Source organism: Dermochelys coriacea, chromosome 12 (genome assembly GCF_009764565.3).
Source record: "Dermochelys coriacea isolate rDerCor1 chromosome 12, rDerCor1.pri.v4, whole genome shotgun sequence".
In the NCBI taxonomy this organism is placed as follows: Eukaryota; Metazoa; Chordata; order Testudines; family Dermochelyidae; genus Dermochelys; species Dermochelys coriacea.
Genome location: NC_050079.1, coordinates 30,601,955 through 30,856,165, shown reverse-complemented (window position 1 = coordinate 30,856,165; position 254,211 = coordinate 30,601,955). Strand labels below are relative to the sequence as shown.

General features: G+C 40.2%; 1 protein-coding gene and 1 long non-coding RNA gene across 3 annotated transcripts; one reads left to right on the top strand and one right to left on the bottom strand.

Moving 5' to 3' along the window:
• Positions 1-95,377: 95,377 nt before the first annotated feature.
• Positions 95,378-139,589, bottom strand: LOC119841468. The gene is made up of 2 exons (XR_005288557.2): positions 139,272-139,589; positions 95,378-96,923 (listed from the first exon to the last, which is right to left on the bottom strand). It is a non-coding gene; the product is annotated as an uncharacterized LOC119841468 (long non-coding RNA).
• ADAMTS18 (ADAM metallopeptidase with thrombospondin type 1 motif 18) lies at positions 139,039-239,206 on the top strand. Of its 2 annotated transcripts, XM_043495029.1 has the most exons (23): positions 139,039-139,330; positions 139,480-139,570; positions 141,385-141,701; positions 172,200-172,482; positions 179,232-179,431; positions 180,440-180,523; positions 181,392-181,551; positions 183,416-183,521; positions 188,385-188,522; positions 189,897-190,050; positions 191,136-191,231; positions 192,149-192,297; positions 198,685-198,857; positions 201,949-202,079; positions 202,212-202,335; positions 204,080-204,324; positions 217,780-217,921; positions 219,343-219,469; positions 223,791-223,995; positions 228,215-228,406; positions 229,015-229,227; positions 231,178-231,325; positions 236,874-239,205. In XM_043495029.1, the coding sequence occupies exons 1-23, from the start codon at positions 139,238-139,240 to the stop codon at positions 236,987-236,989; spliced, it is 3,687 nt and encodes a 1,228-aa protein (XP_043350964.1). In that variant the 5' UTR covers positions 139,039-139,237; the 3' UTR covers positions 236,990-239,205. The 2 variants fall into 2 exon arrangements, with proteins under 2 accessions (XP_043350964.1, XP_038224865.1); XM_038368937.2 differs by lacking the exons at positions 139,039-139,330; positions 139,480-139,570; positions 141,385-141,701 and having other exon boundaries at positions 172,269-172,486; positions 236,874-239,206.
• The last annotated feature ends 15,005 nt before the right edge of the window (positions 239,207-254,211 follow it).

The window sequence follows — 254,211 nt, the reverse complement described above, 5'->3', positions numbered from 1 at the left end:
CTGTGTCCATTTTAGGCATTGTACTGTTTTGGATCTGATCTGAATAGGACCCAGTCCTAAAGTCCTTGTTTAATCCTGTTTCAGGCAAAACTCCCACTGATTTTAATTATTTCTGAACTTTGACTGCAATGGGAATATTGTCTGAACAAGGACTGAGTATGGACTTTAGGACTGGATTCCATGTTAGGAAAGAGCAGAATGCCAGTCAGAAATAAATATATATATCTAAACAAATATATATATATGTATATATATAAACAAATATATATATATATATATATATACATAATTAATAATATATATACATAATTATGCAAAAGGTAAGTATTATTATTATAATTCTGGATCATAAATATAGAAGTATCTGTGTGGGCAGTTGTAGGAGCGAGAAGTCGATTTAGTCTTCTTACTTACCACACATTGGCTTCTCTTCAGGGAGACTGACAATGGAAGAGGCTATTGTGGTGCCATTGGTTTGAGATGTGGACATCTGCCCAACAGGAAATGAGATTAATCTAGGCTTCGGGAACTAGCCCAGTCTCGGTGAAATTCCTGAAGAAGAAAAAATGTGGGAATGGTTACTATGCGAACCCCAGAATCTCCAAAGGGTGTGTCTATACTGCAATTAAAAACCTGCGGCTGGCACACACCAGCTGACTCCAGCTCGCAGCGCTTGGGCTAATGGGCTGTTTAATTGTGGTGCTGACGTTTGGGCTCAGGCAGGAGCCTGGGCTCTAGGACCCTGGAATGTGGGAGAGTCCCAGATCTCGGGCTGCAGCCACAATCATATACCTCCTTAGCCTAAGCCCTGTGAGCCTGAGTCAGCTGGCATAGACCAGCCACGGGTGTCTCATTGCAGTGTAGGCATACCCTAAGAGGCTTTAGGAGAGTACAGAAACAGGGTCAAATCACCAGACGTCATGAAAAGTATAGCAGTAGACCCAGGAAACCGTCAGGATTGTGGGAGGAAAAGTTTAGTATATGTGCTGGGGAAGTAGGACTGTCCAAAGTTCATTAACCCAGGTCCTCCAAACTTTCATTTATTATGGCAGATGTTCATTGTTCCATTTCGAACCTCTGACCACCTTCGTTTGGATGAATTCAGACTCTTTCACACAGTCCTAGCTAACAGTGACCTCAAGTTATCACCTGATGGCTGTTTGGTAGTCTATGTGCAATGGGTTGGTGGTCCCACTTCCTATTTGATGGCAGTTTGTGCCATAAAATCAAAATGATCACTTTTTTTGTCAGTATCTGAAGAGAAACACCAAAATTTGACAGGTCAAGAGACGGGGAAGTAGCCCACATTAGGCAGCCACCCTGAATAAGGAAGACAGGGAGGAAAGTGGCTACTTAGCATATCTGGAAGATTCTAGTTGGGGGCATGCTACCACCCCCAGAAAAAAAAAGCAAAGTTAAGTGTGTGTAGGCCCTGTGTCAGGGTGTTTCCTATAACACTTTGGGCCGGGTGCAGGGTTTTCTTAAAGGTAAAGGTTCTAAAGAACCTAGAGCACCAAGCAAACCAGCAGAAGTTGGTCTGTTGCCATCACCTGAAAAATTGGACCCTGAAGGATCTGGAAAATGTAAACAGAGATATAAACAAGATACAGTAAGATTTGCTCAGCCCTAATAACTACCAACCGGGGCCAGAGAGTGACTAGTATCCCCAGAGATGTGGGGCTCTTCTCCCTGTACCAGTTCTCTGAATCAGCAAGTCCCCCACTAGTTCTTTCGAATTCACTGGTTACTCAAGTACCCATCTCAAAGTTATTCACAGTTTGAAGCAACTAGTCTTGAGCCTGTTGCATAATATAAAAGGTCTTCAGGAAGCATTTTAATAGGCACTTAATGCTACATCAACTCAAGCATCTCCTCCTAATGGTTTTGTTTTAAATTAAACTACAAACACCTAATGGGTTACAGAAAGCAACTCAAATGAGATTATTAGCTTTGAAAATAAATCATCAGAGCAAATGGCCACTAGAGGGAAGCCTCCACCACAGCTGACAATACTTACTGAAGGGAAATCAAACAAGTCTTCCTTACTAGTGAACAAAAGTTCTAGGCTGAGAATCATTGCCCATTTGACAAAAAGTACACAGAGCCCTCACTGGAACTCAAATGCAATAGGGAAATTTAATACAAGCATCTTAAATACTATTGAGCTAGTTCCTCAGCTAACATAAACCACTACAATAGAGCTATGCAGATTTACATCAGCTGAGAGCTTGGTCTTTTGTCTGTATATTCCAAATGATTTATAAAGTTTTGGGCTAAATATGAGTTCTGGGAGGAACATGCAGCTGTTCAGTGGATGATCTGTTACCAAAAAACAAACAACAACAAAAAACAAACAACAAACCCAACCCCTGATCAATAGACTGTGAAATGAGTTTGATTTCAATAATTCCCAGCACATCCTAAATCTGTTCTTCATTTGGCACCAGAAATCACAGCTCAAACAAGCCCATTTGCGTATCCTAGGCAGTTTTTTAAAAACCACATCCCCTTCCCATCGTAAATAATGCATATACACACTTTGGAAATTGATTACTTGTTTTAATTAATATACTTAGAAACATGCAGTAAGTCAGTTTCAGAGCGTTAGGGCCCTATTGTCCCCTACACAGGCTCCTCCTGCACAGGGAATGGAAAACATAAGTTTGCACCTCTAGAATTTCCTTGCCTTTTAAAATTTGTGTGGGGGTGGGTGGGATGTGGTTTTCCCTCTGAAGAAAAAGCAAGAGATTTGGGTCTGTGCAGATTTTGGGGCTCTACAGAGGAACAGGGCCTTCTCTGCAATGGCTCTTTGCTTTTGCAGTCCCTCTCTCACCCCCAACACTCACCAGCCCTAGGCACTAAGCATGCCACTTCCAAGAATCCCAGACTTAAACATGATTTTATTTGCAATTGCATGTTCCATAGTAGCCTGTCCATATATCTCTGAGTTAGATGCTAATTCTTTTTATAAGCAATTGGGTAAAAATGTTCAGTCTCGCAGACATTTTTTTTTTGGAAATCTGGAACATAGGTACAGTGTTTGTGACTAAAGCTCTCAAAGTCAGAACTTAAGTGTTGGGAAAACTTGTACTACTTTTGCTTCTACAGCTACCTTGTAAATAAAGAGAGGACTTCATTCTCCTAGACTTTCAATCTTGGATTCTTCCGTTGGGAAGATTGTGGGGTATAGTAGGTTAACGCTGGGGGTTAAGGCTTCTTGGGTCTATTCTCAGTTGTGACACTGATCTGCTGTGTGCCCATAGCCAAGTTGTCTCCTTGGATGCTCCTGTTATACCTTTGACCTCACCCCTGTACCTACTTTTTTCAGTGGTATCTTGTTGTCAGCTGACCCTAGTTTTCCTTTTGGCCTTCCCCTCCATTGCTGGGGAGTCTGTTGTTGTTGAGATGATGGTGCCCTTTCAGGAATTCTGCCACTGTCATCAGCTAATGATCAAAGACACCAGGGTTTTTTCCTAGCAAAGAATTCACTTAAACTTTAAAATAAATTGGTTACTCAACTTAATGTATCAGTGAGCTACAGTATTAATTTAATTTCATAAATATTGTATAGTACACTGCACCTAGGCAACTTTCCTCCCACCAAACTCTCCCAAAAACTGAACACACTGTTATAACCATAGAGCAATGGGTGGTCCAGAAAGTGGTCTGCTCTGCTTTTGGAGAGTTGGACTCATCATCACCACAGAGATGTTTAATAAAACTATTTGTTGAACAATGGTTTTATCTCAGTATGTGATCACAGCTGTTTTACTTTAGCAATGCGGCCATGCAAGCAATTAAATCCATATTCCTCCTTGGCTATTTATTTTCATGAAGTAGTTCTCAGTGCATTGTCAAGAAAGAATTCTTTGTGAATTGCAAAGAAAAAGTTAAAATAGGATTGGCTTTATGTCTATATCTATTTGTAATTACTTTTATTACCTTTACATTACACTGACATTTAGGGGGGAACTGAAAACAGTGTAAAAACAGACCCATTATTTGTATGATTGTATTTCAAATGATTTCATTCTATTGCCCTCAGCAGATTTTTCCAATAATCAAAAGCCATGTTCAATTGCTAGAAAAGTTAAGTGCTATCTTCTGCTTACAACATCTAAAGAAAAATGTAGAAAATGCATTTTGGTAAAATAAAATATCGTGTTTTTAGAGCACCATGCAATTACCTTGTTCAACTAAATAAATAGAGCTAATCCTTAAATCCCATAATTTTATAAAACCAGCCATTTCAGCCTTCCTGCTGTCTTTCATTGAGCTGTTGTTTAATGAAACTGTCACTTCTGTATGCATTTGCTGAATCCGATTTTGCCGCTGCAGCTTGTATTTACTTGTACACACCTCTGGTGTTCTGCAGCTTGCAGCTTCACTAAGGCGAAGGCTATTTCTGGAGTGTGTAAGCCATGTGGGCTTAATCAGTGCTGGTCTCTAGCTGGCAGACGGGACAATAGAGAGAGCCCCTGGAAAGCTGACAGTGATTTCAACTGTTCATGTCCTCCTCTTGAATCAGTATGGAGATAAGTTCAATTGCTAGTTGCAACTGATACGTCTGAATCTGATGTGTCTATGCTATTCCAAATAGCATGTATAGTATGAAGCATGCATTGTTACCGAGTCAATGAAACCATAATGAAAGTGTTGGTATTTCAATAATATTGAAAGAAGCACATAGTATTTGTCATCTTCCTGCACTCCTCCCTATTTACAAATACGAGATTTCACTCCTGCTTTCTTCTTCTAACCTTCCACCTGCCCCAGCAAACCTATTGTGACCTCCCTTGCCCTTTAAACTTTCACTCCTATCAGGTTCCTTCCCCTCATAGTACAAGCTAGTTATGGTCACCCACATTCAAATAATGCCACCCTTGATGCCCTCTCCATTGCCAGCTAGTGCCCATCTCCTTTTTGTCAAAATGTTGCCTTCAGTTCCTCTTGTAAAGCTTTCCGGGGGTACCCAGGGTTAAGAGGGCACCTCACTACCACCTGCCCTTAGTGTGAGGAAGCATTGTCTGTGCCTGCAAGGGGTCAGCTCCCCAATTGCACTAGCCACGGGCAACATAAACACTCTCCTCTTGATTTTGCAGGTCCTGCTGTCTCTCTGCAGGTCAGCAATAGGCTCAGTACAAAAATAGTCCTACATTGTGGGGCAAACATAATTTATAGAACAAATAAGTAACTTCTTAAATATTGTCTGAATATACATTTGGTAATGGTTATGATGACCAGTGGGCTACTGGCTTTCAGCAGAGATCTCATCCTTTGGTGAACTATTATGCATTGTTGTTCCGGGGATGCCTGTAAAACTTTGTACACCCCCTGTATCCTCTGCCAGTTGGCACCAAGGGGTCCCTGGGTTATACCACTCCTCAAATTCCACCCTAGATCCTATCCAATTTGGTGTCTAGCCTCCACTGAAAGGGCTTTCATTAAGATCTGTAGTGATCTCCTCGGGGTCAAGTCTTAGGGCTTCTTATGTTCTACTCTTCATTGTCCTTCGTCTCCTGGCAGCTTTTGACTTAGCTGATCCTATCTTGCTTTTCCTTTTGTAAATCCATTATCTCCTGTTTCTTCTCCTCCTTCTCCCCCCTATTCCTTCCTTCAGTGTTGCCTTTGGTAAGTCCTTCTTATCCCATCCCACTTTCTGTGGGGGTAATTTGAATTAAAAACGTGAAAAATATTTTTCTTGTTTTCCCACCAACTCCAATTCGATCCCCATTAAATTCAATGAAAAGACAGCTGTAATCTTCAATGGGAATTAGATCATGCCCCTAATGAATAGCTTTCCACTCCTCCAACAACAGTTGATTTAGTTGCTGTCGTTATCTAATCTCTGATTTGGTTTCAGCAACCAATAGCATGCAATACAACCCGCTGCAATTACATTATTCAGTTAGTTATAATGGTCCTTTGCAAAAGACAAACCTCCCATGATTCAGAGTAGTTCAGGGTCATATAGGATCACATCACTGCTCTGTACATGTGCTCTGATCCAGGTAATTGCTTTTCTTTAGTCCTATATGACCCATATCACAAACAGGCGTTTGTTATAGTAGTGATTTTAAATATAGCTATAGCTATATCCAGCATAAAACTAAACAGGGATTGTTCATTGTACTTGACAATTACTATTGAAACAAGACAGAAAGCTTTATGCTGGAGGCTCCTTGTGTTTAGTTTTGGATTACTTTCAAGTAAATACTTCAGTATTAATAAAATAATGTGGATTTTTTCACAAAGCCCCTTAGGCAATTTTTTTTTAAAAAAGCAATAATTCCTGAAAAAGGGTAAGTTGTCAGCACCAATATTTCTGAAATTGTTTACTTTTGTGCCCCTTTAAATATTAGTAAAAGGTCAACTAAACAAGCAAATAAATCAACCAGTGTCAATGCAACAGAAACAATTTTTCCAGCCCTGCTTTGCTTGTGTGTACAAAATTCCCACTGAATGCAATTCCCTACTATCTGCTACTGTAACGGGTATTCTTTAGTTGGAAGTATTTGGTATTGAAGAACAGAAGTGTGTTCAATAAGACTATAGGGGAATATGCACCGAGCTGTTTACATTCCCATAAATGTTCCTCTTCAATTCTTGAGAACATGTAACCATTTTGACAAGTAAAAATTACTTGTCAAAATGGTTACATGTTCTCAAGAATTGAAGAGGAACATTTATGGGAATGTAAACAGCTCAGTGCATATTCCCCTATAGTCTTATGTAACGGGTATGAAACGCTATTGTAAAAACCTCCTGTCAGGGAGATTCACAAGCAAAATATTAATTTATTCTAAACTGAGCTGCAGATTTTCATACACAGCCAAATCCTGCTCACCTTACTCTTTTATGCAGCCCCATCGAATGCTATGGGGCCAAGTTAGGAGTTTTAAAAGCAGCTTACAGGGGGTTAGGTATCCAACTCCCATTGACTCTGACCTCAATGGCTTCCATTGACACTTAACTTCCCCAGACTTCTTTAAAAATCCTAGCTTAGGCCTGTAACATTTTGTGAGACTCTTTGTAGTAATAAGGTGGCAGGATTTGGCCCTATATAAAACAGAGTCAGAGTTGGATACCTAACTCCCTCCCAGCCCCAGATAATAAGATGGGATTGCTCACATGTTGTATGTAGATCACTAAGACTTGTCCAATAAGTGTTAAATTTCCTGGCTGCCCAGATATTTACAGAAGAAGTTTGCTCATGAAATGCATTATTTCAAAGGCTCCCTTATGCTATTTCAATTTCTTGAGGTCTATGAAATAATTAAGAGGTAAAGGCCTGATTCTCAGCCATTGTAAATTAATGGAGCTCTGCTGAAGCAAGTTTACCCCAGTAGAAGATCTAGTTTATATACCAGATCATCAAACACTAGTACTGCACTGAAAGTTTCTGTTTCAAATGTATTGCTGTTTGTTTAATCTTCAATTAGATGTTGTGAAAATTAAAATTAATTGAATAATTAAAATGAAATTACATTTAAACTGTCATGCATTAATGACAAACTTCTCTTTGGAACTTTTAATAAAATGTCAGATTGCTAGGTTGCAAACATTTGAAGATAAAACATGACATTTTGTGCATGTGGCTCCAATGTTGGCATATTGTAGGACTGATTCTGCGCTCCTTGCACACTCCAAACTCTTATCGACAACATTTTCCTATTTGCTCTCAGTGACCTCAATGAGAATTTTGAGTGCATTAGCATGCAAGATAGAGTCCCTTAAGAAGAACAATATCATCTTTATCATTACTCTCCTAGAATCCCCTTGGCTAAAGGGGAAAAATTTGTACATCATCAAAATAATCTTATAAGCCTATTAATGAAGAACAGCCTTGCATACATTTTTATGGCACCATGGACGCAGCAAGAGTGTTTGTAACCATGTTAAACAGCTCACAAGAGTGTGTCATAATGATATTAAAAACCATAATTAACTGTTATGGTTACTAAGGGCATGCATATTTTGCTCCTTAACTAGTCTTTGTTTTACTTGAGTCCATTCCAAAGGTGACATGAAACTGAGATGGAAATAAGAGAGCTATCCTATATGTTCTTGTGAAATGCCTTGTGAGACATGTCAGCTTGCTTTTATTTTCCCTTTGATGCTGTTAACTTGGATTTTGAAAAGTGCCTACCAATATTTTCTGAAAAAGAGATGACATTGCAGAGCAAAGCAGTGGCGTAGTGGGAATCCAAAGAAACTGGAATGTAAGACTGTGGGCTCAGACACTGGCTGGAGATCACTCACCCTAGCCACAAATCTAACAATGCTCTGCTCCATGGTAATGCTGGAAAAAATCTCTCCTAACATCTTGGCTTTTACGAACAGAAAAGAAAAAGTTAAATCCATGGAAGGCAACTGTATTAAGTAAGTCATTTTGGTCATTTTCAGAGCTGTAAAATTTCATTGTAGTGATTTGAATTTTTTTTTATTAAGTCTCTCTCCCCATCAACCTCAATTTTAAAGCAAATAAGTGCTAACATGGCTAAACATTTGTCATGTTTGGCTATTCAGAAATGATTCATTTTAGTAGCAAGGGCCTGGTTCAGGAAAGCAGTTATAGCATATGTTAAAGTCTGTGCTGCAGACCCATTGACTTCAGTCAGGGCTTAATACTGTTAGAATGGAGCAAATCTAGAGCAAGCTTGAAGTATTAAAGTCTGTGGGGGTCAACCAATGTTACTTTACTATGTGAGGGACCTAGGTTCCATGTCTTGTCTCTAGCTTCCCCGACTGGCAGCAATCTCAGCCTTTGAAGAAAGCAATGAGCAATGCTCTGCAGAGAATCTTGTGATAGGTTTGCAAAATAACCCCCATCCATTTCTCCTCAGCTAAGAATGATGTTGTGATGCAGGGCCTTCAGGAAGGATGGATGGAAATGGCTCCATTGTGCACTGAGGACACAAAAAAAAATTCCCCACTGAATAACAAAATAACAAAGTAAATAATATATTATTGAAGTATAATTTTTGTGGTGGGAAGTATTTGATTTGGCCTTAAATTTAACTAACATTCCCTATTTCCCAAGGAGAAATGAATTTTTCCTAAAATGGACAGATACACTGGACCAAATCTTGAAGACCTTATTCAGTGTTTCTTTGGTAAAACTCCCAGTGAAGTCAGTGAAAGTTTTACTTGAATACAGACCAAATAAAAACTGAAGTTAATTCAGGTTTGGACCTAGGCTTTTTTATCTGTAACCAATATAGTCTTGCTCCACTCTTTTTTGTATTATTTAAAGGAAAGCTGTTCCCTGGGAATTTTGGATGTGAAAGGCATACAAGATCAGATCTATGCTTACTATACTGATTTGGCAACACTTATTCACCTTGTCATGTTATGGGAATTGACAATGACTATCAAGCCCAGCAAGACAGGTTCAGCTCAGTCTAGAAACTACCTTTATGACATATGATAGAGGATTGAAAAAAGGGCAAATATAGTGCCCATCGATAAAAAGGGAAATAAGGACATCCCAGGGAATTACAGACCAGTCAGCTTAACTTTTGTACCCGGAAAGATAATAGAGTAAATTATTAAGCATTCCATTTGCAAACATCCAGAAGTTAATAAGGTGATAACAGTCAGCATGGCTTTGTCAAGAACAAATCATGTCAAACCAACCTGATAGCTTTCTTTGACAGGGTAACAAGCCTCGTCGATAAGGGGGAAGTGGTAGATGTGGTATAGTAAGGTATAGACTTTAGTAAGGGTTTTGGTAATGTCTCGCATGACCTTCTCATAGACTAGGGAAATACAATGCAGATGGAGCTACTATAAGGTGGTTGCATAACTGGTTGGAAAATCATTCCCAGAGAATAGTTTTTAGTGGTTCACAGTCATGCTGGAAGGACATAATGAGTGGGGTCCTGCAGGGATCGGTTCTGGGTCTGGTTCTGTTCAATATCTTCAACAATTATTTAGATAATGGCATAGAGAGTACACTTATAAAGTTTGCTGATGATACCAAGATGGGAGGGGTTGCAAGTGCTTTGGAGGATAGGATTAAAATTCAAAGTGATCTTGACAAACTGGAGAAATTGTATGAAGTAAATAGGATGAAATTCAATAAGGACAAATGCAAAGCACTCTACTTAGAAAGGAACAATCTGTTGCACACATACACGATGGGAAATGACTGCCTAGGAAGGAGTACTGCAGAAAGGCATCTAAGGGTGGATCAGAAGCTAAATATGAGTCAACAGTGTAACACTGTTGCAAAAAAAGCAAACATCATTCTGGGATGTATTAGCAGGAGTATTGTAAGCAAGATATGAGAAGTAATTCTTCCGCTCTACTCCGCACTGATTAGGCCTCAACTGGAGTATTGTGTCCATTTCTGGGTGCCACATTTCAGGAAAGATGTGGACAAATTGGAGAAAGTCCAAAGAAGAGCAACAAAAATGATTAAAGATCTAGAAAACATGACCTATGAGGGAAGATTGAAAAAACTGGGTTTGTTTAGTCTGAAGAAGAGAAGACCGAGAGGGGACATGATAACAATTTTCAAGTACATAAAAGTTTGTTACAAAGAGGAGGGAGAAAAATTGTTCTACTTAACCTCTGAGGATAGGACAAGAAGCAATAGGCTTAAATTGCAGCAAGGGGGATTTAGGTTGGACATTAGGAAAAACTTCCTAACTGTCAGGGTGGTTAAGAACTAGAATAAATTGTCCAGGGCGGTCATAGAATTTCTGTCATTGGAGATTTTTAAGAGCAGATTAGCTAAACACCTGTCAGAGATGGTGTGACGGGGTTGGGTCTCACCACTGCGGCACCTTCCGCTGGTGACTCCAGGAATTAGCTTAGTCCATGTGGAGCGCCCTCCGCCGGTGGTGTCCCGTCTGTCTCTCGCCCTCTGTTGGTCTCTGGACCGCTTTGCTCCTCGCTTGGCGGTGTCCTCTTCAGGACACTGCCCTGTAGCAGTGCCCTTAGTCCACCATGCTCACCCCCTTCTGGGGGTGGGAAGGGTTAACAGCAGTCTCCTGGTTCACCCCTGCCACAGTGGCCAACCACACCTCAAAGTCTAACTCCTTCCCTCAGGAGTCTGTTGCAGTCCATTATGGCCACTTTCCATGGTGAGGTGCAAGATAAGGGGAAAAGGGGTGGGGGAGATCCAGGTCCACCCACTACTCTGGGTCCCGACCCAGAGACCCTTTAGCAACAGCCTCCCTGCCCTCCTTCTCTCCCCTCGTTTGTCCGCACTCCCTGGGTCACTTCCCCTCTGACCCCTTTTTCACCCTCTAGGCCCTTCTGATCAGGGCCCACAGCCTGGCAGGTAACAGGCTAGAGCTCTCCTATGCTCTCCAGGTGCTGGTCTCCTTGCTCAGGAGACTGATCTTCCCTGCTGGAGGTCTGGGAGAGACTGACTGCTCCTCTCATGGGCAGCCTTTATATAGGGCTGAGCCCGGCCCTGATTGGCCACCTCTTGCCCAACCCTGACTGGCTCTCTAATAGGCCCTCCCTGATTGGCTGCCGCTTTACGCAGCCTCTCTGGCCTGTCTTTGCCCACTCTCACAGGGGGGTAGGGCACTCGCCCCTCCACAGATGGTCTAGATAATTCTTAGTCCTGTCTTGAGTGCAAGGGATTGGACTAGATGACCTCTTGTGGTCCCTTCCAGTCCAACAATTCTATGTGTCGGCAAGAGTATTGCAGTCTTTTTGGCATGTGACATGCCCCTCAGTACAGTGAAAGGCATGCCACAGCCTAGGTGCTGTAATGGACTCCATATTGAGACTAGCCCTAATGCACATGTGCTAGGAATGGCACAACGGCCATTCCATACTTCCCTCCCTCACCATTGTTCACTCTGTGCAAAAGCAGGTGATGGTGGCAGTCCTTGTGCTTTGGGGAGCTGAGGGACTTTTCCTTCTGTCTGCTTCCAGGGATACAAATAGCACCGAAGAAGGTTGGGTGTGTGTGGGAGGGAGGCCATGTAAGCAGAGGCAGGCCGATGGCCCCACACTCTATGAACACCAGGCTATGGAGCTGCAAGCAGAATACTCAGGTACTAGGAATTGTAACTAGCTGATTGTTCCCAAATGCAGTACTGAATCTTGCCCCTAAATGCAGTGTTGAGTCTAAATTGCATAGCTCAGCCTTCGAAATGCAATCCTTAGTAGCTGTACACCTACAACAGCAAATTAGAGATAATCAGACAGAGATGGTAGATATCATCAGTATTCTAAAGAATGCTTCTAATTACAATGCTAGACATTGTCTTGTCTCGTGCACAGAATTTCACATATTCACTTGAAGATGGGTTTAAAAGTTTTGGAACAAAAACAGAAATTCATTAACGAGATATCAGATCTGCAACTAAATACACGTTGAAACTTATGAAATAGAAATAAAAACATTTACTCCTTTTCTTATCCAACATTTTCAGCTGTGGTTGTTCGGTTTTTCTTCTAGAACATTTGGTACTGTGACAGAGAACCATAAATAATAAGATGAGTGCAAGGAAATCCAGCTAAAGTGCTCACTTACATAGTAGGAGGCAGCAATGGAGAAGTGTCTTCAGAGGAAAAGACATAGGAGATCTAGTGAGTCTGCCCAGAAATAAATTAGGCACTTAAAAAAAAATAAAGTTAAAATTTTGGACAGCTGTGTCAATGGGCTCAGAGCACATGATGATATGTTCTTATGCTTAAGCATATTAAAAAATCCATGATCTCAAGCTGTGCTTTTTAGCTGGAAGCAGAGGAAGAATGGAGGCACAGGCAGTGTGTGTCGATGGGGGACCTAAGCTACAGGAAATTTTTGCTTTCTTAAAAAAAGTTCCTGCTAAGTAAAGCTTAGAATAAACCTGAAGAGAGAGTCACAAATAAGACCCACCTGCAGTACTTTTTATTTAATATGTGTATGTTTGAAATTAATATTTGGAACACTAGAACAGAAGGGCAAAGGAAGTGTTATTTATTCTAGCACAGTAGTTACAGGATCACACACAAGCCATGCAAACCATAGAGGAAATACTCCTTCCAAAATCTCTCATGCTACATTAAAGATTAAGGTCTAACTTGGAATCTTTGAGTCTCCTTACAGCAGCCTAATTCATTTCTATCTTACCCTGCCACAATCTGTATCTTGAGAGAGAAAATAAACTGGCATCATGTGGAATAGGCCAATAGTTCATCATCGCCATATCCATCCAAAGGGGCCCTAGATTAGCTATACCTACAGTAGATATATTTGTACTGCCTGTCATGATAGAATCACTGGTTAAGACCCCTAACCTCTGGCTGAGTTACCAAAGTCCTCATATCATGGTTTAAAGACTTCAAGTTACTGCAAATTCACCATTTACACTAGTTTAAACCTGGAAGTGACTCATGTCCCATGCTGCAAAGAAAGGTGAAAACCTCCTAAGGTCTCTGCCAATCTGACCCAGGGGAAAATTCCCTCCTGACCCCAAATATGGCAATCCATTAGACTCTGAGCTTGTGGGCAAAGACCCTGAGCATGTGGGCTGAGAATGTGCATATCTGAATTGAAAGTAGTTGCCTCCCAGAAGTGTAACTCTTAAGTACTTAACTATAATAATGTAAAAGGTGGGTAGGAGCCAAACCCCTGGAACTAGAATCTCTAATGCCATTGGATGAAAAGTCTAAAGCTATGTCTACACTTCCCTGCAGTTTGGATTATGGGGGTGTGAATAGCAGTGTGCATCAAAGTGCTGCACTGTAAATCCCTGTGGGCGTGCTGTGGGTTCCTAGTTCACATTAATGTAGGAACCTTTTAGTTGTTGCCTGCAATGTCCATGTAGGGGAGTTACAGGGCAGGACTTCGGTGCACACTGCTAGTCATGCACCTGAAGTCTGAACTGCAGGGTAGTGTAGGCAAGTCTTAAGAGATTAAGCTGTGCTGATAAAAAATACAGGGTTTAAAGTTTACAAATAGATACATTATCTTCATTCATAGGCCAACAAAAGTTGTTAACCTTTTGTTTATGTAATGGTGTAATTGTTAAAACTATCTCATTTAATTCTTAAAGTAGATACAGTATGCATGCTAAGATAATAATAAAAACTCTGGGTGAAATCCAGACCCCACTGAAGTTAATGGCAAGGTTCCCATTGGCTTTAGTGTGGCCAGGACTTCACCCCCTATGTTCAGAGTACTACTGCTCTGTACCACCACTATCATTAAAGGCCTATTCACACTGTTATGTCTCCCCACTTTGAATACCTGCATAGTTACTTTACTGTTATTATTCAACATTTGTATTGCAGTAATGCCTAAAGACCACCACCAAGTTGGTCCCATTGTGCTAGGTGCTGTACAGACATGGAATAAATGACAACCTCTGCCCCAAAGAGCTTACAGTTAAAGGCAAGACATAATAGGTGGATGAGACAAACAAGGAGGCTGAGATATGGTGGAATCATGATATTCATGATACTTATTCAAACATAGCCTTTTTACAATAAGTGATTACATTGGTAGGGAGGAAAAGTGGTGTACATTAATTTAACGATGGGGAGCATGAAAAATCTTGCTTTTTTCACTGGAGAAAAGGCTGCATTACCTAACCTAGGAGGAAATTAAGTCCTGGAGAAAGCAGTTAAGTACCACTATCTTCAATTTGCAGGGCTGAAAGGTTTACAGGGAGCTAAACTGGTTTGCAACATCTTTAAAGGCTTTGAAGTGAGCGTGAAATTACACTGTAAACCGTTTACATGCACTAAACCATGCTAGTAATAGGCCGCCAATTTCTCCCATAATAAACTTTATTATATAAGACAAATCTGAATAGTACAGTAAATATTCCACATAAAATAGGAACATAAATTGGAACATGTGCTAAAATATCATTAAGGTGCACTGACAGCCCCTCCCCCCAAATAATGCATTTTTAAGCAGTGACCTTAACTCTGCCCTATAAGGATGAAAACATGGTGGAAAATATTTATCTCCAAAAGCAGGCACATGCTAGTAAAGATTCAGTACTAGCTCTGCCTACTACTATACTAGCAGTGTAGTATATTGACATGTGGAACTTTAGTCCTGATTCAGCAAAGTATGTAAGGACCATTTAAGTCCCATCAAAGTGCTTTGATGAGCATACTAGTTGTTGTAGGTGATGTTGAGTTTGGATTGAAAGAACAGGAATTTATTTTAGTTGGAGCCAATGGGCATGTGATGTATGCGATAGTGACATCTAGCTGAGAAAAGCAAATAGCAATTATTACCAATTGATTTTTTGGAGGTTTTTGCAGACTAGACTGACCTACTGTTTGCAGGTTGAGATAATCTGCAGGAGTGTGTCCCACCTCCACACACACCAGTTTAAGCCACAGAGGAGAGGACACTATTAACTGAGCAAGTGTAGGCAGTCTATTTCAAAGAAGACCAATTCTCTCTTCCTATTAAAAGTCTTTTTTCCCCTAACCCAGGAGATCTCATGTTATTTTGCTTTCCGAGAAGGTGACAAAGGGAGTTGTGTTTGCTGGGTGTGAGTTGAAATGGTACAATTTCACCCCAAACTAGTTGGGAGGCATGGGACCATAAAGACTGGGTCAGGGAAGAGACACAAATCTGCCTTGGTTGGGAGGAGGAAGGAGAGAGAAAGAGAGAAATGTGATGGATGACTAAACATAAAGAGCCAGACCCTCAACTGGAGTAAATCAGGGAAGCTCCAGTAAAATCAGTGAAACTATGTTGGTTTACATCAGCTGAGGATCTGGCCTTCAGACTTTCTCTGGCTTGTTTGAACTAAGCCAAGCAGTGAACCCATAAAAGTTTATGCCATCCCTAATTATTTGGTAAATCATAAGGGGGTGACTTTTGATTTTTGTGGCTTTTAAGGACTATGATACCAAGAAACCACACTGATTTTGTTCAGCATTTTTAAGAGACTGATTGGTGTCAGTGGTAATGGGGTTTTTCCCTTGGAGTTTTACATCGTTTCACAGTTGCGGTTTAATTGGGAATGGTCTACTTTTTAAAATAATGTTACAGTGTCTACTTCTGGTGATGTTCCATATATAAATTACTAGTCAAAAGGATATGTCTGTAAGGAGCCCCATCCAATCTAAGTTTGATGGGTTGTAAGTAGATTACCTAATTCCTACATAAATGACCTATGTATGAGGGGGAAAACTAAACAAGCTAGAGCATAGATGTGAAAAATTATAAACCTTAATAGTCCATAAATCAAATGAAAAGACTCAATCAGAGGAGGAATTCATGAACAAGCATGGATATTTCCTAGCACTGTAAGAACCATCTTGGAAACATGCCACCTGCTAGAATCTGTAAGCAAATCCACCTGTACTAGTGGTTTCTGCCTTAAATGATGTGAAACACTTTCCATCTACTGCGTTAGAAGCTGGATTAGAGAAATCAAAGAAAAAGACTTAACTACGAAGGAAAATAAAAAGAAAGAGTTGATTTCCAGACATTTCCTTTGCAATGAATCAATTTTTGGCCTCCTCTTTGCATCCTCTCCTCCACACTACACTCCTGGGGGCAGGGGTTACCCATTCATGTCTTCTGCCCTTTTAATCTGGAATTCACTCACAGCATTTCTTGAAGACAATTAGTAGTTTCTTCCCATAGAAATATTTCCTTGGTCCCCACTGCAGCCCAGTAGTCTCCTCCCAGAATGGGGAAAATTTGAGATCTGAGTCTGGATGCAAATTTTACTAGTAGGACTAATTTATTTAATAGGCCTGAAGTGAAACTCTGAATCTGAACACTGTTCAACCTGAGAGATGTCCCAGGGGAAAGATCTAGGGGCATTGATTTATGGAGTTATGATAATTTACACTGGGTGAAGATCTGCCTCCAGATCTTGATCTAAATGAATCTTTGCTTGAAGCCTCTCTGTTCTTTTTATCTTCTTGACTGTTACTTTATAATACTGTATATGGAGGTTGCTGTAAATCGTACCTCATAGTTCAGTGAAAGTGTGAACTCTACAATCATGTAAAATCCTGAACTAAGGCTGCTTGAAGATATTGAGCATGACAGTATTCTGCACATTTGAAAAATGAAGGTCTCCACTATTATAAAGAATTAATTGCCTTTGCAAATCAATTAATTAGTCACCTAAATAGGTGCAATTGTTCGTGTAATGTAGCATTTACCATATTAGAGGGTGAATTGAAGTCCACCTAAAAAACAGGGTCAAAATATCTAAGTTTAAGATACTGATGATGTGGACTAACATTTGCCAGTGGTTAGTACAGTTATCTCCTAGTCTAATCACACGGTGTCAAGGTTCCTTCCCCACTCTGAACTCTAGGGTACAGATGTGGGGACCTGCATGAAAGACCCCCTAAGCTTATTCTTACCAGCTTAGGTTAAAAACTTCCCCAAGGTACAAACTTACCTTTTGTCACTGGACCTTATGCTGCCACCACCAAAGTGTCTAACAAAAATTACAGGGGAAGTGTCCACTTGTAAACATCTCCCCACCCAAAATATCCCCCCAAGCACTGGGGAAGGCTTGATAAAAATCCTCACCAATTTGCATACGTGAACACAGACCCAAACCCTGGGATCTTAAGAACAATGAAAAGCAATCAGGTTCTTAAAAGAAGAATTTTAATTAAAGAAAAAGTAAAAGAATCACCTTTGTAAAATCAGGATGGTCAATACTTTACAGGTAATCAGATTCAAACACAGAAAATCCCTCTAGGCAAAACCTTAAGTTACAAAAAGACACAAAAACAGGAATATACATACCATTCAGCACAACTTATTTTATCAGCCATTTAAACAAAACAGAATCTAACACATATCTAACTAGATTGCTTACTGACTTTTTACAGGAGTTCTGACCTGCATTCCTGCTCTGGTCCTGGCAAAAGCATCACACAGACAGAGAGGACCCTTTGTTTCCCCTGACTCCAGCTTTGAAAGTATCTTGTCTCCTCATTTGTCATTTTGGTCAGGTGCCAGCAAGGTTATCTTAGCTTCTTAACCCTTTACAGGTGAAAGGGTTTTTCCTCTGGCCAGGAGGAATTTAAAGGTGTTTAACCTTCCCTTTATATTTATGACGCACGGGTTCTCACACATCACTGTTTAATAACTGGTGGCAATTACTGATTTTAAAATGCAGTGTCCTTGATCACCAATGCTCCTTTCACGGATTGTACCTCTAGGGCACCCCCCTCCATCCCCTGGGGTGAGGGTGGGCAGCCATCTCATCCCCACTTCCCTCTATGGCTGTAAGTATTGCTGTAACACAGTTGGCAGCGTCAGGACCATCTCCTGGCTGTAAGTCCCAGAGAAGCAGTTCCTCTCCTTCAAGGCCTGACCACAGTCCAAGATTATTTTTTTTTAAAAAGAGGCAAGCAAAATAATCTTGCAGCCCACAAAACAGTCCAGGTTCACCTCACTATTCCTCACCAGGTAACAGATAAATACTCTGTGAAGGAGTCTGGGTTCCTCACCCCAGAAAGTATCTGAGAGGCCCAGGCTCAGCATCCTGGACTCTAATTAAAAGCAGATCAAAGTAAAATAAAGATAGTCCCTCTGTCTCTCTAGAGGGACCAGGCAGCAAAGATTCTTCAGAAGTTTTCTGGGTAACAGCCCCTGCTCTGTGGGAGTAGGGAATCCTCCCTTTTAAGGGTGGATTCTCTCCCTCTCCCTCTCTTCAGGTGCAACAGGCCTCACAGGTACACTGGGCCAGAGCTGATTGAGCCCAGAGGAACTATTTTAACCCCTTCCTGAGTAGGTTGGGAACATGTCTGAACTGAGCTAAATACCAACTTTGGTGGGAAGTCAGTGAATGCAGAAAACATAGCATGCCCTGTGTGTCAAGATCAGTAGAAATGGAGTCAGAGGACACCAGCAAAACAGGGAATGTGAGGAGATGCGCTGGAAAGAGCAGTGCACCGGGTTTAATAAAGTTCCACTTGTTCAACTTATCCTGCATTCAGCTTCACACTTTGCTAATGAAACACCTTGAATAGGATAAAGGCGATGGAGGGGGGGAAAAGTAATTATGGATACTCAGATGCTTCTTCCATTCATTTATGGAGTGATAAGGAAAAGGACTGTCCCCTAGGTACAAAGGGAAACTTCTTTCAAGGGAAATGGCATATCTTTCATGAGATCAGGAAATAAAATGAGTGCCATTTCTACTTAGTGGCAGTGTCAATTAAAGGACAATCATACAAATTCTTTTTCAGCGGAGTAATCCTATAGAAGTTAGAGTAAGAACACAAGAGAATAAAGGTTTGTATCATTAGGCCTCAAAAGTCAAGTACTACTTTGCTTTGGGCAGCAAAATCCTAAAGACTCTGGCCTAGATCCCCAAAGATAGTTAGGCACCTAACTCCAGCTGAATACCTTTGAGGATCTGGGTCCAGGTGCCCATCCTGTTTTACCACCTGCCCGCTACAATACCAGGTCAAGACATTTCTTTGCGTAGATATTTTTTGTGCTGTGCTCAGGCAATGTTTTGAAAAAATAATTAGATGACAATATGGGGAAAATTAGGGAAAAAAATCATTTGCAAATCTGCTAGAAGAGGAATGGAATCACATTCAGTAAACTATCTTCAGTGTTGATACTGTGGCATTTTGTCAGATCTTTTTTGGCATTTTGGAGAAAAAAGACAGTCTTCCTGCAAATATTTATGGTTGCTCAAAGTCTGAAGTGACATTTAGACTGAACTGAAGACATATAATGTATAGCCTGCTTTGTTATTACAAGGATCAGCTGTTATCAGCTGCCTTTAGAAAGTGACAGGATGTAAAGCAAAGTGAATTGGTATAAATTAATTCACAGTCAAAAAATTAAATCAGAGAAAACCTCAAAATACTGAAGATTGGCTTCATCACTGCAAAATGCCAAATGCTGAATCCAAACCTGAACTATTGTTTCTTTAGTATCAATTTGCTGTGTTTTGCAGACATATTCCCCAACCATAATTTATATAATTAAGTACTATATATTGTACAAAAACAACACAGAGCATTGTACTATGTAATTGGGGCAGAATATCACTTTCCCCTGCAATTTTCGCTGGCATTTCAGGGTTGTTTATATTTGTTTCTTACGAGAACGAAATTGATTGGGACTCACTTGAGGGTGCAGGCTCTTCAAAGATCTGAGACATTACCCAAGAAAGAACCATTTCATTATGGAGGGAGCTGTTCTGGTCTCATTAGGTGGGCAGGCTGGAGTGAATCGCAGGTCCAGTGCAAAGCCTGAGTTCACAGATTTTGCTCAGTAGCTCTCTGCAGGGCTTGAAGATGGAGCTGGGTTGAAGGATTCCACTGTCACCAGATGTGCATCATGATTATTACTACAGCCCTGAAATTGCACTTGTATCTGTAATCTTTGACTCCCTATGCAAGGGGTTTGGCCAACGGATTTGTGAGACCACTCTCTCCATCCTTGCTTGTCCAATATTTTTTGCTCAAGCTCCCTTCTATGTTTTCTTGGAGCAAGAGAGCGCCTAGGGAGCACTGCTTTTTAGCTCGCAGGGAGAGTGGAGTCCCATTGTGCAGTATGCCTCATTGTACAGCTGAGCTATGAATTTCTTCTGTGTTTATGACTAGGCATCCTGGAGGGCAGATGTGACAGAGTGAGTTCTTAGGAACTAGTCTTCACAGTGAGGGTAAACACATGGGTAATTCCAAGACAGTTCTCTCTTTTCCTCAGTAGACATTTGTCCCCCAAAGAAAGTGGATAGGTGGTTGGGTTTAGTGTGGGTTAAGTCACAAATGCAAAGGATACCCTAGTCTGTGTGTGTGATGTGGCAGTTTTCTTCAGTGCCAGTTCTGTTCCAGCAGCAGTTACATACTCACCTTACTCCCACCCACAAGCCCTTTCCCACCCTCGCAGTGTTCAATTTTAGTCCCAAAATATCCCTGGAAAAGTGTCAGATTGCCCACATTGCTGCTTTTTCATGAATCAGTCTCTGAAATGTAAAATTATCAGTGTGGTTTTAGGTCTGGCTCTGATTGACTTGCATTAAAATACCGACTTGTAAAATGTTAGGTAAGAGATGCCAATGTAATAAGAAGTCATCCATGTCTGTCACATTTTACTAGGCGCATAGGACTATTTTACTTTTATTTGTGTAAACAGTGGCTGCTCTACCTCACTGGTGAATGGAAGTTACAGGTCCCGCTCTGTGCTGAATCGCTGTGGTTACAGCACCAGCTACTAAACTTTAGCTCAAGCGGTTTAGTTGTGGAGGTGCCTGGTTTAGTTCCCGGGGCACCTCCACAACAACTGCTTTTGGCATCTTGTCCCATTATGAGAGTCTCAAATTAGGATGAAAGAGACAGAGCTTTAGTGCCTGAATACCAGATATTAAATGCCACCCACTGGTGTACAAGGGCTGGGGGCTGGAAGGGTCTGTTAAAGGAGCCTTTTCCAATTGAATAAGCTGCATCTCTTCTTGGAACTCAGGATAAAGCTAGGACAGGGACCTGAACTACTCAGCCAGCCCATGCAGCCCCATGGGAGTATGGTCTGCTGATTGAGGGGTACCCTGCAGTTAGAGATCAGTCCAATTCTCATTGGCTTCATCTGGAGCTGGATCAGGATCCAACCTGGGGAGGTGCTGAGCTCTTCCTGTGAGGGTTGGAGCTCCCTTCAGCTCCCATTGACTACACTACAGTGGAGTTCAATGGGCTCAGAAAGTGACAGGATCAGGTCCCTAGTTTATATCCTGCATTCATCAGGAACTGCTTACTGGGCTTATGGGCTGCTTTAGGTGAAACTTGCCACTTTGTAGAGAGCCAGCACCTGACCTAAATCCTACGGAAGCCATACTTTAAGTCTTGTTCTCGCTGTCTGCACCAGCCTGAAGTTTGCATTTTCAAAGCAACAGGAATATGGGTTTATTTCATTCCCCAAGCCCGCTCAGTGCAATCTTGCCCTAGCTGATAGAATTCCTAGAGGGGGGATTGCATCTGTTAATGTTTCTAATCCCTCTGTCATCACCAACCAAGGCAGGATTGGCCTCTAATGACTATTAGAAACATTTTTTGATGTAGTACAGTAGATTCCTGTTTATTATAAGCTGATAAATCAGCAGCTGTCATTTAATTAATACAGGTTAATGACTGCACAAGTAATTACTTGGATTTACTGTATTAATTCTACTGCACCTGAGGTCCTCACTCAAACAATTATGATCAAAACTGTGAAAATGCAGGGGCTACTTTAAGGGAACCATCCTGTGAAAGCTAAATTAAAGGCTAAATCCTGCACACATCTAACTCATTGGCAAAATGCTCACAATCTTCAGTGTGAACAGGTCATATGTACATCATTAAGTGCACTGAGGAAAGAAATTAAACTCATTTATTGTCCATAATGGCTTCAGCCTATTTCACAGGCTGCTGAATGATCCAGATGCAACACAGAAACAGGATTTTATTTAAAGATATGATGCCGATAGGAAATAAGGAAAATAATCAGAGTAGAGTAGAACTGGAAGCATTTTCTCTGGAGGAAATATGAATGTGCGTGTGGGTAGGTGAATTGGATTGGGCAAAGTATGAGAGCAGATAATAAGGGGTAAAGAGTCATATTTAGGTATGTTCTGTAAATATCCATATTTTTTGTCTGACCTTCAGAACTTTGTGAGGTTCCCTAGTCCTTATTTTTTATTCATTCTGTAAATTAGTAAGGGCCAATCCAGCTCCCATTGACATCTGTGGGAATCTTTCCACTGACTTCAGCAAGAGTGGGATTGGCCCCTAAATTCTTACTTTATCAATATTGCAAGGAAAAATGGGTTGCATCGTATTATGTCTGAGCACGACCAATCCTAAAAATCATCTTGCCATCCTGTTTTGTGAGTATTCATTGCCTACATGTTGTTTTTAGGACTAATGGACCTCACTGAGTTTCTTCTTCTCCTATTCTGTATCAGAACATTTCTGATCACTTGAGCTGGCACGAGCTTGCAAACAAGCTCTCATCCCAATGCTGAGTCCATTTATTTTATTTTCAGCTCATCCTGTTTTCTGAAAGCACCATCTTATGAATTCATTTCATACAATTTTAAGTGTTTGGCAACTTACACGTTCAATGTCCCACCTATACAATGATGTTAAACTGGTTATTTTAATCATCACACATATCATTTTCATTGGCACTGACTTTGCCTCTCTGAGCCCTCCTCATTGTCACTAGTTGTCTCTTTTGATAGCTTAGACAGATAAAAGAAATGCAGCTCATGCTGGCTCAGTGTAATACAAATTATTAATAAAGGGTCATTTTTTCATTTTATTTAAATAGTTTTGTTTACTAATTGATATTACACCAGTGATACCTTATCATCCAACTGCTTAGCTCACTGGTCTTTTCCTGCTCTACAGTCTAAAGATGATGCAGCATTGTGTTTCACCGCTCCCTGAGTCTGATTGATTGCAAAACTTACATCCATAGTTGTATCAGCACTTTACATTCATGCAATTCAGCTAGGAATGCAATCTGAGACACACTGTTAGATACTCTCCCATCTCTGTCTTCCCCCTCCACATACACGTGTCCTGGCTTTATGTTCATGTTTAAAAAGAAACAAAATTAAATCAAGATGAATGTCTTTTATCTGAGTGTTCTGATACATCTCCAACCTTTGTGTTAATAAAGCATAGTAAGACCTATTTTCTACAGTATGATTTGTCTCTTTACGGATGTTGACTTTCTAAGACAGCATATTTCAAAGAGCTATTAAATTGCTTTGTTTGTAACTTGGAAAATTCATAGATGAGCTAATGAAAATCTATTTAATCATTACATCCATTACATTAGCCTCTAAAGGGCAATCCTTGTTGTCTTAATTCATTGATGTCAAAGAGAGTTTTATGTGATTGAGGCAAGTAGGATTTGGCTTTCAACCATTCTAATTGGTGACTTTGGTATAAGAACTGAACTGATGAAAAATTCTCCACTTTCATTAGGGTTTCAGCACCATGAGCCCAGTCTCACATTCCTTATCTTTAATAGAGGCTTGATGCAAAGTCATTGAAGTCAATGGGAAGGCTTCCATGGTGGCCTTTCAGCAATTCTGGACACCAAATAGTGGAAAGAGTTCCATGGCTTTTGGTGTGAAAGTAGCCTAGGATAAGACTCGGTTTTATTTACCTTTGCATTTTACCCATTTTAGCATAAGCATCTTCAGAAGAAATGGAGAGCAAATTAGTTTTTTTAGCTAAGACTCTTAAGAAACAAGATTTTTTTTCTTTAAAAGCACAGTGTTTGTTGTGTGTGAAAAGCTCTAGGATAGACCCATGTTTTGTGGGGTCAGTGGAGTGAATTCAGTGTGAATGATTATCCAGTGTTTCGACAGAGAATATTTTCTGTGGATTCAGCCTAACAAAACATATGCTTCTTATTATATCAAACACATTTTTTACAATAACCATTTCAACATTATGAAAACGTTTAGATGTTTGCTTTATAATTTATATCCTTTTTTAATATCACCTCTTAAAACTCAATCATTTTCTGAAAAATATTTCAGCTCCTATAACAATGATTTCACTCGGAAAACAAAGGAAATGCCATCATGTACGTGCCAGCTCAGATTGTGTTTGACCTAGTTTAGAATTAATGGGATATTTTAAATATTAAAAAAATATTAAAACTAAAATTGTTCATCTGACACTTGATCCCATATTCTCCCTTAATTGTCTACTGGCATTAGTCTCTGCTTACTGTAGTCTGTGTCTGACACTACTGCTTTGTTTTCTTGTAACATACTCCATGACAAAGTTTGGCCCAAACATGCATTTAATTATTGTATGAAAATAGCAGAGAAAAAAACCAAACAGCAAAGCTCAGCAAATGATGGAGTATCATGCGCTTTTTTGCTTTATTCTTAGGAAAAAAAACTTAGAAGTAAAATTCTAGTGGAGGAAAACATTAAAAGTTTATGCATTTCTGATTGGCTGGATTGAGCATCCAAAATTACAGATCCAAGGTTCAGTGACACCCAGTAGATTTTTGAGGCACATGCCAAACACTTCTAGAATCTTATCGGGGGCTGATCCAGAGACCCCTGAAGTCAATGTAAAGAAGTCACTGGATCAAAACATGTTAGCCATTCCTTGGACACTTGGACACTCCAGCATCTTTTCCCATTACAGCTGAATAAAAAATGCCAACAGTTTTTTGAGGGAAATTTTGAATTTTTTTCAAAAAATGTCCTGCAATTTCTTTCAGTTTCATCAGTTTTATTTCATTATCCCTCTCCTTGCAAGTGGCAAAATGCACTCAGAGTGCAAAGCACGCTTCTTGGGCCTTGCCTTCTCTAGTATAGACACATAGCACTGTACACACAAAATTGAAAACAAAAACAACATGAAACGGCACCCTACTAAAACACTATGCTGCACACACCCATTTCCTCTCGGTGGGAGGAAGCGTAAAAGAATGAAGCGTAAGGGACAAATGTTGGTCACAGGGATTAGTGTACGTTTAGAAGATGCTAACCTACTATGGTGCTGGCGGCAGTGTAAACAATAGAATAAAATAGAATAACTAGCTTCTGATACTTTTTAGCAATGCATTTCTTTACAGTTAATACATTGATGGCAGTGTGACTATTCACAGAGCAAGGTACTATTTATAATATAATAGTTTTGTCCCTGAATTTGGATTATAAAAAGATCACGTTCCTATTTCTGATTCCTTTCTGTCAAATGAAAACATAAAGTATGGCTGAAAATGGAAATGGAGCACAGAGGGCATAAGTCAATAGGACAAAGGTGTGTGAGATGGAAAGCAAACCAAAACCTGCACCAGCACAATACATCTCATAAATGCAAATGAAAATGCAAAAATAATAGGCCTATCTGGTGATAAACCAGGTAAATGGATAAAGAAGTAACTTATTTTACTAATAGAGAATGATAAGGAGAAATTACCTGGCTGTATATTGTACTGTTTGGGAAAAAAAGACCAAAATCTATTGCCTTAAATTTTCATCATCTCCTAAGTATATTATGGGTTTAAGACAGATTTTTTGTAAGAAAAATAGGGGATACCGCAAAATAAAGTAGCTGTTTTTAAAATGACATCCATAGAGCTTTATCCTGCAACCTTTACTCACATGAGTTTTCTTAATTACATGAGTCCTGTTGAAGTCAATAGGATGATACACACAATTAGAACTGCTTTCATGAGTAAGGACTGAAGGATTAGGCTCAGAAATTGTCCCTTTGCCAAATAATAGAGGAGAGGGTGGGCATCTCGTAAAGGAATTTTAAAACAGCCCTTATATCTGCTCTGCAATGCGTGTCTGGTTAGTATGACTGTTCTGAGAGAACTGGACTTGACACAACTCGCAGTCATCTTGTGCACTTAGCCCCTAGGGGCTGGAAGCGAGGACACCACATAGGAATAATTTGGCCTTACTTAGACAGACAAAACAGCTGCACAAACTGCAGAGTGTTATTAACAGGATAGATACAGTGACAGGACAGATTCATGAGAAGTGTGTTGAGGGAAACGGGGGAGTGTGGAAAACTGACCTTGATTTGGGTGCCTGTGTTTGTAAATTTCTTGGTGAAGTTGTTTGGCAGGTAAGTGGAATAATGAATTATTATTAGTTGTTGCTAGGGTGTTCTAGCGACGTTATTAGCCTACTAGGGGCTATTATGAGTTATGTGCTTGGTCTGGAGAAAATCTATAAAAAGTTTAGTTAGTGTGTGCACTTTGGAGAAGCTTGGGAGAAGTTTAAGAGGATTTCTGCGAGCTCGGAGACTGGCACCTAACTGTCCAGAGGCTAGGAGAAAAGCTGGCCATTGGAAATCTGCTGCTGAATCGCTTGATACCACCTCAGACTTTGGATAACTATATCTATCTGGGATGAGTCTAGATGACTGCCAGATTTTGATGTGTACTTTAGACTCAATAAAAAAGGATTTTGGGTGGAAGCACTCTTGGGTGTACCAATAATTTTTTAGATGGAGGTGCTGTGTCCACCACTGATTTATTTCCTGACACTGCCTGGAAAACAGAGATTAGTTACCATAGCTTTGGGTTCAAATAACCCTGGGTAACACAACTACAAAATTAATACAAAGACTCAGACTGAAAAATGGTATTTTTCATTTGCAATAGTTAAATGACTTTTTAATCTTAGGATCTGCAAAAGTGGAGGCTGGGGGGCAGAATTCACGCCTTTGTTTTTTGAAGGCAGAATTTATTGTTGGCCTTTCTCTCAGTCTTCAAGTGAAGATTCTCACAGCTGACTAAGTTCTGACTTTCTGTATGACTCATGGAGTGGCTGATCCCAAGCTTTGTCCCCACTCCATGCTGACACTTTTGGCCCAAGAAGTTTGTATATTTCCAGCCATATGGGCTAAAATTTCCAAAATTCTTAAATGATTTAGGATTCTAATTTCCATCTTCAAAAGTGATGTAAGAACCAATTTTAAAAGGTTTTAGGCAGGGCCATCCCTAGCCATTTTGGTGCCCTATGCAGCCCCCCACATGGGTGGGGGGGAAGGATGGCCCCTGGCCTCCATGTCGGGGCAGAATTAGGCTTGCGGGGCCAGGGGGAAAACTGTCCCCCAGCACGAGCCGGCAGAATGGAATGGGTTGGGGCCGGATTGCTCCACTTCCTTCCACCCGGTGAGCGCAGGGCAGCCCCAACTCCTGCTGCTGCGGGAAGAGGCAGAGCAGGGGCGGGGGCTTTGGGGAAGGGGTGGAGTGTGTGCAGGACTGGGGCAGAGCAGGGGCAGGGTCCTTGGGGAAGAGGTGGAGCAGGGGGTGGAGCAGCATGCAGTTGCATAGGACACCAGGCGTCCCAAATTTAGGCGTCCCAAATTTCCTGGTGCCCTACGCAGCTGTGTACTTTACGTATGAGTAGGGACGGCCCTGGTTTTTGGCACCTAAAGATACGGACACCTAGTGGCATTTTTAAAAGTGCTTAGACACCTAATTCCCATTGAATTCAATGAGAGTTAGAGACATAACCTGCTTAGGCACTGCTGAAAATTCCACAAGGCACCTATCTGCATCTTTAGATGCTTAAATATCTTTGAACAACTGGTCCTAAGTTTCCTTTTGAAAAGGAGACTTAGGTTCCTAAATCATTCAGATGCTTTGAAAATATTACCCGTGATGCCTTTCTGGAGGACCTTTTGTTGGATCCTGAAGAGAACAACAAGGGACTGCTCCCTCCTCCATCTTCTTTGGCTCATGATTGGTTGGTCTTTGTACCCTTTTGTCCCCCTCCAAAATGTAGAATAAGGATAGCAAGGAAGCCCTAATATGAGGTTAATCTATTTCATGAACTCTTGGTTATATAACATATAAGACTGCTAAGCTAGATCTGTAGCTGCATTGCAGCATTTACTTACTCCATTGCAATTGCATCCAAATGAGCAGGAAATTGAGACAGCTCCCAAAGAAATTGAAAAATTTACTCCAACACACTACATGACAGAGCATGGTGGCAAGATGATACTGTAGCACAGATCAAGCATTTTTCACTCTGCTATGCATGGAAATTGTGGAATGGAATATTATGCAATTATACACATTTGTAAATATTAATAGATTAACAAAGAATTCTAATTTTCAGATGTCTCACTCTGATAATGTTTGGAGTGTAAACACCTTGAAATTTTCTCCCCTTGGGCAAAGAGTAAATCTTGGCTGTCTTCTTCTTTACATGTTACATCTAAATGTAGTCCAGATTGTAAAAGATTTGTGAGGGCTAAAACACTAAACAACCCACATATACTCTCTCTCCTTTTATATAGGGCTATCAATCCCAGACCTCAAAGTGTCTGACAAGCTTTTATTATTTATGCCTCACACCAACCCCGTGTCAGGATTGCAGTAATAGCATGGCCATAGCAATTTTAACATGGGGAAACTGAGTCCAAAAGGATCAATGATGTATTTGGGGACACAGTGAATTATTGGATATGCTGGGAGGGAATAGAGTCAAGAATAGAGTCAATTCTCACACCCCTGCTCTGGGCACTCATGAATACTGCCACTCAAAAACACTTGGGACAATATTCTCTCCTGTAGCTGAGCTCTACTAGGCAGGTGTCACAGGGTTCACTCACAACTGGTGGTGCCTCCTCCTGGTCACTCTGGGGACTAGCTCTGACAAGGCATTGCACCCTCCCCTGGTGTTGTCTCCTTGCATCCTCTCACCCTGAGACCCCTCTCCCTCCAGGAAGTGCAGCCTCCTCTTCGTGACTCGACCCTCCGGCCAGGTCACCATATGTGTTCCCCCCTTCTTAACAAATGGGCTCAGGCAGACTTCCTCCTCAGTGCCTCACCAGTGTCACTTTGGCAGTGTGTGATAGGGGGACCCAGCCGACCCTCTACTCCAGATCCTGGCTCGGGGACCTTCTCCTTGGCAGGGGCTTGACCTACCTCAAACCTTTCTGCTCTTTTCCCTGAGCCTTGCCTACCCTTAACACTTCCAGGCCCTGTGTGGGGTGGACACCCCATTACAGCAGGGTGCATTAAACCACTTACAGCTGATTTTGTGGCTGATCTGTGCCACCCATGCCCTAGTGACTTCAGTCTGAGCCCAAACTTCTACACCACAATTAAACAGCCACTTAACCTGAGCCCAAGCCATGGGCTCTTAATTGCCGTATAGACGAGAGAGTGACTGCAGACGATCTTCCTTCAGCCCCTTTCTGCCTTCAGCCATCTGGCTTTACACAAGTCCCATCCATTCCTATCCAGATGAGCTTCATCCTTTAATTAGTCATTGCTCCCTGGTTCCTCCTCCAGGTGCAGCCTAGGAGTTTAATTGGCCCACTTAGTTACCTTAACCACTTCAGGGGCTATTGTAGGGGGAACATACCATCACACTAAATTAGTAATGGCCTATTTTTTAATGTCAAGGAACCCCAAACTGTATAAAGTACTTCAAGGGTGATTCACTGAGGCTGTATAAAGAGGAATTATTACCTGTGGGCTCTGACGTGCTCCAGATAGGCATGCTGTATATTTTGTACATCCCCAAATCACATCAGTCTTTTTTGTCTCTGCAGCATCAATTAATATCAACAGGTACTTGCTCATTCTTCTCAGCATCACTATTTTCCAGCCAGTAGCCTCCATTTAATATTTGTGCTTGCTATTTTTTATAAAATATATTAGCTTGCATTAACATCAATTACCGTCCAGCACATCAAATCGATTTGTGACCAGTTCGCAGATCCTTCTGCAGTAATTTCCTATCCTTTGCTGTTTGCCATCCTTCTGACTTTGCATTTTTAGGTTCAATATGCTGTCTTTCTCCTCACATCATAACTAAAGAGCTTCCCCTCTTCTCTTTTCACTCACTAATTAGTTCAAAGTTCTACTGAACTAATGATGTCCATCTTCTCTATCTGGGTGTAGCTAGTTAAAGATATTGAAGGATGGTTGCCAAAGTCTGGCCTGAATTATTCAAATTCATAACAGATAAATATTGTATAAGTGAATTTCACAAACCAGCATAGGAAACTGGCTTCCAAATTCTTCATTACAAGATGTATGATACAACTTTGTAAAAAGTGCATGTACTTTTGGTGAATTTTTATGTGATTTCTCCCTACCATCAGATTGAGTTATTATAGGTTGTATAATGATATCTGAAAGAATGTTCTAATCCTTGTATCCATTAATGGATTAGGATAATGCTTAGGTTATATTAAAAAATGTTTGAAGACATCCTCCTTGAACAAAAAGATTACCCTTAAGCAAGACAAGATCCCATGAATTCTTTTAAATACTCTTTTAAATGGCTATCTGAAATCTCTTCATTTTGAAAATGCATATTTCAAGAGCAGAATGCTTTGTACTTTGGCAATTTATTAATCACCAGTTTTGTGAGACCAGAAACACTCAAAGGATAGTGAACTTTGTGAATGTCAAAATAGCAATCCAATCCTATAAACCTTGCTCACATGAGTAAGAAGAATGATCTTGGGGAAGGAAGGTGCTGGCTTAGGAAGCAAGAGAACTGTGTTCAATTCTTGGCTTTACCATAGTCTGCCTGCATGACCTTCTTCCCAAGCAATCTTAAATTAGACACATGACATGTAGTGGAGAGGAATAAGCAATCACACAGAAAGTCACATATTGGCCAAGCCATCTCAAGTGGAATTTTTCATTGTTTGTAATGGGAGATGGATTACATCCATAGAGAAGGTAAGTAATTTGTATTTTCCAAGAACAGCACTTTGACATGTGTTTTTAAGATAGGGAAAGGTAGCCCCACACTAGACAGTAGCTCATTACTTCACCAGAGATTCATACTTTTTATATGGCTCTCACAGCTTCTTCCTGGTCTCAAGGTTCTTCTCCTGGGGGCTAAGGAGCGATAAACAGTACATTCCTGTCCAGGATTATTAAAAGTCAACTGCCACTTCTGCATTCCTATGTAATCACCTGTTTAATGGCATGGCTTTCCTTTCTAATTAAGGTTTTTATAACTATATGTTGACTTGCTCTGTGCAAAGCCAACAATCCCCTCTCCTCAATAATGAGGAGGAGTGTGTAAATTTGTAATCTCTTGAATTAGAAAAACATTTGAACTCCTTCTGAGAAAACTAGCTCTTTAGACTGTATTTACATAGGGATCCAGTTGCCTGTATGGTATTTCTTCATTGCATCTTCCCCATTGGTTAGTTCACAATGGCATGGGGAAACAGACAGAGGGACACACTTCACTTGAGACTAAAGGACGCATTAATAGAGCTGGGATTGGAATTCATGCCTGGTTCTGTGTTCAAGCCACCAGATCACTTTAGTTATTATAGTTACCACTATCAGTTAATCCACAATATTATGTTGTCTATAAACTGTGATGTTACAATGATTTTTCAGTATGGTTGAGGCCCATGTTCTGTGAACTATGTAATGATATAGGGAAAGTTTTGATAAGAAAACAAGTTTTGTTGGGACTTGACTAGTAAATTACAGTGTTGATCATTATCATGAGCCTCATTAATGTAAAAATAGCTACAATGTGGCTGAGAGGTATTATCTGAAAGATGGTATTGAGTGCTGTTTCCCAAAGCGGTCTTACACAAAAGAACCAATAAGCACCTCTTTTGGAGCAGTAAATATTTGATTTTGGAAGACTTGGGCTTGTGGAAGAGGGAAAGAGAATTCCAATTCTTTGTATAAATTACAGAATTGGACGTTGAGGTAAAGGGAAAGGAGTAATAACCAAAGTGTCTGCTTGTTCAGTTATTGAAGGGAGGGCTTCAGCTGATTTTAAAAATGTCCCCGAATTGTCTATAGGTGCAAGTGTCATGGAGTTTCTGCATATTATAGGATGTCTGTGTCTCTGGAGAATAGAGGTGTCAGATCCTACAATGGAGAAGTCATGGTCGAAAGCATGCAAGCGGTGTTCATGTTAGTCATGGTTACAGAATGGTAAATTGGATTTACTGTTACAGTTGAAAAAGAAACACCATCAGAACGTTCTTTGTGTATCTAGGAGACACAAGAGCACTGATCTAGTATTCTGTTTTCTGCCTGCAGAGATGCACTAGCAGAAGCAGCTCCCTAGTCCTTTTAAATCTTGTCCCCCAGTCACTTCAATCAGACAAGACAGAATTTTGCTCAGAGGTTCAAAGACAAGCATATCACATCTTAGGGCAACATTTTAAAATCATTATTCAGATCTGTACACAAAGGTACGTTTCAGAGCCATATTTTCATGCTGAGAGTTTGACCATTAATTTTCAGTTTTAACTTAGATTCATAGATTTATAGATTCATAGATACTAAGGTCAGAAGGGACCATTCTGATCATCTAGTCCGACCTCCTGCACAGCGCAGGCCACAGACTTTCACCCACCCACTCCTACGAAAAACCTCACCTATGTCTGAGCTATTGAAGTCCTCAAATCGTGGTTTAAAGACTTCAAGGAGCAGAGAAGCCTCCCTCAAGTGACCCGTGCCCCATGCTACAGAGGAAGGTGAAAAACCTCCAGGGCCTCTCCAATCTGCCCTGGAGGAAAATTCCTTCCCGACCCCAAATATGGCGATCAGCTAAACCCTGAGCGTATGGGCAAGATTCACCAGCCAGATACTACAGAAAATTCTTTCCTGGGTAACTCAGATCCCATCCATCTAATATCCCATCTCAGGGGATTAGTCCTATTTACCCTGAATATTTAAAGATCAATTACTTACCAAAATCCCATTATCCCATCATACCATCTCCTGCATAAACTTATCAAGTAGAATCTTAAAACCAGATAGATCTTTTGCCCCCACTGCTTCCCTTGGAAGGCTATTCCAAAACTTCACTCCTCTGATGGTTAGAAACCTTCATCTAATTTCAAGTCTAAACTTCCTGGTGGCCAGTTTATACCCATTTGTTCTTGTGTCCACATTAGTGCTGAGCTGAAATAATTCCTCTCCCTCTCTGGTATTTATCCCTCTGATATATTTATAGAGAGCAATCATATCTCCCCTCAATCTTCTTTTAGTTAGGCTAAACAAGCCAAGCTCCTTAAGTGTCCTTTCATAAGACAAGTTTTCCATTCCTCGGATCATCCTAGTAGCCCTTCTCTGTACCTGCTCCAGTTTGAATTCATCCTTTTTAAACATGGGAGACCAGAACTGCACACAGTATTCTAGGTGAGGTCTCACCAGTGCCTTGTATAACGGTACTAAACCCTCCTTATCCCTACTGGAAATGCCTCTCCTGATGCATCCCAAAACCGCATTAGCTTTTTTCACAGCCATATCACATTGGCAGCTCATAGTCATCCTATGATCAACCAATACTCCAAGGTCCTTCTCCTCTTCCGTTACTTTTAATTGATGCGTCCCCAACTTATAACTAAAATTCTTGTTATTAATCCCTAAATGCATAACCTTACACTTCTCACTATTAAATTTCATCCTATTACTATTACTCCAGTTTACAAGGTCATCCAGATCCTCCTGTATAATATCCCGATCCTTCTCTGAATTGGCAATACCTCCCAGCTTTGTATCATCTGCAAACTTTATTAGCACACTCCCACTTTTTGTGCCAAGGTCAGTAATAAAAAGATTAAATAAGATTGGTCCCAAAACCGATCCCTGAGGAACTCCACTGGTAACCTCCCTCCAACCTGACAGTTCGCCTTTAAGTAGGACCCGTTGCAGTCTCCCCTTTAACCAATTCCTTATCCACCTTTTGATGTTCATATTGATCCCCATCTTCTCCAATTTAACTAATAATTCCCCATGTGGCACGGTATCAAATGCCTTACTGAAATCTAGGTAAATTAGATCCACTGCATTTCCTTTATCTAAAAAATCTGTTACTTTTTCAAGAAAGGAGATTAGGTTGGTTTGGCACGATCTACCTTTTGTAAAACCATGTTGTATTTTGTCCCATTTACCATTGACTTCAATGTCCTTAACTAATTTCTCCTTCAAAATTTTTTCCAGGACCTTGCATACTACAGATGTCAAACTAACTGGCCTGTAGTTACCCGGATCATTTTTTTTCCTTTCTTAAAAATAGGAACTATATTAGCAATTCTCCAATCATTCGGTACTACTCCTGAGTTTACAGATTCATTAAAAATTCTTGCTAATGGGCTTGCAATTTCAGGTGCCAATTCCTTTAATATTCTTGGATGAAGATTATCTGGGCCCCCCGATTTAGTCCCATTAAGCTGTTTGAGTTTTGCTTCTACCTCAGATATGGTAATATCTACCTCCATATCCTCATTCCCATTTGTCATGCTACCATTATCCCTAAGATCCTCTTTAGCCTTATTAAAGACTGAGGCAAAGTATTTGTTTAGATATTGGGCCATGCCTAGATTATCTTTAACCTCCACTCCATCCTCAGTGTTTAGCGGCCCCACTTCTTCTTTCTTAGTTTTCTTATTATTTATATGGCTATAGAACCTTTTACTATTGGTTTTAATTCCCTTTGCAAGGTCCAACTCGACTCGACTTTTAGCCTGTCTCACTTTATCCCTACATGTTCTGACCTCAATTAGGTAGCTTTCCTTGCTGATCCCTCCCATCTTCCACTCCCTGTATGATTTCTGCTTCTTCTTAATCACCTCTCTAAGATGCTTGCTCATCCAGCTTGGTCTACAACTCCTTCCTGTGAATTTTTTCCCCTTTCTTGGGATACAGGCTTCTGATAGCTTCTGCAGCTTTGATTTAAAGTAATCCCAGGCCTCCTCTACCTTTAGATCCATAAGTTCTTCAGTCCAATCCACTTCCCTAACTAATTTCCTTAATTTTTGAAAGTCAGCCCTTTTGAAATCAAAAACTCTAGTTGTAGATTTATTTTTGTTAATCCTTCCATTCAGTTTGAACTGAATTAGCTCATGATCACTTGAGCCAAGATTATCCCCTACAACCATTTCTTCTATGAGGTCCTCGCTACTCACCAAAATTAAATCTAAAATGGCATCCCCTCTAGTCGGTTCAGCAACTACTTGATGAAGGAATCCATCAGCTATCGCATCTAGGAAAATCTGAGCCCTATTATTATTACTAGCACTGGTCCTCCAGTCTATATCTGGGAAGTTAAAGTCTCCCATGATCACGCAGTTTCCATTAGTATTTACTTGATTAAAAACATTAAAAAGGGCTCTATCCATATCCAAATTAGATCCCGGAGGTCTATAGCACACCCCAAGCACTATCGTAGGAGAGGCTTTACTAGTTATCTTCCCCAATGTAATTTTTTGCCCAGACAGACTCTGTCTTATCCATTGCATCGCTTCTTATTTCTTTACATTCTACCTCATCATTGATATACAATGCTACTCCACCACCTTTACCTTTGTTTCTGTCTTTCCTAAACAGCACATACCCTTCAATACCTGTAGTCCAGTCATGACTACTATTCCACCATGTTTCTGTTATCCCTATAATATCTGGTTTCACTTCCTGCACCAGTAGCTTAGTTCCTCTATTTTGTTACCTAGGCTCCTTGCATTGGTGTACAAACATCTTAATTTTTGCTGTTTGGCCTCGCTCACATTTTGTACCCTATTAGGCACAGTCATTCTACAGCCAGTATAACCTATTAGACTAGAATCCAAACCGCCCTCGCTCCTTATATACATTCTCCTACCCCCGGCTGTATCCTTTCTTACTTCGTCTTCTTCCCTCTCAATGCTAAAATCTGGCGTGGAGATTACCTGGACATCTCCCAACCATCTCCCCCAAATTCCTTGTTTAAAGCTCTCTTTATCAGTTGTGCCAGCCTTGATCCTAGAAGTCTATTTCCTTCCCTACTCAGATGAAGTCCATCCCAAGAGAACTGTCCTCTGTCTGTGAATGCCTCCCAGTGGCCATACATCCCAAAGCCTTCCTTATAGCACCACTGCCTAAGCCATCTGTTGACAGTCATAATCTTGTCACACCTTTGTTACCCTTCTCTAGGAACAGGAAAGATCCCACTAAAGATCACCTGAGCCTCAATTTCCTTAAGCGTCTTCCCCAGCCTAGCATAGTCTCCCTTAATACTTTCCAGTGAGAATCTAGCTGCATCATTTGTTCCCACATGAAGGATAATTAGGGGATTCTTTCCCGCTCCATTTAGGATCCTTTTCAATCTCAGGTCTACATCCCGTATCTTAGCACCCGGAAGACAGCACACCCTTTTATTCTCTGGATCAGCTCTAGTTACCGGCCTGTCTATTCTTCTCAGTAAAGAGTCCCCTACCACATAGACCTGCCTTTTCCTGTTGACAGTGCTATTCTCCAGTCTCTCCCCTGTTCCTCTGGCTGCAAGTTCTTTCCATTCCTATTTTCCCTTATAATCCTCTTCAACCCATCCTGTATTCTCCTGGGGCTCATATTTGGTGTAATCTCCCTTGACTCTTCCGCTTTTCCTATAGGACTAGTCTTTCTTCTCTTCTTCCTTACCCTTCCACCTTCAACAAGTACCTGCTGAGCCCCTTCTTCATTTTCCAACTCTGCAAACCTGTTCCTAAACTCTATTTCTCCTTCACTAGCCCATCTTTTCCTCTGCCTGGTTCTTTTAGTCACATGCTTCCACTGACCACTTTCCTCACCCAGTCTCCCCTCAAAATTCCCCAGCCCTGCTTCCATCTGTAAGTCTGAGCTTTTCCCTTCAGATACCTCATATCTTTGCTCCATCATCTGCTCAAACCCCTTCCTAAACTCAACCAGACTTTCCACCTGCATCTCCAAACCTCGGATCTTTTCCTCCATCAGCTCTATCAGATGGCATTTCATGCAGAAAAAACTCTTACCAGGTCCCCCCTCCAGGATCATGTACATACCACAGCTTCCACATCCAGTCATCCTCAATGTGTCTTCCACTACAGGAGTCACTCCCACAGCTGCCTCCGTATCTGTCATCACCTTCCTACCTAAATCCTGTTAATCTGGGAAACTCAAGCCACACCAAAAAGACCACCGCCCCCCAGCAAAAGCAAACCCCAAACAAGCACCACAATACAATACTTATCTGGCAAATATAAAAATAAATACGAAGGGGCCAGAGTATAGGTGCTCCTATGGATTACTCCATATACACCATGGTCAGAATTCCTGTAGAGAAGCAAAACACTTCTTGAGCCAGGTTCACCACTCCACAGCAGCTTTACACTGGCATGACTCCACTGGAGTTAGTGTTAACCCGTGGAAGTAATGAAGATAAACTGGTTAAAAATGGTGTAATGAAGTGGTGAATGAGGCTTCTTGTATAGGAGTGCTCTCTTTGTGCCTAACATTCTCACCATCTATCAAAGTGGGTATGAAAAGTTTGATTACCAAGTAATCAAAAATAATACACAGTTTTATTCCATTTTTCATTGAAGAATTGAAAAGTGTTTTGCAAATATTAGTAGTGGATCACAACACCCCTGTGAAATGATACTTAGAGCCTCCAGTTAGACCCATTTCAAATTTGGGCAAAATGTAGATACAAAAAAATTAGGATATTTCGCAAGTCATCCAATGAGTCAGTGTCTGAGTGGAGATTGGAATCTAGGGACCAGATTCATCCTCTAATGGAGTTATACCAGGAGGAATTTGGCTTCTGGTCTTTTGACCTCCAGACTCAAGAACTTGAAACTTTGCAATACTGAATTGCTGGAAATTTTTGTATCACCTTCATATAACTCTTGAATGTAATAATGAATACACTGGAAAAGTTATGGAATGAAGATAATTAAGATAATACATAGATTAATTATATAGTATGAATCCTACAGTCCAACCAAGGAAAAACTTTGATGCCAATGGTAAATTTGCTTGGTAAAACTTTGACATCAATGGTAAATTTGCTTGGTAAAAGACTGCAAGTTTGGTTCCTAAATATATAGGATATTTACAAATCTCTCTTCAAGAACGCTTTTTGGATGAAGTTCTTCTGTTGGCTTTAGGCTTCTGAAATGTACAGAAGTGAGGACAACCCCAACAGATTTCAACAGACTTCAGTGGGGATTTGGTTGGAGCGCAGGCTAGAAAATCAATCCCAATTCAGGCATTTTCTTCAACTGTACATTGTCCTGACATGGCTTAATAGTTTTGAAATTCAATGGCAGAAAGACAAAAAAAAAGTCCTCTCTAAAGCAGTATTTCCTCTTGTGTTTCTTGTACTAAGGATCAAGTTGCTGTGAAAGTTTTACCAACAGGGTGAAGCTGTGAAGCCAAAGCTTTCATTCTTTGTCTGTTGCTTAGCATCTAACATTTGATGAATGAATTCACAGCAAAATAAGGTTATTGGAAAGTGTTCAATCTTTTCATGTGGTTAGGACAGCTGTAGGCAATCTGTAGATATAGACTCTTCTGCTATTGGAAACCTATACATGTTTAGGCAATATATGTTCCACTTATGATCTGCCAGAAAATAGATTAAAACTCAAGATCCCTATATGAGTATTCCTCTAGGAATGTTTACAGCAAAAAAAAGGAATTTCACTAGACAGAAAGTAACCACCATCATCTCACTTTAACAGCTCATGGAAAAGAAGCCTCTCTCTCTGTCTTTAATGTGGCTTCCACAGGGGCAGCCTATAACGGGAGATGTCACTTGATCTGTAGGTGCAGTAGAAACTCTCCTGACATAATGTAGCAGGAAAAATGTGTCCACAAAAGATGAACGTGTTTTACAGCTTTTAAGAGAATATACTTGAAGACTCCATTTTACCATCTCCATTTCTCCTAAACTGAGACCTGTTCCTCTAACAGAAGGGATGGGCCATCCACAAATCAAACAGCCTTCCACTTGTTCTATAGGTATCTGTGCAAAAGTTCCTCATGGCCTCCCCTAACCAGTGCCTGGGGGCAAAACAGATTCCAGAAGCCCCAGTTTTTAGAACAAGAGCTCTATCATTTAGTAGGATCTACACCAGTGGGGGGATAATTTGGCCTGAAGCTTCTAGAAGAATGAGAAGAGGATGGATGGTCTAAATAGCCTCTTGGACACTCCTAACTCACAGACATTCAAGGACTGGAAGAACCTAAACCAAGAAAAGCAAAAGCTCCTGAGAGAGAAAGATTTAGTGTACTCTGAATAGGCCTGAGCCTTTAGGGATTTGCTAACACCAGAGAGAAGTTATTTTGGCAAAAATGTCCGGTTCTGGTGAGATTTTGAATGACGCTAAACTTCATACTTCTCCAACATCCCTCACATTATCTTCCATTGCCACAGCTGAAAGAAAATGTGAAGTTTCAGAGTAGCAGCCGTGTTAGTCTGTATTCGCAAAAAGAAAAGGAGTACTTGTGGCACTAGTCTCTAAGGTGCCACAAATACTCCTTTTCTTTTTAAGAAAATATGAAGAGACCTAACAAGCTCTGGATAGCAAGCAAACTGAAGGAAACCTTGCTGTCCCCAGGACTGGTGCTGTAGTTCTAGCGAAAATCCACAAGATGGGGCAAACAAAAAGAATCATGCTACAAAAACAACATGCAGTTTTTAGGGGGTTGTAATGACTGTAAAACGGGTGCATCCATTTTAACATGGATCAAGATCCCATTCCCTCTGTACTTCATATCCATCAGAATTTAAATTTCATTGCGCCTCTGATCACTCGACTAGAAATGTTTGTTCAGTCTGGCCTTTGGCTAACCATTATTCGGTGTCTTTGGTTTGTGCTTTTAGTGGTTGGGTGTTTTAGGCCAGCTGAGTTGTTTTGTTTATCAATGGTTGGAATTTGAATTGATCTGAGTCCTTTATATTTTTAATAATTATTGAGTTGCATCCCAATGTATTTTATGCAACAATATAATTTTATTATATGAGACAATTAAAAACCCTATCAAAATAGCAGCCTCTGGGCTACATCTAATTTATTATCACTTACTACAGTACTTTGTATTTTAATAGATCTGCTGTGATGAACCTGGACCAAGTGGAGATATTTAGACTGAACTAACCATATAGGGCTCCACGGTAGCTTTAAAACCCAAACACATAAGACAGAGAGGTAGCTGAGTCTCTGGGTTCTGCCTGCAGGACAGAATCCAACAGATTGAATCCAACAGAGTAAAGGTGAAACTGTAAAACCCAGACAATATCATTCAGCTTTATGGAGTTATTCAAGTACTCATAAGGGTTTCTTTGATGATTCATTCAGTTCCTGTCATGATCAAATGTTGCTCACATTTTGTTATAAAGCCCAATGACACCACACAACTGTAGAAATTAGTGCCTATTCAAGTACAGGAGAAAAGTTTAATTCTGAACTTTGATGAAAGGTTCACAGGCCCAACAACTAGTTCCAGTGAAAGCTTGCTGGCTTCACTTATACGGTAGACTCCAAAGTTTGCTCCATGGTTTCAAGTTTCATTGCCAACTATTCCAACAGTTCCAGCCACCAGTTGTGAAAATACACTCTTAGAAGAAGCAACTTTCTGTATTTCCTAAGGAAAGTCAAATTATAATCCAGGTCTTTTTGTGGCACAGAAAACAAAAGACTGTGATTTTGTTACATACCATACAGCAATCAAACAATGCATTCCCATTATGGAAAATTAACAAATATTGATTTATTTTATAATCCTAATTGAGACAACATGTTTGAGTACTGCTGTGCCCTGTACATTTAAAGATGCACAGTGTATCACCTGGCAGATGTGAGAAGAAAAATCAAAACTGTCATTATAAACTTTATTAATACCTATGGCTTGAAACTGATAGGTTCAAGCTCCGAAGGCTTTTGTTAATTTATTTCAAAATTGCTAGTGGGCTGGACTTACTGTATGATCTGGATGAAGAGTTAGCTATCCTTGTTGTATAGATTGGGTGGTAGTAAGTACTATCTCAGAAACGTTTACTATCCTGGATTGAGAAGGAAAGTAGAAATAATGGGAACGTGACAGACAGGTGAATTGAAGGAGAGTTTGTGCTTTCTTAAAGTAACCAGTGACAGCCTCTTTATGAGCAGACAAAGGATAGCAATCAGAGACGAGCTATGCCTGCAGATGTGGGCGGGGGCAGGGCAGAGTGAGGGCAGCCTGCTTCAGTCCATGCGAGCATGCTCTGTACAAAAGCCAAGCAGCAAATCTGGCGGGGGTGAGGGACGTGACCCCCGCATGCCCCCCTCAATGCATTACCTCTGATAGCAATGACAGCAGGACTGCAAAGCATTGTTCTCTCAGCCCTGCACAACCTCCCAAAAAGAAGAACTTTGTCAGCTGTTGTATACTGCAGTTTCAGAAATGAACTCCCATCAAAATGGGATGGTCTATGCAGGTAAATCCTAAATGATGTCCTCTTATAAGAGGACCCTCTCCCAGAATCTTTTCAGGCATATACAGCTTATTGCAAGCTGAGGCATTTTTAGGTCCAAATTTACCTTTTTATTTTTGTGTATAAAATCGACTGGTCAAATCCAACATATTCCCCTCCACATGTGATAGGCTAAAGGTTATCTGAACTATAATCCCTCTAGAAAAGGCTTATTTAGTTAAAAAGAATGAAACCCAATCAACAATCATTTCAGTATTGGAATGATGCTCATAAATTACAATTACCATAAATCCCCATAGTAAAACCCCATGCACAAAGAGTAGTGGTGAACTCCACTTTCCATTGTTCCTTACCTATCAAAAAATCACAGCAGTAAATTTGAATATGAACATTTCATGCAGTCGAGTGCCCATTAATTCCTTGATACATGCATTAATTTATTTTCTTTCTCCACAATCTGCTGTATTCACTACCTGTAAAACCTACCGCTGTGTCTGTCTTTATTGAAGTAAATGTATCAAGCATCCTTTCTTTTCTCTGTTTGTTATATGACTGACAATTTTTTAAAATATATTTATTTTTAAATCTCATTGGAAGCAAGAACTTCATGACTTTACTGATGGATGGCAATCAAAGACACAAGCTAATGCATCTTGGCAAGACAGCTTTCTTATCCCCAGTAACTTGTCTTATTTTGTTATGTAACAAAAACACCAACCTGGATAATCACCCAGATTACCCATTGAATTGGAGTCGAGTGACTAACTCCCTTAGGCTCCTTTGAAAATCCATCCTTATTCATTGCCTCATTATTTTTTACGATGGTTGAAATCAAAATTCCTACAGCCAAAGTGATCAGTATTGCTCTTGCTTTCCTTGTTTGCTTTCAAATGCAATGAGGTTGAGTCTCCTCTGCATTGCACTGTGTGCGCACACATTACATTCAGTTAGATAACAAATAAATCAAGATGTCTTTATTCATAGCTCTAGGCAGTATGTAGGCTGCTGTGTCTGTGTAAGTTAGTGTTAAGTCTTATCACTTTGCACCTACTTTTGAGGTGATTTTCCACATAGCGCAAAATAAGAAGCTATAATTACACACTCATGTACCACTGGACTAAATTTGGCATGAGAGGTTTCCCATTATTAATGACACAACCTCAATCCAGCAAAACACCTAAGCATTAAAATTAATGGAATTACTCATGCTCAAAATTAAGCACATACTGGATTGAGGCCCAGCCAGTGATCTTAGTAGATATGAATCTAGGCAATGCCCGAGCTGTACATTGGCTTGTCCAGCTTTCTGATTGGAGTGTTGCCATAGCTGTTTTCAGCTGAAATACCATCACTCACACAAACACACACACAAAATTTTTGTGGTATTTTCAGAATAAGCAGCAGAAATACCACAAGAATTCTAATACTTAAGGTATTTGTTTTCTCATGTTATTTCCAAAGGAAATGGTGCAAGGTGCTATATTTCACCACCCGAGTTGGTCTGAAGTGCAGGGGAGTTCTAGCAGCATCTCAAAGAAAACAAAAGGGCATCCATGAGAACAGATGTGCTGGTCACCGATCAGCTAGAGCAATATCAGGAGGTGAAAGTAAGATACCTGAGTGTGAATCAGAGACATGTGTTCAACATGTGGAAACTCTAGCAAAAAGAGTTGTCTTTGATCTAATTATAATAGGGCTTCAGAAGGAGTCAGGGGCGTGTGTGTGTAGGGGGGAAGAGGGTGAGAGTTTTCAAGTGACAGTGTCAAATTCACAGCTGCCATAAATGGGTGCAGTTCCATTTATTCTTTTACATTCCTTTAAAGGGAAAACCAGAGCTGGCATGTAAAGTCATTAAAGAGGATATATCCTCACACTGGAAAATGTTTCTGCCCTCCACTCTTGAGATAAAAATGGCTCAAGAATGGTGAGATTAGAAAGCATTTAAACATGTCCAGTTCAGTGTAGTCAGTGTTTGGGAAGCACAGATTAGTGTACTTGTGGCACCTTAGAGACTAACAAATTTATCTCTAAGGTGCCACAAGTACTCCTTTTCTTTTTGCGAATACAGACTAACACGGCTGCTACTCTGAAACAGATTAGTGTACTCATTATATGCCAGTGTTCTCTCTAGCTTTCTAAGTGTCTTCAGCACTAGCAAATTTGATTAGTCCATCTATATAAAGGCAGAAGCTCCCATGCAGGCCTTTAAAAGGAGGAATTTAAATAAATACTATATCTTCCTGGAGGGACTGATATCCTGGCCTAAGAATGCAAACATTAGGCATATACACTCATGGATGTTGAATTCCTATGAATGAACATCTTTAGTTTGCAATGAGGGATATAATCCCTGGAGGCTTAAACTAGCCAGGTGTCATCAAAATTGTGCATGCACAACTGCTGGCACTGTGTCATGACGTACCTTGCAAATATATCAAATAGACATTCATTTAACTATTTATTTATATCCTCCAAGGCTTCATGTTCCAGCCACAAGTGACACATAATAATGCAATGGAACAGCCAGAGCATTTTAAAACAATCCATCTTTGTTGTGGGTTGGTTCCACTGGTTTTTCTTTGAAAATTGTGGTTTTCAGCATACACATATTTATTTTACATAAAATAGACCCACATGCCATGTGAAGTTACTTTGGTTCTGCATATTGTCAAAGAATATTCTTTGGTGAGGAAAATTATCTCCTGGGATCCCCTGCTCTGTAAGACCAGTTTCTGTAAACATGCAATCTAATGTAACACCGTTAATTGCTTAGCAATATACATACCCGGGGCACCATTTATTGTAGTTAGCGTCTTTCCAGTTATGCATATATGAAATGTTTACACAGTTTGCTTCAAGAATTTCTTGTTTTGCAAGTTCATGCAGGACCCTAGAAATGGCTCACTTAAAAATCACTTCAAAGGGTAAATGAATGCTTTTACAAACAAAGCTTGGGCCAAATTCAGCAGAAGGCAGCCTGAAGGAGAGCAGATACAGTGCCCATGGAAGTCTCTGGACAAAGCTGAGGAATAAGAATATCAAGGCTGGTGTAAGTTACAGTGAAGGTTTGATCCTGCACAGAGAGGGTGTGGAATGGTGCTCATAGAACCGCAGGTTGAAATGTGATGATCAGCACAGCAGTGCTGCCAATTAGGGGCAGCCTAGTGGGGGTCACAGCCCCTCCCCTCACGGTTTTTGCACTTGCTCAAAGTTCCACAGGCTGCAGAGTTGAGGTGGCCATGGCCCGATCCCTTTAAAGCGGCGGTGCTGTACTAAATCAGCACAGGTGCTACCAGAGCAGTCCAAAGATTCGCTCCAGCTGCGTGGTCACCACTGAAATTTGACCCGGCCACCCCTCTATCTAGGTGGCCTGGCCTCATCCAGCGGCAGTGGGGCCAAACAGTGTTACAACCTGGTGCTGGGGAGTCTGTTCTTGTACAGCAGAGCACAGGGGAGTCATCTGAGAACTTGACTCCTGACTCGTGGTCTGTGTGGCTAAGAGAGAGGAGAGACTCTGTGGCTGAGGGATACTCAGGGTCTCTGTGGGAGCAGTGCAGGTGGGGAGACATGAGCAGGGACCAGAACAGGGTCCTTGCAGTGGGGGAGGCAGGAAAGACACACAGGAATTTACTCCCCACCCCTCCAAGAAATACCACAGCACATTGTGTGCAGGGGAAGCCAAACTTACATCACTGAGGGTGCTGCTAGACAGGCACCAGGCAATTTCTGCTTTGTAGTAAGAGTAGTGTGTCTTCAACACAAGGTGGTTGCCTTTAAGACCATGTCTTCTCAGACATGTCTATTCTCCACGCATGCCATGACCTTTATGCCCTGTACTCTTTAGAGGGAGGGAGCAAGTCTGTAAGGGTGCTAAGATATAATAGCAATCAGTGCAGGAGACCCATTCTTAGTGTTACTTGTGTCCATGCAAAGCCTCTGCTGCACATTGTGTTTCCTGCTGTGTGCTGTATAAGGATTGAAGAATCAAGAGTTAACATTTCCGAAAGTTCCTACATGACTAATAAGCCAAGTCCCAGTCTTGGCTTCTAAGTCATTTAGACACTTTTGAAAATGTTACCCAAGATCTTTCTGTGTTTCATGATCATGTAAAAGGGGTAAGTGGCAAAGAAACATAACTTGCAACAATTTGGAATTCACTGATGTTCAAAACAAAAACAAGTATAATTTACATGCTCAGGGTCTAAAAGGGTTTGAATACTCCACTCAGAATAGCATCTATCCATTCCCCATAGATGTTTTTGGTTTCATTTTTAATTAAAAAGTGAATGTTAAAGGCTAGATTTTCAAAATCGCACCAGTTTTCTCCCTCCAAGTTTTCTGCACATGCAATATTTATTTTGTAACTCCAAATCTGCATGTGTACAAACTCAAATTTAGTAAAGGAGAAGCCCTTTGCAAGTGGCAATAAAGCTGGCGTACACAAATCTGAGTATTTGCATATGCAAAAACTTAAGGGATGTCTAAATGGTGAATTAGTGCACAGCATGCTAGCGTACTAATTGACAGTGCTGTCAATTTCCACCCACAACTTGCTGGGCATTAGCTTGCTATGTAGCCAAGCCCTTAGGATGTGAAAAATTGTGGGCAACTTTTTAGAACTCAGCATGAGGACCCTTTCAAAACTTGGCTCCAAGCATAGCAGAGTGGCCAGTATAATGCAACTGGACTGTGTGGACACCAGTTTTCAGGGGAGACCTAAATTTCACTAGATCAGTGGTTTTCAACCTTTTTTTTTCATTTGCAGATACCTAAACCATTTCAAATGGAGATGCAGACCTCTTTGGAAATCTTAAGACATAGTTGGTGGACCCCAGGGGTCCGTGCTCCATAGGTTGAAAACCACTGCACTAGATTACAACAACTATTCAGCTTGTGCCATTAGTCCACTTTAAGTCAGCTGGAGAGGAGAATTATCCCAAAATAGTTCTAGGAAAGGCTGTTTGTTCCCTTGCAATCTCTTGCTCTGAGCTGCAGTAAGTTATTTACATTCCCCCAATCAAGCTGTGCAAAATGTTTCACATACAAAGTCAGCCGCCACAAATGTACAAGTTGTGCCTTTTGTTGCTTGAATATTTTCATGTATTTTGCCAAACTGAACATTCTGGCATCAAAACCCTTCCCCTCTTCTCTTTCCCTTTCTCCCCCATGTAGCAACTACTGCATGAGGTCTCAGACTTCTAGGGAGTTTATATTGGGAGGGAATAGCTAACAATTCAGGGCATGGAAGATCCCTTAACAGACACCTGCTCCTTCTCTATGTATGAATGGATTTGTCACTGAAGTGCCTCTAGCTGAAAATCAAAGCGCTCATAGAAAGCATGTCAAAACAGTTAAAACCAAAAGGGCTTTGCTAATGTTTTATGAGAAAGCATGTGGTTAAAAGTGTTGAACTTTCACAAGATGAAATGTTCAGGAATGGAAAAGCATTTGCCTGTTTCATCTGCTGATCAGGTTTCCCCATCACTTGTCTATGAGGGCATACTAGGCCTGCAGATTTGTTTCAGATAGCCCAAGAAAGTTCAACCTCAGACTGACCCTCAAGTGTTCTCTCTCCTTCCCTAGGGAAGTGGAGGACTTTCAAGTAGAAAACTGATGAATGAAAACAATTAATTCACTATCATGGAAGTTGAAAGGAGACCAGGACATTCTGACATGTTGACACCCAAAGTCAAAAGGAATATTATGATATAATACAGTTTCTTTAATACCCAATAATGGCATTTCTGAAAAATTTCATGCCATCTGACCCAAAAGGCGAATACTGTCACTATACCTCTTTCCTGGCTGCTATTTCTGTTGGAGACTCGAATAGAAGTTGCATTGGGTTCAGCAGTCCTGAGGCATATCAGCCCATCACAGAAGGGGCAGATGCAGAGGATTCATGCCTACTCAACAGGATCAAGGTGTGGAGCTGCTCAGAGGTGGAGCTGTCATGTAAATGAGCTTCCCACCACCACAAGAACCCTCCAAAGATCCTAACTCTTTTGGGACCTTAAGTTGGTATCACTTTGATGAGTTTGCAAAAAGAAAAGGAGTATTTGTGGCCCCCTTTCATGAAAGCTTATGCTCAAATAAATTTGTTAGTCTCTAAGGGGCCACAAGTACTCCTTTTCTTTGTGTGAATACAGACTAACACGGCTGCTACTCTGAAACCTTTGATGAGTTTGTTTTCCCTCACCCAAATTGCTGTGTTTGGGGATGTTGATCTTCAGCTTGATAGACCCGCAACTCTTCTCCCTGGTGGACAGGTGACCACCACATAGTGCCAAAAATGGATTTGTTTGTTGTGTGGTCTAGTAGGTTACTTCTAACATCATATATTTGGGAGATATAAAAACACTGAAGAGATTTTGGTCCCAATTGTGGCATTTAGCCTGAGTAGAGAGCAGTGTGAAACTGCACCTCCCTGGGAAATAAGGAGGATGGGGCAGTTTATACCATGCTTTAAGCTATAGCTGCACCTTCACTCTGTCCCCGTTGCTGTGCCTGGTGCTGTAGGAGGTGCACACCAAGCAAATAGTCTCTGTGATTCCTGAATGACAGAGACTGCAATTGTGAAATGCCATCAATAGCAATGAAACATGAAGGGGCAGAATTTGCTATTGTCCTTCCCTGGGGAAGCTGCTGTATCTTGGTGAATAGATGCATTTTTCTGAATAACACTCACGTGTTCTCTGTGGATACAAGATGGGTGAACCAGATCCAGCAAAAACAAAGACTGCTCCAATTGGGTTCATTTTTCCCTTTAAAGATTAGAAAATTATCAGAATTGTTCCAACCTTATACATGTTTCTCCACTTCCAGCATTCACTGGGGACTGGAAGAGGAAGTACCCAAATGCCATGATCAAGCTGTTGTGATGGTACTTCCAGAGCAAATCAGGAATTCTTTTGAGTCTTGTCAGATTCCCATTCCAAAGAGTTTCCGCTTTCCACACACCCACATGGAAGAGGAAATAGCAGACCTGAAGAGGCTGCTCTACATTATGAGCCTCTGGGTATATAGCCAACACAGGGTGGTAGGGAAATACATATAAGAGAAGCAAAGGTTTTGCCCAGAGTAAACTGCCCAGTGCTCCCCAGAAATGAGAGGTGTGCAGGAGGTATACTTAGGTAAGCACCCAAGCTTTAGGATAATTATCTGAACTGTATTTCAGAACAATTTATGGTTCACTCATCAGTACAACTGTTGGCCACAAAACAAATGCTCATGTATCTGAGTGTTCTGCTACGACATCTGTTTTAAGGCCAAACTTTTTCCCACTCTCCAACTGTTTCATTCCCACTGAAGTAAATTCCAATTATTTTAACTATATACTCAATATTTATTTGCCTAGAAGCCCCAACGAGGATTGAGGTCTCAGTGGACTAGGTACCGTACATACAAATAGTAAGAGACAGAGAGTTCACAAATAGCATCCTATCCTGCTCTCAGTGAAGTCAATAACCAAATTCACATTGATTTCAAAAAAGGCTCATGGAATGGCTGTTACATCAGGCCCTTAAACTGCAAAGTATTTACAACCAGAAGCTAAAGAACATACCTTCAGACCTAACTTTGCATGGCTTTTTGCTGGTGCCATCAGTGTTCATTCTGTTTCCCTCTGCTCAGCTCTTCGATGTGTACAGCCAAGCATGGCCACAGTTATGCTCACAAGCTAGAGCCCCCATAGTCTTTTAATAGTGGCATTTTAAATCTGTGGCTGGAATTCTGATTAGCATAATTTTTAGAAGTCTCCTGAGAACATATCTAGCATTGCCAGTTAGGGCAAATTAAGGGGCATTACTCAAAGTTTTAAAAATATATAGAAAGGGATCTCACAAAACTGCGTGACTGGGCCACAAAATGGCTGATGAAATTCACTGTTGATAAATGCAAAGTAATGCACACTGGAAAACATAATCCCAGCTATACATATAAAACAATGGAATCTAAATTAGCTAAAAGAAAAGGAGTACTTGTGGCATCTTAGAGACTAACAAATTTATTTGAGCATAAGCTTTCGTGAGCTACAGCTCACTTCATCGGATGCATTAGCTGTTACTATTCAAGAAAGAGATCTTGGAGTCATTGTGGATAGTTCTCTGAAAACATCCATTCAATATGTAGTGGCAACCATAAAAGCTAACAGAATATTAGGAGCCAATAGGAAAGGGATAGACAATAAGACAGAAAATATCATAATGCCATTGTATAAAACCATGGTACTCCCTCATCTTGAATGTTGCACACATATCTGGTCACCCCATCTCAAAAAAGATATATTGGAATAGAAAAAGGAACAGAAAAGAGCAGCAAAAATGATTAGGGGCATTCAAGAGCTTCCATCTGAGGAGAGATTAATAAGAGTGGGAGTGTTCATCTTTGAAATGAAACAACTAAGGGGGAGGGGAAGTCGAGGACTATAAAATCATGACTGGCGTGGAGAAAGTAAATGAGGAAGTGTTATTTACTCCTTCTCATAACACAAGAACTGGGGGTCATCAAGTGAAATTAATAGGTACCAGGTTTAAAACACACACAGAGCACAGTCAACCTGTGGAAACTTTTTGCCAGACGATGTTGTGAAGACCAAGACTATAACAGGGTTCAAAAAAAGAACTTGATAAATTCACGGGGAATAGGTCCATCAATGGCTATTAGCCATGATGGGCAGGGATGCAAAACCATGCCCTGAAATGTCCATAGCCTTTGTTTGCTAGAAGCTTGGAATTGGTGGGATGGATCACTTGATGATTACCTGTTCTGTTCATTCCCTCTGAAGCACCTGCCATTGGCCACCATTGGAAGACAGGATATTGGGCTTGATGTAACATTGTTCTGACTCAGCATGACCGTTCTTATGTTCTTAAGAAGATAGCGTCCCAACATTATTAGAGTGAGAAAGTTAAGATATGGACCATGGAAGCGGAACATCCTTATGAATATTCATGGAGGCCACAGAACTCTATATAACAGAGTTATCCACAACTCAAACTGTTGGGATCTTAGCATGCTAGAGATAGGACTACTCATGGACCAGCTGTCTCATTGATCATAGATCTCTGCAGGGGATCGTGTGAGTATACACAGATCAGAAGCCGGATATCTGGACCATTTTTTATTATCTCTATCTACTTTGCTGAGTTGGAGTGCTTATGATTTTGAAAAATGTGCTAATAAACATATTATAAAGACAGAAGTTCTTTCCTAAATGCAACTGTCCCTATTGTGCACATCGGGGTCCTCGTAATAACTCTAATACTTTTGGGTCTGATCACAGGGCAGATCCTGCCAAACCACAGAGTGATTACTGGGATTTCTAATTGATCAATATAACTAATACACCATGATTAGATCAGGCAACATTATTATTACAACTGGAGGGAAAGCTGTGACTGATACTTTTGAAGAGAGAAGATAATCTGATCAAGAGATCTAATGAAAAATGTTGCAATTTTTTCTTTGCAAATATATAGATTCTTTTCCCCCCACACAGCAACAATGTAGAATTTCAATCAATTTGAGAGGAAAGTTGATGCCTGCTTGCTATTGTACTCCTGCCTTTAGAAATATAGTATCATGGTGTATGGTGTACGTATTTCCTGGGAAACCCATAGAGAATATAGAGCTGTTTGTCCAACTGACCAGTAGATGTCCTCATTGTCCCAAATAAATCCAGTTGACAATGCACTTTAGCAGTTAAGTAGGGGACTCTTAAAGAAGAAAGTTCAAAGTTATTCAAACTCCAGATCAGACATTTATACTCACTACCAATACTAGCAATTTTAGCAGACCAATTATGCTATAAATAGCGTACAAAGGGAGAAACTTTTGAAATAAGGACAATTTGTTGAACAATCTACTATTATGGTGAATACCTCATTGAAAACACATTTGAATATATATTTAAATCAAGCTAAATGGGATAAGCCTTCCCAATTTACATTTAATAAGGCAGCTGAGGGGATGGGGTGGATTAGGGACTTTGCAATTAGATCTGAAAAATATTATGTCTAGGTTTCTGTTTAGAATAATGAGGCAAATACCCAAATTTCTTACCTCCTGATAATCATTGAAGGGCCCCTACATACGTGACTTTCAAGTAGTTTAATATTAGCTTAGTAATTAAACTTTTTATGAACCAAAACATGTAGGGCTGGATTAAACTGCTGCTGAAAGTGAGATGAACTATAACCTAGATTCATCCTAAACCTATCAAACCATGACTGTCTGATGTGACCTGAGTCCCCATTAAAAGGATAAGTTTTGTGTGTTGAAAAGTGGAAGTGTTAAGGGAAAAGTATAAAAATTCAGCTGCTCTTGGCCCAAATAGTTCAGCATGTCTGTTCTTGGAAAGTCTTTTCAAAGCTTTTCAAGATTTTATTTTCAAATAAGAATTTAACTCTCCTTGGAGCTGAGATGATACTTTCTGGCTTCCTTTAGTTATTTCTTGCAGCATGAACAGATGCTCATTTGGGCCAATTCTACAAATGCACCATGCGTGGAAATTCCCTGGAGTTCTTTGGGCGTTGTATCCAAGGAGTCCTTGTGGGGGGAAAAAAGGACCCTTGACATTGGAAGAGTCTGTATTTCATATATTTAAAGCTTTATGTCTACAAAAAACAAATGTGATCGATTTTCATATCTACAGTTACCAACTGTGTCTCATTCCAGTGTTGTGTATTTTAAGCATAAGGAACAATAAAAGGCAAAGAGGTGTTTGCATATTCTGTAAAGTATGATGGGACTCTTGCTGCTAGATGATAAAGACTTCTTCTGAAAATGTGTTTATTCTTAGTGCTCAAGCTATGTTCATCCCCAGACTATTTATAAAGATGCTTCCACAAATAAGAAGTGTGAAAATAAAATATCAACAGACCAAATTCTGCTGTCTGCCAGCATTCTTATCCGGAGTTTACACTGATGAAATTGAATATAGAATTTGGGCCATTTGTTTTTAACTTACCCTTAAATTGCCTGGTTCACTGCCAAATTCTCAGCCGCTGTGCTTAAATTAAAATCTCCGTTGCTTATTTCAGAAGCTTGCAAAGAAGCACACCATAGCCTTAAACATGGAAGCTGAGGGATAAAATTTCTTAGAACTAGTTTTAAAAAATAAGCATTTCTACATAACGGCATCTCCAGTATGAAGCAAAGGATGAATAAACCCAGCCTTGTACTAATCACTAGAGTTTATCTGTTGGTTGTGGGCTCTGATCCAACACCCACTCAAATTAATGTCAGTCTTTCCACTGATTTTACTGGGAGATGGATAGAGCCTGTAGTGTTCAGTTCAGTTCCATCCATCATCTTAGCAGCCTCATGAAAAATCCCAAAGTGAGATTTTTAAATATAGTTTGAAAATACATTTAAAAATTGTATTTAGATTTGCTGAGTTATAAAATGAATCAACCATGTCTTGAATATCTTTGTTTCAAATTCAAGCCAAGAGGTCAGATTCTTAGTCATACCAGTATAAATCCACAGGATGTCCAGTGAAGTGATTTCAGTGAAATTAACTCTGGGTATCACCTGGGGTTAAGAATCTGGCTATGTCATTCAATCATCAGAGACAGAACTTGTCATCAATAAAACAAAATGGAAAACTCTAATCCGAGGAGCTCAAAATAACACATGTTATATGCTAAAGATAAACATTTATGTATAATGAAAGCTTCTTAAAAGCCATTCATCTGGAGGTTCAGTTGAGCATAGGTTTAAATGTCTAATCTTTGCATTCCAAATTGGTTCAATAATGAAAATTAATTTTCAGCTTTAAGTTTCCTCCATAATGACATGAAGCAAGTCACCTGTAAACTCAAGGCCTGTTGCACATGAGTATGAAAACCACAGAAATACACAAAAATCAACATTTTCTAGAAAAAATTCAGATAAGGGTAACTTGCTAAGGATATTTGTAGTTGCCTAATCAGATTCAATTAAGTGCAGTAGGCCAGACTTTGGTCCAACTGAAGTCAATGGCAGTTTTGCCACTGATATCAATGAAACCAGGTTTTGGCCCAGAATGCTCACCTTCAAAATTGGCTGACATGATGAAAATGATAAATCCGTTCCCATTAATTTTCAGAGTAGCAGCCGTGTTAGTCTGTATTCGCAAAAAGAAAAGGAGTACTTGTGGCACCTTAGAGACTAACAAATTTATTAGAGCATAAGCTTTCGTGAGCTACAGCTCACTTCATCGGATGCATTTGGTGGAAAAAACAGAGGAGAGATTTATATACACACACACAGAGAACATGAAACAATGGGTTTATCATACACACTGTAAGGAGAGTGATCACTTAAGATAAGCCATCACCAACAGCAGGGGGGGGAAGGAGGAAAACCTTTCATGGTGACAAGCAGGTAGGCTAATTCCAGCAGTTAACAAGAATATCAGAGGAACAGTGGGGGGTGGGGTGGGAGGGAGAAATACCATGGGGAAATAGTTTTACTTTGTGTAATGACTCATCCATTCCCAGTCTCTATTCAAGCCTAAGTTAATTGTATCCAGTTTGCAAATTAATTCCAATTCAGCAGTCTCTCGTTGGAGTCTGTTTTTGAAGCTTTTTTGTTGAAGTATAGCCACTCTTAGGTCTGTGATCGAGTGACCAGAGAGATTGAAGTGTTCTCCAACTGGTTTTTGAATGTTATAATTCTTGACGTCTGATTTGTGTCCATTCATTCTTTTACGTAGAGACTGTCCAGTTTGGCCAATGTACATGGCAGAGGGGCATTGCTGGCACATGATGGCATATATCACATTGGTAGATGCACAGGTGAACGAGCCTCTGATGGTGTGGCTGATGTGATTAGGCCCTATGATGGTATCCCCTGAATAGATATGTGGACAGAGTTGGCAACGGGCTTTGTTGCAAGGATAGGTTCCTGGGTTAGTGGTTCTGTTGTGTGGTGTGTGGTTGCTGGTGAGTATTTGCTTCAGATTGGGGGGCTGTCTGTAAGCAAGGACTGGTCTGTCTCCCAAGATCTGAGAGAGCGATGGCTCGTCCTTCAGGATAGGTTGTAGATCCTTGATGATGCGTTGGAGGGGTTTTAGTTGGGGGCTGAAGGTGATGGCTAGTGGCGTTCTGTTGTTTTCTTTGTTGGGCCTGTCCTGTAGTAGGTGACTTCTGGGTACTCTTCTGGCTCTGTCAATCTGTTTCTTCACTTCAGCAGGTGGGTACTGTAGTTGTAGGAATGCATGATAGAGATCTTGTAGGTGTTTGTCTCTGTCTGAGGGGTTGGAGCAAATGCGGTTATATCGTAGCGCTTGGCTGTAGACAATGGATCGAGTGGTATGATCTGGATGAAAGCTAGAGGCATGTAGGTAGGAATAGCGGTCAGTAGGTTTCCGATATAGGGTGGTGTTTATGTGACCATCACTTATTAGCACCGTAGTGTCCAGGAAGTGGATCTCTTGTGTGGACTGGTCCAGGCTGAGGTTGATGGTGGGATGGAAATTGTTGAAATCATGGTGGAATTCCTCAAGAGCTTCTTTTCCATGGGTCCAGATGATGAAGATGTCATCAATGTAGCGCAAGTAGAGTAGGGGCATTAGGGAACGAGAGCTGAGGAAGCGTTGTTCTAAGTCAGCCATAAAAATGTTGGCATACTGTGGGGCCATGCGGGTACCCATCGCAGTGCCGCTGATTTGAAGGTATACATTGTCACCAAATGTGAAATAGTTATGGGTCAGGACAAAGTCACAAAGTTCTGCCACCAGGTTAGCCGTGACAGTATCGGGGATACTGTTCCTGACGGCTTGTAGTCCATCTTTGTGTGGAATGTTGGTGTAGAGGGCTTCTACATCCATAGTGGCTAGGATGGTGTTTTTAGGAAGATCACCAATGGACTGTAGTTTCCTCAGGAAATCGGTGGTGTCTCGAAGATAGCTGGGAGTGCTGGTAACGAAGGGCCTGAGGAGGGAGTCTACATAGCGAGACAATCCTGCTGTCAGGGTGCCAATGCCTGAGATGATGGGGCGTCCAGGATTTCCAGGTTTATGGATCTTGGGTAGCAGATAGAATACCCCAGGTCCTGGCTCCAGGGGTGTGTCTGTGCGGATTTGTTCTTGTGCTTTTTCAGGGAGTTTCTTGAGCAAATGCTGTAGTTTCTTTTGGTAACTCTCAGTGGGATCAGAGGGTAATGGCTTGTAGAAAGTGGTGTTGGAGAGCTGTCTAGTAGCCTCTTGTTCATACTCTGACCTATTCATGATGACGACAGCACCTCCTTTGTCAGCCTTTTTGATTATGATGTCAGAGTTGTTTCTGAGGCTGTGGATGGCACTGTGTTCTGCATGGCTGAGGTTATGGGGTAAGCGATGCTGCTTTTCCACAATTTCAGCTCGTGCACGTCGGCGGAAGCAGTCTATGTAGAAATCCAGGCTGCTGAATTTAGCCGTATAGAGTGGAAATCTGTCAACTTCATGAAAAAACTCGCACAGATACAGACAGACATCATCTTCCTCTCCAAATGCAAACAGATGGACATCATACCGAAAGGACTGAAGGTAAAAAATCCATTACAATCTACATACCACACAGACTATGCTGACAGCTTGTGCCACACACTCTCAAGGAAACTGCGGAACCACCTGATCAACATCCTCTACAGCAAACAGGGAAAGATTAAGAATGAGCTCTCAAAACTGGATACTCTCATAAAGAACCAACCTTCCACACACACTTCCTCGTGGCTGGACTTTACAAAAACTAGACAAGCCATTTACAAAACACACTTTGATTCTCTACAAAAGAAAAAGGACACTAAGCTATCTAAACTACTATATGCCACAAGGGGCCACAACAGTGGTTCCCGTAACCCACCCAGCAATATTGTTAATCTATCCAACTATACTCTTAGCCCAGCGGAAGAATCTGTCCTATCTCGGGGCCTCTCCTTTTGCCCCTCCACCCCCACGAACATGATACAGTTCTGTGGTGACCTAGAATCCTATTTTCGACGTCTCAGACTGAAGGAATATTTCCAACACACCTCTGACCAACATATTAACCCACAGAGACCTTCCTGCCAACACTACAAAAAGAAGGATTCTCGGTGGACTCCTCCTGAAGGTCGAAACAGCAGCCTGGATTTCTACATAGACTGCTTCCGCCGACGTGCACGAGCTGAAATTGTGGAAAAGCAGCATCGCTTACCCCATAACCTCAGCCATGCAGAACACAGTGCCATCCACAGCCTCAGAAACAACTCTGACATCATAATCAAAAAGGCTGACAAAGGAGGTGCTGTCGTCATCATGAATAGGTCAGAGTATGAACAAGAGGCTACTAGACAGCTCTCCAACACCACTTTCTACAAGCCATTACCCTCTGATCCCACTGAGAGTTACCAAAAGAAACTACAGCATTTGCTCAAGAAACTCCCTGAAAAAGCACAAGAACAAATCCGCACAGACACACCCCTGGAGCCAGGACCTGGGGTATTCTATCTGCTACCCAAGATCCATAAACCTGGAAATCCTGGACGCCCCATCATCTCAGGCATTGGCACCCTGACAGCAGGATTGTCTCGCTATGTAGACTCCCTCCTCAGGCCCTTCGTTACCAGCACTCCCAGCTATCTTCGAGACACCACCGATTTCCTGAGGAAACTACAGTCCATTGGTGATCTTCCTAAAAACACCATCCTAGCCACTATGGATGTAGAAGCCCTCTACACCAACATTCCACACAAAGATGGACTACAAGCCGTCAGGAACAGTATCCCCGATACTGTCACGGCTAACCTGGTGGCAGAACTTTGTGACTTTGTCCTGACCCATAACTATTTCACATTTGGTGACAATGTATACCTTCAAATCAGCGGCACTGCGATGGGTACCCGCATGGCCCCACAGTATGCCAACATTTTTATGGCTGACTTAGAACAACGCTTCCTCAGCTCTCGTTCCCTAATGCCCCTACTCTACTTGCGCTACATTGATGACATCTTCATCATCTGGACCCATGGAAAAGAAGCTCTTGAGGAATTCCACCATGATTTCAACAATTTCCATCCCACCATCAACCTCAGCCTGGACCAGTCCACACAAGAGATCCACTTCCTGGACACTACGGTGCTAATAAGTGATGGTCACATAAACACCACCCTATATCGGAAACCTACTGACCGCTATTCCTACCTACATGCCTCTAGCTTTCATCCAGATCATACCACTCGATCCATTGTCTACAGCCAAGCGCTACGATATAACCGCATTTGCTCCAACCCCTCAGACAGAGACAAACACCTACAAGATCTCTATCATGCATTCCTACAACTACAGTACCCACCTGCTGAAGTGAAGAAACAGATTGACAGAGCCAGAAGAGTACCCAGAAGTCACCTACTACAGGACAGGCCCAACAAAGAAAACAACAGAACGCCACTAGCCATCACCTTCAGCCCCCAACTAAAACCCCTCCAACGCATCATCAAGGATCTACAACCTATCCTGAAGGACGAGCCATCGCTCTCTCAGATCTTGGGAGACAGACCAGTCCTTGCTTACAGACAGCCCCCCAATCTGAAGCAAATACTCACCAGCAACCACACACCACACAACAGAACCACTAACCCAGGAACCTATCCTTGCAACAAAGCCCGTTGCCAACTCTGTCCACATATCTATTCAGGGGATACCATCATAGGGCCTAATCACATCAGCCACACCATCAGAGGCTCGTTCACCTGTGCATCTACCAATGTGATATATGCCATCATGTGCCAGCAATGCCCCTCTGCCATGTACATTGGCCAAACTGGACAGTCTCTACGTAAAAGAATGAATGGACACAAATCAGACGTCAAGAATTATAACATTCAAAAACCAGTTGGAGAACACTTCAATCTCTCTGGTCACTCGATCACAGACCTAAGAGTGGCTATACTTCAACAAAAAAGCTTCAAAAACAGACTCCAACGAGAGACTGCTGAATTGGAATTAATTTGCAAACTGGATACAATTAACTTAGGCTTGAATAGAGACTGGGAATGGATGAGTCATTACACAAAGTAAAACTATTTCCCCATGGTATTTCTCCCTCCCACCCCACCCCCCACTGTTCCTCTGATATTCTTGTTAACTGCTGGAATTAGCCTACCTGCTTGTCACCATGAAAGGTTTTCCTCCTTCCCCCCCCTGCTGTTGGTGATGGCTTATCTTAAGTGATCACTCTCCTTACAGTGTGTATGATAAACCCATTGTTTCATGTTCTCTGTGTGTGTGTATATAAATCTCTCCTCTGTTTTTTCCACCAAATGCATCCGATGAAGTGAGCTGTAGCTCACGAAAGCTTATGCTCTAATAAATTTGTTAGTCTCTAAGGTGCCACAAGTACTCCTTTTCTTGTTCCCATTAATGTGAACTAAACAAGCAAGTTTTATGTGAGTTCACATTTATCAATGAATTTAAGATAGCTGGAGTGTAATGTAGTAATAAACAGAAAGCTGGAGTGTAATGTAGTAATAAACATCCAGTTAATCTGACAGTAATGTTTAAGGAAAGGAGGTGCATTCCCAAAGCAAGATCATTTCTGCCTAGAAATGATGTCACAAAATGTTATGTATCTTATAGCTGAAATAGAGTTGATGGTCTCTGATATGATCACTAAAATTAAACTAACAACTGCAGCTTCCCTTTGTGAATTACTTACCATGCATATTCAGATCTTGTTTTGTTTCAAATGAACCACATGCTCTGGGCCCCTTTGTAAAGGGCTGACTTCTGATGGTCAGGCCGCAACCTCTGTTGTACTACCTTGGAATGTATTTGGTGAATGAAATCAGCATCACAATTAAGGCGACAGTCAATTTTCTTTTTCCACTTCCTCTGGCCTCTTCTCCAGCTCTATCCTTCCCATCCTGTGAACTCAGATCATTGCTACATGTCCTGTTCTGAGAAGATATCCTCATTCTGGGTGTGTCAGTTCTGAAGCAATCAATCAGAGGTCAGATTTGGTCAGGGTGGAATCCTTTTGAAGTTATTTCTAGTTTATGGGAAAGGTGAGACCAGTTCCTGAGCAAACATGCTGAGTGGAAAAAATTCTTTGGTGACAAATTTCGCCATTTCACTGAATTTCTACATAGCAATTAAGGGAGTTACATCAGACAGAGAACACAGGACGCTCAGCCTAAAGTATGGGAAGTAAGTACATGTCTCAGTAAGCATTCCCAAAGCAAGATGATTTCATATGTTGTCAGCATTTGGCCAACCTTTCATCATTATCAATATAGTCTTCATCTGATGCCAATAGCATGTTCTCCCCCAAACCTTCAAAACTTGATCTTGATTTAACAAACCAGCTTACAATACTTGTCAGATAATTCATTCCAGGTCAGAGGAGCGATTACATTTGACAGTACACTCTCCTCATTTGCTTGTGCCTATCATGCATTCTGAGTAGCTTCTCATTAAAATGTTTCTCTGATCATGCTGAAACATTTTAGAGAACATTTAAAATACTCCTTAATAAGGTTGGGCCTGAACTACAACCCTGAAGCCAAATCCCCTGAGTCTTGTGGAGATTTGAAATCCAAACCTAGATCTGGATCTGAATTTTGCAAATAACAACCTCCTCTTTATAGCAGGCTTATCTCTCTCACCTACAGAAGTTGCTCCAATAAAACATATTACCTCACTGGCCTTGTCTCTCTAATAATCTGGGCTAAAATGGCTACAACAACACTGCATACAAAATACAATACACAGTGAAGAAGCACCACAAACACTTGTACAGGGAATCAACAGGAGTCATAATGTACAACAAACATAATTCTAGAGCATAAGAATCACTGACTATAATGTCTTGAGGACATTTGTATACATAGTAGAGAACTTTAAAGCTTCAACTTTCCCTAATACGGGGACATATCCTTAAGCAGTAACACATAAATGTACTTATATTAGATACAGCTATTGGGAGGTGTGGCGTATGTAGACTTTGACTTCAGGCTTCAGATAAAGAGATAGCAAAATCTGTGTTGCTTAGCTCTGGATATCTACTAATATAAGAACCTCAGTTACGCAAACCTCAATCTGAAATGCACTGGAACCAAGTCATGTCCTCTGACATCTATTGTTACATTGACTATTCTCTTGATTATCCCAGCTCACTCTTTATTAAAAAAAAAAAGAATTCTGTATGGCCTGCCAAAGGGTTTTAGTGGCTCTTGTGGCCCTCTGTTCCCCTAAAGTTGCCCATCACTGCTCTACAGTTTCAGGCCACAGGGGAAGCATTGGTTTTGAAGTTGTTGCAAAGCATATTTTTTAAGAGACTATGCTAGCTTTTAAATATTTATGAGAACAATCTAACTAGTGTGAAATGTGAAAGCTCATATTCCCACAAATGCACCTTAGAAATTAATATCTTGGATGAGCAATATGCAATGATTTTGGTGGAATTAACATGGCTGAAGGTTGGGGAAACTGTGCCAAAACCCAGAGTTTCCATTTTAGGGACATTAATGATTCCATGATGGGGAGAAAAAATTGAGTTAAATTGCTTAATATCTTTCACTGATCAAAGTATCATTTTTCTTTTTCTCTTCCTCCAGGGATGTAGAGAGAAATGAAGAGAGGTTTTGTTCAATGTTATAATAGAGCTAGATGTTGGGGCACAGGAAATGGAAAATTACAATAGGGTCATAGGAGCAACAAGAATTAACTCAGTGGGGGAATCTGCTCAACATCTTAGATGTCTATACACAAATGCAAGGAGCATGGGGAATAAACAGGAAGAACTGGAAGTATTAGTACATAAGCTAAATTATGACTTAATTGGCATCACAGAGACTTGGTGGGATAAATCTCATGACAGACATAGAAGGGTATTGTGTGTACAGGAAGGAAAAGCAGGGGGGACAGGGTGTGTATATTGCATTGCAAATCAAGAATATGTATGTACTTGTTCTGAGGTCCAGAAGGAGGTGAGAGACAGACCAACTGAAAATCTCTGGGTAAAGATAAACGGAGAAAATAGGGATGACATCACAGTTGGGATCTGTTATAGGCCACCAAATCAGGGAGAGGAGGTGGATGAGGACTTTCTAGAACAAATAACAGAAATGTCCAAAACACAAGACCTTGTAATAATGGGGCACTTTAATTACTCAGATATCTGTTGGAAAAGTAATATGGCAAAACACTAAATTTCCACTAAATTCTTGGAATGTATTGGGGATAACTTTTTATTTGTAAGAGGTAACCGGGGGGCAGCCATTTTAGAATTGATGCTGACCAACAGGAAGGAATAGTTGTGAATCTCAAGATGGAAGGCAATTTGGGTGAACCTGATCATGAAATGGTAGATTTCATGATTCTAAGGAAAGGAAAAGGAGAAAAACAGCTAATATTTCTAGGATGTATTAACAGGAGTTCCATATGTCAGACATGGGCGATAATTGTCCTGCTCTACACAACACTAGTGAGACCTGAGCTGGAGTATTGTGTCCACTTTAATAAAGATGTGGACAAATTGGAGAGTCTAGAAGAGAGCAACAAAAATGATAAAAGATTTAGAAAAGCTGACCCATGAAAAGATGAAAGAATTGGGCATGTTTAGTCTTGAAGAAAGAAGACTGAGGGTCTTCTGAAGTCTTCCAATATTTTAAGGGCTGTTATAAAGGGGATGGTCATCAATTGTTCTCCATGTCCACTGAATGCAGGACAAGAAGTAATGGGTTGAATCTGCAGCAAGGGAGATTTATGTTAGATATTAGGACAAATTTTCTTACTATAAGAGTAGTTAAATTATGGAAAATGCTTCCAAGGGAGATTGTGGAATCCCCATCATGGGAGGTTAACAACAGTTTGGACAAACACTGTCAGGGATGGTCTAGGTTTACTTAGTCCTGCCTCAGTGCAGAGGGCTGGACTTGACCTCTCAAGGCCCCTTCCAGCCCTAGATTTCTATAAAACAGGTGTGTTTTTGTGTGCTAAATGACTAGACTGCCTTGGAATTCCAAAATGGTGCATGTAACACTCTGGTCCTGATGCATGTGTAAATTAAGAATGGGAGCTGAGGTCTTGCTTAGTAACCAAGAGCACATGACAAATGCCACTGTGATTCTTTAGTCAGTTTTTGTTTGTTCTGCACTGACATAAGTTCCTCTCAAGTCTTCCCAGGCCACAGAGCCATCCCTGTTGTTATCAAAAGCCAATTCCCCCATGCTACATGTCATCTACAACCTATGGACTCTTGCATGATCAGGACTTTGTTCTGTAGTTTATAAGAAGGGAAGAAAAATTCTATATCTTCATTATTAGAGCGGGGGAAATAATTTGTTGTGAATCATTTACCTGGCAACGTTCATCCCTTGTTGGTGGAAAGTCAGCAAGCAGATTGCAATTTCCAGTTTTCTAGAGCAAACATTTTAAGGGGTTTCTCTTTCACTTTATGGGTTGACTGTGAGCAGTTTGCTGAGAGGCTCCAATACCCAATATGCAAAATTAGGGCAGTGTTGGTTGACAATACTGTCAAGACAGATTTGATTTGTAGGGAGTTGGTCTGAGAGAGAAAGATTAATTAAATACAGTTTAGGATCTTTGTGATGATTGGTTATGCCAGCTTTCTGTTGGTATGTAACATTATGAATTTTCTTGTCTATCAATCAAAATGCACTGAGGAAAGAAATGTCTGAAGCTATTGGAAAGGAGAGCATGATTCATGAGATAGTGCAGATATGTTTAATTTCACATTCTCCATTAAAGAACCGTCTGTAGCTGTTCAGCTATATATATATATATATTGGCAGTGAAAGATGATTTGATGAGTCTCCAGCTATGTTTCTAATTTGCCATTGTTCTACTACTTTATTGTGCACATCTGCAAGGGCTGTGTTCAAACAGAAGTCTTATGAACTGGCTCATTCAGGATAAAGTCAACAGGCCCTGAAAGACAATTTCTAGATGTTTTTCTTTTACGTGGCACCAAGCTGCAGAATGGTGGGACCACAGGGAGAAGTGCAGATCATGTACATCATTTATTTATTGCATGCCTGAGGACAAACAAGACTAAAAGGCCCATCTTCAAAATCCCATGGGAGAAATCTATAAAAGGGGCATATTACCTCTGCAATCCATGATATACCTCTGCTTATGCAACCCTAGATCACACTGGCCTGTTGAATTCTTATGTTTAATTATAACAGATTTATAGATTAATTCCATATTGCATTATTGTTGGCTGTCAGATGTATGGCAAATATTATGTTCAGTGGCCCTGATACCCTTCAACACAATTTCATCTAAGGCCTATATCTAGTTGATGCTGAACATAATTAGGAAGCACTATTACACTCTAAATCAAGAAGTCAAAAGACTTCTTTCTGTCCACCTTTGAAAAGGGGTGTATGAATTTATGTGTTTTTTGGGGGGGGGCGGGGAGAATGGGAGAAATAAAAAGGAGCAGGAGATGACTAGAGTCATCCAGTCTTGCATATCTTATATTTGAGCCTAAACACAAGCAAGTTATGGCACTAAACAGATACAGGGACAACAATATGAGGAAATCAATAAAAATCTAAAAAAAACCGACAAAAATGAAAACTCCTACCATAGCAGACCATGAAAAGGGAGAAATGCCAGAGACTCCTTCATGCTTACTAGGGACTTTGCTAGTGATTTTGCATGGAAGGTGCTCAGATACTATGGCGATAGGTGGCAGAATAAATCCTAAAGTAGGTATGTGGATCTGTAGATGGTGGAAGCTAGCACTGAAAACAGTGGGATGATGCTGATTTTAAACTGTTCAAGACTCTGGCCCACAGCTTCCATTCCAAAAGTAAGGGGCAGCCCAGCATAGCTAATGCAGAAATCTAAGGCCCAAAGAGTGGCATTCTTTACTTTTCACTGGGGAATGGAGATTACCTTCCTAGACTGTGGAAACAAAGGGCCTTCAGGAGCCTGGTTAATCAAACCATCTCCTGCTTTTAGTGAACTCATTTATTTCTGCCATTTTCTTACTTTCTCATCCAAACTGAGTCAGAACTGAAACTATTCCGACTTCCCCCTCCCTGATGGGTTATTCCCTTTCCTAGCACACTAAGTCTGCAAATGCAGTAGAAGAATGCAATATCCTTGAAATTACAACTCTCTGCCAGGAAAATCAAATTTCATCTAAAAGTATCCCTCATTACTAATAACAAAAATGTATGTAGCACCATATATTTGCATCAGACTTTACAAAATGATAAAAGGCACTGCCCCTGCCCTGATGAACATGCAGTCTAAATTAAACAAAGAACATAAGAGTCTATCTATTGCACGTAGCCTCCACTACTGTGGTATCTAAGCACTCACTATCCTGAATAAAAACAATGAGGAGTCCTTGTGGCACCTTAGAGACTAACAAATTTATTTGGGCATAAGCTTTCGTGGGCTAAAACCCACTTCATCAGATGCATGGAGTGAAAAATACAGAAAGCACTATAAATATTACAGCACATGAAAACATGGGAGTTGCCTTACCAAGTGGGGGGTAAGTGCTAACGAGGACAATTCAATTAAAGTAGACATCACCCATTTCCAACAGTTGACAAGAAGGTCCCTCTGCTGATACTCACACCTTCTTGTCAACTGTTGGAAATGGGCGACATCCACCTTGATTGCATTGGCCTCGTTAACAGTACAAAAGTAATTTTCCCTCTCTTGATTTTCACCCCTTCTTAACTGTTGAGAATAGGGCACTTCCACCTTAATTGAATTGACCTCATTAGCACTGACCCCCCACTTGGTAAGGCAAATCCCATCTTTTCATGTGCTGTAATATTTATACTGCTTACTGTATTTTTCACTCCATGCATCTGATGAAGTGGGTTATAGCCTACAAAAGCTTATACCCAAATAATTTTTTTACTCTCTAAGGTGCCACAAGGACTCCTCATTGTTTTTGCTGATACAGACTAACACGGTTACCACTCTGAAAACTATCCTGAATGTATTTACAATCGCTGTGAGTTAGGGCAGTGATGTTATCCCCTTTTTGCAGAAAGGGAACTTAGACACAGAGAGGCTAAGTGATTCGCCTTAGGAATAGAAGTAGTTTTTTGGGAAGAAGGAACTTGAACCTAGGGCTCTGAGTATGTCAGTTTTTATGCCTAACCACACTAGATCCATAGCAATATTAAATAAAATAGGAGATAAGGGATCCCCTTGTTTAACTCCACTACATATAGAAATAGACCATGTACAATCATCACCTACCCACACCTTTGTTATACAATTATTATACAGGTCCTTAATAACTTCAAGTCAGACAGAGGAAGGTTGAAAAGAAAGGAGGGGCCTTTACATTAGCTTATTGGCATATTGTTCAAAATCCTGCAGGCAAAGCCCATGAGTTTTTTGTTAGGTTTTAAAGCCTAAGGAAACACCTGCTATCAAGAGAGAATCCTGCACAACTGTGAGACCCACAACTCTCACCATGAATTTTCCTAACTACCATACTTCTTTCTCTCAAAGTGAGGAGGAGAATATGAAGGAGTATGCAGAAGGGTCATTTTATTTCCAATCATGGAGACTAGTGGAGATGCTGCTCGAGGCATAATTTAAAATCATTCAGATGCTTTTTGGTGTTTATTATCCCAATTCAGTGAACTTATTCACTACATCTTGGAAAATAGGTTTTTAATAGGAATTTGGCTAAATACTATCATGTTTTAAGCTACCGAATGAGGGTGCAATCCTGCAAAAAGCTTACTACAAAGTGTAGTTCTTATTATTGCCAGTGGCGCTATTAACATCATGGGGGCTGTTGATGGTAGTGTGCACTACACTCAATAGTAAGTGATTGTGGGGTTGGGTTCTGAGATTCAAAGCAAACATAAAAATAAAATAAAATAATTCCCTTTTATTTGTAATTCTAGAAGCATTGCCTAAGCTTCTGTGTGCATTTACATCAATAAACATAGTTAAAATGCAGCAACATGTTGCCAGCAATTGGCTTCAGCAAAGCACAAGCCCTGAATTTGCAATACGGAATACACATAACATTTCCAACTAATTACCCAAATGTTCCTTGAAACATATTAGCTCATCTGCATTGGGCAAAGACTGAGGAGAGATTTTCTCTGCATCATTTCAGGACCACCAAAAAAGTCAGGCTTTGATGATCTGAGAAAGCAGGTATGTATGAGAGATGAGTACCTTCCCCAGAAAATGCTCTGCCACTCAAATGGGCGAATCTTATGGATGTTAGCAGGAGCATCTCAACTGATCTCAGAAGTCATGAGAAGCAACAGGTAAAAGCATAATACAAAGCTTTCAGAACAACACCAAAACCTTGAATTTTGCTCCAAAATGCAGGAAATTAGCGCCGATAGTAGAAGCAGTGAGCTGAGTATGGCTCAAGTCAGAAGCCTTCTGTGCTCTGCCTCCTGGTGGTCTTCTAGCATTGCCCAAAAATACAACATACTCAAAAAGAAAAGGAGTACTTGTGGCACCTTAGAGACTAACAAATTTATTAGAGCATAAGCTTTCGTGAGCTACAGCTCACTTCATCGGATGCATTCCGATGCATTCCGATGCATTCCGATGAAGTGAGCTGTAGCTCACGAAAGCTTATGCTCTAATAAATTTGTTAGTCTCTAAAGTGCCACAAGTACTCCTTTTCTTTTTGCGAATACAGATTAACACGGCTGCTACTCTGATACAACATACTGCAATAGTCCAGCCCAGAGGGCACAGGCATAGAAAACTGTGGTGAGGTCTATATTAGTTGACTTCACTGGGCTTTGGAATAGGCCCTAATATACATGTAACCCAGAGTGAATATGCTCTGTGAACTTTAACATTCCCCACAGGCCTCTGTACCTTTCACAACCAATACTGGACCAAAATACACTTGCTGCTAATTTTCCTCTAAGTATTGTCTACGTACTTGGGAACATTCACATCCAATATATAATGTTAAATTTATAATTATCGTAATTTAGCTGACATATAGATAACAAAGACTTTATCTGCTGGGGGTCTTAAAGCCAAGATATGACCATTCTCCTCTCTCTTTCTGTGGTTTCTGTTTAACTTATGATTCATACAAAGCTCTTATTTTAGCATTTAAATATATCATCCCGTTATGTCATTAATTGCCACTGGGCACTTAAAATCTGTTTTCATTTCCATCGACTACTGTTTCAGTTGTGTTTTAGTTTATAATTGCTTTCAAATGCACACCATAAACATACATTCTTGAAAAATATTATTTTTAATGGCAAAATTGATTTAAAAGCAAGTTTCTGTCCCAAAAATGAGCATGTATTTAGAGATGGCTTATAGTCACAATTCATAGAAGTCTATTGCGGTACAGTATTACTGCATTAAATTAAAATCAAATCAAAATCATTTTAAATTTCCTAATGTAATAAATAGCAGATATTCTGTGTCAGTGAGCCAAAGTATTTGCAAAGGCCCTAACTGGTGGCTAATTTTTCTTTTAAGTTGACAAATTTCATACAATGAGGGGAACAGAAAGCAGATGAGTCTGTGGGGGCAGGAGGGAAATCCACTGAATAAGCCAGAATAGATAAAACACCTTCTTACTAAACTTTTTACATATGGCATATGTTACCCATTGTAGTTATAAAGCGAGAAGACTTTTATGTTATTGGCAAAAGGAGCCAATGCATGGTTGATTCATTAGAATAATATCAATTCCTTAATGTTAAAGCTTTAATATCAATTCCTTAATGTTAAAGTTCTCATTGCTAAATAAAAGGTGTCATCTCCATTCCCCATCGAGCAAGAAATCTAACATGGGCTTTAATCTAGATTCTGAAATGATTTAGGGACCATTTTAACTCCCAGTTGAGACCAAAGTGCTGACCTATGGGAGCTTGCCACCTCTGCAAATGAGCTCAGCATTCAAGTATCTAAATATGGACTCTCAAGTTTGAAAATCAAATGTACATTGGCTAAAATGGACAGTCCCTACGTAAAAGGATAAATGGACACAAATCAGACATTAGGAATGGCAATATACAAAAACCTGTAGGAGAACACTTCAACCTCCCTGGACACACAATAGCACATTTAAAGGTAGCCATCCTGCAGCAAAAAACTTCAGGACCAGATTTCAAACTGCTGAGCTTCTCTGTTCATTTGCAAATTTGACACCATCAGCTCAGTATTAAACAAAGACTTTTTGTAGCCAACTACAAAAGCAGTTTCTCCTCCCTTGGTGTTCACACCTCAACTGCTAGAAGAGGGCCTCATTGAACTAACCTCATTATCCTCCTGATTGAACTAACCTCATTATCCCTAGCCTGATTCTTGCTTGCATATTTATACCTGCCTCTGGAAATTTCCACTACATGCATCTGACGAAGTGGATATTCACCCATGAAAGCTTATGCTCCAATACATCTGTTAGTCTATAAGGTGCCACTGGACTCTTTGCCAAGTTTGAAAATGCTGACCATCACAGCATTGTTATGACTAGTTTTACCATAAGAATCCTAATGCTTCCCTGATCTGTTTGCATGACATTGGCAACTGTATGGGATGAGATTCTAGATTGTGGTTTGGGTAGAAAATGGTTAGAATACCACAAATCCATTAAAGAAATTAGGTTTCTTTTTGGGTCTGTGGATTAACATACTTGTGAGTCTCAGGAAAAGCACAAATCATATTTCTATCACACATTAAATTCGTATCACCTATTTTTTGTTTAGTTTTGTCAAAGAATTCAGACATCAGACAACTTGACTCCCACAAAGGAAGAAAAGTTTAGAGTAGAAAGTCGATAACGATTAGACCTCATAAAAGGGACCTCAGTGAAGATACCAATATTATATCAGAAGTATAGCCATATATTTTGCCATCCACAAACTATAACAGATGCTTTCTTTGACTTGATTTTTTATATTTTTAATCACAAAAGATTAAGCTATAGCTAAGTAATTTGATTTGTAGTTTAATTATATTTGAAAGAAGCTTATATACATAGGAAATAGAGAAAAAATATTTTTTCAAACAGTACAGTAGTATTTTAGAGAGATCTGACCAACTTTTATACATTTTTTTTAGAAAAATGCTTTTGAACTAATGCAAAATCTCAATGTCAAACTCAATGAGTTTCATCTACTTTTATGTGAAAACCATAGTCCCTTGTGAATTTAGCCTGATTTTAATGCAGAAGTGTGAACTGGCTCAGATTTACTTGAAAGTTTTATGGATATCAGCAAGCCATTTTTGTGTGTTCGGCGTCTGTTATGAACCTGATTACTGGGAGTGCTTTCTATGATTTTGAGGTCCATTGTGACCTTTCATGTAGCTCAACTGACACCAAGCCTCTGGTCCCACAAGCAGTTATGCAAGCTGTCGTGGTTACAGGGTGAGCAGTGTTTTGGACACCTTTAGTCCCTTTCAGGTGGACCCCTTAGGTGAAAAGCCTAGCTTCCTTCACTTCTCTCTGGGCAGAACCACAAGGTCCAACCACTGAGGGACAGGTATCTGTTCCCCTACTCGGATAATCTCAGTTAATCGGTTAAACTATCTCCATCTCTGGCTGGGAGAAAGTAGACTGTCCTGCTCCCAGCACATTCCCTCTGTCTCTGGGTGTTCCCTGGCCAACCTGTTAGCTTTCACTGACACTCTCAGGATAGCCTCTCCCACTCCCTCAACCTTCACCTTTTTCCAGGCCCTCTAATTAAATAGTTGAGTGTTTCTTTTGATCTGTCTCATCTCAGCCTTGGCAAAACAGCTAAACCACTGGGGTTGGGATGAAGGAGATGCCTCATCATGGTTATAAACCTGGCTTATGTGTTTGAGTGCTTGATGAGACATTCCTTATCTAGACCACTATTTTATTTTTTTCTGCTTGGTTCCTCTAACTACCCCTTTTGATCTAACTCCATAGCAAGTAATCCAGCATAAACAAACACACAGAAACATGTGCCATATTCATAAAAATAATTTGGATATTGCCCAGTTCGTCACATCAATGTTTAACTATAATGAATGGGCAACCCACTGGTAAGTGTATGTTACAGTTCCCCCTCTGTGCCAATCTGTGGGGGATATGAAATACTACAGAGTATTAACTTTAACTCTTTAACTCAAACTGTTGCAGATCATGCTTTCAGCTTGAGATGCCCCTTGTTTAATCCCTGGTGTGTGAGCCAAGAGAGTGGCTGTCATACATATATATTGACTACTCATGTTCTGAAAGATTATCACATGCACATTTGCAGGATCAGGGACTGAGGGAGTCATTATACTGTCTGACAAAAATGCAGACTTTGGGCATGAATCTGAAAGAAGCACCCACAAATTCCATTGACTTCACTGGGAGTAACAGGAGCTCAGTACATCTAATGATCATACTTTCAGTTATAACATGCTTTTCATACAAAGCTACCATATGGTCAATACAAGACTGGAATTTTGCCCTCCTTCCCCCAGTATACACCAGAGATTTCCATTCATAACAGTTCACGCATCAGCTTCTGTACAAGCTTTTGCCAAACCTTTAGCATGTCTCATATATATAGAAAATGCTCTTTTCTACCAAGTACTGTACCCAACATATAAAAATAGTGAAATATTTAATTTGAACTAAAAAAGGATTTCATTTTTTTCCTAGGACCTTGTTAGTTTAATTTGGTTTCAAATGTTTTAGAGCTCACACTGTGCTAATTTAAAACACATTCATAAAACAAACTTCTGCTAAACTTGAAGTATAAGATAGCTAATAAAGAGACATAAATACAAAGTTTGCCAAAGACTGCAAACAGAAGAAACAAGTGGCATATGGGCACCAATCCTAGTCTAAAGAGTTGTACCTGTTAATATGCTTTCTAAGATTTCTTTTAGCCTGTAAAGGTTTTTTTTGTGCTGTTGGGCTCTCCCTTATAAAGTTGCTTGCTTTATTTTATCTTTTGGGGGATCAAAAGGATACAAATGATTTTTTAAAATAGAGGGTACAGTCCACTGATAATTTGCATTATCTTATATTTAGAACGCTTTCTCTGAAGTTCTCTGGCACTGAAAGTTTCCCAGTCCTGCTATTGCCACTTTCTTCGAGATGACTTTGCAGAGTTTGGGAATTTTTAATGAGGAGGGGTGTACTATCCACTCTTCACTGCACTAGGCCTGATTCACTCTTATCATCTTATCTCATGCCTCCCTGACTTTATTATAGGTGGCCCCTCAGTTATGGGTCAAGGAGTGTGTGTGAGGGGGGTTCTTGCCTAACTTTGACCCTTGTGTATCCATGAAGAGCCAAACACTTTCAGGTCCAAGATGTATAGAGGGTCACATGGTTATGTTGTTCTTCTAATAAGGTTCACATAAGTCCGATAACTATTGTGTACGGCAGTGGTTCCTAACCATATTACACAGGAAGGCCACATAAACCAAAGCACCACCTTGTGTGGGCCAAACAGATTCAACATATTTTAATAAGGTTGTAAAGTCATCTGTATTGATTGATATTTTTAAGTTCAGCTTGTTTTGTACATATTTAGATAAATTGTTTCTATGTACAATATTGTCTATTTACACACTAGAGTAAAGTAAAATGATATGACATGACAACAAAATGCTAATGAATCGGCCATTGGTATATTGTGTTGAATCAGGCCCCCAGCATTATGAAATGCTCTGGTGGGCAGTATATAGCCCGCGGGCTGACGATTGGGTACCCCTGGCATAGGATAACGGTACGGTATGGTGTCATGGAGCAGTATAGTAAGAGCCATATCCTCCTCTCACAATGAGAGATTTTTTCCACTGATTTCAATGGGGGCAGGATCAGGCCTAAAGAGTAAGGGTCCAATCCCTCCTGATATGTTTTCTATTCATTATTCACCTTTTTGAAAAGTTCCCATCATCCAATCAGGTAGCAGAGATACCATGTTACTTACTATTGGTTACTAACCATACAACACAAATAGTGAACAGTTGAAGTGAACAGGTCACAAATGTCTTCACAAGACAACCTGGAGTCCATGGGCCCGGGGCTCAGCTAGTGGAAATTGCCATAGTTCCATCCACTGCATTAGCACTGTACCAATTTGCACTAGCTGAATATCTTGCCCTAAAAATCATTCTTCCAATTATTTGGTGAATACTTTTATAAATAACAAATACAACTGAAGCAATCAGAATCACTGTACTAATGATTCATGAGCAAAGATAAGGCCTAAATTCATAATGAAGGTTATTCACAATTAATGCTTTGATGAGCTCGATTGAGAAGTAGGCTTTGTGTCTGAATCAGCAATGCCGAGCAATTATCCCATATTATTGTACCTCATAAAAGCGCTTCTAGAAAATGTTAGCTAGAACTACTGGGTAAATACACTTTCTCCACCGCTAAAAAAGAAGGGAGACTTTCCAGAGGCTTGCTTTATCTGGAAAGATTTCTTCCAGAGTATTTAATTTACAGAGTCTCTGGGAGATCCAGTTTGTCTAGGAAGAGACCTTGTTTATCAACATGGGGACCAGAAAACACCTTTAAATTGTTCAAAGCAAGAATGGAATCAGCTTGACATACCCCTCCTGCTACCCAATTTCCACATATTCCAATGCTGTCAAATATAGCACATACATTCTAGTAAAATCATTTTTCTTTTGTTATGTCCAATCTGCTTTTAGAGTTCTATAGCCTAGCTTCAGTAGTTATGGGTTGTCTGTAAATATTACAATGTTGAGCAAAGGAGTTTGAGGGTTAATGAATATAAATAAATGAATGAATGATAAATGTACATTCCCTTAAAGGAAAAATGAATGCACCAACGTGACACTGGATGGAAGATGACTTATAGAACAGAGCTCATACTTTTAAAATAAATCTTTAGTGTGTAGTATACTTTTTCTTTTAGAATGTAGACTACTTTTATTTAGTTAACTGTATGCTGTTTAGATTTTCGATTATTTGGTTTAAAGTATAATGTTTTGTAATGGAACTGAACATATATCTATTTTATCTTGGCGTTTATTAAAACACAGGGGTTTTTTTTAGAAAACTGAGGTTTCCTAAAATGTGGTTTATTCTGCAAATAAAAAGAAGTGTAGAAAGCCACATTCTGATTTTCCTTTTGAGACCCAAATCTTATCAAAGTCATATTTTCATACTGTAAATTAGAAAATGCCACATGTATAGAAAAAATACCTCATTTGTTTCATTAAACTACTTTGGCTAAATGTGTTTTAAATATATTTTTAATATAGCAGTTCATATTTCTGAACATTCATTTTATATTTTAATAAATCTTGTCAGACAGAAGAAATCTATAAATATCACATATTTTACAAGCTTTGTTTGGCTTCTGAATGGCTTTGAATCAACACAGCAGACATAAAGCCATTGGTTGTTGAAAGCGGGTCCTCATTTGGTTAACTGCAATAGTAGAACATGCCAAAAGAAGCATAAATTCCACTAGAGCCACTACATAGCTTTCTGTGTGCATTTATTACAGCAGCAATTAACTGTGCTCCCACTACATTAATGACAATTTGAGTCTAGTCCTGCTGCTTCTGAAGTCAATAATGGAATTTCCACATACTCTACTTGGCATAGGGTAGGGCCTTATCAATGTGGCCCTCCAATGTTACTTTTAGTGTGATCAAATGTAAATACAATCAAAAGAAAAATATCCCCATATCCCCAGATACAGTATTTGAATTCAATAAACTCTAACCTCTATACAAATAAATGATTTGAGGTTAAAAGTTTCTTGGTGGTGATATTAATTTGGGATTAGTGGGTAATCAGTACCACTGAATATCAAGCCATTTTTAGTTAGGTGCAGAAATATGGATGCTTTCAGTATCTTCAAGGATGAAAAATGTTATCTTTATTTTTAAAGATATGACATGTAAGATTAGGGACATTTTTAATTAGGGACTAAGGAAGGAAGAGGAAATTGGCACACAAAGGAGGGGTGATTCTAGGAAGCTTATTTTCTGTCTTGTTATCTTTCCCTTGCCTATTGGTTCCTAGTATTCTGTTAGTTTTTCTGACTACCACTGCACATTGAGTAGATGTTTTCAGAGAACTATCCACAATGACTCCAAGATCTCTTTCTTGAGCGGTAACAGCTAATTTAGGCCCCATCATTTTATATGCATAGCTGGGTTTATGTTTTCCAATGTTCATTACTCTGCATTTATCAATTGAATTTCATCTGCCATTTTGTTGCTCAGTCACCCAGTTTTGTGAGATCCCTTTGTGACTCTGTGCAGTCTGCTTTGGACTTAACTGTCTTGAATAATTTTGTGTCAATTACAAATATTGCCACCTCACTGTTTACCCCCTTTTCAAGATCATTTATGAATATGTTGAACTGCACTGGTCCCAGTACAGACCCCTGGGGGATCCCACTATTTACCTGTCTCCATTCTGAAAACTGACCATTGATTCCTACCTTTTTTTTTCCTATCTTTTAACCCGTTATTGATCCATGAGAGGACCTTCCCTCTTATCCCATGACTACTCACTTTGCTTAAGAGCCTTTGGTGAGGGACCTTGTCAAAGGCTTTCTGAAAGTCTAAGTACATTATATCCACTGTATCACTTTTGTCCACCTGTTTGTTGAACCCCTCAAATAATTCTAATAGATTGGTCAGGCATGATTTCCCTTTACAGAAGCCATATTAACGCTCTCCAACAAATCATGCCCATCTTTATGTCTGATCATTCTTTACTTTACAAAAGTTTCAATCAATTTGCCTGGTACTGAAGTTAGGCTGACCAGCCTATAATTGCTGGGATCAACTCTTGAGTCTTTTAAAAAAGTTGGTGTCACTTTAGTTATCCTCCAGTCATCTGGTAGAGAAGCTGATTTAAATAATAGGCTAAATACCACAGTTAGTTCTGCAATTTCATATTTGAGTTCCTTTAGATCCTGAATGAATACCATCTCATCCTGGTGATTTATTATTGTTTAATTTATCAATTTGTTCCAAAACCTCCTCGAATGACCCCTCAAACAGTTTCTCAGATTTGTCACCTAAAAAGAATGGCTCAGGTGTGAGAATCTCCCTCACATTCTCTGCAGTGAAGGCTAATGTAAAGAATTCATTTAGTTTTTTTTTGCAATGACCTTATCTTCCTTGAGTGCCCCTTTAGTGCCTCAATCATCCAGTGGCCCCACTGATTGTTTAGCAGGCTTCCTGATTCTGATGTACTTACAAAAATGTTGCTGTTACTTTTGGCTAGTTGCTCTTTAAATTCTTTTTTGGTCTGCTTAATTATACCTTTACACTTGATTTGCCAGAGTTTATGCTCCTTTCTATTTTCCTCAATAGGATTTAACGTCCAAATTTTGAAGGATGCCTTTTTGCCTCTAACCACTTTGTTGAGCCACAGTTGTACTTCTTTGGTTGTCTTACTATGTTTTTTTTTTAAATTTTAAATTTAATTTGAGCCTCTATTAGAGTGTTTTTAAAAAGTTTCTATGCAGATTGCAGGAATTTCACTTTTGGGATTGTGCCTTTTAATTTCTGTTTAACTGGCTTCCTCATTTTTGTATAGTTCCTCTTTCTGAAATTAAATACTACTGTGGTGGGCTTCTTTGGTATCCCCTTCCCCCCCATGGATGTTAAATCTAATTACATTATGGTTGTTATTACTGAGCGGTTTAGCTATATTCATTCACCTCTTGGACCAGATCCTGTGCTCCACTTAGTACTAAATCAAGAACTTCCTCTCCTCTTGTGGATTCCAGGGTAGCTGCTCCAAGAAACAGTCATTTTTAGTGTCAAGATACTTTATCTCTGCATCCCATCCTGAGGTGATATGTTCCCAGTCAATAGGGGGATAGTTGAAATCCCCCATTATTATTGAGTTTTTTATTTTTATAGCTTCTCTAATCTCCCTGAGCATTTCACAGTCACCATCAACATCCTGGTCAGGTGGTTGGTAGTATATCCCTGTTGCTATATTCTTGTTATTCAAGCATTTTTAAATAACATGTTTATAAGTTAAAATGTCCTTTGTGACACTTTTCACCCTCTCCACACAATTTAAGATTTCAACTGAGTTCCACACAGCATAGCACAAGAAGTAATGAATTATTTTGTCTCAATCTGAGCCCTAATGGCTGTTTAACTCCATCTGAAAAGTCACCCACCTAGTTATTTTATTATTATGTATATAGTTAATTTATTTATAAAGGAACCAAATGTGTCTACATATCTGTTTGGTAGTCTTTGCTCAACAGTGTTCCAGTTCATGTTCATTGGTAGAGCCAAAATATGAGCCTGATTCTCATCCCACTTAAACTGGTGTAATTCCATTAGTTACTCCTAATTTACATCGATATCATGGACTGCTTTCTCATTTCACTGACATCATCAGCTAAATGTGTGGTGTGGATTGTGGGTATTTAGATTTTGCAGGATCAACTGAAGACATTTGCAGCATTTGAATAAAATTCTTTTGACACTTGGACAGCTTTAATACAACTGGAGATGTGTGTTGAGCTTGCATAATTGGAACACTTTGTTGTTGATGTCACAGAAGTTTCAGCAAAGTATCAGCAAAATCCAGCTTTCTTTATTCACACAAGTAGTACCATTAGCTTCAATGTAGTAGTCCCATTGACTTTAACTGGAAGTACACACCTGAGTGAAGCTAGGTAGATTTGGCCCTATATCTGATTCCACTATTGGTGATCTGCAGAATTTACCCCAAAATGTAAAGAGAAAAATGAAAAAAAATCTAAATCCTTGCCATAAAATAAATATATTTTAAAATACAAAGGCAATGAATACAGCATATTCAATAACAGGGCAAGGAAAAATGTTATATTCTTATGAGAACTTCACAATTAATAACACATATGCACATAACATTCTAGAAGAAGGAATTTATCCAAGTGATCTTGAAGTTTGTAGATTAAGCACTCAAAGAAAGCTGTCTGTGACATTAAATATAATTGTTCCTCACATAAGTTCCCATTTATATTTTCCTTTGTCTCGGAACAATGCTCTGAAGAGGACAAAAAATACCACTTTCAAACTGAACCAGATGGAAAAATCAAGTCCCTATGTGTTCCCTCAGTAGGACAAACTCTGGGATGTGTGCTGGGACTGCATCCCATGGTACACTTGTCTATCTGGGAACATGACATCATCCCAGATCTACCCTACAGAGGGGCATTACTTTATTTATGATCTGTCATGTAAAAAGAATCAGATACTTAAAGCATTTTAAAATGGCTACCATAATTAAACAAATATTTAAAGGGACTGGCAGTGTGTATTAAGGTGTCTATGTTAAGGACATAGAACCATGCATAAAATTGCTGTGCGTTATTTCAGTGTATGGGAGTGAGTGAGAAACTGGATAGGTGAGAATGCCAACATCAGGATTAGGGATTAATCTAACAAGAGGTAAGAATTATTATTTTCTTCTTTTAAAGTATTGAATGAATTCTTTGTGGACTGTTAACAGTTTGTTGCGAGGATCTGATGTTGCAGCCAATTTGACTGGACACACAGGTCAAATGACATGTTACTGTTTCTTGGCAAGCTTAACTCTTAGAATCAGGTTTTTGGTACGAATACTCATGATTAAAAATTCAAGATTCACTTTACACAAATGTTCTACAATATTTGCTTAAAATCAGCATTTTGACAAACATTCCTGCTAGCAAATTAACTTAGGTTATGTCTACACTGCCATATAGGGTGTGATTGCAGCTTGGGTTGATATACACATCCCATCTTTACCTGCACTAGCTTGGCTAAAAATAGTGTAGATGTGGCTGTGCAGTCTTCAGCAGTAGAACTAGGTACTCTGGATATGCTATATGCTCGTACTGCCATCACTAAAACCCCTGCCACCTTATTATCTACACTGCTATTTTTAGTCATGCTAACTGGATTAAAACTAGCATGGATATGTCTGCCCAAGATGCAATTGTAACCCTTGCCTGCTTGATGTAGTGCTCTGTCCCCCTCTAGTGGCACCTAGACCATCTAGAGATTAATGAGTTTGCTATAGCCTTAGCTAAGAACCATGTGGCTTTTAGCTCATGCAGAAAAGGCTCATACACTAAACTTCAGAGATCCCAACTTTGATCCCTCATGCTGATGACTGGGATCTGTCAGTGTTACACAATCACACCTCAGGCTGTAGTGTAGACGTACATTTTGAATAATGGCAGAATGCAGACACAAAAGGGGGCCGAACAAAGACACGGGGAATTTCTTTCAAAACCCTAGAAATTTTCACAAGTCTTTTCTTGCAGTATTCCTCCAGGTCTAGTCAGAACTCAGACAGACATATAGTGAAAATATGTATAGCTGAATCAATGTCAGAAATGTATATTTGCATTTTAATGTTGCTTGTTGCAAACACAAAACTAAAACGTATTTCTAATTTTGAATAACACAGTCATTCAGCTAAGATGTTTTTATCCCATAGAATACATTTCCTTTAGTTTAAAAGCATGGAAACTTGTCTTTTCTCACTTGCCAAAGCCACAGAACAGAACAACCATCAGAAAGTGATTAACACTGTCTGTCTTCTTTGATTCTATTAAACAGTGGTAAGATATATGGCTAGAGTAGAGGATGAACTTACTCAGTGAACCATGTTTATGACAATAAGGTTTATATCTTTTACCACATGAATTTGCTAGAAAAGATTTTTCTTTGTTCAATTTTATCAGAATGTTAAAAGAAACACAATTGCCCTGTATTCATGGTCATTAGCGTTTATCTCCACAGCTTTTATAAGTCATAAAGAAAGGAGAATGAACATAAAATTGAAATATGGAGGGGCCATTTCAATCACACATGAATGAAATCAATGATCTCCTCATTTTCAGAAAATAAAGTTCCATGGAAGTGATTGGTTTATCAGAGAGCACAGACTGATGGGTAAAATCCAGAAAGTACATAGGAACGCCATGTTTTACCTCCATAGTAAGTACCGCCAGCCCTTTGGAAGAGAAAGGAGAGAGAATACCATAAGGGTTTGCACAATGGCACATTGTAAAAGTGTGATCGCTTCTCAGTACAGTTAATGGTAAAACCCCCATTGATATCACAGGGAGGGAGCTAGGCCAATGCTGAGTGCTTTTGAAAATCCAGTGATGGGGATTAACGGGTTTTGCATTAACTATCAGAGAGTTCTGATATCATCCATTTAATAGACTCTGAATAAGAGCGTTCTGAAGAAAAGAAAAACAAATCAATACTTAAAATGGAATATAAGGGCTACCGGTGTTCCGGGGCGTGCTCACTTTATAGACTTAATTCACTTTGCTTTGCTTTTAACAACATAAAAGACGAGACGGAGAACAAGGATTTTTCATCGTTTTTGCTATGCCTTTCTCCATGAATGAAGTGCCTATTACAATGAATTTGTATGCAACAATGGACTGATTGCAAAACCAAAGATAAAGTTTCAGTGCCTGGTATTGTAAGGGCAAGACAGTCTATGCCCCTTCATGTTTAGTCCTGTGGAGATAGTTAAAGACAGGCCTCCCTAACATGAAGTGAGTGACTTCTGTGTCTCCAGTTAATCAGTGTGCACATCAATCAGCCCACAAGTCTGTCTAAATTATCACTGATATTATCTTTGCAAATAAATTGCCTGAGCAGTCAGTAAAGGTTTCCCAGTTCCACTTAAACAATTAAACGCACGGTCCATCATACACTGTGCTGGAAATAAGAATGCAATCGCACAAACCAAAACTATTTATATCCCTTCTTTGAATTATATACTGTTTGGAAATATGAAAAACCATTAAACAGCAATAAGCACTGGAGTCTCTTTACTGTCACATTTTCAGTGAGATTTAGCATTTCTGCTTAAACATCCATTACATTAATATTACACGGTAGCTGCCACAAGTTATAATTCATTACAACTTTTGTGTAAAGCTATTCAGCCTGCTTCTTTATGCCACAGCTCGTGTAAGACATTTATTTTCAAACAGTGCAATGCTACAAGGTTGCAGCTTTCATGGGGTGATGTGAGCTCACACTGTTAACAGTGCATTGCTAGGAGATTTGCACAGAGATGGCAGGAGCATTAATCACCACATTAACTCCATGCTGCACACTAATATTAGGGGGGGTACTCTGGGGCCAGCTCTGGTGGTGCAAAGCAGGTTGAAAGTGGGCTTACGCAGCTGGTTGGGGGTTCCCACAGTATAATCAGCAACATGCCATTCCCTTCCCCCAGTCTCAGCATCACAGAATGGGGGTGTGCTGGGGAAAGGGATTATGGACAGATCCCTGGCTGTGCTCCAGCAATCCCTGGCCCTAGCAGTCCTCTGACCACATTTCCTCCCCCAACACGCCTCCGATGCCATTACATCAGGACTGGGGAAGGGAGTGGCATACATCTGGCTATGCTCGAGGGTCATTACAATTAGGCATAATTTGGAGCATCTTTAAAGCTTCAGATTACTCTGGGGAGTATTTAGGAGCCCAGCAGCCCCCAGGATTAGGGGAAAGCAGTAATGACTTAAAGCCAACTTTTCTCCTCCTCCTTCAATTCAGCTGCAACAAGCAGAGTTCTTGTGCGTATGGCGCAAAGTGTTTTGAGAACTAATAGCCTTTGGGCAAATTCCATGAGGATGCTTACATTGACATGAGCATTGGAAAGCCTGCATGGGTGTGTGCTAATAGATAGATCCAACCCTAGCTATTCAATATGCTCCATCGATGAAATGCGCTGGGGGGGAGTTTACTCTCAGATGGATACACTAATAAATTAATGGAGGCTTTTTGAAAATGTGTCCTTTTATGTTACATAATCTTGTTTAGGTGTGGTTGAGGCTGGTCTATACTATATATTTCAACAGCTTATTTAGCATTCAAGTTTGTATAGTCTTTTCTCTATCAAAATGGGATGTTCCTATGCCTTAATTCTAGAGGTCTGAGGGCTCCAATTTATCTGGTAAGTATGCATTTTTCTTCCATCCCATATAAACATGCTCAGGTCTTCTGTGGTCAAAGACAATACTGGCTTTTAAACCACTTTTTTTGAGGGACGTACATTTGAATTGAAGAAACAGAATTCCATTATCTGCACCTTGGTGAGACATGAAATATAACCCAAATCCTTTTATTCAATTAACATGGCTTACTTTAAAACAAAGAAGTCTTTTGTCTTAAGTGGTTTTTAAAAAACATAAATTATCCTACTTTAGTTTGGTACTTTTTAAAAACTGCTAAATGACGCTCAGCAAATTTCAGTACAAAGATCTTTAGATGAAGAGGCTTCATACAAAGTACTAAGTCTAAGTTTAGCTTGGTTTTAGATAATACCTTTAAAAGAATAAGAAATGTTGCTCTTCTGGGTAGCTCCTCTTGCTAGCAATGATTTAAAATGGAATAATAAGAGACATCCAGTTTAAATGCTCTGGGCTCCTTGCAGTAAGTGTAAGCCATATGAACAGAATTCATATTATATTTACTTTGCTGTATTACCTAGTGATTATATTTCCTTTATGCTTCTATATACTACCCCAGACAAAGATCACACTCTTTGCCTGTTGATCTCTGAGCATGAGGCAGGCAGGGCTTCTCATTTAAATTCTCTTCTGCTGTTTAGATCTGACTATTTCTGGCCTCGCTGTGGGAGGATTTTCCAGATCTGCTGTCAGCTAGCAAGTAGGTAGGTGTCAAACATCAACTGTTAGTGCCATATCTTGGGTGAGGTTGAAACATGCACCCTTAGTGCTCATCGCTGTCAGAAGAAGTCAATTACAGTATGCAACAACTTTTAGTGGTCCTATATGTCCCAGAAACCCTGCTACATAGTTTGATCACCACCTACTGGCACTTGATCTATTAACTAACTATTTACAGACAGACAAAGAGCACTCCATTAATGTTTGGGGCAGGGCACCCTGGCAGACAGGAGCCTGGCACTTTAGTTCCCTTTCATCTGAACTTCCACAGGTTATCGTCCCAACTGTGACTCAATGAACATTTTTCTTTGCAGGTGCTAGGGGCAAGACATGTTCCCCCATGCACCAACCAGCTCAATCTGGAATTCTGAGAAAACAGCTTGAGGTTTCTAATGGCATCAACACTGTGTGCAGGGAGCAGAGCGGGAGCCCAACAAGGAGCGTGATGTCTGGCTCATGGCAGAAACAGGTTGAGTAGGGGGCACCAGGGAGGCTGGGAGAAGCAAACCAGATGTGTACAAGCAACAGTTGGAGGGGGAAAAGAGTGCATGGGAGGAGCATGTTGAATGGCTGAATAGAGACCCAGGGATGCAAAGCACTACAGCAGATTTTTTTTTGAGAGCGAGTGAGAGATAGCTAACCTGATTAGTCAGCTGAACACTTCATCTTAACGTTTTTCTTGGAGCCATCATCACCAATAGTTGAAGATATTCACCCAGAAATAATCCACCACATGGGAGTCTGGATTCAGTCATACAAAACAGACAGCCTGTATGGATTTATGAAACATTCTAGGACTAAGTTATTTATGCCTAGAATTAGCTTTACTGTCAGACTGTCATGTTAGAAAATGGCTATTAAGCTCAGAAATGTCAGTTTTAAGACCTTAGTTCACTTCTGTTATACAAACACACACACAGTTTGTAGGAAGGTTTGAAAATGAGGGCCAAATTTTCTGCTCATGTAAATCGATGGTGTTCCAATGGAGCTGTACCAACTAACACCAACAGAGAATTTGGCCCCAAATCTCCAAGTTATACAAACATACTCATGGCTTAAGCCAATGTTTATTGAAAAGATTCCCACTGACTTCAACTGACATTAGATCAGACCCTAAATTTGGAGGCAAAACAAATAAGGAGGAACAATCCATGGATGTTCAAAAGGGTTTGAATTATTTAGAGAATTAGGCTGGAATGGGACAAATGCCGTTCAGCATTGAAAACACAAGGTAACTCTTGTGGTCTGGGAGCATGTGCTAAGAGGGAACACACAGATGTGGGAGACCCATGGAATAAACATCAAACCATCTGTTTACTGCAAAAGTACAGGTATGGGGGAAAAAAGGCAAACAAGATATAGAGATGCCTAGTAAAGGGTCAGATTATAAAAGCAGGTATCGACACTGTCGCTGTGTAGGGGACCTGTTAGATCATATCTGGAAAGCTATGTGCAATAATGTCAGTGGGACTATGGAGAAAAGTAGGCAGCAGGATAGGTTCTAATTTGTATGTACAATTGTAGTAACTGTACATTCAAGTTAGACATGATGTTGAAAATCAGACCTTTCATATGTTTACAAACTATATAGTTGAAGTACCATAGACTACAGACAGTTAAAACTACCACTTCCTCCAAGTGTTTTGATGAAATAAACATTAAATATATGACAGAAGTAGTTTGTTTTAAATATATATAAAGTTTTTTTAAATATATATATTTTAAAATGTCTATCTAACAAAAAAGAATTTGGGGAAAGCTGTAATACTCCCTTTGACCTAACCTTTACACAGAAACTTTTTAATTCTGACATAATGACCAGGCAGAAATACCAAATGCTTTTAACTAACATCAGCACACAATTAACAGTCTTTGTAATTAATCAGGGCAGAAAATTGGAGACAAGGGCCTAACACAGCCTTCTCTTAGTCTTAGGGCCCACTCTGCAAAAGTATAAACTTTTCCTCTACTCTCTGGACAGTTTTCAAAGGGACTCTTGCACAATTCAAAAATGACAAATACTTTTGTTATAATTCATTCAGAAGTCCATCAGTTTTGAAACTCTGTCGTTATTTATGCTCAAAGACAGGAAATAATAACAAAGTTTGATTTCATTTTGTCTCCATGAAACGACTTGCATATAATTCTCCTATCAAAATAACCTCTCCCTTTGTGCTTATTTCATGTGTTTATGTTGTAGCAACACAAACTTAAATATAAAACATGAGAAACCAGCAGCTAAGAAGTGGCATCCCATAAACATACTTATACTGTGATAAAGGTACTTAAACTGAAGACTTACCCTTACCATGGCATTTCAGCCTGTCTCATGATTTATATGGCTTCAGACAACTCTGTGTTTAATAGGATGCAAACCCAAAGAATGTAAAACCACAGATCCTGCTTAAGAAATGCTTTGGAGTCCTGGTATAATTGTACTTATATTTAAGCATTTTATAGCTCTTCTGGGACAAGGTATAAAACAAGAGACACGTTTCATATTTTTCCCCATCACAGAATTTATTAGAATGCATCAATGTTCAAACAATAAGAGTTATGATGACAGACAATTAGAAATTCAATTGGAAATAACAATGTGTTTTTCATTTATTGTTGTACCTATTCTATTTGGAATGCAATAGATTTCATGTTCTAGAGCATCTTAAAGGGTTATCTAAGGTAAATATTTTTTATTATCTTTTAAAACATTTCATATATGATCATATAAGGGCCACTCTGTAACTGCTCATGAATGTGAATAAAGGGTTCAAAATCTCACTCTTAATGGTATCTGTTGCAATCAAAAAATATGCAGTGTTGGAAGAGGACAGAGAACAATGTGTTGATAAAAAATTACTGTATATTTAGGTTACTTGAGATGTAAATTTAAATTACTCAGATTGGAAATTAAACCTACTTAGATTCTTGCTTGTATAGTCATCGTTATACATTTCATTTTTGTAAAGCATGGAATTAGGGTGTTTTTAGTTTGATAGCAAAAGGATTTTCCATGTGGCTTGTCCTATTGCAGAGATTTGGCTTTAAGCTGGGATCAGAAGAAAAAACATAATCATCTATAAGAATTAATTACAACTCTAGTGGATAAGCTAACTTTAAAAGATACAGGAAAATCTCTACTCATCAAATAGTGATTTTTTTTAAGCTTCTTTGTTGATTGTCTTTGTTGTGGGAAAGTATGAGAGACATTTCAGGAATGACAACCTGATTGAGAAGATAAGTACCAGAAAAGACATGATCATGTCATTGATATTGATGGGAAAGCGTAACTTGGGGTTTCATGGGGATTGACTTGAGAGGCAAGCTAAAGTGCATGTGTGGGGATTAGACTTGTCAATTGAAACACTGGGACTGGTCATTACAATTTGTACAGTTTGATCATTCACAGTATGAAAGGCCAAGTGAACAGAAATATATTTGCTGTGCTTATTGAACAAAAGGAGAAAATGACATTTTATTGACGACAATAACATAATAGATCCAATAATAAAACAGTCACTGGCTCTGATTGCAAAATAATGGGATTTAGTCTGCCGTATTGCCCATTTCAGGCATTCAAAAAAATCAGAAGTCAGTCACCCCAAAAAACAAGATAAAAATCATGTGCTTGGAAAAATAAAAAAAAATTGGTGGCTCCTTTATAGTGAGCCATCTAATGTTTGAGCCTTTTAGGGTTTCCTCTTTCAAGCTTTATGCTGCCTAATGGGCTGTGGGGCTACCCAGAATCTCCTCAGTGCTACATGCTGAGATCCCACCCCTGACATGTTCCTCCCATCTCTTGCCATCCTACTAGTTATTCCAGGGGTTGTGAGGTGGTCCTCAGAGGGCAGCTTTACACCTGGCTCCCACAGTGCATGCACAAGGGGAATCTTCACCTGACTTCAACTGTGGTGTTTATACCACAGCAACTTTTATCCATTGTCAAGAGGCCAAAGTGGGGGAGAGAATACCACTTTGAATCTATCCCTTAAAATGTATGTCTCTGAAGAGACTCAAGCCAGGATGTGGATTGATTTAAATAATGCAATGCTTACAGGGAAACTCTCTTTCTGGTTAATCAATTGCAGACTTTTTATGTTTCTCAGGCTACATTACTGCTGATTTTATTACAAGTCTGAAAAATATAATTGTTTAAATGCCATTTACATGGCCTCCAAGAGGAAAGATCCTCAGCCCAGCTATGTGTGTGTGTGTCCACGACAGCAGTATTCTACAAAATATTTGCTCCAATTGATATTTTTAATTGTTCAATAGTGGCAAGAAAAATATTGATGGTTTTAAATCCCAAAACGTAAAAGCCATCCCAAAGCAAAAAAAAAAAAAAAAAACCAGACTGAAACATCAACTTATTTCCCCACAGGTTTCAGAGTAGCAGCCGTGTTAGTCTGTATTCGCAAAAAGAAAAGGAGTACTTGTGGCACCTTAGAGACTAACAAATTTATTAGAGCATAAGCTTTCGTGAGCTACAGCTCACTTCATCGGATGCATTAGCTCACGAAAGCTTATGCTCTAATAAATTTGTTAGTCTCTAAGGTGCCACAAGTACTCCTTTTCTTATTTCCCCACAAACATCTCTGGCTCCAAAAGGGACTGGAGCTTCTGTTGCATATGCATACAAAGATTTTGAAAGCAAAGTTTGAAAGAAAGAGGCTCAGATTCTGGCTTGGGCCCAATTCTGCCACTCTCACTCAGGCAAAACTCCCATTACCATCAAATTTGGGACAATATATTTAAATATCTACCTGTCCAGATACTTAGGGCCAGATCCTCAGCTTCAGACAGATCTTTGGTGTACTTCCATTTATTACAGTTAATACGATAAATGGAACTATACTGCTTTGCACCAGCTGAGGATCTGGAGATATTCAAGCATTTACCCAGCACGCAATGCTAGGGCCCTGATTCAGCAAGGTACTCTGTAGACACATGCTTAACTTTAAGTCCAAGAGTGATCCCGTTGAAGTCAGCAGGGCTAGTTATGTGCTTAAAGTTAGGCACATGTTTAAGTGCCTTGATAAATTGGGATTCTGCCAAAATATCCTCAAGTAATAGGTTAAGTTTTATGAGTTCTCAATCTGGGCATCATGATAACCCTCCCTTTATGGCTAGAAGCAAAGGAGGGTGGCGGGGGGGAAATCCCATTTTTTTTTTGTTTCTAATTGCAGTATGAGATCACATTGAAGAGAAGGCTGAGAATGAATGGGTTAACTCAGTGAGTCTGATGCTTGTAGATGTGCAGGCTGATTTTTTGCTGATACCTTATATTTATGCCTTCCACTTTTCTCCCTAAAATATTAAAATGAAAGCATTAATATTTCTTCCCTTTAATACCAGAATTTTCAAGAGACCTCAGCCCCCACCATCTGGCCTAGATTTTCCAAAGAGCTCAGCATACTGGATCTGCTCACAAGTGTCACAATGGATGCTGCTGGGTTCTGAGCATGTCTGAGAATGTAGACCTTATTTAGATCTAATTGGGAGATGAGCTCTTGTTAAAACTCCTATTGAGAGTGTGGAACATTTGAAAATCTGACCAAGAGCTCTTTTGAAAATTTGGCTTTAAGTGATTATTTTATACTTGTATTTGTGTAGGTGTGGATTTTTTTTTTGTGTGTGTTTTTTTTTTTTTACTATTTCTTACATATTCACCATATTTTGGGATGGAAACTTTTGTGTCTATCAATAATCAGTGCATCCAGCAGCCATACAAAGAATAGGGCAAAACTGTTAAAGGAACCCTCATCCACTCACCCAAGAATCATGTGAAAGGAACAAAATCAAGAGGGTAACTTTGAACCTTGGGATTTCCTGCATTGGAGCCAAATGCCTGGATAATCCAATAAACCACAGGTGCCATTGCAAAAACAGATAAGGAGAATACGGCTAAGATTACAGCTCAGTGCGCATGAGGCTCTCTCTGCCCAAAGTGCACTGGTTAGTAACTGGGAGCTTCTGAATTATTATTTAAAATCTGTTTTCTCTCTTAAGCATCCAAATAGCTCTACTTAACAGAATATAGAAGAAGTGGCATCTGTATTGCATTGCATTACAGTAGTACTTTGAAGTGGTTTCCTACGCAAGTATCTGAGGTGTTATCTTTTAAGAATTCAGCAGTAGAGGGTGAGGTTTTGGCAAATTCCCTGTCTCCCTCCCTCCCCACAAGTCAAAGATAGGGTTGACTGCTTTTCCTATCAAAGTTAATGGGTGAAGGATCAGCCCTTTAATGAAGGAAAAGTTGGCTCAAGAAATTCTTTATAAGAAGAAGACATTTCCAACAGTGGGGAAGCAATTTTCCCCTCAAAGAGATAAGTTAAGTTAAAAGATGTTGTTAGGGTGTCTGTCACATGTTATAATGGCTATGTCAGACACATGACATTACCTATTATTACACTGCATGAGGCTTTGTCTTTAATTTAAAGTGTTGGATGACTCGTATTTTTGTTTTCTTTTGTTTTGCTTGACAAATAGCAGATGACATTTGGGCAAATAAATTTCCAAATGGAACCATTCAATACAATGGGAGGCACAATACCTAACACAATAGATGTTTGGATTGTGCTTACAGGCAATGTCTTCCACTATGGGGAGAGAAAGGGGCTGAGCTGTAGTTGTTTGCCTTCTACCCCTATGCTCTCAATCCCCCTCATTCTTAATGCATTCGGGGAGCTAGCACAACTGTGGCTGATGCTAATTTGAAGCAATGGCAGCTCTCTCTGGCCCGACCACTGGAACATGAATAAAGGCTAGTCCCTTCACCATCTACATTTGAATAGGGCCAACCACAATCTTTGAATGGAATCTTTCCTGTTCTGTTGGCATGTGCCAGAAAGCTGAAGTGGTTAATAAACATGAGCCTAACCTTCCCATGTAACAACAGCAATAATATGCAGAATAAATGTTTCAAATAGAAACTGATAGAACTGAAGATTGGAATGCCAACAGAGTACAGCGTATTAGCCCTCCTGCTAGCCATGCTGCAATGGACTAAATGAAATCTCGAAGCTCTGACAGGTAGAGATTCTTGAAGGAGAAGTACAGGCAAAGAGCTTGCCAGACAATAACAGAGGAATTAGGTGCTTCTTTTGAATATGCTACGCTGTTCTAACAGCATCAGGACAATAGTTGGGGGGATAAAGAAGCCCTGCACAGCTGATGCTAAAAGAAAAGAAATGTTAGTGTTTAAAACACTGAAGAAATCATTCAAAAGCATTTTGAGCCCAACTTTTCCCATGCAACCCTGTTGATCTCAGTGGAGTTCATGGACATTACTGAAAGAATAATTACCCCTTCTTCTTTTTGAAATTATTTCTCCTACAACCATCCCCAAAACAGTAAAGGTTTTGTTCATTAATCTACTCTCTTTGATTGATCAGACCAGTTTCCCCTTTCTTTCCTCTGTCCCTCTTTTCATCCTAATACACATTCCCTCAGGCATTTGCATGTTCACTAATCTCTCCAATTTACATGTAGTGCAAAGTCATCCATAAGTAACCCAAGGAGAAGCATAAACTTATTCATAAATATTCCAGGGTGGAGTGTAAACCCATTCACAAATAAGGCCTGCAATGTTTGTCGTCCACTAATAACCATCAGACATAGTATACAGACAACTAATTTTACTCACAGTTAGAACAATCAAGTATGCTCCCAGCCTTTAGTGAGTCAGAGTTCCAAAGTTTTCTTGAAAGAGGAGAAAGGATAATCTCAGAGCGTCTCTAAATTATTCTTAAAGATGGGAAAGGGAGAGGAAGAACAAAAAAAGGGAGAAACAAAGACAGAGAAAAGTGAGGGCAGGTGACTAATAGAAGGGAAAAGAGACTAGAAGGAGAATGGTAGTGTAATGTTTAATCAGTTTACCTACATTTTCTCTTTCAAAACTGATGCATTAACTTTCCAGAGGATATGGGTACAGTCCTGTATGCTGTACTCACATGTTGTACAATAAACTTTAAACCCCCTAAACAATTATTGGTTAAAGCCTGTTCAGAAGCCTACAAACAAGAATACTTTTAACATTGTAACACTCAAAGCGACTTTATATTTCTTGTGACTAGAATCTCATGCTTGATTGGGGTGGCTCTTTATTTTTTATTCAGAATGTTTACATCTTTGTGGTGTCGGCAATACATATCCATCTTTATAAGACCAGCAAGAAAGAAACAGCAGTAAATCTTTGAAATGTGTATTCAATATGTCTATACATCTAAAATATTTAAATACAAAACAGCCTGTCTGATTGAAACTGATGAACTGGGTCTCAGGATAAATTAAGTTTGTATAAATAAAGATGAATCTATCATTTTTTCCCCTCCTAGTAGGTAACCTTGAAATTTAAGAGCATTATGAAACAAAAGAGCATTTTATTAAGAGACTCTGATGGTGGGTGACCAGAGATGTACACATTCACAGTATTACAGGATTGGAGCCAAAACAATTCAGAGGGAGCACAATGCAGTTAACCCATAAAATGATGTAATGTATATAAAACAACCACAGTAGAAAAGGGTCAGCTATTTAAATGGTAAAGTTAAAAAAGGTACAAATGGGACCCCTTTCTAGGATTCATGAGCCTCAAACCTGACCTGGGATGAAGGAAACCAAGTTAGCCATAACTGTCTGGCTTCCCTTCACCCATTTAAATGAGTAACCCTTATCTAACATAGCTGTTTGTTTTTTTTAATCACTTCTTTGTGGGCCTGATCCAAAAGCCACTGCAGTCAATTAAAACACTCCCACTGACATCATTATGTTTTGGAACAAGACCAAAAAGGTAGATGCTCTACTCTATTTCTACCTTTGCTTGGGTTTCAGGAGTTAAATCTTTTGGATCAGATCTCATGTCTCCCTTTTGTTTGAAGGCAAATGGTAACAAAGAATGAGTTGATCCTTCCAACTGACTGCTTGGTTGGGTGGGCAGGTGTCCATGTTATAAATGGCACTAATTGGCACCCATTTTGGCAGTCTCAGCAAGGGAGTGAAGGACTGTATGATCACAGATTTTATTCTGCCAGGTGAAGGTGGGTCAACAAATCACTGGTGAGTAGCTTGGGCAGTCTCATGTGACGGTTGCTCATGCCATGTCTTATTGGTAGACAGAAGACTTCAGTCTTCTTCTTTATTACTGATACTACTATTTTGGTGGTGCCTTGAGGCCCCAATCAGAGATCAGGGCCCCATTGTGCTAGGCACTGCACCAACAAGTAAAACAAAGACAGTGCCTACCCCAGAGCACTCAAATTGTAGATTTATGACATGTTAACAGACAAATAGGGGTGGGGAAGTGGAGTAAAGACAGGCAACTCTGAAGGCAGGTACCAGCCATGACAGGTACCTTTGCATAAATTAGTAGCTTCAGTGGTCAAAGCAACCACATATCCCATGCCAGATGGTGGCAGCCTACAGCGATTGCAACAGAAGTGGAGCCTCTTGTGTGTCAATCTGCTCCTGTCATAAACTAATTAATGTGTAATTAACAGATAATTAATGAGTAACTGGATTAATGTGGATATTGAAGGGATAAATAAACATTTTTATATAAACATTCTTGATGAGATTCAAATTCAAAAATGTTGTTGTTCAAGGTAGATAGCAGCCTCCCATCTATCATTCCCCAGTGAGACCCAGCCCCATGCATTCCCCCCCGCCCCCGTATCAATAGCCACCCACCACCCCATGCCAGGTAAATAACCCCTACTATGTATTTGTTTCTCTCTGGGAAGCTTATCCCCCACATATTGCCCTCACTTCTCTGCTCCATATTCTCCTCCCAGCAAGAAACACCCACACTGTCTGCTTTAGAGTAGCAGCCGTGTTAGTCTGTATTCGCAAAAAGAAAAGGAGTACTTGTGGCACCTTAGAGACGAACAAATTTATTAGAGCATAAGCTTTCGTGAGCTACAGCTCACTTCATCGGATGCATTTGGTGGAAAAAGCAGAGGAGAGATTTATATACACACACACACACACAGAGAACATGAAACAATGGGTTTATCATACACACTGTAAGGAGAGTGATCACTTAAGATAAGCCATCACCAGCAGCAGGGGGGGGGAAGGAGGAAAACCTTTCATGGTGACAAGCAAGGTAGGCTAATTCCAGCAGTTAACAAGAATATCAGAGGAACAGTGGGGGGTGGGGTGGGAGGGAGAAATACCATGGGGAAATAGTTTTACTTTGTGTAATGACTCATCCATTCCCAGTCTCTATTCAAGCCTAAGTTAATTGTATCCAGTTTGCAAATTCATTCCAATTCAGCAGTCTCTCCTTGGAGTCTGTTTCTGAAGCTTTTTTGTTGAAGTATAGCCACTCTTAGGTCTGTGATCGAGTGGCCCTAGAGAGAATCTCTTGAACAGGATGTACAGCTGAGTTAGTTTTACAGTTAAGAATTCAAAAGGACGCCACTAGCCATCACCTTCAGCCCCCAACTAAAACCTCTCCAACGCATCATCAAGGATCTACAACCTATCCTGAAGGACGACCCATCACTCTCACAGATCTTGGGAGACAGACCAGTCCTTGCTTACAGACAGCCCCCCAATCTGAAGCAAATACTCACCAGCAACCACACACCACACAACAGAACCACTAACCCAGGAACCTATCCTTGCAACAAAGCCCGTTGCCAACTCTGTCCACATATCTATTCAGGGGATACCATCATAGGGCCTAATCACATCAGCCACACTATCAAAGGCTCGTTCACCTGCGCATCTACCAATGTGATATATGCCATCACGTGCCAGCAATGCCCCTCTGCCATGTACATTGGCCAAACTGGACAGTCTCTACGTAAAAGAATGAATGGACACAAATCAGAGGTCAAGAATTATAACATTCAAAAACCAGTTGGAGAACACTTCAATCTCTCTGGTCACTCGATCACAGACCTAAGAGTGGCTATACTTCAACAAAAAAGCTTCAAAAACAGACTCCAATGAGAGACTGCTGAATTGGAATGAATTTGCAAACTGGATACAATTAATTTAGGCTTGAATAGAGACTGGGAATGGATGAGTCATTACACAAAGTAAAACTATTTCCCCATGGTATTTCTCCCTCCCACCCCACCCCCCACTGTTCCTCTGATATTCTTGTTAACTGCTGGAATTAGCCTACCTTGCTTGTCACCATGAAAGGTTTTCCTCCTTTCCCCCCCCTGCTGCTGGTGATGGCTTATCTTAAGTGATCACTCTCCTTACAGTGTGTATGATAAACCCATTGTTTCATGTTCTCTGTGTGTGTGTGTGTATATAAATCTCTCCTCTGCTTTTTCCACCAAATGCATCCGATGAAGTGAGCTGTAGCTCACGAAAGCTTATGCTCTAATAAATTTGTTAGTCTCTAAGGTGCCACAAGTACTCCTTTACTGTCTGCTTTGTGAGATATGTGCCACAACCCATATATATTCCAACTCCATGAGATACCTGTTGTCCATCCATGTAGTTCCTCATGTAGGGTCTACTCCATCTCCCTTTGAATAAGAATTGAAATAGGGGAGTGCTATGACCTTATCCAAAGCCACTGAAGTCAATGGAAAGACTCTTATGTACTTATTATTTGGGCTTTGGATAAGGGTCCTATGGTTATCCATGCCCCACATTCTATAAGGGTCCAAGGTCCACCTTTGACTCCCCCAGACTGAGACATGCATCACCCCAATACACTTCCCTAGCTGTCCCTTCAATTCTTTCCACTGCAAGACAGCTTTGTTTCGCATTGGGAGATTGAGCCACAGTTTAATTTGACTAATGATGCATTGCACTGTGCTAAAGAAAACTAGTAGTTGATGTAGATACCAAATACTGGACACTGTTTCCTGCTGGGTCTTTTAGAATGTGAAGAATGTAAAGAAATGCTATTTAATTCTATTGTTTTTTTTTAATTAGGTGTTTTCTGGAATATTTTGCTGTGTCACCATGTACATAAACAACTCACAGTGAGACAAGGACATTGTGCTACAGAAAGCAGAGCCTTAATGGATGAGCCTGGCAGAGCATCTGAAGCCAATTGCACAGTCTGATCAGAAGGGCATAAATACAAGCATGACAGACACAAGTACACGACACACTTTTCCACCTGACATAGGGTACAAAGGATGCAGCTCATGTTATCCCTGCACAAGAAATACTCCTGGGATGGGATGGGCGTAGGGATGAATTATGGCATAGCCATTATAGACCCAAGCCATAAGCTCCACCTCCTGGAGTCAGAATCTCATCTTTCATTTAAAAAAGAAAAGTAAGTTTCTCATGTTTGTGAAGAAGAGCTTGCAAATGTGAGTGAACCCAGAGCAGACGGGCTCATTCTTCTCGATAAGCTATTAAGTTCCTGGGAGCCACTGAGGTCCATGATGCTGTCTCTGTCTCTTTGGGACTGGGAGAAAAGTCCAAGCTCCTCTCAAAGGGAAAGGCCCCTGCTGTCCCTCATGGGGAGAGAAGAACATCGGCCCCTATACCACTCTGCTTTTCTGAGTGGTGGGTCCATGATAGAGGTCTGGAGGTGGAGGTACTGAGGTCCTTGTGTCATGGTGTGCAGTTGCCTTAATCTGACTTGGGGTGGAGAAAGGAAAGAAAATGTGGGAGGTGAGATGGTGTAATGAGTACTGTACCTCAACCGTTGAATATACAGTCAATGAGATGGCACTTAAATTAATTCATCCTCACGAGAGAAATGAATCTATAAACAATTTTTATGAGTCATGAGTCAAAGTCTGGAAAAGCACATTTGCAGATTGCATGCCAGCATAAACTTTTAAGTAAATCACTACATGTTATTACAGTAACACCACATTTGAACTAAGGTTGTTAGAAATCCTCTTCAGAAATTAACTCAGCCATTCTTAATGGAATTTGTGGCTTTTTGCAACCACATTCACATTAGTCCTCTTAGAAATACAAACAGTTCTAAACAGCAAGATGGCAATATAAGTGAGATGGTTTGAGACTCTGGCTTAGTGGCTGGAAATGTATTGTTCTCCCTGCACTGAGAAAACTTTCTGGTGCTGCATCAGCATTCAACATATTTGTACATAGCAGCTTGTTGGAAGTGGGTGAGGGGGGTTGCTTTATGCACTACAGTACCTGTTCTTGTGCAGTTTAGAAAAGAAGAAATGACAGGAATAAATTGTAAAAATGTTTCCTCTCTGTTGAGAGGTTTTTTATTACACATCCATTTAGTCCAGATCATTTTAAACTTACATTTCCACCATGGCTGATCTTTGCTTTAACAAGTGTTTTTTATTAACTGAAATGATGGGTTTTTCATTGTGAACTGAAATCTCCTTTTCTTGTTTTGAAAAGGGCATTTATCTAACGGATTATTTTAAACAGCTGAAACTCAATATGTTGAAAAGGCAGTTGTGAATTCTTTGTCCATAATTGAAAAAATATATTAGTTTTGCTTTAAAGTGTGAATAACGATACAGCTACTATCTGTGCTGACTCAGATTGACTTACTTCCATGCTGGCATGACCTCCAAAGGGAGTTAAGAAAAAATTACTTGTGGAGAGGAGAATTCTGTCTAGAACTGCGAAGCAAAACTATTCAGGGCTGCATGCAAAATACGTACTGTACTGCATCTTACCAATTCCTTTTTGTGCTTAGTGCAGGTTTTTCCAACATTAATATTTCTGAAAACTGGTATCTTTTAAAAAAGTGTTCAATTTTAAAGTTGCAAGGCATACATTTGAAAATGCAAGTAAAAATGCTGCATAAAAAAGTAATGAAGCAGTAATTATCATCATAACTACCTATACTAATATTGCCCACTTTCAACTACCTCTAGCTATATGTTAATGTCCAGTTATAAGTGTCTCAAAACATTTAGTAGCCACTCAGGAAACAGAATGGCCCATATGTTCAAAATAGTCATAAGAGAAGGCAAAGCACACTTTATTAATTCTTCAGCACTCAGCTTAATCTGTTCAGCTCAGGCTTCTGTAGCCATCTAGTCCACACTGGGCATGCTCAGAAGATTAACTTTGCTTTGAAGACTACAACTCAGCCAACAATGTCTAGCAATACTTTCCAGTCTGAAGTGGTTTTAAATGAGCTCCAAATGAGTGTTAAGAGTGAATGTAAATAAAACAGATGCCTTGCTTTTGAACAGCACTTTAGTCAGTGGATCACAGTTATGTTTGTTAAAATGTACAATTACCTGGGTTGGGTAGTCTCTTGCCCCAAAACTTTTAGTAAGAGTCAGGGTCAATATTCTAACATCATGTAATAATATGGTACATTCATATTCAACCCAAAATCTAAGTATCTTGAAAAGGATAGTGCCTGATTGACACTAGTCAGCGTATTATGCCAGCTGTATGGGTGAGGAAAGACAGCATTGTAGCATGATCCACTGGTTCACACATATATGTTATGCAGCAATTTGTATTGCCAAGTTAAGCCTTAAGTTGGCCACCCAGCTTTCCCTTTTCACACAGCTGTCAGGCATCTTTTATTTTCTACACACAACAATAAGCCACAGCACTAGCTTTACAGTTGTGTCACTCCCTTTCGCATGCTCTTAGTTTTTATGAGTCTTTGCCAAGCTTTTCCAGATGTTTTGGTACAGCCCTTATCTTCATATACTGTGAAGCCTAGGTAGCAGAATTCCTTCTCTTGCACAGCTTCTTCATTACCAGTTTCTATTGTTGTTGGACTCTGCTACTTCCCTAGAAGAAGAAGAAGAAAAAGTTCACATTAATACATCGTCCAGAAAAAACACTAACTTCAGCCACCCTTGTGAGTAGGACCTTAGCTGATTCCTCAGACCTAGCAATTAGGAAGGATATCATCATCATCATGATGCTGTTCCCTAGATTGCAGCATCTGTTTCCTCAAATTCATATTCCACAATCTAACTACCAAGAGCAATGTATGTTACCATTTCATGATACAGACTGAACAGCTGAAGAGAGGGACACAATACAGCCTTGCCAAACTCCTTTCCTGATGTTAAACCCTTCTGTTTTATGGCATTTTTTTTATTCTGACTGTGGCTTTCTGCTTATAAAAGGGAGGTGACAAAGCCATTTCACTAATAAATGCTAAGAAAATCCATTTCCAAGGGACTGACAAGCTACATTAAAGCTATACAAAGTGCTGTTTTGTAAAGTAGTTGAAGAATAGCCTCAGGGTATGTCTACACAGCCAAGTTGGGCTTGTGCCAGCCAAGTCTCCTTTGCAGTCATTGCAGTCATACCTGCAACTCCAGCCAGGATATCCGGGCCTTGCTAGTTGGCTATAACTACTTGGAATGTGTACTTTTAGACACAAGTAAGGGAAAGATGTAAACTCTCATTTCAAATATAAGCTATGTATAAACACCTATACACTTGTGTGCAGGCATTATGTTGCCACACAAGTGTGTTAGTTATATGGCCCCTTAATTGACTGAGACCCTGTTCAGAAGCAAACAGTTGGGAGGAGGTAAGTGAAGTCTAGTTTATAAAGCCCTTACTCACATAAATAGGCCCATTAGCCTCCCTATATAGTGGATTGAATAGCTTTAAGGTATCCTCAGGAAGCTGCTTGGGGAAAAACAGTCTTCCTTGGAAGTGCCAGGTGGGCAACAGAGGCCTCAGCATAGTCTTCTATTAGGAAAGAAACTATGCCACTACTGACACCATTAAATTAGGCTTGAATAAAGACTGGGAGTGGATGTGTCATTACACAAAGTAAAACTATTTCCCTATGTTTATTTTTCCCCCCTACTGTTCCTCACAGGTTCTTGTCAACTGCTGGAAACGGCCCACCTTGATTATCACTACAAAGGGTTTTTTTTTTCCCTCTCCTGCTGGTAATAGCTCACCTTACCTGATCACTCTCGTTACAGTGTGTATGGTAACACCCATTGTTTCATGTTCTCTGTGTATATAAAATTCCCCTACTGTATTTTCCACTGCATGCATCTGATGAAGTGAGCTGTAGCTCACGAAAGCTTATCCTCAAATCAATTTGTTAGTGTCTAAGGTGCCACAAGTCCTCCTTTTCTTTATGCCATCACTGAACATATGCTTGATTAGCTAGAGTATAATTCTTACTCCCTGCCCCTTCTGTTTGAGTATCCTTGTTCCCAGCTGAGCATGGGAAGCACTAGCTGGCAGTAAAATGTTCACATATCCTTTCTCATCTCAGGCTAAAGAAGCAGGGACTGCTCATAGCCCATTATGTAGAAGGTTCCCTGTAAACTCTCATGTTGAAAGCTTCATGCAAAGGAGTCCTATTGTTGCTTTAACACAAACAAAGAGAAATAGCTCTAAGATTTGAGTTGATATCAGATCAGAACAGCATATATTAATTACTGGATTTCCAGACCAAAGATTTGATTTGCTCTGATGACTGAGAGAAGGACAGGTCTCCTGTAATGAATTCATTATTAACAGAGTGAGAGAGAGAACCAAGCAGTCAGACATTCACAAATCATCTGTCTTTTTACTAATATCTGTAGGTTTTGGCACCTCTCGAGCAGGCCCCATTTCCCTGGAGAGGTGCTTTCTAATGTTCAATAATGCATCTGTTATTATGAGAAGGATGTTAAGAGTTTTGAATGCAGCAGCTCAGTTCAAGCAGCTGTTGCATCAGAGTCTGCTGAGGCAGAAAAAAAGAAGACACTTAAATTTTTAAATATATGCTCCCATGTGGTCTATTTCTCAGCCGAGAGAAGGGCTTTTGCATTGCAGCTGCCACCTGTCTACCACAGGGGAGGTTTTATAAAGGGCTTTCTTGGAGTTGCACTTGGCTGCCCATTTGAGGCCACAGCCAACACCAACTGTTCAACAATATTGTAGAAACTGAATTCAGCTCTTCGTCCCTGCTTAGAATTCTCATGACCCTGATATTCTGGAGAAGTCGCCAGTTACAGTGAGCGACATGATAAATCTCAGCCAATGTAATGTCTTAACACACAGGTTCCCAAACTCTTTTTGCTGTTTTCCCCCTTTGGAGATTCATGTCCCTTGCATACTCCCCTTTTCTAAGAAACAATATTTTCATGAATGTCTGGGGTCCCACTGCTCCCCAGCTGGCAAGTATCCCCTGCCCCAGACACGCTCTGGGCAGGTGGCCCCAGCAGGACACAGACAGCCAGGCTGTACCTCTCTCTTCATGTCCTTCATGTCCTGGGACCCCCCCCCAAAATCACTCACAGGCTGCAGTTTCCTCTGGCCTTGATGCAATCCCCAGCATGCATGGGTACATGCCTATCAGCCCCTGGAGAGGATCATGAGCTGGAAGGGGACACCCACTACACCCTGGGTGGTGATAGGCCACATCCCTTGCTCCTCAGCCCTCGCTCCTCCTTGTTCTTCCCGCCATGACAGGAGCCAGAGCAAGAGATTCAGCTAGTGAAGGGATTTCTCATTTTATCAATAATATTTTGAAGAAACAAGAACAAAATTCTTAATCAGTCCTAACTCTGCAATGGGATCTGCCAAAGCAGACCTCTGCACGTGTGCGGATCATCATCCCACAGACATCCAGAGGACTCCGTGTGCATGTGAGGGTCCACCAGCATGGATCCAGTAGCAGGACTTAACCTATGCCCTGTACACTGCCTTTCTGAGGATGGAGTGGGGATGCCAGTTATTTAAAAGCTAATAGAAAAGGTGTCAAGAGATGATACCTTTAGCAGCATCCAGAATAAAAGACCATGGTATTTCCTTTTATTCTCTTCTCTGCTGAGTGTCCTTCACATGCACTATATTTACCTTTCAGAAGGTACCCATACAAATGCAACATAGGAGCCATGTTACATGCATACCTGCACATTTGTATAGGATCAATACTTGTATTGCGGCTAGATTCTGCAACCCTTTCTCTTGTTAGCAACACCTCACTTCTCAGGTTGTCCCATTAATTGCAATGGGACTTTTTATGGAGGGTGAAATTTGCTCCTATTGAAAGGCCTTTGCACCACTTACAGGCTATTCTGTATGGAGGTGAGCTTCAATCGAATTCAATGTAAGTAAGTGTAGAAGAATTGGGCCCATAATTTACAAGACTGTTTCTGTTTCTTTGTTTTAAGAGCATAAAATCAAAAATCAGATTTATCTGAAGAAAAAAAAAAGTCCCCATTAACATGGTGAGTCTTGGAATTCTAGTGCAGAGAGCAGTGGGAACCACCCATCCTTATAACAATTCTCCTTGTCTCAGGAATACAAGAGGAAGTGGTCATGTCTCTGTTGCATATTACTGTATTTGTCTTTCCTGGTCTCCACCAATTAGCTCATAAAACCATGTTTAAAGTTATGGCTTCAACAGAGCCATATGACTTCTATACTACCACAAACAGAAGAAAAAGAGAGGAAAATTTACAGTTCAGTTTGACATTGTGTACCAAATTCTAAAAAAATGGCTCCAATCCAGCTTTTTAAATGATAATAATGCAAATTGCATGCTCAAGTCCTTAAGTCATAAATGTTGAGTGCTCAAGTTTTGTATATTCCAAAATTCTGTGGAAAAAATTAGTTTAAAAATTCAGATGAATATTTGTGGGTTTTTTTTTTTTTTTTTTGCAATTTTGCTGCCAACGCTTGTGGTATTTGGTGGTTTTCTTAAAGCCCCAGTTCCTAGAGTCATGTGATTACATCAGACTTTCAGTATATGTCTACACTGCAGCAGGAAGCATGCCTCCCATCATGGGTAGAGAGACATGTGCTATCTTAAGAAGAGCTAGTGTGGTAAAATAGCAGTGTATCTGGCAAGAGCAGCACCCCTACTCAGAACTTTAGAAACTGATCTGGGACCTGGCACTATAAGGCAGTTAAGAACTAGGGCTAGATTCTCCAATTACTTATACTGGTTTTACCCCACTGTAACACCATTGATTTCAGTGGAGTTAGTCCAGATACAAGGAGAGGAGGAGAACACCCATAGTATGATCACTAACTGAATTTTCTTTTCTTTTCTTTTTTTTGGGGGGGTGAATGGGATTTGCCCCAGATGAAATGCCACTGCAGTACAGTTTCTGAATGTGATAGTTTCTTCAGAACCTTTAAAACTGTAGCTAAAAAGAAAGACCATTATACAAGTGCAATAACTGTTGTGATAGACACTATAACAGGATGGTTCTGCTCCACTGCAAACATCCTGTGTAACTGGCAAGTTGCTTAGGCCTGGATCCCCAAAGGTATTTAGGCACTTAACTCCCATTGATTTCAGTGGAAATTAGGACCTAATGATCTTTGGGCATCACTTTCTTTTCCTTATCTGTAAAATGGGAATAATAGCACTTCTGTATCTCATAGGGATGTTGTGAGGAAAAATACATTAAAGATTGAGGGGGGCCGGAAAAGTACGTAAAATAGAGATTATTCTCCCCAACTCAGTGATTTATGAGATCAGCTTTTTATATGATGAGACAACCTTGGAGCCCTTATTGTCTAGGAAGTAAAATTGTGTTTGCGTATTTGCAAATTCTCTGCCTTTTATATCATTGTGTGGATGTTCCACAGACTAAACAGATTGGTCACAAATAGCCGTGAGGACAAGTGATGCCGGAAATATCAAGCAGATAATCCATACTGGACATATCAGAATAAGTAGTTTGATAGCAGAAATAGTACTGGGGAGGACAATACCTCATTCTGGCACTTTAATGCTCTAACATGTCAATGAAATTAAAAAAATCTACCACAGTCAAACAAGAAGCGGACTGTATTGGTGATACCACGAAGAGACAAATGTCGAACATAAGGTGGAATTTAAATCCATGCATGGGAGAAAAAGCTTCTTCTGGGGAGTTGGAATGCTGACGGAATGATGATTTCACAACATTTTGGTGGAATTTCTGGAGTTAACAGAGTAAACATTTCATACGGGGGGGAGGGGGGAAGAAAGGCTATCGCATAATTACATGCGGAGTGCTGTAGATTTCAAATGTATATTCTGTATCTCACCTCCTTCATGCTACTCTGCTTTTTCCTCTCATTTGTCCCTTCTGAGATTCAGTTTTGTTAATTTTAATATATTATGATTTGAATAATATGGATTCCAAGGGGTCCTGTAGCTTTGTGTATTTTTCCATTTTGTTTTTGCTGGTTCCTATTGTTTTTCTTGTTTTGTATATTTGAGTATATATAACATACAGTTATATGACATGTATGTATGTATATAAATAGTAATTGCACTGTGTATAAGTATTAGTGCACCCTGTATAAGAATATATCTATATTTAAAATGCAATAAATAAAATATTACAATGCAACTTTAAAATGTTTTGTGAATAAATGCATGAAAAAAAAATTCAGTACACCTTCTTGAAAACATTTGGGTCATACATAAATTTGTTTAGTCAGAAAATTAGGACCCTGTTTTTTTTAATAAACCCTGTGTATGGTCTTAATTTTTTTCACCATGTGTAATCCCATTACCGCCAATGGGACTAACTCCTTGCATAGAGTTAAACAGGTGAATAAACCTTTCTAGAATCAAGGCTCAGGAGTGTATATTAATTAACTGATACAGAGTAAAATGCTTAATTGTGTAGATACACATTGTATTTAAAACATTCAAATTCAGTAGGCCAAACTTTAGCCCAGAGTTCTGTTTTATGGCATTAGAATCCACTGGGGAAAGGCCTTATAATGGAAACACTGACATAATTCTAATATATTCTATCATTGTTCTTCCTCTAAGAATTGCCTAGGGCTTAATCAGACTTTTTGGTATATTTCCATATCAAAGTTAAGTATTAAATATGTGATTAACAGATGGCTGCATGAAAAAAAAACCCATTTGCATGCCAGTGCTTACTTAGTAATAAGAACACTCCTGTACTCCAATTATGATTAGCATTGTTCTTCGCCAGGAACCCACTAATGCCCTGGTTATAAATGTTCTCCATATTTTCTCTCAGGGATAATTGTGAAACAATCAGAGCACATCTAAATGGGACTCAAGGTTGAAAACTTATAAATCACACTTGTCAGCATTTTCCATCACCATGGTTGATTTATGACATGACCCAGTGCTTATAACCACACACAACTCCTACTTTGTAATCAGCCATGTAATAGAACTCAGACTGAACAGTGTAGGAGAGCAAAATCCCAGGGTGAAAAAGTACTTTTAGATGAGTGGAAGTATATGAATGTGTTGAAGGAAAATAGATAACACACAACCATTCAAATGTTGCAGATTGGGGTTTTGTATCTCAGCACGAGGAGGAATTGATTATGTTCCATTAAAGAGTGAAGTTTGAGTTAAACAAATCAGATATAAGCCGTTCATGTTTGGGGTTTTCAATTCAGGGTGAAAATCCCAGTAAGTACAACACTTTTAGAGTCGTCTTTAAAATTAGTCTCTCAATGCCCTAGCATAGCTTAGTTATGAGTGTCTCAGTGCTAAGACATTTTTGCATCCACTCGTTCACAATGTTTGATCAGTGAAGTGATTTTGAATGGTGTCCATGCCCCAGTGGGTCACAGCTAAGAATGCCGCACTCAGGGCAGACTGCAAGAAATAGGGCAGACAATTCCCCCAAACCGGTAGTTTACTCTGTTGTTAGGTTATGCCATGCCAGTAACAAAAGTGAACTTTGGTATCACCAGACTGGTTAACAAGAAGTCAAAAATGCAGTCTCCTTAGAAATTCCAGCTCTTGGCTCACCACCCAACCTTTGGACTTTATGATGCGTGGTAACTGAAAACCAATTTAATCAGATATGGGGTCCTTCCAATCCCCAGGGATGAACCAATTAGCCAGGTCAATAGAAAACTCAGATCTTGCCCAATAATCATGCTGGTGCCAATCCTTTAGTAACTAAAAGCTAAAGGTTTAATAATATATAAAAAGAAAGGAGAGTTATTGAATGGTTAAAAGGAATCATATACATACAAGTGATTGCAAAGTCCATATATCAGGTTTGTAGCAGTAATGGAATAAATTGCTATCTTGCAAAAGTCTCTCTGGAATCACCCAAACAGATTGAGGATCATCAGTCCTTGTTTAGGGCTTCTGTGTTAGTAATCCAGTCCAGAGAAATGAAGCACGGAATGAAGACAAAATGGAGATGTCTCAGGTGCCTTTTTATATCCTCTCCCCTGTGCATGGAAGTTTACTGTCTCAAACAAAGCCCACCGCACCTGTTTGTGGAAAACTACTGGTCCAAGATGGAGTCCAGGTTCACATGAGTATAACAATGTCCTTACATGGTTTGCTGACTCACAGGGGTAACCATTGGCCCCTCGCTGTCTGAGGCATCCTCAGGAAGAGCTATTTGGATGGGATGAGTTTCTTCAATGGCCCATTGTGAGAGCTGAGTGTCCTTCATGGTCCATCAACACATAGCTGGCTAGTCTTGATGTAAATTCTATCTGCGGGGTGTCACCCAGGAATACAACACGTATGAACAAAACAAGTACATAGCTAATATTCATAATTTCAGATACAAAGATGATACATGCATATAAACAGGATAATAATACTTTATAGATTGTAACTTTTCCATTGACACCTTACATGATACACTTTGTATTAGATTTATGGTAATAGCATAACAATGGTAGTAGCAGTGATAAAAATGGTCATCTTTAATCATACAGCATCACATATGGCAATCTAAGGTATGCTTTTAGCTCAGTTCATTTTTACAAAACTTTTTCCCTTCTGAGAAGGATTTATGGGATAATGCAACATATATACTAAATCAAGTATATATGGAATTAACTCAGTTAGAGATGGAAAAGACTTATTGAGTCATTTATTATGTATCCATTTCAATACAGGTTGATTTGCTATAATTATATTTGCCATGCTTTGGTTAATCCAATTTTAAATGATTCAAGTGAAGTGGCTTCTATCAATTCCTTTGAACAGTATTTTATTGTCCAATAGATTTTGCTGTTAAAACTTTCCCCCCGATATTTGGCATAAATTTCTTGACCACAGCCCATTAGCTCTTATTTTACTTAGTTTAAACTCTGCCTAATAAGGCCCGCCAATTTATAATGGAGGAAGCTGGTAGTTGCTCATCTACTTAAGAGGAGACCATATAGTTCAATTCTCTCAAAGAACGCATTTTGAGATCGATATTGCAAGGCTTCTCGTTCTTCACTTGCACTTGGCATCAAAAGGATCCCTAAAGAAATGTCTGCACGGATTCTAGCTTCAGTTCATTTCCCAGGTCCCTAAAGTTATCCATGATTCAATTAAGATGCACTAGTCCTCATAACTGGTGTACAGCTGAAGTGCGGGGATCTGGGGGTAAGGAAGATGCCCCCTAGTAGCACTCTGACATCTGGTGGTCAGGAGGAGAACTCTCCCTCCTACTGAACAATTCCAAGCACTTGTAACAAAGTCCAGTGATTGGTCCACTGGCATGGCATATTACGAACGGAACTAGGCAGCAGCAAGTCTCTTCCTTCTCTGGCCTTCATCAAGACATATACCACTACAAACCTGCTGATTGGCTCTTTGGTAAGAGCCTCCTAACCCTGTCTACTGGGTTTTAGGCATCAATCTATTGAAGAAGGGGGCTGGACTGGCTGAGACGCCTGAGGTTCTGTAGGAGACTTGGTGATATTTCATAGGGAGTAGCACACTCAGAGACTTCAGAGTAAGGCAGGATCCAATGGGCCTTGGCTAAAATAGGCAGGTTAAACTCAAGGGATTTTAGGAGGTTTAGGATGTGAATTTCCAGGAGAAAGGGCTGATAACAGCCCAGGGCAGGTGTTGCATTCCAGCTTCCTGCCTTGAGGACAGGTCGCTTTCAGGACTTATCCTTTGCAAGTTTGCTTATTAAATAAACTTATGACCAAATATCCAGATGTGTGTATCTATCCTTATTGGCCTGCCATTCACAAATATCATAGAATCATAGAACTGGAAGGGACCTCGAAAGGTCATCTAGTCCAGTCCTCAAGGTAGGACTAAGTATTATCTAGGCCATCCCTGACAGGTGTTTGTCCAACCTGCTCTTAAAAATCCCCAATTATGAGATTCTACAATGTCCCTAGGCTATTTATTCCAGTGCTTAACCACTCTGACAGTTAGGAAGTTTTTCCTAATATCCAACCTAAACCGCCCTTGCTGCAATTTAAGCCCATCGCTTCTTGTCCTATCCTCAGGGGTTAAGAAGAACAATTTTTCTCCTTCCTTGTAACAACCTTGTATGTTCTTTTTCTTGGGTTTACATCACACAGACTACAGTCAGGGATCCCGGAGCTTAAATAGTCATATAATTTGCTTTTTTGTCAAGTTTAGTCTATAAGTGCAAAATTCCCCTCTATTCTTCAGGACCTCTTTTATCCTACTTCCAACACAGCCTAACCTCCCATGAGGGAGGTAGTATACTCAATGTGCTTCTGTTGTCATCTGTTTTAACGTGCACCCACTGTGCAGGCACAGATTCCAATTCAGGTGCCAATTCTTGAAATTAAATAACAGAATCACATAGGGACAGATTCTGCAATCCTTACTCACCTAGTTATGCTTTCGCATTCAATACTCAATGTCAGTACAGGTTGCAGAGTCAAGGTCACAATTAACAAACAAGCTTTTCTTATCTTTAGACTTGTACCCATAATTTCTAATTTAAATGGGTTTCTTTACTGAATCAGTGTAATGGAAGGAACTCTGGTTGACTATACAAATCTAATGCACATAGAAAATATTGGGCAATGCAGTGCTTTTTAGGCAGGAACAATTTTGAGCCATGGGTAGAGCTGAGCAAAGTATTGCAATGTAGGAGGCAGATGCGTAAGTTAGATCTGCTCCTGACTAAATTAATCTTCCTTATCTCATGCTTCTCTGCAGTTGTACATTGACCATGAAAGATGCATTTTGAAAGCATGTCACATAATCACATGGGAGGTTAATAGAATTCTTGACATATTCTCACTCCCTTGGGACAGCAACATCTGCAGCAGAAAAGTTTTTGAAGTGCAATCTCATCATATTTTATGAAAAAACTTCAGGCAGCCATAACAGACTTTCTTGCAAAAAACTCTGAAACGTAGAATGAATTTTTTTGCCTCTGCCCGCTTTCAAACTAGTTAAATATTTTGGAATGAACATTGTAAATTACTTTAGCTAAACATCTGTTTTAGGACAGGATCTATACTCTTTTGTTCTGAATACTTGCTACGGCAACAAAAATGAACATAGATGAAACATGATGAACATAGAGGAAACATGATTTAATATGTATAAAGTCTGTGAAAAGTATGTTATTTGGGAGCATATTCTATAATGATGGAACATTTTGAACTTAAATTGCTCAGCTACATTTTCATAAACAGCATATTTAATTGAATCACTTCTTTTATTCTGCCATGCCAACCCTAAATAATGCATCAATACTGAATCCTTCCTTTTGAATTCTTAACTGTAAAACTAACTCAGCTGTACATCCTGTTCAAGAGATTCTCTCTAGGGCATGTGGTTTAGGTGGTTAAATTAGTCTATATAAAGACCCAACTACACTGAATTGTTACAGTGTTCTAGAGCCATGAGAAATATGGCTGTTTAATAAAAAATATGAATTGAGGAGGAGGCATGCTAAAGAGATGATTAACTCTGTGTGTGGAGGGCAGTTTCAACAGGCGGGACATTCCAAATAAAGCCCACATGCTCAAGTTCCTGAGGGCAAGTTTACTGATCAACAGAAGATACTAAGCATCAAAATAATACAAAGCACTTTAGAGCAAATACTTTCTGCCAGCTATGAAAGGGAGAGGGCACATCCTTAGCCTGATAGGCAGCTCTTTTTAATATGAACAGCTCCTCCAAGATCCTACTCTGATGTTTGGTCTCTCACCACTAAGTGTAGGCTCTCTCTATTTATAGCAGGTGGGACTTTCCATCTGTAGTCACATGACCTCCCTGAATTCAGTCCCTTCAGTCTTAAAGGGCCAAGTCCAGTGTTGCCAAGACTTGTGACTTGGTGTTTCTCTTAGAGCCCCAGCTGCCAGAGTTGAGTCAATCCAGGAGAATCTGAGCTTTCATTAAAAAAGAAAAGCATGCTTCTAGTTTCCACAGTTGTGGAAAAGAGCTAGAAAATGGGACCCAAGTGCACCATAAAAGTTCAAACACCAGCAGGCAAATAATAAGACCTCTCCCATGCATTTTTTTAAATCTCATGATTTTTAAACCAATCTCGTGATTTTTGAGTGCCTGACTCATTAGTTTTTAACACGTGCGATTGGCAGTATTGTGACCCTTGGAACAAGTGCAAGGATGTGCACATACTGCTCAGAACCAGCACCCTGTCTCTCCCGCTCCTACATTTAATAGGACATATGGAGGGCTGTCACTGCATAAGTATTATTTTAAAATAATGGAGCTATATGTAAGGCTAGAGTGTGTCTGGGCACTGTGCAGTCCAAAAGTGGCACAATGTATCCCCTCCCATTACATCCCTTGTCTGGGGCTAAGCCCCACTGAAGTGCTTGTGTTCACCTCCCTACACTTAGTACTTCCTCAAAGGGGGCAATGAGGGGTGTGGAGGAAGCTTGGCCATGTGCCCTGCCTGCCCCCAACCTAGCCAGTGGGGCATGTAGGCTAGGAGTGCATACTGCACCCTCCTGACTGTTTGACTCCCCACTTGCTCTACTACAAATCAGTGTCTTAAAGCCATAATAGAGCCTGTAGTGTTTAACAGCACCACCATACTGAAGCTATTCAGACTAGGTAGATAGATCATGCAATATAGAAGAGAAGCAAAGGATGCTAAAGGGAGAATGTAAAATACATGGGCCTCATTCAAAATTCATGGATTGTGTAGGGTTGTGGGCAAGGACCTATAGCAATAAATGTAGCAGAGTTATAAATAAATAACCAAAAGGCCAAAGCATACTGAAGAGAAGATCACAATTAAAAAGTAAGCAGCTACCATAATTCTTTTTTCTGGCCTTGCCCTCTCCTGGCCCTACTCTGGCATACTGAAAGAGAATCAATAGATGAACACCCACACAGCCACACACACACTGCAGCTGAAAAATGCAGCATATGTATTTTGCTTTCTCTGGCAGCCCCCACCTTTGTACAATAAGCATCAAAGCTGTTTGGGGGGGTATTGGAAACTGGTTGTTATGCGTTAGGGTTCTGGATTCTAAGAAAAAAAGAGTGGTCCATTGCAACCTTTCTGAAAGAGAATTTATGTTTTTCTTCTCCTTCAGTGTGTGTGTGTGTGCTACAAACATAACACTAACAAGGCATTTTGGATGCTTCATCTCAGCTGCGATTGCCTTATTGGCATTAACATTCCAGTCAGAAAGGCAGCGCATTCAGACACCTCTGAGATCACTGTATCTGGCTATAGCCATGCCAGCAGGGAAAGCTCATAGAGGATTATGGTCGCCATGCCAGTTCTCCCGCTTGCTACTTTCACCACACAGCCAGACACATACACCTGAAGATCACATGCTCTGTATTTTTATTGAAAGAACGAATTAAAAATTGACAGGGCCATTATTTCGCTTTTCCAGTCCTTGCTGCAAAGAATTGGCCCTAGCGTATTGGGAAGGCAAATGCTCTCCTCCATTGTTTTACATGACACACACACACACACACACCGTATTAAGTAAGCTTCAGTTGACAGTATGCAAGCCCTGGATTTACATATCACTAAAATGCCACTATAGCATATGGGCCTCTTCTCTGATAGCTTCTGCAGAACAGTGCCGTTAGAGCACAGCGTGACATCTCATGGGATAAACCTGCCAGTTAAAGACCTGCCATGCCAAGCTCCAGGCTGTTCTTTTTTCATCAGTGGTATTTGACCTAGCTTTACAGCAGGCTGCAAAACAGCTTAGGAAATGATACCAGGCTGGCTGATGTGCCCAGTCGTGAGGGTGCTATTTTACACCTTTGTATCCTCTTGATGATCTGAGAGCCACCCAGAGCTCACCCAGCTGGGCAGGCCTAGATTTACAATCTGTAGTTCTAATGAATGATTAGGGAACAAAATATTTGATTTTATATAGTGGAAGCCTGTTTCACTTCCTGTACCATCCCCAATCCCTATCTCTGGTGACGCTGTGAGAAGATCCAGTCTTTCCATTGATTACAATGGGCTTTGAATCAGGGCCCAATGCTCACAAGCTGAATCTGGCTAGTATATATTATTGTTATTACAGGCAGCACAGGTAGTGACACATACAGTTAAGGTTGCTTGAGACTTTCCATTATAACACCCTATATTCAGTTGCTTATAACTTTGTCAAACTTAAACCATTTGGGTCAAAATTCTCCATACCAGGTGTCTGCCTCAGGCTGACTGTTCTTGGAAAGATTCAGCTAAAATGGTTCAGCCATTTCCAAGAATGAGGTTAGAGAAAAAATATGTTTTGCCCAAATAAAAAAAATGACAACATCCTCCTTATTGTGAACGTCTACCACACTTTGGAACAGGAACTTGAAATTTGGTAGGGGGGTGTCAGAGATGTGCCTTTTGTTCTCACTGTGAAAATTCACCCAAATTTAGCCAAGTTTTAAGCCTCTGAAAAATCACAGTTCACATATCCTCAGTAGAGACTTGGAAGTTACATTTTCCAAAGATTCCATCTGCACTGAACATGCTCCATCTCTCAGCTCCTATATGTTGACTGTACTGTGCAGGCATCATCCTCACAGAGCGGCTGAGCATCACCTGGGCTGCAGGGATTGTCCCTGAAATTGATGCTTCTGGTAGCAGAGGTATTGTGGTACACAGCATAGAAAATGAGAAGAGTGAGTGTCTCTCTCCTATGCTCTGTGTCCAGGTAAACAGGTGGGACAGGAGTCTGGGGGTGGAGACAGGGCAGAACACCGTGTGTGTGTGTGTGGAGGTGGGTTGGGAGGGACAGAGCCAGGGGGAAGGAGGATAGGATGTGGGGGGGAGGGGCATGATGAAGGCACTGGCGAAGGGAGGGACATTTTTCCACAGGACGTCTGCTTCAGTCAGTGCATAGGCCAGACTGTACTCTGGGAAAGAATCTGGGCACTGTAGTAAATGAGGCTGTTGGCTGTAGGACCGCTGCCTCATTTGTTCCAGAACTTGAAAGATGTGTAGTGAAGGAAGTAAGGGACTGTAAAAGAGAAAGGACAGGCTCATGGTTCAGGCAGCTGAATGCTGCCCTGGAGAACTGAATTCTATCCCTGCTTCTGATATAGAGTTCCTGTATGATGCTGGGCAAAGTCACTTAAACCAAACTTCTCACAGGTGGCCACTAACGGTATGTCTACACAATGTATTGGAGCCCGGAGCAGTGAGCTCCCAGCTTGGGTTGACAGATTTGGGCTTGTGGGGCTCTCATTACTGGTCTCTCTAAAATAGCGTATAGACAGTGCTTTGGCATTGCAGCTCAGGCTCTGAAGCTCCTGCTGCTCCCTAGGTTCAGCACCTGAGCTCAGCTGGAGCTGCACCTTCAAAGCGTTGGCTCCAGAGCTGTTTTTGAGAGCACTAGGGCGAGTTCTGCAAGCCCAAGTCTGATGACCCAGGCTGGGAAGCTCACTCCCGTGGGCTTCCAAAACCCTGTGTAGGCACACCCTAATTGTGGGTGTGTCATTTTCTGGGCACCCAGCTGGAGACATCTGCCATGTGATTTGCAGAAATACTGAACATTCACACCTGCCACTGAAGTCAGTGGGAGCTCTGTTTTGTCCATATAAAAGTGCTAAGTACTCTGAAAAATCAGGCCCCCAGCTTCTCAAATTGGGCACCCCAAACCAGTCACTTTTACCAATTAAAAAGATTTTTGAAAAGCTCATAAGGAAATTATTAATTATATATTCAGTTCAGTGTTAGATGGTGTGCAGTAAAATAATGCATGGAACCACACAATGAATGATGAGGATAATAACAATGATGATTAGCTAACTACCCATTTAGTGAGCACCATTCATCATGTGCTCTGAATGAGGCAGAGGTCCTGTGGAAAAAAATGGCTATATCATAATGCATTATGCACAAAGGGATCAAATTAATGTTGCACAGGCATCCTTAGTTCTGGCATTTCCTAACTTTTAAATTCTTGACTTTGTAACCTTAATATTCATTTAATGTAGGGTTTTTTTTGGACGCAATGTTATTAAGTTATATTGTGGTAGATCCAAGAAGTTGGGGGCTATACAATGCTAGATGCTGTACAAACTAATAACAAAGGATGGTCCCTGTCCCAAAAAGCTTACAGTGAGAACATAAGAACAGCCATACTGGGTCCATCTAGCCCATTATCCTGTCCTCCAACAGTGGCCAGTGGCAGATGCTTCAGAGACAATTAACGGAGCAGGACAATTATCGAGTGATCCATCCTCTGTTGTCCAGTCTCAGTATCTGGCAGTCAGAGGCTCAGGGACACCCAGAGCATGGGATTGTGTCGAGGAACTTATCTAATTCTTTTTTGAACCCAGTTATACTTCTGGCCTTCACCACATTCCCTGGCAATGTGTTCCACAGGTTGACTGTGCGTTGTGTGAAGAAGTACTTCCTTTTGTTTTTTTTAAACCTGCTGCCTATTAATTTCATTGGGTGACCCCCTGGTTTTGTGTTATGTGAAGGGATAAAGAACACTTCTTTCTTCACTTTCTCCACACTGGTCATGATTGTATAGACCTCGATCATATCTCCACCTTACTCATCTCATTTCCAAGCAGAACAATCCCAGTCTTTTAAATTTCTCTTCATATGCAAACCCTTCCATATCCCTCATCATTTTTGTTGTCTTTCTCCATAGCGTCTCCAATTCTAATATATCTTTTCTGAGATGGAGTGAGCAGAACTGCATGCAATATTCAAGGTGTGGGCACACCGTGGCTTTATATAGTGGCATTATGATAGTTTCTGTCTAAGTATAACACTATGGAGGACAGGTTAATACAACAATCAGATGTGGGGAGCACAAAGGAAAATGTTTCACAAAACACTCGCATGGTGGTCCCTTCTTTCCTATACATAAGATGCATGCCCTTTATCTAAATTTAAGAAGATCATTAATGGTGACATATGAAGAAAGAATTTGGAACTACAAAAGTGGGGCACATCTCACCAGGACAATAAGAGTTTTCCTGTGATGTACATACATTACTCAGCACCAGTTTTCTTTTGGAACAGAACAGGTTAAATGGAAAGCTCCTTTTCTCTAATCATCACAGTTGTGAAGAACAGAACCCCCAGTTCCCAAACTGCTATTTTCTTTAATAAAATCTTTATTTGTCTCAGATTAGAAAAACAAATCACCTTGTACCAGTCCACTGAAGCAGCCAGCCACATACCATAGGGTGTCCACTACAGGAGGGCTCTGAGGCTGGAGCCACCCAAAAAGTTGAGGGAACTGCCACACTAACAACTTTGAAACCAAAGATTCTTGAGACCTTCTTAAGTTTCCCTATGAAATTCTGTCATGCTTTTGCTAACCAAGCAAAACAACAAAGTACAAGTCCCCACATGTCAAAGATCTGCAGGAAAACCTGGGGCAAGTTAAAAAAGAAGAATTCCAATGTTGGTGGGCCCCAGAATTGTGAATGGTGTAATAATATGACCAAGCAACCCATCTAAAGTTCATATAGGACACGTAAACAGTGAGCCATGTCTTCAGAAAATGGATTGGGTTCCTTCTGTGGAGCTGTTGCTTTAGCCAGACCACATACATGATAAAGTAAAACATAATCTCTCTCTTTTCTTGGCCCTGCTTCTTTCAGCAGTCAGCTTGGTCTGAACCTTGACACCAGGGGGTGACAGGCATTACCAGAGAACTGCAGGCTGCCTTCTCACACATGCCGCAATTCACTTAGACCTGCTTTGCTTCAAAGCTGCGAGAGGCCTCTGTGCTTAACAGTGATTTAAAGTGCACCACAATAGAAACAGAAAAGCAAAATCACACATATGCAGGGTGTTTAAAAAAATACACATCCATAAACTATACGTTCCCTCCTGTGGCAACGGTTCCTGCCTAACTGGGATCAAGTTATACTGCACTGTTCTGTGAGTTGTCTGTATGGAAATAGCTGATGTTAGAGGTATCCTTGAGTACCAATTAAGGAACATAGGACACTTCTGTGGGAAAACTCATGGAAAGGAAACCTTAGGGAAGGACCCTCACAGGGGATTGGATGTTCAGACCCCAGACCACAGTCCTCACAAATCTTCTAGAGGTCAGAAATATCCCTGCACTTCTGCACTGGCTCCTAGACCTCTCCTCCTACCTGTTAGCACTGCTGAATTGAAGCCATACTCCCCAGGCTACAGCTCCTCCCAGCACTCCACTTTTAGGGGACTCCACAACATGGAGGAACTCTGCAGAAGAGTTCCTACAGACCCACTTGTAATAATTTCCCCCTAGGGGTTGTTGGTGTTTGTGTCCCTGATCTGACACCAGTACATGCACAGGAGGCTCTATGTGCAGCATGGATCACACTAATCACCTAATATAAATCTGAAATAATAATTAGAGACAAAATTGAATGGATTGTACCAGTCTACACTGCCAAATGAAGGCACTGTGTAGCTCACAGAATGGGACATGCATTGCAAAGTGGTTCTTGGGCATACCAAACAGCTAGACCATTGATGTAGTGAGGGATACATTTAATCATAGAATCATAGAACATCTGGGTTGGAAGGGACCTCAGGAGGTCACCTAGTCCAACCCCCTTGCTAAGCAATTCACCTCTGGAACCCACCCCGCATAATGGTGATATTTTAAGGAACAGTTCCATGGTACTTACCCTTTCTTCCTCCCAAGAGATATCCCATTATCTCCTAAAACCCTGTGATTGACCTGCAAGAAAGGGCAACTGGGAAGATGTATACGGGAAAGTGATCTACTGAGTTTTACAAAGGCCTCTTCAAACGCTGAAGAAGTGGTGAGCTAATGATTGTACTATATGTCTGTTTGACATCACTACAAGATTAGTAAAGACAAATTCATAGAATGATTTTATTTATATCTGAGTTACACAGGAATGAACCAAGCTGTGGACTCTGTACTAAGACTCGTAACGTTTCCCATTATACCACAATAAGAATATTACACTGTTTTAATTCTTTTTCTAACTATGCATTTTATGTAGCTTTTAAAAAATCCTTTGAATTTATTTCCAGTCATTTGCAGGGGGGTTTTAATGGCGAATGAAACATCATTTTAGATCTCCTTTTGTGGTTCTATTACCTAGGGCACAAGGAGGCAGTTCACTCTGCCAAAAAGCAGAGAACAATGCTCCAGGGAGGCAGGAACAGACTGTTCTTCCTAGGGATGGTATTTTAAATAAAAGGCTTTTATTGTACTGCATTTTCTGACTGTTTGAGGCTTCTGCTGTGTGAGAATGGGCACTGTATTGTGTGAATCTGGTTTTCTGCTATTATTTTCCCAGCAATGAGTATTTTCTTTAGTGTCCTGCAGGAATATGTGGATCACACATGGTGCCTAAAGCAAGGAAGAGTTGAATGTGGCTTGGAGAGTGACAGGATGGAAATGGAGTGCATGAAAGCCTATTTGTCTTCTAATGTGGGTTAAGGGGCAAAGCAGAATGGGAAAAGATTCTTCCCTGCTATTATGTTATATCAGACTACTTGGTGAAAGACTGTTTCTTTTCTTTTTCTCTTTTTCTGTTGCCCACCCAAAAATCTAAACATGTAAAACCTCAGTTTGAATAGCAGAATGTGCATTGCATTCTTCTCCTGCCTGGTGGGACAATATATGAGATTGCTGTGGTAATTATTTATTGACCTTGAGTAATTCTGGGAGCTTATTGTAGGAAATTCCAATGTAATGTATTGTGTCAAAACTTTGGTTCATTTATTATTTAAATTAATTAGTGGTTTCTACCCCTCTATCAGTATTGAAGAAAGCTAAGGAAACACTTGATAACAGCATATGTATTTTGAGGGCCACTCTTTTCCTCCAGTGTTTTAACAGAATTTTAAATCATGATATTTGTTTCAGAGAGAAGAGTTTTCCTCTGCAGCAAAAGGAAGTCTCAGAAATGATGGCTCGTTATAATACTCAGAAATTAAATTAAGAGATAGTATATTGCCAAGCACAGCTGCTGCTTCTGTTGTGTTCCTTTATTGTAAATGCATAACTATCTTTTATTTTTTTCTTTACTGTGACTAAAAACAAACAAACCCTAATTGAACACCCATTTGTGTAGGAAACATCTTTGGCTGGAGTTTGTTCAAATTTCAATTTTCCAACAACATTTTTCATCAATTTTTTTAACTTTGATGGAAAAAAAGTAAAACAATGTTGACATAATTGTCTTGAAATATTTTTCTGTTTTTTGCCACCAGTTATAGAATCATAGAAATGTAGGACTGGAATGAACCTTGAGAGGTCATCAAAGTCCAGTCCCCATGGTAAGACAGGACCAAGTATACCTAGACTAGCCCAGACTGGTGTCTGTCGAATCTATTCTTAAAAACCTCTAGGGATGGAGATTACACAACTTCACATGGAACTAGGCCAGTACTTAACTATCCTTATAGTTAGAAAGGTTTTCCTAATATCTAACCTACCTATCTAATCCCTTGCTGCAGATTCAGCTTCTTGTCCTACCTTCAGTGGACATAGAGAACAATTGATCACTGTATTCCTTTTAACAGCCCTAATGCTTGTAGCTGATGTTTTTCAAATGTCAAAAATTTGATTAAAATATCAATATTTCAAATTTTGATGAAAAAATGAAGATACACCAAGAGAAAATATTCCAACATTGCAAGACTACCCCCCCACAATATATACATTTTCTTTTCCCCCAGCTATACATCTGACTGATACAGCAGAACCCTCAGATAATTTCACAATAGTGCCACATTCTGCTTTGCAGTGGACACACATGGCATCCATTGAAATATGTGAGAATTCCCTCATTCCTATTGCTCTTCTGTAACAGTCTCCTCCAACCTGCCTCTGCCTCAGTGTCACAACTCATGTAAGGTGGTGAGTCAACTCACTGGCCAGTGTGCCATTGACTTTCTCACCACTACTAGTATTTCATTTTCTTCTCTAAGGGATGCATTGACTGTTCAAATACAACTCAGTACCAGTCAAGACAAGTCCTACTTCAGTCACTTTCTCCTAAAGCCTCTGCCCCTGCATATAGTGCAGGTATCCCCAGCCAGGTCTTTCACCTACCTGGTAAGGCAAGATCCCTTTAAAGTCCTTTCCTTGACTAGGGGTCTCATGCAGGAGCCTTCCCACTCCCTGAAACTCTCACCATTAAGTGAGCTGCTTGTTGGCCTTCTATCTCACCAGCTGATCAGTTACAGGTGGAGGCTAAGCCCATCTCCCTTAAAGGCTATTCCTTACTGTGGCACCTTCTATCTGTTATCTGCAGTTGTAAACTTCATTCTCTTGAGATGAAATCTACAGTACCTGCACTTGGAAGAAAGGGGCCAGAGAAGTAGGGGTCACCAACTTAACAATCTATTCCAAAGTTGCAAGGTTGGGAACCACTAAGAATGGTCAAGCAGAGGAATTTGCTGTGATCAAATTATTGATGATTTTGCAAATGTATGTAGTCAGATTAATTGTTTTTTAAAATATACAAATTAGACATGATTTTCATTTGCTGTAGTACAGCAAAAAAGGAATGTAATGATTCATATGCATTCAAAGCATTACATAAATGATGTAGAAATTACATCCACATATCTCAAAGATGTTCAACTTTTGTAGTACATGTGGTCAAATTTGGTAGATAATTTAATTCACATGTTTTGTGATCATTCTTAAACAAACAAAGACCACAAACAGGGAGAGAGGCCTTAATGATTTATAAGGAAAACTTTGAGCCTACATAAGCAATACTATAAATTTGACACAATAGACATATGTAAAAACAGACATTTTTGTCTTATAGTTTAATGTAACTGTATCCTATAGCAACAATCTGAAAACTCAAGCAGCTGTTCTTCAAATAAATTATTTCATGAAATATGCTTCTCAATTCTTTTAGTCTTTGGAGGGGAAACATCCTCAGCAGGAATTCCTTCTGAATCGAGCCAACATGGAATACACACATAGTCCCAATGGAGTTGAGAACTGTTTATAAAATAAGGTGCTACCCATCATGTGAAAGGGGATCAGAATCTGGCCCTCTATTTCTAGAGGAAAAGGAGAAATCAACTTGTGAACTGGAAAACTGAACTTCTGTTTTGTAGGTTACCCTGTTCCATGCCAATGTCTCCTCTAGGTAGAAAACAAGTGCCTGTTAGCTAAAGAGGCTAAGTCATTGCTGCTGTTAGACATATTAACCTAGGAGTGGATATAAGCTACCTTTGCAGAAGAGCATGCCCAGATGTCCCTTTGGACCTATCCCCTTAAATACTTTGAGTCCAGTCTTGTAGAGCTCATACAGATAGATTTGTAAGGGTTACCAGGCAGATGGTTACACTTCAGCAGAGCCAACACTTTCCCATTACTGCATCCCTCTTCTCCCAGCCACATCCAATGGATTTAGATCTCCTCTCCACTTGCAGACACACAGGGAACAATCACACTTGGATTTTAGTTTCATTACTAGCTGAATATTAGATGTTCAGGTGTGTAGTACAGAATTTTGTTTGAATATTGGAGTCAGTGGGCCAAATTCTGCTCTTAGTTACAACTGACTTCAGAGAAGTTGCAAGGAGAGGCAGAAAGAAAAGCCACTGTGATTAAGGGGGACATTTTCTGCACAAAAATAAAAAAGAATTAATCAGATCTGAAGACTCTAGTCTAGACAAATTAAAATTAGCTTCACAGCTTCTCATCAGCAAAGTTCCACAACCCTCCTTTGCTCCACAGCTGTAACTGTGACAAGCAGTACACCATTTTCCCTTTCTTTGGTGGCTAAGAATGCAACCCTCCAAACCTCCAATATGAAAAAAATTGAACCATTACCAGTAGATTTAGGGCAATCCCCCAACGTGTTCCTCAGTGTCCTAACACTGTGCATGGAGTGTTGCTAGATAATTTGATAGCTGTGTCTTAAATAGCACCATCCATGGAAAGATACACATCCGTGTCTGCCTCTCTGATTTCATAGTAGCAGTTGAGGCACAACAGTAGGATATACAGATCACTCTGGAAATTTTCAGGGAAATATATAATAGTGAAGAAGGGAAACATGAAGTGACTTAATCCAGTGCCCTTTGAAGTCAAAGGAAAGAATCTCATTGATTTCAATGAGCTTTGCTCAGGTCCTAAGGGATCAATGGTCCTGAAAGTTGAATAAAAATAACAAAGAGCTTTAGATTGTTTTATGGATTGAGGAAAGGAGGTGGTAAATAACCTCTTAAACCAGAAGTTTTTTTGTTCCATGCCCACTGAAAGAAAACCCTCCCTTGTTGACAAAAATTCACAGGACAAGATAGAGTTAACACAGTCTGTAAAGTTCTGTGTTGCGAGCCATAGATACACTCAATACCTTTCCATGCCTCCAACAATTTTTTTGAAAAGCCTTTGTGGGCAGTTGGATTTCAAGCTGAATCAGCCAGCTGGGTGTGAAGCCAATTTTTCAAGACCTTGCACACCACTGAAACTGCAAAATACTTTTGTCTAGATAAAAATCTTGGAGTCTAGTGAAGGTTTTGTTTTTTATGTTTTTTTAACCTCAAAAATTAATAAAATGTTTACAGACTCTTAAGATTATTGGCATGTTGAGACAAGTAAGGAGTTATTTAAGCAGGCAAATTGCAGAAAATGTTTAGTTTAATCCACCTGTTGCTTAATTACAACTCGATCAAATATCAAGCGGCAAATACTTTTGGGAAAGATTGTGCAGTTAAATGTTTTCTCATTATATGCACGTACCAGGCTTAGCACCATGTGACCCTCATCCTTGATCAGGAATTCTAGGTGCTACCAAAATGCCAAAAATAATAGTAAAAAGAAAAGGAGTACTTGTGGCACCTTAGAGACTAACAAATTTATTAGAGCATAAGCGGCTGCTACTCTGAAACCTGTCAAAAATAATAGTGTTATTGTAGCCATGTTGGTCTCAGGATATTACAGGGACAAGGTGGGTGAGGATTACTTTTACTGGACCAACTTCTGTTGGTCAGAGAGGGAAGCTTGAAGAAGCCTGAAGAAGAGCTCTGTATAATCTCAAAAGCTTGCATCTCTCACCAACAAAAGTTAGTCTAATGAAGGATATTACCTCACCCAACTTGTCTCAATAATAAATAATGTAGTACTATTAATTACTAAATAATATTTAGTGATAGTTTGTCAGCCACTGCAATCCCCATACTGGAAATATGGGAAATATTCAGCTTACTCTAAAAGAGTGAAACTCACCCCTACTATGAGGACTTAAGTGGGACATAAATGGGATGCAGGCCTTGGTCTGGGTGAATTTCATCTGGATTGTGTTAACAGCTAAGCAAACCGCTTACATTACTGTTTCTAGGAGAATATAACAGATACTATTTGTTAAGAGCTGTGTGATGTCAAAGGTATTTGCAGTGCACAACAGCAACTTTATTGGTCCTACAAACTATTCACACGATTGGGCCCTAGCTGGGGGGGGGGGCATAGCAAAATTGATTTGTTGATAGACTTTCAGGTTCAAGCAGAGAGAATTTCAGAGATCCCTGGCCTGATTCTTGACAAGTAACGATGCAATTGCTAAATGGTAAATTTATATTTAGTCTTTCCAAAATATCAACTTGTGGGAAAAAAATTCAGAAAGCTCTAAATCTGGAAAAAACAAAACAAAACAAAATCCCAAGGTTTTTTTTCTTTAGAAATGATTGTCTGTTTGGAGGAGATGTTTATTTATCAGCATCAGACATCTCTTTCCTGTTTGGCAAATGGGTACCATTTTTTATTCATTTTGATTTGATTAATTAGACCACAATGAAGACCCTGGAATAAAATTGACTGGTTGCTTCTTTTTCTTTTATTTGAAAAATAAACATTTGGTTTGAGATCACATTCTTCCACTAGAGCACATGAGACTATACTTTCATATGTTTGGATTTTTGAAGATTTATTTGTGAAATGTCAAGTATTTTTCTGCTTAGCTTGCCTTGTTTGTAGTTATGATTTCTTTTTTATTAACATGTATTATTAAACCATGGCTAGTTTTCTTAGAAGTAATAACTGAACTACACTGTACATGAACTCACAGCTCCTGAATGCTCTGTTGATGAGAATACATTCAACAATGTTAGAAGAAGAAAATAATGAACCCATCAAAATAAAATGCTCTTCAGAGACTTTAAACCTTTACATCTTAAAAGTTATAGCTGGCATCTCTAACAATTGTTAGGGATTTTATTTGTTTTGTCTGAAGACTGATTTCATGCTCTGGATGAGAAAAATCACTTTTTTGCTGATCTAAGGGAGTCAGTCAGTTCCAATGCGGTCCTTCCATTCAAACTTTAGGTGCTCATTCATATACCACAGTGATGATGCCTAGATCTCAGATAATGGAGGGAAAATCCTGACTCCGTTGAAGTCAAGTGATTACATGGGAATCTCATTTTTCCTTTAATAATGAAATTAAAAAAGAAGTATCTAATCCTTGTAGTTGTGGAGAAAAGCTTGAAAATGCGAACCCTAAAGGTTGAAAAAACAGAAAAATCTATTTTTTTTAAATATCCGGTGACTTTTAGGGCTGAATTACTGATTTTTGAATGTTTGGCGTAAGTGGATAATACTACAAGTTAAATGTGGCATAGACCTTATGCTCGCTCTCTGCACAGCAGTGAATTTCACTCAGAGAGAGTATGGATCTGTAGTTTGTAATAATATCAAAAATTCCTAGCACCAAAATGTACCCTACATGAAAATGCTTCATTCCCTCCAAACAGTAAGGCTTGCACCTAGGCCAAAACGGTAGCCCCAAATAGCTCTATAACAACCAGCAGATGAAGTTTCCTAAGGTATCTCAGAAACATTTATTCCTAAATAAAGGCACTAGAAAGAGTGTGGCTATTTCAGCACATGAACTGCAACTGAATAAAAATGTTACTTAGCCATGGCCCCTAACAATTCTGCTGATATAGTGTACATGAGTTCTCAATATTTGCTCTCCCAAGGGGATTTGAAAGAAAATCAGAGCTTTGTTCTTAAGAGTTCATCTATCTCCTGATGTTTAGTCCCCAACAGGATGTCATGAAGCTGATTGTGACGTTGCAATTGGTTTGGGGACAACTGGCCAGGCCTCCAACATACCTCCAGCCCTCTACCCAGGGAAGAGAATTGCCTTAGTATCTTTTGAATTGGGCAAGGTGCTGCAGATTTCCCTACTGTATGTCTTTAGCTGTTTTGCCCTTCCATTCTTTAGGCTGGTGCTGGAGCTGGCTCAAAGTTTCAAGGTTAATCCCTTAGAGTAGAAAGACTGATTGGGATTTGGACTGGATCCTAAGTATTATAACTGTTTCAAGAGAGTTAGGTGGGGCCCTTAGAGAGAAAATATGCCCATCAATTATCTCCATTTACTTTCAATTATTAATTTCTACTCATCATCTATATTTCACTAGACTGAAGAAAACCTCATATCATCACAGTAGCCACTTACATCTCTTAACAGTGTACAAAATATTTATTAAAATCACAAAGCCCAGTGGTCTTAGTACTTAATTACAAGAAGTGGATGTTTATGGAAATAAACCCAACCATGAACATTTAATTTTAATGAGTGCTAAAACCCCCTTTACTTTGGAGATTTTTGTTTTTCTTTTTTAAAATATGTCATGTTGGTTTGTAAAGCTTCCTCATTATTTGGGTAATATTGGCACTGTTGATAATAACAGACACTGTTTGTCTTGGTCAAAGGCCAGTATTCAAAGTATGTATCTAATTTGTCCAGACAGTTTTAGGTTCTCTTGAATTAAAATTATAAATTTATCATAAAGAATTGTAATCTAATTACAGATTACAATGCCAAAGGAGAAGACTCTAAAGAAATAAACTTTGACATTAAGGGCACTATACAAATGTAGTAAGAAATATAAAAGTATGCCAATAATAAAGAGATTCAAATAGAGGTTTCAAAGGATTTGGAGAAGTTCATTGACAATTATTTACTTAGGGGAAAAGGATTCAATGTTCTTTCTTAAGGAGTTCACCCAATCTAAGATCATTAATTTTGCCTACACAACACATCAAAGAACTTGACCAGTAATGCTACTGGCTCCTTGGAACCTCAGAATGAAAAGAAGCTGCATACAGAACCTCATTAATTCATGGCTGCAGATTGCTAGGTTTTGAAAGTTAAAGAGAGATTCTCTCTCCCACACTGAGCAAAACTCAGCTTAGCTGGAGGGGGGCTCATGTAGCCAGCTCAAACTCCTTGATCCTTGGGGCCAATTCTGAATTTGATGCCATTTAAGGCTGTTGACAGGCAGCTTTAAGTTGTCTTTGAACATTAATTGAGTCCTAAACTTGAGCAGGATTGATTTGCTAGAGCAGAGCTGTGCAACATCCTGTACCTGTCTTGCTCGCTTTTCTCTCCTCTACCATGCCTGCTACACTAGGAAGAAATGGGGGGTAGAAGTTGCTGGGCTTGGGTCCCAGTGCATCTGCTCCAGCCTGGAGTTTCCCTCTGACAAAATAATTCTGTCCTTACAAATTGCAGCATGTCTTGATCTTCTGCTTTCTGAATGGTGCAAAGGTGCCAAAAACTGATTAGAGAATCTAGCCCAAAGGGTCTTTGCTTTAGATGCTTTTATAAATTCAATCCTAAACTCTTCACCACTGAAATCAATGGTAAAACTTCCATTGATATCCGTGGTGGAGGACTGGTACATGAGTGAACAAACCACTACAAAATATCAAAGGTCCTGCATCCCCCAGCTCCATTGGTTCATTTATTTTTACAGATGTAGTTTAAAGTTTTTGTTATTTATTTGTTACAGTATTTCACAGCATGAAATGAATGCATTAGTAAATACTGCCACAAGGTATGAATTCTTGTCCGTCTCCAAGCCTCAAAATTCAAGTACATGCATAGTTACCGTGACCTCCCACATGTCACTAGCAGAATTGTGGATAGGCAGCCTTTGCAAATGAAACTCTCTATTGCAGCACTTTTCCCCTTTCACCATTAGAGGGAGTAGAGAGCTTTTTGCTCTCTGGAGCAGCTGGTCATGGTGCTTACAGGATGTTACAAGTTGTTCGTTGGTGCAGCCAATACAAGATATCTGGGATGGATTTGAATACCCCCTTAAAGTTCTTTGCAATCCCTGGCTAAAATTATCTGCTGATTTACATTGCTCCAGCTCCACTGTTTCATCACACACTTGAGCAAGTCTGAAATTCCATCTAGTAGTAGATGGCAGTTAAATGTGACTTCAGTGGAGCTGTACCAATTCACACCAGCAGAGAATTTGACCCCGTGTTCTCAGCAAAAAGGCTGCAAGGAATGAGGGCTCGTTTGGAGCTAGGGTTCCAACTTCTATGGGTAGGACTCCCTACCTTAGGGTTTCAGTAATGTGATGCTCAGCCCTGCAATGAATATCAGGCACGTGGATCAACAAAACACAAATCAGGAAAATTCTCCTGCACAAGGAAACTATGTAACAAATACTAACATCCTCTTCATACATGTATACAATTCCCATCCATATTAGCAGATGTTATGTGACTGCAGCAAGGGGAGATTAGCATTTCTTGGGGCTACTATTGAAGTTCTCTTACATGCATTATCGCCAACTCTTGTTTGCAAATCTCATATCTGGTGTTCTTCTTAAAGCCCCAGCTCCTGGAGTCATGTTATTTCATGAAAATCTCAGCTTTCATTTATTTATATAAAAGCAAGTTCCTGACACTTATGCTTGTGGACAAAGGCTTGAAAATATGACCAACTTGAATTTCCAAAGCTCAAAAATCAAGAGGCAAATAAAAAGAACTCCAATGTGTGAGTGTGTGTGTGTGGGGGGGGAAGGGGTGAGTTGTTCGTTTGTAAATCTCAGTATTTTTAAACAAATTTCTTGATTTTGGGGGCCTCAGTCATTAATTTTGAATGCTTAGGATTGGCAATACTGCACTTGCCAAATTTCATGCTGACTTCAATAGGAGTTCCAGAGTTGGAATATCTGCAGGATTGAGTCCTCAATTGCTTTGTGTTCAGTGAGACTCTAATGCCACACTTAAATGCAGTGAAGTCAGACATGGTATTATAGAACTTCCATGATTCAGAGCAGTCTTAGTATAGTGTGAAAACCTACAAAGCTGAACCAGTACTGAAATTATCAGCAGAACTAAGAAAACAAGACATACAAAGTAAATGCTACAAGCTGAGACAGTGGTTTCAAATAGCATCCTGAGGCTTGAGAGTTTAAAGTTGGAAGACAGCCAATAAAAAGGACAAAAGGTCTTCTATATAATCAACCTTGCAGCTGAATATTTATTAATCTTTCAGTAGAGCCAGTTCACTTTTGATTTTTTTATTATATGTCCATCACATTTTTTTGTCTCTTGCCTCTTTTATAAACTAAATTAAGTTGAGTGCCTTAAAAAGAACAACAACATGTAACATAAAAACTGGTGTGTAAGGGTTGCCAGATGGAATTTCAGACCTGCTCAAGTGTGTGAGTGTGTCGCCCTCTAATGGCTGAATCCTAAACAGGCTAGAAATACCAGTACTATGGCATGTACTGGAAAGTACCCTTTAAGTGAAGTGTAGGCATGTGATATCTGGGTGGATGGTTGTGAGTTCTTTCCACGCTGACAACCATAAAGTCTGTACAGCCATAGGGTGCAGATGAGATGATGAGCTAGGCTGGTTGGTTGGTTTTGATTGGTCACGTAAGTCACGCGGTTGTGGCTTCTGTGCTGCTCCATGCTTTTTTGTGTGTGTGTGTATGAGAGAGATTTTTAGGAAGCATCCCCTTGTTTGCACACTATGGGTAATGACCATTATAACTGGAGTATAACAAATAAGTATTTACACTATCTGTTGATGCCTATTTGAGATGGTATCCTACAGCCACACATGGAGTATGTAGGGTACATCAACCATTTCAAATACAATTCTTTCCTACAACCTAACTCTGGCATTACAGCAATGGCACACTCATGAGCATAGAGTTACTGTATCATTTGAGTTTACCTCCTGTTTTACAATTCACGTTTTGTGAATAGTGGTTGTATGATAGAGATGTCTCAGTCTGCCAAAGATTTCAGCATATGGGACCAGGGGAGACTAACTCTCACCTGTGGCATGTTTCAGCTGGCTTTGGGCTGATTCTAACTATGAATTAGTTGCGGGGCATTCCTATCTTCCTTGAAAATTCAACTCTTGGGGTCCATGTTTAAGCCCAAGATTTTTAAAATTACTGGATGTGAAGAACATCTATTTCCCAGTTTAGAAATAATAAGGCCCTTAGTTTATTTTTTTCATGAAACTCCCACAACACACATTTTTGCCCAGCTCTTAAACATGAAGGAAAGTGGCGCATACTTGTAATCCCTCTGCACAGAAATCCCATTGATGTAAAAGGGATTTCTCCATTGGAGACATTGTGGATTCAAGCCCTTTGTTTTGATATGGTGAGACTGTCATCATCAGATTTTTCATGGCAATGATAGGGTTGTAATCATGCTAGTCAGAATTAATAATACTTTGCACTGATGCATCTTAGGTATTGTTGTTAAATTACGAATAAAGTAAAACCCAAGGGGGGATTGTATGAGTAAGACATTAATCTAGTGTGTATGTATTGCTTTGGGAATAGGATGGGGACTCCTAAGTCTCAACCTAAGTTTCCTCCTGAGTCTTGCATTAGTAGGATTTTCCCTACAGGACCCCATTGTCCCTAGTCCCTTCTGAGTCACTCCAAGCCTTCTTATACTTGTGGGTGGGAGCTAACTGCATCCACTTGTTCTGGCTGTGAGGATGAGTCAACAAAAATGTCTGCTCATTTCAGTGTATTTGACTACCTGTTAAAAGCAACTCTCTCAAAACTGGGCACAGATTTCCCACTCCAATACTCTTTCCCCTTTTGTAGAAAATTTACTTTGGTATATATTGCTTGAACATTTTAAACGTACAGTATTTATAAAATATATAAATATATATATAAATATATATAAAATTAATCTAACACTTCTTCAGCAGTTTCAGATCACCACGTGTGAGAGAATGGATCCAAAGGGATTTTTCTTTTGTTGTATGTTGTAATAAATATCGGTCAGTTCATTCTTTTCTGGTCTATTTTAATTATACAATGTTCGCAGTCACAATGAGGCTACAGGACTCAAGGAAAGTATTACAAATGTGCTGCATTTCATGATCATCCATCCGTTTCTTTTAAAGTTTACCTCTGCCGTTTATATTCTCATTATGATAATCACTTATTAATGTAATTAAGGACATTCAATGTTGCAATATAAAATCAAGGCATCTGGTAGGCATTAGTATTGGTAAAATATTGCCCTTTTTGATGCTAGTTAGACAAAACCATGGAGATACAAACCTCTCCAGATCTGGTGAGAAGAAAGGAGGACAAATACAATACCAATTAAACTGCCCTTGTAGCACTAAAAATTTTAGCAATGTTTTCCACTTAAATACTTTTACTTGAAAAGCAATTTACCGCACAGGGGAAAGTTCTCATATTTACAAGTATCACACATAGCTAAAATCTGCCTTTTAAAAAAAATGTTTGTGAACAAAGCTGTTCACATTTGGATCTTAGGGTATTTTTTCTTTTTTTCATTTGAAGTTTTGGTGTATAAGTATGTCTGGCATGGTAGTCTGAAAAGGCCAGCAGTCTTGAAGTCCTGTAGTAGTTTAGTTTCTGGGCAGCCCATAAGCAATAGATTAGAATAATCTGACTAAAATATGAAAGCCTGAACTTTAACAAGCATTAGGATAATTCAAGGGCTAGCATATACAAGCCACATTTTTTACTTAATAAAAAAGCAAGTTTTAGCTATTAATAATGGGTTGCTCCCTTTACATCTATAAAGATAGTTGCCTTAAAAGTTTAGTGTTACAGACACTTTATGAAATCTTTGAATCCACAGAAAATGTATCCTGGTGTGTTTTGTCAGCAACAAAAAAGCTATCACAAAAAACCTCTGAAGAACAACAAAACTCACATACTAATAAAGAGTTAAGTTCTACGTAGTGAATTGTTCTAGCAGGTTTTTCCTCAACCTAACAGGGCAAGTGTCTGCAGCTCCAAAATAAAGTGGGAAACTGAAGAAAGCTTTGAATTTCAAACATCTTTCAGTAAGGAATTAGTTTAAAAAGACATGCAACAATAAGCCATGAAATGAGTCCAGACACCATAATTCAGGGATGGAATATGCTATAAAACTGGCAGGCTTCCAGCCCAGGCCAGGTGCCTATTTTGGATTTGATTCAAGTGGCCTTAGGCCACCTAGCGAGCTTTCAGGTAGAATCTGGAAGCTGCTCACCTCAGTATGCCCTACTTTAGTTCTCTTTCAGGTACTTGTAAAGGATTCCCAGATGGCTGGCCCCCATCCAAAATAATATGCTTTCAAATCGCATCATCTATATACTGTGATGAGGCAGGGTTGAGAAAGAATGTATCTGGAAAAGAAATACTGAACATGATGCTTTCTTTCTGTAGCTTGTAGTGTAGCTGGAGCCTGGGAATGATATTGTTTACACATGATTACAGTATTTGTAACTCATTATGCCTGATACACATATCATTGAGGGATTGCAAAAGAAATGCAGTTCCAGGGGAAAAAATATAACTAAAGGGACATTGATGTTAAAAAAGTAACAGATCTTTTAGAAACAGGTATCTCTAATTTTGTTACGTATAGTGCCATAGATTATTAAAAGGAAAAACATTTTTACAATCTAATTCACATTTTACATTTGTGTTTTTTGTTTACCTTTTGTTGCATTTCAGTCCTCTTTGGACAATGAAATTAGGCTAGTCAGTTTCATGTTTGTATCTAGTCAGTTTCAATTTTTGGTTTTCAGGACTTTCCATAATGCTGTAATGCATTGTTAATGCTACAGAGAAAGGTTTTTAGCTTAGTTTTAATCTTGTCTTTCTTAAAAATAAAATGATTGAAAAGACAATGAAATCACTTCTATTAATATTAGGCTTGTACACAATTCAGCAACGGAGCAGGAGTGGTTCTACTGCTTTTTGGGCTTGGTATGTTTTGCAAAGGAGAGTGAGGGGCAAGATTAGGCTATTAGGTCCCAACCCAGAAAACATTTATACACATGCTTAAATTTAACCATGTACATAAGTATTTGCACAATTAGGGTCTCATGCTGTGAGGCTGGGGTTTTCAAAGGAGCCTAAAGGAACCCATTTGTGCCTAACTCCCTTAAGCACTTTTAAAAGATAAGTGCTGAATGGAACATTTATCTTAACATGTAAGGTCCTGAACTATCACTATAAGACCTATTCTGCTCCCATTGAACTCATTTGGAGAGCTGCTGTTTATTTTAGTGCTGTAGGACTGGCTCTTAACAGTGGAAACTGATTTTATTTCTTTTTCTTCTACCCTCTGTTTCTTATGAATATTAAGATTTCTGGCTTGGTTGAAATAAACATTCACCACCAAATGCCCATGCACCAAGAAATTATTAAATACTGCCATTGCAACACTGAATTGATAAAATAACTGCTCCAGTCATCAACATGCCAAAAAGTTTCACTTTGGAAAACAGCACTGCACAGTCAAGTGATAGTTTTGTTTGCAAATTAGGAATTTAAAGAAATGCCGTGGTAAATTAGAAGCTCTTTGGGGCAGTGGCCATCTTTTGTTCAGTGTTTCTAAAGTAACTAGCTCAATCAGGTTCTGGTCCTTGACTTGGACTCCTAGATACCACAGTAATGCAAATAAAATATTAATAATAACATAATAAATAATAATTAATACTACTACTACTAACAACATCCATGGCAAAACAAACTTTGGCAAGAAACTCTCTTCTCTCACAGAAACTAAAAATGAGCCTGAGTTAATGTAAGGTCACATAGCATTATTATTATTTTGCTGGAAAAGAACCAAAATAAACATTTAGAGACTGATTTTCATTTATAGTTGGGCTCTAAAGTGAGTGTATACTGGGGCAAAGGGGTCTTAGTGAAAATGACAATCAGTCTCCAATTCAAAACAACTCTGCTTTTCCAATGTCCAATGCAAGTTCCTCTCCATCATAGTAGCAAAAGGGTTTGACTCTTTCGGTTCATGACCAATAGAACATCTATGTAGCTGCACCAGAAAAAAACTCCCTCTCCATATAGTAGAAGCCTAGAATCCATGTAAACTGTTGTAACTCATGGGATATAGAGCAGTTGGGGAACAGCTTTGTGCAATGATTCATTCCTCTGCCCCTTGTGGAACTTCCCTGCACAATTACTAGGAGATCAGGATTTGACTCACAATCCTTAGTTAGCCGGAACTCTTCTGAAAGGACTGGGAGTATTTCCTGAGTAAGGAATGAGAATGGAGAGTGCAGTCAAAATCATCTTCCAAAAAGGACACACTGAGAACACATCAAGGCAGCAGAGGAAGAATCACATTCGTATAGGAAACAGACTGCTACTTAACTGAAAAGGGATATTATAGATTATTTGTGGTTACAGCCACTAACAAGTATCTGGGTTGGACTGAATAGACTCATGAACTTCTTTGCAATCTATGTTCCCAGCGAGAAGTCTGGAAGTAACAAAGATTCATTGATGTGAAAGACAGGGAAATTTTTAATAGAAGAATCTCAGGAACCAGCCAAAGAAGCATTATTTGTATTTTTAAAAAATCTGCAAATGATGAAATTAAGAGGAAAGAGAGAAGCTAATTTTCTTTTTTGCCTGGCTCGTGAAACTAGTACCAAATAGAAGAAAAACCACATGTAAAAATGTTTGGAGACTAAATTCAAATGGCACTGCAGATTCTCGGTGCTCCTGAAAATCAAGCCGTCTGAGGGGAATGAACTTTTCATCCCAGAATTCAGACACCCCCACCACTAATCAATCGATACAAGCAGGTCCCCTGCAAGAGAACACATCAGGCATTCCAGTATGATTCTAGAACTCCAGTATTCAGTGATACTAGGCATTAGACCACATGGCTATTATAAATGGAGTGGGATTGTATAAACTCAGGACAGATCAGGACTTGCCAATCCGGAAATGAAATTGAATAGGAAGATAACAGCTCAGCCATGAGCAAGAAGCAGCAGAAAGAGTGGCAGAAGTGGATAGGAGAACATTCACTTTGGGCTTCTGTTTGTAGGAGGCAAGTATATGGGCTACTCAGGGAGGATAGCCATGCCCCCTTCCTGCCTAGTACCACCCATTTTGGGGAATGACCTGTCCTCCTACATTCAGAAAACTCCCCTGGGGTTTTCTGTCTGGGGGGTCTTTGTCCAGGGTTTATGCTAGTGTAGATACTGGGTGAATGTAACTGAGACACTGTACCTTCTTTTTAGCCACCTTATGCCGAAGCATTTTTGGAAATGATACCAGCATCTTATAAGTAAATTGCAATGTTTGAGCTGTATCTTTGTGACTCCTGAGGCTGAAGAGCCTTCAGTAGATGGTCCAAATCTTTTAGGTCCACTTTTTAGGAAAAGTGTTTTCAAAGTGGATCTTTGAGCCTGCTGGACCGTGTGGTTTCTCCTGTGCCATTTGGATCCATTGTATAAATACTGAGTTTGGCGTGTGCACGACACTATAAACCGTATAATTGTTTTTATTAGAGTTCTGAAAGTTTGGAGGTACCTGTTCTTTAATTACACTTGGCAAGCTTCCAAGAAAACTCTGCTAAAATGTACTACTTGCAAAGCCTTAAAGTGGACCACCCACAATGACAGCTTTTATTTTCCTCCTATTAGTGATGGACATTTTTATTTAATTTTTGTCTGCGAGTATGACAAAGCCCGCGTGTACTGAAGCGCAGCGTCTCTCCTGTGTCTTTGCTGTCTATGGGATGTGTCAGCATGCTATAGCAGCAACTTGTGATATTTGGCACCAGTCCAAATGAATGGTATTTGTCCACTTTCTAGGTTGTCTTTTTTTGCTTCCTTGGTTTGGAATTCCCCTTAAAAAAAAGAAAAAAAAAGGTGGTGACGCTGGAAATGCAAGTCAGTTAATCTCTTCTAAAATCTAAGCATTAGCCTTCAGCAATCACTGAAAGAAAACTGCAGATGATTGCTTTGTGAAGAGTCTGTTTATCAGCCACAAGGACCTGGAGGTACAATCTTAGTTCTGGTCCTGAGCTCAGTTGTCCTGTGTAGCAGGCCACAGCAAGTACAATCCTAATGTATCAGCAGGATGACTGGAACTTTTCTCTTAATGCCAGAAAGTAGGCTGTCCAGTAAGCACAAATAAATGTGTAGAACTAATCAAATTAGGATGGACATGCTGTGCAGTACAGTGATATTCATGGAAGCAGAAAACTGCTTTTAATATTTGTAATCAAAAGCTTTTATTCTGGACAGTAACAGCCGAGTGCTACGTGCTAGTTAGACGAAGGAAAAAATGTAAACACAATCTCTTTGATTCCACTGGGAGTTTGGGATGCAGTGGGAATGTGGAATCAAGTCCCTTTTCTGGTCTCCGTGATTAAAAAAATATGCAAAATTAATTTAGGGGTTTATTTACAGAAACTACTACTGTAAATGGTGGTGAAAACCTATTCCACAGAGATTGCTCTTTGCTGCTTGCAGTTTGTCAGGATTCATAGGATGCAATCCTAGAATTGGGGGTTTAGAGCTCATTCGAGGAAATAGATTCACTTCTCACATACTTTTTGAGGCTTCTGCAGAATTTAATACAGACACTGGGGAAATGGTGGAATTTTATTCTATGAATCTTCTGGCCCATCAGGCTCATGAATTAATAGAGGAACCATACTAATTCAATCAGTAGATGTTTTTGTTACTTATTCGGTTTCCATGTCAGCTGAAATATAGTTATCTGTAAACAGAATAGCCAGTGGCATAGTGTAGCCCGTGCCATATGTCACTAAAGAATGCAATTAGCCATAATGCAAAAACAACATTAATACAGTGGCTTATGTTATAAACAGCACACTGGCAAGGACTCTTGAAATATGCTTTCTTTGTGCTCTTGTCAATACACCAGGCTATCTTTTCCCTTTCTTGAGACTTTCATAGATAGATTCAGACTCCATGAAAGTAAACAAACAAACTGAAAAAAGCATTGCTCTCTCTAATGAGTACCTCTCTTTTAAAATTCAGGGTGGGAATACAGACTAGAAGTGGATGTGCTCTTGACAAAGAGCAGTAAAACCGAGGGTGGAGGAGGGGGTCTCCTGCAACTCCTGAACTTTGGGATCATCTGGGGACCATTTGAGCCTGCCTGGTGGAAGTCAGAGCAACTTTAGTGTTAATATGACCTTGGCTGGAGGTGTCCAAAGCCTCTGAGGACATGTCTACACTGCAGTTAAAAACCTGTGGTTGGCCTGTGCCAGCTGACTCAGGCTCACAGGGCTCCGGCTGCGGGCCTGTTTAATTGCAGTGTAGATGTCTGGGCTTGGGCTGGAGCCCAGGCTCTAGGACCTTGCGAGGTGGGAGGATCCCAGGGCTTGGGCTGCAGCCCAAACCAGAACGTCTGCACCGCAATTAAAGAGCCCAAGCCAGTTGACACAGGCCAGTGGCGGGTGTCTAATTGCAGTGTAGACATACCCACTAAAGGCCATGGCAGCTAAAATGCCGCATGCTCCAGCCACGCCCCCCTTCATATCTAGTGTCTGCCCTCTACGTCTGGGGCTGAGAGGTAAGCCGATATCTTTCTCTATCTGCTGGTGGGGGAACCCCCTTATTCTGGGGACATTCCCCAGTGGAAGATGCCCTAGGCCAGATCCCCAGCGGGTATAAATCAGCACAACAATGGAGCTACACTGATTTATATCCACTGAGCATCTGGTCTCCTGCCTTTAAAGTGTGGTATGAAATGGCCTTAGGTAACACTGACTGTATTCCTGGCACTAGCGTTATATCACTGTAGAGCTTTCCTTTCACCTCTGTGCGCCTCAGCTTAGTCAGTTGTTGCTGGAGTCGAATAATATTTACCTGCCTTTCAGCAGTTTTGTGTGAATAAACGACATAAAGTTTACAAATTGCCTTGGGATTCTTGGATGAAGGGTGCGACAGAAGGGCAAAGGATTGTGATTAGCTGTAGTGTGTGACACTGTGACTGTCTCTCTTCCGTGCTTGTGACACATCACTACAAGGAATCTGGAGACAGCCCCGCAGAGGTTTATTGAGGGTGGTCATCCCTGGCGGTGGGGGGAAGAGCACTGACTGCAGGAATCCCATTCAGACCAGCAGCAGGTCCCAGGTAGAAAAAATACCCCAGGTCAAAAAAGGAACACAATAGATTTAGGTAACAAAGTAAACATAATAATCCCACCTTCCCTCAGGGAGGCTCTGACATCTAGCACAGTGAATCTCAACCAGGGGGGCCACGACCAGGTTTCATGGGGTCTGCCAAGCAGGGCTGGCATTAGACTTGCTGGGGCCCAGGGCAGAAAGCCAAAGCTCAACCACATGGGGCTGTAGCCCGGGGCCCCAAGCCCGCCACCTGGTGCTGAAGCCAAAGCCTGAGCAACTTAGCTTCACGGGGCCTCCTGTGGCATGGGGCCCAGAGCAATTGCTCTGCTTGCTACTCCCTAATGCTGGCCCTGGCTTTGATACGCAGGAAAAAAGAAAAAGGCTGACAACCATTGATCTAGCAGTCTTTGGTTGGGTCCTGGTCCCAGCCAGACCTTCCTTCAGTGAGCTAGCACATGAAATCTGCTCTCCCTCACAGCCTCCTCTCAATTGAGCTGGCTGTCTTCTTTTAATGCCCCCCTCCAAGCCTGACAACTCTTGCAGACAAAGCAGGATGGGGCTGATTGAGCTCGGGGCATCTCATTAACCCTTCCCTGGCCAGTGTGGGGTTTTTACATTCTATATCACACACTTTCCCCTGCATAAAAGTTCCCAGGTTCAGTTCTCCTCCCCCGCACTTCTGGGTGAAATTCTCTGTTCTGTGTTATGCAGGAGGTCAGACCAGATTATCAGAATGGCCTTCTGGCCTTAAAATCTATTAATCTATGAATTAATTATAAAGAGAATAATTTTCAAAGTCTTCACTTTCCAGGATGTCTAGGAGGCTCTAGACTAACATGCTGCTCTGTGCAAAGGGCTTGAATTTGCAAGTGGCTGGAGCCTAAGAGTGCTCAGCATTTCATGAAAGTGATCCTCTCCCTGCAGAATCAAGCTCAAAGAGCTCTTAGAGAAACAGCTGGGAGAATACCTCAAAAAGTTCTCCTGGTATATTGCCCTTTTGAATACAAAGCCCACTTGCTTTAGCATTGCTCATGCCCTGGTTGTGTTTGACTACCAGGAATATTCCAGCCGATGTGTTTCCTAGTAGGAAATTATCATGAAAACAGCTGATTGTAAGTAAAATTTGCAGAAAACAAATACTGAATTAGCAAATGCCAGTCTTTGCTCTGATTCTAATAGTTACATTCCTCCATTCAGGAAACAGAAACAATACTATGTGACGTATGCATCCAATCATAAGTAGCCATCATTGCCTCATTTTCAAATTTCATCACATCAAACTAATCACAAACGAGAAGAACAAAAATTAATGGTACAAGTCATCCAGACAGATTCTGAACAACGAATACACATATGAAAAAAAAAATCAAACTCCCAGATAAACTGCTGAAAGAGGAAGAGGCTAAGACTGTAAAATAATGGAGTGCTATGAATTATCACTCAGCTCCACTCAGTGGCAACAAATGTGTTATATGATAAAGAATTTGCTCTAACAAAGAAGCCAAAGCAAACACAATGGCACTTATAGTCAGGACATATTTGTTCTGCATGCTTGTCAGTCCTGTTGCTGTTAATGTGAGTTCTGAATGTGTTTACAGCCTGTTATCATTACCCGACTGCTAGCGCTCATGGATTCTTAGGGGAAGCGTTAAATAAGCAAAAAGTCAAGAAAAAGGAATAGTCAAAAATGAGGAAAAAAGAACTAATCATTTCAAACGAACCAACCAACCAATCCAATTGACTCTAGACTGTGACTTGAACTGCCTTTGTATACAAGGAAATATTTAGGAGTAAGAATCCCCTTTCATCTCTGCATCGGCTACCCAAGATATTGGTGTGGGTGTGCAAGAGTAGACAGAAGAGCTAGTTGGAAAATTTTGATCACAACAGTTTTCTGTGGGAAAATTCCATTTTGACAAAACCAAAATTTTTCACTAAATTGCGCTGATTCTGATGAAATTGCATTTAGAAAAAATGTACGTTTTGAATGTCAAAATAATCTGTTTTTACATTTTCAGAATTAAAAGTTTTTTATTTTTTTAATGACTTTTCATGGTGAAGTTTACTAAATGTTATATTATTGTGTGTGTGTGTGCTTAGAGGTCACTGTACACACAGGCAACAAAAGATAATTCCAGCCCCGAAAGCACTTACAATCTAAATAAGAGACTAGACAACAGGTGAAGACAACTGTGAGGGGGAAACCAAGGTAATAATGAGATAAAACTGGTCAGCATGAAAAGTAGTGGTAACAGCACACCAGCTGCTTAAACAGAATAACAAGTTCAATAACTGATTATATCATTGTACACCGCATACAGTTCAGATATGGGCTGACGATATGAGTTGGAAATTACTGAACAGTCACTGCAAAAGTGTAGTGAAGTGAATATCAAGGGGTTAACTGAGTTACTAAGTGTATTACATGTTGCAGACATGATCCACCCTTCCCTTATTTGAACTTCCTGTTTAGTTAGTGGATGTTTGTAGTTCAATAAAGCAGCATGTTCCCAACCTGTAGTAGTGCGTGATTCCTGTGCATTGGGCAGTCCCTTTACAAAATGAAACTGATATGTGTCCTTAATTTCATTATCCCAGAAAGAGGTAGGTTTAGCAAAGTGCATCATTTTGCTACCTTGAGTCACAGTGTGAAGTTTTTCTTCTGTACCTTATTATATGGTAACTCTGTTTGTCCTAATTCCTACTAATATTTTGGGAAATTTTATATACAGTCACACAAGGATTGAATCAGCTCTCTTCTTTTATTACTATTACAAACCAAATGTGCTAAATCCCCCAGGTGAAATCCTATTACCGTTTATATAAATGGTAAAACTTCAATGGGGCAAAGATCTTGCACCTAGTGCTAGCAGTGATAGGTTTTTATCAATTCCCCTGCCTCCTGCAAAAATTGTATTTTTTAACTCTTTAAATAAAATGAATGAAATTCACAGCAACACAACCTACTGAAAACAACCAAACACACTTGTACAGCCAGAAGACACAGTAGCTAAAGGGATAGTTGTATAAACTGGTCAAATGTATATCTTCTTCTATAGGCCCCAATTCTGTGAGGCACTTAAGAATGTTTTTTAAGTGATTTTCTGAACTGGGGCCAAGGAAAACTTGCATCCAATGATTTCTTTTGAATGTTCCCAGCGAGAATTACAGAAAGATCTTGAAGGTTCAGACAGAAGAAAAGACTGTGTGGTAATATATTTAGCAAGGTGATAATGCAAACCACTGGGAAATATAGAGAGGCAAAAGGGAAATTACATTCCCTGGCTGGGGAGTTATGTAATGTTTATAGACAGGAAACAGTTGGGGATATCCCCTGGGTCTGTGTGTCCAACCTCCCAACCAATTACAAAGGAAGCTCTGGAAGAGGTAGATAAAAGGCATGTCTTCTCAGATGCGAGTTTTCTCCTTACTACGTATTGGTGGTACTGCCAACACTCACCTCAGACTCCATGGTGCTCCCAAGCCTGCGTGTCAGCCTGAGCAACTCTTCCTCTAGGATTGGCACAAACTACCAACTGTTTATTCTCACAATGTGATCTTTGAACAGGGCTTGAGTGAGATTTTGGACGTCCCACTGAGATACACATTGGGAAAACCTCCAGCACAAAAGGAAGATCATGAGATGAGAGATGCTTCTCAAAGTGCAGCCAAACACATCATAAACGAGTTTTGTATCAGAAGTCAGCTTCTTTACGGAAATCAGCATTCCACATTACAGTCCTCACTTTCAGTATTACTGTCACGGCTATCATGGCTATATTTCTCGCCCCTTCCCCCCCATATAATCAAGTAACATTTTTATACTGCCTTACAAATGAATGAGAAATAAGGGTATTCACTCTCCAAATGAATGGGAGGCAGAAAGTTGGATTGTTATTATTGCGATCTTTCTCCTAAACCAGTCAGGTTAACCGCAGGTTTGTGCACAATCCCAGCTCAATGATCTCTTTGCCGTCCCCCCCCCCCTCCCGCGCCTTTTTTCAAATTTGGAAATAATTACAAATAGCCGTGCTAATGCTGATAACGAATAGCCCAGTTACCACCGTCTGGCCTTATGGTTAGTTATGGTTTGTATTACCCTAGCCCCTGGGAGCCCGAGTCAGGGACCCACACTGTGCTAGGGACTGTACAAACACGGAGCAGTCTGGGATTTGCACCGGGGGTAAGGATCAGCGGGCCTCGCACTTGGGCGCTCCGCTCTGCCCGAGGCTCTCGGGGTGGGGGCCCAGCGGGGTAAAGCTGGCCTGGCGCGGGTGAGGCTCCAGGCTAGCGCCCGCCCCACTGAAAATCAATGGGGAGGGGGGGGGGGAGGTTCCTGCTTATCCAGAGCTAAATTTTTCCAGTCCCTGAGTGACTTGCCCAAAGGGTCACCCAGCAGGTCAGGGCCAGCCTCCAGCGGAACCCAGGTGTCCGGGGCACCCGGCGCGGCACTCTCAGGCCCCCACCCCGGCGGCTCGGAGCCCGCGCGGCTCCCGCAGCCGGGAGGGAGGGGGGGGGGGAGAGAGCTCGCTCGGCCGCTGCCGCCTCCCGATTGGTCCGCGCCCGCGCTCCCCCCGTCCCGGGGAGGGGGGCTGAGAGCGGAGGCGGGGGGGGGGAGCCGGAGCCGGGGCTGTCATTTGGTCTGCAGCGATTTAAACCCTGCGCGCCGGCCGTGGCTACCTGCGAGCCCCTCCACGGGAGCCGCGGCCCCGGGCGAGGCGGTGGCTCCGCGGTAACCGGCGCGCCCAGGTGACCATGCGGGAGCCCCGGCCGCCGCTGCTGGGTATCTGCGGGCGCAGGTAGCCCGCGCGGGGCCCGGAAGATCATGGACTGGCTCCTGCTGGGCGTGTGGACCTTACCTGCGGCGGTGCTCAACAGCGGCTCCAGGCCGCTCCCGTGGCTGGGCGGCGTTGCCAAGGCAGGTCGAGCGCCCTTTCCCTTGCCGCCGCCTGGAGCACGCACGTGCCGGGTCGCGGCGCCGGTTCTCTCCGCCTCCCCCTCGCCCAGTGACTCTCGCCCAACGCCCGCCTCTCTCTCTCTCTCTCTCTCTCTCTCTCTCTCTTGCAGACCCTTCCGTTGCGCTGCCTCTGTTGCGTGTCTTTTGCAGCCGCTTTAACCAGTGACGGCGGCGGCGGCGGCGTCCGTGGACTGAATGATGGTTTGTATCCGTCTCTCTGGTTTAATGTGCATGCGAGCGTCATCCAACCGAGCCCCCCCCCCCCCCCATGTTGCTCCTTCTTTTCAGTGCCTGTAAACGCGGCGACCCCCGCCCCGCGCGCGAGATGCCGGATCTCCGGCGCGCGGGCAAAATAAGGGGGGCACAAGCTGCAAAACGAACGACAGCAAAAGAGACTGGTTTTAAATGCCAGGGAAATAAACAACATTTCCACTCCATTATGGGGGGAACTAATAATCGAACACCAGGGGGAAATAAGCCGTGCAACCCAGGCGAAGGGATTGTAACGATGCAGGAAGAATTAAAAAACGTGTACAAACAGGATCATTGGGGCGGTGGTGGGTGCTCTGATGTTGCGGCCTTTTGGAAGCTTGCAATCTCTCTCTCTCTCTGTTTGCACTTGCTGAGAGTGATAAGTACAGTGCAGTCCACACAGGTTTCCGGAAGGGAAAATACTGCTGCAATCTATGTCTGTTTGCTGGGGGTTCCCTGCTTCCAGCAGCTGCTTGCATTTTTGGCCACCAGCCTGCTTAGTGTCCTGAGCTTCTGCCATTGATTAACACCACTTAAGGAAAGTGAAAGCCCTGGATGTGTTGCTTCCACTGTCTACAGCAAAAAGAAACCTATCTCTGGCTACGTTTTCAGGGTAATATGCACCCAGTAAAATCTGTTCAAGGCAAGGAGATTAATGGCATGCAACATTGGCTACTATATAAGAACATAATTTTATTCCTTATATAAGGATGCATTTCAATTTAAGGGAAAAAAACATTTTATTATCAAAGATATGGATATTTTTAGGCATTCTGACCACAATGCACATCAAAAGTTAAGCAGTGTTAGGAAGTAGGCTACTTAATATATGGGTTTTAATGGAAGCCTCGCTGTCATTTGCAGGAGTACCTGCGGTCCTGATTCAGCAAAGAACTTAAGTATGTACCTAACTTCAAGGATGTAAGCAGTCATCACCCTGTGAGTAGATCAATGGAACTACTCACGTGTTTAAAGTTAGGCACACGCTTAAACACTTAACTGAATCAGGCCCTATATTCTTCTCTTCTCCAGATATTTTGAGTTGATCGTATTTTTCCTCTCCCAAATATGCACAGAATTTCTTTCACATAATTTAGCCAAAACAACTGACAAACAAAGACACTGACATTCAGCTAGCAATGGCTGAAAAAAGATTATGAGGTAGTATGTAATCTCTTTCTGCTGAAGGTCAGTTATGATTTGAAACCTAGTCTAATCAAGACATTACAAAAAGATGAGGTCTGACTCTGTTAAGGAATTAACAAATTAATCCTTTAATGCAGTTGAACAAATGGAACAATTCTACAACATCTGTTAAACCGGTACCGAGGTTACAATATTTGCTGCACTATCTTGGAAAACAACAACAACAGCTACAGACAAAACCCCACTCTTCCCATGTGACAGCAATTAATATAGGGGGAGGGGGAAATCTATAGACTTGTTAGTGATGACAAATGTCTTCACAAGAGTGACTGTGGGAAAGTTCACAGCTATGATAGTCTGTCCCTCTCAGTGGGGCAGAAAGGAAACAAACACTGTATTAGTGTCTGTGTGATTTACGTGGAACAGCTTGGAGTTGCTTTAGATGCATTTATGCATGCGTTAGATACATGTAGCCCTTGGATTCTTGATGCCATGCCCTAAATGAGGAAACTTCATGCCACAGTGAAAATCTGCTGCATAAATGAGCGCTATGTTAAAAAATGACACACTTAATTCATTGAGTACGAAGGCTGATGGTCAACATTTTGCCATTACAGATTACGTATTTGTGACACCAGTCGAAGTGGATTCCAGTGGATCATACATATCACATGATGTTTTGCACAGCATTAGGAAAAAGAGATCAACTCAAAGTTCAAAAAGTTCCTTGCACTACAAATTTTCAGCATTTGGACAGGAACTGCACTTAGAACTTAAACCTTCTACCATATTTAGCAACAACTTTATTGTCCAGGTACTTGGGAAAGATGGAGTCACAGATTCTCAGGAACGTGAAGTTGAGCGGTGTTTCTATCAGGGATTTATAAGGAACGATAACACCTCCTCAGTAGCAATATCTACATGTGTAGGCTTGGTAAGTGTTTCATTAAAGCAAATTTAGCATTAGATTTTCATATGCAGAAAATACCTATTTTGATTAAGTTATCAGATTCCTGAAACACACAGGATATTTTTCATGCCATGGACCATTTTGCAGATTTTCCTAACATCATTAGCTGACCTAGCATCATCACGTTTAACAAGAGCACTTTAATGACAGATGATAAACTCTGTCTGTGTCACACTACTGTGTTTTTTTGGGGGTAACAATTTTTAAGAAAAACACAGTTTGGTGGCAGATGTGTGTAATAAATCCATGAGAATTTTCATTCATTCTCAGAGAATTCGTGATAGCTATATACAGTGTCTAATTGCTCTGATAAGGTAAATGCCCTTCTTGCATTTGTGAGTAGACCGTATTCTTGCTTCTGTGTTCAGACTACTTGTGCAATAAAATTTGCAAGATCATAAAATTATGAGAAAAAATAAACATTATGTCTAGGATTGTCAGGTGCCTGAGGGAGAAATCTGGCACCCAGCTCTCATTGCAATCCAATAGGAGTTAGGTGCTTAGCTCCCTTATATTTCTTTTGGAAGTTTCAAGCCTTCATTGATTAAACAGTCTTAATTGGTGAACCCTGTCCTGAGTAAGTATTTTGCTTGCAGTTTTGCTGTTTACCACTGTATTTTCCAAAATGATGAAAAATTTTTTACTAACAAACTTTTTTTTAGACTACATTCTACATTGTTTTATCTCTAAGGAAGTCTTCATTGATTCATTGGTACAATGCAAAAGAACATCTACAGAGTTAAATAGCTCTTGTTATGTCCTAGGATAAAGGTCTTGCTTTCCATGCAATCCTCCTAGGAAAAATGGCTGGTGTATACCATGGTAAATATTTGGATTGAACAATAACATTCATGGCATTAGAGTATATGGGGGGATACATGGCTTATGAGGTCAGTTAAGATCTGAGTCCAGATGAGGTGTTGAGTGAATCTCCAGTTCCTTCTTTGCAAGGATACTTGGATATATGACCATCACTACTGTACAACAAGACAGAAGAAAGGTGCATTGAAAACATTCATGTACTTTAAAAAAATCCAGTTTCATTTGAAATAATACTTTTCATATTGTATCACATTCAGCTCCCTGGAAATGGTTGGTCCATAAGGAAGAGCTATAGGATGGTGTTGAGTGCTGCTTGAAATGGGCTGGATTATACTTTGAATGCCATGTTGCGTTTTATTTGTTAGTAACAGCTACTAAAAGGAGTTAGCATCATTTATGTCATCCAAGCAGTTGAGACAGAGGCTTTTGCAGCCGGTGCTGGGAGTTGGAATGAAGTTTTCTTTGTTTTTGTTTTGTTTGTAGTGCTGATGATATCAACAATGACTACGGTGTTGGTTTTTTTTCTATTAGAGTGGCTTCATTTCTATGATCACCAACTTTCTTCATATTTGTTTGTAAACCATTTTCACTTCCCATCATGTTTGTGGTTCCTCTGAGGTTAGATCCCATATCTACTGGCAATTATTACATTTGGGATGATCATAGTTGTTTGGGTGAGCTTTGTATTTAACAAATGTATTATTAGAACAATGTGGAATAATGTTTCAATGTGTTTGATTCTTGTCTGGAGAACCAGGATTCAAGTCTGCCTTAGGTCACAGGGAAACTGAGTTTAGCAATCTTAACTTAGTCTGAAATAGACCTTTGGTCTTGCTGTACAAAGTGTCATGACTGGCAGTCTTTGCTTAGGAGAGACCCAGAATTTGACCAGAAGGGAGTGAATATTGTGATTGAATTGATTTATTTTGGCAGAGCATGGGGTGCTTTCCAGTACCAGGCTGTCTCCAGTCCTGCCCATCACTTTTCTGAATTACAAGGTTCACTAGATTTGCCCTAATAATAGATATTTTAAACTGACAACTTCACTCATTACCGACTCCTAACATGTTATAAAAATTGCAACCATGCTTTTTTTTCAACCATATAACAACTTCTACACAACCAATGAATAGTAAATATCATCAACAAAATTCTCAGTTCCTGCGTTTACTGGGCTGCTTTGCTTAGAAATATATCATCTGTCTGTAATGAAAATACCAAAATCTTTGATTGCGATCCAAATTCAGTAATCATACTTTAAGTCTGGACGCTGTGCTGTGATCAAGGGTACCTCGTGAATAGCCTCTATATCCTTTTGCACCAACTACTTTTGTCACTTGGTTGCCCTTCTTTCCTATTTGCTTTGTTCACTGCAATTAAACTGAAAGTGGTGTTTCTTCTATATGGTTGGTAGCACTAATCTTTCCATTGTTCCTTTCATTAGCAGTAGCTTCCCTACAATAAAACTGCAGTGACCCATTCTTTCAAGCCTGGAACACCACAATGTGATTTGGAAGCAATTGCATTTCAATAGACTACAGGGACTCTTTGATCTAATTTTTTGGATGACCTACAGTACTCAGTCATTCAGTTGTCTGTTATGTGCCATTGCCTGTGGAGTTGCAATGGACTGTTAGGTTGAATGACCCTAGTCGAACAGTAAAAAGGAGCAAGGATCTGTTGCTTTGCTGTAGACCTGCTAAGAGAAGTTTACATTGAACTATATATACCTCAACGAAACCTTGGCATATAGCTTAGCAAGATGCAAGTAATAAGATAGTAGACCCACATATATTTTTTCATGTTGTTTGTAGACTTTGACCAAATTTTGCCTGCAGAATTAAAGTCAACTCAGGAACATGGATGTGACAGGGCAGAATTTGGCCCATGACCTTTATTTGAAAAGATGGAAACTCCTACGTTCCTAACTTCTTCCTCTGTGACCTCCCCGATACCAACATTGCCCCCATCAACCTTATGCGCGTGTACACACACACACACACACACACGCGCGCTCTTCAGCTTTGTCCAGCACTCTGATGGCATCACCCTGTCTTTAATCCTCCCCCGCTTTGCTGTCCATTATGTATATACAGATTGTGTATACTTGTTTGTAAGCTGGTTGGGACAGGGACTGTGTCTGCACTGTCTGAAGAAGAGGGAGTTTAAGTGATTCATCTGAGGTCACACAGTCAATCAGTGCAGAGTAGAAGAGAATCCAAGTGTTGTAACTGCCAGTCATGTCGTCTAGTGTCATTCTTAGTAATCTTCTGTATTTGTCACATGTGGGCTTGCAGAGTAGGACACATTCCCCAGCTATGCCAGCCCCCATTTTCCCCTATAAAGTCAAACCACCATAGAAAGTTTACGCTGTTGTCCAATACACGAGGCACCGAAAGTAGGGAAGGTTGTGGATGGATTATTCATTTGTAATCACTTGTCATTTATGTAGATACTACGTAAGAAATGCAATGTAAATGCCTCTGGAAGAGAAACTTGGAGAGAGAGATGATTTTATATTGGTGTCTGACTAATAGGACTTCTCTCACGACTGGTCATTTTGGCTGTATCCCACAGCCAGTTTAAATCAGTGAAAAGGCTGCCTTTGACTTCAGTGGGCTTTGGATCAGGACCCTATCCTTGGACCAAATTTAGCCCTAAGCAAGTGTGACATCACTGAGGCCAGAGGAGTTGCACCTGCTTATGCCAGAGCTGAATGTATGCCTTTCTCTCCCTTTTATTTACGTACCTCAATTAGGGCAGCGAAGAGCCAGTTTCATGCATTAGCCAGTGCCCTTCTTTGTTTTTGGTAAGATGTGATTAAATCTTTCATTATGAGGGCCTCTTTCTCTTGTCTCAAGTTCTGTTGTGTTTGCTGGTGTCTAGTCAAGGGAAGAGAACAAGGAGGAAAGGATGAATCATGTTACAATCACTGAGCTGTCAGAGGAGTCTGTGAATAAAAGGGTTGGTTGTAGCAGTGAGATTTAAACAGGAGATGTATTAATTCAGTGGGAGTTGTGTTTGCATGTCTGAGGGCAGGACTTAGTTCACAGTATCAGTGAAGCCACAAAATTAAAGCTTCTCAGTGCCACCAAAGAGGCACGCAGGGAGAGTCATATACTCATTCTTCTCAGTCGTTCAGTTGCATCCCATATTAGCATTATTGAAATGACTCTAACAACACCTGTTACTGGTAAAGCTTGCGTTTTACGTCCAATTAAATATACTGAGACAAATCCCATGGTACTTACTCAGTCAAACTGCCAGTGAAATAGATGGGCCAAATTCTGCTCTCACTTACGCTGGTATACATTGAAAGTAACTGTTGATTGTGTGAAGTTGCTTTTGGCTTATACAGGTGCAAAAGGGCAGAATTTGGTCCAGTTGGATAATTAGAAACTGAGCAAGGAACTGAGGATTTGACTCATTCCCAATAGTATTATTAGTCTATCCACGAGTCAGTAGTAGATACTATAATTATTTCTCCGTTCTACCAGAAAAAACTGAACAATTTGAACTGTGCTTGAAATGTTCACCATCCCCCTGAATTCACCCCATGGTATAATAGCATGAAAGAGGAGGAAAGAACGTCTCATTTTTCAGGGAAATCTTCCTGACATTGAATAGAAGCCACAACCTTGGAGACATTTAAAATTGCACTGGGCAGATCACTAGACAGTGTACAGCAGGGCTGAGGGGGCTGAGCTCGATGTCTGGGCCAGAAACTGGCCTTTTCCATCTCTGTGTGCTCGACCCTGCTCCCGCTGATTTCAACAGTTCAGGATAAGGCAATCTGATTCTTCTACTGCTTTCACGGTGCTTATAACAAAAATAATTGAGACTTAGGGTTGTGGTAGTGATCTGCCCTCATTGGGCAGGAGGGAAAAATGCACACTGTGCCTTCAAGGTTGGGGGCACAATGGCTGGGTTACTGCTGTCATCGTACAGGAATACGGCACAATGCTCCATGAAGTTCCCGTTGAGTAGGTGCAGACTCTACATAGGGCTCTACATGGACAGAGTGGTCCTTGGATATAGCGCAAGTCAGAGGACTAATGCATAAAGGAACAATTTAGTCCTCTGGACCATACCCTTTCTCCACTACCTTTGCACTGCAGAAATGGCCCAGAGAATGGAAATCAGCTGCAGCTTCTCCTACAGGTGTGTAGAGCAGGCATAATTAACTTCTGTGCCAATTCCCCTTCAGCTCCCTGAATGTAGGAGGCATGTTGGGGCAGGGAGAGGCCACAGCTAGAGTGCACTGAGCTTTCAGCAATCCCTGATCCATTGGGGGTAACCAGTGTAATTTAGAGCAACCCTTAGGTTGCTCTGAGTTACACCAGGGACACACTGTTACCAGCCCCAGGATCAGGAAGCAGCACTGTTCTTGCCCACCCTCTCTCCCTTCAACAGTCTGGCCCTCAGTCTTCATTTATCATTACTTCAGAATACGTGAAGGAGGTTTATATGGATCAGTTTCTCTGTCTAGCCACAAAACAGCAGTGTTTCGCTAGCTGTATCAAAGACTTTCCATGCAACTTTGTTCCCACAGTTTTCCTAGCTAATTTTCAGGAAGATTATTCTAAAATACCATATTAAAGGTCAGGAAAGTATGATTTGTCTGGACAGAGACTTGACATCCTAGTGGCGGGATGTCTTTGATGTAAATAAGGACTTTTATTTTAAGCTGAATTTTTTTGACATGGACTATAGTACTTATTATCCATTGCTCCTGAGACTTGGGAGATGTTTTTATCTGCTCTAATTGTATTAGATTTTCAGAAAATACTAAACACTGTTGCTTCTTTTTTTTTTAAGTGGCAATTTCTGCAGCTCACACCAATAATTGACCTATACAGGATTTCATTTTTCCCACTTTCAAACAGTGAATTTAGCACTTGTAAAAGGAGCCAGATTAATAGAACCAGAGAATAAAGCTGTCTATTTCCCCAAAACACAATGACAGCCTGGGAAACAGTAGTTTAAGTTGCCCTTGTCACCCATTCCCACCTCAAGGGCTGTGTAAATGACACGCTATGGAGCATTTTCTGCAGCAGCGTATTGGAGTCATGACAGCATTGGTTCTGCTCCGTGCTCTGACACAGTCCACTTAATTAAACAGATTTAGTGGTGTCTCCGGCCTGGCCTTGGGGGTAGCCCTTCCCAAAGCATAAGAGGGCAGTTCTTTCCCCAAAGGTATTAATTTTTAACCTCTCTGTTAAACCAGTTCATCAATTATGATGCTAGGTTTTTGTGATTTGGACACTTTAATTGAACTGAGAACATAACTTGGTTTCACATAAGCCACCCAAGAGAGGGCATGGCCAGTCTGTGCTGTGATTGACAGTTCATTACCAACTCCCTGAGTCATCCAATCCTTTGGGGACTTATTTCTTGTGGTCTTAGTCATAGTTTATGTTTAAGGAATATTTACCACTGCCATCAAATCTTTGGATACATCATTCAAAGCTATACATTTTTGGTAAGCTCTTTGGGACAGGAACTGTCTTTTTGTTGTGGGGACTGCACTAAACACAGTGGGGCTCTGATCCATGATTGGGGCATCTATAGAAATAGTGTTAAATAGACACTATAGAAATAGTGTTAAATGATTTATTATTATTATTATTCATAAGATTTGTTTGAAATCTGCAATGTCTGGACATTGTCAGGATAAATCCTGGGACGGATGCCTAGCAGGTGTAAATCAGCATAGTCCGAAAGGTGCTGCATATTTCCTTATCTGTGCTGCTCATTGCACATCTGACTAGTCAAGCTGGCAGAATTTGAAACACCTGATTTATTTGCCATGGTTTAGGCTCATTGTTTACTGCTTCTACTGCATTCAATAGCAAGAGTAAACAACATATTAAGTCGTTTCAACACTGTTTATATTTAATTTCACTTTCTGGTTCTCATGGGTAAACTCAATGTTGCTGGCATTTCCATTCACAACTTCTCAGGGGATTTGTTTAAAGAAAAAGAAATCTGTTTTTTATTAAATTTGTTTTTCATGATTGCAAGAAAATATTTTTTTTTTATTGTTGGGCCACATCCTCAGTTGGTGCAAATTGATATCGCTCCACTGAAGTGGAGCTTGTGTTCACTACAGAATTAACTTGAGTGGTGCCCCAACTTGAGTCCCATCCACACAAAGACTCTTAACTTGAGTGTAGTGGCACTTTTCACTTCCATTGACTGGCCCATCATGAGGCATAGGCTCAAACTCAAGTTGGCAAACTCGTCAAGTGCTAACACAACCACCCTGTGGAGCTCCAGTGAGGCCTGATAGAGCTCTGCCCATTGCCATCATATGAAGATCTGGCCCATTATATTTTGGATTGGGAGAGCTCCGTCTAGTTGACAATACCCCTTTAAATAAAACCCTGAATCTGACTTGAACTTTTTTGGATAAATACATTACAAGCAAGGTTTTCCTCTGTCTTTCTGATTATGTCACTGGGTGCAGGAGCTTTGGTTCTTTCTTGCCTTTTCTTATCCTATTTCAATCCAAATTCTGTTGTGGCAGGTCTAGCATAAATTACAATGTGCTAAAGGCATTTCCCATTTATTTGCACTGACAGTGATTTGACCAGCTATGTGATGGGCTGATGAAAGCAAAATTATTTTTGTTTCAAACAGTAGAGCCTTTTTGAAAATTTAGATGTAGAAATTTAAGGAAACTTGAAATTGTAATACTTTGCATTAAAAGAGTGTTTGTTAAATTGGAATCTCACAGCAAATTACAAACAAATTAATTAAGCCTCAATACATGCCTATGAATTAGATGTGTTATCTAAGAAGGTAATCCTGGCATATTGTTGTTTGGTAAAAGTCATGTAACATATTGTGTGCAGTATTGTAGCTGTGCTGGTCCCAGGATATTAGAGAAACAAGATGGATGAGGTAATATCTTTTATTGGACCACCTCGTGTTGGTGAGAGAAACAAGCATTCAAGCTTGCACAGATTTCAGAGTAGCAGCCGTGTTAGTCTGTGTTCGCAAAAAGAAAAGGAGTACTTGTGGCACCTTAGAGACTAACAAATTTATTTGAGCATAAGCTTTCGTGAGCTACAGCTCACTTCGTCAGATGCATCCACTGAATGCATCCGATGAAGTGAGCTGTAGCTCACGAAAGCTTATGCTCAAATAAATTTCTTAGTTTCTAAGGTGCCACAAAAGCTTAAAGCTTTTCTTTAAGCTTACACAGAGCCATTCTTCAGATCTGGGAAATGTACACAGAGTGTCACAGCTAAATAGAAGATGGAAGGGATTGTTTAGCATAAGTAGTTGTAACATATATGTAACAAGTTAGTAACTTTTAATTTACCTCCTCAGAAGTCATTAATATTGAGTGCTGGAGAAATGAAAGCCAATCAGATCATATATTCAAAGAAGGGAATCTTGAATGGCTGCTGCTGAAAACAATTATTGCCCTATCTTGTGATTCACAATTATTTTTCCTCACCCTGTAAGTTAATTTATCTTTTATAATGTTCATTTATAAGGTAGGGAAATCTTTCCAGCAGTTTATACAGTAAGATGGAGATTCTAGTTTACCTGTTTGAATGATTACAATGATTATTATATATATATATATATATATATATATATATATATATATATATATATATATATATATAACAATAATACTTGTCCCCAGAGATGAGCTGCCGAAATCTTAACAACCGGTTCCCTATAAAAAGTTCTGATTTAAGGGATGTGCCCCAGTGTGTATTTTTTGTACCAACAGGGTTACCATACGTCCGTATTTTCCTGGGAGGAAATTTTAAAATTTAAAAATTCCTCCCAGACAGCGATTTAAGAACCAAAAAGCCTGACCTGTCGGGGAAAATATGGATGTATGTTAACCCTGCCTAAAGTTCTTTTTTAAAAAGATGGGCTTGAACTAGAAATGAGTTCCGTTTCACATGTGTGGGTCCCCGCCACTCCCTGGATGTGTGCTAGGGTAACCAGATGTCCCGATTTTATAGGGACGGTCTTGATTTTGGGGTCTTTTTCTTACATAGGCTCTTATTACCCCCCATCCCTGTCCTGATTTTTCACACTTGCAGGGCTCTTGGCTATTTAAGCCAGCCCTTTTTGGAGTAATGAGGAGCTGGCACATGAGGCTCTTATTGCTTAAGTATACCCATTTAGCAGACGGGCATACTGAGGCAGCAAGGTGATATGACTGGCACAATCACATGGTGGGATGTTGTTTTTTTTACCCTTTTGTGTCATTAATGTTTCCTAATTCCCCATCTCTCTCTCTCTCTCTCTCTCTCTCTGTTGCATGCACACAGTTTTAGCACATGAGGCTTTATCCTTTGAGGTGTTGGGTCTCTCTGTTCACCATGGGACCACTTTAGTGCATCTGGTTGCCCTAGATATGTTCAGTGAAGTCCTTCTGCATTGCAGCTGATTATTACTATTAATAGAAATGTATTTATAAGACTTTTCAATGGACTCACACAAAACACACTAGACCTACCCTAATGTTTTCCTTTTGTTTTTGCAAACCACTGCACAGTATGGCATCCAACTCATTTAAGAGAGTAATAATACATTCTGTGGATAGCAAATACACAAATGAAATATGGCAGGTTTCAGAGTAGCAGCTGTGTTAGTCTGTATTCGCAAAAAGAAAAGGAGTACTTGTGGCACCTTAGAGACTAACAAATGTATTTGAGCCTAAGCTTTCATGAGCTATGAAATATGGATCATTCCTCAGGCCTGTTGTCTTTCTACCACGAGAGAGAATTATTTTTTAAAATTGAAATAAAATAAGATTTCCAAAGACATAAAATTAAAACAAGCCTGTTCCAGACATAGTTATTTTAAATGTCTAGAACTCATATTATTCACTCATATAATTATATATTTAGAGGAAAAAAATCAGACCTGTTTTTATGTACCACATCTTCATTATTGCTGTGGGGTTTTTTTTTTTGTAGGAAGTCATTATCAGAACCATAAGTTTTAAATTAATCTAGTCAAAATCTCAGGAAACATTTAAAGTTAATATTGTAATCAGAAATGTAATACTGTAGGTAAAAATGAAAATGATCACAGTGAAGGAAATCTGTGAATGATGCAAAACTTCGAGAGAGTAGAATGGTGGGAAAGTTTCTCATTTAAAGAAGCAAATTTGGGTTCACAACACTTGTTATATTCACTTTTGACATCTAGGAGTCAGGTGGCCTTCACTGGTTCCCGTGAACATCTGTATGGAGATTAGAGCCCCAGTTCTGGGATGTGGTGGAGCTGAGCTTTCTGTAGCTTAGTGTGGTAGAGAGACAGAGGGGACTGCATACCTTTGCACTTCCCAGACTGTACTGTCTGCAGTAGCTCCCTATGTAGTCCTCCTACAGTCCAGGCTAACCAGAGCACTCTCTTCTGCCATCTGGCTTCTCATTGTTAGGAGGGCAACAAAGGGATGTTTTGCTGTCCCTGTGTCATCAGGGATATTGCCCAGTGTAGATAATTGCTGCCTTTATGGCTCCTGTATGCCCACAGAGCTCATCCTGGGTTGCAGAAGACCCCAGAATCAAGGCACTAAATTCAATCATAATTGAATTCCTGCTTGAAAGCTGTGCCATAATGTATCTTGGTCCAGAAGACAGGTCATGATATGGGTCAGAAGATGTGGGTTGTATTCCTTGCTCAAGCACAATCTTGATGAGTAATCATGCTTAAATCTTTATAAGCCTGATGTTCAGAGATTTTGAACACCCACAACTCCTGTTGAAGTCAGTGGGAGAGCTGCAGGTATGCTCCAAACTCAGACCCTAATCTGGCTCAGATTCTCATTTGTAAAGTGGAGATAGTGATGTTTAATACTTAGCAAAACAACAAGGTGTCCTTGTGGCACGTTAGACACTAACAAATTTATTTGGGCAAGCTTATGCCCAAATAAATTTGTTAGTCTCCAAGGTGTCACAAGGACACATCATTGTTTTTGCTGATACAGATTAACATGGCTACCACTTTAATACTTAGACTGCTTTTCATGTGTAGCTCTCAAAGCACTTTACAAAGGAGTCTATCATCAATGAAAATTTTTTTGAAGTTTGCCATGAGATCTTGGATTTGACCTGTACTGTCGGTTTTACCAAAAATAGCGCATTCTTATTGGGACAGTTCCTTAGATGCAAACCTCCACTAATATGAATTTAAGCGTATAAATACATTAGGACACAACAAACAATTAAGCAAAGCAGTTATATTTTCTCTGCAGAACAAGCAAGCATGAATTACATTTTCAGAGATAAAAGAAAAGGAGTACTTGTGGCACCTTAGAGACTAACAAATTTATTTGAGCATAAGCTTTCGTGAGCTACAGCTCACTTCATCGGATGCAGATAGTTTAATAATTCTATTTGCAGTCATAAATATACTGCAATTATAATTTGGAGGTGAAATTTTTTTTAGCTTATTCCTGCACTGTATTTTAGGGAACTGTACCGCACTGACTATCTTTTCTTGAATTTTTAGAATTCTGTTTTTCTTGAGCAGGCTAATTCACATACCAGTCACAGTTGTAAAAATATCAGTAATAAATACGTTTCCATGTTAGATTATATGGTATGAAATCAACACTAGCAGGGAAAGTGCATTGGGGATATTCAGTAAAAGGTAACTACAGCCCAGCTAAATTCCACACATGGGCCATATCCTCAGCTGACATAAATCAGTATAGCTCCATTGACTACCAGACCATTTGTCCATTAAGTCTGATATCCTACCTCCAGCAGTAATGGCCAGTACTGATCACAAGAGAGGAAGGAAACGAAAAACAAAAACAAAAAAACCCACCAAACAAAAAGTGCATCATTTTCAAAGATTAGGGTAGGTACCTAAATAAGTGGTCTGATTTCTAGAGCTGCTGGACATCTACAGTTCTCATTGACATCGCCTGATCTATAGCCTCTTCAAGTCAGTAGCAAGACTCTTGTTGATGCCATAGGACTTTGGATCAGGTCCTACATAGGGAAGAGTTTCCTTCTGACCCTGGTGTGATCATGTTTCACCTTGAAGCAAGAGATGTACAGTTTCTGTAGCACAGATTATTACCATTATTATTTGGTTTAGCAGAGAGACATTGTGCACAGCTGAAAGGATTGCTGACTCATCGAGAAGGTGTGGAATATTGGTAGAAGGACCTGATACAGGAACCTCGTAAATAATACAGAGTAGCCCCTTATTCTCAAATTTCATTGAATCAGAAGTGAGACTCAGGAAAATAGTCTACTGAAGGACAGGGAAACCCATTTTGCAGGCTGACCCTGTCCTGTTCTCATGGACCGTCCTTACTGACTAACAACAGGGAGAAGTGAAAGCAGACAGGAGGTCAGCCAGCTACCCTGAGAATAGCTGCTGCTGCTACTATTGGTAGACTACACTGAAATGCTTGGCATTTGGTGTCTGGCCCTGCCACATACTCTTCATTGCTTTACTGTCAAGTGTATTGATGCTGCAGCCAGAGTATAGCGAAAGGAAAAGGAAATGCACTGAGAACCGCCAGCAACCTTAGGAAGGGAAGCCAAAGAGTATGTATAATAGTTTACAGGGCCAGATTGTGTTCAGCTCCTGTTCAAATCCCATTGAAGTCAGCACTCCTATTAACTTCCTTGGTCTTTGGATCAAGTCACAAGTATGCCAGGGCAAGGAAGGTTTTTAGGAGTTTCGCCTCTGGACAGTTGCACTCACATGAGTACAAGGACTGCACAAGGCTATTATGCATAGCCAGCCTATTGAGAAAATGGAGGAGGCAGGACACGGCCTCAACATCCTCCTCACAGGTGAGGAGAGCTGGATAGCTGCAGAGGGGAGGGATATTGCACCCTCTAAAGGAGTGCTGCAGCTCCAGCATGTCGGGGAACTCTGGGTGGCTATTTTATTCCCTGAGGCACAATAGCTCCTGCAGCTTTCTGTGCCCTGGACTATTTCCTTCTGAAATATGCCATTCACAAAGAGTACAGAAGCATTCTTGGCTGAATAGCACACATTCAGTGCAAGTGTCATTGAACATCATATTGCACCAATCAGATAGTGACAAAGGACTGCTCTCTCCATAAGCCCATGTAACAGAATAAATGCCACTGTAAGGACAGTCTGGACTGAGTCAGCGAGAGAGGCTGACAGACTACAATGGTGAGCTGAATCTGGGGATCAATCACACGGGACGTGATGAGCTCTACATTGCAACCCTTATATCAACATGTTTGTGGCCTTTGGGATGAGTCACCCTGACTGTGGGTTTTTTTGTGTGTGTGTAATTTCCCAGCCTTTTCTTGTTTTATGGTGTCCAAAATAATAACTTGACAGGAAACAGGATGGCAATGACTTTGGAGGAGTTGAATTTGGTTGGGCTCTTCGGTTGTGGCTCTTCAGATGTATCATTGAATAACTGTAAAGATTACCAAGTGAAAAAGTAAACATGACACTTTAATAAGTGGAGTGGAAAACCAGAAGGAAAGAGAATATTATTACTGCCTTAACACTTAGCGTATGAGTGCCTCAGAGAGAAGCACTCTGCTATATAAACCAGTATATATATTCATGATATAAATCAATATACTATATTTTTAAACTGGGTTAAATTTGGGCATATTTGTATGCAGACAAGCACAGGGCATTTGGCTGTGGTGTTAGCTTTCATAATCATCTAAATACACAAAAGCACCTAGAAATCCTGCAAGATGCTACATCCTCTTAGTTACCCATGTGACCACGTTAGTGCCTCTTGATACCCTACACAAATTCAGTAAAGGTTTAAATGCTAACCCCTATCTATCTATCTATCTATCTATCTATCTATCTATCTATCTAGACTATGCATCTGGTATGCTAATTAATATGAATGGAGATATATATTTAAACAGCACCTAATATACCAGATCAATGCTAATCCTTTACTTTTGCAAACCACAGCACAGTGTTGGTATCCAACCCCTTTAAGACTGTAACATGGTCTATAGATAACTCCCATGTAATGCTTCTCAGCTCTGTTATCATTTTGCCATCCAACATCATTGGTATTTCACCAGGATAAAATTAATAACGCTTTTAAAAATATTTTTCCTCTACACACATAATTATATCTCAGTTAAAACAGTAATTTTCTGGGCATAAAGTGCTCCTTGTAGTAATTGACTAGATGCATAGCCAATGGTTAAGCATTTCAAAAAAAATGTTACAACTGCTATTACTACAAGGAATACTAAAAATGTATATTAAAGGAACCATAAAATGTTCGTGAATTAGTTTTATAACATAGTTAATGGAATTTCTGAAGAATTAGACATATATTTAGGAATGGCAAATTCGTATGAATCCGTATGAATCCGATAGAACACATTTTTAAAAAGAATGTGATTGTGTGGCCCACCTTAATCCATTTGGTGAATTCAATGTATAAATACAAATAGGAGCACTGAAGACAGTCAAATATGGTATCTCAGGGCGAAACTTTCAACAGGATGGGGAGTGTAGTTTAAACCTTGTCTTATCTCACTCTACTCCTACTGCATGATGGTTCTCAGCGGGGAAATTTTTGATTAATTCATAGCAACTGAAGTGCGGTTTAAAATTACACTGCTTTTAATTTCCTTGTTCCTGACAGATAAGGAGGGTGGGCATTTCCTGATTATATGGTATAAATTCAAAGCATTTCAGTTCCCTTGGGTGCTATTTGTGACTAATTTACTTCCATAGAACTTTCACATTGCTGGTTTTATACTGTGGGAGGAGTGTATGCTGTGAAGAGAGGAAATGTTTCACAACAAGTGGTCCTTCTGGATTTTCCTCTGTTTATGTTACCACCTGGAAAGAAGAAAAGGTGGAATAAATGACTGATGCTCCAGATGGACTGCCTGAACAGTCACATCTTTAGTCATGACACATTAAGTTGAGCAAATTCATGCTGTGAAGTGGCATGATGGAACAGAATTGCACTTTAACTTCTAGCAGCACGACTAAAGATCACAGAACAAAACAGGTTTCAGAGTAGCAGCCGTGTTAGTCTGTATTCGCAAAAAGAAAAGGAGTACTTGTGGCACCTTAGAGACTAACAAATTTATTTGAGCATAAGCTTTCGTGAGCTACAGCTCACTTCATTGGATGCATTCGGTGGAAAATACAGTGGGGAGATTTATATACACACACAGAGAACATGAAACAATGGGTTTTATCATACACACTGTGAGGAGAGTGATCACTTAACACACAGGGGCAAACACTGCTTTGCCTCTTACATGCCAGTAGTCCTACTGAAGTAAATGAGAATGGAATTCACTTTAGCCAGATTAAGATTGAATAATCGGCCTTTGGGTAGGTGACATGTCGGGTATTAGATTGAGGAAGTGAAATCCATCCAACACTAACCTGGGACCTGGGCTGCAGAGCAGCTATCTTGTCGCCACTCCAGCCTCTCTCCCGCCTTGCTCCCAACCCACCTCCATTGATACCGGTTAAGCCAGTGCAGAGACCACCACTCTCCACATCCATTCCACATAGTGCTACTGCAGGGCTTAACTGGGGCCTTGAATCTTGACTCACAGAGCCACTGAATTAACAGGACTGTGTGAGTAAGGCAAACAGGATTTGTCCACAATGATTCCAGTGCCATTAAACTACAATAGAAGACTTTGGCATTGTTTTGTTACTTCAGCAATGTTGTGCATGCACCTAGGCTGGTAGTTTCAAGGGTGCTGGAGGGAGTTCAGCACTCTAATCCCAGACTATTACTATGAACACAGTAGGTTAAAAATGATCTGTTGTAATTAGACTATGTATTTGAGGTTAAAATTCAGTTTCTTCAACAGAAATGTTACGGAAGTGTAGTATTTAGTATACACCCAGAGAAGGATGCAAAGATAAAAATGCTGGGGTAAATGTTCAGCTAGGCCTCTCCGAGGTCCCCACATTTGTGAAATTATGCACACACATACTGGCACCCACATTTTGCAGGTGCATATACCCACTGTAAAGCCAAACTCTTGCGCACTTTAAATATTCTAGCATTTGCACACATAGAAACGCTGGACTGACACCTGCAAAACATATGGATGGCAAAGGGTTCTATGAATAGAAATTCTAATGCTTGCATACACATGGGTTATTAGTGGACTTAAAGTACATGTGAAAGTCTTAGACCCTGTCTATATAGAGTTTCTTGTACCACAGTTTGAAACCAGAATGAGCCACAGCAGTACAAGTCCTTTTTAACAATAGTGTAGCATTCCCACCCTGGGAGTTTGCATTGAAACAGCTGGTTATGCAGATGTGAGCATATCACTGCACAAAGCCTATGTATGGACAGAGCCTTAGTTGATGCAGATTTTGGAACCTGCAAAGGGTGGATGCAAATATGTTATTCAAGTGATCTTTGGAGGCAAAAAGCTGAGTAGAGCCTTTTCCACCTTTAAACTTGGACGTGCAATGTTGTACATGCACATTTTTGACATTTTCTCTGTCATTTGTAAGGTCACTGGAGTGCTTTGGCACACTGACTTTTTTCCTTACTAGCACACCAAATACACCATGATTCACAGCCAGGTATTGCAGATGCTTCAGCAGCTAGGCCCTGCAGCACTTCTCCAGCTGCCTTCAGCTCTCACACTGCTCCAAAGCCTTCCAGAAACCTTGCCTCCTTGACCCACATTCCCCAGCTGCATGGAACCTTACCCCTTCTCCGGACCTATGACTGTTCACCAGGTGGAAGGTTAGACACTTTGGAAATTTGATGTCCAAAGTGTTTCTGCTGCAGATTTTTAATTCTCAAGTGTTCTTAAAAGATACATTTTCAGGGATAAGGAAGATATTGCGTAAAGCAAAAGATGCAATCTCTTCATAGACTGGGAGGACAGAGGTAAAGTTACATGAATTCACATTTTCCCTGTTCCCCTCCCTATTAAAGAGTGCAATCAAGATGCAGTGATATTAAACAACAAATGAGGGCTTCAGAATTGGACTCCAAATAATGACATGAGAGATGGGCCCAAACCCCTAGCCTCTGAATACCCACGGAATATTAAGGATGTTCAGTATCTGAACCTATATCACAGTTGTACAATTGGTAGAATATTGTAGGGAGTTTGAAATGTGGATCCTTTTCCAGATGTGACTATTTTGCCTTGAACTCATCTCTTTGTTACAGTGGTCCTCACTATGTTAAACTGTCCACAAATTCCACACAAGGTATAGATGGTGTGACCTTCATACATTTGTACTGAGGTTAGAAACCTTTCCAATAGATCTCTTTTTTTTTTCTTTAGACCAAACTGTTATTAGAGCTAGGAAAATAATGAATGTCAGCTGACAATTCTGAAAAATCATAAAAAAAACCAAACAAACCCAAGCAACTTTTGAATTGAACCCAAACAAAAAATGTTTGGTGAACCAAAAAGGCTAAAAAAAATGTACATCTGTTTTGCTCCACCTGTAAATGAAACATTTTGTTTTGATTTTGTGAATTTAACATTTTAAATTAAAAAAAATTGAAGGAAATTTTGAAATAAAAAGTTGTTTTGAATAAAAAACCAAAATGTTTCATTTCAAAAGTGTCAGCATGATTTCCCCCCACCAAACAAACAATTTAGTGAAATTGACACAAATTTGTGAAACTTTTCAGTTTCACCAAATCTGCATTAGTGTTGGTAGAAAAATGTTGCCCATCTCCACCTATTAGAGAGAGAGATTCCCTTGGAAAAAAATATTGCTTCCCAACTTTTTCCATAGCATTCTCTCTCTCTGTACTGGGAGTCTCCTGCACCATTATAGGTTCCACAGAGCAGTGGTGGTCCATGTTTTGGAAACCCAATATACCAGACAATACATTTAGAAATATTTTACTGTGTAAATGCTTTCATCAAGAAATGCAGTTTACATGCTTGAACCAAACTATCTAACAAATCTTTGCTAGATGCAATGCGAACTAAAGACTTCTCCTCTTGGACTGGCTTATGGACCTTTGTAGAAAAGGGGACTGTTATCTTCTCCACTCAGCTTCTTTTCCATCCTGTGTTCCTACCATCTTGAAATCTCTATAGGATTCAATGTGGCTGATCCCTTCAACTCAGTGAAAGGAAATACATAAATGCTTCCACACAGTTTATCACACCTTTCTTAACAGTCCCAGCCAAACAGCGTGCTGTAAAAGTCACAGAATGTCACAGACTTATACGCAGTACAATATATTACGCTGAACATACCCTTTCATTACCATCTTAGTCTTTGGGGCATTTTAAAAAAATAGGCTATTATATGGATCTGAATCACAACCACATGTCTGAAACCTGTAAACTTTGAGTGTTAGGAATCCAGAGATGGCTTTAGATCTGAATGATGTGGTTTCAGCCTGTCTCTAGATACTCTGGGCCAGATTCTCAGCAGGGATAGACTGTTCAGTTCAAGTGATTCCAATGAGACTACCTTGATTTTCACCAGCTGCAAACCTGGGCCAATGTTAAATCTAATAATATTATTCCAATAACAAAGAGAGTTGCCATGAAGTAATAAGCAGTTATAAATTCTTGACAGTCACCATGTGATCAAATGTCTGCCTACTACAGAAGTTGTCGCACTGGCACTTTCTTGAAAATTATTTCTTAGAGAGTTTTCCAGTACACTAATATTAATATTAAATACATCCTCAGATTAGGCCAAATTTACCCGGGGGTAGCTCAGTTGATTACAGCAAAGTTGCATCAAGTATATATTTGGCCCATGTCATCCTGCATTTCAATTATTATGGGTCAATTTTTGCAGACCTGAAGTAGCATCTGTAATTTTGCACCTGTGTTTGAATAGTGGCAGTGCATCTAATTACTTGCCAGTAGAAGCTACTCAATTCTAGGTAAAAATAAGGTTGAGGTGCAAGAACTTTTCTTTATGCCCACAAATCATTTTGCTCACATAAAATTAGGAAGGCATATTTTAGGGTGCAAATTGTTCTCTCAAAAATGAGGCTTGTTCGTGACATAGAATCAAGATGAAACGTATCCAGTTTAATTTAACCAATAACTCCCTTATTCCAGTTCATGTTTTGTATTAAAATCTGGATGTTATAGGATGTTTCTGTGGCTTACCACACACCTAAAAGATACAGCTGTCATTTTACAGGTTTCTCAGTGTGAAAAGCCATGAGAAAGGGATGGGTTTCAGAGTAGCAGCCGTGTTAGTCTGTAGTCGCAAAAAGAAAAGGAGTACTTGTGGCACCTTAGAGACTAACAAATTTATGCTCTAATAAATTTGTTAGTCTCTAAGGTGCCACAAGTACTCCTTTTCTTTTTGAGAAAGGGATGAAATCTTATTTTAAACTAATGGATCTTCAGCAAAATAATGATGCTGTGCAGTGCAGATTTAGCACAACTTGAATTGCATCCAAACAGAAATAAAGTTTCACCATTTTATCAGAATTCAAAATCAAAATGGGATTCAGCTGCATCTAGAGTTTTATCTATTTCACATGGGTGATTACACGAAAACAGAGGGAGAGAAAGTGAAGCCCCCTGCACAGATGCCAAGTCAGTAAGCTTTGTGTGGGGGGTATGAAGTGGAATAACCTATCTTAGGTTCATATATAGTTCCCATCATTGTAGTATCTGAGCTCTCACAATACCCCTATGAGGTAGGGAAGTGCCTTTTTAAAGAGAGGGAACTGAGGCACAAAGTGGCTAAGTGACTTGCCCAAGTCGCATAGACTTTCTGTGGTAGAGCACGGAATTGAACCTGGTTCTCTTAAGAACCAGGCTAATTATTGAACCATGCTTCCCCTCAGTGTGTCTTCTGTTCCGGGGAGGCAGGGAGGTGGTAAACCAGGTGTGCTTGTTTTATGGGTGATACTCCAGGCCTATCTGTTCTCCACAGAGTGGCTTGTGGCCATTGTCTGGAGTAACGAACTCATCGCAAGCAATGTTTCAGCAACAACAAAAATTAAAAGATTGGGAACCACTGATTTAACCTCTTAGTAAGTAATACACCCAAACACATACATATCACTTGAATCCACAGTCTGGCCTCATTGTTATCGGAGCTGGCTGAACTATTCATAAAAAAATAAAATTAGGTGAGTTTAGTTGGCTTTGTTTCATTGCATGGAATAATTGCAGAGCAGACACTGGCCCAGATTCTCTGCCAACAGCTAGCAGAGTACTGCTCTGGTGCTACACTGCCCACATCTTGCAGCCTTCAGTAAAGAGGATGTAGCTGAGGAAAAGAACACGAGGCCAAAGAACCCTTGTGCTCTGGTAATCTCAGCTGCAGGAACAGCCCCTTGGTGCCCTTGTAGCTGGTGCAGTTTAAAGCAGCCCTGAGACTGAGAGCCCCATTGTCTTCGCACTGCCAGAAGCCACCTTTACGGTATATCCAGCGAGATCTAATACAAGCACCTCTCCTGGTCGCGTGTTGTGGGGAGAGAGGCAGCCAAGTCACTTTCAGCTTTGCCAAATCTCACAATCTGATCATGAGTCTCAGACATTGGCTGTCTTTCTTAAACCCCCAGGGGCTGGAATAATGTGGTTACTTGAGAATCTGACCAGTCATTAAAAAAGAAACCAAACAACAATAATAATAATTATTAATAATAAACAGGTACATTTCTAGTCCCCATGGTTGTAGAGAAAAACTTGAAAAAGGCCCTAAAGGCTTAGGAACCAGAAGGGAAATAGGAAGAATTGCTATTTTTTTAGTTTTAAAACATTTCATGATTTATAAGCCACTCTCATGATTCTGCAGAGCCTGACTCCTGATTATCAATGTCTGGGATTGCATTTCTGTTGCAGAAACATATTCCTACTTGGAAACATTAAAGCAAGCATCTGATGAATGCAAAATAGTTATTATGTAAAAGTATTTGCAACTAAGGTCTTTAACATCTGCCAGCAATTCTCTAGCCTAATTTGTTCATTTTCTATTTTATTATTTTCAAATATTTTTTGTTATTTTTATGTCTATGTCTAAAACAATTATAACAGGATAAAATTCACAAAGAAAATATAACATTAATAGCACACATCACAAAAATCATTAGGCCAGATGTATTCCATCCATTTAAGAATTGTCAGCCATACACACTAAGGAAATATAATCCTAATAATACATTTTTGTTCCACCTTTTCACTGGGGTGGACTGAGTAATTCACAGAAAATGCTTTATTGTGGATGAAATTCAGCCCTGTTCAGAGGTCCAGCACAAGACCTACGCCTCATTTAAGTCCTGTTTGGAGGGCTTTAGTGGGATTTAAATGGTGCACCAGCCAGTGCTGGAACAGGGGTGAATTTTATCTTCTATAAAAGTTAGTCCTTTGGAAGGTGCTGTGCTAATCACCCTGTCAGCACCACCTGTAGGCCCTGATACAGCAAACCACTCAAGCATATCCATAGCTTTAAGCATATGAATAATCCCAGTGGTTTACTAATGTACATCCTTCAATGGGCTGCTGGATCAGGCCTTTAGCTAACTTGTATCCTTATGTCTAGTTTTCTTGATGCACCACAAGCATTTAATCAGCTGTAAGATAACACATGACAAATACTGCACTGTCTCTTTTCACATAAAGTAAGTGAAGCATTAGTACATCCATATAATAATCCCACTGCTTCCTGTTTGCTTTGTTTCAGAATAGCAGCCGTGTTAGTCTGTATTCGCAAAAAGAAAAGGAGGACTTGTGGCACCTTAGAGACTAACACATTTATTTGCGCATAAGCTTTCGTGAGCTACAGCTCACTTCATCGGATGCATTCGGTCCACTGAATGCATCCGATGAAGTGGGCTGTAGCTCACAAAAGCTTACGCTCAAATAAATGTGTTAGTCTCTAAGGTGCCACAAGTCCTCCTTTTCTTGTTTGCTTTGTGATAGGTTTCAGAAGTATCATAACTAATAGAATATCTAGATTTTATCTTGTCATCACTGGGGCCTTACTTAAACAGTCCATTCCCAACCACCTGTATAACTGTCAACCTAACTTGGAGCTGTTGCTCATAGCTAATTGACTTCTGGATCCATTAGATTAGAACAAGCAAGAGAAAGATAGGTTTCAGCGGGCAAGTTTGCTTGTGTTCAAACTGCTGTGTTGGGCCCACAGTGATAGAATCACTAATGATCCATGTAATCCAGGATGCAACCTGTCAGACTTGTTGACATTTATAGGACAATTTTTATAATGTCATTTCTAATATTTAGTGTTTGCTTGTAAGGCATAAGAGGTGCAGATAGATACGAGCAAGAACCTTAATCTGCATTTGCGGCAGAGCAATAATCTTAGTATTATTTCTAGAATATGTCATCATTAGCCTGCAATAAATGTCAGCTTAATATATTTAAACACTGTTGAGGCAGTTCAATTACCTTAACCAGAAAGGCAAATTAGACTATTTCAGTATTTGCTACATGTTGATAGAAGCAGGATAGCACAAAGATGTCTTAAACAAGCTCAGTCAACTGCAAAAATACAAAGGCACTATTCAGAGATAACTTTGCCTTTGTTCATATAGGAATAATTAAAAGAAAGCAATTTTGTTACCTTGGTCCAACAATTGCCAAACGTTCAGAATAATACTCATTTTGTGCAGTTTAACTGAACAGAGGAGTCTTTCATAATGCACTCAGAATGGTTGTTTTAAGACCCCACTCTCTGGGGACCATTGATTTGGGATAGCAAAATACTATGTTGTTAAAATATCTTAACATTTTAAAGTTTAAAAATATAGGCAGTAAGTCAGCTATGTTATGCTTGAAGAGAGAGTTCAGTATTTTTATGATTCATCTGGATTTGAAAGAAAACTTGACAATAGTCAACTCACAATCCAGAATCGGTGGTCAGTGGCTCTCATTTTTCTTTCATTTAAAAATATTTTAATAATGCACGATGGACATTAAATTAACCTAAATATTCAGAATGGAGGTGGGAGGACAGATCCCCCAAACTACTGGAAATGAGCATAGCTCCCCTGAGGTTATTTTCACTAGCTGAGGACCTGGCCTAAGAAAGTGTCTTTTGGTCTTTTTAATTTCCTAATTCTGGTATCATCATCAACAAATGCTACTCACAGTGCAAAAATCTCAACACTTTGTCTGAGGGATGGGTGAATTTGTTTGCATAACATAAAAACTCAGGCAAAGTTTAGTTAACTTACACTCTTTGTTTCTGTGTTTTTTCAGTGCCCACATGCCTTAGCATTACCTGGTTTGGCACGGGATCTAAATGAAAATGAAAATTGAGTGTCACTCATAGAATCTCTGACGTGAGTAAGACAAGTGTACTCTTGGAAATCTCATGAGTGTCCACTCCTATAAAACCCCGGGCCAGATTTCTTGAATAAATTGGTTTGAATACATTCTGAAAAGTGACGTATGTGGAGAAATCCTGCCTCCCTCTTCCAGAGGGCAGACACAGGACCCAGATCTGTCATATTTGAGCCAGCAGGGGGTTCGCCTCTGACAAGAGAATTCTCTTTAAGCAGTTGAGGCCCTTTGTGCCTTCTGAGTGTGCCAAAGGGCCAGAAACTGAGTAGAGATTCAGGCCTTAAAACCTACAACCTGAGTGACACTAGGATGAATTGCAGCCAATAGCTTTCACTCCAGTCTGAGTGAGAAAGCATGCGAGTGTTCTGTGATGTGTCAGTGTCCAGATATTATTATGATGGGAATTCCAGGAATGCATGTATCTTCCCAGCTAGATTTCTGCTCATTTGGGATAAGAAAAACTATATTTTTTAGATCATCTTTCCTCTCAGGAGGTTTATATTGCAGGGAAGTTCTTCATTTATCTTTTCCTTTTGCTGTAAGCACAACGGAAAGTTGTACTTTTAAATGTAGTCTGTTTCTGTTATGTGCTGTATCTCTTCTTGTGGTTAATCTGTGTTTGACTCAATAATTTTTTTGTAGGAACTGTACGTTGTGGGAAATAACACAACAAAAGGCACTGGACTTATGCCCATTGAAGTCAATCAAAGTCTTTAGACTGACTTCAGCTGCCTGTGGAACAAGCCCCAGTCAACTGCTTTTTGAAATATTGTGTGTAACATTGGAGGACATTTAATGGAGCATTCATTCTTTTGAATGGACATTCAAAAGAGCTCACACTTAACACTCCCTTAAAAAAGATTCTTCACACTGATTGCATCCATCCCTATGCAATGTTAAATTGTTTATTCACTAAGTGCAGTGGTTGCTGTTAACATATCAGGATTTGCTAACAGTTAAAACAGAGTGGTCATAGGCTTTTTAATAGCTTCAGATGTGTATGCATAACATAACATCAAATGAAGTGTTATATGAAATAATTAATGTTGCTTAGAAGGTATTTGTACATACATTTTAGTACTTTGGTACAGTCAAGGTGCTCCTGTTATCATGCAAAGAGTAATTGTACTTGGCATAAGTCTGTGCTAGGTAGTTTTATTTGTTTAGCAGATATTGCAGCTGAGATGTTTGATTCCTCTGTGTCCTTAGTTTTGAATTTCACATTGTTTCATTTTTTACCACATTATCTGTGTCTGGATGATGAATCTCATGTAACTCTTAATGCATATGGATGAGCTGTTGCCTGTAATTTAATTAATACATAATGAAGGCGGCTTTATGGAAATACGAAATCCGTAGCCACAATGATTTTCTCATGTGGGAAAGGGAACAGACTCCATCTCAAAATCTCAGTTTTTAAATATAGACAAGAAAACAACAGTTCTGAGAAGTCCACTCCAGGACGACGAGTCTTTCAGCTGCCACTGCAGTGCATATCCCTAAGGCCTGGCCTACACCTAAATATTAGATGACCTAGCTATTTCATTCATAGCTGTGAAAAATTTTGCTCCTATGTCACATAGTTAGGATGACCTAACCTCCTCTGTGGATTCAGTTCAGGCAATGGAAGAATTCTTCTGTCAACCTAGCTACCACCTCTTGAAACGGTGGGTTGCTCATTCTGCATTTTTACTCTATCAACCTCACAGTTCACCTCTTTTTACAATCCATTCAGTCTCATCCACAGGATTCCATCTAACACTATTTAAAGTCAAAATAGCATACACTTACACTTAGCCATGTCTCCAGAAAGACTAGCACACGTATACAATTTAAGAACCACTTCCCAACCTCGGATAACTCCCTTACATTTACTCACAGGATACTATCTCAACCTACACTTTCACATAACCATCATTAGAGCATTAGAATCCTGCCATATTTCTATCTCACTCCTGACAGTATCCACTACAATAAAAGCCCTATGGCCTGCTACTGATATAATCTACACAATTCTCCATAGAAATGATGCATGAGCAACCTTAACTGTACATTTTCTGGTTTTCAGAAGTTTAGAGTTTTGCTCAGTTCAGCTTTCTGCAAGGGCATGACATACCCGCAAGCAACCTTAACTCTTCATTAATGCAGTTTTTGGCCATTAAATGTCCTAGGTTTGTGGACAAGAAAAGGTATGCCATTGATGGGAGTTAGTAGTCACTGTATCATGTCCCACAATTTGCATATGGAGCCAAATCAGCAATCCCCACTTCTGCCAATGCAGGGAGTATCTACTCTGCAACAGCTCAGCTGCAGCATCCTAGCTGTGCTCCTGTAGCACAGTCATACCATGGTCCTAAGGCATCTGTGAGACAGTGACCATCCTCCACTCCCTCGGATGTCACAGTGGAAGTGGAGGATGTTTGTAACCCACAGGAAGTGTTCCATACCTTGCAAGATCAGACAGTAAGGGCGCAGTCCAGCTTCAGTGGGAGTTGATTCAGATTCTAAGCACAGAGAATACAAGATGTCTTGCGTGCTATTTCAATGAGATGCAAATCACCCATTCTTGGAGAGAAAACATTTTAGGATGTGATGTTCAAACACATTCAACTTCCGTCTAACTCTTCTATTGAAAACAGTGAAAGTTGTACCAATGACTTTAATTAAGGAGTGGAGTTAGATCAATGCTGAATGTTTTTGAAAAGCCCACTCTTAATCTCTACATAGTAATATAATATCAGTGAAGAAATCCTAAAGCAGATTTGCTTTCTATAATCACCATCTCCAGCTTTCTTTATGAAGTTCCCCTTCTTTTTGAGATTTACCAGGAAAATCTTGGACAAATGCCTTGGTGTTAATACCCCAATGATATAAAATTTTATTAAGAAACATCTCAAAATGAAAATTTCTTTAATGGATCAAAGAACTAAGCAAACAATTAATAACAAATTATTTATTTAATGAATGTTGCCTTTTTTGTCTCGTTGTAAATTATCTACAAATAGACTGCAAATTTACGATTGACTGATTAAGAATTTGCTGAATAATTTCTATGAATGATTCTTGGTTTTAAGCTTGTTCACAAGCTAATACTGAATGCTTGAAATTTGAGCTGTTCTAATTAAACACTTAGGCCAGCCTTCCTGCCTTACATATTCCATCCTAAATCCTATAATCTACCTTTCCAAAGGTATGGGTTAGAAGATAGGCCTTAAAGTGTTTCCCAAAGGATAGCAAATTTAGGTTCCGGCAGACCACGGTGGTAGCAAATTTCATTCAAAGATTTTTCCTGGGCCTTGCCTAGGTAAGCATTTTTCTTCAAACTTCTCAAATGGTGCCACTCCCCTCGTGACAGCAACAGTGAAAGTGTAGATTGTCTGCCGGGGTCCTGGGACTTTTCACCACTGTGTTGTTTGTACTTGATGAAAATGTCGGCACTTGTAACACGGCTTCCTCTGGTGGGACTATGATAGTGGGAAATTTGAAGAAAAACTGTAGTGTAGACATAGCCATGAAGAATGCCCTACCTCTTCTCATCTTAAAGGGTTGGATCTAAAACACATGTACGTCAAGGAAAGACTTCCCATTGATTTCAATGAGCTGTGGTTAAGCTAAGATTGGGTATGCACTTATATTAATGCAGGTCCTGGCAACACAAAGACCTAGCTTCCATTTATCCATAGTAATTTTTACTAATTATACGCACACATCTGCTGAAGTTGCTAATGAGGAGAAACATACTGTATTTAATTCATGACTTCACTTAAATTTCATAGTTCTTTTGAAAAAGTTCCAGACTAATAGAGAGATTGGGCTAGAGTCTCTCCCCTTGTTTCTGTCCCCATTGCACTGCTCTAGCAGCAAGGTGGCCAGAACCTGCTCTTAATTAGCCCTCTGGGAATTATTCTAGCATGGGAGAGTCTCAGATGGCATAAAGCTAGTATAGCTGGCTCCTCACCTTAACCCTTTTTTAGGGGATCATATCAACAGCGGGCACATCAGGGGAAGGCATCTGTCCTCATTTCTCAACTGGCATATCCCCTTTGAGGACCATAACCTGCTAACACAAGATTGAGGAGCCCATATGCTGCTCTAATTAACATCAGGTCTGAAGCAAGAATAGTTGCCACTTGAGAATCAAGGAGCTGTAACCACATACCTAACTGACCACCTGAAATCCAGTCCAGTTTGTGGATCTCCAAGCAGGAGCGATCTGGGCCAATATTTTGTGAATTGTTAGAGATTAGTTAAATATGAATACTGGAAACTTGCTCACAAATTATAGAAATGAACCAGCGGCCTATCTTATAAAGACTGTTCTGTGCTGCAAGACTGCATGAAACTAGATGTTGTGTCAGAAAAAAGAAAAAGTAGACATTATTTATTCTTCATAACACTTTCCAATTGGAATAATCCTTTCTGATTTACTTTAAAACCCAAAGGGAGTACATCTCATTTGAGGATTCAGCCCTAGTCTCTGCTGGAGAAAAATTTGCTAGGGCTGACTGAATAAGGTTTTTAGGTCACTCACCAGCTAGTTACAGCACATGAAAATCATGCACCAAAATGAATTCAGCACATGGGCCAGAATTCAATTCATCACACATTTCTGGAATTCTCAGTCCACCCTTGTGATGTTAAATATAGTAATTCCATTTGGGACTAAAATTTGATGTACATCAGGGACAGTTTCTTACGAGGAAAATGTAGAAAATCCTCTATTCCATATTGTTTGAATCATTTATTAAATGAATCCTGTAGGGGTAATTTCAGACGTGGAAACCTTTAAAATGGAGAAATAGAAAACAGATTTATTATGTTTCTGTTTTCCAATAGAAGGTTGTAAAATCAGTTAGCAGATGCCTAGTTATCAGTGCTGAATAACAGATGATTGCGTGGAAGGTCTCTTCTTGCCCTGAACTGCATTTAATTGTGTCAGTTCTAAATATCTGATGACATAAATCATAAGGATTAAAATATCAGTTCTCTCCCCTACACAGAAGTGCTTTGTCTTGTCCTATTGTGATCTGATGATTGAAGATTGCCAGTCCATTGAATTGGGCAAGCAAGCTAGCTAAATTCTATAGAGAAGTTCCTCAGTCCTGATCTTTCATTAACGGACATGTTATTGCTTCTTCCTTGTAATATGTTGAGCAAATATAGGATGAATGTTTGTTGAATGTATTCTGAATTAAGGCAAATGTCTATCACAATATGATCTCTGTTTATGTTCACAGCAACTTTTGGGAAGCAGAAGATCCTCACAATTAGTGTTACAGGAAAGAGTTATTGTTAAAATCCTGGTTGAGTTGTCCATCTATAATAATTGGTAATTGACCACAAAAGGGAAAGCACATATTTTCCCTCTATTTGGAAAAATACAGTAATGAATGTCAATCAGAAGGCTGGTGTCTGATTGGTGAGCACTAAGGACCCATGTCACTAAAATTCTGATAAATCTGTTTTTGTGGATATATCTGATATAAGTGATAGCATTAACTCAGTAGCAAACACTACAGTTAAAGCAACGAGGATTTCATTTACAATTCCCTATTTTCTGAAAAATTCTCCTCCTGGAATAAGAAAAGGAGTACTTGTGGCACCTTAGAGACAAGTACTCTTTTTCTTTTTGCAAATACAGACTAACACGGCTGCTACTCCTCCTGGAATGAAGCTCTGGAAGTGCAGAAAGGTCCACAAATCCCAAAGAAACACCCTGGTGAAATCAAGTATTGGTTGAAGTCCCTCTTCCTCTTTATCCTCAAGTCCTAGCCAGTCTGCACACAGGGGCTCATATAAGAAAAAAAATCAATTTCAAGATAGGTGAGATAGCGTATATCCAAAATGTGCAATGCTAGGAGCATAGCTCCACCATCTAACATCAGAAAACATTCTTTGTAAGAAGAGGTGGTATCATGGGCTGAGAGAGCTAATATATCATACAGCATGGTTGCACTTGCTTATCTGCACATACTTCTGAGAAGCTGTTCATAGAGCTGTGTGGTTCTCGGGGGATGCCCCTTTTGGAAAAAGGTACTTTCCATAGGGTAGTGCCTCACTGACCCAGAATAAACTTTGGAAGTAATATTACATATGTACTCATCTAAATCAAACTTTTTCTTGCCCCATTTGGCTACACACTAATATTTCCTGCATCCATCTCTTGGTGAAAAAGAGTGTTTATTTTAACAGCTTTTACAAAACAAGGGAATGAACAGCGCAACTGGTTTATGACTGGAAAGTAAATACTTCCTCATTGCTACCCACATTTCTAATGCTGTCTCTGATCCTGGAAACACTTAAGCATATGAGTAGCTTTATTCATAGTTAATGCACGAAAAATACAGCGTATTTCTCTCCAACCTTAACTCTGCCCTCTAGTGACAATGAAAAGGGGAAAATGTGCTAAACACAAAATGTGTTGGTAAAAATACATATGTATTCATTTTTAATATACATTGTGTAGCGATCATAGTTAATATTTAATGTGATGATAGTAGTTTAGTGTTGGTGAAAGGTGATGCACTGACAACCCTGCAGCCTGAAGTCTTCTAGTTATTCCGCAGAGCAAGAACTGTAGGGCTCAGGTTGCCGCAGTAACAGCTTTACAACATTGCCTTACTAATAGAGTAGACATATCCAGAAGGATGGAGAGGGTATTCCTTCAATCCTGGGTTTCTGTGCTGAGGTTGAAAAAAAGGTGCCAATTAGTGGCAGAGACTTTTCATAGTTTAGGACAAAATTCTGCTCTCTGATCCACCCTAGTGAATAAACTTCTGCCATTAGAGATGAAGATTCTGAGATTCTCAGAGAGCAACGGCAGCATTGTCATGGAATAGAGTCTTCTGGAACACAAGCAAATTGCTGGGGCATGGAGTTCCATGATTGGTCAGAATGCAGTACAGCAAGTGGAATAGAAGCCTAGCTACTAAGGAAATCTGTTGCTGTCAATTAGAATAGGGAATTCAGACATTTAATTTAACTGAATCTGATGTCACAGAGAGTTGTTTCCTATGGGAATCTGTTAATTGTATAGACCTCTTTTAAGAATCCAAATGGAATAATTTGCTTTGACAATTTTCCCAGCCATGCTATTTTTTTTTTAAAAAAGAAACGTTGTGCTTCATCTTTGTTCCCTTCTTGTCTATGCAGCACAATTTCATTCATCCTGACCCTATTCTACTGCTGCTGATGACCGTATATCCAGAAAACCAGCCTGCAAGCCTGACAATGTGCTAAAAGTCTTCTTTTTGTATAAGTGACTCTGCAATTAAGAGAATAGGTTCAGCTATTTAGAAGGACTCTAGTGCTGACAAGTGGACATAAATATATTGGTTGTCAAACAGCAAAATATAATGTTCTTTTGTTTAATTTGCCTTTTTTTTTTTAGTCAGGTTTGATAAGGATGCAGGAGAATGAATTCCTTATATCTCCATTACCTCAGCACCTAGCACAGGAACACAACTACACATCACCTGCTGGACATCACCCTCATGTATTATACAAACGGAGAGCAGAGGAGAAAGTGCACCGATACAAAGTAGATTCCAATTCCAATCACTTTTCCCTGGGTCATCACAGAAATCACACACATCACAAGTATCATGATCAGGCGAATGATTACCACCATGGAAGGTTTCAAAAGCAGCATTTTTGTGGACGTCGAAAGAAATGTATGTAAGGAAACTTTCTCTCTTTGTTTGAGATAGTAGTTCTTAGAGACTTGTAGGTGCTTCTTTTAGTGTGGTTTGTAACCACTACTCTGATGGGGGCTGAATTTTTTAAATAGTAGTGCTAACAGAGGAAATGGAGGACAGATACAAGGAGCTGGATCATGCATTTAAGTTTATGGCACTGTCCATCACTATTATTACAACTCCACCACTAGTCAGTGAGTGACTTTCTTAGGAATGTGCTGCTCAAATTAGAAGATCCCTTGCTCTGGTTTTCTTGAGATTGATTTATCTTTTAATGGGCCATTCCTTTTTTTGCTGGTGCTTTAACACTGCCTCTTCTATACAATTACCAGTTCCAACTTCCTGCTCTATTTTCTCTTAATCTGAGATACACGATAAGTTTGGAAGATGGAGGAAGGGCATTAGGAATCATTGATTTGGCAAAGGAGGGGGAATAGGTCTTTTGCAATCCACCATTTGATAATGAAGTTGTCAGCAACTGAGATGATTCAACCAGAACCTCCCAAGTAAATTGTTTAAATAAAATTCTGGTGCCACCTCTTAAAAATGTATTGAAACTACATTATCCTACCAATGTCCATTGGGAGGCCTTCATTAGGCCCTCAACTTGAAGAGTATTTAGGAGCTCCTCAAGGATCCTATAGCTATACTTTTTATGTTCCCTTGATTCTGTTTGTGGGCCTTTATTGAGATTCATGACTAGAGCCCCAAGAATTGAATTGAATACAGTAACTGAAAAAGTTGCATCAGCCAAAATATGTCCTGTCCAATTTCTACTTGAGTTCGGGGACAACAAGAGGCTTGCTTTTCAAAAAGGAAAATGAAAAGGGGTTGGAGAACAGAAGGAGAGAAACAAACAGAAGGGAAGAGAAGAGGAGAAAATGGGAGGAGAAAATTGAAGGAGGAAGGAGTGAAAGTCTCTGAGCGTTCTGCAGGAAAATATTGATCTGGTTGAAAAGATTGAGAAGTCTTTATATTTTCAATCAATTCATGTTTTTCTTCAATATTGCAGGTCTCTCTGCTACTTTCTTCCCCCTTCCTGCTAAATCTCCCCTAGTCTAAGAAGCCCCAGTACATAATTCTTGAACAAAGCGATGGTCATCCTGTTTCAGCCCTTTTTTTTTCTTTTACTGCTATACCATGAGTAATGTGAATGGAAGACAGCAGGGGCTACTTTAGAAAGTAAAGTGAGGAATATTTCATTAGCTCATGGTCTTCCCATTTTCCATGACCACCAGGGCGTTTTTTTAAAAGGTTGTTCACTGATTACAAAACCCGTATGATATTGATGGCTTTGATAGAGAGAGTTCCAGGCTCTTCCATGTTGGCCATTTTATCTTATATGGTCCCTATTACTGTAGTACACTAGCACCTCACAATAGTCAATACATTTATCCTCACAGCACCCATTTGAGGTAGGAAAGTGCTGTTATCCTCATCTTACCAGAGGTGCAGAAGGTAGGTGATGTGTCTAAAGTCTCAGAAGGCATCTGTAGCAAATTAGGGAACTGAACCCAAGTCTCCCAGTCCCTATGCTAAAGTCCTAATCAGTGGGCCTTTATTCCTTCATGTAAGGGATAGAAAGGACACACAACTCCCGGTACGTTCAAGGGGACAATGCAGCAGGAGTAATTTGGACTTGTGGCTAATGCTCTTGCAATTAAAGTTAACTGGATTTTGAAAGTAAAAATGATACATTACTGAATCTGTATCCAAACATGGTACTGAAAGAGGACAGGTGGTTCTGTAGGGGAGTTGTTTACACTTTGAAGGTATATAGTTGCTTATATTGCTGAATACGGTTCACTGGCCTTTCTCCTATTTGTTAAAGCAGTGGTTTCTCTACTTTTTCATGTAGCTTGAATAGAGCTACGGCTCCCTCCTGTTTAGCAATATAGGAAAGGTAGGACGGCCATTGCTACTTGACATCTATTTGCGATCCCAGGTTGAGAACCCTTATGTTAAGTGCACAAAATTAAACTTTCAGTTATGTTGATGTTTGAACTAGTGACTGAATTAAATTTAAGACTTTACAAGCACAATGACTTTAATGATGCTGTGTGCAGGAATAAGGCGGGTTACAGGAATCAGGAACAAGACCTTTATATAAATAACACCTGAAAACTATGTTAAAAGAACATTAAGGCTGCAAAGTCAAGCACTCAGAAGTTAGGAAATACTAGAATGATAGTTGCTCAAACAGCTATAATCCAGCCCATTGTGCATATGCATTATGAGGCAGTCTTTAATTATATGATCATTTGCTGTTTTTTCCACCAGACCCCTACCTCATTCGTGCACATGATGGACAGTGCCCACTTAATGAGAAGCTATTCGATATTTTGTTTTCTCCTCATTGTTCAATCCAGGGCCCCATGCCTTGTTCACTGTACATTATTCAAACGCTGCTCTGAAGACAGAATTACTAATTTTCTCATGGGTTTTCTATGGTGTTCATTGCTATAGTATCAGAGTGCTTCACAAATATATGTAACCCTTCTGCCCGTCAGAGTTGGCAGCAACAAGGGCCAGGTTCAGTGTCTAGGGGTTCCATTCCAATAATGCAATGCAAAACCGGCTCAAGCCCCCCACCAGTGACCTGGGACAAATATATACCACCCCCGGTAGGTGCCTCCAAGAGGCAATACTTCTCCTCTCGCAAGCACATAGTCTGAGTGTAGCAAAAAGTCTTTTAATAACAGAGATAAACAATGTGGCATTATGTTGGGGAAACACCACCAACAAGATTCATAACACAACCCATGAGCAAAAAAACCCACCCCAAGCAAATTGGGACGTGCCCTTTCCCTTTGGTTCTTGAGTCCAGCAACCCAAAATCACCCAAAGTCCCAAAAGTCCAACGACCCAAAAGTCTCTGTCCCTGGTCAGGGCAGCCTCAGAGTTCGAAAGTTTATCTGCAGAGTTTTACCTCCCAAACTGGGTGGAGATGGGGGGGGGGGGGGCTAAGGGGCACCTTACGTGATCCAAAGCTGATTGCCCCACCTCTCCATGGGGCTCCACTCTGCCAGCTGCCCACATGAGCTGCTCCTGGCATCCGACAAACTGCTCTGCTCCATCAGCCTCTCTGCTCGCCATCCTGCAAACTGCAATGCTCTGCTCTGCCAGCCATCCTGCAAACCGCTCTGCTCCACCAGGCATCCGGCAAACTGCCACTCTGCTCTGCTCACCATCCCGCAAACTGCTCTGCCATATATCTTCAGGCTCCCCCACTACTTAACACAACACTCAGTGATTTCAGCTCTTAGTAAGTTTAGCTCTTTTGTGATTTCAGCTTGTAGTAAGGAAGCCTCAGTGCTGGTGCACCTTTAGCCCAAAGTGAATCCAGCTCAGCAGCCTGTAATTACACTCCTAATAGAATCAAAATGAGCTCTGATATTCCACAGTGGAGAGAGGAGGAAGTGCAATTAGCATGTAGGGCCCTCACCAGGGGGGCCTATGCCACCAAGTATTAATACCTATCCCCAGCCTCTCTCCCTTCACTGTGTTTTGGAACCCATGACCCTTGCCTAGTGAGTGCTGCTCAGTTGATGGTGAGTCCCTCCATCATAACAAAAGGCCAAGTACAGTTCCACGGTCCTTAATTCACATATTCAGGATAATAACAGTTTATTCCTGCCCCAATAACAGAGAAACTGGGGCTCCTACAGCAGCCAAAGTGACCATCTAGTCAGGGTGGGTGTGCCTATGCAAATGAGATCAGTCCCTGAAATTCTTTTCCACAACCCACCATGACTCACCACCAGATGTCAGGGTAGCGCTCATCCTGACTCTACTTACATCTATATTAATCCTCACAACAGCCTCACAATTAATCCTTGTGAAACTAGGTGGTATGACTGTCCCCATTTTGCAGATGGGGAGCTGAGGTTAAAAAATGTCCACTAATTTTGGTTACCTAAGTTGATGCACCCACGGCCTGATTTTTCAGATTACTTGGCACTGTATCAAGCTTTTCATATTCAAAGCATAGCTTCCATTGACTTCAATAGGTGCTCAGCCCCATGGCCTCAAGATAGGATTATGTAAAATGAGCAACACACAATTAGTGGCCACCTGTGAAAAGTTTGATATAAGTAACTTGCTCTGTATCACACAGGAAGTCTGTGGCAGAGCAGGGACAGAATACAGTTCTCCAGGGCAGCATTCAACAGCCTTAAACATGAGACCTTCCATTCTCCTCCTGCCATCCCCTGCCTCATTCACTAGAGATCTTCCAACTCCTACAGCAAATGAAGCAAGGGGTCCTACATACAACAGCTGTCTTCATTATACAACCCCAGAACAGGTCCATCCAGGGCACTGAATGAGGCAGGGGTCCTGTGGAAAAAAAATAGAATGTGATCGTACCATTAAAGACCGTATCATAAAACATATGCACAAGGGGGCTGAATTAAGGTAGCAGAGGCAAAAGTCATGTCACGGGCAGAAGGGCCACGTCCCTGCTCCAACCAATGGCAGTGGTGGCTCTAGAGTTTCTCAATGAAATGGTTATACACATTTTTTTTATCATAGGCACATTTCCTTAACCGCATTCTTGGAAACAGGTGAACCATTTTAGCTGAAAATCTCCAAAACATTTCAGTCTCATGTAGACACCTGGCATGGATAATTTCAGCCCCCAAACAGGGTCCTCTAACGGGATGCACCAGGTAGATTTAACTGGAGATGGCCTATACAACAGGGTTAATTAATCCCTAATCCAGAATCGATCCATTTTTGCAGTACAGGAAAAGAGATTATTAGTATGGAGATGCTTGCAAAGGGATATGCTTGAAGACTTAAAGCTTAACCCTTCTAACTTTCTTTAGTAGCCATGTTGAGCATGCAGTTTGTAAGCATGAGCAGAGCCAGTAAGCCATTTTACCACAGGCTAAATAGTTTGGAGCACAAAAGCTGAACAGATCATGCTCTGTAAGTCATATCTGAGAAGAGCTGCTTCTTCTGAATAACTTTTAGTAGTAGTAAAGCAGGTGCAAAGGGGAAGTGAGTCTCGGCAGTGACGAGAGCCACCTATAGTACAGGCAAATATAAAAGAGACTTTTTGTGAATCAAGTGCAAGCCACTTGTATTGCCTCCTAAACAAGGAATTGCTCTGCTTGGGAAATAAACTGTGCATTTCGCTGATAGGTGATGCTTGTCTTTACATGCTTTCAAAAGAGGAGACCTCTCTACATTCTTAACAGGATAATGATTCTTGATTGATATTATAACTAAAATATCTTTCATTCATTCATTCGTGTTCTGAAATATAGTTCTGATTAAATGAATTCTCAGAAATAAATCACTAGGGATATTGCATTGCTACAACTCGTATCTGCTAAATACCAGCATATTGATGCCTACAGCATGTTCACTTAGAATATTAAGGACCAATCCAGCACTCATTATGATGATTTACTTTTTGTAATATCTGTAGTGCCTAGGAGTCCCAGTCATGGACCTGGACCCCACTGTGCTACTTGCTGTACAAACACAGACCACAAAGACACTCCCTGCTCCCAAGAATTTACAGTCTAAGTAGCAACTAAACAAGTATAACATTCTAAACACCACAAGCTCTGTAAGACCATAGATCAAAGCTCCATCTGAGCATAACTTATTCAGCTTTGAGATGGCCTGGCTTAGAAGACTCTTAAATGAAACTAATTTTGGGGTAGACAACTGATGCAAATAAGCTTCCCTACTTACCATCCTGTTTCCCTTGGATTCCTGGTGTTCCCATGTGACCAAGGAGGAGGTAGATGCCAACCTAGCTCTGTTGTTGGAGTAACTGTCAGACACAGTCACAGGTAGGGCTTCTAGACAAAGGTGGTTGTTATATTTTTTTAATTACCTGGGGCTCCATCACTCATATCATGTTTCATCCCTTTTGCCATAAAGATTTGCAAGGACAACTCCTGTTGTTATCTAACTAGCATTTTCAAATAGTGTCTAGTGGGCTGAATTCTGGTTGCCAGGGGCACATAGGCTTATGCGAGAAAAGCCATAAGCAGGAAGAGTATGTAACAAAGGTTTTCTGCTCTAATTCTGGCTTCTTCAAAACCCAGAGAGAGGGTTGACTCTGCAGTCCTTCCCTACACAAGCAGAAGGCATGGCTTGCTTTATTTCTCAGGAAGTATGGACCGCATGTTTATGCACATGGCTTCTGATCCAGCAATGGTTATCATTTTCCACTCTCTGAATTTTGTGCTCCAAGCAGGAGTAATCTGTGTGGAGAGTCTCCATGGGGGGCTGTTGCCAGTCAAAATACAGGCACACAGGAACTCTGCTTTTGCAGCACATCTAGTTTCTGTACCTATTTGGAGGCATTTATTAAGGGAGGCAGAATCTGGCCCATACACTATATTTGCAGTTGATGCAGGAAGGTGCCAAAATGGTCAAATACGATATAGCTATTCAGGCAGAAATACTAAGTATTTCTCCCTACAGTACATGAAACTCATTTTACTCATTTACATTTATTTCTTTCCTCTGAATTGCTTATTGTATTCAGGGTTTTTTTTAAAGAAGAATGAATCAGATCTTAATTAATAATGTATTAGAGGAACTCACCATCTTACAAGTCATATCAATCAATACCTGGCTCTTGCACAATATTGTAAATTCATTTAGGGTCCTATTCCCCAGGCGCTTTACTATCTAACCCAACTGCTCAAATGACCCGTTTTGAAACTTTTCCAAAACTGTGTTCTGTTTGTCTTTAGACACACCTAAGCCACCCACAGAGGATACATATATCCTATCGGATGAATATGGAAGTTCAGCAAGGTTCAAAAGATCAGCTGTTAAAACCCCGAAAAGTGGAAGTCTGAATGTTGAAACGCTTGTTGTGGCGGATAAAAAAATGTTGGAGAAGCATGGCAAGGACAATGTAACCACATATATCTTAACAGTTATGAACATGGTAAGAGCTGGTGTAACTGAAGTGCCATTGGTTTTGTACTCATCTACAGCTGTGGAAAATCTACAAGACAACCAGGAGCTGGGGCTTTAAGAAAAACACCCAACTTGGTGAGCCTCGTGATAAAATCACAAAAGTTGGCAATACTGAAAACTCTGCTTGTTAAATTGATTTCTGCAAGTCCACACATGCTAGCCTAGAAATCCCACCCTTGTTCTGTGGTGTGGGTGGCGTTGGGATTTATAATTATTCTGAATGTTTGTGTCAATTTTGCTAATGTAATTTCTTTTATATATTGCTCATAGTGTCTTTAATGGCCGGCCTGTAGCTTAACAACCTGCTCTGAATATAGGGTGGTGCATAGCAGATGGGGGCATATTAGAAACTTCTATCTCAAAGTATCACAGTTTCTCCCTGACTCCCCACTACCGCTGGAAGGAGAAGTGGGAGTAAGTAACTTCATCCCCACTCTGGCTGATGAGAAGGTGGGGTGAAGCCAGAGCTCCTCATATCCCCTCCCACTTGTCTGCAGTGGTGAGTAAATAGGCAGGTAGCATGTCTTGAGTCACAATCTAAGCAGGGAAGTAAAGAGGACTCTACACCTATTTACTTCCCTGAACAGCTGGCCTAGTGAGCAGAGTGGGTCAGCCAGCTCCTTTTGCCCCATCACAAAAGCTTTGCTTTATTTCCCCTCTTCCCTGCTGCTGGAAAGAGGAGTTATTTGTGTGGGCAGACACAAGAGGATTACCTGCTGTAGCTTTGATCCTGCAGAACTGGGGCCTGATCCAAAGCCCACTGAAGTCATTGGGAATTTTTCAATTAATTTCAATGGGCTATTTGTTGGTCCCTTCCTGCACATTTCTGTTAGATGGAGGTGGGGCTAATCCTGCAATGTGCCGAGTTCCTCTTGACTGTCATTGAAAGTTGGGTCATGATAACTCATTAATTATCTTTAGTCTATTTTTATTACAGATTTATTTATTTATTATCCTCTCCTACATATTCATGCAGGTTTCTAGTCTTTTTAAAGATGGGACAATCGGAAGTGACATAAACATCATTATTGTGAGCCTTCTTCTTTTGGAACAAGAGCCTGTAAGTGGTGTGTCATTATTCTTTTGTAGCAGAGTGTATCTGACACTGTTCACAGGGAATATATGGACAAGCCCACACTATGCAAAGGAAATTCCACTGAGGGCTTGTCATGACATTATAAACCACAAGACTCAAGTGTGAGATTTTATGACATCACCAGAACCCTTGATGTTACATTTTCCATATTTCACTGCTCCTAGTTTTCTTTTAATAATAGAACCAGGAGTTTAATTAACTCCCCCTTTACCCTTCAGTGTTTCTGACTCTTACTCTAGAATCCCCAAGTATTTTATAAGGGCTGTTGCCTTCAGTAGTTTTTCATCTAGGACATATTTTTATCAAGAAAACCAAATCAAGAGACCCAAAGACACTTGTACCTCATGTATATTACCCAGTGAAAACCAAAAGGGCACAAATTCACAAGTGAAATGATTTCTAAAAGGGGAAGCCAAGCCCCGAAATCATTCACATTGCAATTAAAGTTTAAAAGAGTTTATGAATCACCTCGTGCTATTGGAATACTGTTGGGGAATTTTCCAAGGTAGTTAGGTGTCCAACTCCTACTGAAAGTCAATGGGAATTGGACACCTAAACTCCATCCGTGCCTTAGAAAATATCCCTGGGTCTGAGTTTCTTCAGCTTCATTTTATAATCATGATTGTTTGATTGACTTGAAATAGTTATTTCAGGCAGATGTGTCAAATATATAGTGACATAAGAAATGGAGAGGTGACATTTCTTCACATCTGGTCATATAACTAAAGTAATTCCCCTTCCTCCAACCCCTACCCCAGTTCTTCTTCCTTCAATCACCTTCCTCAGCTGCCGGTAGAAGCATATGATTTCTGTGTCTATGAAATATCTGTAGGGTGGATTAATGATCAACCATCACGCGGACCAGTCATTAAATAGCTTTTGTCAGTGGCAATCTGCTCTGGTTGGAAAGAATGGAAAGCGTCACGACCATGCCATCTTGCTTACAGGATTTGATATCTGCTCTTGGAAAAATGAACCCTGTGACACTTTAGGTATGGTAAGAAAATATGCTCTGCAAAACTAATGAATGTCAACTGACAGCATCTCAATTAATAAAATAAAGAAATCCCAGTTTTGTGGCTAATGAGAATGTTTGAAGATGTGGTAAAGGAATAGTCAAGGGGGAAAGTAACATGTTAATGAGAGGAAGGATGGTCCAGCCATTAGGGAACTAGCCTAGGACTTGGGAGAATCACGTTCAGTTCCCTGCCCTACCACAGACTTCTTGTCTGACCTTGAGTGTGTCTTTTAGCCTCACTGGGCCCAAGTTCCCCACCTCTAAAATGGGGAGAATTCCCATTTTACAGGTACGAAACTTGGGCACAGAGAGACTAAATGCACTTCCCTACTTCACAGAGGTGCTATGAGAATAAACCCATTAAAGACTGTGAGGTGCTTTGAGATCTACTGAAAAGCTCTATACAAGGGTGTTAGTTTTTTCTTTTAAAAACTTTAAAAAACTTAACCCCCCCCCCCTTATTGCCAGTATTTTGGCCACTGCCAGAGAGACCTTCAAAAGACATATTTTAGGATCTCTACTGCAATCAGGGAATTTTCTCCACCACTGATCTCATTTTGCATTTCAAAAATACATCTGAGCCACATGCATCTTCTTTGTTGTCCCTGAGTGACCTTCAGAAAGGAGCTGTCCCCTTTTAAATTGCTTTCTCAGCTGACTTGACTGACGTTGAGTCACCTGTGCTAAAAATGAGCCTGTGTTAAAACTTGTGTAGGCCAGCATTTACAGAATGAATTCCTTCTGGATTGGGCCCAGTGTGTGCATATATAGATGTGTGTATAGGCACATGTGTGCACTTCTCTATACACAACTCCCTTTTTTGTTAAAGATAGTTCTGCCTACAATTCCTGGTGCTCCAAAATGACCATGAACTGAACTTTCCTCACACATCAAAATAAGCATGTACTCAGTGATGAGCTGCCAAAATCTTAACAACGGGTTCCCTCCTCACCCCACGAGGGGGTTGTTGCCAACCCCCGCCCCCGGGACTCCTGCCCTATCCAACCCCCCCCACGTTCCTTGACGCCCCCCCAGGACCCCTGCCCCATCCACCCCTCTCGCCTGTCCCCAGAACCGGGCAGGAGGATCTCGTGGGCCACCGTAGTGGGTGCCCACCCCACCCCTAAGAGCCAGAGACACCTGCCGGGGGGCGTGGTGGGGAGTCTTGGTGGTGCTTACCTGGGGCAGCTTCCAGGAAGCATCCAGCAGGTCCCTCTGGCTCCTAGGGGTGGGAGAGCATAGCTGGGGGGGAGCGGCTGCTCCCCCCACTGATCATAAAAAGTGGCACCTTAGGCGCCGACTCCCTGGGTGCTCTGGGGCTGGAGCACCCACAGGGAAAATTTGGTGGGTGCAGAGCACCCACCGGCAGCTCCCTGCCCCTCCGCCTCCCTGGGCCCCAGCTGATTTGCGGGAAGCCGGGGGCGGGGGCGGAGAAGCAGAGCGGGGGCAGCGCGTTCAGGGGAGGAGGCGGAGCGGAGGTGAGCTGGGGCCAGGGGTGGGGTGGGGAGCTGCGAGTGGGTGCTCTGCACCCACCAAATTTTCCCCTTGGGTGCTCCAGGGCTGGAGCACCCGTGGAGTCTCCGCCTAAGGTGCTACTTTTGGCCAGTTAAATTTAGAAGCCCTTTTAGAATCGGTTGTCCCTCGCAGAACAACCAATTCTAAAAGGGCTTCTAAATTTAGCGACCGGTTCTAGCGAACCGGTGCGAACTGGCTTCAGCTCACCACTGCATGTACTCATGAAAACATGTAGTATCCATCACAATGAGATGTATGTATCTTACAGTGTTTGAAATAATTTGAAATATTTGAAATAATTTCTGCCTTTCCCCCTCCTCCAGGCTTTGCCCCTATTAGTGGCATGTGCAGTAAATACCGTAGCTGTACCATCAATGAAGATACAGGGCTTGGCTTGGCTTTTACTATTGCCCATGAATCTGGACACAAGTAAGCTATTTTTCCCGTGAGTCCTTCCCCCTATATATATTATATATATATAATTTTATATATATTATAGATAAATCTTTCCCTCCTGTATCTATATTATGGATAAACATATCAATGAATGGAAACTGAATGTCTGCTGCGATTATGAAAAAGCTGATACCCCACTGAAAAATTCTATAGATCATTTACAGACAGGGGTCATGTGGCTAGAAAAGGGGACTGTTAGAGCTCCTGGATTCTGTTCCCATATTATATGTGTATCTTGTTAGAATACAACAGATGTGTCATATTTTGTAATCACCGTAAGTCTAAGTCATGATCATCCACTCAGCTGCCGTGAGTTGAGGAGACCCTACTGTGGCATATCTTGCCTGCGAAACACAAAAAGGGGGACCAATGCTACTTGCATGTTGCTGTTCTTACCTCTGTGGGATTCTATGGAATCTCCTCTGCTGAGTAAGAATTAGGGCTCCCTGGGATCTCAGGGGAATATCCTAAAGTGGTAAGTGGAGGAACTGATGCCCGTGATGCTGTTCTTCCTTCTTGTTGTGGCTATTCTAGTTGATAGCTGTGCCAAAGTGAATCTTGCCGGAAGTACCGGAAGTAACTGTACAGAACGATTTCAGAGTAGCAGCCGTGTTAGTCTGTATTCGCAAAAAAGAAAAGGAGTACTTGTGGCACCTTAGAGACTAACAAATTTATTTGAGCATAAGCCTTTGTGAGCTACAGTATACGCCCCCAGGGAAGGAGATCTTGTCCCGGTAGAGGATCGACTGCCTGGGTCTTGCCGTAGAAGGAAGGGACACGGCAGATAGCAGTGTGGAGGAACAGCCCCTTTGTGTGTGATTGGATGGTCTCTGTCCCAGCAGATCCTGGGATTCATAGGGTTTAGTAGTCATTTCCCTACCATCCTCCTTTGCCTCTTACTCCTCTCCATTTAGTGTATGATTTGGTGGAAGGTAGTCTTTCTAGCGGTTTTCAGGCCGCTTGTCACCTTCTTGCAGGTATTTCCACTGGACTTTGATTTCTATAGTAGGAATTCATCCCATTTTTTTCCTAAGATCTGCTGATCTTCTGCCACTAACATTAGCTGTCTGCCATTGATCTTCTATTCTCTTAGATGTTGACAGAGTATCTATTCAGAACTTTTCCTTTGTCAATGACAGTGGTACTGGATTCTGCTGTTCAGTTGTTACATGAATCCCTCTGATTCTGCATGACTGAACTGGGGCTATTCAGTTTTCATTGTATAAATATACTTTCCAGTATACACTATGACCTAATGTCTACATGAGCGTCCCTTTCACAGGTTTCTGTACATCTGAAGGGAAATAAGGAATTAGGGAATAATCCGTCTCTTAATGAAGTCAGTGGGAGTTTTGCCAGTTATTTCAATGGGACCAAATAAGTAAAATATATAGGGCCTGATTCTCCTCACTTACATCACCATAACTCTATTGATTTCAGTAGAGTTACTCCTGATATGGCATGATGTTCTAGAATTATTCTTCTCGTATCTTAATTCCCTTTCCTTCTTGTTTGTTTTCTTCATTCTCTTTTAAATAATATATTTGTAGCTGTTAAGTTTTGCTTGTCATCTCTACTGCTTTTCTAATCCTTATATTCTTTGGCGTCTCTTTGATTTACTTCTGTATTTCTGCATCCTGACAGGAAGGATGTCTTTCCAAACTAAATAAATATAGCATCCTGGAAAGAATGCCATCTTTACTCTGCAATAACAGGTAGAAAATTTCCCTGCTGTCATTCATCCAAGCTTGTGTTCCTGAAAGAGCTTTGTATGGGAAAAGCAGAATTTGGCAGCAATGGTGCCTGGAAGCAGACCATCCTTAGAAATATTGCCTGAGGTTCTTATTGACAATCAGATAGCAATACTAGGTGGGAAAGTGCATTTGAAACAAATACAAGATTTCATCATATAAATGCAATGGACTTCAATATTAGCAATATTAAATTAAATATTAATAATACTTCCTTCTGAAAATCAAAATTACTACTAATGTAATCTCAGTTTAATTAACAGCTCCAGGTACACTCTAAAGATTTGCATTTGAGAAATGGTGATTCATAGGTATAAAAAACATCTATAAATGAAAAAGTGTACCTGGTTCAGTTTTACTTATGGGGCTCATGGGCATGCATTGCTTATAACTTGCAAAGCTGTGTGTTATAGGAACGAGTGGCCTTTATCACTGTGTGAAATGGGGCTGAATGAGATTATGTAAGAACAGAATGTGATCCTTTACATATGATTGACCAATGCAATGGAATTTCCCTACTCTGTACAGCGAGAGTACTCCTGTAGCGGGATTCATCAACTTTAGAGCAGGTTTGTACCGCTAGATAAGTGCAAAGCACAAATATAGCTGAGGATCTGGCCCTGTAATCCACAGCTGATAATGGTTTTAAGCAAGAATCTTCATTTATTTTAACATATTATTTAACATTTATATGTACATTTCCATTATTCAAGACTACTGAGAGCAAAAAAGAAAACAATACCCCATGGGAATGTCTGTAAGTTCAGGTCATTTCAAAGTATTGCTCACATGACAGAGCAGTACTCATTCATAGGAGTCGGCACAGTCCCTTGTGCATTCAGTGTCTTTTCAAGTCACATAGTATCTGACCCCTTCTCTCCCATCTTGGTCCGATTGAAATTAGGGGAAAGTACTGATCCAGATCTAAGTCTGAACTTTGTTTTTGCTCCTCTCTCTGCAGTGAACCGCCAGACTTGGGGAAATTTCAGACCTCTGTCCAAAGCCTTCTGCTTTTCTAATTCCTAATGATCCTGACTATAAATACAGGATTCATTAAAGCACACAATGTGTATCTGATAAACTGGTGTGATTGTTCTGAAGTTGTTGAGGTTTATTGTGAAAATACTAAACTAAGGATTTCTAACTATGTGTATTATATACTCGGTAGATCACACTGAGATCCTTGAGAATGGCTATTATCGTTATACATTTTTATGGTCTTCTTTAAATAGTTTATGTTTTTACCTGAGCATTTAATAGCTCTCTGGGGAGTCTATGATCTATTGTGTCATTGAGCATTAAATCCATACATTCTTTGGCTCCAAAGCAAGTGAACTAAATTTTTATTCCACTAACTATTAATAAAATATTTGTTCAACTGGGATTCTTTGTCCATTTGCTAAGTGAACAATATTTCTCAGCAGGGCCAGGTGCTCAACTGGTGGAAGCGGTATGGTGACTTTGATGGGCCTACACTGATTTACAGCAGCTGAGCATCTAGTCTTCCCTCCCTCCCCCGCACACACCCATTACATGCTCAAAACTGCCAATGCACGAACTGAAGTAGGAGACCGTGAAATTTCTATTCAAAACACATTGAAATTCTCAGATGTACCGTATATAAAATAAATATAAAGTAGAGAGTTAGAAAGATGTAAAACTATTAACTTTTGTGTAGCCATAAATTCCACATTTAGCATTTTAATGGATGTTTTATTATTGCTTATTATTATTTATATTATGGTAGTACCTACCTTATTCAAATCAGGGTACTATTGCCTAGACATCTGGCAAAACATCTAATAAGAGACACTCCCTTCACCAAAGAGGTGCAGTCTAAACAGACAAGATGTACTATTGGAGGAATGGAAAAGCAGGCCAATGAAAGGAAAAGTGAATCGCCCAAGGTCCCAGATCGGGTCAATGGCAGAGGCATTCTAAGCCTGGGCTCTGACTCAGGTTTGAGTATAAGCCTCCCTTCCATCCACACACAAATCAGTCTGACTCAGGTTAGCAAGCACTCAGGGCCTGGGTCCTAGGACCCTGCTGGGGGCATGAGTCAGAGCCCAAGTTCTGCTGTGACTCCAGTCCAAGCCCTGACATTTTGAAGTATGGATGAATTAGCACAGCCGTGAGACCTGAATCCAGCAATTGTAAGCCCAAGTTTGCCATGCAGTGTGCATGTACAAGCAAGTTCCCAGACCCAAGTTTACAATGTAGTGTAGATGTACCTAAATAGAACAAGTCTCCTGACCCCCAGTCCAGTGTTCTATCCACTAGACACACTGCCTCTGTTGCATGCTGGTTCATATTTGACTGTAGTTGAATATGTTTGGTTACCCCCTCAAATTAGTGTGGCAAGATGAAGGTTCTCTATAAATAGACTGATGATTCACAGTCTTGGAAACTGAAAAGAGACATATGGGGTGAAATTCTGGCCCCAATTAGTGGGTGTTTTGCTATTGAATTCAGTGGGGCCAGTACTGCACCCATGGATTAGTGTTGCAGATTTAACATGTCCACTTGTGAATGAGAGTTCAGTTCACCACTAGCATAACTCAGTCCACAGTAGTTGTGTTAGCAATTGCAGTAGGTACTGTGGTGTGAGGAAAAAAATAATCTCCTCTGAGTAAAGGAATGAGCCCAGCACCTTATTTTGCGTGGGCCACCAAACAGCTGGTAGATAATTGTTTCATTAGCAAACTGATGCACAGGAAAGAGAACTTTATTAAGCAGGCTGAGATGCTGGTGTTACATGCTGATGTTCTGGTGTTTGTGTTCTGGCAGCCTGGAGGTTTGATTTATGTTCCTGAACCCCTGATGCTCGCCAAACTAGATTTCCCCTGAAACTCAACCTTCTTTGTCCAGTTCCATGTACTGTACTGCAAAAATAATTTTCAATCTCTATCGAACTGGGCTTGACTAGCGACCATTGTTGTGTTCATTTATTTCTGGCTTGTACATTTTTTCATCCCTTTGTGGAATTTGTTGATAGAATTAACAGTGTTTCTTTCCCCCTAAAAGCTGTCTCTTGTTTCTGGCATTTTGTTTCTGGTGCCCCTCTCATTTGTGGTTCTCTTTCTAGCTTTGGCATGATTCACGATGGAGAAGGAAATCCCTGTAGAAAAGCCGAAGGTAACATTATGTCTCCCACGCTTACAGGAAACAATGGGGTGTTTTCCTGGTCTGTATGCAGCAGGCAGTATCTCAATAAATTCCTCAGGTAGGTCAGATATAAGTCAGGATCTTCCATAGGAGGGTGGCAACTCTTACAGTTGGCTTTCTGGTGCAAATACGCATGATTAGAAATTAAAGTTTAACTTTGGTATGGATTTCATCTCTGTGAATAAGGCCAGTACAAAACCAGTGTACCAGATGAGCCCACAAACTTTGGTTTGTGTGGGACATAAGTGGTACTATAGGCCTTTGTGCTGGCTTTCTTCATAGGAATGAATTTCATCCTCTGTGAATATGCTGCAATATTCACTTGCATTTCATTCTTTCCCCAAACATTATTGTCAAACAGGTTTATTAGAATATTAGTGAAAAGTGAATATAAGAGGGGTGTTGACTGTGGAAATGAATGAATATTTGTGGATTTTTTCCTAACCTAGTCATAGCTGATTGTCATGCTTTCAATAAGCGTATTTTACAGAGCTGCTGAAAAAAAATGGTATCCCATTATTTCCCTTATGGTACAAACCATGTATGCTGATAAAGGAGCAGCCTTTAGTTCTAGCATTTATGATCACCAGAATTGCAATCTCTGCAACATAAGTTCTTGCTTTTATTACGTGAACCCCACAATAGCATAATATGCATATATTGCCATTGAATATAGAAGTGGACAGTTAGATACCAAACTGGTTTACCAGATCAGGGGAAGGAAAGATGACAGAGTTTGGGGTGATTTTCTCTGCCACAATAAGTAATATTGCTATAGGAAAATTATTAATCCGCGTTGGGGTATTGAAGCATTGTGTGTGGTCCAACACATAGTATGGTCCAACAGACGCATAGTTGGATGGCTGTAGGTAGATTGAACTTCAATACTCACGGAACCACAAGCACTAAGGAGGAAGAATGATGGATAATAATATGTAATTTTGGTGTTAACATGTGGCCAACCAACAAAAAAAACCCAAAACAATGCTGATTGGTCTCTCAATTAAAACACTGTGGCCTTTTTGTATGGCCTTTCACATGAAGAATACACAGAAATGAGACACTGCACATGTAGGTTCTGCATCAGATCCTGTGTTCCACTTCTGGAAAGCGTAGTATAGGGCGATCTTCTTGCTCTTGGTTACACTCACATAAGGAAGGGAGAATAGGAAATTGACACCATTTATATCTAAAATTACCATAATCCTAGAGCCTGGAAATTCCTGCTTCCTAAAACTTTGCAGGTCAGGCTACAACAAGAAGTCAACATGTCTTGGCTCCTGCAGCAAATATTCTCATTCAGTGCATGCCTACAAAGCTAGTGAAAGGTACTGTATGCAATAGCATGTGTTTTTGCTGTTCTGTAGCAAATAAAAGTCTTTTTGATAAAAAGATCAACATCATGATTAATAAATACACATTCTCATTGTAGTACAGCTCAAGCTGCTTGCCTGATTGATGAACCTAAACAAACAGGACAATATAAATACCCTGATAAACTGCCAGGGCAGATCTATGATGCTGATACCCAGTGCAAATGGCAATTTGGAATGAAAGCAAAACTATGCAACCTCAGTTTTGTGAAGGTATCTGTTAATATTTTTTTGACAAAGTTAGAACTGACATTAGAAAACTGTAATGTTCTATAAATGAGTGCAAGTAGTACAATGAGCAACAAGGTCTGGATTATTTTTAAACCTGAAATTGCTTGGCATGCTTGTCATATGCTCTGAAGGTTCTAGCCTGTTAGGGAGTTGCACAACCCCAGAGGGAGCTTCAGAAGGGACTGTGCCTCTGAGATGCAAAATCTTTCCAGGATCTACAAGAAGTGCAGGCTGAATGCACAAGCTTCACCATTCATTAGGATGCTACAGCATGCTCTTTTCTTCAGGGACCAGGGTGGTGTGGCTACAACTCGGGGGAAACTAAGTGCTGCAATTGTGTCACTTGTACAGAGGGTGCAAGGAAAGGAAGATTTTATATGCTCCTTCAGTCCTTATGCATTTGCAAAAAGACCTGGCACAATCAAGCTCCTCATGAGAAGATTATTTCGAAGTAATAAAAATGTAGCTTTCCATCCATAGTTTTTTGATGTAGGATGTAGTCATATTAATCCATTATTTACGTAGGTGGCTGTTCCAGCCCCTTCAATTTCTTTAAGAAAGTGTTCTGTTAAAATCACAATATGATCATTCTGAAGATGTGTTGTCATTATTATTTATTTATTATTATTATGGCTATGCTGCAACATTTGAGATTATTTTATGTTAACCAGCATTTTACCAGATGACAACAATTTTTTTCTACACAGTGTTTCCAAACATTTCATGTGTGTTTCAAGAAAATTGATTCCCTCCACATTTTTAGAAGGCCTGTAGAGTTGTTCATGTTCTGCCCTTGGAGTTTTAATAGCTATTTGGTTCTTTTATAGTCTCACCTTGAAAAGACAAGAAAATAATCTGAGAACCAAACTTGAAAATGTTCTAGAAATATGAAGTCAGTAGACAAGCATGTGTCATTATGCTATAAAATGTAGAACTAGTTCTTTGTTCAGACATGGGTCTAATTCATAGGGCTTTTGTGATAGCAGAGGAATGCTTTGATGAAGTGTCACTCATGAAAACTTCTAGACATCAGCATACAATGGGGGAATTCTCTGATTTTTTTCTAGGATATATGCAAATCACTCTGGTGTCATAAAGCAGGTCATAGATGTGAGACAAAGTTCATGCCAGCTGCGGAAGGGACAGCTTGTGGCATAAGTATGGTAAGTTACTTAATTAGTAGAGCTACAGTATTCTAACCTGTATTAGAATTCAGTGGACCAAGGGCCTACTGCAACTTTCATTTAAGATGCTGAAAAACATCCAATGCTTTTAATAGGAGTTAGATCAAGGCTGCAAATTCAGGCATGGCAGAAGCAGCATATATTTTACTGTAGCTGCTTATGCTGGCAATGAATTTGGCCCATAATCTATAGATGTATTATCTTTATTGATCAGCCTATTGGAAGGACTCTGATGATATGTTCATTTCTTTACCATGATACTGTAATTGCAAGTATGAGAGATAATAATCGTTGCTATTGGTGCATGTGATTCAATAATTACTGATATTTTATTTTACTGTAACTTGTAATTTGTATTAGATATTGTAATTTCCAAGAGCCTGATTTGTTTCCTTGCTATATTTGAGTATCTTTCTTCATTCCCCCCTTTCTCTTATTGCAATAACAGTAAATTAATAGCTAGAGGGGAAAATGGCATCTAATTTTTATATGCCCAACTCTGAATGTCTGGGGCTGATTTAGAGGTGCTATGCACCAATAGCAGCTGTTAACATCAGCTGGAGTTTTTGGTACTCATCACTTCTGAAAACCAGACATAGGGTGTCTGGAGTTGGCCATCCAAAATTGAAGCACCCCAAATTAGAGACCACTTTTGAAAATTTGGTCTTCAGTCATTTCAAGTAGACAAGTGCTTGAGTTTTTCTTTGTACATGTCATCTTGTTTATCGTGGTACTACTCAGGGCCCCAGTCCTGCTAACACTTGAATTCAATGGGACTTCTAATTTATATAGAGTTAAATGAATATTTAAGTGATGGCAGGATTGGCACCTGGGTCTTTTCTTCTTAGCAGCTTACTAGATAGGTGATGGGACATTTGTTGACATTCTTTTGACAGTGGTGTCGAAGAGGTCAATGTGTCAGATATGGTGATCATGGACCCAAGCCTGTTAATGGCCAATGGGCTGCGTGGTCTGAGTGGTCCAAGTGTACTCGGACCTGTGGAGGTGGAGTCACCTATCAAGAGAGACACTGCAATAACCCAAAGTAAGACATTGCTGTGGAAAGGTATTATTTTTATAATAATTATTTCTGATATTATAACAAAAAAGGGGAAAGAGTAGATTTTGTTGCAAATTCACATGGGGGTAACTCCTTCTGAAACTCTCGGAGAGCTCCACAGTACACTGTGAGTAGTCAGTTACAAATCAGTATGATGGAGAACTGTGAAAGATGGAGGATATTCTGATATTAGATATCATGACATAAGTGAATAGACACCCATTGACATCAATAGGTTTTTGATCAGGCCTGACTGAGTTTTAAATAGAACTGGTTGAAACATATCAAAATGTTTAGAATAAAAAAGGGACAAAATTTTGGCAAAAAACAATAACCATTTTTGACCAGCTGTAGTTTTAAAGTAGCTCTAATGTCTATTTTAATATATACATTTTACTGTAATATATATATATATAGTGTACATGCTCCCACACTGCCTTCCCAGCTTTCACTATGTGTACCTTAATTGGCATTTCTGTCCAAAAGGCAAAGATTACATTGGCCTATAGATTGCAAAAACTCTCTCATGGCTTAGAATTACCAGTTCAGATGAGTGATGAAGGGCTATCAATCCAATATCTTTTCCAAGTATTCAATTCAGTTTAGCTTGCAGGAAAAAAAGGTTCACTTGTTTATTCTGGACACATCTCTAGGCAGGCATAGACACACATACTCTCCATCGTAGTCAATAAAATGATTATTTAAACCATGGCCAATAAAAAGACAAAGAATGACAGATTTTATATGAAACTGTAAAGTAGCATATACACCTACTATATAATATGAAAGTAACAATATTCACACTTCACATTTTATATTATGGGAACATGTGGCTTAGTTATAACAGTCTCTGTTGCCCTTCAATTAATGGAACTAATCCTTAAAAATCTATGGCAGGGCACTTGCTTAACTTTTTCTGTTGTGTCTCCCTGTTATTGGATAGACACAGGATTCATGGTATATATGAATTCACATCAGTCTCTAGACGTGCATAAATGGGTTCTCAATGGAGAGTCACATACACATTTGATTTTTTTTTACATTGGTCCATTTGTGTCACAATTTTAATGCAGGTAGATAGATTTTAGTTTTATGCTGAAGTTTCCATGGGATCTGTGTATATACCATCTATCTATCTACTTAGTGCTCTTTTCTTAAGTTCTTGTATGGCTATCTCAGCACAGCACAGAATATAGAAGGGGGACCTCTACTAATTGAAATGTTTCAACTAGCTTGAGTACTTTGACTTACATTTCAGTCAGTGTTATAAGTAGACCATTCCAATAGGAACCATGTGTGACTGCAGTATATTGTATTTAAACCATAATTAAGAAGTGTGTGTTATGGACTCTGGTATGAACACGTTATGTTCAGTGCCAGTACTTGATCTTGTCTCTGCCTACTCTAATTACATTAGGTTAGTGATAATTCACTTAGAGCCAAGAGAACTAACTGTAAATCTCTATCAGAATTAGACTTATGAAACCCCAACACTATAAAAAAACACTGTCTACAGAACATCCTGTTCCAGGATGAACAAATATACATATAGATGTATTTCAAATCCCTGACCAATAGTGATTTTAAAATAAAGGTGACTGCATTGGAAAGAGTCTTTAGCTAGTTACATTGTGGAAACACAGTTAAAAACAATGACGACACAGTCACTGTATTCTGTGCATGTGCACATGCATGAAATCCTAATGATTCTGACTTAAATCTTCAAAATTCCTGAAATCCATTTCTGTTTCCCAAATCCAAACTGTGTGTGGTAAACTAAATTTGTTTCTCCCACTTTGATTTTTCAGAGGTTTTGGATGACACCAAGGCATTCAGCTAATTTAGCCTTAACTCTGTTGGTGAAATTCAGTCTTCAGCATCATAAGTATACCCCACTGAAGATTCATTTCAGCCCTCAAAATAGGGCTTCTAAATACATCGCCTGATTTTCAAAAGTATTGAGTCTCCAATGACTTCAGTAGGAACTATTGGATGTTCAGTGAGTTTAAAGATCAGATCACTTATTTGGAGCTTAAATATGAAATAAATTTAGATTCCTGGTTTTGAAAATCTCGTCCTGTGTGTGCACGCACGTCTCTGAGTATGAGTCTCTTCCTGTAAATAATACCCAACCAATTCAATTTCCTTTTTGTTGACGCTTGTAAGACAATCACTGTAGTCCTGCTCTAGAGTCTGTTGAAACATAGTCTGAATGACTGTCTGAGGTAAGCATGAATTAACAGTACCAAACACCTACTAAGGTCAGCTATAGTATACTGAGAGCTATGCAGATTTGCTAAACTCATTACGCTTGTATAAATTGCCACAGCATAATTTCAGGGACCTGTTTTTCATACATCACAACATTTTACAATTAAGATAGTTTCCCAAGAAATAGATTACATAATTGAATAGTTCACCTGGTATAGAGCCTAAATAGAGATTTAAGTTAATACCTAAATCATATTGGTGGGATTGCGTCCTTTCCTACCTGCTTCATAATTGTGCACTAGTTGCTAAAAATATGATAATACAGTTTTAGGCATGTGCGTAATAAAAAGACTAAAATAAGAATTATTTATTAACTAAAACAACTTTTTATTCTTTTGTATTCAATTATTTTAAGAATGATCACAAGCACTGAAAATTTAAAGTAATAATGCAGTTTGAAACAGTAACTAATCAAATTTTATAAGGACCATGAAAGAATTCTGTAGACCATTGACTTCATATAGGAAAAAATGATACTTTATCATTGTAATACTATTAATAGCATTTAGGCCAATGCTGAAGTGTGCACATCTAGATGTAAACTATTCCAAAATTTGAAGTACTTTGGAGCCAGCAATTCATGCTCTAGTTACCATTATTAATTGTACTGCATTGAACAGCATCTCTGTAAAGAGCAGTGTACAGAACATTGCAGTGTATTGTTTGTATTCCATCTTTCCGCTTCAAGTGAGTAGTCATCCCAGATCTTTTAATTGTTGTCACATCTGCTCCAACAAGGTATTGACTACATGTCTATTTGTTTTTGTTTTTTGAAGAAGATGTGACTTCATAATCAATCATTTAGTTACAACTATAATGATGGAATGTGCATATGATATATATATACACACCACTAGGGCTGCTTACAATAGTTTTGGAGTAGAGGCATTAGCTTTGCTATGGGTATTGCAGATGGGCAAATTCATTTAAGCCACAATAATAGTATTTTAATAGGTTTAGGTTTTTTATTAATTGTTTTATTTATTAGTACATTTATTGGAGTCTTTGTGCTTGGACTCTTTGAGATGGTTTATAAATTAGTCTTTGGAGTCTATTCTCTGCAGCCCCAACTTCAAAACTCCTTGCGTGTTTTGGTACCCCTTCATTCTTCCATTGTCTGAATCCAGAAAACACCTAGACACGTGAGTAACTTTACTCCTATGTGTAAAGTTATGAATGTGTGAGTGTGGATCAGGGCTTTCAATTGTAAGCACTTTGGGACAGAGACTGTGAACTCCTATTTGTATTGTGAGGTGTGTAGCAAACTATTTGGTTCTGCTAAATAAATAAAAACAACACCAATAATATGATTTGATTAGTACATTGAGATTTACATGTAAATCTCTGTGCTTAGCCTCTCCCCATCCCGAACATCCATAGGACAACACAGCCAGCCTTCTTTTTGTAAAGATTACCCCTTTCACATAGTACCAGCACAGGGTTAGATTGTGGTTAGCCCTTACTTAGCACTTCAGTCCTCTTGGACAGCCCATGTAAGGGCTTCCTAGAGGTGAGGGGGTCTTCTAAATAGTTTTTCCCCTCTGGGAGTGACTTGTTGATAAGGGGCAGAGACAGGTGAGGAGAGAGCAGAACCCTACCCATATCCTGCCTCCCACTTACTCACTGACTAGCAGTTTGGCAGAGAGTGGAGTATACTGCACCATTTAAAGTTCTGTAGCACAAATGGAAACCTAGGATGCTTCTCTCAGTGCTCCTCTAGGTTGGTGGAACTTTTTACCATCCTCAAATGCAGGGCTGGGGCTAAAAGCCACAATCTAACCCTAAATGATTCTGTTATTTTGCTTGTTTGGTGGCTTGTACTTGGGCAGGGACTTGCTTCCTTTCCCCCACTTACATATAGAGAGTCTTGCTCCATAGACCAGAGGAACTAAAAGAAATCATACATGCTGTAAAGAAAAGGCGTCTGAACAGCAATTAGTATGGGCCCAACAACTTTTCCTACTTTACTCAGGCAAAACTATGTCAACATATATTCTCTCTGAACTGAAGAATAGTTTTGGCTGAACTGAACGGCTGCCAATCAGGATGGGAAGCATGCCCTAGTTCACTATAGGCCCAGTGTTAAGATGGCTAGTAACAATTCTAGTCCAGCCCTGGGTGAGGTCAGTGAAGATTGTTCCCTACAGCACATTTCCCTAGTGCTTTGCCCAGTTTTAAATGGGCTAACAGATGGATTTCCACCACTTCCTTTGAGATACTGTTCTGTTGTCCAGTATTCACTAAAGACTTCTGAAAAAGCCAGCTATTGTATTGCCTTCAAAGAAGTAATGCTGATTCAAGACATGAAAACAGACTCCAGCTTGTTTTACAAATGTATGAGGATTAGAATATAGGAATAAGCAAATAGTATAAAAATATAATTGCAAAATGCACCTGGAATCTCTTATCCATATTTTACCTAGTTGTCCCCTCAGCATCACTCCACAATGGATTCAACAGGAAAGTGTGTTAACAAAAGTTACAAGATATACTGGACATGGGGTACATTTATACAGTGTGTAGGGATTTAAACAAAATACTCCCATTATCCTAATTAGGAACTGTGCAAATACTGCACCAGGTACATTATTCTGAAAGTGTTTCCCTTGATGTATGTGTAACATAGCCAAGCCATTCACTAAAAGATCATAGCATACATTCCAAGTGTATATTTTCCCTAACATTTTAAACCATCATTAGACAAATGTATGCAGGTGCAGAATTGGAACAAAAGTTCTACTTACATCTTTTTCACTAGAAGCAAAGCTAAGTGGAATAATACAAAATACTTGACAATGGTTAGGCTGCTAGTTTGCTGAGAACATAGCCTAACATACTGACCAATCCAGTCAGATTGTTTCCTTGTATTCTCCTGTCCATCTGTCTATATCCATCTGTGTTCTCTTGTATTATATTTAGACTGTAAGCTCTTTAGGGTAGGGACTGTTTTTTTTCTGTGTTTGTACAGCACCTAGCACAATGGGGTTCTGGTCCATGCCTGGGGCTCCTAGGTTCTATGAAAATACAAATAAATAATACTAGCAACAACAATAAAATCACATAGTTTTGGGCACAGTGGTATATTGGAACTCTGCAAAATTGTACTTTGAAACCATAACATCAGTAGATTTCTATGTAGATCTGCATGGAATAGACAGGTGAATAAATACAGTAATCAACTGCTCAGCTCTCGTCGGCATTCTGAAAAAAAAGCAAGGCTTACATTTTTAATTTGTTTATATTTATATACACCCAACTAGCAGTTAAAAATCTAATTATATAATTAATATATGAATAATAGCAAACTAATGATATCGTTTATGTTCGTACTAGTCCAAATTTAGGAAAGCATCACTATTGAGAAGGGTATTCAAGTACACAATTAAAGTCCATTGAAGTCACTGTGCCTTAAACATGTGTGTAAGTTAAACATGTGCATAAATGCTTTCCTACATCAGAACAACTGTGCACAATCCCTTGTTCTCCTGTAAGAGTTGAGCTGCTGGGTAACTATTTAAAGGCACATTTCTACATATCATAGTTTTAACAATATCAGAATGCAGTTGTTCACTCAATGTATGTTTGATTAGTTTTACGTTATCTGTTAATTTTTTCCTTTATTAAGCACTATTATGGTAAATAATTATTATTGCATACATAAGAATTCCTGGATCACGGTAGACTGAAAACTGGCATATAGCAAGTCAGTACATTGATACTATTTACTTCCACAGGTCAATAATTCTGAGAGCTGTAATTGTGTTGACCAATCAGATCATACATGCAAATAAATATATCCTGACTGGCAAGATTTTAATTCAGTGAAAACATTATTCACTTCTAGATGGGCACATGGTTAAATTGATATTATATTGATCCAAGCAGATAGTGTTTGTTGACTACTTTACTTGGTTTTGGTGATGATTGAAATTCATTGATTCTTGAGAGAAATAGTGACCTTTTGGGTCAATAAGTCATGATATTTACCTCAATAGAAGTCAATAGAATGATGCTTCTTAATGAACTGTCATTGAATGTATTTAACAGGTGTCAATCATATCCACTTTTGGTTTTGCAAAATATTTTTTTCTTTCTTTGCAGGCCACAGTATGGTGGCAAGTTCTGTCAGGGCTCCAGTCGTATTTATCAGCTTTGCAATATTCAGCCATGTCCACCCAGTAGTCTGGATTTCCGTGCCCAGCAGTGTGCGGAATATAACAGCAAGCCTTTCCGTGGGTGGTACTACAGTTGGAAGCCCTATACTAAAGTTGAAGGTAATTTGGCCATGGTTCTGACTGACAAAATAATTTGCATGAAGCAGGCTATCTTGTTATAATTCATTGATATACTCTGGGCCAAATGCAGCGCCTCTGTGAGTGTGTGGAAATCCAGGGAGACTTCTGTGGAGCTGCACATGCTTTCTAGCAGGGTTGAATTTGGTCTTTGGTGTAACGTCATGTGTAAGAGCCTGCAGAGAAGTTGGCTTTGATTGTGAATTTAGATCTCTATCCTCTGTTCTCTGATCATGCTCTCCCGCACTTTTGTTTTATATTGCTTTTTTTGTTGTTAAAACAAAACAAAAATAAAAAACAAAAGCAAACCCAAACATCAAACCACCTTTTCCCACGAATTTCTCTATATGGGAACCACCAACTCCTACAATAACATGCCAGAATCTTAATTCATTTGGAATGTTCTCAGATTTCTAAATGTAACAGTAAATCAACCCTTTTGAGTTTCCTACTGTTATATTCTCATGAGAATGCTGGGGCTTTATAAAACTCATGACTCGGTAAATATTCCTTCTCTGTTGCTCAAGTTTAAGTTTATTTTTCCTGCGTGCGCCTCAATTTTGTAAACATCCAGTATCATTATTAGGATTTTATTGGATAGTTAATAGCTACAAATACTTCCCCGTAGTTTCAAAGCACAGTGAATATTTGTGATTGCTATTTCTTAAATGAAAGTGGTGGGTATAGATCATATTGTGGCTGCTTTGTCTACAATTCACAGAAGTTGCCTTCAAATACCTTGAGAGGGCATACTTTTATATACATATATATTTTTAAATATGCTTTTATTTGTGGTCTGTTTAAATATTCTTTAGAGGATAGTCATCATTAGCTGGGAATACAATGATTTAAGCCATCTTTATCTATACAGACATGTTATAAGTAGTTTGATTATTGTTTAGAAGCCTGCATTCTGATATAACCATTGTGGCTGGGAGGAACGTGTAAAACTAAAGAGGAGTGATCTAGCTGGAGTGGGTTTCAGAACTAGGTGGCAATGTCTATTGCATTAAATCCTTCATATGATGTATCTTGTTTAATATTTACGATCATTGTGATGCATTTATTTTAAACAGATGGACAAGATTTTCAAAAATAGAAGCCTACTTTTAGGCATTAACGGGAAAAATTTTAAAAGCACCAGAGGGATTTAGGAGCATAAGTACTGTTGAAAGTAAAGAGGACTTACACACCTAAAGACCTATTTGTGCTTTTCAAAATCTCCCCTGAAGTCTGTATCTAGACTTAAGTATGTGGGCTGATTTTCAAAACAGCTGAACAGCTTTTACTTTTACTTCTGGGTACTGAAAATTAGAATACGTGGGGTATATCTGCACTGCAAAAAACCACTCACCTCAGTAAGTCTCAGAGCCTGGGTCTACAGATTCGGGGTCACATTACAGCACTAAAAATAGCAGTGCAGGTGTTCCTGCTCGGGCTGGAGCTTGAGCTCTGAGACACACCTCCACCACACCCCTCTGGGTTTCAGAGCCCAAGCAGGGATATCTAACACTCTATTTTTAACACCGTAGCATGAGCTCTGTGAGCCTGAGTCTGGAGACAGGGATCTGAGACTCACTGATGCAGGTATTTTTTTGCAGTGTAGACATACCCTTAGTTAGAAGCCTAAATATAGATTTAGCTGTCTAACTTTAGTTTCCTGGTTTTTGAAATCTTGACCATAGTGCTTAATATTGATAGCAAGTGACTCAATAATATTGTCCAGTCTGTGAAAAGCAATCATTATAATACAATTATTGAATTTTCCAATATTTAACCAATCAGTTCCCTTGTAGGCATAATGCATGATCTGTGTATAAGAAGGACTTGATTGGCAGCTAACTGTGCATAGGGATGACCCAAGATCAAATGGCACCCCAAGCGAGGAGTATTGGTGCCCCTCCCCCCATTTATTAAACTTTTGAATACTTTATTTTTTATTGCATTTGTAGCCCATTTCACAATGTTGATGCACAACTTGCATGCATGATTTATCTCTGTCAGAGCCTTGAAGATGATAGCTTTACCCATTGTTTTCCAAAGGTTTGCTGGGGTATCCTCATCATCCATTGACTTCTTAGTGGTGACTGTTCTCCTGGAATTCAAGCATTATAGCTGTATAATAAACATTCCATTAACCCTAATATGAGTTAGATCAATACAGTCACACAGGAAATTCTAATAACCCACCATAGTTATATGATAACTTTTCCTGACTGACCACGTCACATGCAGAGTTGATAAAATTAGTAAATAGCAGTATTCTTAGATTATTACAGAGCAGCTCCACCTCTATCACAGTAGTACTTTGTACCTCATTTTATATCTAAGAACATAAGAACAGCCACACTGGGTCAGGCCAAAAGTCCATCTAGCCCAGGATTCTGTCTTCCGACAGCGGCCAATGCCAGGCGCTTCAGAGGGAATGTACAGAAGAAGCAATCATTGAGTGATCCATCCCTGGTCATCCACTCCCAGCTTTTGGCAGTCAGCGGCTAGGCATACCCAGAGCATGGGATTGCATCTCTGACCATCTTGGCTAATAGCCCTCCATGGCCCTATCCTCCAGGAACTTATCTAATTCTTTTTTGAACCCTGTTATAAGTTTGCAATGAGTTCCACAGGTTGACTGTGCATTGTGTGAAGAACTACTTTCTTTTGTTTGTTTTAAACCTTCTGCCTATTAATTTCATTGGGTGACCCCTGGTTCTTGTGTTATGTGATGGAGTACATAACACTTCCTTATTCTCTTTCTCCACACCAGTCATGATTCTGTCATATCCCCCCTTAGTCACCTCTTTTCCAAGCTGAATAGTCCTAGTCTTTTTAATCTCTCCATATATGGAGAAGCTGTTCCATACTCTTAATATTTTTGTTCCTCTTCTCGGCACCTTTTCCAATTCTAATATAATCTTTTTTGAGACGGGGTGACCAGAACTGCATGTAGTATTCAAAGTGAGGATGTACCATGGATTTATATAGTGGCATTATGATATTTAATGTCTTATTTTCTATCCCTTTCCTAATGACTATCTATCCCTTTCCTAATCTACTTGTCTCTTCATGTTTTCAGAGGAAGATAGATGTAAATTGTACTGCACAGCTGAAGACTTTGACTTTTTCTTTGCAATGTCCAGCAAAGTGAAAGATGGAACCTTATGCTCCCAGAACAAACATGATGTTTGCATTGATGGAATTTGTGAAGTAAGATAAACTGAAGTTTCTTTCAGTAATAATGTCATTTTTAAGTGAACAATTTACTCCATAATAGAAAATGCAGCTGTTACTTGAAATTCCCTTCTGTCGGAATCCTTCACTTCTGCCTTTTGCTTTCAGCAAGTAGGGTGTGACCGTGGACTTGGTTCAAAAGCTGCTTTGGATGCCTGTGGAGTTTGTAAAGGAGATAATTCAACGTGCAAGTTCTTTAAAGGCCAGTACTTGATCCAACACAAACCTAATGGTAAGGAAAGCTGTTCCACATGATCATCAGCTCATTGCTCTGCTGGATCTCCATGTAGTATATATGGCTCTTTGCTCATTAGGGCAGTGGCTCAAGGTCCAGATGTAAACTGAAACTCACGGGGAGAGTGAGGAGAGTTCATATCTCCGCTGTTCCTAGGCTACAAGAAAACCATAAGTCTTCCTTAGTTAAATTGCAATTATTTTATTGTTACTTAAGCCACTTTCCACACTCATCTGTTTGTTTTTCTTTAATGACAAAAAAGGGTTTAAAGCAGTGGTGGACAACCTGCGGCCTGTCAGGGTAATTCGCTGGCGGGCCACGAGACAGTGTTTACATTGACTGTCCTCAGGCATGGCCACCCACAGCTCCCAGTGGCCATGGTTCACTGTTCCTGGCCAATGGAAGCTGCGGGAAGCAACAGCCAGCATGTCCCTGCAGCCGCGCCGCTTCCCGCAGCTCCCATTGGTAGGGAACGGGGACCTGCGGTCACTGGGAGTTGCGGGCGGCCGTGCCTGCGGACAGTCAATGTTAACAAACTATCTTGTGGCCCGTCACTGGATTACACTGAAGGGCCATGTGTGGCCCCCGGGCCGTAGGTTGCCCACCACTGGTTTAAAGGGTGGAGGGTTCAAGGTCGCGGGTGAGTGAAAAATATCTGAACTATTTTGTCTTGAATGAGATTGTGGAAGATATAAAAAGTTGCTCACAGACTAATCACAAACATGCAGGTGCTTCTTGTTTTATTAGGAACCAGAAACAATTTATGTATATTTTGTGATGTACCTTGATTGGAACCTTTCAACTGGGTTCTGTGGATGGGCCAATATTTAGCGTGCAAGTCTGGGACTCAGGAAAGTCATCTTCAGTTGAGAGAGGAAGGATGGACAAGTGGTTAAGATCCTAGTGGAGGGGTTGGGAAACCCAGGTTGAATTCTTTGCTCCCCCACAGACTTCGTACGTGACTTTGGACAAGTCACTTAGTCTCCTTTAGTTTTGCCATGTGTGAAATGGGGATAATAGCACTTCCCTAGCTCCCAGGCATGTTCTGAGGCTAAATACGTTAAAATTGTGAGGTGGTCAGATTCTATCTTAATGGGACCAGATGTAGAGATATAGCATTACAATGTTAAATTGGGAAATCAAGTGGTCTGTGCAATTACAGAAGCAATAAACCACTGGGAGTTTATAGTCCAAGTGATTTGTAGTGTGTGACCAGGTTGCAGAATGGGTGAAATTTTGGGTGAGGGCCAGCATAAATCCTTACTGTATGCATAGGTAAAACACAAATTCATTCCAATGGAAATGGCCTGTATATAAGGCAGATTCCCAATAACTGGAAGATCTAGTTCTGTATAGGACCTTGCGCACACACACTGCATTTTGTTGCATTTCACCCCAAAAGTGTATTGGTCCTGTTATATTATAGCCATTACAGAGAAAATGTGGTAAAACAACTGAAACAGATTGATTGTTCCTGATATGTATTAAAAAATAATTAGATTTTCTTGTCTTCAGTCAAGAAGAAAAAAATAATAGAATTCCAGGGACTGATTCACCCACTAAATCGCTCTAATTATAAACTGGTATACAACTTTAAAATCAATGTTGTTACACTATCATAAATCTAAAGCAACAATTTGATGGTCAGGACCGCTGTCTATATAGTCCCTGGTTTACTCCAAAATAGGGAACTTTATTTTATTACAATTGGGAAAAATATTGCTTAATTCTTTCATTGTAGATTATTATCCAGTGGTCACCATTCCAGCAGGAGCACGTAGTATTGAAATCCAGGAACTGCACATCTCCACCAGCTATCTTGCAGTGCGCAACCTGAATAAGAAGTATTATCTAACAGGGGACTGGACAATTGACTGGCCAGGAAAGTTCTCCTTTGGTGGGACAATTTTTGATTATCAACGCTCTTTTAATCATCCAGAGAGTCTATATGCAGCAGGGCCAACTAATGAGACACTCGTCTTTGAAGTAAGCTTTCTTCTGTTTATTCTATCATTGGTGTCTATTACAGAATAGCAACGACAGCGTTAGCTCAGTGCTGTAGCTCTCACACAGATTAAAGAATAGCACTGAGTCATGGTACTATTCAGACTTAATTGTACAGTCATGCTAGACTGAAAGGCCTTTCACCAGTTTATTGAGGTCTGGGATTTAGTAAACTGTCACAAGGCTAATGAAAAGGAAAATGTGTAAAACAAACTACACCACATTATTTCTCAGTTGCCACACAATTGTAATGGAGATTATAGCTTCATTCAATAAATGTTATACAATACAGTGACGTGCAAACTAAATATTAAACAGCATGGTAAAGCGTAAGAGCCACATTTTCAAATATTTCCTCTGAAGCTATATGCACATACAGGCTTTTGTGCATGAGGATTAGGTCATTGATTGTCTAAACACTACTCGTGGATGCCTAGGCAATTTCCATTCGTGCAATTTTGTAACTAACACCAAGTGGAAGAGAGGGGGGGAAAAAAGATTTTTCACAATCAAGGCACTACTGCCTGGTCTGTCTGCCATGTGTTCTGAGTCAGAGATCAGTACAGCAGAAAGTGAACTTAGCGCTCAGATCATTTTTGGTTTGGTTTCGTTTTAGATTTGCAGCACTTTTGCTCTGGGTAAGGAAAGTCCTTTCCCTACCAAGTTGCTTTACCAGACTTTCCTTTAATGTGTCCCAGAACACTTGATAGTCAACTGCTAGTTGATGATAATTACAGAGGCCCTAGCTACATTATTTTACCTCTTTCCCTGGAAATCTCTGACAAGTCTCTGGAGCCTCTAGCTTGTCCATTTGGCATGTTTTGACTCATCCTTCGCTGTCAGAGTGGGGAAGCAGCTCTTCGCTTAGGGAATTCAACTCTTTCCCACCCCGTGCACTAGTGCTCAGATTAGATCACTACCAAATACATTATTTTGCCTTCAGTGCACATGTGGAAGATGACGTTCAGTGTTGTACATCTTTCTCTGAGGCAGCCGTGTTTGGTCCTACACCCCATTACATTCAAAATACTTGTAATTTGAAAAAAAGTGGTATCCTGCTGAAACTTAGCAGTGATGATTAACAAGCGCAGAGCTTCACATCTCACCTCTCCTTCATTCCTTTGTGCAGGAAAACGAAGCCACAATAAGGTCTCTTTACACCACAGTGTGAAATTTCTGCGTTCTTGGCTTCTTTCAATATTAGCCAGACCTTCACATTTATTTAGTATAGTTTTTATCTGGAATATTAATAGTTGAGTTAAATCTTACTTAGTCTTTAAAGCTCTAATTCAGGGCAATATTTAAGTCTGTACTTAATTTTGTCCTTAAATCCCATCAAAACCAATGGGATTTAAGCCCGTGCTTGAATGCTTTGCTTTGGTAGGGATTGCTGAAAGGAGCCAAAAGAATTTTCATGTATTACAGTATATCTTGATATTTTGTGCTTTTTAAAAGCTACTAATTTCTTTCATTCTCTGTATATTTGTCTATTGACATGAACCTTTTAGCTTTAGGAGTGAAACGTTTCAGACGCGAAGCCCAGTCTGTGCAGTCATGTCCAAAATAGCTTTATACCAAAGCTCCAAGTATACGTACAAATACTAAGAAATATTACATTGAAATCTGGGGAATCTAATTTATCATAATGCAGTGTAATTTGAGCTATATTATTATAATCCTGCAACTGAAGTATGAATAGTAACTTGACATAGAAAGTGACTTGTTTTTTTGCAGATTATGCAAATACTCTGCAAAAATATTTTTTAAAAATCTGGTTTTAATGCCAGATAACTTGTCTATTTTCATCCTATCAAATTATGCTGAAGAGCTTTGCTTAGGTTTAACATTTAACTTCAGGCTATTGCTCCTATGAGAGCTTATTTAAACTTCCCATGTATTTTTATTGAAATACCTACACTACTAGCATTGGCAACCAGGGATTTTAATGACTAAAAAAGTTACAGTGCATGTAGGACTATGTATTCCAAAAAATATATAATCTATGGACTGTTGTTAATATATATATTTATATATATATTTACCATCTATAATTTAAGTGACATTCAATGGATTTTATTTTTAAGCAATGCAAAGCATGTTGCTTTCAAAGAGGTACACTATTTTGTCTCCATCAATTACTCTAAGCTATGAAAAAGCCAATCCAAAATATAAACAAACACAAATCCATTCTTAGAAACCAGGCGCACGCCTAAAACGTAACATGACAATTTACTATTTTCAGTACAAACAAGGAAGCAGATCCTGCTTCAATGATACAGACTTAAGATAAGTAGACAGCATGTCACAAGGGGTATTTGAACATACCCCTTTTCAGAGAAGCATGCACAGCTAGCTTGGGGGCCCAAACCTGCCAACATTTTTCTCACAAGGTAGTTTTTATTTCCATGAAATAAGCATTTGTAGGATCAGACCCCTGTATAGTGACAACTTTTTGTCTAAAAAATTGGGTCTAATTTTTAAAATATATATGATATTTTATACACAGTGTTGCTGTAGCCACATTGGTCCCAGAATATTAGCGAGACAAGGTGGGTAAGATAATTTCTTTTATCGGATCAACTTCTGTTGGTGAGAGAGACCAGCTTTCAAGAGACACAAAGTTCTTCCTCAGATTTGGGAAAGGTACTCAGACCTTTCCCAGACCTGAAGAAGAGTTCTGTGTAGCTCAAAAGCTGGTCTCTCTCACCAACAGAAGTTGGTTGAATAAACGGTATTACCTCCCCCACCTTGTCTCTATGATGCTTTATTATTGTCAGTATTCTTCCAAGACCCAAGAGCAATTCAGTTACTAGTTTCTGGAGAAGATTTCTATAGGAGGGTACAATAGGTGTCCTTGTAAATACCCACAGTGCATGCATTACTGGCATTTGCATGTGTAAATTGAGTAAATGTATGCACATATAAAGGAGTGAGGTTCCTACATCTGCCAATGCAAGGTTTTGTGAGTGCACCGGTTGCATCATCCAGTATGATCATTTGCATGGTAGATTCACATTGCTTGAGTTTACTTATCTGTGCTATCCAGCACTCTCCAAAATGTCTCTACAAGATCCAGTTTGTACAGCATGAAGCATGTTTTAAGAGATGGGAAGGTGATTTAAGCAAGATGAATTCATTTTACATTTTTTGTTTGCTGATAATTTTTAAGATCCCTGGATTGTTTCTCTGTCACATACATACCTTATTTCCCCTTTACTTTCAGGAGATAAAGTATTAAAAATCACTGAAGGCCACATTAATGAATTACCACATTCCCTCAGTAAGGGGCATCACATATTTGCACAATTTGGCCCATAGTTCTCCCTCTTCCTCCATACGGGAAGTATCTGGGATCAGCCCTTTATCCCATTACCTTAACCAGTGCCTGCTTGGCTGTGCTGGCTGCAGCCCTGTGGGGCCAGATAAAGGTTCCATCCACTCGTTGCCCCTGCCTCCTCATTCCCAGCCAATCTATCTTCTTCTAAGGAATAGAAGATATGTGGATGCTGCTCTCCCTTTTCCTTATGATGTGCAAGGAAGCAAATGGGACCTTATGCCTCCTTACTTCCCTTCCTATATATGTTAAAAAGTGACAATCTTGCCCTAAGATTCCACTAAATATTTCATGAAAAATGCACCTAGGGGATTTTGGTTTTCCACCCCGTCAGAGTTCAGTTGAGCACCTCATTTAATCTAAAACTTTACAGTATTCATTAAAATACTATTCAAAAATTGGTGAAAGGCAAGAAAAGCATGATACAGCACTTTTCATATTTACATTGGAATATTACAAATATATATATAATTACGGGAACCAGTTATACCAAGGAAGGCAAACAGGAGTGAATCTATAATTTAGCTGGGTTGCGGGGGGAAAAATACGAACTTCCATGGCCAACTATTTTTTGGTGGAAGAGAATAAAATTGTGATGAGAATGAGGAATGAAATGCGTGAGGGCAGTGGTGTTTCATTACACGCTTTGTTAAAAGTGTAAAAGCTCAATGAGATTTCAAAATCCGCCAGAGCTTTTCCAGATAGGGCAGTGAGTGGAATCTCAGGTGATAAAGTGCAGCAGTTACTCTGTATGCCATTGCTTCTTGGAATCAGTGCAAAGTCCTGAAGTTATAGTTTACAGTTAGTAATATTTATAGTTTGCTGACTGTGGGTTTACAGAAGCCAATGAAAACTGAAACAACAAAAGCTCAGATTCACTGTGAATTCACAAACTAGCTCCCCAAATGGCCAGATTTTGGCTGGATGAAAAAATAGACAAAGCTTTGTGGTGGTAGAAATATGATAGTTAAATGATAATCTGGGATCAGGAATTAATACTAGGCTTTCACCATATGGTTTTGGTCAGGCAATTGTGTCATCTTAAATGGAGACATACTAGAATTTTTTTAAATGAAGTTCAGTGCTTGACGCTATTACAATTGTCTGAGATTCAGACATAGGTAATTTAAGGTCACCTGGTTTCAATTTAAAGACGTTGTCAGCATTTTTCAAAGAATTTAGCAAGAGATTTAGCTCGAGAAAGAACTTATTGTGGGCTCAACACTCCATTTGCCTAGCCTTACAAATCAGGCTTGACAATGGTGGGAAGTAAGCATTGAAAATATGTTCTCCATATTAGGTTAGCATCAGTAAGCAGAATAGCAAGGAGAACTTAGTCATCAAAAATTATGTAGATTTCCAAAGGAGCTTGCAATGGTCACTGACTTCCAGTGGCTCAAAATACTCAGTCAATCCCCACCATTGGCTAGAATTGTGGGTAAGGGTTTAAACTAAATGCCACTATTTAGTGGGAAATTTATCATAGATGTGAGAGAGAATAAAGTAGCTTGATCATGGATTGATAATTGATTGGAATTCAAGATATTGTAATAACACATTTGCCTATTTATCAGTGAAATGTGCTACCATATCACCTGCTTTATATTCATATGTGAAAGCACAGTGACTTTCTCAGGATGATGTGACATAAAATAATTGGGAACATTAAAGCCTTCAGCAAACATACCTGAAATATTGAATCAAGGAAAAATGAAAACTCTGTGAAAGAAGATGGGTTTATCTCAACAGCAATAACTAACAGATGGATGGGATGTTTTACAAAGAGGCGAACATTCACAGGAAGAGAAGGTGAATGTAGCTTCAAAGCAGAAAAAGATGTCTAATTAAAATCAATAAATCACTTCCTCTTTGTTGAATGGGGAAAAGGGAAAGGAAGCCAGGTGGAACGACTTTACTGATTATCTAACTGCCACTAGGAGACAGCTAGGTTGCAGTTATAAAATGTTACATTTGTTATTAGCTACCAGATGATAAATTTGTATTGATTTCTCCTAAAGAGAAAGTGAATTGAAGAGAACAGAGATGTGCTTATAAGATACAGATGTAGATCCTACAGAAGGGATAAAAGGATCCTGCTTTAGTGAAAAGAGATTAGTTGGACAGTATCCTTTAAAATAGTGCATTTAGCATGTGAACAGTAAAAAGAAGGAGACACAATAACAAAAGAGGATAAATCTGAAACAGCTGCAAGTAGGAATGAAATCATACAGGACTTTGCAAGGATACCTCTTGTTTATTTTTAAATGACCTTAGGGGAATTGGCTGAAGAGTCCTGATTTCTCATAAGCTAATTGTAAGATATTATGATGCCTTCTAGAAGTTTTTAAAAGGATATAAACCCTTGAGTTTCACAGCTTAAGCCAACCCCCAAATGACAGGTGGAAGAAAGACCCTTCCTCTTCTGTAGTTGTCCACTCCAGGGTTTTTGTGCTTTCCTCTGAAGCATCTGGTATTAGCCACTCTCAGAGACTGGAAACTAGATGGACCACTGTAGTATGGCATTCCTGTATTCCTAATAGGCTTTTTTTGCAGCCTCCCACAGCATACAATACATGAGATTCTGGTCTCATTTACACCAATGAAAACAGAGTAAATTCTGTTGAAATCAGTGGAATAACTCAAGAGTTATGGAGATGTAAATGAAATAAGAATCTGGCTCAGTATGTTGAAAATTAACAGGAAGTAAAGTTTTTTGTGTAACTAAGCTGCCAAAGAAATGTAGTCGATTTGTAACCTACTAGGAATGCCAGTCCATTAAATGTCAGATTGGTTCATGATAGGTGAAAACTGCAATGATCTTTCCAAGAACACCACCAGTTCAACAAGATACTAACCTCCCCCACACAGAAGCCTGCAGACTTATTGGTCTGCCATCATTGGTGATACCTCACCTATAGAAATGGCCAATCAGTGCCAGAGATGGAAGTGATCACAAAATCTGGATCCATATCTAAGACTTCTCAAAACTTGGGTGAGATTCAGAAGTTTGATTCAAGCCCATCTATGAACATTACACAGATGCAGTGTGAGAAAATATAAAAAATATTTAGTGATGGTTGGTGGTTCTAAAGAGTTGACAAAATGAATGATTATTGCCATAAAGGGCAGGTAGCAATAACTATCATGATAGCTTTATGTGGTTCTTGTTTTAAAATATATCTATTTCTAATGACAACTTTTGTCTACCTGTCCTTCCCAGAAATAATCATTCATTTTCTCGACTAGCTACAAGCACCATTTGTAAGTAGTCTTGTATATCATGTGCTGTCAGGCTTTTATCTTAAGTCAGTGAAATTAATAAATATATTACCAGTGGCTTAATTTATGCTTGTTACATGAAAACCCAGTTTAAAACTAAAAAAGCCAGTCATGAAAAGGATGTGTTGATAGGCATTTAAAAGGTTTGACTCACAAATTTAGGTATTACATGGGAAACCTGGGATAGCAATGAAAAAAGGGCCTTAAACAGAGAAGCAGATGCACAGCTTGTTTAGAAAATTTATTGTTTTAGCTTTGAAATCAAAATTAGCAGCAAAAGAAAAGGTTTATTTACTCAAGAGAATTCAATTTATCCATTGTTTTAACATTTTATGCCCTAAGCAAAAGCTGCAGTTTTCTTTCTTCAGAATAGATTTGGCAGATTCCAGCCATAGAGCCTGTGGTTTTCAGACTCAAGAAGCTGTAAATTTTATAACTCTGTGCACAGTGGTCTGAGCTGCTGAGTGTTGTGTCTGAAGTCAGGTGGTTGGTGTGTTAAAGGTAGACATTAAACAGTTCTACAGAGGACCTGGAAATGTTTAAAAAGGTTGTTTGCCAGCTGTAAATTTGGGAGCAAATGCCAGTTGGCTGAAAAGTCTCTGGAATGAATCCAATTAAGTAGACTGAAACTGGAGGTCTTTCCAAATTTGTAGGTCTAACAACTTGGTTATATATGCAGACTTTAAATATTGGGTTATTAAGGAAGGGCTTTATAGTGAATGTTTGAAAATATGATAGAAGAGCTATGTATATGCTTGTTTCTTTGGCAAATTTAAACTTTCCTTGATGATAATTTAGATGAACATTACACAATATGTTTAACATGAATGCCATGGAATATAAATTATATTTATGCAATTTTAAGTTATACAATACCTGGTCTGCGATATTTTAATACAGCTAGATTATTCTCCCCTGTTACTAGGCTGAGCAGGGGTGTAAGGAGGTATTAGGTCCCTCTCTCCCCTTGCTCAGCATACCCAGCTCTTACATCCAAATCTGCTGCAGAATGCAGTCCCTGCTCTCCCGGTATCTCCTCCTGGGATCGAGTGGTTAAGGAGGGGTTCTAACTTAGGCTGCTTACTGGCCAGAGTAGCTGAGCAGGTATAAATAGGGAATTAACATGTACTGTTCCACTGGCTGCAGTAATTTATTCTCCTTTATTCACCTTCTCCAACAGCTTCTAACACCTATTTTTAAAACCATCAGCAGTCCAAGGCTGCATGTAAAAAAAATATAGCAAACATTTATAGAAATAAATAATATGTAATTAGTATTGGTAGTGCCACTTAGCATCAGGGTCCTATTGTGCTGGACACAATGTAATTACACCAGACATGGTCTCGGACTATACATACTTCAGATTATCACTGTGTCACTGGCACCTGTCCTCTTACGGGAAGGTCAGACAAGGTATGATATTGTTACAAAAGAGGCATAAAGCCTTTATGAATCAATTTACATGCCATATGGCAGCATTTGGTCACCTGAGTAGGGCTAATCAGAGCTATCTCTGGAGACTGCAGTAAATATAAAACATCCCTTTATGTAAGGTCTTTGGGGCAGGGACTGTCTTCTTTATTTGTAAAACATGTAGCACAGAGGAGTCCTAGTTCATGATTAGAACGCCTATGTGCTACTGCAATAGAGTTAATAAATAAATAAATAATAATAATTATTATTATTGAATTTCTTTTGCATGCTAACAAATCCTTCACAGTAGCCTTTCAGTTTATTTTATAGGCCAATCTGGTAGCACTGACATGTGGCCTGACATGGCCCATTGTAAGACCCTAACTTAGTTGCTTATATATTTGCCAAACTTTAATAATTTGGGCTGAGGTTTCTGCCTCAGGATTCGGGGGAGGGGAGGTTTGTTTTCTTTTTTGGAAAATTTCAGCCAAAAGAGTTCAGCCATTTCTGAGAGTGAGGACTAAGGGGGAGAAAATTGATGTTTTGACCATGTTAAAAAATTTTGGTGACCTTTACTTGGAAAGCTGTAGCACTCCCAGGCTTTGGGGCAGGGATTTGAAATTTGGCAGGGAGCTGGCCTTTAGGTCAGGAATTTTTCCTGTGAAAATCTGACCAGATTTGGCCACGTTATAAACCTTTGGAAAAAAATCATAGTTTGCGATGCTCAGAAAAGACTTGCGAGAGCACCATAGCTAAATTCCCTAAAGATTCTGTCTGAACTGAGCATGCTTCAGCCCAGGCCTGAATAGGACTTTCCCTGCAATTGTAACTCTAGGATACTGTGAGCAGGAGCTGAGCACCAGAACTGAGATCAGGGTTCTCAGTGCCCCCTGCTGATGCCAGGCAGCAGCGTGGTCAGTTGCACATGCCCAGAACACCAGACATTGGGCGCCAGTGGATATGGCATTAGCCTGCCCCTGCTGGCATGACCCTACCCCCATTGGCGTGACCTCACACACACAGTACATGCGAGGTCACACTGCCTGGGGGATGCCATTTTAAAGACTGAGCGTACCATTGGCATGGCCATGCACACATGCTGTGCAGGAGAGGTCATGGTGGCAGGGATGCAGGAGTGGCACATCGTACATTATGGTGTGCCCCATCTGATACCAGACAAAACCACATCCGGTTTTGTCTCAGTACCAGATGGAGGACAAACATTACAAAAGTAGGACTGACTGGTTTAAAAACTGGCCAGCCTACCAGGCAGTGAGGAGGAGGAAATTGCCTGATTCAAATGCAGAGGGGACAAGAGCCAGACCTGGGAGTGGTGGGGGAAGTAGATTGAGTCTGGGTGAGGGGAAGGGAGACTGCCACTGGGAGGTTGACAAGAGTGTGAAATTGGACATAGGAGTTGGGGTGGGGAGTTGACTGGGGCTTCCAGGGCAAGGAGACTGGGACTGGGAGCCAGTGGGGATGGAGAACATGGGTGAGGGCAACTGGAGGTTTGGGGGCAAAAGAGACAGATTGAATAAGGAGCCTGGAGGAGGGAACTGGGAGTGGCTGAGCATAAAGACTGGGGACAAGAAGCCAGAGGGGAAGGGGGAACTGGGACTGGAATGAGAAGCCTGAGGAGTGGAGACTGGCACTGGCTAAGTGAGGAGAATGGGACTGGGATGAGGAGCCAGGGGTGGGAAAGATACAGGACTGGGACAGTGACAGGTTGGAGGGGATGGCTGAAGGGGTCAAGCTTGGATTAAATGGGCCCACTAGAGCACACTCCCTTGCAGAGGCTGGAATGGAACCGAAGATCCCTGCATCTCAATTCCTCTGCCGTCAGCAAGAAAACCACTGGAAAAGCTGTGTCTCTCATCCTTCTGTAGAGCTGTAGACTTCTACATAACAATTTGCAGCCTACTATTGCTATCAGTTACTCTGCTAGCTGAGGTGACAGGGATCTTTTTGGTGGATCTAAAGGTTCCAACCCTGCTGGTGGCTCGTGCAGGTGTCAATATGATGGTACATGATAGAATTTCTGTTTATTCAGTTTGCTTTTTTAAAAACCTAGCAAATTATAAACTTAGACACGTTAAAAGAGCATTATTAAGGTTGCAAAGTCACGCACTTGAAAATTAGGAAATGCCAGAAATAAGGTTGCCTGGGCAACACTAATTTTTCCCTCCTGCGCCCCACCTCGTGCTGTGAATTATGATACAGTCTTTTATTACATGATCACATGCTATCTTTTGACAGGACCCCTGCCTCATTCAGTGCACAGAATGGACCTGCTCTGGGGACAGAATAGGGCTGTACAGTGAAGGAAACTGTTGTCTGTAGGACTCCTGCTTTATTTGTTACAGCAGCTGGAAAGTGTGTAGTGAATGAAGTAGGGTGTTGTAGGAAGAAAAAGGGTGGTCTCACGTTAAATGCAGTAGAATGCTGCCCTGGAAAATTGGATTATATCCCTGCCTGTGCCACAGAGTTACTGTGTGATGCTGGGCAAGTCACTTATGCCAAACATTTCACAGGTGGCCACTAATGGTGTGTTTCTCATTTTATGAAAGTCCAGCTTGAGACCATAGGGCTGATCTCTCTCCACTGCAACTGAAGTCAATTGGAATCGTGCTTTGAACATATAAAGTTCTCTATGATACCTACAATTAACAAATCAGGTCCTAGATGTCTCAGATTGGGCACCAAAAAGTAATGGACATTTTTGAACTAAATCTCTCTATACTTCAGCTTCCTATCAGTAAAATGGGGATGATACCCCACAGTGATTTTACTGGGGTGTTGAGAAAATTATTAATGTTTGTGAAGCACCCACATGCTATAGCTATGGAAAAGTCAATGACAAAATTAATAGTTCTACCTTCTAAGCATGGTTTGATCATTGTGCAGTAAATAAGGCATGGAGCCACACATTAAACAATGAGGATAAAACTAAATATAAAATAGCAGCTCATAAAGCAAACATCACCCATTGTATGCACCAAAAAAGGCAGGGGTCCTGTGTACAAATAGTGTGTGATCATGTAGTTAAAGACTTATCATAATATATATGCACAGAAAGGCCAAATTAAGGTTACACAGACAACCTTAATTCCAGTATTTCCTAACTTTTGAGTGTTTGACTTTGCAGCCTGAATCACGTAGTTTTTCTGAGTATTATTACTAGAAGATGACACTTGATTCTATCTTCATATGTGTTCCATAAACATTAATATTGACTATTCTTTAAAATGTGAGAATGGATAATTAATTACACACATGCATATAAAACATATCTTAGTATTGTCATGAAAACAATTAACACAGTAAACTCTGTGCTCGTAGCCATATGTTGTTTCCTGGTTTCACATAAAATACCCAAACTTAAACATCTGAGTATTAGGTGTTTTGTATCTGAATCTTGCAATAAACCAGAGTATGCTATTATTCTGCTGGATTAATATATTTTGCATGTTACAGACCTGAACTCCTGTATTCCCAGTTTGGATCAATATCAAGATTCACAGACTGAAATAAAATATCTGGCTAGTAGCAATGGAAAATATATCATCCATTTTTTTCTGCAGATGTAAATAGCACTCTGTCCAGATCCTTCATATGTTCAACGTTATTGCACAGGAGTTCATATACATTTCTTCTAAATTTTTCACTGTCATGGGTCATTTTTTCCAATATATACATTTTCAGAATAGTTTAAATCCCTTGACTGCCTTTAAAAATGTATTATGTTGCTCTTGATCATAAAAAGATACAATGAAAGTTTGCTGCTGGTTTTTGAAGCCCCTTTGATTAGCAATGACTTCTACCTACATAGATCTACTCGTGCAGACATTTGGTGATACTGACTGCCTGCCATATGTTATTAATGTCCCTGAAGTAAATTATTAACATAGACCGGAATCCTATTTTAAATTCTAACGCATATCAAAAACTGTGGTTAGGAAGTCAAGTTAACTGCACCTGCTCTATATCTTTGGAATGGCTATATTGTTCAAGGAATAAAACTTAATAGAACATAGTAATTTTAGAAGTATTCTATGCAAGGCACAGTTTCTATTGAACACGGATATTCGTGTATTTTAGCTGCTAAAACTCCCCTATTTAAAAGAAATGTTATAAAATGGAAATTTCTGCTTCAGTTCAAATTTGAGTTCAAATATGTGTCAGGCTTTTATGAAGCTTGTATTTATTTTATTTTTTTGTTGGAATGACTGCAGTAAATTTTAGGAAGTTGTTCCTATGAAAGGTGCAATGTAAACACACAGTGAGATACACACATCGAGGAGCACCACCAGCAGCCAGACCAAATGAAGTGGTCACTGCATTATTATAATCAAAAGACCTGTTTTCTATAAAATTTCTACTGTGGGCCAGGTCTTCCCAGACCAAAAATAGGATGGGCGATATGCCAATGCACAAGGAGCGATACAGACTTCCCCATATTAGATATACTTGGGCAGATCCTTGGCTGGTGTAATTGTCATAGCTCCATTGACTTCAGCCACCCTCTGCCCCACAAACTTTTCATCAGCAACTGCATTTGCTGTGGATTTACTGTGTGACTATAAGCGTGCAGGTGTACCTGTTTAGAGGCAAAACAGCTATTTTGTGTCCCCTGGATCCAGAAGCAAGAGAGACATCTTCAACCACATCTACGCCAACCCTCACCCACATTCCTACTTCACTCAGACTCTATTTCAGCAAGGTATTTAGCACTGAACCAATGGGACTTAAATGCCTTGCTGAACTGGAGTTCAATGCTGGAAGGGATCAGTTAGCTTAACATTCTGAATAGCATGGGACATTGAGTTTCACCCAGCATCAGAGCCTGTGGCTTCAAGCAAGCAGCTGAATCACCACAAGAAAAGTCCAGTATCTGTACAGAACCCCAGTGGATTCAGGGATCCACGTCTTAAAGAGGCATTTATTCTGAGTAGCCAAGGAACATGTGGGGCAAGACCATACTGAGAAAAATATTTGTCATCGTGCTCTTGGTGTCACCTCATACTAGATGCTAGTATGCTAATATAACAGATGCTATTTCCACTTCCTGAACCTGATATAACTCCCACTGAACTCAGTGGGCTCTTTCCATTGACTTCCAAGGGTGTTGAATCATGCCCCAAATTGCGCGCACTATTCCACTGTGTTCCCTTTTGCATGAAGTGCCATCCCCGCCAAGGTTTGGCCATATCACACCACTATTGGAACCAGGACATTTCAGTGTTACAAAGGTACATTGTATCCATAGGAGTTAGTTCTGAATACTCTTTCAGAAATGTAACATGTATAAAAATACTCCATATAGACATCTTTAAACATTCTCAGCTACCTTAACAATTCCAGAATTTGCATATTTTTTAATTCCCCTCTTTTCCCCCCCCCATACTCTTTAGATCCTGTTACAAGGCAAAAATCCAGGTATTGCTTGGGAATACACATCCCCCAAGATCATCAATGAGAACAAGACATCTGCCAAAAGACATAGCTACTCCTGGGTGACAGTGCAGTCAGACTGCTCAGCTTCCTGTGGCGGGGGTAGGTAGTTCTCTTACATCCCATCCTTTCTTTCTTTCATTCCTTTTTAAAACACACTCCACTCCAAATCCCTGTAGCTTTGTAAAGGTCTAAAATATCATGTTCAGGAGGCAATATAGAGCATGTGTAAATTTAATCCCAAATAGCTGAGTTCATCAAAGTCTATCTCTGAAAGTTCATGTAGCTGAATGATAAACCTTTCCTTTCATTTTCCAGGAAAGATTTTATTATACATATATTTACTTTTTCTAAATCCTGGAAATTCTGTCATTAAACCTAATTCTGGGACAAAGAGTGGAGACAGACAACAGGCATGTGAGAACATGTAGATAGAAAATCTAGCGAGGCTCATGAAAATATTTTTTTGTAAGTTTCATTGACATATTTACCAGCAAATCAGTGGAACTACTCATGGAGTAAGGTGCTATTTAGCATGAGTAAAGGTATCAGAATCTGCCCCCCTTCCCCCCGGAGAGTAGCATACAGGTAAAATCTCTATTTAAAAAATAGATAGCAGTAGCCAGAAATGCCTCTGTATTTCCCAGATTTCTCTTTGTTGTGCCCACAGACTGTATGTGAAGTAAGTTACAAAGTAGATAAGTAAATATCTATGGAATGCTCTTAAATCATTTGCAGCCCCAAATGAAATCAATGGACTATCTCTTTATGGAATGAGCCTAGTATATGTTCCACAGAAAGTTTCAATGGGATTATTTGTGTGAAGTAGGATGAGAAGAGTTTGGCTCAGAATAAATTCACTTGCAGTCAAGAGCATACAGCTGTTTTGCACATTTACCAGAGTTTGGGTCAGAATTGCTTCATCAATTCAGAAGGCCTGGAAGTTCCAAATGGTTTGGGTTCAGACCAATACAGTTTTCCTATGATTAAATCTTAATATATTGAACTCATAGGCAAAGTTCCCAATTGACTTCCCCAGCAAATATGGTTCAAAGTAAATATGCACCAGGAACAGCAGCCTCAAAGAATGTAAAGATAGCTATAAAGGTAGAATAAAAAGTTGACAAAAGGGTTTGATGGACAGTTTCTAAACACCCGAGAAAAGCTCTAAGAAATTTTCTCTGCTCGTTTCTGCAGGTAGACAGAACTCAAAGAGTGGCTTGGTGTTTGAGTCTTACATTTTGCGGTGATCTACCTGTGGTTTTAATTTCCAATAGATTGTTTGTCATAAAAATGTTATATCTGACTTCAGTGGCAGCCGTCGCACCTATATTGCAGAAAAGTGAATTAACATTAATACAAGTGGCCAATTTGCCCCCTCCCATGTTACTCCATTGACATCCATGGAATTTTACTAGGGATGAGTCTGGTCTATGTTACTTAACCTTCTACACCAATACCCTAAATATAAGGAGTAAATGTAACAATTTATTTTATTGTATTTCTTTTTGATATCTCCTTAGGGCACATTACAGCAAAAGTTATTTGTTTACAAGATCATCGTACACGAATTAATTCCTCCTTTTGTGGCCCAAGGACAAAGCCTTTAACTGAAACAAAACTGTGCAATGCTAATCCCTGCCCAGCATAGTAAGTGTTATTTATTTCTGTAGCGTTACCATGTGTTTGTGTTTGTCATACTTTCTGATAGGCACATAGAACTGTATATCTTGCTAATTGGCTGAACCCACCATAGCCCTGATTATTATATCAACTCAGCACATTTAGTGAAATTTAATGGGATTTGTTTCCCCATCCAGGAATATGTTGGTGGGATAAGTCAAAAAGATTTGCACTGTGGAATGGCCTTGGTTTAGTTAAAGTCTATAGTTTGTAATACATTTAACACCCTTAAAAGAGGTTCAGTAATAGTTTGAAATTTCCAGCAAAATTTTAAAATTATAACACAGGACATTAAATCCAAATGGCAAATTATACAGTAGAGGCACAAAAAAATAGAGATAAGGTTTAAGTAGTAGTAGTGTATCACGTGAGAGCCCCATATGCCTGCTTCAGCAGTTTCTTTGGTTTGACTTTAGCCACACTATTGTCTGAATACTAATTTTAAGTAATCTTCCTAACCAAACAAAATCTGTTTGTATGTGACTTATCTTCTGCCAAATGTATTTTTATCCAATGGACTCAATTTCTTATAGACAGAAAAAACAATCTCTGATGTTTCCAGCAGTCTTTTTTAGTTATTTATAAATGCCTTCGTTTCAACTTGGCATTGTCTTCATATAATGTTTCTAAAATATAACATTTATTTTAATCATGCAACAGGCCACGTATGCAACTGCCTTACTATTAATGGGAGCTTTCCATGCCCTTTGAAGCTAGTATGTCATACATATTGCTAATAAGAATGAATAGTGAATAAAAACGTTTTTGACATCATTCATCCATGCTGCATTAAATTGATATTCTCAGATTCAGTAGTTTAAGATGGACAGTTAATGTATTTTAACAGAAAAACAGATTGTTTTGTAGCATAACACAGAACACAAAGTTCAGAATATTTGGCCTTCACTAAATGCATATTTGAGCCATATCTTCAGCTGGTGAAAATAACTCCCATGAATTCAATGAAGATTGTATCATTTGAGGATGTAGTCCATAACGTTACAGTGTGCAATAGCTTCCACTCAATGCATGCTGTAAATGCCCAGATACTGACGGTAATACATGATGTTGAGAAATCAAAGAATAACAAGTGGTAAGCAGAAAATAAAACATGTATAAATTTGGTAGGCATAATAGGCAAGAGAGAAAGACAAATGTGTCTTACTTATCATTTAAGTTAATATGATATTGACATGACATCATGAAAAAAGAAGACAAAGCTTTAAGGTTCAAGGACAAATCCTTACTGCACAATGAGAACAAAGACTCAATATGAGAAGGAATAAAATTACTACTCAGTTCATGCAGCAAGAATACACAAAGGCATTGGAACTGCATACTATTATGATTGGAGAAAGGGCTGCCAAATCTAGTCATAATTATCGAGTTTATTTGTTCTAATGGATGATGCTCTTGAAACATAGCCAAAATACTCGTGGAAAATGGCAGTTTACAAGAGGCATAAAGCAGGTTTATTGAACTCTTCCGTATGAAAAGGTAGATTTTCTAGGCAACTACTGTATGTAGGCTCTTAAAACTAACAATTTTTTTTGGCTGGTTTACCTATCAAACTGATCAGTACCATTAGTATACCTAATTAAAACCTATAGAATTGATTAGAACCAAGACTTTTCCAGAAGCATATGTTTCAAGGTAGGCTACACAGGACAAGACAGTTCTTGAATCCTTGTATTGACCAGATTTACTTGAAATAAGTGTTATATTATTTTCCCAATTTGAAAAAAAACATTTATTTCCTGACTGTGCTATTGTCAAAAAGCAGAGAGAAATCCAGGCTGAGTGAAAGCAGGTTGTTAATCAGGATGAAAGTCTCAGGTTTTTCAGATTCCCACCAGAGTGTTAAAAGGCAACCTCCATGCTCTTTATAGCTTCCTTAGAAAAGTCTTCCAAGCTTTCAATATCCGTTTCCATATTTAGTCCAACAGCAGCAGACCACCACAGTCCTGAAATTGTATGGAATGCCTTAGGTGCATGATGTGTGTATTAAAATTCCTCTGTCCTTAGAATTGGTAGCTTTAAACTTCCCACAGCTTTTGGTACCTGGAGATCTGGATTGTGATTCAGGAGTTGTTCTTTTTCCAGAGGAAATCTCCCAAGGGAGCCGTCATGCATTTTTAAACATGCAAATTAATTTTGATTTCACAGAGATCTGAAATACAGTCTGGTGAAATGGTGCTCATTTTCGACATAGTTACAAGAGTTCAAATACTTTCTGTTTGATATAAGCAGCTGCTCTGGTTGCCATAGGGCTTATGCTGTGATAGTGTGTGGGAGAGTTGGTGGCCCATGCAGTTGTGAATTAAAAGGGACAATCTCTATGAGTCCATATAATATAAAAGAGTGAGAATTTCTATTTTAAAAGATTCAGTTTAAATTCAGTGCTTGATATTGGGAGAAGGTTTTGAAGACTCATTAATTTGATTGGATCAGTTCATGGTTCTCCCATAGGCACAGGATTTGTTTATATGTTTCCTTGTGCTCCCTCCATCTGTTTATTGCATCCACCTGCTATCTATAGTCTTTCACGTAGAGTGTGAGCTCTTTGGGACAGGGACTGTCTCTTTGTTATCTGTTGCACGCCTAGTACAATGGGACTATGCACTCTAGGTGCTACTGTACTACAAATAATATTGCTCATTTTCAAAAGTGAACCCCGCCTGTGCAGTTCAACAATACATTTGAGGACCCTGTGTGATTTTTAGTGACGATATGCATCAGTGAACCTTGTCGGGTGTTTGGAGGATATACTTGCCCAGTAGTAGTCAGCTGGTTAATTTGATATTGTTTTATTTAGATTTCATATAATCTGGCTGGTTAAACTGCCAAAAGTATTTGTCTTGGGACATCATCTAAATCCTCTTAACTCCAATGACAGGGTTACTGAATTTAGCAAACCATTTCTTTGTTGCTTTATTTTAAAGAGCACGAGAACTTTGTAAACAGATTTATTATCCAAAGCAAAGAGAGGAAGACTAGAATTGTGCAGCACCAATAATACACGTAGGCCCATGTGCATTAGCGTCCATATGCTTATACATTGTGGGTTGCATGCATGGAGGCTAAGCATCTACAAAATGGTGCTTTTGAAAAATTTGGTCCTTAGTGTTCTCCTTCTGCCATACTGGCTTCTCCTTCAGAGTCTGTTTTGGTAGGTCCTCTCTTTCTTTTGCAACACTACTTTAGGGTTTCACAAGGTTTTGTCCTTGGCCTCCTCCTCTCTTTGCAGTCTCTCATTTTCTCATAAGCCTTCAACCAATATCTCTATCTGGCCACATCTGACCTGTTTTTCTCTACCATAACCTGTCCCTCTCTCTGGCTGCTCCTGCTGGAAGTCTCACCATTAACTAAAACTGAACATGGCCAAAATCAAACTCCTTATCTTTGCTCCAAAGCCAAGCCTGTTTCTAGCCAAACAGGTTTAAATTAAAGAAGAAGACCGGACTTCAAAAAGAAAGATGACTTGGTAGGGAGGACTTGTTAGCTAGGTTAGTTGATTTTCTGGGTATCATATTCTGCCCAAAGAGAGAATGTGGTAGATTCTCTGTAGAATTCAAAATTCCATTCTTTATGCGCAGGCCCATAGGTGTGTTGACATGCATGTGCCTAGCAGAACAAGCACCAATAGAATTTAAATATTCGGCCAAATCCTGTAGTCTTAATTCCAGCTCAGCTAACACCCCCATTAAGTTCTCTGTGAGGCCCGCACAAAATCAATCAACAATTGATAGCCCAGTTATGTAGCAGTCAGAGAGATATGGTTTTATTTATTTAAAAAAACCCATCTTTCTGATGAGTTGAACCCATCAAGTTGCACAATATCAACCTGTGTGACTTCATGAGATTTTAGGGTGCCCTTTGTTCCTCCCCTCTCTCCAACTGTTTGTTGCACTCACATGTTGTGTCTTGTTTCATATTAGATTAAACACTCTCTGGGGCAGGGAATGTGTCTCTCAATGTGTTTGTACAGCATCTACCACAATAGGATCCCTAATCCTGATTGAACCTTAGGGCACTGCCGCACTGCAAATAAAAATAATAATTACTGGGAGTTTTTCCTGAGCAAGGGCTGCAAGATTTATTCTTCTTGCATTTCAAAATGTTCTTGCAGATGGATTGCATGAGTCTTACACAAATTATTTAACGGCAACACCAGTCAAATGGATGGAATAGATTGGATTGTGCATTTGAACTTAATCTTCACTATACTGATTGTAGAGGTGCATTATAGTCATGTGTTTGTAAGAAATAGTTCATTCTCTCCTATAAGCTGGTCGACAGGTGAATGGAGTGTATGCAGCAAGTCTTGTGGTGGAGGGCAACAAAGTCGCCCAATTCAATGCATCCAGAAAAAGACTTTTCAAAAGGAAGAGGTGGTAGCACATTCTCTTTGTCCAGTCAGCACTCCAACCCAAGTACAGAATTGTAATACCCAAGACTGCCCACCTGAATGGAGCCCTGGACCGTGGTCTCAGGTAATTTAGAGAAATAGAATGTTTTCTTTTGACAGAGGTAGCTGGAATGAATGTGTACAGAATAGTTTTCCTCACATAATTGTATCCTGCCTACCTTGGAAGGTCTGTGTAGGAAAATAATAAAGACAATCTGATTTATTTTTAGATAGCAATCGTACTAAACTAATCAGAAAGCATGGCTGATATAAGTGGATGCATGGACTTGCAGTTGCCTACCCTAATTTGGAATTTGTCCCTCAATCAGCAGAGGGAAAAGGAGGAGCTTCCTAGTACACACAAACAGAGCCACAGGATTCTCTGGTTTTCTGAAGGACAAGACTCTATGGTTTCCTTAAAGTCATAGCCTGCCCCCCACCCCTTTATGACATTAGTTCATACAGCAATATTAACATTTCTCACAGAAGAAATATCGGCAGAGGTACCACTAATGGAAAAAGAATGGGGTTAGAATGGCACATCAGTGCACACATGAATTTTTGAAATGTGGACAGATGAAGTTATGTTTTACTCAAAGATACGTGTAGTAATCACATATTTACTTTGATTAGTGTAGCCCATTCCAAGTAAGTAATTTAGTAGTGCAGTAAATTATTATTAGTGGCATAAGTCAGTAGCAATGGGCCCCCAGGCAGATTTCTGTGTGTACACACCCTTTTTCAGAAATGTATGAAAAGCATGAACACTCTGAAATTAAAAACTCATTTCTGCTATTTTTGCAATGATGCTTGTGCTGGCACATAGTGAATGTTAATTTAAGGGTAAATGAACTGCTGTGAGAACTGATACTGTGGGCCTATGTCAAAAGAAGCAAAGTCCATTTTAAATTCTTCGGTCTTCATTTAATGAGCTACAAGATTGATACAAATCTGTTGTAAAAACGACTATTTTTTAATTGTAGTACTCTTGGTGAGAGTTTAGAGAGGACTGGATCTAGGTGGTCACAGTCATAGAGGAGATAATGCATTTTGAGGAGAACAGAACTTTTCATTATCCTATCAGATTGCACAAGAAGAACAAAGCTACTCAATGGGCTGCAGTCTTAGAATAGTCAAAAGGAATTACTATTTGTTTTTCAAAAAGAAAAGGAATACTTGTGGCACCTTAGAGACTAACAAATTTATTAGAGCATAAGCTTTCGTGAGCTACAGCTCACTTCATCGGATGCATTTGGTGGGAAAAACAGAGGAGAGATTTATATACACACACAGAGAACATGAAACAATGGGTTTATCATACACACTGTAAGGAGAGTGATCACTTAAGATAAGCCATCACCAGCAGCGGGGGGGGTAACAGAATAACAGAACGCCACTAGCCATCACCTTCAGCCCCCAACTAAAACCTCTCCAACGCATCATCAAGGATCTACAACCTATCCTGAAGGACGACCCATCACTCTCACAGATCTTGGGAGACAGGCCAGTCCTTGCTTACAGACAGCCCCCCAATCTGAAGCAAATACTCACCAGCAACCACACACCACACAACAGAACCACTAACCCAGGAACCTATCCTTGCAACAAAGCCCGTTGCCAACTCTGTCCACATATCTATTCAGGGGATACCATCATAGGGCCTAATCACATCAGCCACACTATCAGAGGCTCGTTCACCTGCGCATCTACCAATGTGATATATGCCATCATGTGCCAGCAATGCCCCTCTGCCATGTACATTGGCCAAACTGGACAGTCTCTACGTAAAAGAATGAATGGACACAAATCAGACGTCAAGAATTATAACATTCAAAAACCAGTTGGAGAACACTTCAATCTCTCTGGTCACTCGATTACAGACCTAAGAGTGGCTATCCTTCAACAAAAAAGCTTCAAAAACAGACTCCAACGAGAGACTGCTGAATTGGAATGAATTTGCAAACTGGATACAATTAATTTAGGCTTGAATAGAGACTGGGAATGGATGAGTCATTACACAAAGTAAAACTATTTCCCCATGGTATTTCTCCCCCCCACCCCACTCCCCACTGTTCCTCTGATATTCTTGTTAACTGCTGGAATTAGCCTACCTTGCTTGTCACCATGAAGGGTTTTCCTCCTTTTCCCCCCTGCTGCTGGTGATGGCTTATCTTAAGTGATCACTCTCCTTACAGCGTGTATGATAAACCCATTGTTTCATGTTCTCTGTGTGTGTATATAAATCTCTCCTCTGTTTTTTCCACCAAATGCATCCGATGAAGTGAGCTGTAGCTCACGAAAGTTTGTGCTCAAATAAATTTGTTAGTCTCTAAGGTGCCATAAGTCCTCCATTTCTTTTTGCGAATACAGACTAACACGGCTGCTACTCTGAAACCTATTTGTTTTTCAGTGTATAAGCAAATCTCTGGAATTCACTGTTGCAGAAGGTTATGAAATCAGATATTATGGCTAAATTTTTAAAGGATATGGACAATGTTTTCAACACTAACAAAGTTTGCAGTTACAAAAACAAAAATAAAGGAAATAAAATATCATCGTACAGGACTTAAATTGAGTCCCTGCAATGGGTTGAGAAGGAAATTTGTCCACATGTACACAATTCCCCAGTTGGCAAGATACATGATAGAGGTTTCTATTGAAGCTAAACAGTTATCAACAAAGATAAAAAATTGAAGAGTGTTTAACTGTGGGACCAAAGATACCTTTCCCTTCTCAGTTATTCATCTTTTACTTTTGACTTTGGTGTTGTCATTTCACTAGTCATGCAATCATCAAGGTTTTTCAGTCATCAAGGACCAGAATTTCTAATGTTAAAAAAAAATATAAAAATAGCTTTTTGGGGGGGCAAGAAGGAGGGATGGGCAGGGCTTGAGAACCTTTCAGATTTTCTTTTCATCAGACAGAAGCAAAAAGAGAAACCCAATCTTTCCCCCTTTGCAATACATCTGTGAATTTGCTGTTTCAGTTTGGGATTTCCAAAGTGACTTTAGAAAATTAGGCAAAACTCCTATCAAAATATAATGGCAGTTGGGCACATAACTTCTTTAGATCTCTCTGAAATGCTCAGTCTCCATCTATCATGTTGCAGACTCTAAATAAATAAATAAAACTGTATCCCTCACAATGTCAAATCTCTTCACAGACAGATAGGGAGAATTCAGCTCAGTTTATGGGAAGACGACAAATCCAAGCTTTTCAGTGAGCACAGGTTACTTTGCACTGAATTTGGATAGAATGTTTTTAAGATGTCCATACTCTACTATGCACTTTGGTAGCACAATACACAGGCTTTTACATGCATATGATTAACCCAATGAACTCTGGTAAAAAAATAAACAGAAAGCAAGTACAGGATGGTAGAAAATCTGCAGAGTTATCTCAGGGCTTTAATAATTCTGCAATTTCTGCTCTAGAATATATTCAGTTGGTGCATTTTGTTTCAGCCACAAAAAGCATATTTTAGATTTTAAATCAACATAATAAAAAAAATAAGAATAACTCAATATTTATAATGTTTTCTAACCACAGCCAAAATGTCCCGACTTCTAGTCATGGCTTTGCCAAATAACTTGCTTTGTGGCTTTGGCTAAGGCAAGTCATATGCCATTCTCTGTCCCAGGTTTTCTTTTGAACTGAGATCCATTCTCTGAAGGAGCATGTGAGGGCTATAAGTGAGTTTGTTAGTCTCCCTGATTTGCAAGCTTCACCTGCTCTAGCCCTGGCCCTAGCAGAAATTGGAGCAGCCTTGGAGCTGCTGTAACTTACAGCAGCTGGCTGTGGCCCTCAAGGGACCAAACACTAATTGAGAATTGGAAGAGTACAGCTGCCATCTACCTCCTCCCATCCTCTATGCCAGGGTGGGTTTGGGTAACATAGGAACCCGCTAGTGTAGCTTTACACTAGCTGAGAGCTCCCTGCAGTAGGGAGATTCTCAGTCTGGCATTTAGGGCCAGATTTCAGCCCCTTTGTGTTGCCAAGGGCTGAGAGAATCTCTCTCTCTGCTTCAGTTCCCCATAAATAGTACAGAGAATGCTTATCTTCCTTAGTGGAGGGCTGTGAGGGTAAGTTAAGGCTACACAATAAAATATTTAACTCCAGGTTTGAAAAATGAAAAGTGCCACAGAAGTATGTTTATTACATTACATTTTCCATAACAGAATTACACGTTTAAATTAACAGCAGTGGCTACAGATAAGATTCATTGGCTTCTGTTTTCTTCTGTAAATACAAAAATCTTAATTTTAAGTGCCCGAAACTCAAATGAATATTTCTTTCTGATAAAGTGTTCCAAGACCTGTGGGAGAGGCATGAAGAAACGGGATGTCCACTGCAAAAGCACCAGCCCTTCCAAGCTGAAAATCTTACCAGAAAGTACATGCAGCAGAGATCACAAGCCAGAATCTGAACAGACCTGTGTACTGGGACGATGTCCCAAAAACGATCGGCTCCAGTGGGTGGTTTCTTCTTGGAGTGAGGTACAGTACCACAGTCTGAATGACTGTCTTGCTCTCTGCAGAGCTCATAAAAGAGTGCTGAAACACTAGCATGCATGGAGCATGTGAGAGGGAAAAAAGTGCTATGGATTCAGTAAGGGTCATGATCTGATGAAAATACAAACTCTGTATCAGTCATTTATCAGGGTTTTGCCTGTAACTAATATAGTCCAAATTTAAAAAAATAACTAGTAATTTGTGGCACCTTACTTTTTAGGTGCCCTACTTAAAACACCTGGAGAGGCCTGATTTTCAGAACGTGTTAGGGCACCTTCCCTCCCTTTAAGGTGTTTCAATTTGGGCATCTAAAGATTGAGGTACTCAAAGTTAATTTTGAAAATTTACATCTTCTTGTCTCAAAACACTTGGCTGTATCCTGCTGTCAGTTTTTCTGCCAGATCCCCCCTGGCTTCACAGTGGTTTCCAAGATGGCAGAATTCATATTAGTATGCAAATATCTTCCCATGATCTTTATGTTTTTATTTTCCATGAGACATTCATATTTCTCCAAAAGTTTATCCAGTCTTTAGTGGAACCGATATTAATTTATGGCAATGTATTATTTTAAAAGCATGTGCTGCTTTTTTTAGTGCTCAGCTTCCTGTGGCCCAGGTATTAAAAAGCGGGAAATGAAGTGCAGCGAGAAAAGCATCCATGGAAAATGGATCACTTTCCCTCAGCGAAGATGTCGGAACATAAAGAAACCAAACATAGAACTAGAAGAAGCATGTAACAAAGGGGCTTGTCCATTACAGAGGTTATACCGCATGGTGTCCGGATGGTATTCCTCACCCTGGCAGCAGGTATGAGGAAAAAAGACAGTCTGGAGGATTTGAAGTAGGTTACTCCTTTCTCTCCCAACTCAGTGCTCTCCATTCCCAATGCCACTTTCTCTTTTGGCGTTTATGGAGTCAGTAGAGAATGTACAGTCCCTTCTGTGTGGTAGATCTAACACTATTCTCCCACAATTGGTCATTGTGGAATGGAGAACCTCACATTCACCAGGTGGGTGAATGTACCCTTGATGACCAGAACAATAACCTTCCCAGTTCAGTCCTCTTTGAACATAACCACACATTGTAGTCAGCTGTCAGAGTTAGAAATATCAGGCCAAATTGTGTTCTCCATTACATCCATGCAGCCCCATTGGCCTAACGTGGTAATAGGACATGATGTAACCAGTGGGTGGGAATGGCTGGTATGTAGGGTAGTCAGTCCAAAAAGTCGACCAGGGCATGGTGAAGCCAGTGCACAGGCAGCATTGGTGTTTGGTGAAACACCTTCTGAATCATGGGTAATGCCCAGGAAAACTGCACAAGCAGACCATGCATAGTTGTGCAGCCATTCCAAGAGAGGGCTAGAATATAGTATAATCAGCCATAATGGGACTGTTGTATTTTAATGTTGATAGCCCACAGGTGTCTTCTGCATATAATCATAAGAACATAAGAATGACCATGCTGGGTCAGACTAATGGTCCATCTAGCCCAATATCCTTTCTTCCGACAGTGGCCGGCATCAGATGCTTCAGAGGGAATGAAAAGAACAGGGCAATTATCAAATGATCCATCCTGTTGTCCAGTCTCAGCTTCTGGCAATATTCCATAGATCTTGGACCATGCTGATAGTTTGGTATGATGTAGCTGGTTCCATATTCCTGCATTTTGGTGTAGCTAGTTCCTTTATGCTAAAATTGAAGAATCTCACATGTTACTTGTGGTGTCCCTAGCCTCTGTTTGCCAGAAGCTGGGAATGGGCTGCAGGGGATGGATCACTTGATGATTACCAGTACTGTTCATTCCCTGTAAAGCATCTGGCGTTGGTCACTGTTGGAAGACAGGACACTGAGCTAGATGGTCCTATGGTCTGACCCAGTATGACCGTTCTTATGTTCTTATATGAGCTGCAGTTGCACTACATGCTATGCCATTTCCAAACTCCATCTTTCCATTCTTCTTGGAAGTGCACTGTAGATGAACCATTACATATCTATATTCACAATGTATTACAGCATCTGCACAGATTGTCTGGAATTCCTTAAATACTATGATTAATTACTGGATCAGCCTGTATTTGTTTCTACATTCTTGCAAACAAGCTTCTGTATTTCTGGAACTTATCTACTTTATGAGTCACATATCTCTGAGGCACGTATTCGTTTAACATCATATACTTGCAACAATGTATGCCTGACAATTGTAATCAGATGATACCAATCACATCTATCTTAAGGACATACTTTTCATGAAGCACATGCAAGTAAAGACTCACTCACTTTATAATACTTCAGAGATCTTCTTGAAAATACTTGTTTTTTTTCCAGATATTTCCACAATTATGGCTTCACTGGGAATTTTACCTGCTTTGGGACAGCACAACTAGGCCCAGAGAATCAAGTTTCAAAACAGAACAGCACACAAAATTGGGGCTAGATTTTCTAAAAATCTCATCTCCCATTTAGGTACCTAAATAAGTAACCAGATTTTCAGAGGTGCTCTGTGCAAGTTGGATACGGGGCTCTTTTGAAAATCTGGCAATTGCTTTAGTGGATCAATGAGAGCTGAGCTCACTTGAAAATCTGGCTCTGACTGTGGGTGCTGAGCACCGGGACAACTGGCTCTGAGCTCTTTTGAAAATTTGGCCCTTAGGCTCTTTACAATTTGTAGGCCTCATCCAAAGCCCTGGACACTTCAAGGGCCTTGGAAGACCATCTGTGTTCTAGAATGTGGCTTCTCATCTTTCCTTTTCTGCAGTGTACAGTAACGTGTGGTGGGGGAGTGCAAATCCGGAGTGTGCAGTGCCTCCGGCAGGGGCAACCAGCAGCTGGGTGTCTGCCACATCAGAAACCAGCTGTGTCGAGAGCCTGCAATACTAACTTCTGCCCAGCTCCAGAGAAAAAAGGTAAAACATCAAACTCTGCGTTTTGAATTACATTCAATGGTGGGTTTAGTTCCTTGGAATTGTATAGCCTGACCAACATCACCTTTGCTAGGTATGTTCTCAGAATAGGTGTGCGGGAGTTGTATCTTCCTGTGTAAATTCAGTATCACCATTGTGCTCTGCAATATATTAAATTTGGAAGTGCATCACCTCTCTTTTCACAAGCAGACATAAGGGGCTAGCTGCTAGGTCTGATATGTTCAAGAGAGGACAGATGTATTTAAATGCAGGAACATGTTGAATAATAAAGGATATGTCTTTTTTTTTTTTTTTTTGCAGTTCGTGTTTGAGTTGTTTCTCTATCTCCGGTTAAGTAAAGATTGGGCTGCACTGTGCATTACCTTAACCTCCACCCTCTTACAGTGTATTCTATTGATGGGAACATCCCATAGAGACATTGGCATAAAGTTAAAATAGTGACTTTTTATAGAGCAGGGACAAACTGTTCTTGCTGCTGTAGAGCAGAGGCCCCTCATAGCTTCAATTTTCTTTCATTTGTCTATCTTTGGCTTCCAAGTAATGATGAATAATAACAAAAATAAGTTTTAATATGTACAACCCTGCAATTTTTCCTGTATCTGTCTCTTATGGCCCAGTTATGCCTTGTAGGCCCAGCTTACAGTGAACAGGCAGTGTGGAGTCACACCTCTCCAGTAGGGTTGCCAACTTTCTAATCCCACCAAACCGAACACTTTAGCCCCGCCCTGTCCCCAAGGCCACGCACCCCTGCTCCGCCCCTTCCCTGAGGCCTTGCCCCCCTTGCTCACTACGTTCCCCTTCCCTCGGTGGCTCACTCTCCCCCCACCTTCACTCACTTTCACTGGGTTGGGACAAGGGGATGGGGGTTAGGGTTGGGGTGTAGGAGGGGGTGAGGGCTCTAACTGGGGATGCAGGCTCCAGGGTGGGGCTAGAAATGAGGGGTTCAGTTGTGGGAGGGGGCTGTAGGTTGAGGCAGGGGGGTTGGGGTGCAGGGGGATGAGGGTTCTGGGGTGGGACCAGGGATGAGGGGGCTTCAGGCTTGGGGATGGGGCAGAGGGGTTCAGAGTGTGGGAAGAGCCTCTGGGCTGGGACAGGGGTTTGGGAGCAGGAGGGGGTGAGGGCTCTGTCTGGGGGTGCAGGCTGTGGGTGGAAACAGGGATGAGGGGTTTGGGGCACAGGAGGTGGCCACAGGCTGGGGGGTAGAGCAGAGGTGTTCAGGGTGTGGGAAGGAGCTCTGGGCTGGGGCAGGGGATTGGGGTGCAGGGGAGGTGAGGGATTCTCTGGGGGTGCAGGCTCTAGGATGGGATCAGGGATGTGGGGTTTGAGGTGCAGGAGAGGGCTCCAGGTTTGGGGGTGGCTCACATCTGTGGCAGGGGGTTGGAGCTCAGGGCTGGGACACAGGCTTACCTCCAGCGGCTCCCAGTCAGTGGTGCAGTATGGGGGCTAAGGCAGGATTCGTGCCTGTCCTGGAACTGCATTGTGCCCCGGAAGCAGCCAGCAGGTCCGGCTCCTAGGCAGGGAGAGCCATGAGGCTCCGCATGCTGCTCTCGCTCGCAGGCACCACCTGTGAGGTCCCATTGGCTGGAAGTGTGAAGCTGGTGTCGGGATGGGGGCAGCATGCAGAGACCTATGGTCCCCTCCTAGGAGCTGGACCTGCTGGCTGTTTCTGGGGCTCAGCACAGAGCCAGGAGAGGTAGCACCGCCAACCTTAGCACCGCCAACCAGACTTAATGGCCCCATTAACAGTGCTGACTAGAGCCTCCAGGGTACCTTTTCGACCAGGTGTTCCAGTCAAAAACCAGACACATGGTCACCCTACTCTCCAGTCGGAATTTCTGTCCCAGGGAGCTTGAGCTCTCAGGCATTCACATGCTGCATGCCTTCTATAGGGCACAGCTAGCTCTGCCCTACACTGTTGGCTAGCTCTGCTGGCTGGTACATGGTGTGTGGGGACCTAGACATTGAACTGTGCTCTGGTCTCTCCATGCTATCTTTGGGGTGTTTTGAAGCTCTAGCGGGGTGGGGCGGAAGCAGTCTCTGTGCTCCTCTAGGTGCAGGGGCTGAAATTCTCCCTGGCCATACATGTGGCAAGCAAAGAGGGGGAGGTTTCTTGCATCTTCCTCCCTCCTCTCCTTCCCCACCCCCACTGTGCATTACTGTAAGGACCAGGCAAAATTTCAAGTCTTTAACTGAATAAAATTCTGACTGCAGTCAGCATTTGGCCTGTATCATGCTATTCATCCCCACATCCCAAAGTACTTTACAAACATTAATTTTCAAAAGAGGCCTGGTAAGTGATTTTAGCACTATTATACCCATTTTACACATAGGAGCTGAAAATAGAGGTGGTGCCCTGGTTAAAAAAACAAAAGCCTGAGCCAGGTCATAGTTGACTTTCTTCAGGTCCTAAAGCAAGGTCATAGCAGCACTTGGATAAGAACACAGGCATCCGTACTCCCTGTCTCCTGCTCTAACCATCAGACAATATTCTCTCTCATTCATATTGATTCCTGACGCTTCAGTGTGTGTGGAAAACCTATAAAACACATTGATACATCAGCCACCAGGCCTTTGGGAAACATAATATTGCATGAGCCCAAGAGGCAAGACAGGTAAAGAAATAATATCAATACTGTTTTATTTGCGGGGTGCGCAAAGTCCATCCTCAGGATTCATCAATCAGCTGCAACCAGCCTAGGAAGGAGGAATGGATGAATCAGGCCTAAAAGGGATAAGTAAATAACTGAACAAGTTTGAAAAGTGACTAAACAGTTCTAAAGACTCAGAAGTTAGTTCCAAATCTTCTGGGAAGTTCTGCTATGCTTCAGAATTTGTTTTGTGAATTTATTAAATCACTTTCTCTCAGGTATAGGAAACCCATCACCCCCCAACATGCCTCCCCCAACCATATTTCATGTCTGGGCTGGTATCTATTATTCATTTTGGTCTTGGCCACTTTCTCTCCCTCCCCACAGCTGTAGAAGCTCTGTTTTGTAACTGGTTCTTCAGGCTCTGGAGATCAATTCTCTCTCCACTGCTCTCTAACTCTCGATCCAAACCAGCGCATGGAGAAGGGGCCAGCTGTGCTGCAATCACATGGAAGCAAATCACTCTCAATTAACAGCCGCACAGCTCCAGCTCTGTGAGCCATTAGGGAGAGATAGTGGAGAAGAAATGAATGTTTCAGGGAGAGTTATCATGCTCTCCTAGACAATGTGGGTCTCCCCTCTAGCAATTTTTTCTCATTTTCATCACTCCACCAGAGACAGTAACAGTTACTGTAACGTATAGCCAGTAAATCCAAGATACTTGGAGCATCTTAAAAGGAAAACTGCATTTTTTAAGACATTGTCATTTATGAAAATGAGGGACCATACTAACTGGAATCAATGGGAGTTGTTCCATTGACTTCAGTGATCTCTGGGTTAGGTCCTAAAAGTAATTCTTTTCAAGTGCCTAAATCCCATCCTCAAAAGGGACTTATGTGCTATGGGTTCTGTTATGTTCCATGGACTGTGAACGCTCCCAAGTGCCTATGTCACTTTTGAAAATGAGACTCAATCACTTTTTAAAATTTACTCTAAGTGACTAAGGAGCCTGACTGGGTTAGAGATGTGTTGTGAGAACTTTCCCCTCATAATTCTGCATATGCCTCTCAGTCATCACTTGCAATGCCCGTCCCCCTCAAGTCACAGTCCTCTCTTGAGCATGCACTGTCTGACTTGGTTAATTGTGTGGTGGTTTTGTCTTGGTATGGTGGATAATGGGCCAAACGGTGCAAAGCTGGGACCATCTCCTTCCTACTGGACATTCAAATTGGAATTTAAAACCGGACTCTAGGGCGGAAATGCTACAGCATGGGATGTGCCACCTACTTCCCAGAGTGCAGTTTGTCCAGCACTGTTATTATGTGATGTTGCTTGCAATGTGGGGGGGAAAGCATGTTATTAGACAAGATGTCTCATGTCAGATTATGTGCCTCATGCATATCATCTTTTGACGGGGTTTCAAAACAAAACACTTTATCCTTCTTTAAAAAGAAGCCAATACAGTGAAGTGGCAGCGAATAAAAAGAGGGGTGTGCTCCTGCGTAACTCTGGTGTTACAGATATGAAGGAGTCTGTATGGTTTGAGAGTAAGAGCATTTTCTCTGTGCCACCCCTTTAGTAGCTGAACTGAGAGCACAGGCACCGGTAACTAGATTTTTTTAATAAGAATCCTTGTAAATTCCCTTTAGTGACCATGTGTACAGTAGTTGTGAAGGCAGAATGGAATGTTTTCCCATGCTCATTTAAGAGTTCAGTTTAGCTATAAATTTTTCTAAACCTCACTTTATGTTTCTTATGCATTTTGAATTTGTTTATAAATCATCCATATGAATCATCACTATGCATTTTAAAAGAAGCATAAAGCAGCCACTGCAAACATGTAGAATGGGATGGCCATGAAATATTTTTTAACCAACTGGGCTGTGTGAATCATATACAGAATTACATGAAGCCAAAAATTCATCTGCATTTTAGTGTCTGTTTTTTTTTTTAAATTAAAGGTGGGATTTTCAAACACACACGAAGTTGGCCTAACTCTGCTCCCATTAAAGTCAATGAGAATGTCACCACTGAAGTGGGAGCAGAGCAAGGCCGATGTTAAGCATTTTTTAAAAATCCCACCCTAAATTACTGTGTCATATAATCTGATAAAAAGCTTGATTATTACATTGGGGCCTCCGTTCAGATTTTAATGTATGAAACATTCATATAAATGGCAGAATTTAGATGTCTCCCCATTTGAAGGTGCAAACTTGGGTCTCAAAAGTAGGGACCTTACAATAGATTTTGCTTTGTGGGTGCGAATTTTAACTCTTCTGTGCACTTAGGCTTAGATCATTGAAAATGAACCCTCCTCCCCATACCCGTAAAATGTGGGTACATGCATGTATTCAAGCAATTTTGTGCACACACATACAGAGCTTGTGGTGTGAACATATAGATGTATTTCTGTAGCGTGTGTACACACACAGACACACACACACACACACACACATTCTCAGAGCCTGAGCTATTTTCTCTGCAGATCAAAGAAAGGGTAGAGTAATATTCATTAACATAGGGCTTAGTGGTGGACCCATTTGTGTAAATAGTTGGTTTTATTGCAGTGGTTATAATCTGTAAAATAATATAGTGATAAGGGATGAAATCTTGGCTTCAGTAAAGCCAATAGTTGAAACTCTCATTGACTACAGTGGGCCAAGGATTTCACCCTAGGTTATTTTTAAAATGTTGTTTTATAAACTATTTCATTTACCTCTCCTAATGCCACAGTGTATGACATCAAAAGTAGAGCTAATAGATTAAAAAGAAAGTGATATTGAAAAAAAAGAGTTATAAGGCCTCCTCCTTCTTTAACTGGAGTCATCCCTCATGTTTGCATCATTGGCAAGTTTGTAGAAATCAATAAGCAGAAGTACTGCCTAATTTGCAGAATTGCTGAAATACACACTAAACATATTGATTGGATTTCCCTCTTTCAGATGATCCCTCTTGTCTGGATTTCTTTCCTTGGTGTCATCTGGTCCCCCAGCATGGTGTCTGCAATCACAAATTTTATGGCAAGCAGTGCTGTAAATCATGCACAAGGAAGAACTGATTGCAATATTTTATTGCAACCCTGCAATGTCAGGATTCTCCCTTTTGGTTTACATTGAAATTCAATTGACTTTAAGGCAGGACCTGGTGCCACATAAGCCACTGATGGAAGAAAGACGTATCGTGGAGTACCTTTCTAGGGGACTATCTGAGGTACAGTAATTATTAGATAAATGGTGATCCAGTACTGGGTTTTTTTGCTGACCTCCCTAAAGTACTATGGATCACTTGAACACTCTCAAGCAAGGGGCACTTCTTCCCATCACTCTTTAAATCTGTCATTTTGCACTGTCATACGTGATAAGGAAGAAAATAAGGTAAGCAATGCTCATCTGGATAATTTATCAGAATGTGAGCAAAAGAGATTGAGAATTCTGTGCCGGAGGTTACAGTGTGGCAGTATAATATATCTCAGTCTATCACCATTGCTTCTTTTCAATATTTGTTATGATAATGTCCATTCAAAGTAAGGAGGAGGTTTACTACCTTTCTCACGAGAGAGAGGTCCATATGGCTGTTGCTGGGAGCATGCAGTGTCACACATATCACAGGTGTTGTGACCACAATAAGTAAATAGTGCACTACGAAGATAAATGGTGCTTCTGTATTAGACTTGCTGCTGGAAAAGCAAGTTTGGCATCATGATAATGCTTTTATTGTTTTGAAAAATTACACTTTCTGCTTAGTGTAGAAACTCAGAGGTGGTTAACTAGCAACTTGAAATGTATTCCTAGAAATATTCAGCCAGTAGAATATGTGGGACTTTTAGTATTGCTGTGTAATACAAGTAAAATAGAATTTCACATTTTGACTAACTCAAGGAACTCAAAGATTTATTGAGCTCAATGGTTATATCGTTTTCAACATTCTAAGCACGTTAGGTAAGTTATTTTAAGGTTTAAACTTGATTTTTTAAAATAATAAAACTTCAAAATATGTTTTTCAGAAAATAAATTGTTTAAATGCCAATCTGCTGAAGAATAACTTATTTTTAATCTCAACTTTCTCTTCAAATTTTGGTTCATCAGTGAGCAAAAGAGAAATAGCAGGAATAGGATAGTCTGTTAATTCACATACATGAAATATCATCAGTTGGAAAAAATAATAAGATAATCAGAAAAATCAAATTCAATTATATTTTAGACATTTTCATAATCCTCAAAATACACTTTTTTAGGTCAGGCTCCTTAAACATTTTATAGCACTTGCAATGATATTTGTAGTCATTCAGTATCCAGCAGTCAATAGATATCATATATCAAAAGGTACCATTTAAAATGTTTCTGCATTGGAAAAAACACACAATCTGTTTGCCAAAACCATTGTAACTGAAACAGGGCTGTGTCCTACTGTAATTTTCTGGGGAGTGGCTATAAGGGACATATTTATCTAATTCCACCCAATCCCACAACTTCTTTTGATGAATGTAGCTCAATTTTCCTACTTTTTAAAGTATCATTTCAAACTAGGATTAGCCATCTCAGCACTAATGCCAGACAGTGGTCAGTTAAAATTAGCAGTTCCTTTTGCAACAATTTAAATGAAAAACATGTATTCTCTGATACTTTAAGAAATGTTGATTGGAAACATATCTCAATCAACTAGGCTCTGTCTTGATATTCGACTTTGTATAATTATAACTTTTTTTCTTGGAAAACTGCAAGGGTTTTTTTTGTTAGTTTTGTTTTTATAATTGTGTCCTTTTATTATTTGATGTAAAATAATTAATTTATTAATGCATAGCTTTTCCTTTATATTTCATCACTTACTTCCTTAAGTAAGTGACAACAATTCAGAAGAGAAAATGATAGTGTCAGAAAGTATTGATTATGGTGTAAAAAAAAGCAAAAATATACGTGTAATATTTAATTATTTTATAAGTTTTATAATAAAGTACTCTCTAACTGTTTCACTATATTTGGAATTGTAAAATTCTTGAATAAAATATGGAAGCTATAAATAGATGCCGAGATATGTAAATGGTGTATGTGTTTAATCTATATTAATGCAAATAATCCCAGACTGTTCTAGATTAAGACAAATACAGTATACTAGTCTGACAAGCCCCGTGGCCCCTCCCTAGTACCATAATCCCACCCCTGTGCTGTTGACTTCCCTCATGCTGTGGATTTACCAAAGCCTGCTGTGGTAGAAGCAAGGACCGCCCTTACAAGAACTGTCTACTGGGTGGATGTAGGGGGAACGAACACTGCTGGCTGGGCCCTTCCCATTCCACACAGCATTGCTCCCTGTCTCCAGCCCCTCTTATCCAAGACTGTGTGGGTGGGTTTGGGAGAGACTCCCTCCCAACGCCAGTCTAGCAGAGCCTGATGGGATGGCTGCAGAAAGGGCCCTTGTCCCCAAGTGTCCTGAGACAGGATGATGTTTGTGAGGGATTCCCACAGCAGTGGGTTTGTGTGTTAACAACCCATTATGATGAACGGGTCACAGTTTACGCCTCCTCAGAGGTATTGTTTCAGGCTCTGCAAAGTCAGGTGGACATTACTGTATCAGTAACATTTGAGTCATATTTTCAAGCTTTCCTTTGCCAACATGAGGGCTAGAAACAGTCCCTCCCCCCTCCCATGATGCCAGATAAAGCATCCCCATTAATTCTGAGGGCCTGATCCTTCAACTAATTAGCATGTACATAAATTTACATATAAGAATAGTCCCATAAAGAGAGAAAGGGCTTCAAATTATGTTACAGAAATATTAAGACAGACATACACTCTAAGTACCATACAAGAAAGTCATGGGGGAATGGCTGGATTTTTTTATCCTTTACTTATCTCCAGGACAAGCAAGAATCTAGCAGTCGGCTGCCAATATCATAGAAGATTAGGGATGGAAGAGATCTCAGGAGATTATCTAGTCCAACCCCCTGCTCAGATCAGGAGCAACCCCAACTAAATCATCCCAGCCAGGGCTTTGTCAAGCCGGGCCTTACAAACCTCTAAGGATGGAGATTCCAACATCTCCGTAGGTCACCATTTTCAGTGCTTTACCACCCTCCTATTGAAATAGTGTTTCCTAATATCTAGCCTAGACCTCCTGCACTGCAACTTGAGACCATTGCTCCTTGTTCTGTCATCTGCCACCACTGAGAACAGCCAGCTCCATCCTCTTTGGAATCTCCCTTCAGGTAGTTGAAGGCTGCTATCAAATCCCCCCCTCATTCTTCTCTTCTGCAGACTAAATAAGCCTAGTTTCCTCAGCCTCTCCTCATAAGTCATGTGCCCCATCCCCCTAATCATTTTTGTTGTCCTCTGCTGCACTCTCTCCACTTTGTCCACTGCGTAGTGACTATGGATTACACTGAGATTTTGAGATAAAATTAAGAGAGTTTCAACTAGGACAGGATAGATGGAATTCAATGCAGCAGGACTGATGCATAACTTTCATGAATTAGGCTAGATATTAGATTCCACTTGAAATTGGAAGGATGTATGGTGTTCACCTTTCTGGTAGATCTATCTGAAATGTACCATAGTTTACTCAACAGATTCAGCACAATGTTTCTGCCAATTTGACTATGTATGGTAAAAGGTGAAGCTTGTTTGAATTACTACTGTTCAATGAATGGAGTTTAGATTCCAGACATTAAAAGGGCCTGAACTGATACAGCTTATGGTTTTATTAGCATGATGGCAGGACAATCACAAAAAAACCTCCTGTTTTCAGGAGGTCATGTTTGGTTCACTTGTTCTCCTTGGACTATCCAGTTAGCAGTTGCACTGGGTGAGAAACTGCATTTGCTATCAAGAAAAATCTCCCATTACCTTACTTGACTTGCCTGTAGAGCTTCTTAACATTTTTCAGTAGGATTTTCCAGTTGTTGGGATAGAAGTAGCACCTGCGTGCACTCAGTTTACATGCACAGAAATAAAATATGGATCCAAACATTGGAAAAAAGACAATATTGCATAAATGTGTATAGTTATGCTGCTGGATAAACCCCAAATTTATATATATCAATATACAGAACTGCTGAATCCTCATGCTGATATTTGCTTTGCAAATCTTGGCAATTTTCAATGAGTTAGTTGCTCCAAGGCTCACTTTACAAAGCAGAATGGCGGCTTTTGAAAAAAGAACACCTGCATTTTCCATAGTCAGATTTCATCACACTGCTGAAACTGAACAGATAGTTAATCAATGGTTTGATTGTTTTAATCAAACGCAACTACCTGAGGTGCTTGGAAGTCATGAACTGTTGCTGGAGGCAGTTGAGCATTTTGCTGAATGTGGTTTTATAGCAACATGAGCCAAATTGCTGGTTTCCTTTTTAAAGTGAATCCCGTTCAGAAGCATCAACACAATAAATTACCGTCTTTATTATTTCTATTTTAATAGCCCATAGGTGCCGCATAATCAGTGACTGGGGCCCCACTGTACACACATACAATGAAAAGACAGTCCCTGACCCAAAGCATTACAATCAGTTACATGATGAGAAATAAGGAGTGGATGCAGCAAGCAGACAGGAGGAGCACAAACTAAGTGAGATAATTATGATTGTGTAATAAAGCCTTGGTCATAGTATACCAGCTGCCTGGCCATCATTGAGCATTTTATGGGCCTCACCACACAGGTGAATTTTAAGTGGGGATTTGAAAGAACACAGCGCATGACCCATTGAGTAACATAGCTTTGTCTTTAACTTTAGAAAGCAATGCACATCACTGCCAAGGTCTGAGAGGATAACTGAGGAGAGATGGAGAAACAAAGTAGGATAAGCAAGGGAATGAGTCAAAACAAAAAGGGAGTTAGAGATGAGTGCAAGTTAGGTACTGAGTCATAAATAGAGATAATGACTATCAGTAGTGGAAATTAATAAACTTAGAGCATTCAGGGAGTTATCCTGACAGTAAACGTACTGCAAAGAGCTCTTGGTATGACAGGATGCCTCAGTTCTGTCAAAAGACATTTAAAAATAAGAAGTTATAACTGCCAGAAAGAATGCCATGAATGCTTCACTAACCAATCTCATGTGAACAAGAGCCAAATCAGTCTGAATTTTCCTTTCCATTTCCTGCACAATGTATGCCACTTTTCACAGAGATTTTCAATCTGTTCTTCAAAACTGCTGAAGAATATTAGTCAATGCTGAGATGTCATGCCTTTCACTTCTTTCAGAAATTTTAAAACTTGGGGTTACAAACATTACTTGACTCCCGTCAGCATAGCCATTGACTGGCAGAATATAGAGCAGATCCGTACTTTTGTCTTGCTTCATCTGTCTGCTGAATTTCTGCAGAGTCGGATCAGCAGGCCCTTTTAATGTTTGGACATGCTTTTGTTTAACCTCAAGCCACTTTAGCTCATCAGCCCATAAAAGTGAAACTAAAGCAGAAGGCTAAATTAATCAACTAAATAGCTAAAAATTTGATTTAAATAATGCAACTGAAAGACTAACATAGTATAAATAAAAGTGGCAACATGGGATGGTAGACTAAACAGTTTTAGACAATTTCACTCGTTAGTAACGGCCATCCAGAACTCCCTTGTGGCTACTTTCTTCCACCACTTATCGTTATGCAGTGAACTCTAATTAGTGAAAATACATTTTTTGTCCCTCCAGACCATAGTGTACTTTCATTTTAAATCTCTTTAAAAAATAAAAACCCAAGACTACATGTAAATTAAGTTAGCATCTGAATTAAAACCACAGTGTCAAGAACATTCAGAATTCAGATAGCAATTCAGTCTTTAAGTTTTCCTTTTGTGTATAGGTATTGTAATCTGCACGGTGTGATACACTGTTGGTATATGCTGAGAGCAGGAACAGAGAACTAAAATGTTTTGTGGCCATTACATAGGCTTTGCATTATCTGGAAAAGTAAAGGTATTTCCTTCAGAAAGAAGGGTTATATACCAGACGTCAGCTACGGGTCTCAAATTCAAGCACCAGGGAAAAATACTTCAATAGTTTCTAATGGTTCATGCCAAATAATGTAAGTAAAATGGTGAGACATGGTTCAGAAAACCACGTCCCATAAAAGAACTAGACAACCTCATTGAAGTGATTTGAACAACCACAAATGAGGCTAGTGGTTTGGGCAAATGATGCCTATGGGAAAAAGAACACAACTGTAAAAGTGTCACTCAGTACCTCTATCTGCTACCTATCGGAAAGAGATGAAAAAAAGACTGTATGGGTTGCAATAGACAGATAAAGAAATAATTGTACAGGAAACAGTCTCCTGGACCCTCATGGAAGAATATTTCAGATTGTGAATGACATGAAATTCAGTTCGTTGTCATTATTAATTTATATTTTATAGTGGATATGTAAGCACAAAGTTATATATTTTTAATTTATATTAATTTATAGTGGCTCCTGGAATCCCCCACCCAGGCTACTTTCCCACTGTGCTAGAACAGTGTCTGTCTCAAACAGCTTACATTCTAAATAGACAAGATATGCAAAGGAAGTAGTCAAATTTCCATTTTACAGATACAGAACTGAGGCACAGAGAGCATGAGTGACTTGCTCAAAGTCACACAGGAAGTACATGGCAGGGCTGGGTTTGGATCCCAGATCTCCTGACCCCCAGTCCAGAGCGTTAACATCAAGACCATCCTTCCCATTATACGCCATGAAAAATAAGGCCCATCTTTCCTATAGTAGCTATGTAATATTTCATGCAATGAAATGATACATTACATATTTTTATAGCTCAGTGGTTCTCAAACTTTTGTACTGGTGACCCCTTTCAAATAGCAAGCCTATGAGTGTGACCCCCCCTTATAAATTAAAAACACTTTTTTAATATATTTAACACCATTATAATTGCTGGATGCAAAGCGGGGTTTGGCATGGAGGCTGACAGCTCATGACCCCCCATGTAATAGCCTCACAACCCCCGGAGGGTTTCCAACCTCCAGTTTGAGAACCCCTGTTATAGCTGAACATATATAAAATATTCAACCACAAAGTGACTCGGTTTTAATGCCTGAATTTTGCCCACAGAGGCAAAGACATTTTGATAAGCCTCAACATTTGGACTGATCCTCCAGAATTAAGTCAAGCCACTGTCACCCAATATTTCAGCCTTAACATGGAATTTCTGTGCTTGTCAGGATTTAAAATGGTCTCTTAGCATCATTTAAATGACTTCAGGTGGCTGAGGATGAATTTAATTTTGTTTTGGTGTGACAATGTTCATTAATCCTCTCATAATGATATATGAGAGCTGACACAATAGCTTCTTTGGAAAAGGTTTATGGGGATTTTTATAAAAGAAATACTAGCTCAGATCATTGCTTTCCATGGAAAAGCAAGCAGGAGCGAGGGTGGTAGCAGGAAGATTCTATGAAGATTCCCTCCCTGAGATCTCCCCATGACATCCTGTCTAACAGGAAAGGCCTCAGGGCCCACCCCAAATCAGGGACGCACTGCACAGGGATGCCTCCATATTAGCTGTGGACCACAGGAGCTCTATTGCAATCATGCTACCAGGGGCTTGTCCAAGTCACATGGGAGCCTAGGATTGCAGAAGGGCCCCAGGATTTTTTGACTAATTTTCATAGACAACAATGTGATTCAGCCAGTCTCCAGCAGTGGTTTGCCCACTCCCTGCTCTTTACCATTGTAGGAGACATGTCAGGAGTTCTCTGCAGGGGCCACAGAGATGGGGGACAATGATATGTAAGCACAAAGTTCTCCTATGTGGAAGGGGGAGAGAAATCGACCGTCCCCTCTGGATGCAGATCTAAGGACATGACTCAGTCCATTAAGAAAAACTACAGCAACATCATCCATTAAGAACTACAATTTGCTTATCCATATTGGACATCTACTAGGGCAGGTTGAAATCTTTTCTCTTCTTTTTTTTTAATTTTCAAAAACAAAAATTGTTTTGGTTGTTTTGGCTTTCCACAAGTGAAAAAGTTCACTTTATTTCTGTCAGAAAAGCCATAAAAAGTGTCCAAAGAAATTAATTTTGATTAAAAAAGACCAATTTTCATTTAAAAAACCAATATATTTCATCCTGCTAAATGCAAGGGAACAAGCCTGCTTGGGTTAGTCACAGTGTTAATGACCTATTGTTCTTTTTCTAAAACAATGGAATCACAAGACATTTACCATAGATTATTCTCACCTCCTCAAATAATTGAACTCATTAAAGAGACTGAACTTTCAAAGCAACAATTTTAACAGTATAATTCTCTGCGGATAGGACCTCCAGAGCAGTAGTCTGACCTCCTGTATATCACAGGCCACCAAGACCCCCCAGCCTACTCTACATCAAACCCAACAACCAGAATTAGACCAAAGTATGACATCCTTCAGGAAACAAAACTGTTATATGCCACACATGGAGAATAGATGGAACTAAGATACACCAAAGTCCAATTAATAGGACTGTCTCAGCATCAGCAGTTGCAACTTTTCCAACAGCTGACATCACCTGTAAGCAGAAGAGGATCTGCTTAGATATTTTTTAAAATTAATTGTCAAATGTTCAAATACTGTCTAATGTTTTACTGGTAGGGATACTGACAGATCCTCAGCTGGTATAAATGCTATACCGACATTAGCTGAAGATCTGGCCAATAATATTAAATATGCAGAAGTATATTAAGTATATTAAGTGAAGTAGATGACAGCTTTCTAGATGACACAACTGCACTTTGCTAGGGTTAAAATCAGAGCAGTTAGGGAAAACTGTTATTCTTGGGGCTGACTTTTGTACATCCCCTTTCCTAATTTTCTCATTAATTTTCTGCACCCATTGCCTGTTGGAGCCCAGCCAGCTCCCTTCAAACACCAAAAGGCTTCTCTGAAAGGCGAGTCTGCACTTCCGTTTTCAGGACATCTTTGTTCTTTGTGTCATTGTAAGGCTCTAAATAGACGGAAGAGACACAAATTGGAGGCAGTTTCTTTTTGCATCTAGTGGTTTAAAACGTATTTGGTTCCAAAGAGTTTTGTTAATAATCCATGTGTCGTCCAATCCTTAAATCTTCGTGACTGTTTGGCGCAGAATTTTGTATCTCTCTCTCTTAGTTCCATCTCTTTCTCAGTGCATTCCCTCCCTCCATGACGCCCTTGAAACTGTTGGAGGGGGTGGGTTCTGTAGTGCAGTGTTTTGCAATAATCCACTTTGACAGAGGAACTATGCTGATTTAAAGTCATGGCTTTGGAACAGTAAGGCCCCCACTACCATTTATATTGGAATCCATGAACAAGATGCTACTCCCTGTTTAAATCATAACAGTCACATCTAATCAAGAGAAAAAAAGAACATTTTAATGAATTTCCTAAGCAAAAATTCCCCTCAGGTGTAGCTTGTAAGGGCTGATTGGCTCCAGCATCATGTTTTAACTTTTCATAGTAATCCTGCAGGTTTTGAGCCAAGAATGCTGGCTTTTCATATATGTATGGTGGAAAGACGAAAAAACCCCAAACCCCTGTAACTTGCTACTACTCCACTTACACTTGCAATAGGCAAATTAGTACTCATGGCAACCAAAGGCCTAGATCATGCATTTATGTGTATGTTTAAGAGAGGGGTGCAGATGGCTGCATCATGCCAGGAAATGAACTAGAGCTGGTTGAAAATCAGAATTTCCTGAACTACTTCTTTCATGCTGCACCACGGTCAGATACATCTCATTGGTTCAAACAGAGCAGAGACCATGGTTCTTCACGGAAGAGGCTGTCCAGGTAGGGAGCCCAGTCCACAGGGGAGAGTAAAGGCATGAGACACCGAAATTACAACTCCTGAGGCATCATCGCAGTTCAGGTGAAGGTTAAAATGACACAAAATGAAAACTTTAGATTCAGCTTGACAAACTGAAAGGCTTTGATCTGGGTCAACCCCCTCCAAAATGGAATATTTTGTTTAGAGGGAATATGGGAAATGTTTCAGCTAACTCGTAATTTCCACTGGGAAATTTCAATTCTGCAGAAGCTGCATTTTCCTTTAAAAAAAAACTCAAAAACTTTGGCAGAAAATTTGTGACCAGCTCTAGAAAGAACCTTTCCTTTCTTCTCTTTTGCTCTACACCAGTAGCAGATTACTACTGCCTATCAACTACCAACCCCAGGATGGTTCAGCTGTGCCAGCCAGCACTTCATGGGGAAGAGGCAAGACAGTGCACACCCCTGGCCCAGTGCACGTGGAGATAGTGCAGGACATGAAGCTCTTGTAATTGTCCTGTGCCTGCAAAAAAGATGCAGGGAGGCTGTACAGGGTTGCATTTGCATGTGACCATGTTTCCCCTTTATGCTCCTGTGTCACTGGATTGAAGTCATTGCGACACCTCATGGTCTTTCCTTGATGAGCTAAGGCCTCCATTCAGAAAAGGTCTCAAAAGCATGGATGTTTATCCAAAGTTTATCTGAATTCTCTTGAGTCTCTGGGGTCTGATTCTCATCTCAATTACATCTCTGTAAATCATGGATGACATCACTGAAGCCAATGAAGTATACCAATTCAAACCGACGTGTTTAATGTCAGAATCAAGTCCTGGACACTGTCAAGTTAGATTTCCTCCAGGATATTTGCGACTTCCTTGCTTCTGGAATAATCACCAGAACAGCTTTCTTGCAGTACTTTGGCACTTTTGTTTACACATATGGATCCCTGTAGTGACTGTCCCTTCAGCTGGGAAGAATGGAGGGAGGAAAAATGTTCAAGAGTTGGGAGATGATTCTCCCAATTCCCATTTCCTGATCTGGGCAAGAACCATGGGCAATTACAGTCTCTGATCCTAGGGACTCACAGGGACTTCTCCCTTCATACATTCCCAGTGGTAGGAGGAGATAGGACAATAGTCAAGACTGTGCACCAGTGATGGATTGTGGCTCCTGCTCTCTCTCCTTGAGACCCGCATCCTCAATACAGGGCCATGCCTTAAAGGACTAGGGTAGCTGAAGGCAGACACTCTGATCTACAGTGGGGGGAGCAAAAATTAAAAAATTATGACCAATGTTTAGTACTCAAGAAAGGCCCAGCCAAAAATATTCGTACTTAGTAATGACCAAACTCCTCTATCTTCACAGTAGGTCCTATTTCACCTGGGTGTCAGGTAAATGGGCTGGGTGAGTTTTGATTTTTCCAGGACCCATCCCTACGTGCAAGCCCACAAGTTGCAGTCTTTGAAAGCTACTTGTTAACTTACTGTCGCTGGATATTATAAGAGTCAACATGCACTCAATATACATGTAGTTTCTGCCTTGCCCACAGTTTTCACTTTAATATGTCATAGAATCCTGGAAACTAAGACAGGGAAATCACAGCCAGGTCCCCAAACACCAGTCTTTGCAACATGGGAGGTGGGAGATTCCTATCCTATGTAATCAACATGTCTATTCCTTTTAATTCTCCCTTTTACAATTTTTCCCTGTCTTGGTAACATGTAAGACATTCATTCAAAGGAATTTGATTTAAAGTATTGATTTGGATCTATTACTAATTCTCAGCAAGATACAGCCATTGTAGCTGGCATTATCTGTACCTCTATATCAGGGGTAGGCAGCCTATGGCATGTGTGCCAAAGGCGGCACGGGAGCTGATTTTCAGTGGCACTCACATTGCCCGGGTCCTGACCACCGGTCCGGGGGGCTCTGCATTTTAATTTAATTTTAAATGAACCTTCTTAAACATTTTAAAAACCTTATTTACTTTACATACAACAATAGTTTAGTTATATATTATAGACTTAGAGAAAGAGACTTTCTAAAAATATTAAAATGTATTACTGGCATGCAAAACCTTAAATTAGAGTGAATAAATGAAGACTTGGCACACCACTTCTAAAAGGTGGCTGACCCTGCTCTATATGATGCTTTTGTTGAGAGACTGCACTCTAGTGTATGATCAGAATATGACACAAAGTTAAACCCTAATATATTTTGCCAGCAGAAAAGTATGTGCGTTCCTAGACGGCCACCCAGTGGACACGTTTAGAAATGACTCTGGTGAGGACTATTTAATAAATAGAATGTTTTTTGTTCAAAAGCTGGAACTGCTCTATAAACAAAATAATATACCTAGTGATGATTTTCAGTGATTTTCTGTACAAACACAGCAGAAATTATCTTGAATTCTTTAATGTTTAGAGACAGGATTTTGAATTTCTTTATGACTAACTCAGATTGTTTTTCAGCAGTTTATTACTAACAGGCAAACCGTTTCTAGACTTTTAGCCTCACTGAGGGTTTATTAGAAAAAACTAAGATAAAGAGACACATCTATACTAGTTCCTGAAAGTAATTTTGTATCTAAGGTGCCTATCCCAGCATCTAACTCCCACAGTAGATTTTATAGCCAACATTTCAAAGAGGTCCTGCTCTGGCCTTCAAAATAGCCCCTGTGAATTTGCATATATACTATGTTAACATCTGGATATTTTCATGTTTACATTTGCATGTCAACATTTTTGCAAACATAAACCTCAAATGTGTGTGAAAATTGTAATAGTTCCTGTTAGTATTCCCTCTAATTTTTCCACCCATGTGCAGAATGAATTTTGTTATATGCACCAATATGGAGGTGATCTGTGAAACATCACCTTCATATTGGTGCACATAACAAAATTCATGTGGTGGGGGTGGGGCTGAGGGGTTTGGAGTGTGGGAAGGGGCTCAGGGCTGCGGCAGAGGGTTGGGGTGGAGGGGCTCAGGACTGGGACCGGGGATGAGGGGCTCAGGACTGGGGCAGAGGGTTGAGGTGAAGGGGCTGAGGACTCCAGCTGGGGGTGCGGGCTTTGGGGTGGGGCTGGGGATGAGTGGTTTGGGGTGCAGGCTGCCCCGGGGCTATGGCAAGGAGAGAGGACTCCCTACAGCTCTCTTTCCATGTAGCAGCACCTGGACTGGAGTGGGGAGAGCTGCCTCTTCTCTGTCCGTGGCAGGTCCGGGCCAGGGCTGGCTTGGGTCTGGGGGAGAGACATCTCTCCCTGCCACAGCCTGAGCACATGCGTGGCACTTAATAGGCTGCTGCATGAACCCACAGCTTAGAGGGAATTTAGGTTCCTGTAAATCATGTAGTGAGACTTCTTGCAATGGATACATCAGTTCTAGCCAACTACTCCCCGAGTGTCAATCTTCCATTTCTGAGCAAGTTCAGAGAAACTAGCTAAAAGCCAACTACAAACTCATCTAACTGAAGATTACGTTTTAGACCCGGCATAATCTGGGTTTACCCCAGGACCTGGAACTGAGAGTGCTATAATACCACTGATGGTTGACCTCCTCCTGCCAATGGATATAGGCCAGAGATCCATTCTCATCCTCCTGGATCTCTCTGCAACATTCATCACTGTCAACCATAAGATACTGCTGTCTCGCCTTACAGCTGGGCTGAAGGTCCAGGGTGATGAACTACAATAATTTGAGGGCTTCCTGAAGGGATCTACCCAAGGAATAGTGATGGTAAACTGTAACTCCACTACTAGACCCCTCACTTGTGGAGTCCCACAAGAATCTATCCCTCGGTCCCTTTCAACATCTACATGCAACCAATAGATGAACTGGTCAGATGATGTGAATGCAGATGATATATGCAGGTGATATACAGTGTGACCTATACTTATGGCCATACCACTACCACTGAGATGGCTTTGATGAGATCAGCTCATGGATGAAGAAAAGTTGGTTGAAGATGAACCTAAGCAAGACAGAGGTGATGCTGGCAGGGCCGTCCCCAGCTATTCTGGGGCCCAATGCAGCCCCCCCCACGGGGGGGGAGACAGGCCTTCACGGGGGGAAGGGCAGGCCTCCATGGGGTGGAGACTGGCTTGGAGAGCAGGAGGAACCGCTCCCGAGCACTCACTGGCAGCGCAGCTCGGGCCAGGTCGCTGCACTTTCCGCCACCGGTGAGTGCAGGCACAGCCCTGCTGCAGTCCTCAGAGGAGTGGGGGCAGGGCTGGGATAGAGTAGGGGCAGGGGCCATGGGGAAGAGGCGGAGCAGGGGCTGGAGCAGCACGCAGCTGCGCAGGGCACAAGGAAATTTGTGTAGGGTAGGGATGGCCCTGGATGCTAGTGGGCAGAGGAAACCATTTTGAAGAATTTGCAGCTAAGGTGCAGTCTCAGTGGGTTAAAGATAGATACACTCCCACAATTGGTCAATTCAATCTGTAGTTTAAAATTACTCCTGGATTCTTCACTGACATTAAGCACTTGCATAGCAGCATCCATGAGTAACACTTTCTACCATCTCCATTTGGCTAGGAGACTCCATTCCATCCTGGAGGACAATAACTGGGCCTCAGTTATTCACGTCTTCATCAGCTCTTGGCTGGAGTACAGCAGTGTGATACTTGAGCATGAAGCCTCCACTGTCTAGGTACTAACTAGTACAAAACTGTGCAGCATATCGCCCCAGGACTAAGGTTACTATGAGCAGATAAAACTTGTCCTCTGCTTCCTACACTGGCTTCCAATAGGATACCGAATCAAGTTCAAGGTCTTAGTTCTTATCTTCAAGGAATTCCATAACCTAAGCCCCGATTATCTAAAACACTGCATAAAGCTCTCAGATGAAGACTGGTTAACAACTGCAACTCTGACAAAACGGAATGCTCTACAATTCGGGCAAAGCTCATCTGAGAACTTCCTCAGGGGCAGCGAGACTGCGCAATGAGTTCCCCAAGGAATTAAGGACCATCACAAATCTCACTGCCTTCCGCTCCAAGTGCAAGATCCATTTCTTTGATCTGCCCTTTGTAACATAAACACAGAGCAATAGGTATATTAAAACAAACAAACCCAAACTACCAAAACAAGACCGCTGTTGTACATGCTTCTCCCGCAAGGAAAGTATAAGAGAGAAAACAATACGTAATAGATACATAGCCATTGCTTAATGCACTATTGAAAGGTGCTCAGACACTGTGGGGAGAAGCACAGTATAAGGACCTCGATACAAAGAATAGAACAGAACAACCTGTTCACACGAGCAAATAGTTTTCATTCACCCACCTGAGTTTTTGAGTATGCAAACTCTTAAGTAAGCCTGGAAAAAAAGGGTAAGACTGTGTGTGTGTGTGTGTGTGTGTGTGTGTGTGTGTGTGTGTGTGTGTTTAGATAAAAGCTTGTACATAGAATTTTGCAGCAGCAATTCTAGAGAATTTGGTCCAGTATGTACATCCAACAAAGCTGTGCATTTAAGGCTTGATAGCACTGTGTGGCTGTTTTATAGCACGGTATACTATATATAGGTTCCAATAAGCATTCAACTTTATCCCCATATTATATACACTCAGTGAATGCAGTATTAAGATGCATCAGCCCCAGAGGTTGCAGTTTGTTTCTCAAGCAGTTACAGTTTCTGAGTCTGGGGCAGTAAAGATGATTTTCTATTTGGTCAAGCACTTTTGCTTAGAAGCCTGTTCATTGAAGATTAAAAACTGAAAGTGAGAGAAGCTCTCAGACACTCCCTCTTTCCAGAAATGCTCTGTGAGCCAAAAATGCAGTTTAAATGAAATATAAAAGTAATAGAAAACAGCATGTGCCTAAAATTCCTCAGGCTAAAAGAAAAACACAAAGATCCCCAATGTTTTATCCTCTATTAATAGCCTCTGACAAAATATTATTGATGGAAGTTTATGTTCACAACAACTAAAACATTAAACCCAGCTAATAATATTATAAATAATCATTGAGATAACGTAGAAATTAAAATTTCAATGCTTTGTGGCTTCAAAAAAGCAGATGTGGAAAAATGCTGCTCAAACTCCAAAGCTATTTTCAATGCCCTGGAAGTACAGCTTCTTTGTCTCTTTACCCTGAGATTTTGAATGGCTAAGTCCCTGGATATCACTACTGTACTAAAAATAGCTGGCAAATGCACTTTTAATTTTAATCCCACTGAGCACGATCAGCACTCTGCACCTAATTAAATGCACCCAGCACAAAGACATGCAAGGAGAAAGTCATCTCTCATGTGGATCGGCTGATTTTAATTAGGGCTCACTCTTCAGACCTTCCTACCCTCCCACGGTGCAGAGGGCTACAACGAATTCAACCACAGTGAGGCTGACTAGTCACAGTCCTCCTCCCGCCAATCTTCCTGTCTTCACTTCTGTCTCTCTCTCTCATTGGTTTCTGATCTCCTGTCCTATTTGCTGCGTCTTTACTATTTAACAGCGTTTATTATTACCAGTTTCCAGAATTGGGATTCTTAGCAGAAATTTCCTCTAAAGCTCCAAGCACACCAAAGCTGCTGCTATTGGGTGATTTCTTTGCCATTAATACTTTGGACTAAATTGGTCCCTGAACACGGTCTATTTCTGTGTTGGGAAAACTGTGAATTCATCTCCATAAATCTGGGGGAAGAGGGCAAGCAGGGTTTACCCACTCCGCCTAAAGGGGGGTTCAACCCCTATAACCCATAGATCTCCCAGAGGCCTTGTGCTTCCAGCACTAACCTTGGATCACACTATACCAACCAATATGGCAATACAGATTGTTTCTCATTGGTTACTGCCCCTAAAACATCTCTCCCACATGCAGGAAGTTCTCAGTGTGGCAGGAGAAAGCATACAAATCAATACTGATTGCCAGTGTTAAATATTCTATGGGATCCCCACACAGAAGATTAACCTTTGTGCATCCGCCACATCAGTCCCACTATTCTTCATCCTACCTGGGCACAGAGAGGGGACTTGTGCACAAGCCCAGGGAAGGGTGAAATAACCCTATAGTGGTCTAACTCCCCTTCACATTTCTCCAGCCAAGCATCCTCAGTAGTTTGTATCCTCTGTTCTTGCACAGATGAGGAGATTGTTTGAGCTTTTGTTCCTGTGGTGCTAATATTAATAGATGTCCACACTGAAAGAACATGTCTCTTGGGAATGCACAGCCTGATTCGGATCTCACATCCGTTTACTTTGCCTTGACTCCACTGATTTTACACATTAGTGTAAGCAACAACGGAATCAGACCCAGTGTATGTGGGCCTGCACAGGAAAGTCATGTAGCTTCAAAGTTAAATTGGCATAAATGGGAATGGCTTCTGATGGCTTCTGAGCCAGAATATTGTGTATTGTCTTGAATTCTTATACCGGAGACTTGTGTTCATTCATTCCCAATGTTGCTGTGCCAGCCTGAAGAGCACCACTCACTGTGACATGAGAAAGATACTTGACTTTCAATGCTTAGTTCAAACCATGTATGAAATGGAATAAAAACAACAACAAATTCCAGGCCCTCAAGTCTCAAAATTTTCTTGATTTACTTAATAGAAAATAAAGGTGGCTCACCTGTAACTC

What these genes read in the sequence shown, in the direction of transcription:
- ADAMTS18 (XM_043495029.1), top strand. Translation starts at nt 139,238, where the DNA reads ATGGACTGGCTCCTGCTGGGCGTGTGGACCTTACCTGCGGCGGTGCTC. An exon ending in TTGTGGACGTCGAAAGAAAT is followed by an intron (nt 172,483 to 179,231) that starts GTATGTAAGGAA and finishes GTTTGTCTTTAG; the next exon opens with ACACACCTAAGCCACCCACA. An exon ending in TATCTCAATAAATTCCTCAG is followed by an intron (nt 188,523 to 189,896) that starts GTAGGTCAGATA and finishes TTCTCATTGTAG; the next exon opens with TACAGCTCAAGCTGCTTGCC.